This window comes from Ambystoma mexicanum, chromosome 7q, assembly GCF_040938575.1.
Source record: "Ambystoma mexicanum isolate Mex_15411 chromosome 7q, UKY_AmexF1_1, whole genome shotgun sequence".
NCBI lineage: Eukaryota > Metazoa > Chordata > Amphibia > Caudata > Ambystomatidae > Ambystoma > Ambystoma mexicanum.
The window spans coordinates 415688431-415976788 of NC_090941.1; positions in this window are offsets into that span (position 1 = coordinate 415688431).

Here is a 288358-nt window from a genome sequence, read left to right on the forward strand (position 1 = left end):
GGCACCATAGTAGATAAGTGGGTCTGGCCATACACATACTGCACAACAGTGTACCTTTGGGATACTACCACTTCCACATAACGTGTGCAATGCATAAATGTCTATAGCATAAACGTCTATCAACTACATATTAGTCAGTCAACAAGAAAGCTGCAGAAGACACGTGTAAATGGAAACTTTCACAAACACATAAGTGAGTACTTGCAATGTTGCACCACACAACGTTGAAGCTGCCTGCATATGTACATGTAAAAGTGTTCAGATACACCCATTTCCCCTTACACCTGTATTGTGTAAATGACCAGCATTCAATACACCAAAGCAAGCAGCCATTATGCATGCATTATGTAGAACTGCACACATACACACGTGAAGGATGATGCACAGTCATCACAACCCGATTGGCAGGCTACACCCAATCACTGCCCTACGCAAGTTGGTATAGGCCGCACATTGACAAATACACCCATCTAAACAACCACTAGGGAGTCCAAATACTGTGTACATGTGTCACAGGATGCACCTGTGCCTGTTGCATACATGACAGAGAAGGGATGAAAAAGAGTCCATACATGCCAGGTGACTTTGACAATGCATCAGTGAGTACTAATGTGGAAGTGTGAAACCCGGCTCAGACGTGGGTTGATGCAGTGCAGGCCATGTGTACGTGAGCCACTATCTACATGAACAAGTCCATCATGAAGTACACCAATAGACGTGAATGCAGTGCAAGGGCAAGTTCAGGCATCACGCGCAATGTGCATGGAATGTGTTGCATGGCTACAAGCAAACCCCCCTCGCCCCCCTAACTGAAAATGCAGCAAGGCATTGCATGGTCGCAAAAGGGTGACCTGTGTATTGCCAGACAGTGTTGGGTAGCGTCAATTGCATCATCGGACTCAACTGACGACACAGCAGATGATGATGGGACAGTAAACAGGACACATGATGAACCGACAGTAGTACACCCATGTGTGCAGAAGCCACTACACCAGTTGAACAGAGCCAGTGGGCCAGAAAAAGGGTGAGGCCTGTGCCCAACACAGACTGTGACACCCTAAACCTGTGTGTGATGCCGGTCTGAGACAAAGTGGGCATGGAATTGATGAACAAATGCCAGGAAATGTAGGTCACGGTGGACACTTACTACTGTGATCATCCTGTCAAGGACACATAGGGGCATGCATGGAATGCACATGGAGCATGAATGGGCACTCATGTCCCTGTAGAGCATCTGCCATCTGCACAGTCCAAGTGAGACACCCTGCATCAAGGACAGAGGATGTACCCCACTGCATGTGTCTGGCAGGTTGGCTGGTGGAAGTTTGCATTCAGACAGGAGCCTTCAACAGTCAATTGCAGTATGCCAACATGATGCACACCAGTGCCATGGTGGAATTGTGGTGCAGGGGGGTGGAGGGGCAGGGGAGCATGCCTACGTGGAGTACCCACATGCAGGCCGAAGACACATGCACATCAGTCATGCAATCAGATAGTCCCAGTGATGAGAGAAAAGTGACCCCAGGCTACATGCAGAATGGCCAGTGAGCTGGAACATGGACCGGAGGGGCAGCTGGGTGAGTAGCATGTGAGTAGGGTGCAAGTGTGGCCATGACGACAGTGCCCGTCTGATCTACATGTCCAGCATCCTGCACAGCAGGCATGCATCATTGAAGCATTGCATGACTTGCTCATGGGAATCATGTACACATGACATGTAGTGGCAGTCAAGCACAACACATCACACAAGCAAACCAGACATGTCCTCGACAAAGACGCTACAACACTCACTGGACGGAGCATCAAAGTCCAGCATCTCTCCCACTCCTTTGACCATTCCTGCTGGTATGAACTCCGTAGCGACAGACTCGTGCGGAGTGAGGTCTTCCTCCTCAGGTGGTGGCCCACTGCCCGTCACCAGAGTCATGTTGTAATAAGAGGCACGCTTGGCCTTAGTACTCCGTTTGATGTCATCCCAATGCTTTTTGCACTCTTGAGCTGTGCGCACCTCATGGCCGAATACACTCACATGATCCGCAACTTGCTTCCATTGGGACATACGATGGGCAGCCGTAGTTTGACAATTGGGCCCCACTAGCATATCACGGTTGTGGTCCCGCACGTAGTGCACAAGGAAGTCCAGTTCCTGCATGCAGAAAGGCTTCTTCCTCGATGTGCTCCGGCAGAGCTGTGTATGGGGTCCCAGCCTCTACTGCAGGTGCAACCTTCCTCCTCTTGGACAGTGGTGCGGACCCTGGCTGGCAAATGCCGCCCTGATCAGTATGGGCAGTGGCGCTTGTGGATTGAACTGAGGGAGTGGCAGGTGGAACAAGGACCCAAGCCCTGACTTGCATCAGTGGCTGCTGGGTGCCCTGGAATGGACCCTGCGCAGCAACATCCGCTGTGCCAGGGTCATTGACCGGGACTGTCCTGGATGGTAGACTTGCATCCAGGCTCGTGTCGGCTGCATCTGCCCATGCACTTGCCAACACCCAGCTGGTAGGGGCAGCAGATGACATTACTGCCCCAGGGACACGTGCCTCGGTCAGGGCAGCCATGCATGCACCTACGGTGTGCCTCCTGACCTCCTGGAAATCTTCCATGGACTCTTCAAGTGCCAACGCAGCCTGCGCTGGCAGACCCTGAGCCTTGGTGGTGGTGTCCACAGCTGCACCTGCAGCTACCACTACCCTTGGGCCCGTGGACTGCCGGGTCACATGGGCGCCAGTGCCAGATGCAAGAACTGCATCTCCTTGAGCCGCAGGGGGTGGTGGCATAACTGCACCAACACGTGGCACAACATTGTGCAGAGCGGACGCACCCCTGCCTCTTCCCCTTCTGCAGCCACCCTGGACACCCTGGAGTCCCCCTACTCCCTGGTCACCCCGCCGCAGGGAGTATGCCCAGCTGAGGCACACCTCACCTTTCTTGGCCTCCAGCCATGGCACAGATGGAGTAGTGCCGGCACAGATGTAGTAGTGCCAATGGGAGGTGTACACGCCAATTGTCCTGGGCAATTGTGGTGAAGGAGGTGGGATACAAGATGTTAACAGCACCCCTGCACCTGCAAGGCAGTATGTGACCCCGGTGATTAAGTGACAGGTCACGCAACGCTCAGGCACCCCAAAACTGCTGTAAAACCGTGCACGCAACCCCCGTAGCCCATGTGTGTTGAATTAACCTCCCGCAGTACACGGTGGCACCCAGAAACACGACAAACGCGTATGCGTGGGACACTCAGGCTACTATGACCTTGAAAATGGTACGCGATACACAGGGGGGCCTGCAGTGGGAAAAATAGTGTGCGCTACTCACCGTCTGACTAGCGTGATAATGAAAAAAACATGTAGCCAATATCCCCGTCAAAAGAAGAGATACGTCCTTGATCCTCTGTGAAGTAGTGATTGCGCGTGAAACAACACGAAGTAGCAACACACACGTCGATCTCCACGAAAGGCACGTACAGTGAACTGCTGGCCCCGCTCACCTTTAACCCGTGCTGAGGGAAACGCCTGCGCGCATCATGTCACTTACGCGCTTATGCCCTTTCCTCGGATTACACGCAGTAACACGGGGACGTGCAGTTTTTTCATGTGCCAAATCACTCCGTATCAAGCTGGCCACGGAACAACACACGGAAGACCACGCTCCTGCCCAGAAGGCCATTTTCCTGCCCCCCAGAGCCCTGAGCAGCCTCCCACGAGCCATCTGCTGCTGCCTGCCTGCCTGCCTGCTGCCACCGTGCCCTGACATTTGGTGCCTGCACATCTGCCATCTGCAGGGGTCCAGTTGCAGTGACCACCCCTGCTGGAACAGAAGACTCCCGACTGGTGTCCCATCACTCCACAGCCCAGCCCCAGGACCCAGTTGCCCACCCACACCTGCCTCGGTGGTTGCCATGTCCGACACAACACCTTCGGCACCAGTGGCAACCCCCAGCCAGAGAGGCAGAGGGCTGCCAGCTTCACTTCCGATGAAGTTGGCATCCTGGTGGAGCAAGTCCTGGGGCAGTATGATGCCCTCTTCACACCATCGCGCGCCAACAAGGAAGGATGGAGGAGCATCTGGACGGACATAGTGGGGGCCATCAACGCGGAGGGGGTGGCACCCCGTGACATAAAACACTTCCAGAAGCACTGGGAGGACTACAAGTACAAGACCCTCAAGAAGGCCCAGTGCCTCTTAGACGCAGAGGATGCAGTGGGGCACTGGGGCCAGCTTACCAACCAGCAGATGAGGGTCCTGGAGCGCATTCGCCCAGAGCTTCGCCACCAGATCCTCAGGATGCAGGCCCGCCTGGAGTCGAGTGGTAAGTGGCCATGTATTGCTGTGTGAAACAGGGCATGTTGCAGTGTGCTGTTAGTCAGCTACTTGCCTGTATGTGTGACATAGGCCATGTATGGATGTGTGTTTGCAGGGACATCATGGTGCTGCATGTGAGACCAGTCATGCGTGAACCACATGGATGGTGCATGTTTTACAATGCAACATGCGGAGCAACATGCGGAATGCACACATAAATTCATGCCTGTCTCTGTTGTTGGACATGGATGGTGTGTGAGAGATGGGTGCTGCTGTCAAGGACATGTATGGTGTACATGACTATGTGTCTGATTAGCATGTGTGTGACTTGTAAACGCCATGGATGCATGACACATGTCCGTGACAATGTTCTGATTCACTGATGCAGCCTAGTCATCCTTGTATCCACTGTGTCTGGGTGTACGAGGCCAGATGGATGAAACTACGGTGATGTGTGTGCTTGTGATCAGTATGACTCATGATGCATGTGATTTTCAAACCCCCATTGTATGTTTCAACAGTTCCTTGGACATGTATGCAAATGTTCTTCGCATGCGCCATGCCTGTTTCTGCATATGTGTTGCCTGCACTGACCCATGTGTTGTGAAGCGACATGATGGAAGTAAGATTTGACAGTGCCACTCATGTGCTATTGCTTCCAGTCTAGGGGACTATTTTACAGTTCCCTGATGCTTGTGTTCTATGTCTCCCTCTACACAGCGGCGAGTGAAGAAGAGGGCCGAGGCAGCGGTGTGGAGCAAAGTGGCGGGGATGCCTCCACCGGCAGGCGACGCAAGGCCCAGTCACCCTCCCAGGAATTACCATCACCTGGGAGCGAGGGGACTGGTGCCGCGTCTGCCGCTACAGCTGCAGCGGAAGGGGTGGGTGAGCCCTCACAGGGCCTGCATCGGCGGAAGACGGTGTGGAGCCATCCAGGTTGGTGGTTTGCACAGAGGAGGAGGAGGCCGCTACTGAGCTGCACATGGGGCCTGGTGGGGGTGGTACCACTGGTGCAAGTGGTGCAGTCCAGGGACAGGGGCAGGAGGCAGCACATGTCACTGTCCCTGACACTGTGGCTGCACCACCATGCACAAGCAGGGATGCCCCATCCCAGGCCCGTCCGCAGGTAGGGGGAGATCCACGTAATCTGACACTCCTCTACCTGCGGACAAGGGGACCCGTGACCGTATGGAGACCGTCCCGAGTGGTGTCGCGTTGCGCACGTGTGACATTCATGATGACGTGCATGCTTCCTGGATGGAGCACGCATGTCATCACGAAGAGCTGCTTGCTAACGTGGCCCAGTTGGGAGGGCCCATGGTCCGGGGTTTCCTACATGTGTCGGGCACTCTGGTGGCCCTCTCCTCTGTGCAGAGACTATGCGCCAGTCGTTGTCCATGCCGTCTTCTGGCCCAGATGCCACCAGGGCCCCCTGTGGACCTGCCCCAACCAACGCAGCCAGCTGGGTGGTGATCCCATCCCTGCCACAGTCGGGAGTCGGAGGTCCAGCAGGGGTGGACACCCCAGCAACTGGACCCCAGCAGATGGAGGATGTGCCAGCATCATCGGGCTGGGCATGTGCACAACGGTGCCGGTGGATTCCATCAGCCCGGATACCGTTGTGCTGGCAGAGGCAGTTGCGGCGGAGGAAGCGGCAGGCTCAACGTGGGAGGCATCATGGCTCGGGGCCATCAACATCAGAGGGGCAGGCATCGGCCGGAGGGCAGGAGGACCCTGGAATGGGAGTGTCTTCCGTGTGGCAGCGGTTGGGCAAGCGGATAAATGCAGAGCGGCGGCAGGCGGAGGAGGCACGGCTCGCCATGATCAGGGCGGAGAACTCCATGCCCAGGGCATTGAGGCGGGCTGAGTGCCTCGAGGCAACTCGCAGGGAGTTGGAACAGGCCATGACTGCATCCCTGCGAGACCTCAGGGATAGGGAAGAGGCCTGTCTCCAGGACATCGACATGGAGTTCGATGATGCCCTGGCCCGGAACATCACAGAGTGAGCGTTAGGACTTGACCGCCGCCATTGTATATAGTTCCTTAGTCTTAGGTTTCCTTTGGTTTTCTTTTATTTTGGAGTTAATGGACATTGCTCCACTTTGTGTATATAGTTTTTCATTCATAGGAGTTCTTGGTAGATTTCCTTTTGTTTGTTGATCATAGACCATTTGGACTTCCATTGTATATAGTTTCAGACTTGTACATACTTTCTTTTTCTATATTCCCATGGATCAATGGTTATTTTTTTTTATTTGGATTATGTTTTTATTATGGACTTTGGCAATGGACCACTTTTTTATTGGACATGATTTTTCTTATTTTTTACTTCATTGGATTTGAAATTTATTTTTTCAAAATCTGTCATTGCTCTTTGGTTTTCTGTTTACAATTCCTCCAACTCTGTTCATTATGTTTGAAATACATTTATTATAACTTCTTAATTGGTGTTGTGTTCTGTCATTGGTTTTGTTCATTTCTCATTGAACATTTCCTCTGTCATGTGTTGCCACTGTGTGGCTCCGTTGTGCATTCCTGCATGGGCATGGTGGTTCTTTTAGACTATCATGGCATGGGTAATTTGGGAGTGGGTTCTGTGGATGGTTGCATGCTTGGGTTGGGGGTAGGGGGATTAGGGTTGGCTTTAGGGATATGGCTCTGTTTTGTTGGGACATGTTGTTTGTTGGGACATGAGTCGGGGCCTGCTGGCAGGTGCCCGTCAATGCTGGGTGGGTGAGGTTGCAGGGGGACATGAGTCGGTGCCTGCTGGCAGGTGCCTGTCACTGCAGGGTGGGTGTGGGTGCAGGGGGACATGAGTCGGGGCCTGCTGGCAGGTGCCCATCAGTGGTGGGTGGGACATGTGTTGGGGCTCACAGGTGCATGGTGACATGTGGGCTGCCTGCAGGGCATGTCCAGGGTGGATGGGCTGCCTGCAGGGCATGGCCAGGGGTGTAGGGTAGTCCCCTGTGGTGTGGGCTGCCTGCAGGGCCTGAGGCGGTGAAGGGGGCACACCCGGACGACCCACACTGCCAAATCGCACGTAAAAGTTCCCGCGCACCCCTCAGAATACACACACCCCTCTCGCGCTAGCCAAATCATGTGTAAAACTCACTGCGCACCCCTCAGACTACACGTACCCCTCTCGCGCTAGCGAAATCGCGTGTAAAACTCCCCGCGCACCCATTAGAATACACATACCCCTCTCGCCCTAGCGAAATCGTGTGTAAAACCCCCCGCGCACCCCTCAGAATACACGTACCCCTCTCACACTAGTGGAAATGCGTGAAAAAGTTCTTGCGCACCCCTCAGAATACACATACCCCTCTCGCGCTAGCATAATCGTCTGTAAAACTCCCTGTGCACTCCTCAGAATGCACGTACCCCTCTCGCGCCAGCGAAATCGCTAGTAAAACTCCCTGCGCACCCCTCAGAATACCCGTACCCCTCTCGCGCTAGCCAAAACGTGTGTAAAACTCCCCGCGCACCCCTCAGAATACACGTACCCCTCTCACGCTAGCGAAAATGCATGTAAAAGTTTCTGCGCATCCCTGAAATACACGTACCCGCTCGCACAGGGCCTATCGCGTGTCAAACTCCCCGTGTACCCCACAAATACATGTACCCCGCTCGCACAGGGCCTATCGTGTGTGAAACTCCCCGCGTACCTCACAAATACACGTATCCTGCTCGCACAGGGCCTATCGCGTGTGAAACTCCCCGTGCACCCCCGTAATTTGCACAGGCTGTGCATCCACCCTCCCCATGCCTCACAGCCAGGCCATCCCCCTGGCCATGCCCCACAGGCAGGCCACACCACGGGGGGGATTTTTCCATGCTATTTACCTGGCGCGAGTGGGGTACGTGTATTCTGAGGGGTGCGCGGGGAGTTTTACATACGATTTTGCTAGCACGAGAGGGGTACGTGTATCCTGAGGGGTGCGCGGGGAGTTTTTACACGCGATTTCGCTAGCGCGAGAGGAGTATGTGTATTCTGAGGGGTGCACAGGGAGTTTTACATGCAATTTCGTGGTTGGGGGCTGTATGCTAGTCCACTGGCCTTTGCGCCATGTACTGGATTTGAGCGCTGTTCATGGCGCACGGGGCGGGGTTTGGGGCATAACTGGCGCTGCTGCAGGGTCGTGCGTCACTCTTCACCACGGTTGGTTATGGATGTTGAAATCCATGAATACGCTGTGCACTGAAATGGGTTTTGGCGCACGCGGCTGGCGCAGACGCCGCATGCGCACAATGTGCACCAGCCGCGTGCGCCACTTGTGTGCTGATTTCCATGAATTACCCCCTTAGAGTATGTATCTTCCCCTTGTGAAAGTGCTACTCTTTGTCTTACGCAGGTATAATTTTTAGAAAATAATTCACAAAATATCTTCTGTTGGTGTTTAATACCAAAATAATATCGTTTCTCTCATTCTATTGGCTGTTGATTGACTCTCGTGGCAGACCTCATCCTGATACGTGTCATCTCTTCTTCACCTTCGGATTCCGGCAGCTGCAGCGGGGATGTTTTCTTTGTAGGGTTTAAGGTCACCTAGGTGCAGTCAGGTGGTTGGAGTCACCTCCTCCAATAAATAAGGTGCTTTCAAAAGCGGCTAGTGGCAGCACCAGAGACATTTTTTTATGAGTACCTTGTCTCCAGCATACAAAAATAGGCGCTTAAACTGTTGCACAATCAATTTGCTTGTTTGTCTTCATCACTCTTCTTTGACCTCCCCTGCCATACACAAAGCTGTTTAGACTTGAAAACCAACACTCACCATCAAAGCAGCCAAATGATCATGCATTTTATTTCCAAGTATATTTGACACACTATGGGCATCAGTCTGCACTCTAGTGGGAGGAGCAAGAGATACAAGCATACAGCATCCCATCACCAACTTGTGAGAAGTCAGGTGATTGTCTGAACCGGGCTGATTACATAGTGCATATAGGGCTTAGGGTAGGCAATGGAGCCATCCTTTTTTCAGGGTGCCTTTTAGCTTGGCAATGGGTTCTTTGAGGTGGCCATTCAGACGCTCATGAATACTGTTCGCTTGCGGGTGGTGAGCAGAAGAGAATTTGTACTTAGTACCCAAGAGGATTGTCATGTGCGCAAACACTTAATTTATGAAATGTAGTCTGTTGTCGGACTGGAGTACTTTGCACACTATACACCTCAGGAAGACCTCACATACGAGGAACTTCACAGCACATGTGGCATTAGAATGCGTGCATGGACTGGCCTCGATCCATTGAGAAAAGGGACAAACGATTACGAGCTGTTACACATTTTGAGCATATCTACATATGCAAATGCTGGAAGGAACCAGTGGGACAGGGTATTGCTCCTCTCACTGTTCGTAGCATGTGCCCTGCTGTATACTGTTGGCAAGTGGAGCAATTTACAATAAAAACATTAACATGCTCCACCAGATATGGCACAAACTAGTCTTCCATGATCAAAACGGTTTATAGTCATAATGTCGACAGTCAAAATGTCGACAGTCAAAATGTCGAAAATAAAATGTCGAAAAATAAAATGTCGACTTTTTTTTTCAATGCATTTTTTTTTATATGGGGGGTTCCCCCCCAACCCCTCTTTTTTAATGTTTTTTTTAATTTTTCCCTTTTTTTAGCTCCCAAACCCCTAAAATAAATATATAATTAAAAAAAGAGAAAGTCGACATTTTTTTTTCGACATTTTTTTGTCAACATTTTTGTCTGTCGACATTTTTTTTTCGACATTATGACTGTCCACCATCAAAACTTTAAGACCATCTTGTGCTGTTTGTGCTGGTTGGTGTAGTTGATGCAATTCTACTTAAGTATTCCCAAAAGCATAACTTGGTTCCCTGTGGTTCCCTGTGCTTTCCTGCCAGCACATTGTATCTTTGGGGGACACCATTCCTGCTCCTCTGGTGGGAATTTTCCCTGAAACTCAATAATTTGAGCTATGGCAATGTATTAAATCCTTTTTTCATTACTATGTTTTGTGTTTGTGTGTATTTATTTGCTGCAGTTTCAAATTTGGATATTTCCAAAAAATATGTTCCTTTTTTCCCTTCTAAGTTAGCAACTTCAGTGCCATGGGAAATTAAATCTGAACCTTTAGTATGAGCTGCACACCTCACAAGGGCAATGGCTGATGGGAGCTGTAGTGTGTTTAAGAAGAGGTCCAATAATGATGCATGTTGCATTGGAATGCCGTCTGCATGTAAGAAGCCCCGCCTCTACCACCATGACAGTCCTGTGTACAGTTGACGTCACGTAGGTAGAGTCCGAATACACTGTTAGCGCCTGTTCTTCATGAATCTCAAGTGACAAAAGGAGCAGTAGAAATTCTTGTGCTTGCACCGCAAAATGTAAAGGCAATCTTGCACTTGCCACTGTCTCAACGGTACCATTCAGTTTTACTTTTACCACTGCAGTCTCCATGTGCCTTTTACCTGTGCTCTGATCAATTGACTATGACTCATCAATGAAGAGGATTTACCCCCTCCTAAGGCATTTTCTTTAACTTGCGGTATCTCTTCGTGATATTCAATATACTTGGTGCAATCGTGCGCGCAGTCTCCTAGTGGCTCTGCTATGAATCTTGCTGGATTCACTACTATGCACTTGACAATCTTGATTCCTGGATTTGATATAATCACTTCATAATCAAAGGCTCTCTATGTGGATAATGTGTTTTTAGGCTTTTCAAGGATGGCAAACAGGGCATGATTGACATATACCATTACTGTACAACCCATTGTAATACTGGCAGACTTTTCAATTACAAAAGTGGCTGCCACCAATACTTGTTCACAGGGATAATGACCTATCATTACCGGATCTAGGATCTTGCTGTAAAATACTAGTGGTTTGCGTCCCAGGGTCATTTATTTGCTTGAGGACTGTTGTCATTACTACTCCGTTTGAATGGGAGAATAAGCACAACTCTGTTGTAATTGGGTCTCTCTGACACGAGTACTGTGCTGATTGCCATTTTTAACTTGTCAAAGGTTTCTTCCATTTTGCCTGCCCAAGTTATGTCACTGTTATCTTTCTGTGCCTCTGTGAGTCTGTTTAAAAGGGTCTGACATATGTACTACAGTCAATAACCAATGCCCTGAAATCATTGCAATGGTCCAGAAATGGTTGCATTTCCCTCACTGTCTTTGGTTTGGCTGTTTTCATAATTGCTTCTGCTCTCTCAGGGGGTCACTTTTCTTCCTTCTTGAGATATCAACTCACCTATGTACAGGACTTATTTCGGCAATATTGTAATGTCTCTTTATTTACTTTGTATCCCTTCTCTGCCAAGACTGTGATCAACTGTATTGAATCTTTTCTTCACTGTTCTTCTGTTTAACTCACACCAAAATGTAATCCCAAAATGCAGGCCCGTCTGGAGTCGAGTGGTAAGTGGCCATGCATTGCTGCGTGAAACAGGGAATGTTGCAGTGTGCTGGTAGTCAGCTACTTGCCTGTATTTGTGACATAGGCCATGTATGGATGTGTGTTTGCAGGGACATCATGGTGCTGCATGTGAGACCAGTCATGCGTGAACCACATGGATGGTGCATGTTTTACAATGCAACATGCGGAGCAATATGCGGAATGCACACATAAATTCATGCCTGTCTCTGTTGTTGGACATGGATGGTGTGTGTGAGATGGGTGTTGCTGTCAAGGATATGTATGGTGTACATGACTATGTGTCTGATTAGCGTGTGTGTGACTTGTAAACGCCATCAATGCATGACACATGTCCGTGACAATGTTCTGATTCACTGATGCAGCCTAGTCATCCTTGTATCCACTGTGTCTGGGGTGTACGAGGCCAGATGGATGAAACTACAGTGATGTGTGTGCTTGTGATCAGTATGACCCATGATGCATGTGAGTTTCAAACCCCATTATATGTTTCAAAAGTTCCTTGGACATGTATGCAAATGTTCTTCGCATGCGCCATGCCTGTTTCTGCATATGTGTTGCCTGCACTGACCCATGTGTTGTGGAGCGACATGATGTAAGTGACGTTTGACAGTGCCACTCATGTGCTATTGCTTCCAGTTTAGGGGACTATTTTACAGTACCCTGATGCTTGTGTTCTATGTCTCCCCCTACACAGCGGCGAGTGAAGAAGAGGGCGGAGACGGCGGTGTGGAGCGAAGCAGCGGGGATGCCTCCACCGGCCGGCGACGCAAAGCCCAGTCACCCTCCCAGGAATTACCATCACCTGGGAGCGAGGGGACTGGTGCCGCGTCTGCCGCTACAGCTGCAGCGGAAGGGGTGGGTGAGCCCCCACAGGGGCCTGCAACGGCGGAAGATGGTGCGGAGCCATCCAGGTTGGTGGTTTGCACAGAGGAGGAGGAGGCCGCTACTGAGCCGTACATGGGGCCTGGTGGGGGTAGTACCACTGGTGCAAGTGGTGCAGTCCAGGAACAGGGGCAGGAGGCAGCACATGTCACTGTCCCTGACACTGTGGCTGCACCACCATGCACAAGCAGGGATGCCCCATCCCAGGCCCCTCTGCAGGTAGGGGGAGATCCACGTAATCTGACACACCTCTACCTGCGGACAAGGGGACCCGTGACCGTATAGAGGCCGTCCTGATTGGTGTCGCGTTGCGCACGTGTGACATTCATGATGATGTGCGTGCTTCCTGGGTGGAGCACGCATGTCATCACGAAGGCTGCTTGCCAACGTGGCCCAGTTGGGAGGAGCCATGGTCAGGGGTTTCCTACATGTGTCAGGCACTCTGGTGGCCCTCTCCTCTGTGCAGAGACTATGCGCCAGTCGTTGTCCATGCCGTCTTCTGGCCCAGATGCCACCAGGGCCCCCTGTGGACCTGCCCCAACCAACGCAGCCAGCTCGGTGGAGATCCCATCCCTGCCACAGTCGGGAGTCGGAGGTCCAGCAGGGGTGGACACCCCAGCAACTGGACCCCAGCAGATGGAGGATGTGCCAGCATCCTCGGGCTGGGCATGTGCACAACGGCGCCGGTGGATTCCATCAGCCCGGATGCCGCTGTGCTGGCAGAGGCAATTGCGGCGGAGGCAGCGGCAGGCTCAACGTGGGAGGCATCATGGCACGGGGCCATCAACATCAGAGGGGCAGGCATCGGCCGGAGGGCAGGAGGACCCTGGAATGGGAGTGTCTTCCGTGTGGCAGCGGTTGGGCAAGAGGATAGATGCAGAGTGGCGGCGGGCGGAGGAGGCACGGCTCGCCATGATCAGGGTGGAGAACTCCATGCGCAGGGCATTGAGGCGGGCTGAGTGCCTCGAGGCAACTCGCAGGTAGTTGGAACAGGCCATGACTGCATCCCTGCGAGACCTTGGGGATAGGGAAGAGGCCTGTCTCCAGGACATCGACATGGAGTTCGATGATCCCCTGGCCCGGAACATCACAGAGTGAGCCGTAGGACTTGCCCGTCGCCATTGTATATAAATCCTTAGTCTTAGGTTTCCTTTGGTTTTCTTTTATTTTGGAGTTAATGGACATTGCTCCACTTTGTGTATATAGTTTTTCATTCATAGGAGTTCTTGGTAGATTTCCTTTTGTTTGTTGATCATAGACCATTTGGACTTCCATTGTATATAGTTTCAGACTTGTACATACTTTCTTTTTCTATATTCCCATGGATCAATGGTTATTTTTTTTTATTTGGATTATGTTTTTATTATGGACTTTGGCAATGGACCACTTTTTTATTGGACATGATTTTTCTTATTTTTTACTTCATTGGATTTGAAATTTATTTTTTCAAAATCTGTCATTGCTCTTTGGTTTTCAGTTTACAATTCCTCCAACTCTGTTCATTATGTTTTAAATACATTTATTATAACTTCTTAATTGGTGTTGTGTTCTGTCATTGGTTTTGTGCATTTCTCATTGAACATTTCCTCTGTCATGTGTTGCCACTGTGCGGCTCTGTTGTGCATTCCTGCATGGGCATGGTGTTTTTTTTAGACTATCATGGCATGGGTAATTTGGGAGTGGGTTCTGTGGATGGTTGCATGCTTGGGTTGGGGGCAAGGGGGATTAGGGTTGGCTTTAGGGATATGGCTCTGTTTTGTTGGGACATGTTGTTTGTTGGGACATGAGTCGGGGCCTGCTGGCAGGTGCCCGTCAATGCTGGGTGGGTGAGGTTGCAGGGGGACATGAGTCGGTGCCTGCTGGCAGGTGCCGTCACCGCAGGGTGGGTGGGGGTGCAGGGGGACATGAGTCGGGGCCTGCTGGCAGGTGCCCATCAATGGTGGGTGGGACATGTGTTGGGGCTCATAGGTGCATGGTGCCATGTGGGCTGCCTGCAGGGCATGGCCAGGGTGGATGGGCTGCCTGCAGGGCATGGCCAGGGGTGTAGGGTAGTCCCCTGTGGTGTGGGCTGCCTGCAGGGCCTGAGAAGGGTGGAGGGGGCACACCCGGACGACCCACACTGCCAAATCGCATGTAAAAGTTCCCACGCACCCCTCAGAATACACACACCCCTCTCGCGCTAGCTAAATCATGTGTAAAACTCACTGCGCACCCCTCAGACTACACGTACCCCTCTCGCGCCAGCCAAATTGCGTGTAAAACTCCCAGCGCACCCATCAGAATACACGTAGCCCTCTCGCGCTAGCGAAATAGCGTGTAAAACTCCCCGCACACCCATCAGAATACACATACCCCTCTCGCCCTAGCGAAATCGCGTGTAAAACCCCCCGCGCACCCCTCAGAATACACGTACCCCTCTCACACTAGTGGAAATGCTTGTAAAAGTTCCTGCGCACCCCTCAGAATACACATACCCCTCTCGCGCTAGCAAAATCATGTGTAAAACTCCCTGTGCACTCCACAGAATGCACGTACCCCTCTCGCGCCAGCGAAATCGTGAGTAAAACTCCCTGCGCACCCCTCAGAATGCATGTACCCCTCTTGCGCTAGCCAAAACGTGTGTAAAACTCCCTGCGCACCCCTCAGAATACACGTACCCCTCTCACGCTAGCGAAAATGCGTGTATAAGTTTCTGCGCATCCCCGAAATACACGTACCCGCTCGCACAGGGCCTATCGCGTGTCAAACTCCCCGTGTACCCCACAAATACATGTACCCCGCTCTCACAGGGCCTATCGTGTGTGAAACTCCCTGCGTACCTCACAAATACACGTACCATGCTCGCACCGGGCCTATCACGTGTGAAACTCCCCGTGCACCCCCGTAATTTGCACAGGCTGTCCATTCACCCTCCCCATGCCTCCCAGCCAGGCCATCCCCCTGGCCATGCCCCACAGGCAGGCCACACCACGGGGAGATTTTTCCATGCTATTTACCTGGCGCGAGTGGGGTACGTGTATTCTGAGGGGTGCGCGGGGAGTTTTACATGCGATTTCGCTAGCACGAGAGGGGTACATGTATCCTGAGGGGTGCGCGGGGAGTTTTTACACGCAATTTCGCTAGCGCGAGAGGAGTATGTGTATTCTGAGGGGTGCGCAGGGAGTTTTACATGCAATTTCGTGGTTGGGGGGCTGTATGCTAGTCCACTGGCCTTTGCGCCATGTACTGGATTTGAGCGCTGTTCATGGCGCACGGGGCGGGGTTGGGGGCATAACTGGTGCTGCTGCAGGGTCGCTGTGTCACTCTTCGCCACGGCTGGTTATGGATGTTGAAATGAATACGCTGTGCACTGAAATGGGTTTTGGCGCACGCGGCTGGCGCAGACGCCGCATGCGCACACTGTGCGCCAGCCGCGTGCGCCACTTGTGTGCTGATTTCCATGAATTACCCCCTTAATGTATGTATCTTCCCCTTGTGAAAGTGCTACTCTTTGTCTTACGCAGGTATAATTTTTAGAAAATAATTCACAAAATATCTTCTGTTGCTGTTTAATACCAAAATAATATTGTTTCTCTCATTCTTTTGGCTGTTGGTTGACTCTTGTGGCAGACCTCATCCTGATACATGTCATCTCTTCTTCACCTTCGGATTCCGGCAGCTGCAGCGGGGATGTTTCCTTTGTATGGTTTAAGGTCACCTAGGTGCAGTCAGGTGGTTGGAGTCACCTCCTCCAATAAATAAGGTGCTTTCAAAAGCGGCTAGTGGCAGCACCAGAGACATTTTTTTTATGAGTACCTTTTCTCCAGGCATACAAAAATAGGCGCTTAAACTGTTGCACAATCAATTTGCTTGTTTGTTTTCATCAGTCTTCCTTGACCTCCCCTGCCATACACAAAGCTGTTTAGACATGAATACCAACACTCGCCATCAAAGCAGCCAAATGATCATGCATTTCCTTTCCAAGTATATTTGACACACTATGGGCATCAGTCTGCACTCTAGTGGGAGGAGCAAGAGATACACGCATACAGCATCCCATCACCAACTTGTGAGAAGTCAGGTGATTGTCTGAACCGGGCTGATTACATAGTGCATATAGGGTATAGGGTAGGCAATAGAGCCATCCTTTTTTCAGGGTCCCTTTTGGCTTGGCAATGGGTTCTTTGAGGTGGCCATTCAGACGCTCATGAATACTGTTCGCTTGCGGGTGGTGAGCAGAAGAGAATTTGTACTTAGTACCCAAGAGGATTGTCATGTGCGCAAACACTTAATTTATAAAATGTAGTCTGTTGTCGGACTGGAGTACTTTGCACACTCTACACCTCAAAGACCTCACATACGAGGAACTTCACAGCACATGTGGCATTAGAATGCGTGCATGGACCGGCCTCGATCCATTGAGAAAAGGGACAAAAGATTACCAGTTGTTACACATTTTGAGCATATCTACATATGCAAATGCTGGAAGGAACCAGTGGGACAGGGTATTGCTCCTCTCACTGTTCGTAGCATGTGCCCTGCTGTATACTGTTGGCAAGTCGAGCAATTTACAATAAAAACATTAACATGCTCCACCAGATATGGCACAAACTAGTCTTCCATGATCAAAACTTTAAGACCATCTTGTGCTGTTTGTGCTGGTTGGTGTAGTTGATGCAATTCTACTTAAGTAATCCCAAAAGCATAACTTGGTTCCCTGTGGTTCCCTGTGCTTTCCTGCCACCACATTGTATCTTTGGGGGACACCATTCCTGCTCCTCTGGTGGGACTTTTCCCTGAAACTCAATAATTTGAGCTATGGCAATGTATTAAAGCATTTTTTCATTACTATGTTTTGTGTTTGTGTGTATTTATTTTTTGCAGTTTCAAATTTGGATATTTCCTGAAAATATGTTACTTTTTTCCCTTCTAAGTTAGCAACTTCAGTGCCATGGGAAATTAAATCTGAACCTTTAGTATGAGCTGCACACCTCACAAGGGCAATGGCTGATGGGAGCTGTAGTGTGTTTATGAAGAGGTCCAATAATGATGCATGTTGCATTGGAATGCCGTCTGCATGTAAGAAGCCCCGCCTCTACCACGACAGTCCTGTGTACAGTTGACGTCACGTAGGTGGAGTCCGAATACACTGTTGCCGCCTGTTCTTCATGCATCTCAAGTGCCAAAAGGAGCACTAGAAATTCTTGTGCTTGCACCGCATAATGTAAAGGCAATCTTGCACTTGCCACTGTCTCAAAGGTACCATTCAGTTTTACTTTTACCACTACAGTCTCCATATGCCTTTTACCTGTGCTCTGATCAATTGACTATGACTCATCAATGAAGAGGATTTCCCCCCTCCTAAGGCATTTTCTTTAACTTGCGGTATCTCTTCGTGATATTCAGTATACTTGGTGCAATCATGCACGCAGTCTCCTAGTGGCTCTGCTATGAATCTTACTGGATTCACTACTATGCACCTGACAATCTTGATTCCTGGATTTGATATAATCACTTCATAATCAAAGGCTCTCTATGTGGATAATGTGTTTTTAGGCTTTTCAAGGATGGCAAACAGGGCATGATTGACATATACCATTACTGTACAACCCATTGTAATACTGGCAGACTTTTCAATTACAAAAGTGGCTGCCACCAATACTTGTTCACAGGGATAATGACCTATCATTACCGGCTCTAGGATCTTGCTGTAAAATACTAGTAGTTTGCGTCCCAGGGTCATTTATTTGCTTGAGGACTGTTGTCATTACTACTCCGTTTGAATGGGAGAATAAGCACAACTCTGTACTGTAATTCGGTCTCTCTAACACGAGTACTGTGCTGATTGCCATTTTTAACTTGTCAAAGGTTTCTTCCATTTCGCCTGCCCAAGTTATGTCACTGTTATCTTTCTGTGCCTCTGTGAGTCTGTTTAAAAGGGTCTGACATATGTACTACAGTCAATAACCAATGCCCTGAAATCATTGCAATGGTCCAGAAATGGTTGCATTTCCCTCACTGTCTTTGGTTTGGCTGTTTTCATAATTGCTTCTGCTCTCTCAGGGGGTCACTTTTCTTCCTTCTTGAGATATCAACTCACCTATGTACAGGACTTATTTTGGCAACATTGTAATGTCTCCTTATTTACTTTGTACCCCTTCTCTGCCAAAACTGTGATCAACTGTATTGAGTCTTTTTTTCACTGTTCTTCTGTTTAACTCACACCAAAATGTCATCTACATATTGTATCATGATACTATCAAGGTGCACATTTCATATGTCCATCTGGAGCACTCAGTTGTGAAGATCTAGGTGGACTTACAGTACCCCTGAGGTAACCTTGCATGTTTCCATTTGGTCCTGTGATAGGCGAGCAAAGTCAATTATTGATACTCTTTCTGAAGGGGGATTAAAAAGAATGCATTCTTCAAACTGATCACATGAAATATTGAACTCTGGATGTAATTATTACAAAATATTGTGTCTGGGTTCGGGATCAATGTGAACTCTGCTTAAACAATATTGTTCAGGGGGCGCAAATCCTAAATAAATCTCCAGGACCCCTGTTGCCTTTTGTACTGGGTACACTGTTGTGTTGCATGGGGTTTCTGTTTCTGATAGTTCTAGTATTCCTTGTTGCACTAGAGCAGAAATGGTATCATAAATACCTTCATCTGCTTCTCCTGACATTGGGTACTTCCTCACCCGTGGCAAAATAGCTCCTGGTTTCAATATAATTTACACTGCCCCTACTCCTTTTATAAGGCCGACATCATATGGACTACTGGTCCATAATATACTTAGTACCTGTGCCAAATCTTCCTGGAGAAAAGACAGTAACTTTTTTACCAATAACTTTCTCTGCAGCACTTCTCTCTCTAAGTGTTTTTGGTGATAGTTAAGGCTTGTACTAAACACTACCTCGTCTTCTGAGTTATCGTCAGTAACCCGACCTTCATCTGTTAAATCAATCCGTTTGTGCCCCTCATGAAGAGCTACCACTGTCATCCAGTTTATTCCCTCCTCATCAATACCATGAGAGTCACTGTGTCTTCTCTCACTATTGCTGCTTCTATCTCTATTGTAATCACTTGCTTTTCTTCCCCATCCATGGGTACCTTTGGTCTAAACAAAACCTCTGTGGGTAATCGCAACAATGTGCTATTATCCTGGGAAGCCATGCTAGCAATATGTGTACTCCATAAAGGTGGAATGGGCGAATGGAATGCCCATTTGTAATTTCTGGCCATAAAATGCAGATTGAAATTCTTGTGCATTTACATAGTGAATCCTTGGAGTAGAACATATTAATCCTGGTCAATGAAGGATATTGTCATGTTGAGTTTGCTCATCAAATCTCTCCCAATTATGTTTACTGGTGTCTTGCAGGAGTATATAATCACATGGAGAGGTCCTGTTCTAATACGGTAATAGGTAAGTTGTCTATAAAAGTAACAGTACCTGTGGCCCCATGGCATTCATGGCAATGCCTGACATTGGCTAATTCCCCTCCCTAAAACATGATCTAGTCACCCCTGAATCATCAAGGAAGGAGAATCTTTTGTTTTTTGTCACCTATGGTTATCCTGACCCTCAGTTCCTCTTGTGGGTCTCGTGTAACTGATAGGATAGAACACATCAAGTCTTTCTGTGGGTGGTCCTATTGTGGATATAGTTTGATACCTGTGCCGTTAAAGGGTTCCCTCTCAGCACAGTCACACTCCCTTATCTGGGTGTAGTCTTCTGGGGCACTGCATTTGCGTTCCATGATGTCATTGCATTCTGTTGTATGGGTGCTTGTGGTTGCATCAGTATTTGCTGTGCTTGCATTGGTGCTTGTTGCATTTGCATTTGCATTGGCCTTCCTTGTTCTGCAGGTTGCATTTGTGTCACTCTACGGTGGAGGATTTGCTGTTTGCCCTCTTGGATTTTACCAATTTTGCTGCATCCTTCCCCTGCTTCTACATGCTTGGAAAATGTGCCCCTTTTTTCCACACGTCCAACACTGTTGGGCTTATCTTCCAAACCAAGGCTGTCCCCCATTAAATCCACCTCCTTGTGGAGCCCTGTGGAGCCTGAAATCTGAACCCTCTGCCTCTCGGTGCGCCTCATCTTCCTCGCAGAAAATAATTATATTCTCCCCTTCCTGCAAAGTTTCCCCCAGCCATTGGCTGTAACTGCTGTGTCTCATGTGTAATGACTCCCCCTTTCCAATGGTTAGCACAGCTCCTTCCAATAAAAACTTTGATTTTTTCTGGACTAGTTTTGCTTACTCCAGCTTTCTTTGCCGAGGTTTCTTTCTGGATTTCTCTTTTTTCAACTGACAGTGGTGAGCTATAGTTAACTGAATCTGTGGCCATGGTTTTCCTTCCATTCTCACTATCTTTTTCGATTGTCTCTGCCCTGCCTCAGCAAGCCCCTGGCATAATATGTGATCAAAATAGATAAGGTTTATCCCACGGCTCTAACGTTGCGAGCCACCATTTTTCTTGAATCTCCTGAATATAAGCAACTGGGTATTCGTCATCATGCATTTTGTGTGTGATAATCTGACAAATCGAGATATTGTACCCTAAGTACCCTCCATACCTTGGCCCTGCAATTATAAAAGGATGCTCTAGTTTTGAGTGGTATTTTGTGCTGTTACTCTGGAGCACCCCACTCATTACCAAATGTCATCTGCTCTCTCCCCAATTATGGCAGCAAGCAAAATCTTTATGTCACCCAACTCGAACGCCATTCCCGTTGTCATTCTTTCTAGTTGATGGATCCCTTTGCCCACTCCTGATGGACCCCCATCTATGAACATGAAATATATGGCAGCCGTCCTCCCCCCTTTTCTAGCAATGGGAATTGTGTAATTTATATACACCAAGTCCTCATGTTTTACACAACAGTCAAAAACATGTTCCTCCATCCTGGCAGTTTTCTCAAACTATTCACATAAGATGTTCTATCTTTTAGGCTTCTTGATCGCATTTTCTGGCGCCAATAGCTTTTGACAGGCACCGACACCTGTCCTGATTCTTCCAAACCTAACCATGTTATCGCTTCCCCTGTTTTTAAGCCTGTAGAAGGAGCTTGGGCACCGTCTTCCTCCTCCTCTACTCTTCTCCATCTTCCTCTCTTTCCTCATCCGTAAACATCATACCACAGCTTTTATCACTTCCTTCATCTTCTCTGTCCTCATAATCTAGTCTGTTCAGAGGAATCGTCCTATACAATCCACTCATCATTCTTCCACTACGCTCTTTGCCCCCTCTGTGGATATCTTCCTATACTCTGTTCTACTCTACAGACACCACTGTCCCACCTGCTCCCATACAAATGACCAATCCTTCTTTGCAGAACCTCTCCCTCACTCTCATCTGTCCAGGTCAACCTTTTGGCTATTACATCCACTTCCTTGCAAAGTCTTTCTAAACTCTTTTCCCTTTTTTCTCCTCTTCCACTCCTTGTCTCTCTCTTTCTCTTGTAGCATGCACCTTTTTTAGCAATCCCATCAATTTCTTTTTGTCAGCTTTCTCTGCTTATTTCCATCTCTTGTTCTATCTCCCTGACTCTTTCTTCCTCCCCTTTCCTCTCTCTCTCACTCTCTACATTTCTTTTTCTTCTTCCTGTCTCTAATCCTTTACCTATTTTCTCTTTGGTTCCTTGCCCTTTCATTTTCTTCCTCATTTCCCCTCTCAATTTATTTTTCGTCTTGTTCCCTTCTCTATTCTTCTTTCCATTTTCTCTATCACTTGCTTCGTTTTCCTCTCTTTCTCTTTTTCGTACTTTCTTTCCAATTCTTTCTTTTTTCTTTCATTCTCTTCTCTTGTTACTCTTGTTCTTGTTCTCTTCTCTCTTCCTCTTCTTTCTCCTGTCTTTCTCTAACTTCCCTTTCTCTATCTTTAGGGTCATCCATGTTTCTTTTGTCTGATTTAAGCAATATTTGTCCTCCTATCCACTCGTTCAGGGCAATCGCCATCTCTTCCTTATTGCTCTGCCTGTCTCTCTGTCTCTGAATCTCCTCCTCATCTTCTGTCAATTTTGCCAGCACCTCGCAGTGCACCATGTATTCATTGCGCTTGGACCCTGAATTGTGTTTATTTATTTTGCTCCATTTAAATCGTCTTTGCTGCTGTAAGCAGGGGGTACACATGTGACCTTAGTGTATTCTGCTGCTGCTTTTAATTCCTGCACCGGGTATAATCCCTGTATTTTGGAAGGCGGATCGATGCTCTAGGGGGAAGAGAAAGAGCTGAGGGTGCTGTGCCCTTCCCTTCATGCTGATTAAGCATCCACTCTCTCATGGGAGGCTCTTCCGTCACATTGCCATACATTTTCGACAATTCTAGAATGGCTGATTGTTTTTGCAATTTCTTTCCTTTGTGTACAGCATTCAAATATGTTGCAGCAACAATCTCAAAAGAGTGCCTTACTGCGGCCAAGGCATAAACATCTTGCCCGCAGTGTCACAAACCCACTGGGCATGGCACTTCACTATTTTGTCCTTGTACCGGGGTAATGCTTTACATAAAGGCATAAGGTGAGTGTCTCTCAAAAATACGCGTCATAGTTTAGTCTGCCAATACTTACCAAACCACTGTTCTAGTTCTGCTTACTTCCTATTCACCCATCCTTCACACTATCATTCCAACAACATGCCCCTTTATTTACAACACTTCTACGTCTCCTCCCAACACTTTCTTCATGACAACAACTACCTGGGCAGAGACCACAAACGATGCCCATGCTCCGGACCACATCCTTTTGGTCCAAATTACAACTACACGTCCTCTACAATTTAAACCACCATACACAAAACTCCACTTTCCACAACACTAAACCACTTTACACCCTACTGCTGATGCCAGGAATCACTAGACACTTGCATATAGCACCATATAATACAGTCGTCTTCTCATCTACATGTGAAGGATCTTCTCTTCTTATCATACCCCGGAAACAGGTTTTCAGTTCACTCTTCCACAACCTTGCTTCAAGAAATGTCACCATTAATACCTTGTCACAAGATTTAGGGCCTGATTCATGGAACGTTTTCCTATGGGATTGTGCCATTATAAAACACTTCCATGCATCAGGCCCTTAGTGTGTTGGCTTCTGTGACCTTGTCGCAGGTATTCCACTTTACTTAATCCTTTACCATTTCACAATTTCCCAATATGCAACCAATTCTTGCCCCCGTTTTACCAGGCGACTGCCAGAGACTGCAGGCAAAGCATGGGTGGGGCCTGAGCAGAAATTAAAATAGGGGGCAGAAAATACATATTCCCCATTTTCTACACATAATGAGGAATAACCTGGTCATTGTTGAGGGATAGGACACGCTAAGCAATGGCATGTCTAATCCACTGCAAACCCAACCAAATTCATGGATTCCTATGCACAGCGTCACGTTGGGAAAAGTCACACGCAAACCCTGTGATCTAACGGCCGCAGGCGGAAAGTTCAACGTGCATAGGATCCAATGCATATAAAGCACACAATGCACACCAGACAAACGTTGCACAGCCATGATAAACGCTGCAATAGTGGGAGCCATCTTACATGGACCAAGAAGGAGGAGGAGGATGTCAAGGCCCTGGATTTTTGCAACACGTACCATGCGGTTTGGGATGCCTGATGACCAGGTGTATGCTAGGTACCGGTTCCCACCCCATGTCATCCGAGACCTTGTCAGGGAGCGGAAGCAAAACCTAGCATCACCAACCATCTTCTCCCAAACCCTTAACTCCCTTGAAAAGGTGCTGACAGAACTACATTTCATTGCCACAGGCTCCTTTCAGCGCACCACTGTGTACCACTGCCTTAGTTGGTGGGTTATCTCAGGTCACACAATCATGCTGTTTCCTGCAGGTCTTGGCCTGCATAACATCACTTGCGTGTCTGCGTAGGTACGAGAACACTGGAGGAAGGTCAGAGAGTGTTCCGAGATTTCTATGTGGTTGCACGCTTTCCACGTGTACTTGGAACCATCGAATGTACACATGTTGCGCTACACTGCCCGATTGACTGAGCACAGATACCGTAATCGCAAGCACTGGTACTCCATCAATTTGCAGGTCATCTGTGATGCAAATGGAGTGATCATGCAAGCCAATACCACTTTCCCAGGCAGCACGCATGACAGCTATGTTTTACGCCATTCACCTCTCAACCGGGTCCTGGCATCGGAAAAATATGGCAACACCTGGCTCATTGCTGACATGTGACATGCTGAACAACAGCCCATGACAATAAGTGCCAATAACAACCATGTACACATTTTCAGGGGACATTACATACCCGCTATCACCATTCATGATGACGCCATACAGGAATCCTGCCACACCAGCTAAGGTAAGATATAGTGCAGCACATATAGTGACTAGGGGCATAGTGGAGTGCACATTCGGGCTGCTCAAGTCACGTATCTGCTCCCTAGACCACGCTGGTGGGGTTTTGCTATATGCCCCTACCTGTAGTCTGTAAAATCATTGTCGCAGTTTATTTGCTGCACAATGTAGCCACATGGCGTGGCATTCCAGTTAACATGCAGATATGAAATTGCCCTCAACCACAGGCTCCAGCCTTCCCCTTGGTTCACCAAAGGGCACAGGGAAAGGCTGCATGCAACCAGCTGGTGCAAACATGCTTTACCTGAAAACATGACCCTGTGGAGCACACACAGTGAGGCCACAGCCCTGGTGCTATTTAATGATAGTAGGCCTATCCTCCGTGGCCATAAAAATACCCTGAGAATGTGTGTGTGTCTGGGACAGGCAAACTGTGTGTGTATATTAGACATAAAATAGCATGCACCAAATACCGACACACTCATAGCAAATGGAAATAGCATTATCCATGTTGTTGTTGGGATGCACGTTCAGATTCCAGCCCCTCCCAAATCATTCAGATTGCATAAAGTATACGAACAGGTGGGGAATGCATAGAGTTGGATATAGGGGGCAGGGGGGAATCATGTGGGTAGAGGTGACTGGCGGGAGACACGTGTATAGTAGAAGCGCATACATATTCAGGGAAACTAACCACTTGCTTCACAGAAGTGTCACGTACAATGCATTGTATGCGTATGATATCCATAACATGAACTAACACCTTAATCAAGAGTATGCCTGAATCCTTGCAGGCAGTGTTGGAAACACAGAACAAGAGCTCTTCTGTTGCATGATTATCACATCCCAAGCAAGGCAGGGAACATGCATGTACACACACAGATGCAAATATATCCAGTTAGAACTTTATACAATTACACAGGAATGCGAGCAGTCGGACGGGAATAGTGCTGCACCTGACTGTGAAGGCCATACCGATGGGAGCCAGGGCAGATGTCCTGAGCTGCCAAAACACAAGCTGAGATCCATGACACCAGCACCAGCACCACCCAGGATAATGGTCATTTGAACTACCAAATGCCCAGGGATAAAGCTCCTGAATTCTTCATGAATTAGAAGGATTAGTGGGACCGGAGTATCTGATACTGGAGGGAACACAGAACAACAAGGTCTGTGATTTGTACCAGTGAGAGGAAAGTGTGATGGCAACGTTTATAAGATTGCGGTGGGGATGCATGTTGCAGGCTGAACTCGATGTTGTCTTCCAAGCCTATGTTGACATCCAGGTGCAAATCACGTTGTTAGACCTAAAGATAGGGTGGTGTATTCGAAAGACTAACCAATAATTTTACAGTGACCCAAGGTGAAGAGACTGTCACCCATGTGTGAAGACGTTGAAGGAGAAGATGATACAGCCAATGGGAGAGGGGTCTATATGTAAACAATAGCATGGAAATAGGCGGTAGACAATGAGGGTAGGGGATGAACACTGTAAATGAAATACGTCACACATGACGATTGTCATGGTAATAACCTGCTGCTTGCTTTGATGAAGACAAAGAGCTCTGTGGCAGTGGATAATTAATATCCTGTGCCATTTTCATTTTTGTCTACAAAATAAACCACTTGTTTTACTTGAAAAAATGGTGCACCAAGCCTTTTTCCCAAGTGGGTTGTAATTACTATGTCTGGTTGCTGTGAGGTTCTCCTACATTGTCCACAACAAAGCACACCACTCACGAAACTAAGTCCCCGTCCACTGTCTCATGGACACCACTAACTATTTTGCATGTAGAACTCCAACAACACACAGGAAAACACAAGCAGAAAGGCACATGTCAGGACTGCTCTGGCCACCCTATGCGTGTCACATAACAATACACAGATGGAGTAGCCACCCCATTTTGTGACAAGTATGCTTACAATACACATTCACATAAAAGTAGTAATGCAGACTTTGAGAAATGCAAGTGCACTGCAAGAATGATGCACATCTCACCTCACATCTTTTCCCTTGTGAGCCTGCACCAGATGTACCATCGAATCCATCAATGCTCCCCTCCGTAGGTCTGCAAACTACCCAACTCCGCTGATGTGTGCATGCAAACAACATCAAAGTCTCCTTCAATTGCAGCAAAGAACATCCCCGGCAGAATGCATCAGTAGAGGAAAAAACACAAGGTCAGGGCAGGTAAAACATCCATGCACCCAATTACACTGCAACATGTGCCCCATTGAGTGTCATGCAACAAAAGCAAACAACGACTCCCCAGCAACCCATCACAATGTGTCTCTGCACTCATGCAGCCAGTTCCGCCCACCTCAGCCAAATGAAATTAAAACACCCACAGTGACACCTGCAACACACACAATACTTCCACTGCCTACCCCACAGAGTGCCATGAAGTGAAGGGCTGGGTACCACTTACCCCTTGTCCTGGTGAGGGGCATTCTTGTTGATTCAGAATGACACTGAGAAGGCTCCCAACTAGAGATCTTGAGAGGCTGGAAACCCAGGATCCTTTTGGTAGCATTTGCAATGCCAGAAAATGGCATCCCCTGATTAATGTGGCATCAGGATAGTGCAGCAAACACTGCCAGCGGAAATGATGAAGGAAAGTCCAAGGCGATGGCATGCAAATATCTTATCAATTGCAGTGAAAACAGGATCCAGCAGAAGGCAGCTGGTCAAAGAGGCAACAGTAATACAGGAACGCAGGGCACAGAGGCAACTGGCATAAAAGAGACAAGCAGACAATAGAAAGGAATGAGAAACGGAGGCCAAGGAGACTGCCACAGAAAAGGAAGCAGAGAACAGGCAAGAGGAAGGGAAGGCAGCGTTCCCAGGAACTGGACTGAAGAGGGACCAATGTGATGGGAACCGAATGGAGTGTTCAGATGCACTCAGCAGCAGTCAACTGGCAGCAAAATATCTGCCAGTACACCGTGCATGGAACATGTCCCCATGGCACTAGGCCAATCGCATGTGCCTGCTGTCTGTGGCGAAAATGGAAAATCCCCCAAATGGCTGCAATGCTGTGCTGTGTTTTGGATTTGTCTCGGGACACCACCCACAGAAGGGGCAGAAGTACCAAGAGTGAACTGCCAGTGTGGGTAGACAAGAAATGAACAGCTGAGTGAACGGGATGCTGTGCGGCAGGCAACACACATGAAATAACTGCAAGCAATCACTAGCTAGACTCCCATCACCATGTGTCCCAACACCCATGCAGCTGGACTGGCCACCCTCATGACAACTCACAAATAAATGCCCTACGGTGACTGCCTCCCTCACAACAATCCCCTGCAACTAGTGCCCGCCTGATTGCCATGCAATAACAGCAAGCATAGACTCACCAGCCTACCATCACCATGTGTCCCCACACCCATGAAGCCAGACCTGCTCACCTGAGTAAAAGGAAAGACATTGAACAACCCACACAGTGGCAGACTCCCTGCCACCAAGGTTACCACAAGTGCCACCCTGAGTGCCTTCGACTTACCTGCATAAGCTACCCACCTGTCCCTCATCTACAGCATCCCACCTGAAACAACATTCTGAACTTGCAAAGACATGCATTGCATCAATGTAAAGTAACTGGACAGCCTTGAAAACTCCCGTATGGAACAATGAAATAGGACCACCCAGTGTCAATGTCTGGATGTACAAATAACCAACTGTGAGCAACTATCAACATCCCAACAGCAAAACTCACCAACAGAGAAAACATTGTCAGCAAGGCAAACAGATAACAAGCACAGAACGGCATGCGCCCTGGAAGAAGGTGTCAGTCAGCCCCGGGATGAGGGCACAAGTGGGGACATTGATTGCAGGCATACAAGTTCTGCACACCTACTGTCAGGTGTCACATGTTCTTTTGGGTCACCCATGTATGCAGGGGAGGAAAAGGACACCAAGTGAGGAGGTGAAGGTCTGGGGAGTGGAAGTACAAATGTGGTAGCTGGTGAGAAGGATGACAGAGGGCAGGAGGGAGACAGGACACAGAGTGATGAATGTGTAGCAGTGGAGTGGAGAGAGAAGGATAGGGGATAACAGTGCAAGGAGATGTTATGTTATAGATATTTATAAAGCGTGACTTTCACCCAGAGGCATCTTGGTGCTAGGCTGCAGTGGGAGAGAGAGAGGGAAAAACGGCCCTAAGCAAAAAAGGACAAGTTAAACAGAGGTTAAAACAAATAAGTTTTAAGGGAATGCCTAAAAGACAAGTAATTAACCATGGAACAAAGGGACAAACGGATGGTGTTCCATAGCACAGCTGCTGCAATCGAAAAAGCTCTGCCACCAATATGGGAGTATTTAGCCCAGAGAACAACAACCATACAGGCACTGGTAGAATGAAGAGAGCAGGTCGGAACATACGGCAACATTATTCCTAAAGATACTTTGCCCCAGTGCCATGAAAAGCACAGTGAACCGAACACAATTATTTAAATGTTCATGTCACTGGTAGCCAGTGTAGATGACGCAAAACAGGCATGATATGAGCGCACCTAGGTTGATGTGTGGTGACTCTCGCAGCTGAATTCTGCAGGACCTGCAAGTGCTGAATCAGTTAAGGAAGTTTTGCCAGATAGAGAGAATTGCAGTAATCCAGTGAAGATAGAACATGAGAAGCCGACACCGGAGCTTGAAACTCAACTGGTATGAAGGGCAGAACTTTACGTAAGATCTTCAACTGAAAATAGCTTTTCTGACAAACAGCCTTGATCTGATTTTCAGCAGAAAGAGAGGCTGAGATGTTAACCCCAAGGTCACTCACAGTTGTCACCAGAATCGGAAATGTGCCGAGAGAGGTGGGCCAAAAAGAAGGGGGCCAAAGAGCAACACCCGAGGGGGAGGCCATTACCAACACCTCTTTCTTGTCACCATTCAGCTTGAGCCAGTTATTGCTCATCCATTCCCCCAAGGCCTCCAAACAGGTCCTAAACCTGAATGCAGTGTTAGCCTGAGAAAGATCAAAACACACAATGATCTACATTGCAGTGGGTGAGGGCAGAGAGAAGGTGGGTTTGAGAGGAAGACAGAGACAGAAAAACTTGAACCAAAAGCAGCATGGTCAGAGAGCCTGGAAGGCACACAGATGGATACGTAGCACAAGTTGGGGGCGAGGAAGGGCAAAAGTGGGTGAGGGCAAAGGACAGACTGGAAAAGATAGGCCACCTGTGAAAGGTCAATCAGCAGCTTCACATCACAGAAACAACATGCTCAACCCACCATGCCATGTAAACCAGAAGGAGACCCATGGCCGTAACATCGCCGCAAATAAGGACCTTCTACTACATCCCTATACCCTGCACCAACACCCCCTTGTTGGACACCAAAGTAAATGGTCATGAGGACAATACGCATCTGTTCACTCAACCTCCAACACACCACACACCCTGGATGAGACAGTCCCAATAAGTGTGCAGGGATCACAGGGTGTACTGGCAACACCTATAGGGACAACAGATGAACATAAGGTGGGGATAGTGGACGATGTACAACATGCATGTGCTCACAATGTGCACCCACACCGTGCAGATACTCACAGTGCTCGATTTGAACAACAACTAATGGAAAAAGAAGTCATGAAATACATCCAGGTGGAAAGAACATACTGCAAAAAGCTATTAAGAACAAGTGACCTGATTGGGGAACACAGGTACAGTCCATCAGGGGTACACATGCTCATAGCTGTGTAACCCTAGATGCAGCAAGTTTGACAAACTGGTCCTGTAGCTTCAATGTAGACAAATACCCAGATCTGTGTCATCAGAGGCAGGGCCATGAAGCGGAGCAGCCAAGTTTGTGTAGACCTGATAATGTGTAGACCTGACAATGGACGTGTGTGTTAGATGTGGAATTGTAACAGGGCTGGTCATGTGAGCGGATAAGGGAGTGGAGTGGGCACTGGCACAGATCAAAGAGTAGTGTGGACAGGGAGTATAGCTGCAGGGCCCCATAGGTGTAGGGGAGGAGAAGGGTGTCCGGATGCACAGAGAATTCAGGACATAAATGAGGATGTAGATTCAGAATGTGGCAAATACTGCCAATGGCTGAAGTGTGATAAGTGCTGCACATTCCCATAATTTGACTGTCAATTGTGAAAGTGCAACCTGAAAAACAATGCCGACTCATTGATGTGCAAGTGTACATACACACACACATGCATGTGGACAGACACACATCTGCACTGATATTTACCATGACTCAATGATTACACCCCTGAAAGCAAATGTATGACAATGCATGGAAAGATTGTGGTGAACGTTAATACAGATATAACATGAGAGACAGTCTCATCCTTACCTGCTGACAGAGCTGCCCTGATGTGAGTCCCTCTTTACCTCCACGGGGAACTGTACCTCCACATTTGTGAAAATAGGGCCAGTGTCTGACAGAGGGCATTTGGACTAAGGAGGTGGAAGGGTGCAGGGTGATCGTCCCATGGAGTGCAGTCACTGGATGAATCAGCATCACTGCAACAACATGGGACATGGTTTGACACCAGCCATAGAAGCAAATCATGCATGCAGCATATATGTGTCAAAAGACCATCAACCCATTGTTACCTACACATGTCATTATGTTGTTCTCAAGGCAACCATGGCAGTTGACTCCACTGTACATAGCTGCAGCTCCAGTCCTGCACTCATTATTCCTTTGAGAGGGCAACAGTAATCCATCTTGGATTGGGGAAAAAAACAACACATGCCTCCATCCTGCACAGGGGGATATAAAATTAAGAAGGTGGGTCCATCCCGATCAAATGGTAAAGAAAGAAAAACAGACCACACCGAATTATTTTACAAAATGTCCATCCTGGACTGTGGGAAAAGAAAGTCCAGCCTGAAGGGGGTGCATGTCAATATCCACATGATTGGACCACACAAAAAAAATTGATGGTGGTTGAGGAGACGTGGGTGTGCTGGGATCCCCATCCTGAAGTTGATCTGCTGGTGGTTGTGGTGATGGTGGTGGATCCAGTCTTCATTGGCCAGGGCCAGCCATGACCCGGATGCATGCACCAGCACCCCAAAGGTGGTAAAACCATGGTGCACTTCATCACGAATGGCCACAGAGTCTGTATGCGTGCTCACTTGCGATGCATCAAGTGTCAGTGTCGTAGAACTGTGTCCTTGTAAAGACTGGAGGGGGGTTCTGTACTTCCGCTCCCTATATGGTAGAGGAGAGGCACAGAGGACCCCAGCCAAGATTCCCTATTGTCAGTAGCAATGGACGAGCAATCAAGGCCTAGCTTCTCAGGAGGTGATGCAGGCTGGTTCTTAAGTACAGTGTAGTCCCCAAACCCCAACAAAGGAATGTCCACACACTGTTTTACTGAAAACACAGTCTTTACATAATTAATAATCAAGGTTATGTACGCTATCACAATAACTCACTTTGTGCTCTGAAAATCTACAATGGCAAATATATACAGTTCTAAAGTGGTACCACAATTATTATCAGATCTCATTAAAGTGCATCAACTATGCTCTGGTTAAATGTCACACAGATCACTTAATGAAGGCCACCAACAATAGGCATAGGAGGAAAGCAGTGTGTTAGAACAATTGGCAGAATACTGGCCCCTTCCCCTGGACACAGTTCTGTGTGGAGATCCCCCCACCTGGCCAAACTGTAAAATAAAGAGATCACAAGCCCAGTCCATATATTGTTCTATAAGTCTTATTTCCTTCTATAATGTTTCTACACCCGCAATGTACATGGTGGAGCAGAGTTCTTCGAAGAGGCGTTGAGGGATCCTTCTTCAGTGACTCCCTTTAAAGCAGGAGCCACGGATCGTCGAGAGGCGTCGAACAAGGTGAACTTGGCATTGACAGCGTCGATGGAAAGTTCGAGGTTGCCGAGACCACGGCGTCAATCCAGGCGGTGCGCGTCGGCGACGTCCTGTGAGGATGAGGTGTGTGGGGCACCTTGGTGATTGATAGTTCAGAACCACAAAGAGTTTCTGAAGAACTGTGAACTGACAAGGGCGTTGAGTCATCAAAGTCTTTGTGGTCTTTGGGTGGTGGGAAACCCACCGGCGGATTCTCTTCAGCGCGTCGGCGTCCTCGACTTTCTCGGGCGGGATAAAGCGGTCGACAGTGCAGACAAGGGAGTCCTTCGATTCAACAGTCTTAGGCAAGGGAGCGTGCGGCTCCAGTCGTCGGTAGCACAGCGGCAAGTGGTCCCCTCTTCTGGGCAACACAGCTTCGATGGGCCTCCAGCGGTTACAGCAGACTTGCGAACCCTGGTCGACGATGGTGGACGGAATGTCCAGTGCTGATCTTCATTCTCCTCGGTGGGCCCAGTCTCTGGTCGGCAGCCTTTCGAGGGTCTGACTTCCAGGGCGCTTCGGCGAAGGTTAGCGGTGCTCAATGGTCCCTCGGAGCACGGGAAGAGGGCGCCTGGCCAGGTCCTCTCTCGGATCAGTCCTCGACGAACTCGGCAGCTTTCGGATCGGTTTGAAGCAAATGCAGCAGCAGTTCTTCTTCCAGCTAGGCGTGGAGGATCAGCAGTTCCAGTTACTATTCAAGTGTAGACACAGCTTCTAAACAATTTCCAGTGGTGAGAGGTCCCCATATATACTATTCTGACTCTCATCCACACTGCTGGGTCACACTCAGCAGCCAATCATACAGAAGGGCATTCATGCAGTCAGTCAGCCAATAAGGCATACAGTGCATTCAGGCCATACTCCTCCCTCTCAGACACTCACAACAAGGTATGGGTATTGGGACAAGTACCCAGCCATTCAACACTACACACTGCATTCATACCAATTTCGGGCAGTGCTGTCTCAGTCTTTGTCTCTCATACCAGAAACCAGACAGCCACAACAATAAGTGCATATTGGTCACACACTCCATTCACCCATGCTCACACCCACAGGGTGTACTCACAACATACAGTCACTGGGAAGGCTCCAGCCAGTCTGGCCTGGACTTCACATCAACACCATATATGAAACGTCCACCCAACAGCCAGTCAGGGGGAAGGGACAGAGTCAAGGCTTCCAAGAACTTTGGGAAAACAAGGTAACAGGCAATAGAAAGCAAGAGGCCACAGGGCCATCTTGTTTCCTATCAGGAATCAACTGATTCCAATGGCAAGGCCTGGGTATCCCAAAATGGAGGATACTCAGAGCACCTGTCAAATTCAGCATGGAGCTACCACCAGCCCATACCCTGCTCTGTGGGCCACACACAGGTGACCAAAAACATACAGTAGGGGCACAGGGTTTCACTCCCAGCCATGGGTGCCATAAGGGTATCCCATGGGTCTTTACACCAAACCAAAAATACGAAGAGCTGCACTGCCAGGAGTCCCACATGGACTCCTGGGCAGAAAACAATATAGAACACAAATGAAAAAGGACTACAGGACAAGGACAGGGAGGCCCTGTCCCTCCAATGCATTACCACCATCACAGTCCCCCCCCCAGACTGAGGTTAGGGTGCCTAATCTCCCACGAGATAGATACCCTCATCCAGACGGTCAACATACCTTCTGGAAAGGCCATCTCCATCATCGTGACTCTTCCCTGGTCTATGCTCTATGGTGAAGTCTAGCCCTTGCAGGCTAATGGACCACCTGAGCAGTTTCGGGTTCTCACCCTTCATCTGCATAAGCCACTTCAGGGGCTTATGATCTGTTTGGACTTTGAAGGTAGACCCCGTAAGGTAGGGCCTCAGGTGTTGAGAACGCCGTCTTTTCCTTGGCATGCTCCGTCAGAGCTATTTGCCAATAGCCTGAGGTACGGTCAAAGGTGCTCATAAATTTGGCAGCACCTATGGTGTCCACAAGCTCATCAACCCTGGGCAATGGGTGAGTGTCAGTTTTGGTGACAGCATTGACTCCTCGGTAGTCCACACAGAACCTCCAATCCTTGGTACCTGCCTGGGAACTTGCCTTGGGGAAAAGGATCACGGGACTGGACCAGGGACTGGTTGAGGGTTCAATAACACCCAGATACAAAATCTTGGCGACCTCAGCCTGGATGTGGTTCTTAAGAGTATCTGACATACAGTATCACCTGCTTTTGACAGGCATACTTTCACCAGTGTCAATTTCGTGCCTATACCATGGTGTAAGGCCTGGTGTCAGTGAGAACAGAGAGTCATACTGCCGGAGCAAAGCCCTTCAGGCTTTCTGTTGTTCTGCTGTCAGATCGGAAGAGAGATGTACTGCCTCCACTGGGCCATCCTGAGGGTTGATATGCAGAAAATCAGGATGGGTCTCACTCTCATCCTCTTCTTGCTCTGAAGCTAGCAAGAGACATGAAACTTCTGCACGCCGGTGGAAAGGCTTGAACCTGTTAACATGGAATACCTGAGGGCTACCCCAGGGGCTCCCATGTCAACCAGATAATTGACTTCGCCCATCTTGTAGATGATCCTGAAGGGTCCAGTCCACTTGTCTACCAAAGCTCTAGGCTTGGTAGGCTCCATCACAAGGATTTCCCGTCCCGGAGACAAATCCACTTGCGAGGCTTTAAGGTCATGCCAGTATTTATTCAATTCCTGGCTGGCCTTGAGGTTTGCTGTTGCCTGACCCATCATCTGTGTCATCCTCCATCTGAGGCCTAACACATAGTCCCTCACTTGCTTGGCCGGACCTGGAGGGGTGGCCTCCAAACCTTCTCTGATCAAGGCAAGGGGACCCCTCACAGGATGTCCAAAGAGTAACTCAAAGGGGCTGAAACCAACACCCTCTTGAGGTACCTCTCTGTAAGCAAACAGCAGGCATGGCAGGAGGAGATCCCATATCCTCCTTAGGGGCTCTTCCAAACCACCTAGCATGCCCTTGAGAGTTATATTAAATCTCTCAACCAGACCATTGGTCTGGGGATGGTAAGAGGTGGAGAACTTGTAGGTTACCCCGCACTCTTTCCACATGATTTTCATGTAACTAGACATGAAGTTGGATCTTCTGTCAGAGACAACCTCCTTAGGGAATCCAACATAGGTGAAAATGCCCAGGAGAGCCGTGGCAACTAGCTTGGCAGTAATAGTCGGAAGAGGTATAGCCTCAGGGTAACTGTTGGCATGATCAACCAAGACCAGGATGAACCGATGTCCACCTGAAGTGGGAGGGTCAAGGGGACCGACAATGTCGATGCCCACCCTCTCAAACGGTGTGCCAACCACTGGAAATGGCTGCGGTCGGGCAATGACACTGCCTCCAGTCTTGCCAGACAACTGACAAGTTGGGCAGGTCTTGCAGTGCGACTCCACTTCTACTCCCATCCGAGGCCAGTAGAAATGGGCAGAGAGCCTCTGCTTAGTCTTCTTGTTACCAAGATGACCAGCTAAGGGCACCTCATGCACCAACTGCAGTAGAAGGGCCTGTAAACCTGGGGTACCACCAACCTCTTGAGGGCACCAGGTTCAGGCTTAGTGGGCTCACTAACAAGGAACTCACCCTCCCAATAGATTTGGAAGGTCCTAGGCACTTCTCCTTGTGCCTGGGACAGGGCCTGCTTCCTCAGACCCTGGAGAGAGTGGCACTCTCTTTGTCCCTTACAGAAGTCTGCCCAGGAGGGTCCTCCTTCAGCTAACAAGCATTGAAGGTCAGGGTGGTCCTCCCGGTTGAGAATCTCTCCCACAGGAGAGTCTTCTGTCTCTTCTCCCTCAGGAGTTGAGATTGTGTTTTCCACTGGACCCGGCCCGTCTGGGGCATGGATCCCAATGGGTGCTGTAGGAACAGCAGGAAGAGAAGGAGCCCCCTTCACAGAGGTGGCCTTCTTGGTCTTCCATCTTCTTGCCTTAGGCCTCGCCTTCGGCTCGGGTACCTGACTCACAGCCAGACCCTGTGTCACCTGTGACCTAGTGACTGCAGCAGCAGTCAGGGGGAGACCATCCGAGATCAACCCCAACTCCACTAGATCATTACCTAACAGAATGTTAACAGGGACATTGTCCTGAACCACGACAGGAAGCTTTGCTGTCTTGTCTCCAATCATGCGTGTGACTAAGGCTACAGGCGATAATTTGGGAGGCCCACCAGCTAACCTGGTGGTTCTCAGAGGAGCACCTACATAGTCCTCTGGCTTGCGCAGGGTCCTGTCCACCACTGTCATGCTTGCCCCAGTGTCTCTCAAACCAGTAGAAGGCTGGCCATTTAGGAGGACACTTCTCAAAAACCTATGGGTGTTCTGTGGGATAGTCGCCAGTACTTCTGTGTACTGGTCCCAGGCCCCAAGGGACACTATCTCTACTGGAGCACCAAATGTGATTCCTGTAGAGGAAGTGAGGACAGTGGCCTCCACCTCAGACATGGGGTAAGGGTAGCTCAGGCTGACAGCCTGTACTCCAAGTGCCTTACCTTTACACTTGGAGTCACCCTTCTTGTGATCCAGAGCCCCACATTCCCAACAGGTGCCAGGAATGTGGGGTACGGTACTGGAACCACTGGGAGCCTGCTTTGCAGTAGGTGGACCACCACTCTTATTCCCACCCACAGAGGACTTATCCCCACTAGATTGTTGGGTCTTAGGAGAGGAAGGTTTTGGTTTACCCGACTGTGATTGCTTTTGGGCCTCCTCAGCTTTCTGAGAGGCCCCCTTTTCTTTGTCCTTGTCCTTCCCACTGGAGTCCATAGGGGATACCCGGTGGGAGATCCACTTGTCAGCCAAACTAGCCAGCTTAAAGGGGTCCAAAATGTTCTGGTCAGTAACATACTGACGCAGCTCTGGTGAACAGGCCTCCGAAAAATGCTCAAAAAACAAAAGGTGGGACAAATAAACAAACGTTTTCACTTCGTAACCATCAATCCACCCCATCATGTTCATGTGTGCAGCACTCACCCAGTCAACCCAAGACACATTCTCTCTCTTATTAAAATCCCTGAACCTTTTAAGGTACTGGGTAGGTGTCTTGCCAAATTTGGCAATCAAAGCAGACTTCATGCACTCATACTGACCCCTTTCTTCCACACTCAGTTTCAGAATACAGTCATATCCAGTCTGAGGCACTCTGGTTAACAAACACTTAGCCCAATTTCTCTTCTCTACATCATGAATTGCACAAGGCATTTCAAACGCGTCCATCCATTGGAGGATATCTGAACTCTCCACAAACACACCAACCAAATCTTTCATAAACTTGGTTGCTGGGGACCTGACACTCTCAACTGGTTTAGCTGAAATCTCCACTCTAGCTTTCTCTTGCTGGATTCTCTGATATTCAGTGTCTTTGTTCTTAAGTTCAAGGTCCTTATTTTTGAGTTCAAGATCCCTATTCTTGAGCTCCACTTGTTGAGCCAACTCCTCCTTCTTAAGCTTAGCATCTATTTCCAACTTGCGGCATTCAAAGGCCAATTTCATCCTTAATAACTCAAGCTCCTAGGAATTGCTGGGGTTTGGAACAGAAGCAGCAGGAATGGTGGCATTCCCAGAAACAGATTCTGCAACAACCCCATGGGTAGAGTCCTCATTGGTTGCATCCCCCCCTTCAAGAGTTTCACCATCAGTCTGGTAGTCCACCAGGGAAGCTATCAGCTCAGCCCTAGACTTATCCACAAAGTCTAACTCCCTGACTTCACAAGCACTCTGGAGAGCCTCTAAGCTCATCCTAATCAATTTACCATTTGCAGTAGACCCCATTGCTTGTTATGCAATTATCTTGTACACAACTAAACCTTAATTTAACAAAGTGCAGATATTTTGTAAGTGGCACGATTATACACTGATTCTTAAAACCATAAGCATCCCACCGTTGCCACCAGTGTAAAGACTGGAGGGGGTCTGTACTTCCGCTCTCTATATGGTAGAGGAGAGGCACAGAGGATCCCAGAGAAGATTCTCTATTGTTGGTAGCAATGGAGGAGCAATCAAGGCCTAGCTTCTCAGGAGGTGATGCAGGCTGGTTCTTAAGTACAGTGTAGTCCCCAAGCCCCCACAAAGGAATGTCCACACACTGGGTCTCATTACGAGTCACCCGGACTGGAAATAACGGTGCCACTTTTGTTTCCGGACTGGGTGATCTCGAGTTCTGCAGGCAGGAGGTGTCATTCCTGTCAGGTCTGACCTGGTGGGTTTAACACCACCCGCCTGCAGGCGGACGTGGAAACACCGGCACCATCACGAGATGGTGCTGGTGTTTCCACTTCCCCATTCCCATGGGACTCAATGGGAATGGGGATTTACTGAATTCCGCCTCTGGAATTCCCAGGTCACCGGGGTCGTAATGCCCCGGTAATTCCAGGAATCACGGAGGCGGAATGGTAATATGAGTCCGGTGGTAACCTGCTGGAATTTCAGGCACGGTTACCGACGGACTCGTAATGAGGCCCACTGTATTACTGAAAACACAGTCTTTATATAATTAATATTCAATGTTATGCACACTATCACAATAACTCACTTTGTGCTCAGAAAATATACAATGGCAAATATATACAGTTCTAAAGTGGTACCACAATTATGATCAGATCTCATTAAAGTGCATCAACTATGCTCTGGTTAAATGTCACACAGATCACTTAATAAAGGCCACCAAAATAGGCATAGGAGGAAAGCAGTGGGTTAGAACAATTGGCAGAATACTAGCCCCTACCCCTGGACACAGTTCTGTGTGGAGATCCCCCCACCTGGGCAACCTGTAAAATAAAGAGATCACAAGCCCAGTCAATATATTGTTCTGTAAGTCTTATTTCCTTCTACAATGTTTCTATCCCCTCAATGTACCTGGTGGAGAAGAGTTCTTCGAAGAGGCATCGAGGGATCCTTCTTGAGTGACTCCCTTTAAAGCATGAGCCATGGATCATCGAGAGGCATCGAAGAAGGTGAACTTGGCGTCAACTATGTCGATGGAAAGTTCGAGGGTGCCGAGACCACGGCGTCGAACCCGGCGGTACTCGTCGGCGACATCCTGCGAGGATGAGGTGTGCGGGGCACCTCGACGATTGATAGTTCAGGACCGCAAAGAGTTTCTGAAGAACTGTGGCCCAACAAGAGCGTCGAGTCATCGAAGTCTTTGTGGTATTTGGGTGGCGGGAAACCCACCGGCGGATTCTCCTTGTCGCGTCCTCGACTACTTCGGCTGGATAAAGCGGTCAACGGTGCAGACAAGGGAGTCTTTCGATTCAACAGTCTTAGGCAAGGGAGCGAGTGGCTCCAGTAGTCGGTGGCACAGCATCAAGCAGTCCCCTCTTCTGGGCAAAACGTCTTCGACGGGCCTCCAGCGGTTAGAGCAGACTTGCGAAGCCTGGTCGACGACGGTGGACGGAATGTCCGGTGCTGATCTTCGTTCTCCTCGGCGGTCCCAGTCTCCGGTCGGCAGCCTTTCGAGGGTCTGATTTCCAGGGCACTTCGGCAAAGGTTAGCGGTACTCGATGGTCCCTCGGAGCACGGGAAGAGGGCACCTAGCCAGGTCCTCTCTTGGACCAGTCCTCGACAAACTCAGCAGCGTTCGGATCAGGTTGAAGCAAATGCAGCAGCAGTTCTTCTTCCAGCTGAGCGTCGAGGATCAGCAGTTCCCGTTACTCTTCAAGTGTAGACACAGCTTCTGAACAATTTCCAGTGGTGAGAGGTCCCCAGATATACTATTCTGACTCTCAGCCACACTGCTGGGTCACACTCAGCAGCCAATCATACAGAAGGGCATTCATGCAGTCAGTCAGCCAATCAGGCATACAGTGCATTCAGGACATACTCCTCCCTCTCAGACACTCACAACAAGGAATGTGTATTGGGACAAGTACCCAGCCATTCAAAACTACACACTGCATTCATACCAATTTCAGGCAGGGCTGTCTCAGTCTTTGTCTCTCATACCAGAAACCAAACATCCACAACAAGAAGTGCATATTGGTCACATACTCCATTCGCCCAGTTCCCACCCACAGGGTGTACCCACAACATACAGTCACTGGGAAGGCTCCAGCCAGTCTGGCCTGGACTTCACAACAACACCATATATGGAACTTCCACCCAACAGCCAGACAAGGGGAAGGGACAGAGTCAGGGCTTCCCAGGACTTTGGAAAAACAAGGTAACAGGCAATAGAAAGCAAGAGGCCACAGGGGCCATCGTGTTTCCTATCAGGAATCAACTAATTCCAATGGCAGGGCCTGTGTATCCCAAAATGGAGGATACTCAGAGCACCTGTCAAATCCAGCATGGATCTGCCACCAGCCCATGCCCTGCTCTGTGGGCCACACACAGGTGCCCAAAAACATACACTAGGGGCACAGGGTGGCACCCCCACCCATGGGTCTGTACACCAAACAAAAAATAGGAAGAGCTGCACTGCCAGGAGCCCCACATGGACTCCTGGGCAGAAAACAATACAGAACCCAAATGAAAAAGGACTACAGGACAAGGACAAGGAGATCCTGTCCCTCCAATGCATTTCCAGCATCACAGTCCTTGTGGCTGAGAGTACATCATGCCATGCAGTCCTCAAGCTCTCCATCTCATGGTGATTGGAGCTATAATATGTCGGCATCTCACACCACAGGGCCTATCTATGTGCCCTAGAATCTGCATGCAGGGACTCCTGCAGAAACCTCAGATCAGCCCATTGGTCCTTGATGTTGGCCTCCATACCCAGTCTGTGGGAACAGCTTGAACACTGTCTCTCCAGCCTGGGACCCACAGCAGCATGATGCAAGGGACCAGGCCTGTTGCTGAGGTGTCCCTGTCAATGGCTGAAGGTATGCAACCCTCCATTTGATATCAACCCCAGAACCTGACCCAAACTCATGGGAGGTAGTCTTGCAGCCATAACTGTTGCAGATGTGGGGCCCACTGACTAAAGCCAGCTACAGCATTGCAGACCCAACGGCCCCACCTGACCTGCCGAATCAGCAGAGTCAGAAGAGTCCAAAGCGGCTGGAGCATGACGGATAATGGCCTGTAGCACCTCACAATTTTCATGCTGCAGTACACCACAGAAACCACTGGTGGAATGATGTACCTGCACCTCTTCTTCCTCCTCTTCTGTAACCACTGCATCATCACCTGCACATGGACAGAGATTGACATTTTGAGTAATTTCATCAAAGGGCAGACAGAGACAAAATGGCAAGACAACCATGCATCTGACATTGTGACTTGGCACACTGTGAGCTGTAATCCATGGATATATGGCATTTGCTAATATGCAGCACCGCCCCACCCCTTTTCCAATCCATGCCGTTAGTGGACACATAGACGTACTAAAGTGGTTGATACAATGATGCAAGGAAGAAGGCATGTGTCTGTTATACATCGACTAATGGGTGCATACAGGCTATCATGTTATACAGGTGGTACTATTTTGAACTGTATGAACACATTTGTAAATTGAACATGTACTTACATGGCATGAAATTCAGACAGGCACACCCATTGGCATAATTCATGCCCCAAACCTTTTCCATGGGCTGTCTACAGACATTTTGTCATGACGCGTACGCCATGGAAACTGTGCAGGCAATGGAAGAGGGGCTGAACTAGTTCCGTGCAGTTAGCGGTCTAGTCTTTCTACGCACGCACGTTACGTCTGGACGCATTTAAATAAGCGTCAGACAAGTAAGCCGATGCGTTGCAACCCTGTAGTTCCCTTCAGGTTAACACGCTGTGTATCCTTACCCTTCTTTTGTTTATTCTCCCTTCCACCCGCTTATGCTGTGTTTGCTCCCGCGTGCTTCAAGCCTTTTCTACCTCCAGCTCGGCACTTTCCCTTCCCGTGTTTCCCGAGCCTCCTCCCTCCTTCTGCTCGGTTCGGGAGATTCCTTCCTGCTTACCATCCTCCCGGAGTCTCGTCTCCGTTCTTCTTAGCAGCGCCCTGCTGCTCTTTGATCCTGACTCCTCTATTGTGCCCTGCTCCAATCCTCTAGTCATAGCTCATTCCATCTGTTTCCAGAAGGGCTTTCTGAGAGTTGCAGTCCTTCTTCTACCTACATCGGCAAGTCTTCCAGCCAAGTTATCAACAGTGCTACCTACATCCCAGCACTCCAGGGTTTTTTAGCCACGCTTTTCCCTGGTTTTGGGGGCAGGCTCCCTGAGGGTCCCTTTGCCGGGCAGATAGCTAGTGGGCAAGGTGGCATGCAGTGGAGCTCGCCCTAAACTCACAAAAAAAGGCCGGACACAGTTTGGAGGGAAAGAAGAGCAATATCCACGGATAGTTCCTCTGAAGAAACCAGTACAGGTGAGGAGAAGGAGGAGGGGGCAAAGGAGAGCATTGATCAAGTGGAAACTTTATCCTATCATGAGAGATTGCAACGCCAAAAGATGGCCAGTTTAGAACAGTACCAGGAATTGGTCAATGCCATACAAGGGATAACCGCTGAGCTCCAAACTATGAAGGCTGAAAACACGGGTCTCAAGGCTGACAATGCAGCCTTAAGGCAACAGATGACTCAGAGAGAAGATGTTCGGGGTGACCTTTCGCCTATCCCGTTACCCTCTGGGAAGTATGATGGTAATCCCAAAAGAATTAAGGAATTCCTCGATGCATGTAGGGTTTACTTCACTTTCTGCCCTAAGATGTATGAGTTGGACCGGGCAAGGGTTGGCTTCCTCATTTTGAATCTTGGGGGTAACGCTCTAGCATAGGCCACCCCATTGGTTACTGAATCGGACCCAGTGTTGAATAACTACAACGACTTTGTACAACAATTCCGAGAAAGATTCTAAAGGTCTGAAGCATTATACACCTCATATGAGAATATTCTGGACATCAAACAAGGCCTTTCTGATGTACAAACATATGCCTCAAACTTCCAGAGGATTGCTCTGGAGACCGGTTGGCCTGACTCTGCAAGACAAACACTCTTCAGAAGAGGATTACATGAAGATTTAAAGGACAAACATTCCCGGATAGCCAGACCTTCTTTCTTCCAAGAGTTGGTAGCCCTAGCTCTGCAGATAGAATACCAGATGTCTGAACGACGGGCAGAAAGAAGAAAAACCAAACCCAGCATGTTGTCAACTCCCTCCTCCTACCCACCTGTCTCTCAGGAGAGGTCTCCACAAACTGAAGAACCGATGCAAATAGGCACAGCCAGGGGTCCCTTGAGTGCTGCAGAAAGAAATAGACGAAAAGACCTGAGTTTATGTATGTACTGCGGTTCTGAAAGGCATCATCTGAGGGATTGTCCAGAGGTACCCACTAGAAGATATGGAAACGAAAAACCCTGACCCTGAACTGGGACACGGAAGGGGTTTCACTGGCTACTCCTTGTGTTACAAATCCACCCATAGCTATTGTTCCCTCACATCAGCTTATGGTCTTTAAGATAGTTCTGGAATGGACACCAAATCAAGCTGTTGAATGTCTCGCCATGCTTGACTGTGGTGCAGCCGGGAACTTCATGGACGATCTTTGGGCTAGTACACACGCCATTCCCAGAAGAGAAAAACCACAACCCATTCCTGTAGAAGGAGTGGATGGCACTCCACTGTCTTCAGGTCTTATCCAACAAGAAACCAAGGAAGTCAGGGTAAAGATGAAGACCCATCATGAAACGCTGGTGTTTGATCTGATAAAAGCAGCCCACTTACCGGTTATATTGGGTATCCCTTGGTTAAGGAGGCACAATCCTGGCACTGATTGGAATACCAACACAGTAGAATTCCGATCAGACCTGTGCTTGCAGTCATGCCTATTAGAAGAAGGGCAACAATCTCATCACAGAAGTACAGTACCTATATGAAGCATCAACTCCATCCCTGTGGTTTATCAGGAGTTTATTGATGTCTTTAAGGATACTCAACCTAGGCCCCTTCTACCATACCGACCTGAAGATTGCAAGATTGACCTTGTTCCTGATGCTGTAGTTCCATTCGGGAGAATGTACCCCTTGTCCCTTCCGGAGAAGGAAGCATTAAGGGCTTACCTAGCAATAAACCTACAGAACGGTTCGATACTAGAATCTACATCTTCGGCGGGAGCTTCCTTTTTCTTTATTCCAAAAAGAGGAACCAAAGAACTCAGACCTTGTATCGATTTTAGGGGTTCTGAATAGTCAAACCATTAGAGACAGATACCCTATGCCTTTGATAAAAGAGATCCTGGAAGCAGTACAAGGGGCAAAATGGTTCACTAAACTAGACCTTAGAGGAGCATACCATCTTCTACGACTAAAAGAAGGGGACGAATGGAAGACCGCCTTTCGTACTCCCTTAGGTCATTATGAGTACAAGGTGATGCTCTTTGGGTTAGTTAATGCACCAGCCCAGTTTCAAAGATTCATGGACAAAGTGTTTAGTGATCTCTTGTTCAAATCGACCGTGGTCTATTTAGATGACATCTTGATTTACTCGGCCACCATAGAACAACATCGTATACATGTATGGGAGGTGCTTAAAAGACTCTGTGATAACCATTTATTCGCCAAACCCGAAAAATGTCTTTTTGAAGTCTCCACGGTTCCGTATCTGGGCTTTATTCTGTCTGAAAACCGGATAGAGATGGATCCTAACACGGCCATCAACAATTGTCCTGTGCCTAACTCAGTCAAGGACATCCAGAGGTTCCTGGGCCTTCTATCGGAAGTTCATTACCGGATTCTCCAACATAGTCCTGCCCATCATGACCTTGCTAAAAAAAGGGACTAGATTCAACTGGACATCTGAAGCGGCTACCGCCTTTCATCAGCTCAAACAAGCATTCACATCTGCACCAATCCTCAGACAGCCAGATCAAACACTGCGCTTTATCGTGAGATGCATCTCAAGGGGCGATCGGGGCAGCACTTCTACAACGGAAGGAAGACCAACTCGAACATTCCATAGCCTATTACTCTAGGACACTCACCTCCAGTGAAAATAACTATTCGGTAATCGAAAAGGAATTGCGGGCAATCAAACAGGCTTGTGAGGAATGGCGCCACCTGTTACAAGTAGCTAGACACCCATTTCAAGTTCGAACCGACCACAGGAATCTCAGTATACTCCAGCAAATGGAATGCAGAAACTCTCGTCATGCCCGTTGGGCCTATTATTTCTCCCAATTTGATTTTGAACTGACGTACCTGCCAGGGAAAGAGAATCATTTAGCTGATGCTCTCTCCCGCAGCTATGGAGAAGAATCAGGGAACGTTACAGAACAGGAGTATCTGTTAAATGGAAAGAAATTCATTAGTACCATCAACAGCTTTTTACAACAAGTATTGGAAACTCAAAGGACCACACCCCATACCCAAGTACCCTCTTTAGCTCACAAAGGAGAGTACTTGTTCAAAGGCAATTTACTGTACCTACCAACCCGAGCTTTACAGACCCAAGCTATTTCCTGGTGTCATGATCTAGCTATGGCAGGACACAAAGGCTGTGCCGCTACCTTGGAGTTGCTAAAAAGAAACTTTTGGTGGCCTTCAATGAACAAAGACGCTGTAGAATACGTCTCTTCGTGTCCCACTTGTGCGCAAAATAAGTACAGTACAGCTAAACCATTGGGCCTTCTCCAACAAGAAAAACCACCTGCGGCACCATGGCAACATATATCCATGGATTTTATTGTGGAACTACCAATTTCAGAAGGATGTACAGCAATCATGATAGTGGTTGACTCGTTCAGTAAACTGGCTCATTGTATCCCCCTCAAAGGCACTCCATCCACAACAACCACAGCGGAGGTATTCCTGAAGGAGATTGTCTGTCTCCATGGACTACCATCCTCTGTTGTGTCTGATAGAGGAACACAATTCACCTCTAAGTTTTGGACAAACTTGTGTAAACAATTACATATTCAGAGGGCGTTATCATCAGGGTTTCACCCAGAAAGAAACGGACAAACCGAACGTCTGAATGCAACTCTTGAACAGTATCTGAGATGTTATTGCAACCAGACACAAGACAATTGGTATCATCTCTTATCCGTGGCAGAATTTTCTTACAATAACACCAAACATTCTGCTATCGGCATGAGTCCCTTTAGGTGCACCTATGGATACGAACTTCGACATATACTATTCTCCACAGTTCAGTCCACCAATGTGCCTACTATTGACCAACTATTGGACACATTGAAACAAACTCACAAGATTGCTCAAGAAACTTTATCAGCCAGTCTCAGACATATAAAAGATGGGCTGACAAGAACAGAAGACCTAATCCAAATTGGAGAACCGGTGATAAAGTTTGGCTCTCCACTAGATACCTACCCAGAAGAATACCTACAGGCAGTTTCACTCCTAGATATATAGGTCCTTTTTCCATAGAACAACAAATCAATCCTGTGGCCTTTAGATTGAATCTCCCACACTCCCTACGACGAATACACCCAGTATTCCATACCTCCCTCCTGAAGGAGTACAGACCAGATCCTTATTCAAGATCGATTAAAAGAAAGATTCCCAGTTTGATCGACACCCAAGAGTTTGAGGTATCCCGCATCCTAGATTCTCGATACAAGCATGGAGTCCTGCAATACCTCATACTATGGAAGGGTTATCCTTGGACGGAAAGGTCATGGGAACCAGCCAGGAACTTACACGCTTCCAGACTCCTGCGCTTATTCCACAGACACCATCCAGGGAAGCCAGGAGGAGGACCTTGGTGCCGGTGTTATACTGTCATGACACGTACGCCATGGAAACTGTGGAGGCAATGGAAGAGGGGCTGAACTAGTTCCGTGCTGTTAGCGGTCTAGTCTTTCCACGCACGCACGTTACGTCTGGACGCATTTAAATAAGCGTCAGACAAGTAAGCCGATGCATTGCAACCCTGTAGTTCCCTTCGGATTAACACGCTGCGTATCCTTACCCTTCCTTTGTTTATTCTCCCTTCCACCCGCTTATGCTGTGTTTGCTCCTGCATGCTTCAAGCCTTTTCTACCTCCAGCTCGGCACTTTCCCTTCCCGTGTTTCCCGAGCCTCCTCCCTCCTTCTGCTAGGTTCGGGAGATTCCTTCCTGCTTACCCTCCTCCCGGAGTCTCATCTCCGTTCTTCTTAGCAGCGCCCTGCTGCTCTTTGATCCTGACTCCTCTATTGTGCCCTGCTCCAATCCTCTAGTCATAGCTCATTCCATCTGTTTCCAGAAGGGCTTTCTGAGAGTTGCAGTCCTTCTTCTACCTACATCGGCAAGCCTTCCAGCCAAGTTATCAACAGTGCTACCTACATCCCAGCACTCCAGGGTTTTTTTAGCCACGCTTTTCCCTGGTTTTGGGGGCAGGCTCCCTGGGGGTCCCTTTGCCGGGCAGATAGCTAGTGGGCAAGGTGGCCTCCAGTGGAGCTCGCCCTAAACTCACAAAAAAAAGGCCGGACACAGTTTGGAGAGAAAGAAGAGCAATATCCACGGATAGTTCCTCTGAAGAAACCAGTACAGGTGAGGAGAAGGAGGAGGGGGCAAAGGAGAGCATTGATCAAGTGGAAACTTTATCCTATTATGAGACATTTCGATTGGAGAATACCAGACTGGTAACCTTGTCATGATGACCCATCAGCTATTATTCAGCATGTGTTGTCTACTGTTGCTCCTTGCATTACACATGTCAAGTTGCATCTTCAGAATTCCTGCAGTTCAGGGAAGAGGTCTGTGGGCACAGATTCCCTGAAAGGCTGGTTACACCACAGAGTGTTATGGCAGGAAGCTCATATATGCATCATGAAAAGGCATCCCGTTAGAGCAGGTGACAATACAAACATGAAACTCTGCAGTAAATGATGTGTGTGGTCAAAGTATATTGCATGTACTTGATGTGCAATGCAATGAGACAGGCCCCACAAAAGTGGAAATGAACTAACATTTGGATGTGTCATTGTTTGGCATGACACAGAGGTGTGCCCTGTGGGTGTTGTGTGCCTGGCTGGGATGCACGTTATGGGGTATTGCAAATTTCACATGTTCCAAATATTGAAACCCTGTATGTACATACTGGGACGGCTGTGTGGGCCAGCAGACAGTGATGTGAACAGTCACGCTAACATGTGCCACACATGTGGAAGACACAGGAAAATCACTGAATGCAGGCCATGTGACTGAAGTGTATACGTAGCAAACATCCATTGCCCATGGATGGCTGAAAACTGCAGCCAGCTGTACTACTTCACAAATATGTGTAGGTCAACCATTTGTGTCCACACATACGATGAACACAAATGCGAATCACCAGATGTGTCCTCATTGGGCTCCATGCCTCTCACGCCTTGCACCTGCTCAATGCTGATGAGTTGAATCCTGGCCTCCAGTGGCCATTACAGAGGCCAGGTTGACACCGAGCATATGCTTCCATGTGAGATAATTCCACTACTTCTGGATGTGTTCAGCAGTGCGCATCTCCACACCTAAGGTGTTGATGAGCTCTGTGAGATGACGCTTATGCACCATTTGTTGTGTGGTTGTAAACGTGCTCCCCGCATATGGGAACATCTCACAATGGTTATCGGGTACATAGTCAACGAGGATCTGGAGCTCCTCATCAGTGAAGTGCCTCTTCCTTTGAGGACCCTTCTCCTGTGCCGTGTCTTGGGTCGGAGCTTCTTCCTGCTCTGTAGGGTTTCCCTTCTGGGCCAAAGTGGCCCTATGTGGTACTGCTTCACCTGTCTGGCTGCAACCACGTCAATGTCCAGGTGCCGGGTCACCTGTGGGCTGAGATACACCACTTTCTCCTGGGGCTGGGGCAGATGTGTCCTGACCACATCCCCGACCCCTGCTACTCATGTTCCCTTTTGCAGCCTTTCAATTCATGGTGCAGGTGTAATGGATAAATGGAAGACATACCCAGATATTGTTCTGGGCAATATGAGAAAGAGAACAGTCTACGTGATGTGGGACATAGATGTGTTGTCAAGCAACACTCCAAAGTACCCAAAAGCAAAGAAAAGCAGTACACGAGGTGCTGAGGCATCCCACAACAGAGAAATTGCATAGGCAATAACCAGAAAGCATCTGAAATGTGAAAGAATCAGTACACAATACGCAGAGGCACACAAAAACAAAGAAATTGCATACGAGACTCTCCGTAGGCCTCAAAATGGAAAACATTGCATGCGTGTATGTGCAGAGGCAACCACCTAAAAATAAAATGTAGTATGCGTTACCTGAAGGAAACGCCTTGCATAGCACCCTCAAATAAGTGTATGTGATGCTCGTACATCTTGTACCTTCGCATGCACAACCAGTGATGTGCATTGCGTACCTTAAATTACACCGTAATTGCTGTGAGCCACACTGCGTAGGCACAGTGCGTTCAGCGCATAGGATGCAACTTACGCGCAAAAGGCCTTTACTCTGTTTTTGGCTGCCACGGATGAGAGACGCACACAAGAGTTCCTCCTGGCCATCTATTCTTGCTTTTGCCTCCTCCAGCCCTGCTTTGCCTCACAAACTCCTTATCTGCTGCTTCCTTATTCAGTGTGAGGGCTCGCTTGCTACCAGCACTGTCTCGGAGCGCCAGCTGTCCTGCTTTTGCCTGCACTCCTGAGCTGGGCCTGTGACCACCTCTTCTGTGTTTGGGACATCGACCTCTCCCTGCCAACACAACCAGAGCTCCAAAGCACCTATACAGGACCCAGCAAAGCAATACATGCCTCGAGGGTGCCATGTCTGGACCATCTACATCCTTGGAAGAGTGCAGCACCCCCACGTCAGTGAGGCAGAGGGCTGCCAACATCACCACCACCAAAGTTGGCATCCTGGTGGATTGGGTCCTGGGAGCCTATGATGCCGTCTTCAACCCAGCAACACAGCTAGGTAACGATGCATGACTACAGGTCTGGGACGACATCATGGCTGCAATCAACGCAGAGGGGGTGGCAGACCATCCGAAGAAGACAATCTGGAAATGATGGGAAGACCTCAAGGCCTGTAGCCATTTGAAGGTGGTGGCAGTCCTCAACATGGATCCCACCATGGAGGTGTACCATCTGGGCTGCCACTGATTCTCCCAGATGGAGCTGCAGGTCGTTGAGAGGTTTTATCCGGACAGCCACACCCATATCTGAGTGTGGAGAAGTCCCCTTGAAGCTGCTGGTGAGTACCCATGTGGAGCAGTGCTCTACAGTGTATGTGTGGCATGCATATTTTCAGATACTCCATTCTGTATGCAGCGTGTTTGTAGGTGTGAAACACAGCTGCAAGCTGGCTCATCCCAATACTAGGTATATGTGGCATCAGATATTGTATTCTGGCATATGCATGGGTATTAGCTGATTATTTCCTCTGTGACTTGTTTACTCAGGCACATGCTTTGTGAGATCATGGACCAGGTGCAGGGATAGTACGGATGCAGCATGCCATGTTGTGACCATGTGAGGGGAGTGCCACATCCATGTGTTGCACACCTGCAAGTGCATCCATGCAGCCACATCTGCTGACAGTGACACATGTGCATGGATGTCTGTGATGTCAAGTTGTTCCATTGACATCTCAAGGACAGAGATGTGATGTGTCATCCCACTGCATTTGAAGCACAAGTGTATGTGTTTACATGCAATATGTGTAGTATGGGCCACACAACATGAGCAATTGATTCCCAGATATGTGTGCTGGTACATGCTGCTTGCTTGCAGGTCAGGCTATCACAGAGACATGTTGGTGACTGTGATTGTGGGTGCCGGTGCCCTGGTGTGGTTCCTATGCCCCTGGCGGCATGTTATACTTGTGTTGGTTGGGCATTGGTATGGTGGTGTTGCATGTTATTGGTGATGTGTTTGTGGCCACACATCAATGTGCTGTGTTGACAAGTGTGCATGTCATGAATGTGATTCATTGTTCATGCAACACTCATGCAGCAGTAGATATGCAGTTTGCATGGGCAAATCCATGTGTGTGTGTGTTGTGTGTGTGTCAGTTCCGGGTTGCAACCTGCTGCATGATTGGTGTTGTTAATGTTGTGTATGCTACACATGCATTGACAATGAAAACTGATGCCTCCACCCAGACCGAGCCACCCCCTTTTGCCCTTGTATCTGAGGAGACCAGCCTGAGTTGGTGCACATGCTGCTGTCTGGTCTGGCGAGGAGGGCAGCCACGATTCATGATGCCCGGTCTGTTGGTGAGCATGTCCCTGCCTCTCGTGGTAGTCCCACATGCAACAGAAGAGATGATCACTCTGCCTCTCTAGGCACCAACACAGGGTCAAGCAGCAGGCAAAGAGCTGGCACCTTGGGGCAGTACTAGCACTGTAACCCTGAAGTGTGCCATCCAGACAGTGGGGGTACCTGTGCAGCCTACACTCAGCCAGGCAGCAGCAGATGAGGAGTGTGCAGAGGCATTCCATGCAGGGCCATTCGTCAACAGGAGGCAAATCAGGTAGGACATTTGTGACATCTGGCAGGAGGAATGAAGGAAACTCTGGGATATGGTGTGCATCAGAATGGAATTTCATAGGCAGCTGATGACAGAAAGGCAGCAGGCCGAGGAGGCAAGAATTTCAAGGGCCAGGGAGAGTTGGTGGAGCGGCATACTTTGAGGCAGGCTGCCATCCTGGAGGAGGCTTGCAGGGATGCGGAGGAGGAGGATAGGAGGATGTTAGGGGCCTGCAAGTCATCCAGGCAATAACAGAGGCCCGCCTCCATGCCGAGGTTGAGGAATGTGACTCAGCCCTGGAGGACGCATTAAGAGACATTTGGGCCCGCTGCCAGTGTAAATAGATCTTTGTGTGCAGTTTCATTTTTTACTTTTATTTATTTTTCAAAATTGGACATTTCCCTCTTCCACATCATTGTTTAATGTGTAAATATTTTGAATACAGACTTCTGATTCTTGATCTCACACTTGTTTCTGTCTCTTTGTTCATGTGCTGAATTTGGTTTACTATGGTTTAGGTATGCATTTGTTTGTTGACTGTCACGTGGGTTGGATACACTCATCACGTATCCTACACTCATCATGAGTGTAGGATACACTCATCACGTGTACAGTCGTCATTCAGTAGGTGTATCCCTCCCAGTGCAAAGACACCCACCTGCACACATCAGCTATCACCCAGAAGATGCGCTCATGTCATACTGCATATCTACCACTGAAATGCTAAATTTTCACATGAATAATGTTTTAAGTCTGGCTGTACACATCATCCATCTCCTCAGCTTACACACTCTCAGACAGCCTTCACGTCATCCAAACACATGCCTGTTATACTTGTGTTACTTGCAGGGACATTGTCAGCTATGCCTTCCTACCTTCATTCATTGATTTTTACAGGATACTATGCACACACACACCCACATTACATGTGACTCTGTCCTATCAGGAATGTTCTGGACTTGTGTCCTCCAATATCATTTACCTGCAGCGCTTTGAGGACATCGCAGCGGCTCATGGGAACAATGATACGCACTCTGCATTACATTGCTTTACTATGTCACATGTATATGGTGTGTTCACAGTGTAGCTGGTACTACATACTGCTGTACTGTTGATGTGCAACTGAGTCTGATGTACCAGGGAGTTCTGTGTTGAGCTACAGACATTGGTTCTGCAGCAGTGCCCCCAGTTGTTCAGACTAGGGGAGGATATGTGGCCAGTGTACTTTTCGTTGGAGGCAGGCCAGTGGAGTTGAGGTAAGTTGTTGGTCAACATTGGACTGGTAAGATTGTAATGTGGCAAGGACAGGCTGGAGTAGTGTTGGAGTTGAGGGGGCCTGGTGGGTGATGTCAGGACTTGAGGGGGCTGAGTTGGGGTAGTGGCAGAGGTGAGGGTGCCTGGTGGGTGCTGTTGGGACTTGAGGGGGCTGTGTGGGGATACAGGTGGAAGTCAAGGGGGCTGGTGGGTGGTGTCGGGACTTGAGGGGGCTGCCTGGGGGAAGTGGCAGCGGTCAGGGGTGTGTGTGGAGTGGTGTGTACTGTCAGGGGGCTGCCCGGGGGTAGTGCCAGCAGTGAAGGGGGCTGGTGGGTGGTGTCAGGACTTGGGGGGTGTTTGGGGGTGGTGACAGAGGTGAGGGGGCCTGGTGGGTGGTGTCAGAATTTGCGGGAGCTGGCTGAGGGTAGTGGCAGAGGTGAGGGGGCTGGTGGGTGGTGTCGGGACTTGAGGGGGCTGTCTGGGGTAGTGGCAGAGGTCAGGGGTGTGTGGGGAGGGGGTTGTACTGTCAGGGGGATGCCTAGGGTAGTGGCAGAGGTGAGGGGGCCTGGTGGGCAGTGTCAGGACTTGAGGGGGTTGCCTGGGGGTAGTGCCAGAGGTGAAGGGGCTGGTGGGTGGTGTCAGGACTTGAGGGGGGTGCCTGCGGGTGCTGACAGAGGTGAGGGGGCCTGGTGGGTGGTGTCAGAATCTGAGGGTTATGGCTGAAGGTAGTGGCAGAGGTCAGGGGTGTGTGAGGAGGGTGGTATACTGTCAGAGGGCTGCTTGGGGTAGTGGCGGAGGTGAGGGGGCTTGGTGGGCAGTGTCAGGACTTGAGGGGGCTTCCTTGGGGTGCTGACGGATGTGAAGGGGCTACCTGGGGGTAGTGTCAGAGGAGAGGGGGTCTAGTGCGTGGTGTCGAGACTTGAGATGGGTGCCAGAGGGTAGTGGCGGAGGTGAGGGGGCATGATGGGTGGTGTCAGGCATTGAGGGGGCTGCCTGAGGATAGTGGCAGGGGGGAGGTGTTCTGGTGGGTGTTGTTGGGGCTAGAGGGGGCTGCTAGGATTTAAGGGAGGTGGAAAGCAGTTAGGATGCCTTGAAATAGGGGAGACGCTCCACAGTTTTACTGGGGTGCAGTCGTTATTTACGTGGGACCTCACACAGTTTCACTGGGGTGCAGCAGTTACTTACGGGATACCCCACACAGTTTTGCTGGGCAGCCGTTACTTACAGGGGACGCTTGCGCAGTTTCACTGGGATGCAGCCGTTACTTACGGGTGACCTCGTGCAGTTTCGTTGGGGTGCAGTCGTTACTTATGGGGGACTTCGTGCAGTTCTGCCTGGATGCAGCCGTTATGTACGGGGGACCTCATACAGTTTCACTGGGGTGCAGCTGTTACTTTTGGGGGAACTCATGCAGTTTTGCTGGGGTGCAGCCATTTATTACGGTGCACTTCATGCATTTTCGCAGGGCTGCAGCCTTGACTTGCGGGGGACTGTGTGCAATTTCACAGGGGTGCTGGATGGGTATCAGAGGTGGATGCAAAGGTTTGCATGAAGGTTTGTCTTTGGTAATGGTTTTGGTTTGCGTGGGGGCGTGTTGTGCGTGTTCCTCGAAAAGCTTGTTTTTTCTTTCTGGGTCAGGACGCGCAAAAGACATTTTCGGCATGGGTAGAGGAAAGGGAGTAAACGGAGGGCGAAGGGATGGAACACAAGGAGGCAGAGAGGTGGGGGCAGCAGGAGGTGTAATACAAGAAGTCACAGAGAGAGGGGCAGCCTGAAAAATTGTCAAAAGCACATGTTTCATTTTTACATGTTTGTGGCATGTTTGTGGCTGCCAGGTAGTGGGAAAATACAAAATGACCATGCTCACAGTGTTCGTTCAGCAGTGATGTCCTGTAAAATTGTTCTCTTATTGGCTCTTGTGCTACAAGGAGAACCCAAACAACTCTCATGTTTGAGGCCTTCTGGTGTAGCAGAGAGAACCTAAAAAGTTAATGTTTGTGTTTCTCTTGCAGAAGGGAGAACCGGAAAAACGATCACATTTTCTCCCATCAAGCAACTAGGAGAACCAAAAAAAGTCTTGCTTGTGACTGAAATGTCAGAAAGAACACAAAACAAATCTTCTATCCACTCATGTGGTTCTAAAACATAATTAGGAGATCTTCAGAACAGTCAGAGGATGGATTATAATGGCATCTTTTATTGATATTACATATTACATTACATTACAGTTTCCAGCCATCAGTAACTAGATTTATCTGTTTCACAACGACAAGGGCAATAAACCATCTTGCTTTCATTGTGAGACTAGGTGGGTTTGTTATGGCTAGGTCTCTTGCCATAGTCCCCCTATTTATGTTTGTTACACTTAATGAATATCAGTTGTTTCACATGGGTCATGGTAAGGCTTCTCCTGCAGCCAGATACAAAAGCACTAGCAGCACTAAACCCTCACTCAAACTATACATTGGCAGTGGAGAGATTATGGATTCCATGGCTACTCTCTCAAATGCAGCTTGCCAGATTGGCTACTTATTACACAAATTCTGTAGTGGATCATCATGGCTGCCCATCTGGGATAGAATCCACCATCAGTTTCTGAATGTCCATCCATTGTTATGTTAAGATGATGTATGCCGTGCACTGACACCATTTTCATGGTCTCCCGCCACTCACGTGAGTCTGAAAGGAAAAGTGGGCCTGGTTGGCTAGTGAGGGAGAGAGGGATGTGATATTGTGCTCATCTGTTGATACGCACAGAGCCAGGAGAAACTGGTGTCTGCGTGTGAGATTTCTGAATGTGCTCTGTTTTGTGCAGTGGGCTTGCTGTGTCTGGAAGGGCGGTATACAGTGTTTCACTTGTATGTTGTCTGATGTGGTTGGGTTCTTAGCTTGCTTTAAGTGATATCCAGTTTGTGTGTTTTGGTGGTTTCATTCACTAGCCCTCTGGGCGTGTGTTGTATGCGAGGAGTGTGGGTTGTGTGGGAGAGAAGAAGTGGTTAGTGAGTTTTGAGTGATCTCTGGTTATTTGAAGTTATGTTATTGTTTTCCATTCTAAATGTATCTCATGGTTTCCTTGTTTATGGATTATGGTTTGTAGAAGGAGGAAGTGTATGGGTTGGGTGGTCCATTCATGGAGTGGTTGATCAGTGTGTATCTCACTGATTTGAAAAGCCTTGTGTTTATACTTTTTCTTAAAGAGAGGTGGTCTTCCAGCATTCTTTTTTCCTTAGGGATTGGGCTCTGTAGTTTGGCTACCTGGGGCCAGATTACAGAATCTTTGCACCAGTACAAGTTGAAGTAGCACTAGGGAAGGTTTGCCCTATTTCTAAAAACACTGGGACAGATTGGAAAACCATTGCACTATTAGAAGTGCAGTTTGGCATGTTAAAGGCACCAGGGCAAAAATTGCAAGGGTACGATGTTGTTGTTGCATGAAGTTGTTTTTTAATTTCCTTGATGATTATAAACCTTTCTTTTTGTGGCTTTGTTTCAGATTTGATTCTCGTGGTACAGTATGTTTTCTTGGCTTTCAGAACTGTCCATTTGTATAGCCGGATTGCACGCTGGGAGCTAATTGTGTCTATTTGGTTTTAATGTTTCCTACATCGCTTTTTTAGCTTCAGGTTAGTTTTTTGTAATGTTCCCTTAGTTCCTTTGTGAACCATCATGTTGTGATTCTTTTCAGTGTGGGTTTAAAGAGTTTTAAGAGTGTTAGTTGGTCTAATACGTCTGTGTTCCAGTGTGAAGTTTCTCTTCATCTGTGTCTGGTGCCTTTTCGTTTAGGTAGGTGTCCGGTTTGGTAGCTTCTAATAGTTGTGTTAAAGTTTCACAATCAAGTCTTTTTCAGTTTCTTTTGTTTGTTGCTGTCAGTTGTGTGTTTGTGGGTATCATGCAGCTTGGGAATTTGGCAGTGAAAGGGGTCATATGATGGTTGCTCCATACGATGGGTGCCAGAGGGGTGGCAGTTGAAAGTGCATCCCTGCGAATAAATATGCATTTTTTGTGTGTCCAGCTCTGTGAGTTGGTCCATTCACTAATTACTTGGGATGAAGAGTTTCCAGTAGGGTGCTGAGGGAGTTTGTTGTGGTTTTCGCTTTTGACCAGATGTTGAAATATCCCAGAACAATTATTTTATTGTGATTTGTAGAAATGTTAGCTATGGCCTCAGTGAGTTTTGCAGTGAAATGAGGGTCCTTTGTAGGTTCTTGAAGACTCTTGAAGAACATTCGAGACTGAGTGATGACTGCATCCTGTAGCCTCACCCTCTCCAGTCTATCACTATCATCAGTAGTGTACATCAATAGTGTACACTGAAGATGGCTCAGGTGGTGTAGGCGACAAGACAAATGTAATTCCTGATGATGAAGAAGACAATGTTTCTGTATTTTCTTACTGCCTCTGTTCTTTATATAATTTCATTTTCTACAACTACATCAGTGCATTCATGCACATGCCCCATAAATTCGATAAGCAGCCACACTAAATATGAAATGTTGATTGAGAAACTGAGCCAGGAGGTATTCATTGATGTTTGTCATGAAGGATCTCCAGGCCAGGTTAAGAAAACATCCCTCTCAAGCCACATATTGTCCTCACCAGCCAAATCATGCAATATTATGTTCTATTCTAGCATACACACCAGGGGCAGAACATCACTGAGTGAAGCACGGTCTGTTAACACATATCGGGCCCTCTTCAAGAGGATGTAGAACAGAACGGATATCGGACAACAGCTAGTATTTTCTTGGAATAAAGAATGTCCCTCCTAATGATCAGCTGAGACTGCTGCAATAATCATTGATGACATGGTATTCTTCACTTAACAAGTAGAACATGTTCAAATTGGTAATTCAGCTTTGTATTCAATTTATAAGTGTGGAATATGTGGATTATATCACACTTAATTAAAGCTGAAAGCAATTGCAGCGTAGGACCTAGGAGAATTATTTTAGGGATCCCAGCATTAGACCAGACACAAACACGAATCAGACTTTAGATTATCACAAGAGATTGCTAAAACAAACTCAACAGAATTCCTTAACAAAGACAAGATCTAGCCATTCCTACCAGACACCAGATTCAGATATGCCTTGCAGTCCCAGATCCTATCTCACCTGGACAGGGAGAAAGCACTGCTCATCAACCTAGTCACCTATACAAAGCTTAGTTTAAAGAAAACTAGCAAAAGGTACCCGTACTCTGCATGGCCTCTGTGGACAGACAGGACAACACGCTCATCAATTGTTGAAAATCAATGATCCCTTTACACTCTGAAGTAAGCTGCACTGAGAATGAGTGCGCGTGGCTGGCTGACATACCCCGGAGAAGATTTGAAGGGGTGGTGGGAGTTGAAGTGCTGCAGCATATTGGGACCGTCTGTGCGCTCTCCCCACCTGTCGACTCACCCTTGTGTGGTGTAGTGTGCTGCAGCGCAAATATCTTAGAACTGTTGTGTCCTAGGGCCTTGGAACGTTGTTTGCAAGAGTTTTCTTCTGTGCGTCGAGTCGCTTAAAATTAGCACTGTCTGGTCCTTCTATGACCACATTGATGTTTCGCCGATTTCAGGCAACCGTCTCATGAGTGAAGGGGCTGAAATCCAGGGAAAGGGGTGGGGTGTTCACATGTATTGTAGCCAGAAATGTCTGGAGGGTCCTAACAGGTAACTACGCAAAATTTGGTGCAGATTGGTGGAATGGTGTGAATTGTATAAGGAGCAAACACATGGATGTTATGCTTTATATATAGAGATAGAAGAGATATCCTGAATTTTATTAATCGAAAAGCTAGCAAAGAGGAAATCCATGGCACCACTAGAATACACCGTTCCTGTTTGCAGCATGATTCATAGAACCACATTCTAAAGCAATTAATCTAAAATGAGTTATGCGGTTCCTTGTAGAACTGAAGTTTACAAACTAGACACATAGAAACAGAACACATGTGAATAGGGCATACAAAAGAGTGAAACACCCATCACCAATAGTCAGTCTAAATTCTGTCACTGCACTTCACTCCTATGTAAAGGGCTGCTGGCAGGAATTAACTCAGGTAGACATAGTTGAGGGGGAGCATCAACAAAAAAGGCACAGGGGTTGAGGCCAGGTAGGGACATTGGGGTTAGTGGTAGGTTGTGTTATTGGAAAGGTGGTGTGACTTCTCTCTAGAAATGACAGTCAGACAGTTAACAGGGACAGTTTAGCCAGAGATTGGCTAGGGGGAGCATGTTACCAGATGCCCCATTGGGAGTCGGGAGGAGTGGTGAAAGGGGGTTGGTTGGGCTATAAAATCCCATCCGGCACAGAGGTGACTAAAAGGAATTCAGCTGAGGTCAGACACAGGGCAAAAGGTGAGTGTTGAGGAGACGTTTGTAGTGTTCTAAGAAAATGCAGGTAAAGTAATCTGTGTAGAAGAGAGTTGTCCCGGGTGGATGTATGTTGTGTAGTTGGGGGTAAAAAATGTGAGTGAAAGAGAAATAGAGAGAAGGAAAGAGGAGAAGAAATGTAGGGGGATATAGAGAAGGTGTGAACGTGAGTATACATGACTGAGGGGATGTGGCAGGAGAGTGGGGAGAAAGTAAAACATGGTAGTAGGAGTTATAATGGGGAGGTCAGAGAGAATAGGAGAGGTATTTGTGAGAGATATGCAGAAAGAATCTGATATGGTCCGATGACAGACGGGCAGACAGAGGTCATTGAGGATGTCAGGAGAGGGGTGCAGGCAGGGAGAGAGAGATGATGCGAGAGGTGTAGAAAGTGAGAGGGTGAGGGGGGAAGGAGAGGGAAGTAGATAGGAAGGGTGAGAAGAGAGAGAAGTGACCGCAGAAGGTGGGAGGTACAGGTTGAGAGTGAGGGAGACAAGGAAGATCATGGAGAGAGGCCTGTGGAGACACAGACAGTGGTAAAGATAAAGACTGAGAGAGTGTAAGGAGAGTGAGCGTGCAAGGGGGATAGACAAGTGGTGAAAACAATCTGTTGCCAAAAGGGAGAGGTTCATTTAGAAATTCCCTGGCAAATTAGAAAAAACCTAGACAGTAGGGTTTACCATGCTTCAAAAAACATGGAGTACCGTTTGGTAATTAGGGTGCCTGGATTAGGGTGGTGGGAGCCTACATGGCGGTCAAGAGAGCCTTAGGGACACCCTTCATGTCAACCGTCCCATCCTTTCCAGACCATTTGTTTTCAATCTTCATAAAGCACTGTACATTTATTATCTTTGTGGATTTCTGAGGAAATTTTTGACATGTGGTCCAAATCAATATTTATTGACTGCATTCCAAACATTCCGTTAGGTAGAGTTGGGGTATAAACAGAGACCATATGCTAATTATAAATATCTATACAATTTTTCCAATTAATAGCAATACTAAAGAAACAATTTTTAACAATATTGTATCAATTGTCTTTTTTCTTTGGGTCGGAGGAGGGGGAGCAGAAGACAGATCCTATACTGGACCCAAAAGAAGCAAAGCACAAAAGATGCTATGCAAGTCTCGGGCAATGTGAAGAGGGTAGCAAAAGACTAAAATGAATCATGTTTCACAGGATCTTATCAACATCAAGAATTAGAGAGATGTGAGAGAACAGGAATGCAGTTGAACCATATGTCATCTCAACAATGGCTTCTCCACCTAGGGCTCTTAATCATATTAATTCCAGCCTGCTCAACAGCAGCACTGGGAAGTGTTGGTGTTTATCTTGGGAAGCCGGAATTTCCTAAAGAGAGTGATGGGAAATTATGGGTTGAATAGACATTAAAACCAGGAAGGATAGACAGAGAGAGAGCTGAAAGAAGAACAAAGAGGACATAGAGAGAGAGATGACTGAGTGCATAGATATGGAGGCAGAGAAGTGGTAGAAATGAATGTGAGCAGAAAGAGAGAGCTAAGTCTATCAAAGCAGACTGTGAGAGAAATTCGAGGCAAAAGACCAGAGAAAAGGGAGGATGGGTGATTAGCGTTCACTGGCCCATGGAGAGAGAGGGAGAGAAAGACAGAAAGAAACAGAGGGAGAGATAGAGGGAGCGAGAGAGAGAGTTGAGGGTGAGAACAAAGATAAGAGGGTATGTGAATGGTGATAGTGTGAAACATAAAAGGATGATGAGAGAGTGGATTGGGAGAGAATTGTGGAAAGGGAGCGAGAGAGCAAAGTAGAAGCAGGAAGAGGAGAGGGGAAGAAATCTCGGGGGTGAGATGGACAGCAGAGAACAAATAGAGAGGATTAACCCTTTAACTACCATGGGTCCCCCACCCCCATTGCCAAGGCCTTTTTTGGTGATTTCGGTATGTAGCCATTCAATGCCTTGTATCCTTTTTGTTACATGAGATATCTCAGCCAAATTTGGCCCCTTTTTTTCTTACATATAGGCGGTCGTAACGCCATCCAAGAATTCTAGGTTGCTGTAGAGGGGTGAGAGAAAATAACCAAAAAGTGTGAATATTTTTTTTCTCCAAATAATGCCAATGAAATAATGTACAAAGAAGGCTGTGTTTTTTTTTCTTGTAGGAGCTAGGAACAAATGATTTGCTCCTGCTGAATTCCCCAATTTCTTGGCTTTCGGGAAAAGGTTGAGGGGAAACAAAATGAAAAATATTTTGATGTGGTTATCAACCATTTTGTGAGAGGTAGGCGATTTTGGACATTTTTGCCAATTGGACATGCGTGGATGGAATGGAAGAAAAGGGTAGGAAAGCTAAATTGGAGGACAGAAAGGCATACATTGCTGAAAAGTAGACAAAATTCCAGGTTTAGGAAGGGGTGATTTGCGAAGGTCAGGCAACAACTAGGCAGGGGACAATTCCATAGTTTGGGGATAAAGCAGGAAAATGACAGAAAAAAAGGTATGTGGTGGACATGGTTGGCCTGGTACAGCAATGGCTTCTATGAATTTTGAGAAAAACAATGCTTTGCTACATTCCTCCGACTCTTGCAGTTAGGAAATCACACATTTTTTGTAGTGTTTCTTCACACAAAAAATAATACCACAAGCCAAAAACTGAGCCATGGTACACAGGAGTTTTATGCATACGGCCTGAAAAGACATACTTCGCATGTGTAAATCAGGAAAACCAATGTGGTGATGTAAAACAAGCATACATTTCTTGAAAGAACACAGGCAGACATTTTCAAGGGTAGGTGACTTGTGCTGGTTACAAAAGTGTATGGTGCCTAAAGAAACGACTAAATGTAGGGCACATTTGGGAAATTAAAGCGTTGTGTGACAAAGGGCACCAGCAAATGGGTCAAAACATTATGAAAACCATGCAAACACAAAAAATGTCATACCTTCCCAAATTCCCACAGGTGTCCCGATGAAAACTGCACCTCACATGTGTGGGTGCAGCTACCTGGTGGCCAAGGGGAAATCTGAAAATGCGGCTAACCCCAAGTCTTTTCGGACAGCAGAATTTGTGAATTCTGCTGAAGTGCACACCATACAGATATGGGCTTAGGGTGTCCAAGCCACCAAGGAAAACAGGGAACTCCATGCATTTCTGAAAAGAGAACACCCGTGGGAATCCACAGAGGTCTGACTTGTGCAAATCGTCCCAGAATTTATTACCCAGAAATCGCGGCAAAGTCCAAAATGTGGCAAAAGAAACCCAATTTCTGCACATTTCACTTGGCTCACCCACCTAAACACGCCATCAACAACACGTGGCCTACCTTTCCACATTTCCACAGGTGTCCCTATGTAAATGGTACCTCACATGTACGGTTGCAGCTACCTGGGCGCCAAGGGGATAGGCGAAAACGCGGCTAACCCCAAGTCTTTTCGGACAGCAGAATTTGTGGAATTCTGTTCAAGGGCACACCATACAGATATGGGCCTAGGGTGCACAATCCACCAAGGAAAACAGGGAACCCCATGCATTTACAGAAAGAGGACACCCGTGGGAATCTGCAGAGGTCTGACTTGCGTAAATCGGCCCCAAATTTATTACCCAGAAACCCTTGTAAAGTCTGAAATGTGGCGAAAAAAAACCCAATTTCCGCACATTTCACTCGGTTCACCCACCGACACACAACGCCAAAAACACATGGCCTACCTTCCTGCGTTCCCACAGGAGTCCCAACAAAAACAGTAGCTCACATGTGTGGGTGCAGCTACCTGGGCGCCAAGGAGAAAGCCGAAAACGCGGCTAACCCCAAGTCTTTTCAGACAGCAGAATTTGTGGAATTTTGCTGAAGCGCACACCATACAGATATGAGCCTAGGGTTTCCAAGCCACTAAGGAAAACAGGGAACCCCATGCATTTCCGAAAAGAGGACACCCGTGGGAATTCGCAGAGGTCTAACTTGTGCAAATTGGCCCAGAATGTATTACCCAGAAACCCCGGCAAAGTCCAAAATGTGGGGAAAAAAACACAATTTCCACACATTTCACTCAGCTCACCCACCTAACACGATGCCAACAACACATGGCCAACCTTCCTACTTTTCCTCTGAAGTCCCGACAAAAACGGTACCTCACTTGTGTGGTGCAGCTACCTGGGCGCCAAGGGGAAAGCCGAAAACGCAGCTAACCCCAAGTATTTTGGATTAGCAGAATTTGTGGAATTCTATTCAAGCGCACACCATACAGATATGGGGCTAGGGTGTCCAAGCCACCAAGGAAAACAGGGAACCCCATGCTTTTCTGAAAAGAGGACATAATAACCCGTAGAGGTCTGACTTGTGCAAATCGGCCCAGAATTTACTACCCAGAAACCCCTGCAAAGTCCGAAATGTGGCAAAAAAACCAATATTACGCACATTTCACTCGGCTCACACACCCAAACACTCCACCAACAACACATGGCCTACCTTCCCACGTTCCCACAAGAGTCCCAACAATAACAGTACCTCACATGTGTGGGTGCAGCTACCTGGGCACCAAGGGGAAAGCCGAAAACACAGCTAACCCCAATTATTTTGGGACAGCAGAATTTATGGAATTCTGTTCAAGCACATACCATACAGATATGGGCCTAGGGTGTACAAGCCATCAAGGAAAACAGGGACCCATGCAAATCCAGAAAGAGGACACCCGTGGGAATCCGCAGAGGTCTGACTTGTGTAAATCAGCCCAGAATTTATTACCCAGAAACCCTGGCAAAGTCCGAAATGTGGCGAAAAAAAACACATATTCTGCACATTTCACTCAGCCCACCAACCGAAACACGCTGCCAACAACACATGGCCTACCTTCCCGTGTTCCCAAAGGTGTCCAGAGGAAAACAGTACCTCACATGTGTGAGTGCAACTACCTGGGCGCCAAGGGGAAAGCCTAAAATGCAGCTAACCCCAAGTATTTTGGGACAGCAGATTTTGTGGAATTCTGTTCAAGCGCACACCATGCAGATATGGGCCTAGGGTGTCCAAGCCACCAATGAAAATAGAGAACACTATGCATTTATGAAAAGAGGACACCCATGGGAATCCAGAGAGGTCTGACTTACGCAAATCGACCCAGAATTTACTACCCAGAAACCCCTGCAAAGTCCGAAATGTGGCAAAGAAAACACAGTTTACGCACATTTCACTCGGCTCACGCACCCAAACACTCCACCAACAACACATGGCCTACCTTCCCACATTCCCACAGGAGTCAAAACAAGAACAGTACCTCACATGTGTGGGTGCAGCTACCTGGGTGCCAAGGAGAAAGCCGAAAAGGCGGCTAACCCCAAGTCTTTTCAGACAGCAGAATTTGTGGAATTCTGCTGAAGCGCACACCATACAGATATGAGCCTAGGGTTTCCAAGCCACTAAGGAAAACAGGGAACCCCATGCATTTCAGAAGAGAGGACACCAGTGCGAATCCGCAGAGGTCTAACTTGCGCAAATCGGCCCAGTATGTATTACCCAGAATCCCTGGCAAAGTCCGAAATGGGGGGAAAGAAACACAATTTCCGCACATTTCACTCAGCTCACCCACCGAACACGACGCCAACAACACATGGCCCACCTTCCTACTTTCCCTCTGAAGTACCGAGAAAAACGGTACCTCACTTGTGTGGGTGCAGCTACCTGGGCGCCAAGGGGAAAGCCGAAAACGCAGCTAACCCCAAGTATTTTGGATTAGCAGAATTTGTGGAATTCTGTTCAAGCGCACACCATACAGATATGGGCCTAGGGTGCCCAAGCCACCAAGGAAAACCGGGAACCCCATGCTTTTCTGAAAAGAGGACATGGGAATCCATAGAGGTCTGACTTGTGCAAATCGTCCCAGAATGTATTACCCAGAAACCCCGGCATAGTCTGAAATGTGGCGAGAAAAACACATATTCTGCACATTTCACTCAGCCCACCCACTGAAACACGCCGCCAACAACACATGGCCTACCTTTCCGTGTTCCCACAGGTGGCCCGAGGAAAACAGTACCTCACATGTGTGGGTGAAACTACCTGGGCGCCCAGGGGAAAGCCTAAAACGCAGCTAACCCTAAGTCTTTTCGGACAGCAGAATTTGTGGAATTGTGTTCAAGCGCACACCATGCAGATATGGGCCTAGGGTGTCCAAGCCAACAGGGAAAATAGGGAACCCCATGCATTTCCGAAGAGAGGACACCAGTGCGAATCCGCAGAGGTCTAACTTGCGCAAATCGGCCCAGAATGTATTACCCAGAAACCCTGGCAAAGTTCGAAATGTGGGGAAAAAACACAATTTCCGCACATTTCACTCAGCTCACCCACCGAACTCGACGCCAACAACATATGGCCCACCTTCCTACTTTCCCTCTGAAGTCCCGACAAAAACGGTACCTCACTTGTGTGGGTGCAGCTACCTGGGCACCAAGGGGAAAGCCGAAAACGCAGCTAATCCCAAGTCTTTTCAGACAGCAGAATTTGTGGAATTCTGCTGAAGCGCACACCATACAGATATGAGCCTAGGGTTTCCAAGCCACTAAGGAAAACAGGGAACCCAATGCATTTCCGAAAAGAGGACACCCGTGGGAATCCGCAGAGGTCTAACGTGTGCAAATCGGCCCAGAATGAATTACCCAGAAACCCCGGCAAAGTCCGAAATGTGGGAAAAAAACACAATTACCGCACATTTCACTCAGCTCACCCACCGAACACGACGCCAACAAGATATGGCCCACCTTCCTACTTTCCCTCTGAAGTCCCGACAAAAACGGTACCTCACTTGTGTGGGTGCAGTTACCTGGGCGCCAAGGGGAAAGCCGAAAACGCAGCTAACCCCAAGTATTTTGGATTAGCAGAATTTGTGGAATTCTGTTCAAGCGCACACCATACAGATATGGGCCTAGGATGACCAAGCCACCAAGGAAAACCGGGAACCCCATGCTTTTCTGAAAAGAGGACATGGGAATCCATAGAGGTCTGACTTGTGCAAATCGTCCCAGAATGTATTACCCAGAAACCCCGGCATAGTCTGAAATGTGGCGAGAAAAACACATATTCTGCACATTTCACTCAGCCCACCCACCGAAACACGCCGCCAACAACACATGGCCTACCTTTCCGTGTTCCCACAGGTGGCCCGAGGAAAACAGTACCTCACATGTGTGGGTGAAACTACCTGGGCGCCCAGGGGAAAGCCTAAAACGCAGCTAACCCTAAGTCTTTTCGGACAGCAGAATTTGTGGAATTCTGTTCAAGCGCACACCATGCAGATATGGGCCTAGGGTGTCCAAGCCAACAGGGAAAATAGGGAACCCTATGCATTTATGAAAAGAGGACACCCATGGGAATCCGCAGAGGTTTGACTTGTGCAAATCGGCCCAGAATGTATTACCCAGAAACCCCGGCAAAGTCCAAAATGTAGGGAAAAAACACAATTTCCATACATTTCACTCAGCTCACCCACCTAACACGACGCCAACAACACATGGCCCACCTTCCTACTTTTCCTCTGAAGTCCCGACAAAAATGGTACCTCACTTGTGTGGGTGCAGCTACCTGGGCGCCAAGGGGAAAGCCGAAAACGCAGCTAACCCCAAGTATTTTGGATTAGCAGAATTTGTGGGATTCTATTCAAGCGCACACCATACAGATATGGGGCTAGGGTGTCCAAGCCACCAAGGAAAACAGGGAACCCCATGCTTTTCTGAAAAGAGGACATAAGAACCCGTAGAGGTCTGACTTGTGCAAATCGGCCCAGAATTTACTACCCAGAAACTCCTGCAAAGTCCAAAATGTGGCAAAAAAAACACAGTTTAGGCACATTTCACTCGGCTCACGCACCCAAACACTCCACCAACAACACATGGCCTACCTTCCCACGTTCCAACAGGAGTCCCAACAATAACAGTACTTCACATGTGTGGGTGCAGCTACCTGGGCACCAAGGGGAAAGCCGGAAACACAGCTAACCCCAATTATTTTGGGACAGCAGAATTTGTGGAATTCTGTTCAAGCACATACCATACAGATATGGGCCTAGGGTGTACAAGCCATCAAGGAAAACAGGGGCCCCATGCAATTCCAGAAAGAGGACACCCGTGGGAATCCGCAGAGGTCTGACTTGCGTAAATCAGCCCAGAATGTATTACCCAGAAACCCCTGCAAAGTCCGAAATGTGGCAAAGAAAACACAGTTTACGCACATTTCACTCGGCTCACGCACCCAAACACTCCACCAACAACACAGGGCCTACCTTCCCACATTCCCACAGGAGTCAAAACAAAAACAGTACCTCACATGTGTGGGTGCAGCTACCTGGGCGCCAAGGAGAAAGCCGAAAACGCGGCTAACCCCAAGTCTTTTCAGACAGCAGAATTTGTGGAATTGTGCTGAAGCACACACCATACAGATATGAGCCTAGGGTTTCCAAGCCACTAAGGAAAACAGGGAACCGCATGCATTTCCGAAGAGAGGACACCAGTGCGAATCCGCAGAGGTCTAACTTGCGCAAATCGGCCCAAAATGTATTACCCAGAAACGCTGGCAAAGTTCGAAATGTGGGGAAAAAACACAATTTCCGCACATTTCACTCAGCTCACCCACCGAACTCGACGCCAACAACATATGGCCCACCTTCCTACTTTCCCTCTGAAGTCCCGACAAAAACGGTACCTCACTTGTGTGGGTGCAGCTACCTGGGCACCAAGGGGAAAGCCGAAAACGCAGCTAACCCCAAGTCTTTTCAGACAGCAGAATTTGTGGAATTCTGCTGAAGCGCACACCATACAGATATGAGCCTAGGGTTTCCAAGCCACTAAGGAAAACAGGGAACCCAATGCATTTCCGAAAAGAGGACACCCGTGGGAATCCGCAGAGGTCTAACGTGTGCAAATCGGCCCAGAATGAATTACCCAGAAACCCCGGCAAAGTCCAAAATGTGGGGAAAGAAACACAATTTCCGCACATTTCACTCAGCTCACCCACCGAACACGACGCCAACAACACATGGCCCACCTTCCTACTTTCCCTCTGAAGTCCCGAGAAAAACGGTACCTCACTTGTGTGGGTGCAGCTACCTGGGCGCCAAGGGGAAAGCCGAAAACGCAGCTAACCCCAAGTATTTTGGATTAGCAGAATTTGTGGAATTCTGTTCAAGCGCACACCATACAGATATGGGCCTAGGGTGCCCAAGCCACCAAGGAAAACCGGGAACCCAATGCATTTCCGAAAAGAGGACACCCGTGGGAATCCGCAGAGGTCTAACGTGTGCAAATCGGCCCAGAATGAATTACCCAGAAACCCCGGCAAAGTCCAAAATGTGGGGAAAGAAACACAATTTCCGCACATTTCACTCAGCTCACCCACCGAACACGACGCCAACAACACATGGCCCACCTTCCTACTTTCCCTCTGAAGTCCCGAGAAAAACGGTACCTCACTTGTGTGGGTGCAGCTACCTGGGCGCCAAGGGGAAAGCCGAAAACGCAGCTAACCCCAAGTATTTTGGATTAGCAGAATTTGTGGAATTCTGTTCAAGCGCACACCATACAGATATGGGCCTAGGGTGCCCAAGCCACCAAGGAAAACCGGGAACCCCATGCTTTTCTGAAAAGAGGACATGGGAATCCATAGAGGTCTGACTTGTGCAAATCGTCCCAGAATGTATTACCCAGAAACCCCGGCATAGTCTGAAATGTGGCGAGAAAAACACATATTCTGCACATTTCACTCAGCCCACCCACTGAAACACGCCGCCAACAACACATGGCCTACCTTTCCGTGTTCCCACAGGTGGCCCGAGGAAAACAGTACCTCACATGTGTGGATGAAACTACCTGGGCGCCCAGGGGAATGCCTAAAACGCAGCTAACCCTAAGTCTTTTCGGACAGCAGAATTTGTGGAATTCTGTTCAAGCGCACACCATGCAGATATGGGCCTAGGGTGTCCAAGCCAACAGGGAAAATAGGGAACCCTATGCATTTATGAAAAGAGGACACCCATGGGAATCCGCAGAGGTTTGACTTGTGCAAATCGGCCCAGAATGTATTACCCAGAAACCCCGGCAAAGTCCAAAATGTGGGGAAAAAACACAATTTCCATACATTTCACTCAGCTCACCCACCTAACACGACGCCAACAACACATGGCCCACCTTCCTACTTTTCCTCTGAAGTCCCGACAAAAATGGTACCTCACTTGTGTGGGTGCAGCTACCTGGGCGCCAAGGGGAAAGCCGAAAACGCAGCTAACCCCAAGTATTTTGGATTAGCAGAATTTGTGGGATTCTATTCAAGCGCACACCATACAGATATGGGGCTAGGGTGTCCAAGCCACCAAGGAAAACAGGGAATCCCATGCTTTTCTGAAAAGAGGACATAAGAACCCGTAGAGGTCTGACTTGTGCAAATCGGCCCAGAATTTACTACCCAGAAACCCCTGCAAAGTCCAAAATGTGGCAAAAAAAACACAGTTTAGGCACATTTCACTCGGCTCACGCACCCAAACACTCCACCAACAACACATGGCCTACCTTCCCACGTTCCAACAGGAGTCCCAACAATAACAGTACTTCACATGTGTGGGTGCAGCTACCTGGGCACCAAGGGGAAAGCCGAAAACACAGCTAACCCCAATTATTTTGGGACAGCAGAATTTGTGGAATTCTGTTCAAGCACATACCATACAGATATGGGCCTAGGGTGTACAAGCCATCAAGGAAAACAGGGGCCCCATGCAATTCCAGAAAGAGGACACCCGTGGGAATCCGCAGAGGTCTGACTTGCGTAAATCAGCCCAGAATGTATTACCCAGAAACCCTGGCAAAGTCCGAAATGTGGCAAAAAAACCACATATTCTGCACATTTCACTCAGCCCACCAACCGAAACACGCTGCCAACAACACATGGCCTACCTTCCCGTGTTCCCAAAGGTGTCCAGAGGAAAACAGTACCTCACATGTGTGAGTGCAACTACTAAAACGCAGCTAACCCCAAGTATTTTGGGACAGCAGATTTTGTGGAATTCTGTTCAAGCGCACACCATGCAGATATGGGCCTAGGGTGTCCAAGCCACCAAGGAAAATAGAGAACCCTATGCATTTATGAAAAGAGGACACCCATGGGAATCCAGAGAGGTCTGACTTTCGCAAATCGACCCAGAAACCCCTGCAAAGTCCGAAATGTGGGAAAGAAAACACAGTTTACGCACATTTCACTCGGCTCACGCACCCAAACACTCCACCAACAACACAGGGCCTACCTTCCCACATTCCCACAGGAGTCAAAACAAAAACAGTACCTCACATGTGTGGGTGCAGCTACCTGGGCGCCAAGGAGAAAGCCGAAAACACGGCTAACCCCAAGTCTTTTCAGACAGCAGAATTTGTGGAATTGTGCTGAAGCGCACACCATACAGATATGAGCCTAGGGTTTCCAAGCCACTAAGGAAAACAGGGAACCCCATGCATTTCCGAAGAGAGGACACCAGTGTGAATCCGCAGAGGTCTAACTTGCGCAAATCGGCCCAGAATGTATTACCCAGAAACCCTGGCAAAGTTCGAAATGTGGGGAAAAAACACAATTTCCGCACATTTCACTCAGCTCACCCACCGAACTCGACGCCAACAACATATGGCCCACCTTCCTACTTTCCCTCTGAAGTCCCGACAAAAACGGTACCTCACTTGTGTGGGTGCAGCTACCTGGGCACCAAGGGGAAAGCCGAAAACGCAGCTAACCCCAAGTCTTTTCAGACAGCAGAATTTGTGGAATTCTGCTGAAGCGCACACCATACAGATATGAGCCTAGGGTTTCCAAGCCACTAAGGAAAACAGGGAACCCAATGCATTTCCGAAAAGAGGACACCCGTGGGAATCCGCAGAGGTCTAACGTGTGCAAATCGGCCCAGAATGAATTACCCAGAAACCCCGGCAAAGTCCAAAATGTAGGGAAAGAAACACAATTTCCGCACATTTCACTCAGCTCACCCACCGAACACGACGCCAACAACACATGGCCCACCTTCCTACTTTCCCTCTGAAGTCCCGAGAAAAACGGTACCTCACTTGTGTGGGTGCAGCTACCTGGGCGCCAAGGGGAAAGCCGAAAACGCAGCTAACCCCAAGTATTTTCGATTAGCAGAATTTGTGGAATTCTGTTCAAGCGCACACCATACAGATATGGGCCTAGGGTGCCCAAGCCACCAAGGAAAACCGGGAACCCCATGCTTTTCTGAAAAGAGGACATGGGAATCCATAGAGGTCTGACTTGTGCAAATCGTCCCAGAATGTATTACCCAGAAACCCCGGCATAGTCTGAAATGTGGCGAGAAAAACACATATTCTGCACATTTCACTCAGCCCACCCACTGAAACACGCCGCCAACAACACATGGCCTACCTTTCCGTGTTCCCACAGGTGGCCCGAGGAAAACAGTACCTCACATGTGTGGGTGAAACTACCTGGGCGCCCAGGGGAAAGCCTAAAACGCAGCTAACCCTTAGTCTTTTCGGACAGCAGAATTTGTGGAATTCTGTTCAAGCGCACACCATGCAGATATGGGCATAGGGTGTCCAAGCCAACAGGGAAAATAGGGAACCCTATGCATTTATGAAAAGAGGACACCCATGGGAATCCGCAGAGGTTTGACTTGTGCAAATCGGCCCAGAATGTATTACCCAGAAACCCCGGCAAAGTCCAAAATGTGGGGAAAAAACACAATTTCCATACATTTCACTCAGCTCACCCACCTAACACGACGCCAACAACACATGGCCCACCTTCCTACTTTTCCTCTGAAGTCCCGACAAAAATGGTACCTCACTTGTGTGGCTGCAGCTACCTGGGCGCCAAGGGGAAAGCCGAAAACGCAGCTAACCCCAAGTATTTTGGATTAGCAGAATTTGTGGGATTCTATTCAAGCGCACACCATACAGATATGGGGCTAGGGTGTCCAAGCCACCAAGGAAAACAGGGAACCCATGCTTTTCTGAAAAGAGGACATAAGAACCCGTAGAGGTCTGACTTGTGCAAATCGGCCCAGAATTTACTACCCAGAAACCCCTGCAAAGTCCAAAATGTGGCAAAAAAAACACAGTTTAGGCACATTTCACTCGGCTCACGCACCCTAACACTCCACCAACAACACATGGCCTACATTCCCACATTCCCACAGGAGTCCCAACAATAACAGTACCTCACATGTGTGGGTGCAGCTACCTGGGCACCAAGGGGAAAGCCGAAAACACAGCTAACCCCAATTATTTTGGGACAGCAGAATTTGTGGAATTCTGTTCAAGCACATACCATACAGATATGGGCCTAGGGTGTACAAGCCACCAAGGAAAACAGGGACCCCATTCAATTCCAGAAAGAGGACACCCGTGGGAATCCGCAGAGGTCTGACTTGCGTAAATCAGCCCAGAATTTATTACCCAGAAACCCTGGCAAAGTCTGAAATGTGTCGAAAAAAAACACATATTCTGCACATTTCACTCAGCCCACCAACCGAAACACGCTGCCAATAACACATGGCCTACCTTCCCGTGTTCCAAAAGGTGTCCAGAGGAAAACATTACCTCACATGTGTGAGTGTAACTACCTGGGCGCCAAGGGGAATGCCTAAAACGCAGCTAACCCCAAGTATTTTGGGACAGCAGATTTTGTGGAATTCTGTTCAAGCACACACCATGCAGATATGGGCTTAGGGTGTCCAAGCCACCAAGGAAAATAGAAAACCCTATGCATTTATGAAAAGAGGACACCCATGGGAATCCAGAGAGGTCTGACTTTCGCAAATCGACCCAGAATTTACTACCCAGAAACCCCTGCAAAGTCCGAAATGTGGCAAAGAAAACACAGTTTAGGCACATTTCACTCGGCTCACGCACCCAAACACTCCACCAACAACACATGGCCTACCTTCCCACATTCCCACAGGAGTCAAAACAAAAACAGTACCTCACATGTGTGGGTGCAGCTACCTGGGCGCAAAGGAGAAAGCGGAAAACGCGGCTAACCCCAAGTCTTTTCAGACAGCAGAATTTGTGGAATTCTGCTGAAGCGCACACCATACAGATATGAGCCTAGGGTTTCCAAGCCACTAAGGAAAACAGGGAACCCAATGCATTTCCGAAGAGAGGACACCAGTGCGAATCCGCAGAGGTCTAACTTGCGCAAATCGGCCCAGAATGTATTACCCAGAAACCCTGGCAAAGTCCGAAATGTGGGGAAAAACACAATTTCCGCACATTTCACTCAGCTCACCCACCGAACACGACGCCAACAACATATGGCCCACCTTCCTACTTTCCCTGTGAAGTCCCAACAAAAACGGTACCTCACTTGTGTGGGTGCAGATACCTGGGCACCAAGGGGAAAGCCGAAAACGCAGCTAACCCCAAGTCTTTTCAGACAGCAGAATTTGTGGAATTCTGCTGAAGCGCACACCATACAGATATGAGCCTAGGGTTTCCAAGCCACTAAGGAAAACAGGGAACCCCATGCATTTCCGAAAAAGAGGACACCCGTGGGAATCCGCACAGGTCTAACGTGTGCAAATCGGCCCAGAATGAATTACCCAGAAACCCCGGCAAAGTCCAAAATGTGGGGAAAGAAACACAATTTCCGCACATTTCACTCAGCTCACCCACCGAACACAACGCCAACAACACATGGCCCACCTTCCTACTTTCCCTCTGAAGTCCCGAGAAAAACGGTACCTCACTTGTGTGGGTGCAGCTACCTGGGCGCCAACGGGAAAGCCAAAAACGCAGCTAACCCCAAGTATTTTGGATTAGCAGAATTTGTGGAATTCTATTCATGCGCACACCATACAGATATGGGGCAAGGGTGTCCAAGCCACCAAGGAAAACAGGGAACCCCATGCTTTTCTGAAAAGAGGACATGGGAATCCGTAGAGGTCTGACTTGTGCAAATCGGCCCAGAATTTACTACCCAGAAACCCCTGCAAAGTCCAAAATGTGGCAAAAAAAACACAGTTTCCGCACATTTCACTCGGATCACGCACCCAAACACTCCACCAACAACACATGGCCTACCTTCCCACGTTCCCACAGGAGTCCCAACAATAACAGTACTTCACATGTGTGGGTGCAGCTACCTGGGCACCAAGGGGAAACCGAAAACGCAGCTAACCCCAAGTCTTTCCAGACAGCAGAATTTGTGGAATTCTGCTGAAGCGCACACCATACAGATATGAGCCAAGGGTTTCCAAGCCACTAAGGAAAACAGGGAACCCCATGCATTTCCGAAAAGTGGACACCCGTGGGAATCCGCAGAGGTCTAACTTGTGCAAATCGGCCCAGAATGTATTACCCAGAAACCCTGGCAAAGTCCAAAATGTGGGGAAAAAAACACAATTTCCGCAAATTTCACTCAGCTCACCCACCGAACATGACACCAACAACACACGGCCCACCTTCCTACTTTTCCTCTGAAGTCCCGACAAAAACAGTACCTCACTTGTGTGGGTGCAGCTACCAGCGCACCAAGGGGAAAGCCGAAAACGCAGCTAACCCCAAGTCTTTTCAGACAGCAGAATTTGTGGAATTCTGCTGAAGCGCACACCATACAGATATGAGCCTAGGGTTTCCAAGCCAATAAGGAAAACAGGGAACCCCATGCATTTCCGAAAAGAGGACACCCGTGGGAATCCGCAGAGGTCTAACTTGTGCAAATCGGCCCAGAATGTATTACCCAGAAACCCCGACAAAGTCCAAAATGTGGGGAAAAAACACAATTTCCGCACATTTCACTCAGCTCACCCATCGAACACGACGCCAACAACACATGGCCCACCTTCCTACTTTCCGTCTGAAGTCCCGAGAAAAACAGTACCTCACTTGTGTGGGTGCAGCTACCTGGGCGCCAAGGGGAAAGCCGAAAACGCAGCTAACCCCAAGTATTTTGGATTAGCAGAATTTGTGGAATTCTGTTCAAGCGCACACCATACAGATATGGGCCTAAGGTGCCCAAGCCACCAAGGAAAACTGGGAACCCCATGCTTTTCCGAAAAGAGGACATGGGAATCCGTAGAGGTCTGACTTGTGCAAATCGTCCCAGAATGTATTACCCAGAAACCCCGGCATAGTCTGAAATGTGGCGAGAAAAACACATATTCTGCACATTTCACTCAGCCCACCCACCGAAACACGCCGCCAACAACACATGGCCTCCCTTTCCATGTTCCCACAGGTGTCCCAAGGATAACAGTACCTCACATGTGTGGGTGAATCTACCTGGGCGCCCAGGTGAAAGCCTAAAACGCAGCTAACCCCAAGTCTTTTCGGACAGCAGAATTTGTGGAATTCTGTTCAAGCGCACACCATGCAGATATGGGCCTAGGGTGTCCAAGCCACCAAGGAAAATAGGGAACCCTATGCATTTATGAAAAGTGGACACCCGTGGGAATCCGCAGAGGTCTAACTTGTGCAAATCGGCCCAGAATGTATTACCCAGAAACCCCGGCAAAGTCCAAAATGTGGGGAAAAAAACACAATTTCCGCACATTTCACTCAGCTCACCCACCGAACACGACGCCAACAACACATGGCCCATCTTCCTACTTTCCCTCTGAAGTCCCGACAAAAACGGTACCTCAATTGTGTGGGTGTAGCTACCTCGGCACCAAGGAGAAAGCCGAAAACGCAGCTAACCCCAAGTCTTTTCAGACAGCAGAATTTGTGGAATTCTGCTGAAGCGCACACCATATAGATATGAGCCTAGGGTTTCCAAGCCACTAAGGAAAACAGGGAACCCCATGCATTTCCGAAAAGAGGACACACATGGAAATCCACAGAGGTCTAACTTGTGCAAATCGTCCCAGAATGTATTACCAAGAAACCCCGGCAAAATCCAAAATGTGGGGAAAAAAACACAATTTCCGCACATTTCACTCAGCTCACCCACCGAACACGACGCCAACAACACATGGCCCACCTTCCTACTTTCCCTCTGAAGTCCCGAGAAAAAGGGTACCTCACTTGTGTGGGTGCAGCTACCTGGGCGCCAAGGGGAAAGCCGAAAACGCAGCTAACCCCAAGTATTTTGGATTAGCAGAATTTGTGGAATTCTGTTCAAGCGCACACCATACAGATATGGGCCTAGGGTGCCCAAGCCACCAAAGAAAACCGGGAACCCCATGCTTATCTGAAAAGAGGACATGGGAATCCGTAAAGGTCTGACTTGTGCAAATCGTCCCAGAATGTATTACCCAGAAACCCCTGCATAGTCTGAAATGTGGCGAGAAAAACACATATTCCGCACATTTCACTCAGCCCACCCACCGAAACACGCCGCCAACAACACATGGCCTACCTTTCCATGTTCCCACAGTTGTCCCGAGGAAAACAGTACCCCACATGTGTGGGTGAAACTACCTGGGCGCCCAGAGGAAAGCCTAAAACGCAGCTGACCCCAAGTCTTTTCGGACAGCAGAATTTGTGGAATTCTGTTCAAGCGCATACCATGCAGATATGGGCCTAGGGTGTCCAAGCCACCAAGGAAAATAGGGAACCCTATGCATTCATGAAAAGAGGACATGGGAATCCGTAGAGGTCTGACTTATGCAAATCGGCCCAGAATGTACTACCCAAAAACCCCTTCAATGTCCGAAATGTGGCCAAAAAAACACAGTTTCCGCACATTTCACTCGGCTCACGCACCCAAACACTCCGCCAACAACACATGGCCTACCTTCCCACGTTCCCACAGGAGTCCCAACAATAACAGTACCTCACATGTGTGGGTGCAGCTACCTGGGCACCCAGGGGAAAGCCGAAAACGCAGCTAACCCCAAGTCTTTTCAGACAGCAGAATTTGTGGAATTCTGCTGAAGCACACACCATACAGATATGAGCCCAGGGTTTCCAAGCCACTAAGGAAAACAGGGAACCCCATGCATTTCCGAAAAGAGGACACCCTTGGGAATCCGCAGAGGTCTAACTTGTGCAAATCAGCCCAGAATGTATTACCCAGAAACCCCAGCAAAGTCCAAAATGTGGGGAAAAAAACACAATTTCCACACATTTCACTCAGCTCACCCACCTAACACGATGCCAACAACACATGGCCAACCTTCCTACTTTTCCTCTGAAGTCCCGACAAAAACGGTACCTCACTTGTGTGGGTGCAGCTACCTGGGCGCCAAGGGGAAAGCTGAAAACGCAGCTAACCCCAAGTATTTTGGATTAGCAGAATTTGTGGAATTCTATTCAAGCGCACACCATACAGATATGGGGCTAGGGTGTCCAAGCCACCAAGGAAAACAGGGAACCCCATGCTTTTCTGAAAAGAGGACATAATAACCCGTAGAGGTCTGACTTGTGCAAATCGGCCCAGAATTTACTACCCAGAAACCCCTGCAAAGTCCGAAATGTGGCAAAAAAACCAATATTACGCACATTTCACTCGGCTCACGCACCCAAACACTCCACCAACAACACATGGCCTACCTTCCCACGTTCCCACAAGAGTCCCAACAATAACAGTACCTCACATGTGTGGGTGCAGCTACCTGGGCACCAAGGGGAAAGCCGAAAACACAGCTAACCCCAATTATTTTGGGACAGCAGAATTTGGGGAATTCTGTTCAAGCACATACCATACAGATATGGGCCTAGGGTGTACAAGCCATCAAGGAAAACAGGTACCCATGCAATTCCAGAAAGAGGACACCCGTGGGAATCCGCAGAGGTCTGACTTGCGTAAATCAGCCCAGAATTTATTACCCAGAAACCCTGGCAAAGTCCGAAATGTGGCGAAAAAAACACATATTCTGCACATTTCACTCAGCCCACCAACCGAAACACGCTGCCAACAACACATGGCCTACCTTCCCGTGTTCCCAAAGGTGTCCAGAGGAAAACAGTACCTCACATGTGTGAGTGCAACTACCTGGGCGCCAAGGGGAAAGCCTAAAATGCAGCTAACCCCAAGTATTTTGGGACAGCAGATTTTGTGGAATTCTGTTCAAGCGCACACCATGCAGATATGGGCCTAGGGTGTCCAAGCCACCAAGGAAAATAGAGAACACTATGCATTTATGAAAAGAGGACACCCATGGGAATCCAGAGAGGTCTGACTTACGCAAATCGACCCAGAATTTACTACCCAGAAACCCCTGCAAAGTCCGAAATGTGGCAAAGAAAACACAGTTTACGCACATTTCACTCGGCTCACGCACCCAAACACTCCACCAACAACACAGGGCCTACCTTCCCACATTCCCACAGGAGTCAAAACAAAAACAGTACCTCACATGTGTGGGTGCAGCTACCTGGGCGCCAAGGAGAAAGCCGAAAACGCGGCTAACCCCAAGTCTTTTCAGACAGCAGAATTTGTGGAATTGTGCTGAAGCGCACACCATACAGATATGAGCCTAGGGTTTCCAAGCCACTAAGGAAAACAGGGAACCCCATGCATTTCCGAAGAGAGGACACCAGTGCGAATCCGCAGAGGTCTAACTTGCACAAATCGGCCCAGAATGTATTACCCAGAAACCCTGGCAAAGTTCGAAATGTGGGGAAAAAACACAATTTCCGCACATTTCACTCAGCTCACCCACCGAACTCGAAGCCAACAACATATGGCCCACCTTCCTACTTTCCCTCTGAAGTCCCGACAAAAACGGTACCTCACTTGTGTGGGTGCAGGTACCTGGGCACCAAGGGGAAAGCCGAAAACGCAGCTAACCCCAAGTCTTTTCAGACAGCAGAATTTGTGGAATTCTGCTGAAGCTCTCACCATACAGATATTAGTACATGGGTTTCCAAGCCACTAAGGAAAACAGGGAACCCAATGCATTTCCGAAAAGAGGACACCCGTGGGAATCCGCAGAGGTTTACCGTGTGCAAATCGGCCCAGAATGTATTACCCAGAAACCCCGGCAAAGTCCAAAATGTGGGGAAAGAAACACAATTTCCGCACATTTCACTCAGCTCACCCACCGAACACGACGCCAACAACACATGGCCCACCTTCCTACTTTCCCTCTGAAGTCCCGAGAAAAACGGTACCTCACTTGTGTGGGTGCAGCTACCTGGGCGCCAAGGGGAAAGCCGAAAACGCAGCTAACCCCAAGTATTTTGGATTAGCAGAATTTGTGGAATTCTGTTCAAGCGCACACCATACAGATATGGGCCTAGGGTGCCCAAGCCACCAAGGAAAACCGGGAATCCCATGCTTTTCTGAAAAGAGGACATGGGAATCCATAGAGGTCTGACTTGTGCAAATCGTCCCAGAATGTATTACCCAGAAACCCCGGCATAGTCTGAAATGTGGCGAGAAAAACACATATTCTGCACATTTCACTCAGCCCACCCACTGAAACACGCCGCCAAAAACACATGGCCTACCTTTCCGTGTTCCCACAGGTGGCCCGAGGAAAACAGTACCTCACATTTGTGGGTGAAACTACCTGGGCGCCCAGGGGAAAGCCTAAAACGCAGCTAACCCTAAGTCTTTTCGGACAGCAGAATTTGTGGAATTCTGTTCAAGCGCACACCATGCAGATATGGGCCTAGGGTGTCCAAGCCACCAAGGAAAATAGGGAATCCTATGCATTTATGAAAAGAGGACACCCATGGGAATCCGCAGACGTCTGACTTGTGCAAATCGGCCCAGAATGTATTACCCAGAAACCCCGGCAAAGTCCAAAATGTGGGGGGAAAACACAATTTCCATACATTTCACTCAGCTCATCCACCTAACACGACGCCAACAACACATGGCCCACCTTCCTACTTTTCCTCTGAAGTCCCGACAAAAACGGTACCTCACTTGTGTGGGTGCAGCTACCTGGGCGCCAAGGGGAAAGCCGAAAACGCAGCTAACCCCAAGTATTTTGGATTAGCAGAATTTGTGGGATTCTATTCAAGCGCACATCATACAGATATGGGGCTAGGGTGTCCAAGCCACCAAGGAAAACAGGGAACCCCATGCTTTTCTGAAAAGAGGACATAAGAACCCGTAGAGGTCTGATTTGTGCAAATCGGCCCAGAATTTACTACCCAGAAACCCCTGCAAAGTCCGAAATGTGGCAAAAAAAACACAGTTTACGCACATTTCACTCGGCTCACGCACCCAAACACTCCACCAACAACACATGGCCTACATTCCCACATTCCCACAGGAGTCCCAACAATAACAGTACCTCACATGTGTGGGTGTAGCTACCTGGGCACCAAGGGGAAAGCCGAAAACACAGCTAACCCCAATTATTTTGGGACAGCAGAATTTGTGGAATTCTGTTCAAGCACATACCATACAGATATGGGCCTAGGGCGTACAAGCCACCAAGGAAAACAGGGACCCCATGCAATTCCAGAAAGAGGACACCCGTGGGAATCCGCAGAGGTCTGACTTGCGTAAATCAGCCCAGAATTTATTACCCAGAAACCCTGGAAAAGTCTGAAATGTGTCGAAAAAAAACACATATTCTGCACATTTCACTCAGCCCACCAACCGAAACACGCTGCCAACAACACATGGCCTACCTTCCCGTGTTCCCAAAGGTGTCCAGAGGAAAACAGTACCTCACATGTGTGAGTGTAACTACCTGGGCGCCAAGGGGAATGCCTAAAACGCAGCTAACCCCAAGTATTTTGGGACAGCAGATTTTGTGGAATTCTGTTCAAGCACACACCATGCAGATATGGGCATAGGGTGTCCAAGCCACCAAGGAAAATAGAAAACCCTATGCATTTATGAAAAGAGGACACCCATGGGAATCCAGAGAGGTCTGACTTTCGCAAATCGACCCAGAATTTACTACCCAGAAACCCCTGCAAAGTCCGAAATGTGGCAAAGAAAACACAGTTTAGGCACATTTCACTCGGCTCACGCACCCAAACACTCCACCAACAACACATGGCCTACCTTCCCACATTCCCACAGGAGTCAAAACAAAAACAGTACCTCACATGTGTGGGTGCAGCTACCTGGGCGCAAAGGAGAAAGCGGAAAACGCGGCTAACCCCAAGTCTTTTCAGACAGCAGAATTTGTGGAATTCTGCTGAAGCGCACACCATACAGATATGAGCCTAGGGTTTCCAAGCCACTAAGGAAAACAGGGAACCCCATGCATTTCCGAAGAGAGGACACCAGTGCGAATCCGCAGAGGTCTAACTTGCGCAAATCGGCCCAGAATGAATTACCCAGAAACCCCGGCAAAGTCCAAAATGTGGGGAAAGAAACACAATTTCCGCACATTTCACTCAGCTCACCCACCGAACACAACGCCAACAACATATGGCCCACCTTCCTACTTTCCCTCTGAAGTCCCAACAAAAACGGTACCTCACATGTGTGGGTGCAGCTACCTGGGCACCAAGGGGAAACCGAAAACGCAGCTAACCCCAAGTCTTTCCAGACAGCAGAATTTGTGGAATTCTGCTGAAGCGCACACCATACAGATATGAGCCAAGGGTTTCCAAGCCACTAAGGAAAACAGGGAACCCCATGCATTTCCGAAAAGTGGACACCCGTGGGAATCCGCAGAGGTCTAACTTGTGCAAATCGGCCCAGAATGTATTACCCAGAAACCCCGGCAAAGTCCAAAATGTGGGGAAAAAAACACAATTTCCGCAAATTTCACTCAGCTCACCCACCGAACATGACGCCAACAACACACGGCCCACCTTCCTACTTTTCCTCTGAAGTCCCGACAAAAACAGTACCTCACTTGTGTGGGTGCAGCTACCAGCGCACCAAGGGGAAAGCCGAAAACGCAGCTAACCCCAAGTCTTTTCAGACAGCAGAATTTGTGGAATTCTGCTGAAGCGCACACCATACAGATATGAGCCTAGGGTTTCCAAGCCACTAAGGAAAACAGGGAACCCCATGCATTTCCGAAAAGAGGACACCCGTGGGAATCCGCAGAGGTCTAACTTGTGCAAATCGGCCCAGAATGTATTACCCAGAAACCCTGGCAAAATCCGAAATGTGGGGAAAAAACACAATTTCCGCACATTTCACTCGGCTCACGCACCCAAACACTCCACCAACAACACATGGCTAACCTTCCCACATTCCCACAGGAGTCCCAACAAAAACAGTACCTCACATGTGTGGGTGCAGCTACCTGGGCACCAAGGGGAAAGCCGAAAACGCAGCTAACCCCAAGTCTTTTCAGACAGCAGAATTTGTGGAATTCTGCTGAAGCGCACACCATACAGATATGAGCCTAGGGTTTCCAAGCCAATAAGGAAAACAGGGAACCCCATGCATTTCTGAAAAGAGGACACCCATGGGAATCCGCAGAGGTCTAACTTGTGCAAATCGGCCCAGAATGTACTACCCAAAAACCCCTGCAATGTCCGAAATGTGGCCAAAAAAACACAGTTTCCGCACATTTCACTAGGCTCACGCACCCAAACACTCCACCAACAACACATGGCCTACCTTCCCACGTTCCCACAGGAGTCCCAACAATAACAGTACCTCACATGTGTGGGTGCAGCTACCTGGGCACCAAGGGGAAAGCCAAAAACGCAGCTAGCCCCAAGTCTTTTCAGACAGCAGAATTTGTGGAATTCTGCTGAAGCACACACCATACAGATATGAGCCCAGGGTTTCCAAGCCACTAAGGAAAACAGGGAACCCCATGCATTTCCGAAAAGAGGACACCCGTGGGAATCCACAGAGGTCTAACTTGTGCAAATCAGCCCAGAATGCATTACCCAGAAACCCCGGCAAAGTCCAAAATGTGGGGAAAAAAACACAATTTCTACACATTTCACTCAGCTCACCCACCGAACACGACACCAACAACACATGGCCCACCTTCCTACTTTCCCTATGAAGTCCCGACAAAAACGGTACCTCACTTGTGTGGGTGCAGCTACCTGGGTGCCAAGGGGAAAGCCGAAAACGCAGCTAATCCCAAGTATTTTGGATTAGCAGAATTTGTGGAATTCTGTTGAAGCGCACACCATACAGATATGGGCCTAGGGTGCCCAAGCCACCAAGGAAAACCGGGAACACCATGCTTTTCCAAAAAGAGGACATGGGAATCCGTAGAGGTCTGACTTGTGCAAATCGTCCCAGAATGTATTACCCAGAAACCCCGGCATAGTCTGAAATGTGGCGAGAAAAACACATATTCTGCACATTTCACTCAGCCCACCCACAGAAACACGCCGCCAACAACACATGGCCTCCCTTTCCATGTTCCCACAGGTGTCCCGAGGAAAACAGTACCTCACATGTGTGGGTGAAACTGCCTGGGCGCCAAGGGGAAAGCCTAAAACACTGCTAACCCCAAGTCTTTTCGGACAGCAGAATTTGTGGAATTCTGTTCAAGCGCACACCATGCAGATATGGGCCTAGGGTGCCCAAGCCACCAAGGAAAATAGGGAACCCTATGCATTTATGAAAAGAGGACACCCATGGGAATGCGCAGAGGTCTGACTTGTGCAAATCAGCCCAGAATGTACTACCCAGAAACCCCTGCAAAGTCTGATATGTGGCAAAAAAAACACAGTTTCCGCACATTTCACTTGGCTCACGCACCCAAACACTCCACCAACAACACATGGCCTACCTTCCCACGTTCCCACAGGAGTTCCAACAAAAATCAGTACCTCAGATGTGTGGGTGCAGCTACCTGGGCACCAAGGGGAAAGCCGAAAACACGGCTAACCCCAAGTCTTTTCAGACAGCAGAATTTGTCGAATTCTGCTGAAGCGCACACCATACAGATATGAGACTAGGGTTTCCAAGCCACTAAGGAAAACAGGGAACCCCATGCATTTCCAAAAAGAGGACACCTGTGGGAATCCGCAGAGGTCTAGCTTGGGCAAATCGGCGCAGAATGTATTACTCAGAGACCCCTGCAAAGTCCAAAATGTAGCAAAAAACCCACAGTTTCCGCACATTTCACTCGGCTCACCCAACGAAACACGCCACTGACAACACATGGCCTACCTTCCCGCGTTCCCACAGGTGTCCCACCAAAAACAGTACCTCACATGTGTGGGTGCAGCTACCTGGGCACCAAGGGGAAAGCCGAAAACGCGGCTAACCCCAAGTCTTTTCAGACAGCAGAATTTGTGGAATTCTGCTGAAGCGCACACCCTACAGACATGGGTCGAGGGTGTCCAAGCCACCAAGGAAAACAGGGAACCCCATGCATTTCCGAAAAGAGGACACCAGTGGGAATCCGCAGAGGTCCGACTTGCGCAAATCAGCCCAGAATGTATTACCCAGAAACCCCGGCAAATTCCGAAATGTGGCAGAATCTTTTTTTCCGCATATTTCACTCAGCTCACCCACCAAAACACGCTGCCAACAAAACATGGCCTACCTTCCCACGTTCCCACAGGTGTCCTGATGAAAACAATACCTGAAATGTGTGGCTGCATCTACCTGGGTGCCAAGGGGAAAGCTAGCTGCAAACGCAGCTAACACCAAGTCTTTTCAGACAGCAGAATTTGTGGAATTCTGCTGAAGCGCACACCCTACAGACATGGGTCGAGGGTGTCCAAGCCACCAAGGAAAACAGGGAACCCCATGCATTTCCGAAAAGAGGACACCCGTGGGAATCCACAGAGGTCTGACTTGCGCAAATCGGCCCAGAATTTATTACCCAGAAACCCAGTCAATGTCCATAATGTGGCGAACAAAAACCAATTTCAGAACATTTCACTTGGCTCACCCACCAAAACACGCTGCCAACTACACATGATCTACCTTCCCGTGATCCCACAGGTTTCCCGACAAAAACGGTACCTCACATGTGTGGTTGCAGCTACCTGGGCGCCAAGGGGAAACCCAAAAAATGCGGCTAACCCCAAGTCTTTTCGGACAACAGAATTTGTGGAAATCTGCTGAAGAGCGCACCATACAGATATGGGCCTAGGGTGTCCAAGCCACCAAGTAAAACAGGTAACCCCATGCATTTCCGAAAAGAGGACACCTGTGGGAACCCCCGGCAAAGTCCAAATTCGGAGGAGAAAAACACAATTTCCCCACATTTTACTCTGGTCACTTACAGAAACACACTGCCAACAACACATGGTCTACCGTCCTGCGGTCCCACAGGTGTCCCAATGAAACTGGCACCTCACATGTGTGGGTGCACCTACCGGGGCGCAAAGGGCAATGCCGAAAACACGGATAACACCAACTCTTTTTGCACAGCAAAATTACAGGATTTTGACTCATGTGCACGCCATACAGATTTGGGTCTATGGTGTCCAAGCCACCAAGGAAAACTGGGAACCCCATGCAATTCTGAAAATAGGACACCCGTGGGAATACACAGAGGTCTGAATTGCGCAAATTGGCCCAGAATTTATTACCCAGAACCCCCGGCAAATTACAAATTTGGGGTGAAAATATACAATTTCTGCACATTTCACTCAGCTCACCCACCAAAACACGCTGCCAGCAACACATGACCTACCGTCTTGCACTCCCACAGGTGTCCTGACAAAAAGGTACCTCACATGTGTGAGTGCACCTATCTGGGCGCAAAGGCAGAAGCCAAAAACAAGGGTAACCCGAAGTCTTTTCTCACAGTAGAATTCCAGGATTTTGACTCATGTGCACAACATACAGATTTGGACCTAGGATGTCGAAGCCACCAAGGAAAACAGGGAAACCCATGCATTTCTGAAAAGAAGAAACCCATGGGAGTCCAAAGATGTCTGACTTGTGCAAATATCCCCAGAATGTATTACCCACAAGCCCTGCCAAAGACTAACATGGGAGAAGGGTGCCCAAGGCCAGGGATGTTATCGCCGAATTTGCTGGAGCTCTGGCTGGCCTGCGTTACAGCTTCTCACTTCCAGGAAGTCCCAGCAGTGTGCCAATACCTCCCGAAGGGAAAAGCTGTAATGCAGCCCAGCCACAACTCCAGGACGGTTGGAGGTGATGTACCCGGCCTTGGACATCCATGTACCATGTGGGTGTACCATGCCCTAAGCAGAGCGGCAGGTCCAGGGAGCCCCGGCAGGATCTCCATTCCTCCCCGGAGGTGACATCTGTAACGTAGAACAGCCAGAGGTGCAGCCTGGGCTTGCAGATGGGCAACCCACATGGGAGACATCTGCTCCCAGGTAAACATCAATGTTCTGCTGGCATGGGGGCAATTTGTGGCTGCCCCTGCAATTGTGTCCCAGCCCACCAAAATATCTGCCCAGATGGCCCATTCCCACTCACACCACCAGCAATCCAGCCCCAGTCTCACCCACCCCACTGACAGTGGACCCTAACCATAGAATAATAAAAAACAGTACTCACATAACGTTGCAGCTGCTCGCGTAGAAAAAGCTGTAAACAAAACAAAGAACATTTGTTACCTATGGTCACCCTAGCAAAAACAAATCTACACTCATAATTTCCAATCATGCCCCCTCTTACCAGCCATCCCTGGGGGTCTACTGAACCTCCATCTTCCCCCCAGTAAAACACATTTGCCCCTTCCTAGGGGCAGAAATCTGCCCCCAGTTAGGGCTGCATGAGGTGCCCCACACACTCCATTTGTGGTGAGGGGAGAGGCCCACCCCAAAATGTTGCTCAGGCCCCCCAATGGATGGGGCTGTATTGTTTGGGCACCCTGGGGCCAGATTGGCACACCAATGTGCCCATCTGTGCCAAGGGAAGTTTGGTAAACAAAGAAAAAGAATTGAAAATGGTAGGCTGCAATTTAGGGGGGGGGGGGCTGAGGGACACGCTAAACCGCCGGGGAATTTTGTAATGTAAAGGAGGGTGCACCTCTCCACCCCCACCCCAAATGGAGGGACGTGCCATCTCATGTAGCCCTCCCTGGGGGCAGATAAGGCGGGGGGCTGTCATGCACTCCTCCCTGGGGTCAGGTGTCCCTTCCTAGGAGCAGATGTCTGCCCCCAGGGAGGGCTGCATGAGATGGCCCCCACTCCATTGTAGATGGGGGAGGTCACCACCCCTTCCCATGAAAAAATTCCTCTGCGGTTTGGGGTGCCCCACAGCCCCCCTAAAATGCAGTCTACCAATTTCACATTTTCCTTTGTTTACCCAACTCCCCTTGGCGCAGATGGGCACAATAGTGTGCCATTCTAATCCCAGGGTGCCCAAACCTACTGCCCCACCCATGGGGGGACCTGTCCAACATTTTGTGGTGGCACTCTCCCCACTCACCCCAAATGGGTGGGGGGGACCTCATGCAGGCCTCCCTGGGCCACCTACGAACGTCTGTGTGAGGTACACCCCCCTCCTTTTGGGGTGGAGGGAGAGGGCCACCAAAAAATGTGGGACAGGCCCCCCAGTGGGTGGGGTAATAAGGTTTGGCGACCCTGGGGGCAGAATGGCACAATATTTTGCCCATCTGTGCCAAGGGGAGTTGGGTAAACAAAGGAAAACATTGAAAATGGCAGGCTGCACTTTAGGGGGGCTGCGGGGCACCCTAAACTGCTGAGGAATTTTATAATGTAAAGGGGGGTGCACCTCTCCACCCCCCCAAATGGAGGTGTGAGGCATCTCATGAAGCCCTGCGTGGGGGCATATAAAGGGGGGGTGTCATGCACTCCTCCCTGAGGTCAGGTGTCCCTTCATAGGAGCAGATATCTGCCCCCAGGGAGGGCCGCATGACATTCGCCCCACTCCATTGTGGGTGGGCGGATGGGGCCACCACCCCTTCCCATTAGAACATTCCCTGGCAGTTTGGGGGTGCCCCACAGCCCCCTTAAAATGCTGTCTACCATTTTCACTTTTTTTCCTTTGTTTACCCAACTCCCCTTGGTGCAGATGGGCACAATAGTGTGGTATTCTGCCCCCAGGGTGCCCCCAGGGTGCCCAAAACCTACTGCCCCACCCATTGGGGGGGCCTGACCAACATATATTGGTGGCCCTCACTGTTAGGCACAGCTAGACCTATCTCAAGAGTTTAGTGAGCAGTAGAACAAGTTACAAAAAGGACCAACCAATACAGTGATTCATATATACATTTACTCAAGGTTTCTTGGTAAAAGAATAAACATTGATTTACTCAGTCAGTTTGAAAACATTACACATGCAAGAGCAACTCAATATCGCACACTAATAAACCACAAATACACAGCCGGTAAGTAAATTAACAAGTTTACCTCCCCTGAAGTGGGAGCAAAATGGCACTTTACATACTTAATAAAGGGGTAAAAAGACAAGGTTTTAAGAAAAGACAGCCCAAATACATTCATAGGCAGGGCAAAGGGTTTCAGTTAACTACAACCAGCAATTCTTCTCAATAGGTCTTCGACCAAAGTCAATGGTTCAGAGTCTTTGTATAGAATAGCACAGTTCTGGCAGATAACGGTTATGTCTTTGCCACAGAGATTAGAAGAATTTGGCTAAGCGAAAAATTTGGCAAATCTTAAGGGAAGGACAAGCCTTCGAAGTTGAGGAAAGTTTCACGCACTTTCTCGATGGACGAAAAGATTTCCATACCGCATTTGCACAGTACCTTGTTAAGGAAGAAGAGCTGTAGCTGAGGCAGTTGTTCCCGGCAGTTCAAGCAGATCTTGCTGTTCCTGAGCTTCAGTCATGGGGACAAGAAGGAGGATGACGGGAGGTTCATGCACTGCCCAGGGATGAGGCCAAGAGCTTTAGCAAGACATCGGTTTAATGTGTGAGTGCCTTAAAGTCCATAAGCTGGTTTCCTTCCCTCTGGCTATCTGGTTTTCAACAGCACTCTGATGAAAATTCGACCAGATGGGGACGGTGTCCAGGTGGATTATGAGTTGGTTGTTCCCACCAAACTCAAGGGAAGAGGTTAACCTTGAAGGGCTTCTATGTCGATGGAGTTTCAGGCAATTCGGACCTGCAGCAGGGCTCCACCGGTCATCCAGGAGTTGAAGCAGTCCTCTTCCTTCAGCTGCTTTTCTTCGGTTCTTTCATTCCATTGGTCGACTCCGCTTTCCAAGTCCCAGAGACCTGCTTTTAAACAGTTTTCGCTCATTCATTCCAGCCTGGTTGTCACGCACACAGCAGGGTGGCTGTCCTTGCCGGAAGCCAGCCGGCCAATCACGCCAGTGCATTCAGGTCTCCTAGGAGACTAAGCACAGGGAGTTTCGGACACCTCCCTCACATCCTGTTCACCCCAGACACCCTGGCACCAGAGGAGGGCTTCAGCACTGAAGCCCTACAAAGGCCAACAAACAAAGGGACCAAACCAGGTTTGGGGCACAAAGACAAACACAAGAAGGACCTTTCCTAAAAGAAATGGTGAGAAAAGTCGACCGGAGTCTGTTTTTACAGATAGGGCTTGGGCGCCATATTGAAAAACATGGCTGACACGATTTTTAGCTACCGTTGTTAGTGGTCGGGAAAAATCATGGTAGTTTGATCTAAACATCTGCCACCAGCCATTTAAAGTAGGAAATGGTAACATTTGACTGTTAAATGAGTGTTCTGACTCAGGGGAAGCTAGGCAACCCCTCCATCACTCTATAGGAAGATAGGGTATGCTGGGTCTGTAAATTTAAAGAGACTAGTAAAGTCAAATTAACTTTACATGCTCCGGGAGACAGTAGTCAGTCCCAGAGAAGGAATTTTAACCTTGTGAAGTCTGAAAGACATCCCTGTGACACTGCACTGAAGGTGCTGTGTGACACACAGAAAAAGGTGATGCCTATCGAGTTGTTTTAAAACTCCATAACCAAAGAACACAAAAGTAAAACACACATCAAAATACATGGAATAGTGGGAAAAAAGGCTCTCACTCTTCCCATGTAAAAACATAAAATCCTAGAAATCCAGCAAAATTGCTGGGGGTCTCAAAAGGTAAGAGAAATTACCACATTTTGAGAATTCTCCCTAACACTCCCCCACAACCCAAATTGGTGGGGGGGGCATCTAATGCTAGCCGCACTGGGCCTTCTACGAACTGCTCTGTGAGGTACACCCCCACTCCATTTGGGGTGGAGGGAAGAGGGCCACCAAAAAATGTGGGAAAGGCCCTCCAGTGGGTGGGGCAGTAAGATTTGGGCACCCTGGGGGCAGATTGGCACACCAATATGCCCGTCTGCGCCAAGGCAATGTTAAGGATTTCAATGAGGCACACACCCAGGTCTCATCTAGCATGTAGTGCGCAATGAAACCCTTATTTATTTGTGTCTATATGTTCAATATTCTGAATGATATACCACTCATATCACACCCGTCTCAAAATACCCCCCCAGGTCACACTGAACCAGGAATCAGGCTAGTTTGTGAAGGTAAATATGTATTTATTTATTTTATATTCAAATCACACATACATTTATATATATATATATATATATATATATATATATATATATATATATATATATATATATATATATATATATATATTACACCGCCACGGTAGTGGCTGTGTAGTTATGGTTAAGTTGCTGTTTCCATAGGAAGAGCACTTTTTGGGCGGCTTATAACTTCGCTCTCCCTGGACGGATACTCACCAAACTTTGCAAAGAAAGTATATGGCCCACTCTGAAATTTTTTGCAAAGTTTGGTGAGGATTCGTCCAGGGGCGGGAAAGTTACAGGGGAGGTCCCAAAACTTTTTTTTCCCATAGACTGAATGGGAAAAAACTTTGCGCACGGCTACAGCCCGAACCGCTGGATGGATTTACACCAAATTTGCGGCAGGAGCGGCGGCCTGGTCCCGAAAGCGTGCTTTTGCAAATTTGGTGTAAATCCGTCCAATAGTTTTTTTTAAAAATGACCAAAATGTAAGACAAAATAATTAGTGATATCTGTGTTCGCTTCACGGACGGACTTCCTTGTTCGCTCCGCGGACAGCACCCCGATTGGCCCATGGCCTTGCGTCATGTCCGCGGACATGCGACGTGTTCGCTGATTGGACGCGAGGGGCGTGGAGCGCGTCAGATTTTCTGTGGCGCCCGCCATCTTGTATTCGCCGTCGACCGCGTACAGCGCAGTGAAACATGGATAAAAAATTGTATTTAGTGTCGTGTGTTGGTGTGTAAGAGTGTTTGGGGAGGGTGGGGGAGTATGAGATAGGTTCAATGTTTTGTTTTTTTATGTGCTAGACGTTTTTGTTGCGTTCGATTTGTCCGCGGAGAACACGGCTGTTCTGACATTTTGTAAATAAACTAAATGGTGGGGTGTTTAGAGGACGGAGTATGTGTCATTTTTGTTCGCAAGGAAGGTAAAAATGAGCTATGAACACTTGCGGTGTACTTAATTGTTCGTAAATACACAAACTGGGGGTGTCCTCAGGACGCTGTCCGTATTGTAATCTGTCGAGTTGAATGTGTTCTAAGAACACTCGCGGTGTCCCGAAATGGTTACAATTACACAAAATGGGGGTGTTCTGAGAACGTTGTTTGTATTGTTCATTGTCAGGGTGAAAGTGTTTTAAGACCACTCCTTTTGTCCGCTAATAGTACAATTTCCTATGGGCGTCAACCGACTTTTTGTCCACTAAAGAAACGATAAATCCGGCTGGTGTGCGCCGACATTATGTGATAATCCTATGACTGGCGCTATTGACCTGGCTGACTTGCTTTTGCGACACTAAATCATATCTCCCGCCCCTAAGCCTGATATTATCAAAGCATTCATATTCCCCGCCTCTCTCCGTGACGTTACAGGGTGCGTCATCAAACGCACCCAGTTCTCTGCAGTCCTAAGTGACTTTACACAGAACCCGGAAGACAACACATATTATGTCACAACACAGCGCGCCACAATATGGAATATGAAACAGTGATTTAAAAGCAAACAGCAAGATTGTAAATTTTGTAAAGTACATTTATTTGACATCAAATGTTTAGAGAATATTCAGCAATTTGCATTTGTCTTTGTTGTCGATCCGCAAAAGTTCATGTTGAGGCACGCGATGTTCCTTTGCGGTACAGAGGGTGTTAGATCAGCTTACAACTCAGTGCACCACAATTCGGAATATGAAACTGTAGTTTAAAAGTAAACAGCAGGATTGTACATTTGGTAAAGTACATTTATTTCACATGAAATGTTTAGTGAATATTCAGGAATTTGCTATTGTCTCTGCTGTCGATCAGCAAAAGTTTATTTGGAGCCACGCGTTGTTCCTTTGCGGTAGATAGGCTGTTGGTTTATGATAAAAGCAGTAAATGGTCGCTCTGATAATCGGAAGGTTGCTCCAACAACGAGCCATTAGACCACCCTATTGATTGGTATGTTGTTTGTAGCCGCTAGTACTGCGTAAGGGCATATTGGTCCTTGGTGATTGTCCCATAAAATGGTGAGGGTCATGAAGTTGCATATTTGGACCTGCACCTGGCAGTTGAAGACCCCATCCGCTGGAGTCTGTAAATCGTGACATAGGCAAAATGGGGCCACATACCTGTTTTAAAAAACATAAATTAGTCTCACCAGCCGATCTTCATTAAAAATCATCATTTTATTTATTAGGGCGTGAAACTATTTGCTATTTAAGATAGTGCAACGGAGTATGTTAATAATAAAATAATAATATTTTCCCATTCATATAGCACTAAGAACCGTGAGGTATCTAAGCGGTGCTTATTATTAACCACGGTGTGTGGTGCTCATTTATCGACCACGGAAGGATGAAAGGCTGAGTTTGGCCTTGCCGGGATTCGAACTTGCGTTAGCAAGCTGTGCACAGATGTCAAAGCGAGTGTTGTATTCGCTGTGCCACTTGACAGGCTACAGTGAAGTGCACTGCTAAGACTAACACCCAGGACATCAAAGATGACATCGCAAATGTCATTGATGAAATCACTGTTGACATCACATGTGTATGTACTTTTCATGGAATTTGTGTACTAGGGATTTTTATTATAATGTTGCGAAAAAAGTGTCAAGGATATTGCAATAAATATCATAACGTTATTAGTGCTTTGAACGATGCATTGATATAAATAGCATTGTATTATGGGATTTTGTCTAGTATACTGAGCTACTAATGGAGAAACATAGCATTGTGTGCAGAGTACAAGATGAAAGTATAATATTTGTAATGTTAATATGTTGAATAATGAAATGATAATTGTCCTGAAATGTTAAAAAATTCACAAATGGGGGTGTTCTGAGGACGTTATTCGTATTGTGTGATTGCTTATCTGTATGCAATGAGGGAATGGCACAGAGAGTAAAGTGGACGCCGTCCGCGGACACCGCAGCTGTTCGTGGACAGGGCGTGCTACATCCGGGTTTTTCCAGGAAATCCAACATGGAAAGAAGACTGTACGGATCAGCCAATCAGATGTCGAGGTTGTGGATTTGTGTTGAAAGAGACTGTGTGTGGTGAAGATGGCAGAAGTGGAGAAAGTCAGGGTGTTGGTGCTCGGAGATATGTTTGTGCATGGTTTACAGCAGTACGCTGAATGCAGGCATGTTGCAAAGAACTTTGATGTGAAAGGAGTAGAGGTGGTGTGGAGCACTGTGCCTGATTGCAATGTACAGGGAATTGTACAATTTTGTGAGGATATGGCCACAATGAACAGTCCGCATGTGGTAGTTTTGCACTATGGTGCTTTCCATTTGTGCAACGTCAGTGCTCCTACTTTGTTGGCTGATTTGGAACGCTTGGTTCAAGCCGTAATGAAGATCCTTCCAAATGGAAAAGTAATTTTTTCTGGATTACTATCTAGGGCAATATGGGACAATAGTTCAGTTTTTTGTCCTCAGCAAAACATTGCTAGGTGTGTCATCAACCGAGGCATGTGTGCCTTCATGCTTAGAGCTGGTATTTTCTTCTGTAACAATGAGAATATTGATGCCAGTAATGCTGTTAATTTTAAAGAAGATGGCATTTCTTTATCTTTTACGGGAAATGCCTTTCTACGTTGGAATGTAAGGGTTGCTTTGGAGTAGGTTATGTGAAGATTTTAGGAGTAAAGTAAGGAAAAAAACAAGAAAAAAAAATACAAAATAGCAGGTGTCTGTCAAGCATCTGTAAAAAATAAAAAAACGGCTCTTTTCAGAGCTAACATCAAAGGGGAAATGGGGCACACTATTTAAATTTACATTCACCACGCTCAAATTTTCGATGTGTCCGCGGACATGGCGGTAGTCTGCGGACATGAAAATCACTACGAGGGGGTTAGTATGTTCTATGTTACAAGTATATGAAGTCAGGGATATTATGGTTAAGTTGTGCTACTAAAAACCTATGAAATTCAGTGAAAACACTTTGTTAAAGGGACGTTATGGTTAAGTTGCGCTACTAAAAACCTATGAAATTCAGTAAAAAATACTTTGTTAAAGGGACCTTATGGTTAAGTTGCGCTACTAAAAACCTATGAAATTCAGTGAAAAAACTTTGTTAAAGGGACGTTATGGTTTAAAGTAAAACCGAAAACTCCCTGAAATTCGGCAGTTATGGTAACATAAGCAACCATAACTCGCGCCACCGCGCACTGCTAATAGTAACACCCAGGACATCAAAGATGACATCACAAATGTCATTGATGACATCACTGATGACATCACATGGCTGGCTCTCCCTTTTTATCCTTTACTGACATATCGAAGCCACATAGTTTTCTTCAGTAACAGTCAGGAAGTAAAAATTGAAAGGTACTATATTTGTAGACTTAGGGTCAAGTCACATCATATGAAACATATACATAGCAGAAGACACAGGCTTGAAAGAGAGCAATCCTTTCTGTGCATGAAGATAATCATTAGGGTTATCAGCACTTTCTCATAGTTTTATTTTTATTACTCTACCTTCCCTGTATATGCTCATATTTGTATACATTATACTCACTCTCCTTTCCTTTGGGTGCAGTCACATCATGTGATACACATACATATGGTAAGTAGCAGCTTTGAAACAAAGCAATAGTTTCTCTGCATAAAGACAATCAGTTAGGTTATGAACTCTTTCTGCTACTATTTCTGCTTTTTTGTTTACGTCACTGTCTCTGTATATACTCATATTTGTATGTGTTGTTGTCTCTTTGTGTTTTGTCTGTAATAATTATGTATTAAGTGGGTTTTATTATCTACTTATTACATGTTTCACAGTACGCAAAACTCTAATAAGAAAGCAGTTATCATTTCAGTATTCAACATAGCAAGATTATGAATATGGCACCTTCATCATGTATGCTGCACACACTGCCTATGTTTCTGCATAAGTAGCTTAGTATACTGGATAGAACTTCATAATAGAATGCTATTTATATTAATGCATTGCTTAATGCACTAATTAGCTCATGATATTTATCCCAATGATCCTTGACAGTTTTTGGTCAACATTATAAGAATCCCTCCTACAGAGTTTTCATGAAAAGTAAATTCACATGTGATGTCATCAGTGATGTCATCAATGACATTTGTGATGTCATCTTTGATGTCCTGGGTGTTAGTGTTAGCAGTGCACGGTGGCGCAAGTTATGGTTGCTTATGTTACCATAACTGCTGAATTTCAGGGGTTTTTCGGTTTTACTTTGAACCATAACGTCTCTTTAACAAAGTTTTTTCACTGAATTTCATAGGTTTTTAGTAGCGCGACTTAACCATAACGTCCCTTTAACAAAGTTTTTTTTACTGAATTTCATAGGTTTTTAGTAGTGCAACTTAACCATAACGTCCCTTTAACAAAGTTTGATCACTGAATATATATATATATATATATATATATATATATATATATATATATATATATATATATATATATATATATAAAATATATAGGGGACAGCAATCACCAAGGGGTGACAATACAATTCAAAAATAAGTAACGCAATTGAATTTAGAAGACTCAAGAAAAAGAACAGTTTTGGTTTGTGAACGGATAGCGTTTAGGTTAATATTTCCCTCTGCAAAGTACTGAAGGTACAAATTAGCAATCCGACACAGATGTCATTTAATCAGCAGGTATTCAGGAATGAAAGACAATGTCTAGAGTTAGAATGCAATCTTCCATCCCCAAACAAGAGAGAAAACAGTTTCTGGAATTTGACACATTTAAAATGACAAGTGAAAATGACTTTGCAAAATAATGCAAAAGTGTGCAAAAATGCTTAAATGGAGGAACATTCTTAGGAAAGCAACTCTAAACAAGTTCTAACACAAGAGCTACAAGATAAACAACAGTACACACTATAGATCAGGATGAGAGTTGATAAACACTTTTACACGTGTAAACTTTTGAAAACTGCAAATTTGCAGCAAAATTTCACTATGCGATATTTGAGAAAAACGGGTCAAATACACTGTTCATTTCTATCTAGAAAATAGAAGAAGTTATAGAGGTTTTAGTGAGAGGTGTTTTTGCAAAATAGGCACGAAAATGAAATCAGAAATTTGGTTTTAAAAATTACAGATTGGTTTGATTACACTATATTAATGACTATGAAAAAGAGAATGCCACACATGAATCTTCACCGTTATGTGCCCAGCGTAACCCTTCATGCTGTGGATACTCGATTCCTTTCTGGGATTTACTTTAGTTACTCAAAATTACTAATGACTTAGGGTAAGGTAAATAAAGAAGGAAAATCAGCGCAAGAATGGTTTTGACAATACTAGGGTTCTGAATTTAAAGATGGGATAGGTTGAGATAGGATAAAACAATGCAAATATACTATGGGTCACTGCTCTTCCTATTAATACTTAAAGTCCCTTGTGATTAAAATTAGACCATCAAAGTTCTGGTAATCGGACCGGGTCAGGTCTACCGGCAGCAGAGCACTTCTGGCGGGATTGGATCAGCGGCGCGGTTCTGGTCAATTTTGGACTACACCTCAGACTGGATTTGGGTGGGCCCTTCTGGTCACTGGACACGGCAGATTATCAGGATGCGAGTTTCAGCGGACAAGCCTTAAAGGTAGCAAGCCAAGCTGAATCAGAATTATTCTTTTAAGTTTTGGGATGGTTGAATTTGGGCCTATCTAAAAAGAGTTCAGCAATGCTAAGGCCTGGTTCTGCAAAGAAATCTGGAGTCAGCTGCAAGATGCAGAGTTCTGGACAAGATGAAGAAGTCAGGAACAAGACGCTGCACGGAAATCTGGATTTGTACTGGGAGCAGTGTGTCTATGTGTAGTGAAGCTCCTATATTTATCCTACCAAATGACATCACCAAGTTTATCGTGTGAGCAGAATTTCGAAACACACCCCCTGGCTGTGAGTGGCCACAGGCACTTGCCTTGTCCTGATTGTCAGTCAGAACAAAGAGCTATCATCTTTATGATGTGATTTAGGAACTCCCACATTGATTTTGACCAAAACTTAACTTTTGCACAAATGTACCTTTATAATATTACGTCTCCTAATAAAATCAGACATATACATTTCATATTTGATGGGCTATATTCCCCTTCAATCCCCATCTATGTGAGAGCTGTCTTTCTCATTCTATAGAATTTAATCAATTTTAATCATAACAGTCTGGACAAATGATTTCAAATTCAGTACATCTCTAGGTGATTATCACTGGAGCGTGAATATACAATCCTGGGCTTGCAACATTAATAGTTCTGCTACAATGAGGGTTACCCTGCAACTTTGGTTCCTTAGATGATACAGGTTTCATCAATGTCTTCAAAGCAAAAGCCTAACATTAGGTTAAAAACTACCAAATGTCAGACTTATCCTTCTTCCGGTTGCACAGTTAAAGAGTTTCAAATTTAACCACAAATAAGGATTTAAACATCAAAGTTCCCCTTTGTAACTTCCTCTTCACAGGCAGCAGCTGTCACAGTTCTTCGATCAGGGAGGTGTGTCCTCTTCCTGGAGAGGGAAGCTCCCCTGTACAGATTAGTTGGGCACCTAGCCATTGTTCTTTGCTCAGCCCCAGACAAATGTCTAATGAGGACTCATTGTGCTCCTTCTTGTCAATATGCAGGAACCATTAAGGTTTCCTGTATCAACGGAGTGTCAAACTGAAATGTCAAACTTTCCCAGGCTGGTCACTGCCCAATCAGAATTAAGCAGTTACTTAACTCCAATACTGGGTTGCTTTTAAAATTCACAATAAAGTCTTTTCTTTAACACATTTAAAAATAAGCACGGTTTATAAGGGATTTGGACATTTAAAAGAATTAAGCCCTTCACAAACATGCTTAAAATAGGCGAATTTTGCAATTTCTTCAGGAAAAAGTAACACTTTAAACTGGGTTTGACAGCTAATTTTCCTATGAAGCTGTCGGTCAGTGAAGCCTGGATTCCTCTGACTGCCTGGAGAATCTATGATTTCAACACACTTTTCCTTTCAATAATTCATTGTGAAAATGACTGAATTTAGCGCCAAAACAGCACTTTGAAGGTTGCCATTGATTAGGAAGCTGTATTTAAAGGCATGTTTGAATTTTAGCACACTTTTGTGGCCTTGCTTCATGTGACAGGTAACAGCACACCCTGGCATTCTTCTAACGGGAGTTCATTTTTGACATCAACTTTGCCTGTGTGTGGCAGGGTGTGCAGCTCTTTTTTGGTTTATGCAGGGGTCAAGTCCTAAAAATTAAAGTGGGGGGACTCATCAACAAATACAATGGGATGTGACATTGCCAGAAATTAGCATATCAAGGTGAAATATGCACATTTCATTAAATTGGCTGTGCATAACAACCCAAATTGCACAAGATGAATGACATTTGGCTTTCATAAAACAACACACACACACAAAACCCAGAGATTATGTTTTCTTCTAATAGTGTTTTTGAAAACGTTAAAAGATGTGCATGTTTTAAACTCCAAAAACCAATACAAGTGTTTTCCCTGGGAATTGCAGTACCGAAATGAGACATTTTACCTTTAGTTGTTATTTTCCATTATGCTATATAGTGCAGTGGTGAAGTGTCTGGCCTACAAACCTGACGGCTGTGTTTCGATCCCTGTGGTCGGCGTTAATGCATGAATTCAAAGAGGACATTAAATGGTTCTCATTTTAGCTGGGGCTGGGGTGAAAAAAGTGGGTGGACTCAACTTGAGCCCTGGATATAGGTAGACCCCCTACAGTGGTCTTCAAACTGTGGGGCCCGCAAGACTCTTCCAGTGCTATCCATCAGTGTGGCCATGGCAACAGAGCGGACTGTTCCAGCCCAGTCCTGGTAGAGTCATCGCAATGCACGTGGGCGGTTCAGGGTGGCAAGCTCCCTGAGCACCTTCGAAGGGGCACAGTAGGGGCTGGGCTGGCAGTCTCACTGTGCCTGTGCTTTTGGCGCTCGGTGAGTAGCCAAAGGCAGGCAGCAATGACTGTGTCTAGTTTGGGTAATCAGGGTAGCCGCCGAATGCCAACCCCTCACAGAGCGCCCACATTCCCAATCACAGTGCCAGCTCTTCCAGGAAAAAACAACAGCACCATTATGCTGAATAACTACTTGAAACTGTTGAGCCCACGACAATGGTGTCTCTTTCATTATGTCCTGGGGCTGCACTTCTTAATGACATCATCAGGCTTCACGCGGGTGTCAATGGCTCGCAAACAGGATGTGTCTTCACCAGAAGGATTCATTTAGACTGTGCCTTTAAGTGTGCAAATGCAAACCGGAACGCCACCTGTGTTGTAGGTGGAAACCGCATCCGGGGCCAGGGTTTCTGCACATGGCCACGTGCAGCATAAAATGTGCATGCCATGTCCATGTAAGTTTGCGTAGGCGCTGGCAGTGCCATAGGGGGCACCACAGGGGTGAACTCAGTCTTCTACACTACAGAGTCTCATGAGCTGTCGCACTACAATGAGCTGGCAAAGACAGAAGATACTAATAGTAAGGGAAGGAAGGAGGAAAGTGAGGAAGAATGCAAGGGTAAATAGGAGAAAGAGTATGAAAGAGTGAGTAGGAGTACAGACAGGACATCTGCAAGCAGAAGCGAGGGAAGGGAGGCAGAGCAGGGGGAGGGATAGAAAGCACAGAGGAGGGAGTGTGAAGAATTCACAGGTGCTGGAGAGAGCAGGGGAAGGTGAGTGATGGGGAGAAAAGGAGGCAGTGAAAATGAAGAATCCCAAACAGAATAGACCTCTGTCCTGAGTGAGCTCGCTCTATGCTGGGCACATTCCACCCTCAGGGGTAAGGCCATGGATCTTTCATATTGGGAATATGAGCCCCCCGCCCCCCACACTCCCACCTCAATATAAGGCAATTGGTTCACCCCCTCTTCAATCCTCTCCTGGGGGTGTCCTCCTAGGTACGCAATTTGACCCTCCTCGCAAACCAAATGCCACCCTGTCCTCAACAGGAGACCCCCCAAAAGCACCAAAGCTTGCCCTCCCCTTCAAGGTTTAGTGGTATGCATTGGAGTGGGTGATGGTGGCACCTTGGCATGCCATTTCCTACCCCTGGGGGACGGGCTTGCTCGACGTAGCACATGCCTCCCTTTCCACGCGTCAGCTCACTCCATGAGCAGGGACAGGAGGGGGCGGGGGCGCTCTGTGAAAATGTTTCTTCAAGGGGACCTTGGCATGGAATTGTGTGAAGACCACCGCCCTATGAAGAAGCCCCGGTTTTTGGGTGGGCCGCCCCTCCCAGGATTGGGTGGGCCGCCCCTCCCAGGATTAGCACCTATGCAACTAAATCGACCCTGGATTTGGGTGAAGGGCGCATCTAATTGGCCAAAGGAAGTTGTAATAGCTACTCAGCCTTCTGGGCTCAGAGGAAGGGGGTTGAGGGGGGGCAGTGCAATGGGTTTAATGGACACACTACCTGCTCTCAAAACTTCCACCAAGCCCCGCCAACATGCTGAGGCCGCCCCTGCTAATAGCATCTAGCAGGACCTGAAGTCTGGGGGCACTACAGCTAAGGGAATTCCCTCCATGCCACCATGGCCCACCCCCACTAAAGCCCCCCACCGGGAGCTGTCATCCCGCTTACAGAAGACGGGCATTCGGGGTTCCAAGGCCCCAGCAGAGACCCTGCGGTACATGGGTGCTCAGAACCCTGTCTGTTTTTCCCATTTCAGCCTCTGAAACAGTCACGATGGGGGCGGGGGCTGTACACGACACCCAAAAACAAACAGAAAACAAATGTCTGACACCCGACAGACGTGAACTCTTCAACAATTAGGGAAAGTGTCCATGGCTCAGCAGCTGTGTGTTTATTCAAAATGCCAGCTGGCGTGTCCCCAGACCCAGTAGGGTGCCATCAATCACTCCCCTACCTGCAGGGAGGCCCCCAAGAAGGTACACCAGGGAAGTGCACGGCACTGGCAGCAGGGGGGAAGGTACCCACCTCGGGGCACGCGTGGCTCAGAGGGTCAGGTTTCAGAAGCATTCCAAGGTTTCAGCAGCATTCCACCTTTGCACGTGTCATCTCACACTCGTCATCTGCTACAATGAGCAATACAAATTTGCGCTTGTTTTAAAAGGAGCTTTTCCATGAAACATCACAAGTTATAACTGAAAAACATGCATTTACAGGGTTACCTCTGAACTGCTGCTGTAAGGGGTCCCACTCATAGCCGTCTGTATATTGCTGCGTGCGTAAAAAATGGAAATAAAACTGATAGACAGTAATCAGACCAGGCGTGCCAAATGAACTCCACTACTGACTCTCGTGTCACCCACTCAATAGTGTTAACAAATTTTATTGGCTGATAAACAGCCAATGAAATTAAGTACGCTTTCGTTACTCTGCAGATCCAGGCCTGGCCTGTCGGCTTTAAGATTGTGGTTGCAGGAGCCTATTTCATCAGATGCAGGGATGGTACAGTGCTGAAGACCCTGCCTGCTAACCTGGGGAGCGTGGTTCGAGTCCCGGCAACGCAAGATTAAAAAAATAAATTAATGGATGTTTCTTATTGTTATAAATCCATTCATGGCCTCTAAAAAAATACCCTGGGGGGACGGCGTCCACCCTCTGAAAATAGTGGGTGGACGCCATCCACCCGCGTGTACCCTCGACTTGAGCCCTGGGTTTATGAACCATGCACAGTTTTGCAGATTTGGTGCACACAGGGGTTATTGCCTCCATTTCAGGCAGTTTATTTTCCCCATTGCAATGGGGTGCAGTGGCATGGGTAAAAATATCCCAAACATCCCCCTCGGCTTCAGTGTGACGTCCAGTTGTGGGGGAGTCAGGCACATGAGATTATTTTCCCTTCATGCCATGTGAAGAAATACGGTTGCTTCTACCATCAGTGATGGATGCAAAACACTCTCCTCGCTGGTTCTGGTTGGAAGAGTGGAGCGACACTCCGGAACTCTTGGGTTTTTCCTTCCGGTCCTCGAGGAGTTCCTCTTTGGTGATTAGGTGGATTTAGTTCCAGTACTAGATAACAGAACATAGCTCGGTTACGGAAATTTCCCCACTATTGTTCCCCGAGGGGTGTAGTGGGGCAGAGGCATGCATTTAATAACTATTGACAATATTCCCTGCCTATATTCTATGATAGTCTTAACCCTTTCCTCGTATGTACTAAATGAACATTTAATCATTTTTTTCAGATCACCGGATTTTTCCCCTCTGGGTTTCCGGTAAGCTCTTCTATTTGCCACAAAGTATGCCTGGGATGGCAACTCTTTAGCTGGTTTATGTGGACCCACTTGTCTCCCCCTTCTGTCAAATTTCCCTTGGGGATGCGGATTCTGTAGGCGACTGGTGAGATTCTGTCCACAATTTCAAAAGGACCCTGCATACTTGGGAGAAATTTGCTCTCCTTGGCTTGGTTCCTTTGGAAATTGTACAAGTAGACCCTGTCTCCTACTTGATATTCCTTTTTAGTTGTCTTAAGGTCATAGTGGGTCTTCTTACTGTCTGCAGATCTTTCTAGGTTCCACCGAGCATACGAAAAAGCATGTTGAAGGTGTTTTCTCAGATTCCCAACATATTCATAAGTTGTGGAGGCATTTATCAAGGTCTACTCTTGGGTTCTGTAGAGCATATGCTCGTGTAGCACCATCCTTCGTCCAGTTATCAGCTCAAATGTATACAATTGAACAGGTCAAAAAAATGGAACACCTTCACACTCTCCTGTGTACCCTGTGGTCTAAAATAAATAAACACAGACACTCAAGTGATGGTATCTTACTAAGAAGATTGTTTGTATTGTATTATATCAAAAATCGTGAATGGCATTTATTGATGCGTCAACATTTCTTTTCACCAAACATTGCTTTTTGTAACACACATATAGACCCAGGAAGCAGACACCAGTGATGCCAGTGAATGCTTGTGTAACAGAACCGAGGACAATTCAGTAATCGTCACAACATAGTGAACAACATTTTAGCAAGTACAAAACAAAACAAAAAAGATATAGGCCCTCATTACGACCCTGGCGGAGTGGGTTTACGCCAGCGGTATTCGCGGCGGACCCGTCCGCCCTACTACGAGATCCCGTAGCGCCATGGTGAGTTTTCCGCCCGGTTTTTCCGGGCGGAAAAATCCATGGCGCTACGGGACCTTGTTGTTAATTACGCCACCGTAATTTACGGTGGCGTAATTAACTCCTTCCCCACTCCCATTATACCCTATGGGGCAAAAATGGGAATGGGGAAGGGTAAAATGGGGATTGGGGATTTACCGCCCCGCCAAGGTCGGAATGGGGCGGTAAATCCGCCAACCCCCATGGCGGTATCGGCAGCTTTCCGCCGTGCTCCATGGTGCATATTGCACCACGATCTCCGCCAGGGTCGTAATGAGGGCCATAGTGTTCTTGATGCAAAACAGTGATGTTTACACTGTGTACACAGTGATGTGTACACCGAGGGAGATCTGTCTTGAAAATAAGCCCAAAAAGGAACTAGGAAGACTAGTATGTGTGATCACTTTTGGACCATTGAGCCATTTGATACAAAAAACCGTAAAGAAAAATTGGCACTTGGTCAAACAACCAGGTACTTTGAGCAAAACACCATGTTTCGCCTTTAAGAAAAACAAAAACCTGAGGGATTCCCTAGTCCATACGTTCATTGGCACACCAGAAAGAACTGAAAACACTCTCTTGGATCTACCACCCACCAAGGGACATTTCAAATGTGGGAACTGTGTTGCATGCCCGCTCACCCTGCAGAAGAAATCGTTTGAACATACCATGTTCATACCATACCATGTCCATACCATTCCAACATGGCCACCGGTATTTAATGATCGGCTGCCTAGCGACGGCGTCCATTACACCGCGTCTTTTGTTTTCCTTCTGGCTTGGAGTGACTCAGCAGTCCTTGCAGACCCCTGCAGAACTCAGCTTGCATGGAGCATCGCTCGCGCTTTGCCGCCAGGTACACCCACGGGGCCGCGACTTTGTTCTCCCTGATAGTGGTGCTTGTATTTATAAGATGGTACTGACTCAGTGACCTCTTGCACGACTGTGTATCACACGAAATCCTCGCGGATCCCAGTCCTGCACGTGAGGTAAGATTTTATTACACTAATGTAACACGCGGCACAACCACTTATTGCTGCACGTGTTGACTTTTCACGCATGATCATGTTTTAGGAGACTAATGCCTCTGTTTTCTTGCTCTAGGAGCCCTGACTGGCTTGTTCCAGCGACGGCCCCACATACGAATACCAGGTGGAATTTCTTCCACTCAGGTAAGCTGTCTTCCCTCCATGATATTATATACATGGTACAGCTAACCATTAAGTTGACTTTGAAATCATTACACTGGAACTCTCTTCTAAACAATATTCCCTCTCCCTGTCTACAGCACCCCCACACAGACCACGTCCTGATGAATGCCGTAGTAGACACGAGGCCCATCTAGCCCCCTGAGACGGCAGAAACACCTCAGTGTAGACGCACCTTTTACCCACAGTGTAAACATCACTGTTTTGCATCAAGAACACTATGTCTGTTTCGTTTTGTTTTGAACTCGCTAATATGTTGTTCACTATGTTGTGACGATTACTGAATTATCCTCGGTTCTGTTACACAAGCATTCACTGGCATCACTGGTGTCTGCTTCCTTGGTCTATATGTGTGTTACAAAAAGCAATGTTTGGTGAAAAGAAATGTTGACGCATCAATCAATGCCATTCACGATTTTTGTTATAATACAATCCAAACAATCTTCTTAGTAAGATACCATCACTTGAGTGTCTGTGTTTATTTATTTTATACCACAGGGTACACAGGAGAGTGTGAAGGTGTTCCCTTCTTTTGACCTGTTCAAGTTTATCTGTGTTTAGAAGTAGCCTCCCTGGGCAGAATAGGTCCCCCTACAGGAGCCCGAATTCAGAAATCAGCTCAAATGGAGACATTTTTGTTGCAGAATAAGGGGTAGATCTGATGGCCATTAGGACAGGGGGTAATCGAATATCCCAACTTGGCCCACAGTCTGCCACAAACTTTTTTTAATATGCTCACAATAGTTTTATTGTACCTCTCAACTCACCCACTAGAGGACCAGCGGTATGCAATGTATAGTTTCCTTTTTACCCCAAGTATCTCCCATATCTTTGTCATCACTTCGCTAGTAAAGTGACTACCTCGGTCTGACTCAATCATTTGGGGTATTCCAAAACACAAGAAGATGTGATTGATCATCAGGACAGCTGCTGTTTCTGCCTTATAATTTGGGGCCGGGAGACATTCCACCCATTTAGTACACAAGCATGTTACGGTTAACATGTACGTGTTCCCCCTAGAGGAGCGACTCACTGGCCCGATGAAATTGACTTGCAAATCTGACCAAGGCAGTGTCATCCCCCTCTTTTGGAGGGGAGCACGATGTGTGAGTGATGTTGGCTGAAATTGTGCACACACAAGACACCCCTTCAAGTATTGACGAGGTCCTGCCCCATGTGTGGCCAGTATGCAACCTCTCGCAAGATTTATGTTGTTGTATGAAACCCCTGATGACAGGCTGTGGACGCATCATGGGCGTGACTTGGCATCAGGCTTCAGTATGAGGTAGGAACCACCCACTGGTCACAGCCAGATATGGATCTCCTCACCAACAAACCGTCTTAGATTCAGGACATTTTTGGACATTTCATCAACACTCTGAGGTCCTCTTTCCCAGTGCAATTGTTATCTGTCAGGGGAAAGTTCTCAGGGTCCTCAATGTGTTTATAAAACTTACCAATTATTGGATCCCCTTTTTGAGCCATAATCAAATCAGCATCTGGGGTCTTCTTACTCCACTGGTCAGTTGAGAGTTCATTTTGAGCATTTATCTGGACCTAGTGATATCAGTGACCTCGATTTCCCCCAACATGTACTCGATCTCAAGTAGATCCCCTTGAATGGCTCCGGTTTTGGCCAGCTGATCAGCTAGGTTATTTCCAGTTTTGTCTGGTCCCTCTACTTTAGAATGACCCTTGATATTTTTCCAGTAGATGGTCATCCCACTAGAGGTGACCAGATCATCACTATTCTGTATACATTTTCAATGTTTTAGTGGTTTATTGTTAGCACATATCATGCCTCTGGTTTCCAATTAACCAGGTGCTCCACGAACCCGTTATGAACATAATCTGAATCAGTGATTATGACAAGCTTGTGGAGTTGGTGTTGGACAGCAGAGAGGATGGTTTGATGCACAGCCATCAGCTCTGGCACTTGACTACTACGGGGAACAATTTTGTACCCAGCGGAGGGCTCTGGGGCATCATTCACCCAGGCATTCCTCACGCTGGCCACTAGTTCTTTTTCCCCATTGTCAACATGGTAGGAGCACCCATCCACATAGACAGTGGGCATTCCCTCACACTTGTCTTCTTCATAGAGTTTGTGTGGGGAATTAAGGTACACCTCCATTTTGTCCTTGATTTTAAGACTTTCCTCCTCAAGTTTTCTCTGGCACAATCATGCAAGTCAGCCAGACCTTGCGCAAGGGGACTCTTCTTGTTTTGGCCATATCTGACCTCCACAGGAAAGCCTTGCATTGACAGAATCCAGGAAGTAATTCATAAAATACTAACATTTTCGGCCCAGATTCTGTCACTTTGAAGATATGGCAAAGGCTGGTGTGGAGTCTCCACTATGATGTGTTCCCCTGGATGAAAGGACAGTAATTCTTTGATGCCCACACCGTTACCAGGAGTGCCTTGTTACAATTGTTGAATTTTTCCTCCACAGAGGATAAAGTCTTACTCGCATAGGAGATGACTTTATTGACCTTGTCATGCTTTTGGTATAATACTGCAGTCAAGCATGTATTTGAGAACCCTGTCTCCAAGAAGAACTCCTTGTTTTTGACAGGGTAAGCTAAGCAAGGCACTTGTGAGAGGCTTCTTTTGAGTTGTCTTACTGCCTCAGCTTGTTCGGGACCCCAATCCCACTTGAACCCCCCATCAACAGATGGATCAGAGGTCTTGTGATCTCTGCGTAATCCTCAGTCAACTTTCTGCTGTAATTAGTCAGTCCAAGGAGGCTCCTTAGCTCACGCAGAGTTGTGGGGTCTTTTAGTTTCCGGAGTACTTCTACTTTCTTTTCCTGGGGACAGAGACCCTCAGGAGTTATCTCATGCCCCAAGAAATTGACACGGGTCCTACTCCACTGTGCATTTCGGAGAGATAGTTTTGATCCGGCAGCCCTCAACTGTGTCAGAATATAATGGATCTCCGCTATGTGTTCCTCCACAGTTGAGCTTTTGATCAAAACAACATCTAGATAGGCCAGGTTACCCCTTTCACCCAAGTCAGGCATGGCCTTGTGCAAGAAGATATTAAATTAATTGCCAGAGTTGATGTATCCGAAGGGAGTCCGGGTCCAAGTGTACTGCTGCCCCCCGAAGGTAAAGACCATCTTGTATTGGTTCTCCCTACTGACAGGTACGGTACAGTATCCATTGGTCAGGTCAATAGAAGTCCATACCTTTGACCCCTGGATCTGGGCCAGCCCTTGGTCAATGTAAGGAAGAGGCCATCGGGAAGTGTGGACCCGTTTGTTCCGCTCCCTTCGGTCAGCACAGAGTCTCCACTGGCTGTTTGGTTTCAAAATCACCAGCACCAGATTATTGAAGGTGCTGTGGACTGGACGAATTATCCCACGGGACTCAAGGTTTTTCATTATTTCTGTGAGGGACTCCATGGATGCAAGAGGCAAGCGGTACTGCTTCACAAACAATGGAGTCATACCAGGGTCCGTGGGAATTGTTTTGTTATGGATTTTGGTGCGACCTCAGTCATATGAGTCCAAGGCAAAGAGATCCTGAAAATCTAAGAAAACTTGTTTCAATTTTTGCATTTTCTCCAGAGTCTCACAGGCATCAGCTAGGTTGACTCTCTCTTCAACCATGTGCCTCAAGCCCGCAAAGACTTCTGGTTTGGCTATCTCAGTGCCCTCCTCCAGCTGGGTGGAGAAGTCTGTGGTTACATTACTGACTTGGACTGATGGCTTCAGGTGGGGAAGGCAGTCCTGGTGAACCTGAACGATCACTGCATGCCTCCTGAAGTCACAGGTCACCTCTTCCTTACCATAAGGGCAGGAAGAGTACACCAGGAAATTCCCCCCATGCTGGGTGAAGATCCTGTCTGGTGTTGTGTCATTGTCGCTATCACTGGCAAAACAGTCATTGGGGATTGGTCGTACCAGTTAATTACCTAAATCTATGGAAAAATGTCGGTCATCATCTGCCAATCAAATAATGGTGCCTGCGCCCAGAGTGATACTCCTAAGGTCGCTGTTATCCACCACTATTGGAATGGTGTTGTTTTCTGTATTGACTAGTGGTGTTGGGTTTAACCCCAACCCTTGCTGCTGGAGATGAGCACTGAGGTGAACATATGCGTCAGGATTTTGCAGTTTCTGTCCTCTTTTAATTTTTACTTCAAGTGGGAATTGTCGGGTCCATTCTGGAATGGTGACTTCCTCTCCAATCTGAACTTCAACTGCATATGGCAGCAGTTGAGCTGACCGAAATGCTTTCTCTGGATCATCAAAGTTCATGGGATTACCCGCTAATCGGGACCAGGATTTGAAGTTTATTAGGTCCAAACTAGTGGCAAAGCGATTGAGAATGTCACTGCCTAAATAAAATGCGGCAGGGACATTTTGCACGACCCAACAATTATGGACTACGCTCTTGTTGCCTATGGAAATCCTGAGAATACACCTGCTAGGCAAGAGATGTTTGGAATTGGGTGTTTCCAGGTACATTTCACCATTTGTCTATCAATTTAAATGTGGGAATGGCTGGATCTTTTGGGAGTTTCTGGAACATGGCTTTGCTGATGAAGCTCTTACCGTTGTTCACGCACACTCGGGTGAGAACAAAGTCCTTCCCCTCATTTAACTGAATAGTGATGAACAACTGTTCTCCAATCTTCTGAATGTCAGTCAAGCTTTGAGCCGGTTTCTCCTCATTTTGGACTATGGAAGTGGGATTTTCTGATTGTGAATTGGTATAGAATTTCAGAGTATTTCCTTCCAGTGTGGAATGCCACTTGAGACTGGAAGGAAGGTTGATTTTCAGAAATAGAGAGGACTTCCCATCATCAGTTTGTTGTCCTACTGCAATTACTGTCACGTCGAGGATTTAGTTGTTCTGAAAATGGAATTCAATGTGATCCTGTTTTGTTCAACCATGTGGCATGTGCCATTTAGACTAACATGGTTGACGCTATGTTTTAATTTTATTGGTCAGTTAGTCTGGGTCCAGAGGACCTTGTTTACACAATCTATTAGGGGAGACAATCTACGCAGGATGTAATTCCCCAGTAAACATGGTGTACCCTCTGGAGTCATAACTATGACCGGGTGTTTCACCTTGTGTCGCCCAATTCTAATTTCCAAATCCGGAGTCCCCTCAACAGGAATTTCATTCCCATCGAAGTTCTGAAGTTTTCCTGGAAGAGGGCTTAGAGGGATCTGGTATCTCTCCCCCTTCCTCAATTCAGCTGATCAAAGGCCCTTTTTGACAGAAGGGTGGCTTGTGATCCAGTGCCCACCATTGCCAGAAATGTACATTGCCCTTGTATTTGGACCGGGGCATAAAATCTTCCCTCCTTCTCCTCAAAGATAAGGTGCATTTTCGCCAATTGGTGGGTTAATTGTATTACTCTTGATTCGGAAACGGGTAGTTTGGGCAGGATTCAGTGTGAGAGCTTGGGGATCTGTAAGAAAAAGGTGGCAGTTGGATATTGGGGGAGTTGTGGGCTCCCCTGGTTCTGATTCTGAGCCGCCCCCCCTTTTTGGAGGCAGTCACCAGAATCTGTTTGGGCAAGGTGGCTTTCCAAGCAATCATTCTGGGTTCAATGATGGGCTATTTTAACTCAGTCCCCATATTTACCCAGTTTTCATTAAGATCTCTCGGGACCCATTTTTTTTGGGAGGAGTACCCCTATCCCTGAAGGAGAAGATCTTTTTCCCAGGGTCCTCTGAGGACCCCTCTTCTTCAAATCGGAAGACGCTAACCTCCTCCACAAAATGGGTCTATTTAGGTCCTTTATTTCTCCTACCAACCCTCTCTTCCTTAGGTTGCATACTTTCGGGGGCCAGAGATTTTGGTTCCGATTCCTTGGTTTCCAGGGGCTTTTCGCAAGTGGGGAATGAAGCTTCCTCTAAGGCTTTGCATCCCCCTTCCCCCGTGCCTCCTCCCTTTAACCGGTGGGTTGTCAGGGTTCTCTCCCCATCATTTCTCTGGAGTACCAGACCCTTGGTTTGAGGGGTTCTGTGATGGCATGCTCATCCAAGGATACTGCTGAGCCCTCAACATGCAACCCAGATCCTGTGACAAGTTCTGGACCTGGTGTTCCAGTTGGTACACCCGCTCTGGCTTTTTTGGGGGTCTCTGGTCCATCCTAGGTGGATCACGGGAAGGGTAACTGTCCCTTATCCCATAATACCCTTGGTTGGGATAATTCTGGTAACCCTCCATCCTTGGCCTAACCTCTCCTGGATTGGGTTGTCTGGGCTCAGGAAAGTGGGGAAAGAAAGGAGGGTTGTTTTGGGGGTTGAAGTTTGGTGAGCACCGGGGAAAGAAGCTCAACCCGGCATTTGGGGTGTTACAGCCCTTCAGGGGAAAATTAGGAGGGAAGTTTCCTGGGATGGTTGCTACTTGGTTGGATCCCCCTCTATGTGCTGGGGGAGTCCACACATACCCCAGGATGGGTCTTTTTCCCTTGTAACGGGCGCTGATATAATCAGGGGATTTAGGGGTCCCATTTGTGGGGTTACCTCCCTGACTACCTGTTCGGGATTGGCCCAAGGGCCTTCAGGTTCTTTGGTTAGAATATCGATTCTGTACAGGAATATTTTTAGGCCCCCCCCCATCTCCAGATCTAAAATGTGGGCAACCTTCACCTCCGCCACCTTAGCAGCAGCAGGGGTGTTAGCTGGTTTGGGGTTTTTAATTGTATTTTTATTCTCTACCGGTGTCTGCCCTTCATAAATATGAGTCGCCTGTTCAATGATCCAGTCTATTGATCTCTTCTCGTGAAAGTCTCTCACCAGCTTGGTCATGATGTATTTAGGGAGTGCATGAAAGAAGGTATTAATGAACTCCCTACTGTCTGTTTGCACCCTCCTGGTGGTCTGTGCAAAGGCATGTTTTAGTTTTTGCACACATTTTTGTGGGGCCTGGTCTTTCCCACACTGCAGATTGTAGGCCTCCTTGCGGGCCTCTTGGGGGTTCCTATGTACAGAAAAACATTTTAAGATGGCTGCCCTGTAGGTGGACCATCTTGAGTGATTTTGATCCTCCAGCCCCGCAAAGAAGCTGAAGTATTCAGGGGAAAATGTCCACTTGACATATTGAATACAATTCTGGCTATCTTTCAGGTAGAAAGTATCCATCATTTGCTTGTATAACTCCCAGACTGAATATGTGGTATTTTTTGTGATAGGGAGTTATGACTCTCCTTATGGCGTTGATCTGTTTCAAGGGATCTTTTAGTAGAGTGCTCTTAATTTTGTTGGCCTTTTTAGACTTAGTCACCCGTGTCCACTCATCCTGTGACCCAGAGGCACTGCTACAGGAGGTGCCTATCTGATCCTCTAGGCTCTCCCCGATTCTGCAAGCTTGAGAATGGCTGGCAGAATGTGGGGGCCTAGTTTCTTGATGCCTGTGATGCTCAGAAGGGTCTTCTGACTCTCCCCTGCTCCCAGGGTTGGCTGAGTAACCCCCCCCCCCACTGCCCTAGCTGGGAAGAGGTCTTTAAAATTCTCTTTGTGGGCCTAGTTTCATGGAGTTCCCCACCAAATTTGACAGACTGATCCTTTGGTAGGCGGTATTTTTGAGGATCCAATTTCCTGATTCTCCCCTCACTGGAGTCTTCCTGATCAGACAGGGAATCTGTACAGAGATGCCCACCCATCCATTTCTGGGAGATGCTGATCTGTCAGTCCCATGTTTCCCATTCTGCTGAAGTCTACAATCCCCGTGGCTGTTGGTTCATATGAGCCAGTGGACATGAAGGCAGCAAACTCCATGGCACTGAAGGGGTTAGAGTCCCTGATTACAGGAGTCCTGATGTTATGTTCAGGGGTTTCTCTGTCCCTTCCTACCTCTTCTCTTTCACCCCCTATTCCCAGGTGACATGCTAAAATCTGACTCTTTTGCTCCTCTATTAAGACCTTACTGGTCTCAATGATTTGCTCTTGCATGGCTATCTGTTTGTGGAGTCAATCATTCTTTTTACAGAGAGCCTCCTTGTCTCTCTGTGCTTTCTGCCTGGTTTGGAAATACTGGGCCAATTTTTGCTGCAGGAGACTGGCCTCCTGAGTTTTGTCATTATTGGTCTGAGTGTTCATTTCCAGAGCATCCTCCACCTGCCTGGTGTGCTCTAGTAGCTGTTTATATTTAGGTTTAACTTCACCAAGTTCCTTGAGCGCCAGCTTTCTTTGCTCTAATAGGTTTCTATTGGCTGACTTCCTGGCCTAAGGCGTCCCTCTCCTGATTTAGAGTGCCCCTCTGTTCAGCCAGGTCATCCCTTTGTTTTTTAAATGCATGGGATTTCTGGCGCTCCCCATCAAATTCCTCTTGAGTGTGGAGGTCTTTAATAATTAATTTATTATTCTCCTCTTCCAAGGTCTCTATCTGATTTTGTAAGGTGACTATCTGTTCTGTGCTCTATTATATTTTAACTGTTGATTTAACTTCTGGTGACTCTCTTGCAGAGAGTCAACCTTTTCCTGACACTCTTTTTGCAGTGTCTGTAATTGGGTGTCCTGCTCTGCCTTCTCTTGCTGTGAGAGAACCAGATTTTCTTTTAATTGGGTAATATACTGCCTAGCTTCTGTCTCTACTTCTTGGCTCTTCTGTAGCCTTTGCCCTGCAGAGTCTAGATCAGATTGGATTTTCTGTAATCCTTCCATTTGCTTCTCTGCCAGAACTATGTTTTCTGCATGCTTTTCCTGTATTACTCCTATCTGGCGGTATAGCTAGACAGCTATCCTGGCAAATTTTGTCTGATCCTCTTTTACTTTTTGGGCCATATACAGTTCACTAAGCGCTTGGTGTAATGGGCCCTTGTCCTGTCATGCATCTAGGTCTATGGCAGTGACCTGTTCTTTTATTTCCTGCAGGCATACCTGTTCATTCTGTTCGGGTCACTCACCCCTAACAAACAGTTTGTGCAGGGGGTGTTCCCTAGCAATATTAATCTCTACTGGGGTCACCATTTTGGAAATATAAATGTCCTTATTACTTATTTCAAGGTTCATTTATTTTTACAAACATGCCCGATTTTTGGAGTATTTATTTTGAGAGGTGCTTGTACAGTGTAGCACAGTACTCCAACCCAGCTAGGTGTCTGTACCCTGCAGGCTAGTATGCTTTGTTAAACTGTCACGGGTGGTATCTCGACTTCAGAATCACGACAAGAGCCCCCAAAATCTGATTAAGACTTCAATCAGGGACACACCCAGGTCTCGCCTAGCATGTAGTGCGCAATGAAACCATTATTTATTTGTGTCTATAAGTTCAATATTCTGAATGATATACCACTCATATCACACCCTGTCGGGGGGAAATTCTCCCGGGGTCTGCTGGGCCGTCCGCGGATCCCTGGGCAGGGAGGCCCCAACTCCTCCCGCATATCCCAAAAATGAGTATGAGGCACACGCAAGAAGCAAGGTGGTTCTGCTGTTTATTAAACAACAGCAGGGATGGGTCAAGGATCGTACGCGTCCGTCCTGACTCTCTCTCGAAATTCGTGGGGCTTGTAGGCCCTTTTTACCTCAGTATGACGCGCTACTTGCGTCACCTGGGAAAGTTAGCAAAAAAACTATCGTCACTCTGGATTGGTTCCTCGAGTGGTAGGGTTATTGAGAAAAAGGCATTTTTGAGGTCAATCACTGTATTCGTGATGCCTCTGCTGGAATGCACACAATATTGTGGCCGGGTTTGCTGCTATGGGGTATTCTGCTTCCACTATGTTGTTCAAGGGTCTGAGGTCCTGGATGAAACGCCAAGACCCTCCTTTAGCTTTGCGCACTGGATATACGGCTGTGTTACATGGTGATTCTGATGGTACCAATATTCCATTATTTATAAGGGCCGTTATTGTTTCATATATGCACTCATCTGCCTCTTTTGATAGTGGGTATTGCTTCACTCTAGGGAGTATTGCACCTTTTTTCAATTTTATTCTTACTCCCCCTATACTCTTTATGCACCCCACGTCATAGGGACTAGTAGTCCATAATGATGTTGGGACTTTTGCCATGTCTTCCTCAAAGAAGGGAACTGGGGTGGATGTGGGTGCTTCAAGTGCCATTGCAATTTTCTGTGCCACTTGTTTGTATGTCACTCTTAGCCATATGTCTACACTTATCCTAAATACCATTTCACCTTCTTCCTTTTCTTCTGAAAAGAGCTCCTCGTCTGACACCTGGGTGAGCCTGCATCCCTCAGCTAGGGCTATCACTGCCCTCCATGCTCTTCCTTCCCTGTCTTGGGCATGTACTGCGATATAATCAGCAGTTGCTATAATGCTCTCCATGCTCACTGAAATCACCTTTCCTTCTGGTTCATTGGCTGGTGTTTCTGGTCTAAACAAATAGGCTGTTTGCCTCCTCCAGATCTTTCCTTCTATTCCTGGCATCCATGCGAATGCCATGTCTGTTCCGTACTGGAACAGTTCGCCATCTACTGGCTCAGCCCTAATCACTGTCTGTCCACAGTATGCTTGCATAATTTGCCGTGCAGTGAGCATGTTTATTCCAGGAGTGGAGCAAATTATGCCGTCCTCCGTAAAGGAGATCGTCATATTCAACCTGCTCATTATGTCTCTCCCAAGTATGTTTACTGGTGAGTCCCTAGAATATAAAAGCGGGACGGGCATGTCATAATCCCCTATCGATAAGGGAATGCTATCAGTAAAGGGAACCAACCCCCTAGCCCCACAGAATCCTTGGGTGTTCATGGCCTCACCTGACATCTTAAATTTACCTTCCCTTATGCAAGACCGGGTCACCCCGGTGTCGACAAGGAATGATAATTTTTTTGTCACCTATCGTTACCTCTATGCGTTGTTCTTCCGCACTATTAGGTGTTACCGACAGGATGGGACACACCAAGGCCGTCTGTGGGCTGTCCTATTGTGGGTATAATGATTGACCACTTCCTGTGTAAGGGTTGTGTCCCAGGACCGTCACCCTTCCCAGTTGTGTTTGCTGCAGTTGTGTATTGGTAGAGGTTATTTTATGGTCGTGAATTTGGGCAGGTTGCTGTACTTGCTGCACTTGATGTTGTTGTGTTATCGCTACCTGTTGTTGTGGTAGTGAATATGTCTGTGGCTGTTGTTGTGTTACTAGTTGTTGCTGCACATTTCCCGGTTGCAGTGCCTGCTGTTGTTGGATGCCTTGTTGTTCCCTTTTAGGCCCTTGTTGTCCCTGTTCTCCCCATGCTGGTGTGCCTGGTCTCATTCTACATGTGCGTGACATGTGTCTTAGTAATCCACAAATCCAACATACCGGTGGTTCCCTGTTCTGCCATGGAAAGCTCCCTGAATTGTCCTGGTATACTGGTTGCCCGGTGGGGTAGAAATTTCTGAATCCTCCCCCTTGCTGTTGTGTGTTATAGCCGTATCCCCTCCCCCTCATCATTCCTCCCCTTCCCCTGTTATAATTATAATATCCAGCTCCTGGCGTTCAGTATCCTCCTCCCATGTTAGTCGTGTATGGTTGGGGTGGTGGCAGCTGTTGTGCTACAATCTGTGATGATTGTATTTTGGAGGGATCTTGTGCATCCACTACTTGTGTGGGGTTTTGAGTCATTGTTTTAGGTGTAGTTATTAGTGCACCTTCCATCGTGTAATTAGTACGTTTTTCCTGTACCAGTTTAGCCTCTTCCGCTTTTCTATCCTCTTCCTTTTGTTTCATCTTTTCTTGCCATGTCCTACAATGATGTACTATCGTCTGTTGTATTTCTGGCCATGCTTTTGCTTCCATCCCCACTACCTTCTTCAGTTGTTTCTGAACTGCTTCTGGGAGCACTTGTATCAGTATATGATAGAATATTGCTGGTGTTTTGTTCCATTGTTCTCTAGTTTCCATACGCCACATCTCTTGAATTTCCTGGATATAATCAACAGGATCTTCGCTCTCACGCATCTTGCGTGATGTAATTGCTCCTATGTCTGATGTGTCTGGGTACTGTACCCTCAGTGCTTGCCATAATGCATGTCTGCAGTTTGCGAATAGTACCCATTGTGTGATGTGTTTGTTATTGTGACCCCGGGGAAGCCTGCTCTCTTCCAGATGTCATCTGCTGCATCCCCCAATATTGATATTAGAAGGCCCTTTACATCCCCCACTGCCAGTTTCTGTCCTGCGGTATGTTTTTCCATTTCATATATCCATTTTCCCACACCTCCACTTAATGATGGGAGCCTGCACTTTATATTTTCCTTGTCTGCATGCTTCCAAGGGACGTATTGTGGTCTAACCCCTCCCCTCTCCAGAAGTGGCATTAAGTTGTGTCCTGTTTGACCCCCTGGGTTCCCCAAAATCGGGTCCCTGTACCCCTCCTCTTCTTCCGTGTCGTCTACACCATCAATTGTGGCCATATTTCCCCTGCTCGTAACTGTTTCTCCTCCATTTCTTCCCCTTCTTTTATCACTTCCTTTATTTGATGTGGGCGTGTGTATTCGTTCTTCCTGCCTGCGTCCAGGGAGATCTCTAAGCCTGCTTGCATAGGGTGTGAGTTCGCGAGGGGCTGTAGGTGGGCATGTTGCACGGGATGAGTGTGGGGTGGTGGAGCATGTTGGACGGGATGATGAGGGTGTAGCTGCACATGTCTGCCTTCCCGCCATTCCTTGCTCTTCCCCCTCACTTCCCTCCAGTTCTTCCTTTCTCCTGCAGGCCCATGGTGATTCTCTATTTATCCGGGTGATGTATAATTTATCTAGGCTTTCCCTTTCACTATTTCTTCCTTCCTTCTCCATTCCTTCTTCTTCCTCACTACAAAAGTCATCCAGGAATGACAACCCCCAATCTGTCTTTTTCCCCCTAATCGTTACTGTTTTTAAGTCTATTTGATCCGTTCCTCTTGTTTCTTCTTTACCAATTGCTCCCCTTTGTGCTGATGTTGTTGCTACTTCTGTGTCTCTGTGTACATACCTCCTTACTTCACTCTCCCCTCTCCTATCTTCTCTTTCCCCTTCATTTTTCTCCGCTATTTCTCTACCAATTTCCTCTCTTTTCTTTATTAATTCCTCCATTACTTCACTACTCATCTTTTCCAATATCCTTTCTTCTTCTCTCTTCCTTTCCCATCTCGCTCTTTCCCGCTCTAATATACTATCATCCTCCCTTCTTCGTATTTCTTTGTCATTTCTGATAGTAATCTCCTCTTCCATATTTCCATTTCTTTTTCTTTCTCTTCTTCCTCTCTTTTCTTGTCACGCAGTGCTGCTCGGGATACCCTTTCTGCTACTGCCTTTACCCTTTCGGCTTCTCTCTTTTGCTCCTCAGTTGGTTCCCTCATTTTTTCCAACTCATTCTTACTCTCTTTACTTTCCCGTGCTCTCTCTCTTTCCTCTCTCTCAAACTGCTTGATCAGTGCATTCTGCTCATCCCTTAATTCTGCTAATCGTTCCTCCAAAATCTCTTCCTTTTGTCGTAACAGCTCTTCCTCCTTTCTTTTCCCCTCTTCCCCTTTCATTTCACTCTTTCTGGTGTTATCCTCGTCCATTTTCCTTACTACCTCCTTCTCTTCTCCTGTTAATGAACCTCGTAATTTTAATAACACCTGCGCAGCTATCCACTCATCATGTCCTATTGCCGCGATCTGTTCTTCGCCAGTCCTCCCCTCCCCTGCGGGCATCTTCGTATGAGCTGATCCCGTCCTACTAGCCTGCTCCCCTCCCGTGTGGCCACCTGTAGCTGTATATGGTGGCGGGCTGTATGCCAGGTTCGAGTACCCCTCAGCCGCCCTTAATTGTTCTCGTACTATTTCTCGTAGTTCTGTTAAAGGATATAACCCCCCTCCCTCCGTTTTCACTACCTTCGCTAGGGGCATATCGTCGCTCTGTTCCTTTTTTATTTCCTTTTCGTTTAGGTTGTTACTCTTTTCTCCTCCCTCTTGTCCGTTTCCCGGGTTCTGTGTGCCTTCACTCTCTTTTCCCCCATTCTCTCCTTCCTCCTAATCTTCTTTGCTTCCGTTGTTTCCCCCATAGTGAACATTCAGTTTGGTCCTGGTCGGGACCTTTGGAACATCCTCCATAAATTGAACACCTCCACGTGGTGTGTCAACTTCTTCCCCTTGTATGTGTTATGCAGATGGGTTAATAGTGAATGTTGGGTATATGGATCGAAACTGCCATTAGGCGGCCATGGTGTCGTCATTTTGTTGTCCGTCCCCTGTGTCCATTCTATGCTGTATTTGATCAGTTTCTCCCTATGGGGTGACAGTGTTTTACATATATGCTGTAGCGGGGTAGTGAGGGTGTTCCCCCACCCTCCCGATCCTGTCCCGTATGACATAGTAGCACTTCACTTGTTATCCTACCCCTATTTTGTAGCGGTTATCTTGCTAACAGTGTACGCTATACAATCTTAGATCTTTACCTGGCCCCGTAATTTTGGGGACTTGCGATTGTCCGCTAAGGAAAAATAGTAAAATATAGCATTTGCATTTGTATATTCTTTTCTTTCTTTTCTTCCTTTACCAAACACTTTTACGGCCCCCTACGGCCGAGGAGCGCGTAGCCCCCTGCGGCTGCGTGCCCTGTGTGACGTTCTTATACAGCCGTCCCACTTTGTTTTACCCCTCCTCCTCTTTCTTCACTTGTCGTGGCCGGCGTTCTCCGTGCACGGCCACGTCCCCCTTTTCACCTTGCCCCGATCTACTTGTTACCGTTTATCTCCGTCTCCACTCCCTTACCATTATTCTCTTCCCCACCACTCTCCGAAAAATGCCTTGTGTTCGAGATATCCTATGAAAGCCCTACTGGTGACGTCACCGATCTCTTCCAAACTACTGGTAAATTCTTTACATGTTTTTAAAAGTTCGAAATACGCTTACAATCTACCCCAGTTAACCTCACAGCTGTCCTCTTGTCACGCCTGGAACAAGGTAATCAACAATATAATCAGACTGCCCACGCTGCGTCGCCTCGCGTTTGATACGCCCCTCGACAGGAGGGCTTAACCAGCCAATTATTTTCCGTATTAGGCAACCAGCTAGCTACCGCCTACTGGGAAACATCATCTATCTATCGAGTTTTCTGCTCGATCAATAGGGATCCTCATCTACTCATTGATCAATAATCACCAAATTGTAGGAAACCGCACACACACACACCCTTACAGGTGGTCGCGACCTAGTCTACGAGCGGCCGCACGTGATGTTTTCGTGCTCCGCCCCCTCCTCTTCCGTAACGTAGCGGACTGCTCTCGCACTTGTCCAGCTACCATTCACTTCACCCTCAACACTAATTTATCAAACCTTCGCCGCGCACCTGTGTAACACCTCCCACCTCCCGAATTCTATTCCCTCCCCCACCCTTACAATTTCACATTGCTTGTTGGGCGTGGCATACTCACCAAGTTCTCTTGATGCGGGTCCGCTCGACTGCGTGCACCCCTCCAAGCGGCTCGCCACCTCCCCTCGTCTGGACCACGTCTGGACACTCGCCAACCGCGGGCGGGATACTTCTCAACCGGCTCCCGAAGGCCAATATCCGGATTGCGCTGTCCGGTCTTCTCGCAGTTCCGCGATGGTCCTGTAGTCCTCAAAAAGGGGGCAGCGGCAGAGGGGGCCGCACCGCCGGGCCTCCTCGCAACGAGAGCACTCGGAAAAATAAAATACAAGCAGATCTTAAACAGATCTCAGCAGTGCCTCCAACTTGTCAGGGGGAAATTCTCCCAGGGTCTGCGGGCCGTCCGCGGACCCCCGGGCAGGGAGGCCCCAACTCCTCCCGCGTACCCCAAAAATGACTATGAGGCACACGCAAGAAGCAAGGTGGTTCTGCTGTTTATTAAACAACGGCAGGGATGGGTCAAGAATCGTACGCGTCCGTCCTGACTCTCTCTCAAAATTCGTGGGGCTCGCAGGCCCTTTTTACCTCAGTATGACGCGCTACTTGCGTCACCTGGGAAAGTTAGCAAAAAACCTATCGTCACTCTGGATTGGTTCCTCGAGAGGTAGGGTTAGTATAGCATACGTATAGAAAACGCTGTTAGTGGTTAAGGGTCAGTCAGGTGGTATACTTGGGTTGTCCCTTCTATTAGATACATGAACATTGTTACATGAAGACCCCTGATGATTGCCTAATGTTAATGGCGTCAGTGATAAGTGCCCCATGTTCTGATTGGTCCACTCGCAAGCCCCCCAGCCTGGGACCATCGTTGTTCCCAGCTCGCGGTGCACCTGTCATTTGCAACAATGTGTAACTATGTGTTTGTGCAGACAATGCGTGGATTTGTTCATATGCTTGAGGGCAGACTACTCCCACCGTCGCAGATGTCCATTGAGTCGCTTCATTGTTGCTGCCTGTGTCTCAAAAACGTGGGACCCAGGCGCCTCCTCCCTCCTGGGTCTGGCACCCTGTCAGGTTCGGCTTGGTCACGTGAGGAGAGACCGTGGTTGAGGCAGAATTCTGCACATTTAATGTTGCATTTTCCACTGTGTGTCTGGCTTAGTTTGCAGGTGTGACCTTGGCTTTGGCTTGTGGTATGCGAGTTTGCAACATTGCTCCCTTGGCTGTCTGTTCTCGCCGGGCTCATTCTGCAGGGTCAGCAATTGTACTCTTGCTCGTTGAATGTTCGTGGAGGCTCTTGCTTGCGGCCTACTTGGGCCTGGTGCATAGGTGGGGATGTTTGATGCACGGCACTTTAAGTTACGGTATCATATTGCTTTATCCCCAGTATCATGTCTTCGTTATATTTCTCATTGCAATGCATGGGTTAGGAGAAGCGTCAGCAAGCATTTTAGATGAGTTCGTTGTGCGTCTTGCGTTTCTGCATTTGAAAAACCTATGTGAAAAATAATAAAGATGCGCGTCAGTGGGTGTGCCCGTCACCTACGTCATAGCACTGAATATGTTCTTCGTGGATTGGTGTGGGAGTGTCCAGTGTGCCTGTTTGCACGGGTGTTCTAACCGTTGGCTAGGTCGTCATGGAATCTCTAACAATGTGTTTATTTACTGTTGAATGGTTCAGTCGAGTTCATCCATGCCGCAGGTGTCGGGTTGGGCAGGGCAGGCTGGTGGGCAGGCTGGTGGGCACATCCGTATGTTCCTGTACCCCAGGGTATTTGGTCGTCTGGTAGATAGGCAAACTCCTCTCGTGGCCGCGATCTTCTAGGCCAGGGGCGTGAGGGGATTGGTGGGACTCTTTTGTCCCATTTTCCCACTTCAACCCATCTCAACATACCCCCAGGTAACACTGAACCAGGAATCAGGCAGGTTTGTAAAGGTAAATATTTATTTTTTTATATTATATTCAAATCACACATATGTATATATATATATATATATATATATATATATATATATATATATATATATATATATATATATATATATATATATATATATATATATATATATATATATATATGGGGCAGCAATCACCAAGGGGTGACAATACAATTTAAAAATAAGTAACACAATTGAAATCACTTATAGTAATGCAGAATAGAAAACACTGGAAAAAGAACAGTTTTGGTTTGTGAACGGATCGCGTTTAGGTTGATATTGCCCCCTGCAAAGTACGGAAGGTACAAATGAGCAATGCAACACAGATGCCATTTAATCAGCAGGTATTCAGGAATGAAAGACAATGTCTAGAGTTAAAATGCAATCTTCCCTCCCCAAACAAGAGAGAAAACCATTTCTGGAATATGACTCTTTTAAAATGACAGGTGAAAATGGCTTTGTAAAATAATGCAAAAGTGTGCAAAAATGCTTAAATGGAGGGAAATGCTTAGGAAAGCATCTCTAAATAAGTTCTAACACACGTAAGCTACAAGATAAACAACAGTACACACAGGATGAGAGTTGAGAAACACTTTGAATGGGAATTAGAGACATGTAAACTTTTGAAAACTGCAAATTTGCAGCAAAATTTCACTATGCAATATTTGAGAAAAACGGGTCAAGTACTGTTCGTTTCTATCTCTAAAATAGAAGAAGTTATAGAGGTTTTAGTGAGAGGCGTTTTTGCAAAATATGCGTGAAAATTAAAACAGCAATTTGGTTTTAAAAATGACAGATTGGTTTGATTACACTATATTAATGACTATGAAAACGAGAATGCCACACATTAATCTTCACAGTTATGTGGGCAGCATAACCCTTCACGCGGTGGATACTCGATTTCTTTCTGGGATTTATTTTAGTTACTAAAAATCACTAATGACTTAGGGTAAGGTAAAACAAAGGAGGAAAATCAGCGCAAGAATGGTTTCGACAATACTAGGGTTCTGAATTTAAAGATGGGATGGGTTGAGATAGTATAAGACAATGCAAATATACTATGGGTCACTGCTCTTCCTATTAATACTTACAGTCCCTTGCAATTAAAATTGGACCGTCAAAGTTCTGGTAATCGGATCGGGGCAGGTCTACCGGCAGCAGGGCACTTCTGGAGGGATTGGATCAGCAGCGGGGTTCTGGTCAATTTTGGACTGCACCTCAGACTGGATTTGGATGGGCCCTTCTGGTCACTGGACACGGCAGATTATCAGGATGTGAGTTTCAGTGGGCAAGCCTTAAGGGTAGCAAGCCAAGCTGAATCAGAATTATTCTTTTATGTTTTGGGATGGTTGAATTTGGGCCTATCTAAAAAGAGTTCAGCAATGCTAAGGCCTGGTTCTGCAAAGAAATCTGAAGTAAGCTGCAAGATGAAGAGTTCTGGACAAGATGAAGAAGTCAGGAACAATATGATGAACAGAAATCTGGATATGTTTTGGGAGCAGTGTGTCTATGTGTAGTGAAGCTCATATATTTATCCTACCAAATGACATCACCAAGTTTATGGTGTGAGCAGAATTTCAAAACACAACCCCTGGCTGTGAGTGGCCACAGGCACTTGCCTTGTCATGGTTGGCAGTCAGAACAGAGCTGTCATCTTTATGATGCAATTTAGGTACTGCCACATTGATTTTGACCAAAACTTAACTTTTGCACAAATGTTCCTTTCTAATATTACGTCTCCTAATAAAATCAGACATATAGATATCATATTTGATGTACTATATTCCCCTTCAATCCCCGTCTCTGTGAGAGATGTCTTTCTCATTCTATCAAATTTTATCAATTTTAATCATAACATTCTGGACTAATAATTTCAAATTCAGTACATCTCTAGGTGATTATCACTGGAGCGTGAACATACAATCTTGGGCTTGCAACATTAATAGTTCTGCTACAATGAGGGTTTCCCTGTAACTTTGGTCATTAGGTGATACAGGTTTCATCAATGTCTTCAAAGCAAAAGCCTAACATTAGGTTAACATCTACCAAATTTAGACTTATCCTTCTTCCGGTTGCACAGTTAAAGAGTTTTGAACTTAACCACAAATAAGGATTTAAAAATCAAAGTTCTCCTTTGTAACTACCCCTTCCCTGGCAGCAGCTGCCACTGATCAGGGAGGTGTCCTCTTCCTTGAGAGGGAAGCTCCCCTGGAGAGATCAGTTGGGCAGCTTGCCATTGTTCACGAATGTCTAATGAGGCCTCATTGTGCTCCTTGTTGTCAATATGCGGGAACCATTAAGGCTTCCTGTATCAAGGTAGTGTCAAACTGAAATGTCAAACTTTCCCAGGCTGTCACTGCCCAATCAGAATTAAGCAGTTACTTCACTCCAATACTGGTTTGCTTTTAAAATTCACAATAAAGTCTTTTCTTAAACACATATAAAAATAACCACGGTTTATAAGGGATTTGAATATTTAAAAGAATTAAACCCTTCATAAACATGCTTTAAATAAGCAAATTTTGCAATTTCTTCAGGAAAAAGAAACACTTTTAAACTGGGTTTGATAGCTAATGTTCTTATGCAGCTGTCAGTCAGCAAGTCCTGGATTCCTCTGACTGCCTGGAGAATTTACGATTTCAATAATTCACATGGAAAATGACTGAATTTAGCACCAAAACAGCACTTTGAAGGTTGCCATTGATTAGTATTTAAAGGCATTTACAGATGTTTAGCCCACTTTTGTGGCCTTGCTTCATGTGACAGGTAACAGCACCCCCTGGCATTCTCCTGCACGGAGTTCTGTTTTGACATCAACTTTGCCTGTGTGTGGCAGGGTGTGCAGCTCTTTTGTGGTTTATGAACCATGCACAGTTTTGCAGATTTGGCGCACACAAGGGTTAGTGCCTCCATTTTTGTCAGTTTCTTTTCCGCATTGCAAAGGGGTGCAGTGGCATGGGTAAAAATATCCCATAGCAAGTTTGGTAAACAAAGAAAAACATTGAAAATGGCAGGCTACACTTTAGGAGGGTGGCTGAGGGGCACCCTAAAACGCCAGGGAATTGTGTTATGTAAAGGGAGGTGCACCTCTCCACCCTCCCCAAATGGAGGGACACGGCATCTCATGTAGCCCTCCCTGGGGGCAGATAATGGGGGACTGTCATGCACTCATCCCTGGGGTCCGGTGTCCCTTCCTAGGAGCAGATATCTGCCTCCAGGGAGGGTTACATGACATGGCCCCCACTCAATTGTTGTTAGGGGTGAGGGGGCCACCACCCCTTCCCTTAGAAAATCCCCCAGCATTTTGGGGTGCCCCACAGCCCCCCTGAAATGCTGTCTACCATTTTCACTTTTTCCTTTGTTTACCCAACTCCCCTTGGCGCAGATGGGCACAATAGTGTGCCATTCTGCCCAGGGTGCCCAAAACCCACTGCCCCACCCATTGGGGGGGACTTTCTGACATTTTGTGGTGGCCCTCTTCCCCCTCACACCAAATGGGTGGGGGGGCACCTCATGCAGGCCTCCCTGTGCCTCCTACGAATGGCTGCATGAGGTACACCCCCCACCATTTGGGGTGGGGGGAGAGGGCCACCAAAAAATGAGGGACAGGGCCCCCAGTGGGTGGGGCAGTATGGTTGTGGCACCCTGGGGGCAGATTGGCAAACCACTGTTCCCATCTGTGCCAAGGCAAGTTTGGTAAACAAAGAAAAAGATTGAAAATGGCAGGATGCGCTTTAGGGGGGGCTGAGGGGCACCCTAAACCGCCAGGGAATTTTGTAATGTAAAGGGGGTGCACCTCTCCACCACCCAAATGGAGGGCGGGGCATCTCATGTAGCCCTCCCAAGGGGCAGATAAGGTGGTGGCCTGTCATGCACTCCTCCCTGGGGCCAGGTTTCTCTTTCTAGGAGCAGATATCTGCCCCCAGGGAGGGCTGCATGACATGGCCCCCACTCCATTGGTGGTGGGAGGCGGGGTGCCACCACCCCTTCCATTAGAAAATTCCCCAGCGGTTTGGGGTGCCCCACAGCCCCCCCGAAAATGCTGTCTACCATTTTCACTTTTTTCCTTTGTTTACCCAACTCCCCTTGGCGCAGATGGGCACAATAGTGTGCCATTCTGCCCAGGGTGCCCAAAACCCACTGCCCCACCCATTGGGGGGGGGCTTTCTGACATTTTGTGGTGGCCCTCTTCCCCCTCACACCAAATGGGTGGGGGGGCACCTCATGCAGGTCTCCCTGTGCCTCCTACGAATGGCTGCATGAGGTACACCCCCCACCATTTGGGGTGGGGGGAGAGGGCCACCAAAAAATGAGGGACAGGGCCCCCAGTGGGTGGGGCAGTATGGTTGTGGCACCCTGGGGGCAGATTGGCAAACCACTGTTCCCCTCTGTGCCAAGGCAAGTTTGGTAAACAAAAAAAAAGATTGAAAATGGCAGGATGCGCTTTAGGGGGGGCTGAGGGGCACCCTAAACCGCCAGGGAATTTTGTAATGTAAAGGGGGTGCACCGCTCCACCACCCAAATGGAGGGCGGGGCATCTCATGTAGCCCTCCCAAGGGGCAGATAAGGTGGTGGCCTGTCATGCACTCCTCCCTGGGGTCAGGTTTCTCTTTCTAGGAGCAGATATCTGCCCCCAGGGAGGGCTGCATGACATGGCCCCCACTCCATTGGTGGTGGGAGGCGGGGTGCCACCACCCCTTCCATTAGAAAATTCCCCAGCGGTTTGGGGTGCCCCACAGCCCCCCCGAAAATGCTGTCTACAATTTTCACTTTTTTCCTTTGTTTACCCATCTCCCCTTGGCGCAGATGGGCACAATAGTGTGCCATTCTGCTCCCAGGGTGCCCAAAACCTACTGCGCCACCCATTGGGGGGCCTGTCCGTCATTTGTGGTGGCCCTCTCCCCCCTCACCCCAAATGGGTGTGGGGCACCTCATGCAGGCCTCCCTGGTCCTCCTACGAACGGCTGCGTGAGGTACACCCCCCTCCATTTGGGGTGAGGGGGAGAGGGCCACCAAAAAATGTGGGACAGGCCCCCCAGTGGGTGGAGCAATAAGGTTTGGGCCCCCTGGGGGCAGACTGGCACACCAATGTGCCCATCTGCGCCAAGGCAAGTTTGGTAAACAAAGAAGAAAATGGAAAATTGCAGGCTGCACTTTAGGGGGGGCTGAGGTGCACCCGAAACCACCAGTGAATTTTGTAATGTAAAGGGGGGTGCACCTCTCCACCCCCCAAACGGAGGGGTGGGGCATCTCATGTAACCCTCCCTGGGTGCATATAAGGGGGGCTGTCATGCCCTCCTCCCTGGGGTCAGGTTCCCTTCCTAGGAGCAGAAATCTGCCACCAGGGAGGGCTGCATGACATGGCCCCCAGTCCATTATGGGTGAGGGGGCAGAGGCACACAACCCTTCCCATTACAAAATACCCGGTGCGTTGGGGTGCCCCACAGCCCACCCTATTTGTATTTGTATTTGTATTTGTTTATTTAAAACGCGCAGACCATCAGGCCCGGGGGCATCAGGGCGCAATTTGTACAACAGTTGCAAAGACAAACATACAGGCAAGGAGGTTACATCACAAAAATTTAAACAATACCAGTAAATAACAATCATATGAATTACATATATTACATAGTTTACAATGCACTAGGATTAACTGAGGAAGTATCCTAGTGTGAGCAAAATCGTTAGCAGAATTAGCAGGCCAGAAATGGAGTCGGGCGGGGGGGGCAGGGAAAATAAGACAGAGGTGTCGGGCATGTCTTAATGCTGGTCAAAGAGCCAGGATTTGGTTTTAGTCTTGAAGGTGTTGAAGGAATCTTCGGCTCTGATAGTAGCAGGGAGGGTGTTCCAGAGTTTAGAGGCTAGGACAGGGAAGCTGCTGCCTCCCGCTTTCTGAAGCTTAAACCTGGGGATAGTTAGGCAGTGAGTCTGAGCAGTTCTTAGTGGTCGGGTAGTAGAGTGGCGCAAAAGCCGACTACATAGATAGATCGGGGCCTTGTTGGCTAAGCATTTGTGCGTGAGGGCAAGAGTTTTTAGGGAAATTCTCTGCTTCACCGGTAGCCACTTTAGGCTGGTTCTGGTGTCTGAGATGTGATGGTTGCGAGGGATGTTCAGGGCCGCTCGAATGGCATTGTTCTGGGTAGTTTGGAGTTTGGAAAGGTTCTCTTGGCTGGTGCCTAAGTAAAGAGCACTGCAGTAATCAATGTTTGCCATGATAAGTGTTCTGGCTAGTGTGACACTGTTGGGGGTAGTAGGAAATGGTCTGCAGGCAGAAATAAGTTTGCACGTGTAGGCGGAGGTAGACCTAACTGCATTTGTTTGTCTCGATAGGGATAGGGTCGAGTCTAGGTAAAAGCTTACAGGGTAATTCATAGAATTTCGCAGAAAAGTGTCGCAAGCGGCTGGCGCAGAGTGTCCGCGTGCGATTGTCTGCGCCAGGCACGTGCGCTAAAACGATTTCCGCGCACAGCGTATTCATGGATTTTAGGCTCCCAAACCAGCCGTGGCGCAGAGTATCGCAGCGACCCTGCAGCAGCGCCAGTAACGCCCCCAAGAACGCCCTCGCGCAAGGAAAAGCCATCAAAATCGCTAAATCATCGCAAAGGGCTGCGCTAACCCTGGACCAGTTTACAGGGCTGCCAAACAAGGAACGCAAAGCGGGTAACGTGCATATCAGGGGTACGCGTGAAGTTATACACGCGATTAGCCAGGGTGCCAGGGTACGTGTATTTCAGGGGTGCGCGGGAAGTTCAACACGCGATAGTCCAGGGAACGTGTATTACAGGGGTACGCGGGAAGTTCAACACGCGATTGTCCAGGGAACGTGTATTACAGGGGTACGCGGGAAGTTCAACACGCGATTGTCCAGGGAACGTGTATTACAGGGGTACGCGGGAAGTTCAACACGCGATTGTCCAGGGAACATGTATTACAGGGGTACGCGGGAAGTCTTACATGCGATTAGCCAGGGCACGTGTAATACAGGGGTACGCGGGAATTATCACACGCGATTTGGCAGGGTACGTGAATTACAGGGTTGCGTGGGAATTATCACACACCATTTTGCTGGGTACGTGTATTACAGGGGTGCGTGGGAATTATCACACGCGATTAGGCTGGGTGGGTCCTCACAGGTGTTCCCTGTACACCCTCCACGGCCCCTGCAGGCAGCCCACAAAACAGGGGACTACCCTGCACACCTGCTCATGTCCCCCTGCACCCCCACCCCCCAGCCACCAGGGGCACCCACCACCAGGCCCCCACCCATGTCTCCTACCAACCCCACCCCCCAGCAGTGCAGAGCAGCCTCCACCAGGTCCCCACCCATGTCTCCCACCACCCCCACCCCCCAGCCACCAGGGGCAGCCTCCACCAGGCCCCCACTCATGCCCGACTCATGTCTCCCACCACCCCCACCCCCCAGCACTGTGGGGCACCTGCCAGCAGGCCCCAACCCTTGTCACCCACCACCCCCACCCCCCAGCAGTGCAGGGGCATCCTCCACCAGGCCCACACTCATGTCCCCTATCACCCTCACCCCCCAGCAGTGCAGGGGCAGCCTCCACCAGGCCCCCACTCATGTCTCCCAGCGTGCTACGTGTATTCCAGGGGTGCGCGGGAAGTTCCACTCGCGAATAGCCTGGGCGCGTGTATTTCAGGGGTGCGCGGGAAGTTCCACACGCGAATAGCCTGGGCGCGTGTATTTCAGGGGTGCGCGGGAAGTTCCACACGCGAATAGCCTGGGCGCGTGTATTTCAGGGGTGCGCGGGAAGTTTTACACGCAATTTCAGCAGGGTACGTGTATTTCAGGGGTGCGCGGGAATTCTCACACGCGATTTGGCTTGGTACGTGTATTACAGGGGTGCGTGGGAAGTTACACACGCGATTAGGCTGGGTGGGTCCTCACAGGTGTTCCCTGTAACCCTCCACGGCCCCTGCAGGCAGCCCACAAAACAGGGGACTACCCTGCACACCTGCTCATGTCCCCCACCACTCCCACCCCCCAGCAGTGCAGGGGCAGCCCCCACCAGGCCCCCACTCATGTCCCCTATCACCCCCACCCCCCCCAGTCACCAGGGGCACCCTCCACCAGGCCCCCACTCATGTCTCCCACCACCCCCACCCCCCAGCAGTGCAGGGGCAGCCCCCACCAGGCCCCCACTCATGTCCCCTATCACCCCCACCCCCCCATTCACCAGGGGCACCCTCCACCAGGCCCCCACTCATGTCTCCCACCACCCCCACACCCCCAGTCACCAGGGGCACCCTCCACCAGGCCCCCACCCATGTCTCCCACCACCCCCACCCCCCCAGTCACCAGGGGCACCCTCCACCAGGCCCCCACTCATGTCTCCCACCACCCCCACCCCCCCAGTCACCAGGGGCACCCTCCACCAGGCCCCCACCCATGTCTCCCACCACCCCCACCCCCCCAGTCACCAGGGGCACCCTCCACCAGGCCCCCACTCATGTCTCCCACCACCCCCACCCCCCAGCAGTGCAGGGGCAGCAGGCAGTCAGGCAGCAGCAGGTGGGAGCGTGCTCGGGCTCTGGGGGGCAGTAGTTCGGCCTTCCGGGCAGGAGCGTGGTATTCCGTGTGCGTACGCGTGGCCAGCTTGGTACGGAGTGATTTGGCACGTGAAAATCCTGCACGTCAGCGTGAAAACTGAGGAAAGGCCCTCAGCGTGTAAGCGCGTCTGTGACGTGACCCGCACAGGTGTTTCCCACACAGCACGTGATGACAGAGCACACGTGGAAAGACTGCACGTCAGAGTGTAATCGCGTGTGATTGGTGGAAATGGCCCTACACGCAGAAGTGACAAAGCATGTAATTGGTGGAAATGGCCCTAGCGCGTACACGCCGCGTAAGTGACGCTGGACGTGTGGGCCTGTATAAAAGGTACGTGTAGAACACGTTTTCTTTGTACGTGCTTTTCGTGGAGAGCGAGTGGGTGAATTCTGTACTTCTTGTCGTTTCACACGCGATTTACTTCACGGCGTTTCAAGTTCATATTCCCTGTTACCTCTGACAGCTTTTTCTCTTTTTTCTCTTTTACTGGTTTACCTGGGCCTATTCCCTCAAACAGTGTTCCCTTCTACTGTTGTCCTGTCTCCTCAGACAGCGTACAAATCTTCTTTTGGCGGGGGTGTTGCCAACCAAACGTGCTCCTTTTACACGCTCGTTTACCAGGCAGACGGTGAGTCACACACGTATCTAACATCTGTGCTTGCCCCGTGTGTAGCCTACCCCTTCAGAGGTCATTCTAGGCTGCGTGTGACATGCATATGTTCATTCTTGTGTTACTGGGTGCCACAGCGTAGTGCAGGTTTTTCTTTCTGCACACGTGGTCTAGGAGGGGTTGCGTGCACGTCATCTCCCTTTTTTGGGCCTCCTGTGCATTGCGTGACCCGTCATCTTTCCCCAGGGGTTACAATCAGCCTTGCTAGAGCACTAGGGTACAATTACCATCTGGTACCCAACCCCTTTGACCCCCAATTGCCCAGGACAATAGTCTACATCCACTCCCATACGCACATTAACATCAGTGCCATGGCTGGGAGGCGAGGATTCCGTAAGGGTGGCAAAGGTGGAAGAGCCACAAGTGGTGGCCGTGGTGGATCCGGTAGGGGATGTGGTCGTAACTTGCAGGGTGAGCCTGTCCCCCCATGTGTGGAGGACCAGTCACGGGCACCCATAATCCCCCCCCTCCCCCCCTCCCGTTGAGGCTGACGTGGCTGACACCATCCATGCTCAGCCCTTGTTGGACCAGCCCATTGTGGCACCAGACCTGGCTGACTCCATGGCTGACTTCCAGGTCAGCAGGGCTACGACGCCATCATGCCACGTGGATCTGGGGCAGCAAGGTCATCTGCTGCACCAAGGAGGAAGGGCGGAGAGGCTGCAGGGGCAGCTGCGGCTCCATCCACCCCAGCCCTCACACACCCAGCCAGGACAGTGTCGGTCCTAGTCCATGCTGCTGACATTCCCCCTGACACCATCACACTAGAGCCAATGCCTGCACCAACTCCCATGCTGAGTGTGCAATCCCACACTCCTGATACAGAGTCCACCAGGGCTCCTGCCCCTAGTGTCCAGAGCGGCGCAGGACACTCAGGATCACCACCACCTTCCAAGCGGAAGAGGAAGAGTGCTCGTCCGGCACAGGCTGATGCCCCAGACACGGCTACACAGTCCGGCCCGTCCAGGAAGCCCAGCTTCACGGATGACGAACTGAATGCACTTGTCGAGTATGTGTCCGGACATGACAACGAGATGGTCATTGTTGCAGGATCCAAGACCACACCTGCACAACGCCAGGCACACTGGCAGACCGTTGCGGACATCGTAAGTGCCCTTGGAATCGTGAGGCGCACAGCCAATGATTGCTATAAGCGCTGGAATGACCTAAAGCGCAGGGCAAAGAGTAAGCTGGCCTCAAGTCATGCCGCAACTCTAGTGACTGGAGGTGGGTCTCCAGTAGTAGACATGGAACTCACTCTACATGAGTCAGTCGCTGGGACCTACGTCACGGAGGAACAGATCCAAGGCGTGGGAGATCTGGCTGATTACGAGGCATTGTCCGGTGAGTGCACATGCATGTGTGTGTCATCCATGTGCATGGTGTGTGTGTGAGGGCTTCTGTTTGTGAGCCAGGTGAGAGTGTGTGCGCCTGAGTCGTATGGGTCAGCCATGTGCTTCATGCAATACTTCCTGCGCAGCTGCATTTGGCCATAGCAGTATCCCTTCTGCCAACAGTAGACATCTAGCCCAACTGCACGCCAGTTGCCCTTGAAGTGTCACCTTGCCACAACATTGTTGCTTATTTTTCACTGTTCATTCAGTCAGATTGTTTGCATTCCCCCACTTTTACTAGCCATGTCGCTGTCCACTAGTCACATGTCTGACATGGCAATGGTGAAGTGGAGTGACTTTGTTACCTGGATATCATTTGTACACACATGTCCCTGTGCAATTGGACCATTTCAGACTGGCAACTCCAGGTGAAAAATCTGACCTGTTAGAATTAGAAAAGCAATTACATGTGGGAACTGGACTGAATGAATAGGTGCTGCCCTCCTCTCCATCTTCACTCAATAGCAATGGTACATGCCATCTGTGTGATGGCATGTGTGTTTCACCTGGCAATCACAGGCCAATGTGTGATGCCACTGCCAGGCAGCATGCAGAAAATGTGTTCATTTTCCATCTTGGTGTCATCAGTGTGTGCCATTTGCCTGCACTTCATACGCAGTGAGGGTGCATGCATGGGAGGGTTTAGTCATGTGGGACATGTGTCAATCAAGTACTGGTTCTCTTGCTTCTCAGCCCTCATTGTGTGCCATGGTGCTAATGCCTGTTTCCATTTCTTTGTTTTCATGTCTTTGCAGGGGAAGACGCACCTGATACTGCTGGGGTTGTGGAGATGGTGCAGACCCAGGACGGGTCCGAGGGCCGACCAACCACCAGTGAGGGACGTAGTGTGGTGGTGGGGGAGAACCCACAAGTGCTGCAGGTCGTGCTCTCAAGGGGTGTCTCTGGCTGCACCTCCCCCGAGCTGTACTCAGGTGTTGATTCGGATGAGACCTACGTGCCGTCGCAGGTGAGTGTTCCAGGGAGGGATTCTGTTCTGTCTCACCCACCTTCACCAGGGTCAGAACCCTCCATGGGGATGTCAGTGTTGGCAGCTACGCCTTTGGTGGTTACGGATGCAGGGTCACACTCCGCGACATCTGATCCTGTTCCTGGGCCAGCAGATCAGAGGGGGAATGCAGTCCTGCAGCCTCAGGCAGTGCCGGCACAGCAAGGCGCAGTTCGCCTTGCCCCAGACAGGTGTGGTGCCCGCCGACGTGGTGGCCGTACGCCACCCGGCAATACCGCATGGGAGCAATCCATTTACGGTATGGCAACCCAACAGGCTGCATCATCCGAGATGATGGCTCAGGCCATGGATCGGGTGGCCACTTCCATTGTCCCCCCAGAAAGGCTGATGGAGCGACTACAGCAGGCAACTGACTCCATCTGCCAGTCACACAGGGAGGACATGTTGGGGTCCAACAGGGACAGGCGGGCGGCACTGGCGACTCTGCAGGAGGCCATCTTCATTGAGTCCCAGGGCCACAGGGAAGCCCTGAGGCAGGAGCTCCTTCACCTCAGGACGACTCTTGTTGAGCTTGAGGCTTCAACACACCAAAGGACAGAACAGCAGCTGGAGCGTCTCACCCGTACGCTCTCAGCTGAGATGCAGGCAACGAGGGCGGAGGTCCGGGCATCCCGTGAGTTGTTGCATGGGGACCTCCGCACACTCATCCTCCAGAACCAGACCTACCACACCCGCATGCTTGCAGCCATGGAGGAGCAGACTAGGGCCTTGCGTGGGCTGCCTCCCATAGTGCAACCACCTCCGGATGCAGCTGCACAGGGTGATAATAGCGACAGCAGTGATACTCCCACAACAGGGTAGCCGTGTGGGCCATGAGCCCATGGAGGTGTTTTATTTTCCCAGGATCCACGCAGGTGGGTTCTGGTGTGCATCCTGTCCTCGGACCTCCTGGATGGCCTCCCCAACCCCCCCGGGCCCATCAATGGCCATTTTTGATTGTTTCTTATTTTTATTGTTATTTCTTTTATTCCCTATTTTTTTGGGACGATTTGTTGGCTTCCGTGGTTCCTGTGGGCATACGCTGCATTGTGGCTGGGCACATGCAGGCTTGTAATGTATTTGGTTCAGATGCTTGGGTTTGAGTCACACACACCCCTCCTGCTTCCCGTTTCCATGGGCTTGCAAAGGGTGTGCCCAAGTGACAGTGAATTACACAGTGACGTTGGACTCCCATGAGCTGTGTGGGCAGTCTGTAGTCAATACTGTGTATACATTCCTAGTGCATATTGCTGTTGTGTTGTACACTGCATGTTGCATTGATGTGTAACTCATCTTCTGTGTCTACCTCCCAATTTGCAGGTCCCTTCCTCATGTCTACACAAGGACCTCTAGTCTGGAGATGGGGTCCATGTTGGCAGCAGTGCACCTACAACTCTACATGGCGCCAACACTGCACAGTTGGTAGTGGTGGGAGTGCAGGCATTTCCAGGTGGTGAGACTACTAATATGTAACATTTGTGATGTCATGTTAATGGTACTACGTGCTCAAGTATGTTGTTGGTCCGGCATTGCTGTGAGCATTTCAGGTGTTGCAGGTTTCTAATAGGCACACTGTACATAGTGAGACTAGTGTCATGTTGTGGGGATTACTTTGTTTACCTGCAATTAGCATGACATGGCACGGTGTGTCGTGTGGCGGTGCTGGGGTTGGGTTGGCTGACATGGCACTGTCCTCTTGTTGCATTTTGCAAGTGGGTAATCATTTTAGCTGCTTGAATGTGTAACTTCACAAAACTGCATCGGTGGTGTCTGTGTGGGTAGGGATGCACACATTGTGACACTTCCAGGTGAACAATCTCAGGCTGATATGGTATTCACGGTTCACTCTCCAGACATTCAGGATCAGTGTCAGGTTGAGTCATCATTGATTGTCAGATGGAATGTGCCAGGGCAGTGTGCACTCCACAGGGGTGTGATTTCTATGTGAAGTAATTAGCCACTAGCTGTGTACGGGCTGCCTCCCCCCGTGCCCTTTCCCCTCCCATGCGCAGCGGCTGTGCATGTGGTTGGGGATGTGGGGCCACCACCATGTCCACGGCCAGGCCCCGGCGTGTTGCAACGTTGTGCAGGACACATGCTGCCACTATGATCCTGCACACTACTGGGGGAGCGTAAAACAGCTGCCCGCCAGAACGGTCAAGGGAGCGAAAGCGTGACTTTAGCACTCCGAATGTGCGCTCCACTATGCCCCGGGTCGTAATGTGGGCTGTGTTATATCTTACCTCGGGTGGCGTGGTGGGGTTCCGAATTGGCGTCATCATGTGGGGGCTGAGAGGGTAGGCACTGTCCCCTGTGGAGGTGGTGATTGGTATCATTGGTGGGGTTGTGACCTTGCTCAGTATCCAACATGCATGCATGTGCAGTGGCATACATACTCACCAAGCAGCCATGTATCGCCATGCCGCCCAGCTTCTAGGTCCCGGCTTAGGGTGGACATTCGGTAAATGAAGCTGTCGTGGGTAGAGCCGGGATAGTTGGCATATACTGAGGTGATGATTCCCTTGGCATTACATGCTACCTGCACGTTGATGGAATGCCAGTGCTTGCGGTTCCTATAGATGTGCTCAGATGCCCTGGGGGGACGTAGAGCCACATGGGTGCAGTCGATGGCACCTAGCACTTTGGGGAATCGTGCCACACCGTAAAAATCCAGGGCGGCAGCATGCCTTTCTGCAGGTGTTCTGGGCAGGTATATGTGCCTGCGGACTGATGGGCGTGCAGTCATGATGTTCAAGACCTGGTGTAGGCAGCGTGACTGGGTGGCCTGTGACACCCCACCCACTATGGCACTTGTCCGCTGAAATGATCCAGTGGCTAAGAAGTGCAGTACATTGAGGACCTTCTCCAGGGGGCTGAGTGCTTGGGAGCACAGGGTGGGTGATGTGAGGTCATCCTCCCACTCACTCACCAGGTCCAGTATAATGTGTGGTGGAAACCTGTACCTCCCATACACCTGGTCATCAGGCATCCTGAAAAGGCTGGTTCTGGGTGTGAATATTCTGGCCCTGACTATCCTCCTCCTCCTCCTTTGGTAGCCCACTGCCACTGCTGCTAGGAACGGTATGTTCATCCTGGCGTCTGAGCTTGTTATTGTTAAAGTGCGCAAATGTATGCTTTGCGTGTGTTCTAGGCGAGCGTGTGACCCGCGCACCCCTGGAATCCAGTTCCCAGTCCAATAGCGTGTGGAAATTCACACGCACCACGGGATACAGCGTGTGACCCGCGCACCCCTGGAATCCAGTTCCCAGTCCAATAGCGTGTGGAAATTCACACGCACCATGGGATACAGCGTGTGACCCGCGCACCCCTGGAATCCAGTTCCCAGTCCAATAGCGTGTGGAAATTCACACGCACCACGGGATACAGGTTCGCTGACGTACTTGCGTGTGTAAGTGCCCGCGCACCCATTAAATACACGTACATAGGCCAATCGCGTGTACGCGCACTTTTGTCCAATTACACGCGATGACACTCTGACGTGCAGTATTTCCACGTATGCCCCGTCATCACGTGCTGAGTGGGGAACACCCGTGCGGGTCACGTCACAGACGCGCTTACGCGCTGAGGGACTCTGGTCCAATAGAATCGCGTATGCGTGCTGACGCGCTTACGCGCTAAGGGCCTTTCCTCGGATTTCACGCTGACGTGCAGGATTTTCACGTGCCAAATCACTCCGTATCAAGCTGGCCACGCGAAAACACACGGAAGACCACGCTCCTGCCCAGAAGGCCGAGTTACTGCCCCCCAGTGCCCCGAGCAGCCTCCCACGTGCCATTTGCTGCTGCCTGCCTGCCTGCCTGCCTGCTGCCACCGTGCCCTGCCATTTGGTGCCTGCACATCAGCCATCTGCAGGGGTCCAGTTGCTGTGTCCACCCCTGCTGGAACTGAAGACTTCCGACTGGGATTACATCGCTCCACAGCCCAGCCCCAGGACCCAGTTGCCCACCCACACCTGCCTCTGGGGTTGCCATGTCGGGCACTTCCACATCTGGCACCAGTGGCAACCCCAGGCCAGAGGGGCAGAGGGGCACCAGCTTCACTGCCACCGAAGTTGGTGTCCTGGTGGAGCATGTCCTGGGGCAGTATGATGCCCTCTTTGGATCGTCCCGCGCCAGCAAGGAAGGACGGCAGAGGATCGGGCCGACTGTGTGGTTGCCATCAACGCGGAGGGGGTGGCAACCCGCGACGTCCTGAAGATCAAGAAGCGCTGGGAGGACTTGAGGTCCAGGACCCTTGAGAAGGCCCGGCGCCTCGTGGAGGGGGGCCGGGGCCACATGAGTTCCATCCAGATGAGGGTCCTGGAACGCGTACGCCCAGCGCTCCACGCCCAGATCCTTGAGAGGGAGGCCCGTCTGGAGTTGAGCGGTAAGTGTCCAAGCATTACTGTGTGAGACAGGGCATGTTGCGGTGTGCTGGTTCTATGATACTTGCCTGTATGTGTGCCATAGGCCATGTATGCATGTATGTGTGCAGGGACATCATGGTAATGCATGTGCGACCAGTGATGTGTGACCCACATGGTTGTTGCATGTGTTCAAATGCCGCATGGGGAGCCCTATGCAGATTTTGAACATGAGAGCATGCCAGTCTCTGTACCTGGACATGGATGGGGGTGAGGGATGGGTGCTGATACCAGGTACATATATGGTAGCCATGTCTGTGTGCCTGACCTGCGTGTCTGTGACTTGTGCATGCCATGGATGCATGACACATGTGTGTGACAATGCACAGATTCAGTGAAGCAGCCAAATTACCCTTGTATCCGCTGTGTTTGGTGTGTTTGGGGCCAGATGGATGTGACTGAGGTGAAGTGTGTGCATGTGATAGGCATGAGCCATGATGCATGTGAGTTACATATCATTGAATGTTTCAAGAGTCCATTGGACATGCATGGAAATGTCCATGGCATGCACCATGCCTGTTACTGTGTGTGTTTTGCCTGGACTGACCCATGTGTTGTGGAGGGACATGATGGAAGTGTACTTTGACAGTGGTGCTCATCTGCTATTGCTTCCTGTCTAGGGGACCATTGTACAGTGCCCTGATGCTTGTGTTCTTTGTCTCCCTCTACGCAGCGGCTAGTGAAGAAGAGGGCGGAGACGGCGCTGTGGAGCAAGGCGGCGGGGATGCCCCCACGGCTGCAGCGGAAGGGGTGGGTGAGCCCCCACAGGGGCCTGCTATGGTGGGAGACGGTGAGGAGCCATCCAGGTTGGTGGTTTGCACAGAGGAGGAGGAGGCCGCCACTGGGGCACACATGGGGCCTGGTGGGGGCATCCCTGCTGGTGCAAGTGGTGCAGTCCAGGGCCAGGGGCAGGAGGCAGCACAGGTCACCGTGGAGGGGCCTGTGCATGTCGCTGTCCCTGACCCTGTGAGTGCACCACCATGCACCAGCAGGGATGCCCCGTCCCAGGCCCGTCCGCAGGTAGAGGGGATGCCCATGTCACCTGACTCCCCTCCACCTGCGGACGTGGGAACCCCTGGCCGTGCGGAGAAGGTCCTGATTGGGGTGGCGATGCGCACGGCTGTGATTCGTGATGCCGTGCGTGCTTCCCGGGAGGAGCACGCACGTCATCACGAAGTGCACCGTGCCGACGTGGCCCAATTGGGATCGGCCATGTTCGGGGGTTTCCTGCATGTGTTGGCCAATCTGGCGGCCCTCTCCTCCTCTGTGCAGGCTATCCACCAGTCGTTCTCCTTGCCGTCTTCCAGCCCAGATGCCACCAGGGCCCCCTGTGGACCTGCCCCAACCAATGCAGCCAGCTCGGTGGGTATCCCATCCCTGCCACAGTTGGGAGTCGGAGGTCCAGCAGGGGTGGACAACACAGCAACTGGACCCCAGCAGATGGAAGATGTGACAGCATCATCAGGCAGGGCACGTGCACGACGACGTCGGTGGTTTCCATCAGCCTGGATGCCGTCGTGCTGGCAGAGGCAGTGGCGTCAGAGGCAGCAGCGGGCTCGACGTGGGAGGCATCATGGCTCGGGGCCATCAAGATCAGAGGGGCAGGCATCGGCCGGAGGGCAGGGCAACCCTGGGATGGTGGTGTCTTCCGTGTGGGAGCAGTTGGTCCAGCGGATAGGTGCGGAGCGGCAGCGGGCGGAAGAGGAGCGGCTTGCCATGGTCAGGGCGGAGCTCTCCATGCGTCGGGCGTTGAGGCGGGCTGAGTGCCTCGAGGAAGCTCGCAGGGAGTTTGAGCTGAACATGGGGTTATCCCTGCGAGACCTCGGGGCCAGGACAGAGTCCCGCCTCCAGGACATCGACATGGAGTTCGATGATGCCCTGGCCAGCAACATCAACAAGTGAGCCGCAGGACTTGCCCGCTGCCTTTGTATATAGTTATATAGTTAGTTAGTGTTAGGTTTCCTTTATTTGTTTTTATTATTTTGGACCGCTCGGACAATGGCCACTTTTTTGTATATATTTTTTTCATTAGGTAGTAGTAGGTTTCCTTTATGGTGTTGGGCTCATGGACCCTGGTACATTCCTGTATTTAGTTTGTTTTTTGAAGGAACATTTTCTTTTTTTCATTATTGTGTTCACCATGTGGAAATGGTTTTTCATTCTTTTGCTTCTACTTGATATTGCTTTGGTCAACATTTGTTTTTGTATTCCTTTTTCGTTTTTTGATTTTTACTTTTGTTCTCCAACATGGACCATTTATTTTGTTATCCACATAGTTGTATGTTTGATTTGTTTACTTATTTTTAATCTTTAATATATTTTTAATTTTTACTTCCACTTGTGTTATTTTGTCTTTTCATACATGCATGTTTCATACATGTCATGATATGGGTTTTGACATTCACTTGCAGCCATTGTGTATGTGTGTATGACGGACATGTGTTCATTTACATACTTGCCATTGGGGTTGTGTCATGTAATTGCATTCACTATGTGGGTGGATGCAATCCTTGCCTGGGTGTTTGTGCTGGGTATGCTGCCCATTACTGCCATGATTGTGTATCGTCAGGACCTGGGGGCAGGGGGACATGGGTGGGGGCCTGGTGGAGGCTGCCCCTGGTGACTGGGGGGGTGGGGGTGGTGGGAGACATGAGTGGGGGCCTGGTGGAGGGTGCCCCTGGTGGCGGGGGGGTGGGGGTGATAGGGGACATGGGTGGGGGCCTGGTGGAGGGTGCCCCTGCACTGCTGGGGGGTGGGGGTGATAGGGGACATGGGTGGGGGCCTGGTGGAGGGTGCCCCTGGTGGCGGGGAGGTGGGGGTGATAGGGGACATGGGTGGGGGCCTGGTGGAGGGTGCCCCTGCACTGCTGGGGGGTGGGGGTGGTGGGAGACATGGGTGGGGGCCTTGTGGAGGCTGCCCCTGCACTGCTGGGGGGTGGGGGTGGTGGGAGACATGAGTGGGGGCCTGGTGGAGGCTGCCCCTGGTGACTGGGGGGGTGGGGTGGTGGGAGACATGAGTGGGGGCCTGGTGGAGGGTGCCCCTGGTGGCTGGGGGGTGGGGGTGGTGGGAGACATGAGTGGGGGCCTGGTGGAGGCTGCCCCTGGTGACTGGGGGGGTGGGGGTGGTGGGAGACATGAGTGGGGGCCTGGTGGAGGGTGCCCCTGGTGGCGGAGGGGTGGGGGTGATAGGGGACATGAGTGGGTGCCTGGTGGAGGCTGCCCCTGCACTGCTGGGGGGTGGGGTGGTGGGAGACATGGGTGGGGGCCTGGTGGAGGGTGCCCCTGCACTGCTGGGGGGTGGGGGTGGTGGGAGACATGGGTGGGGGCCTGGTGGAGGCTGCCCCTGCACTGCTGGGGGGTGGGGGTGGTGGGAGACATGAGTGGGGGCCTGGTGGAGGCTGCCCCTGGTGACTAGGGGGGTGGGGGTGGTGGGAGACATGAGTGGGGGCCTGGTGGAGGGTGCCCCTGGTGGCGGGAGGGTGGGGGTGATAGGGGACATGGGTGGGGGCCTGGTGGAGGGTGCCCCTGCACTGCTGGGGGGTGGGGGTGATAGGGGACATGGGTGGGGGCCTGGTGGAGGGTGCCCCTGGTGGCTGGGGGGTGGGGGTGGTGGGAGACATGAGTGGGGGCCTGGTGGAGGCTGCCCCTGGTGACTGGGGGGGTGGGGGTGGTGGGAGACATGAGTGGGGGCCTGGTGGAGGGTGCCCCTGGTGGCGGGGGGGTGGGGGTGATAGGGGACATGGGTGGGGGCCTGGTGGAGGGTGCCCCTGCACTGCTGGGGGGTGGGGGTGATAGGGGACATGGGTGGGGGCCTGGTGGAGGGTGCCCCTGGTGGCTGGGGGGTGGGGATGGTGGGAGACATGAGTGGGGGCCTGGTGGAGGCTGCCCCTGGTGACTGGGGGGGGTGGGGGTGGTGGGAGACATGAGTGGGGGCCTGGTGGAGGGTGCCCCTGGTGGCGGGGGGGTGGGGGTGATAGGGGACATGAGTGGGTGCCTGGTGGAGGCTGCCCCTGCACTGCTGGGGGGTGGGGGTGGTGGGAGACATGGGTGGGGGCCTGGTGGAGGCTGCCCCTGCACTGCTGGGGGGTGGGGGTGGTGGGAGACATGGGTGGGGGCCTGGTGGAGGCTGCCCCTGCACTGCTGGGGGGTGGGGGTGGTGGGAGACACTTGCAGCCATTGTGTATGTGTGTGTGACGGACATGTGTTCATTTACATACTTGCCATTGGGGTTGTGTCATGTAATTGCATTCACTATGTGGGTGGATGCAATCCTTGCCTGGGTGTTTGTACTGGGTATGCTGCCCATTACTCGCATGATTGTGTATCGTCAGGACCTGGGGGCAGGGGGACATGGGTGGGGGCCTGGTGGAGGCTGCCCCTGGTGACTGGGGGGGTGGGGGTGGTGGGAGACATGAGTGGGGGCCTGGTGGAGGGTGCCCCTGGTGGCGGGGGGGTGGGGGTGATAGGGGACATGGGTGGGGGCCTGGTGGAGGGTGCCCCTGCACTGCTGGGGGGTGGGGGTGATAGGGGACATGGGTGGGGGCCTAGTGGAGGGTGCCCCTGGTGGCGGGGAGGTGGGGGTGATAGGGGACATGGGTGGGGGCCTGGTGGAGGGTGCCCCTGCACTGCTGGGGGGTGGGGGTGGTGGGAGACATGGGTGGGGGCCTGGTGGAGGCTGCCCCTGCACTGCTGGGGGGTGGGGGTGGTGGGAGACATGAGTGGGGGCCTGGTGGAGGCTGCCCCTGGTGACTGGGGGGGTGGGGTGGTGGGAGACATGAGTGGGGGCCTGGTGGAGGGTGCCCCTGGTGGCTGGGGGGTGGGGGTGGTGGGAGGCATGAGTGGGGGCCTGGTGGAGGCTGCCCCTGGTGACTGGGGGGGTGGGGGTGGTGGGAGACATGAGTGGGGGCCTGGTGGAGGGTGCCCCTGGTGGCGGAGGGGTGGGGGTGATAGGGGACATGAGTGGGTGCCTGGTGGAGGCTGCCCCTGCACTGCTGGGGGGTGGGGGTGGTGGGAGACATGGGTGGGGGCCTGGTTGAGGGTGCCCCTGCACTGCTGGGGGGTGGGGGTGGTGGGAGACATGGGTGGGGGCCTGGTGGAGGCTGCCCCTGCACTGCTGGGGGGTGGGGGTGGTGGGAGACATGTGTGGGGGCCTGGTGGAGGCTGCCCCTGGTGACTAGGGGGGTGGGGGTGGTGGGAGACATGAGTGGGGGCCTGGTGGAGGGTGCCCCTGGTGGCTGGGGGGTGGGGGTGGTGGGAGACATGAGTGGGGGCCTGGTGGAGGCTGCCCCTGGTGACTGGGGGGGGTGGGGGTGGTGGGAGACATGAGTGGGGGCCTGGTGGAGGGTGCCCCTGGTGGCGGGGGGGTGGGGGTGATAGGGGACATGGGTGGGGGCCTGGTGGAGGGTGCCCCTGCACTGCTGGGGGGTGGGGGTGATAGGAGACATGGGTGGGGGCCTGGTGGAGGGTGCCCCTGGTGGCTGGGGGGTGGGGATGGTGGGAGACATGAGTGGGGGCCTGGTGGAGGCTGCCCCTGGTGACTGGGGGGGGTGGGGGTGGTGGGAGACATGCGTGGGGGCCTGGTGGAGGGTGCCCCTGGTGGCGGGGGGGTGGGGGTGATAGGGGACATGAGTGGGTGCCTGGTGGAGGCTGCCCCTGCACTGCTGGGGGGTGGGGGTGGTGGGAGACATGGGTGGGGGCCTGGTGGAGGCTGCCCCTGCACTGCTGGGGGGTGGGGGTGGTGGGAGACATGGGTGGGGGCCTGGTGGAGGCTGCCCCTGCACTGCTGGGGGGTGGGGGTGGTGGGAGACACTTGCAGCCATTGTGTATGTGTGTGTGACGGACATGTGTTCATTTACATACTTGCCATTGGGGTTGTGTCATGTAATTGCATTCACTATGTGGGTGGATGCAATCCTTGCCTGGGTGTTTGTGCTGGGTATGCTGCCCATTACTGCCATGATTGTGTATCGTCAGGACCTGGGGGCAGGGGGACATGGGTGGGGGCCTGGTGGAGGCTGCCCCTGGTGACTGGGGGGGTGGGGGTGGTGGGAGACATGAGTGGGGGCCTGGTGGAGGGTGCCCCTGGTGGCGGGGGGTGGGGGTGATAGGGGACATGGGTGGGGGCCTGGTGGAGGGTGCCCCTGCACTGCTGGGGGGTGGGGGTGATAGGGGACATGGGTGGGGGCCTGGTGGAGGGTGCCCCTGGTGGCGGGGAGGTGGGGGTGATAGGGGACATGGGTGGGGGCCTGGTGGAGGGTGCCCCTGCACTGCTGGGGGGTGGGGGTGGTGGGAGACATGGGTGGGGGCCTGGTGGAGGCTGCCCCTGCACTGCTGGGGGGTGGGGGTGGTGGGAGACATGAGTGGGGGCCTGGTGGAGGCTGCCCCTGGTGACTGGGGGGGTGGGGGTGGTGGGAGACATGAGTGGGGGCCTGGTGGAGGGTGCCCCTGGTGGCTGGGGGGTGGGGGTGGTGGGAGACATGAGTGGGGGCCTGGTGGAGGCTGCCCCTGGTGACTGGGGGGTGGGGGTGGTGGGAGACATGAGTGGGGGCCTGGTGGAGGGTGCCCCTGGTGGCGGAGGGGTGGGGGTGATAGGGGACATGAGTGGGTGCCTGGTGGAGGCTGCCCCTGCACTGCTGGGGGGTGGGGGTGGTGGGAGACATGGGTGGGGGCCTGGTGGAGGGTGCCCCTGCACTGCTGGGGGGTGGGGGTGGTGGGAGACATGGGTGGGGGCCTGGTGGAGGCTGCCCCTGCACTGCTGGGGGGTGGGGGTGGTGGGAGACATGAGTGGGGGCCTGGTGGAGGCTGCCCCTGGTGACTAGGGGGGTGGGGGTGGTGGGAGACATGAGTGGGGGCCTGGTGGAGGGTGCCCCTGGTGGCGGGAGGGTGGGGGTGATAGGGGACATGGGTGGGGGCCTGGTGGAGGGTGCCCCTGCACTGCTGGGGGTGGGGGTGGTGGGAGACATGAGTGGGGGCCTGGTGGAGGCTGCCCCTGGTGACTGGGGGGGTGGGGGTGGTGGGAGACATGAGTGGGGGCCTGGTGGAGGGTGCCCCTGGTGGCGGGGGGTGGGGGTGATAGGGGACATGAGTGGGTGCCTGGTGGAGGCTGCCCCTGCACTGCTGGGGGGTGGGGGTGGTGGGAGACATGGGTGGGGGCCTGGTGGAGGCTGCCCCTGCACTGCTGGGGGGTGGGTGTGGTGGGAGACATGGGTGGGGGCCTGGTGGAGGCTGCCCCTGCACTGCTGGGGGGTGGGGGTGGTGGGAGACATGAGTGGGGGCCTGGTGGAGGCTGCCCCTGGTGACTGGGGGGGTGGGGGTGGTGGGAGACATGAGTGGGGGCCTGGTGGAGGGTGCCCCTGGTGGCGGGGGGGTGGGGGTGATAGGGGACATGGGTGGGGGCCTGGTGGAGGGTGCCCCTGCACTGCTGGGGGGTGGGGGTGATAGGGGACATGGGTGGGGGCCTGGTGGAGGGTGCCCCTGGTGGCTGGGGGGTGGGGGTGGTGGGTGACATGAGTGGGTGCCTGGTGGAGGCTGCCCCTGCACTGCTGGGGGGTGGGGGTGGTGGGAGACATGGGTGGGGGCCTGGTGGAGGCTGCCCCTGCACTGCTGGGGGGTGGGGGTGGTGGGAGACATGAGTGGGGGCCTGGTGGAGGCTGCCCCTGGTGACTGAGGGGGTGGGGGTGGTGGGAGACATGAGTGGGGGCCTGGTGGAGGGTGCCCCTGGTGGCAGGGGGGTGGGGGTGATAGGGGACATGGGTGGGGGCCTGGTGGAGGGTGCCCCTGCACTGCTGGGGGGTGGGGGTGATAGGGGACATGGGTGGGGGCCTGGTGGAGGGTGCCCCTGCACTGCTGGGGGGTGGGGATGATAGGGGACATGAGTGGGTGCCTGGTGGAGGCTGCCCCTGCACTGCTGGGGGGTGGGGGTGGTGGGAGACATGAGTGGGGGCCTGGTGGAGGGTGCCCCTGGATGGTGGGGGGTGGGGGTGGTGGGAGACATGAGCAGGTGTGCAGGGTAGTCCCCTGTTTTGTGGGCTGCCTGCAGGGGCTGTGGAGGGTGTACAGGGAACACCTGTGAGGACCCACCCAGCCTAATCGCGTGTGTAACTTCCCACGCACCCCTGTAATACACGTACCAAGCCAAATCGCGTGTGATAATTCCCGCGCACCCCTGAAATACACGCGCCCAGGCTATTCGCGTGTGGAAATTCCCGCGCACCCCTGAAATACACGTACCCTGCTGTAATCGCGTGTGGGACTTCCCGCGCACCCCTGAAATACACGCACCCAGGCTATTCGCGTGTGGAAATTCCCGCGCACCCCTGAAATACACGTACCCTGCTGTAATCGCGTGTGGAACTTCCCGCGCACCCCTGAAATACACGCGCCCCGGCTATTCGCGTGTGGAACTTCCCGCGCACCCCTGAAATACACGCGCCCAGGCTATTCGCATGTGGAACTTCCCACGCACCCCTGAAATACACGCGCCCAGGCTATTCGCGTGTGGAACTTCCCGCACACCCCTGAAATACACGTACCCTGCTGTAATCGCGTGTGGGACTTCCCGCGCACCCCTGAAATACACGTACCCTGATGGAATCGCGTGTGGGACTTCCCGCGCACCCCTGAAATACACCTACCCTGATGGAATCGCGTGTGGAACTTCCCGCGCACCCCTGAAATACACGCGCCCAGTATATTCGCGTGTGGAACTTCCCGCGCACCCCTGAAATACACGTACCCTGGCTAATCGCGTGAAAAACTTCACGCGAACCCCTGAAATACACGTAGCCCGCTCCCCCTGGCCCGATCGCGTGAAAAACTTCACGCGAACCCCTGAAATACACGTAGCCCGCTCCCCCAGGTCCGATCGCGTGAAAAACTTCACGCGAACCCCTGTAATACACGTAGCCCGCTCCCCCAGGCCCGATCGCGTGAGAAACTTCACGCAATCCCCTGTAATACACGTAGCCCGCTCCCCCAGGCCCGATCGCGTGAAAAACTTCACGCGAACCCCTGAAATACACGTAGCCCGCTCCCCCAGGTCCGATCGCGTGAAAAACTTCACGCGAACCCCTGTAATACACGTAGCCCGCTCCCCCAGGCCCGATCGCGTGAGAAACTTCACGCAATCCCCTGTAATACACGTAGCCCGCTCCCCCAGGCCCGATCGCGTGAAAAACTTCACGCAAACCCCTGAAATACACGTAGCCCGCTCCCCCAGGCCCGATCGCGTGAAGTTGTACCCTGCTGAAATCGCGTGTGAGACTTCCCACGCACCCCGGTATACACGCACACGTATTTTTTGTCAGCGGGTGTCCGTGTTTGTGGGTACCCCTTTGCACGTCATTTGTCCTGGAGGGCCACAGTATAGGACATTCATCATGGCAGTATATAGGTGCTATTTGTTGGCGCACCTTTTGGCGCACATTTCTTACAGCCGCAGAGACGCTACCGCCTGCTTTCTTGTGGCGGTCGTGTTTGTGCCTGTGCGCTGGTTTGAGCGTGCGCTTTTTTGCCCTATTCTATTCCATGAATACGTGTTGTAGGCGAGCGTGTGGGCGTTCCGCGCACTTGTGCCCTGTACTTCCCCCGTGACGCCCACGTTTTTGCAAGTTGTTCCCCATAACGAGTGTTACGCCCGTGTTCCGCCTACTTTTGTTGCGTGCGCCGCGCTATGTGCGAATTTCGCTGTGGCCTGTGCGATTTTCGCTGTGACCTGGCGCACGCTGTTAGATGGCCTGTGCGCCAACGTGCGCGGCGCACTTTTTTATCGCACATCCGCTTGTTTTCTCGCGCACGGCCTTCCATGAATCGACGTGCACTGCTTTTCGTGCGATTTTCGCACTTGCACTGCGATTTTCGCTATTCCACTGCGATTCGCACGTTTTTGCCCACTTGCGCCGCGCTAATTATTCCATGAATCGGCCTGTTAATGTTTTGGTGTCTTTCGAGACACGTATGGTATTGCCGTCTATGGTGAACGACTGATAAGATGGCGCAGGTATTCAGGAATGAAAGACAATGGGCCTCATTACACGGTAGGTGGTGAGCCATGGCGCTATTAGCGCCATGGCTCATGCCGGTAAAATACCGGCACCGCCTTGGCGGAAAGGGGATTTACTGCCCCATTCCAGGGTTGGAGGGGCGGTAAATCCCCCTTCCACCATTGCCCTTCCCCATTCCCATTTCTGCCCCATAGGGCTCTATGGGAATGGGGAAGGCGCTAATTACGGCACCGCAATTTTGCGGTGCCGTAATTTGCTCCGAGGTCCCTTAGCGGGTTGGATTTTAACGCCTGCAAAAAGCAGGCGTTAAATCCCCCAACCCGCAAAGTGACCTCGTAGTAAGGCGGTAAGGATTTACCGGTACCGGTATTTTACCGGTACCGGTTAATCCCTACCACCATCCGTGTAATGAGGCCCAATGTCTAGAGTTAGATTGCAATCTTCCCTCCCCAAACAAGAGAGAAAACCCTTACTGGAATATGACACTTTTAAAATGACAGGTGAAAATGGCTTTGTAAAATAATGCAAAAGGGTGCAAAAATGCTTAAATGGAGGAAAATTCTTAGGAAAGAAACTCTAAACACGTTCTAACTCACATGAACTACAAGATAAACAACAGTGCACACTATAGATCAGGATGAGAGTTGAGAAATACTTTGAATATGAAAAAGACACGTGTAAACCTTTGAAAACTGCAAATTCGCAGCAAAATTTCACTATGCGATATTTGAGAAAAACGGGTCAAATACACTGTTTGTTTCTATCTGTAAAACAGAAGAAGTTATAGAGGTTTTAGTGAGAGGTGTTTTTACAAAAAAAGGCGTGAAAATGAAAATAGAAATTTGGTTTAAAAAATTACAGATTGGTTTGATTACACTATATTAATGACTATGAAAAAGACAATGCCACACACGAATCTTCACCGTTACGTGGCCAGTGTAACCCTTCATGCGGTGGATACTTGATTCCTTTCTGGGATTTACTTTAGTTACTCAAAATCACTAATGACTTAAGGTAAAACAAAAGAAGAAAATCAGCACAAGAATGGTTTTGACAATACTAGGGTTCTGATTTTAAAGATGGGATGGGTTGAGATAGGATAAGACAATGCAAATATACTATGGGCCACTATTCTTCCTAATAATAATTGAAGTCCCTTGCAATTAGAATTGGACCGTCAAAGTTCTGGTCATCGGATCGGGTCAGGTCTACCGGCAGCAGGGCACTTCTGGAGGGATTGGATCAGCGATGCCGTTCTGGTAAATTTTGGACTGCACCTCAGACTGGAGTTGGATGTGCCCTTCTGGTCACTGGACATGACAGATTATCAGAATGCGAGTTTCAGTTGGCACGCCTTAAGGGTAGCAAGCCAAGCTGAATCCGAATTATTCTTTTAAGTTTAGGGATGGTTGAAATTGGGCATAGCTAAAAAGAGTTCAGCAATTCTAAGGCCTGGTTCTGCAAAGAAATCAATCTGGAGTCAGCTGCAAGATGAAGAGTTCTGGACAAGATGAAGAAGTCAGGAAGAAGACAATGCGCGGAATTCTGGATGTGTTCTGGGAGCAGTGTGTCTATGTGTAGTGAAGCTCCTATATTTATCCTACCAAAAGACATCACCAAGTTTATGGAATGAGCAGAATTTCAAAATACACCCCCTGGCTGTGAGTGGCCACAGGCACTTGCCTTGTCATGGTTGGCAGTCAGAACAGAGCTGTCATCTTTATGATGCAATTTAGGCACTCCCACATTGATTTTGACCAAAACTTAACTTTTGCACTAATGTACCTTTCTAAAATTATGGGGGTCATTACGACTCGGGCGCAAAGGGATACCGGGCACCGGTAATGACACCGGTGCCGGTAATCCCTTTGCGCCCTATTCAGAGGTCCCTTTGCAGGTCCTTGCTTAACGCCTGGTTTTAGCAGGCGTTAAGGATGGGACCCACAAAGGGATACCAGGGTCAATAACGGTAACACAATTTGCGGTACTGTTATTGCCACCGTCCCCTTCCCATTGAGCCCTATGGGGGCTCAAATGGGAATGGAGAATGGCATTTCAAATGGGGATATACCAGTCCCGCAAAGGGCGGAATGGACCGGTAAGTCCCCATACCACCACGTCGGTGGCGGTTCCGGTATTGGTGCTAGTCATGGTGCTAATAGCGCCATGACTAGCACCAACCTCGGAATGACGGCCTGTGTCTCCTAATAAAATTGGACATATACATTTCATATTTGTTGGGCTATATTCCCCTTCCATTCCCATCTCTGTGAGAGCTGTCTTTCTCATGCTATAGAATTTTATCAATTTTAATCATAACAGTCTGGACTAATATTTTCAAATTCAGTACATCTCTAGTCGATTATCACTGGAGCGTGAATATACAATCTTGGGCTTGCAACATTAATAGTTCTGCTACAATGAGGGTTTCCCTGTAACTTTGGTTCTTTAGGTGATACAGGTTTCATCAATGTCTTCAAAGCAAAAGCCTAACATTAGTTTAACATCTACCAAATGTCAGACTTATCCTTCTTCCGGTTGCACAGTTAAAGAGTTTCAAACTTAACCACAAATAAGGGTTTAAACATCAACGTTCTCCTTTGTAACTTCCCCTTCCCAAGCAGCAGCTGTCACTGATCAGGGATCAGGTGTCCTCTTCCTTGAGAGGGAAGCTCCCCTGGAGAGATCAGTTGGGCAGCTTGCCATTGTTCACGAATGTCTAATGAGGCCTCATTGTGCTCCTTGTTGTCAATATGCGGGAACCATTAAAGCTTCCTGTATCAAGGTAGTGTCAAACTGAAATGTCAAACTTTCCCAGGCTGGTCACTGCCCAATCAGAATTAAGCAGTTACTTCACTCCAATACTGGTTTGCTTTTAAAATTCACAATAAAGTCTTTTCTTTAACACATATAAAAATAACCACGGTTTATAAGGGATTTGAACATTTAAAAGAATTAAGCCCTTCATAAACATGCTTTAAATAAGCAAATTTTGCAATTTCTTCAGGAAAAAGAAACACTTTTAAACTGGGTTTGATAGCTAATGTTCTTATGCAGCTGTCAGTCAGCAAGTCCTGGATTCCTCTGAGTGCCTGGAGAATCTACGATTTCAATAATTCACATGGAAAATGACTGAATTTAGCACCAAAACAGCACTTTGAAGGTTGCCATTGATTAGTATTTAAAGGCATTTACGGATTTTTAGCCCACTTTTGTGGCCTTGCTTCATGTGACAGGTAACAGCACCCCTGGCATTCTCCTGCAGGGAGTTCTGTTTTGACATTAACTTTGCCTGTGTGTGGCAGGGTGTGCAGCTCTTTTGTGGTTTATGAACCATGCACAGTTTTGCAGATTTGGCGCACACAAGGGTTAGTGCCTCCATTTTTGTCAGTTTCTTTTCCGCATTGCAAAGGGGTGCAGTGGCATGGGTAAAAATATCCCACAGCAAGTTTGGTAAACAAAGAAAAAATTGAAAATGGCAGGCTGCACTTTAGGAGGGTGGCTGAGGGGCACCCTATAACGCCGGGGAATTGTGTTATGTAAAGGGAGGTGCACCTCTCCACCCTATCCAAATGGAGGGACACGGCATCTCATGTAGCCCTCCCTGGGGGCAGATAATGGGGGACTGTCATGCACTCATCCCTGGGGTCTGGTGTCCCTTCCTAGGAGCAGATATCTGCCTCCAGGGAGGGTTACATGACATGGCCCCCACTCAATTGTTGTTAGGGGTGAGGGGGCCACCACCCCTTCCCTTAGAAAATCCCCCAGCATTTTGGGGTGCACCACAGCCCCCCTGAAATGCTGTCTACCATTTTCACTTTGTTCCTTTGTTTACCCAACTCCCCTTGGCGCAGATGGGCACAATAGTGTGCCATTCTGCCCAGGGTGCCCAAAACCCACCCCCCACCCATTGGGGGGCCTTTCTGACATTTTGTGGTGGCCCTCTTCCCCCTCACACCAAATGGGTGGGGGGGGGCACCTCATGCAGGCCTCCCTGTGCCTCCCACGAATGGCTGCATGAGGTACACCCCCAACCATTTGGGGTGGGGGAAGAGGGCCACCAAGAAATGAGGGACAGGGCCCCCAGTGGGTGGGGCAGTATTGTTGGGGCACCCTGGGGGCAGATTGGCAATCCACTGTTCCCATCTGTGCCAAGGCAGGTTTGGTAAACAAAGAAAAAGATTGAAAATGGCAGGATGTGCTTTAGGGGGGGCTGAGGGGCACCCTAAACCGCCAGGGAATTTTGTAATGTAAAGGGGGTGCACCTCTCCACCACCCAAATGGAGGGCGGGGCATCTCATGTAGCCCTCCCAAGGGGCAGATAAGGGGGCGGCCTGTCATGCACTCCTCCCTGGGGTCAGGTGTCCCTTCCTAGGAGCAGATATCTGCCCCCAGGGAGGGTTCCATGACATGGCCCCCACTCTATTTTGGGTGGGCATGCAGAGGGACACCACCCCTTCCCATTACAAAATTACTTGGCCTTTTGGGGTGCTCCACAGCCCCCCTAAATGCTGTCTGCCATTTTCATGTTTTTGCTTTGTTTACCCAACTCCCCTTGGCGCAGATGGCCACAATAGTGTGTCATTCTGCCCCAAGGGTGCCCTACACCTACTGCCCCACCCACTGGGGGGCCTGTCCGACATATTGTGGTGGCTTTCTTACCTCCCACCCCAAACGGATGGAGGGGGCACTTCATGCAGGCTTCCCTGGGGCTCTATCAAACGGCTACACGAGTTCCCCCCTCTATTTGGGGTGTGGAGGGAGAGGGCCACCAAAGAACATAGGACAGGCCCCCCAGTGGGTGGGGCAGTAGGGTTTGGGCACCCTGGGGACAGATTGGCACACCAATGTGCCCATCTGCACTAAGGGAAATTTGATACACAAAGAAAAAAAACTAAAAATGGTAGGCTGCATTTTAGGGGGGGTTGAGGGACACCCTAAACCGCCGGGGAATTTTGAAATGTAAAGGGGGTGCACTTCTCCATCCCCACCCCAAATGGAGGGGCAAACCATCTCATGTAGCAATCCCAGGGGGCAGATAAGGAGGGGCCTGTCATGCACTCCTCCCTGAGGTCAGGTGTCCCTTCCTAGGAGCAGATATCTGCCCACAAGGAGGGCTGCATGGCATGGCCCCCACTCCATTGTGGGTGGGGGGGAGCGGGCCACCACCCCTTACCATTACACAATTCCCTGGCCCTTTGGGGTGCCCCACAGCTCCCCTAAAATGCTGTCTACCATTTACACATTTTTGCTTTGTTTACCCAACTCTCCTTAGCGCAGATGACCACAATAGTGTGCCGTTCTGCCCCCAGAGTGCCCTAAACCTACTGCCCCACCCACTGGGGGGCCCGTCCGACATATTGTGGTGGCCTTCTTACCTCCCAACCCAAACGGATGGAGGGGGCACTTCATGCAGGCTTCCCTGGGGCTCTATCAAACGGCTGCATGAGTTCCCCCCTCTATTTGGGGTGTGAAGGTGGAGGGCCACCAAAGAACATAGGACAGGCCCCCCAGTGGGTGGGGCAGTAGGGTTTGGGCACCCTGGGGGCAGATTGGCACACCAATGTGCCCATCTGCGCCAAGGGAAATTTGATACACAAAGAAAAAATACTAAAAATGGTAGGCTGCATTTTAGGGGGGGTTGAGGGACACCCTAAACCGCCGGGGAATTTTGAAATGTAAAGGGGGTGCACCTCTCCATCCCCACCCCAAATGGAGGGGCAGACAATCTCATGTAGCAATCCCAGGTGGCAGATAAGGAGGGGCCTGTCATGCACTCCTCCCTGGGGTCAGGTGTCCCTTCCTAGGAGCAGATATCTGCCCACAAGGAGGGCTGCATAACATAGCCCCCACTCCATTGTGGGTGGGGGGGGACCATCACCCCTTCCCATTAGAAAATTCCCCGGCGGTTTGGGGTACCCCACAGCCCCCCCTAAAATGCTGTCTACCACTTTCACTTTTTCCTTTGTTTACCAAACTCCCCTTGGCGCAGATGAGCACACTATTGTTAGTGTGCCATTCTGCCCCCAGAGTGCCCTAAACCTACTGCCCCACCCATTGGAGGGCCTGTCTGACATATTGTGCTGGCTCTCTCAACCCCCACCCCAAACAAATAGAGGGGGCACCTCATGCAGGCCTCCCTGGGGCTCCGTTGAACGGTTGCATGAGGTGCTCCCCTCCATTTTGGGGTGGGAGAGAGGGCCACCAAAAAACGTGGAACAGGCCCCCCAGTGGGTGGTGCAGTAAGGTTTGAGCACCCTGGGGCAGATTGGCACACCAATGTGCCCATCTCCACCAAGGGAAGTTTGGTAAACAAAGGAAAAAACTGAAAATGCTACACTACACTTTAGGGGGCCTGAGGGGGGCCCTAAACCTTGGGGGGATATTCTAATGTAAAGGGGGGTGGCCTCTCTCACCCACACCAATACAAAGGGGGCATCTCAATCCACCCTCCCTGCGGGCGTTTAAGAGGCGGGGCATCTCATGCAGCCCTCCCTGGGGTCAGATGCCCCTTCCTAGGAGCAGATAACTGCTATCAGGGATGGCTGCATAAAATGACCACCAGTCCATTTTGGGTCGGGGGAGGGACACCCCCTTTCCATAAAACCAATTCCCTGGGGTCTAGTGGGGGTGGGGGCACTCCCCTAAAACCATCCATGTTTTTCCCTTATTGTTTTTTCTATGACCCATTCCCTATGGGCAAATGGGGGCAGATGGGCACCCATCTGCCCCAGGGGGGCCTAAACTGCAGGCCCCATCCTTTGGGGGGCCTGCCCACACTTTTCTGGTGCTCCCCTCAATTGGATGTGGGGCCACCTTATGTACTCCTGCCTGGGGGCAGAAATCTGCCCCCAGGGAAGGCTACAAGGAGTACCCTCCCTTTCCACTTGGGGTGGGAGGGAGAGGGCCACCACCTTTTCATATTAAAAAAGACCTAGTGGCTAGTGGGCCCCTCACTCCCATCCCCCTTTAGTTCACTTTTTTTTTTCATTTGTCCCTTTCCCTGGGGGCAGATGATCACCCATCTGCCCCCAGGGCCTTCATACCTGTGACCCCATGCTTTGGGGCCTCGGGGTGGAGGAGGATGCTTACCTAGTAAGCAATCCTACCTCCCCCCACTTTTAAAAGGGTTCCCTGGTGGTCTAGTGGGCATTGCTGGCCACGGATCGAGCCCTCTGCGCCCGATCCTTGACCAGCAATGCTTTTCACACAAGGTGTCGTTGGACCTACCTCGATCTCCGGCTTGAAATACAGCCGGAGATCGAGGCAGAACAAGGTGGATACTCACCTTGTGTTTTCACCACGGCAGCCAAAAATGGCTGCCATAGTGGAAATACTTTCAGTTTCATGTCAGCGTACATTACGCACAGCGACGTGAAACTGAAGGCAATCCAGCCCCCAGGCAGTGAGGAAGGACCAGCCCAGGGGTCCGGGGGTTGGATTATAGTTTTGTGTGATCCCTGCTTTGCAGGGATCACACAAAACAAAGGCCCTCATTACGACCCTTGCGTTGGACCATGGTCCATGCCGGTAACTTACCGACTCCGCCATGGCGGAATGGGAAATTACCGCCCCATTCCGAGGTTGGCGAGCAGTAATTCCCCATGCCGCCATGACCCTTCCCCATTCCCATTTTTGCCCCATAGGGCTCAATGGAAATGGGGAAGGCGCTAAGTATGGTGCCGCAAATTGCAGCACCGTACTTAGCACCAAGGTCCCTTTGCGGGTTGGATTTCAACGCCTGCAAAAAGCAGGGGTTAAAACCGCCAACCCGCAAAGGGACCTCGTAATCAGGCGTTAAGGGGTTAATGGCGCTGCCACCTTTTATGGCGCCGTTAACCCCTTAATGCCAGGGTTGTAATGAGGGCCAAAGTGCCCAAAAGGACAAGGTATCTCGTTCTTGGCAACAGGGAGGTAATCCCAAAGACGAGATACCTCGTCCTCGGCACTTACGGGGTTAAGATAAGAGAGAGATCAAAGAGGGAGAGCCCAAAGGGTAAGAAAGGAGTGAGATAAATGGGAGAAAATTATGGCAATTGAGAGAGGGACATAGTACATAAACAGTATTACGTGGTGAAATGGGAGACCCTATTGTTACATATCATTTCAGTGTTTTAGCTCCTTTGGTGCTAAATTGCACGCTCCAAAATTGTGTATGATGGTGGTAAATTTCGATATGCTCCACGTGTAATGGTTGTTTCTTCGATGTATGCTCACCCTGATGTATTCATTCATGGTTCATTTTCATTGTGAAATAAAATAACTATGTCATGCTGTACTCTAATTATTGCATGTTGATGTTGACAAGCACTGGTCCAAGACTTGTGATCGATGGAATATTAGCATATGTGCTGTGTTTTGAAATCTATGCAACTCTAAACTTTGAGGAACATCTGGCTTACAACTCACTACCCGACCGACACTCATCAAACTTTATAACAGTACCATATTGGGGAGTATTTAGTTTAGTGTAGTTTAGTTTATTATTTGATAATGCGCTCCAAACCCAAGGGTAGCCGTGCACAGCAGTCATAAGAATACTTAGGCTTAGGTTACATACATAGGATACATACAGAAGATGCATTACAAGTGTTATTAACGAATTACAATAACTATATGCAGGAGATACAGATGTGGGTGCCTCACATCACAAAGGGCAGTGAGATAGTCTATAGTATATCTTCAGCGGTATCAAGGTAATTATATGCAATGGGCCGGGCCTAGAGCAGGGGATCACTTTGTTAGTTGTCTTTGGTCCAGAGCCAGCTTTTCACGTTACGCCTAAATCTAGAGTAGGGTCGATTTGCTCTCAATGCAGTAGGGAGTGCATTCCAGGCTCGGGCAGCTCTAACAGGGAAACTTGCACCACCCGCTTTTGTTAGTCTGAATCTGGGATTTTCAAGTAGGAAGTGGTTAGAGGCTCGGGCGTGGTTATTTAGGGCGGTATTTTCTTTGGTTGGTGGTATCGTTCAGTATTTTGTGGTAAAGTGGTGAGCCTTACTTTAGAATACCAACTGATAATTGTTCTTATACCGGGATCACTAACAGCAAGTAAATACTGGACTCACTATACTCACAATGTTGACTCTATGTTCTTGCATTTTTTTACTTACAATACTACTTTTATGCCCATTTTGCTTGCATCTCAGAACACATTTACCACGTAAATGACATATGAACATTCACACACATATAGCTCCTCTAAAACCAAGTGTACAATAACTTGTTATTTTGTTGTCTTATCACACATGGCAAAGTGAAGTTACCACAGACAGTAGTATAAATGCACTATTGGTTATTCCCAGTGCCCCGTGCCACCATCATAGATTAAACACACAGTAAATATTCTGAGACAATTCAACTTTTGAATTGTTATTCTTTATAAGAAGTTAGAAATATGCAAAATACAGACTTAATATACAATGCAAAATGTTCACTTGTCCCTTGCATCAGGGAATCAGGAATTGACAATAAACATTTCAATGTGCAATTCACTTGCAGTTATTTTTCTCTGCAATAAAAGGGCCTTGATATGCTAGATTTCAAAGCGCTCTCTGTTGAAATTGACCTTGATCTTTTAACAAGTCTTGGCAGAGTTGAAACTTCTATTACATTTTAATTTTGTAGCATGAATAGGAAAAAAATAAACATAGTCATGCACGTTTAAGACTTCACTGTACAGTGCAACACCTAAAACTGATTTTCCCACACTACACTATCTGATCACAAATCATTCACACATTAGCTCGCTCCTCACATTCACTGAATTTACCAAAATAATCTTTGATCGTGTGTATGTGCTGAACTGCCATTTCCCCCATCTAGCTGTTGGACACACCCTTCTTATATTGGAAAAACACACAGGATCCTCTGCTAGCCTTTCTGCCTGCACACTTCACCAGAGGGTCAGTAAATCTCTTCAGAGACAGCTGCGAGACAGGGACCCAAAACCAGAGAGAGTGCGTAAGTCCAGCAACCCGAAATAGTGAGAGAGAGGGGGCACGAGAGAGCCCAGCGTTTCCTTCTGCAAGCCTTTGAAAGCCTTTTTCTGACACCTCCCCAGAATATAGATCTGACCTACATAAACTGTAGAAATGCCTGCCCCTTTCTGTAACATCATGTGTCATTCAAAACCACCTCCCTTTTTGTCAATCAGCCAACCCAAGAATGTTCTGACTGTGTTAATCCTGATCGCTTAGAATGGTAGCAACAGAAGCAATTGCTACATCTCAGTGTTGTTTTCCTACTCTGAACGTTTTTCAGACAATATAACGGGCCTCATTACGACCCAGGTGACCACAGAATGAACGGTGCCGATAAGGGACCCACTGTGTGTGCAGCGGGTCCCGCTAAGGAACACCTGGTCAGACCAGGCGTCCTTAGGGGACCGGCTAGCAGCCCAGGATGCTAACAACGGGCCCGTCATTAACGGGCCTGTTGATAGCATCCTCCTCATTCCCATTGAGCCCTATGGGGGCTCAAATGGGAATGGGAATGTACCAGGTCCAGGTCCCGCAAAAGGGATTTGCTGGGTCCTCCAAGGTCAGTATGGCCCAGTAAGTTCCCTTTTGCTGACCCGGACCTGGTACCCAGTATGGGGGTAGCCATGCCGCTTTTAGCGGCATGGCTCCCTCAATACTCGTAATGAGGCCCAATGTGTTATGAGCGGGGGCTCGAGTTTCTGGTGGAGTTGCAATCCGCAAGTCACCGTTTGTTCGCAATAATACCTGCATGTTAGTTTAACATATTGTAAATCCATTATTATCCTTGATGTCATGTGAGTGTTACATGACCTAAATTTACGATTTCTTTTTTTAATTCAATAACATTTTAAATCCAGTGTTCCCAGAATGTAATCAATCCAGGACAAAGATCCATGTCTATTTGAAGAAACTATAAAATGTAATTGTACCGTGTAAAGAACTCTCCTTCAACCAATAGCAGACACTTGCTGACATAAATAATTGATTGTTTATAGCCTCATATAATTACCCACATGACTCAGCTGTGACTTCCTCATAGCCAGAAGGACAACCATATCGAAATAAACCCATATATCACGTCCAATCCTAGGACGAACGCCAATTGGAAAATAAATGGATTAAAGCACTGTGCGCGTGTGTTGTGCGTGTCAGTCCATGTGTGGAGCCTTGTAGAATAGAAATATCATTGCTTTTACACACGTTATTTATTTTTGGGCCCACTGTGCTGTATATGGATATTTGCTCCATACAACACTAAATCCCCTTAGGCTTAAAATATTTAGCATCCCTAATATGTTATGGACATACAAGGCTGGGTTTTGCTCTGGTTTCATTCGGTCTTATTTCGAGGTTAGTGGTAGACCAGCAAATTTGTAATGATGCCAAATGTACTGTATGTTCTGTTCTCTTAAAGGGGGAATCCATCTACATCATACATTCGTACATCACAGCATCCATTGTTTGTCTGTGGTGCTTCGGTTTCTTGCACTCTCAACAATAAAATATATCAAACTGAGTAAGACATAGAAACCCCACAGTGAAGTCAGGCACATGACAGTGGCATGAAATATTTAACAAAGACAACAGCTACAATCAGTGCTTCACATGGGGCATTTTGGACGCTTTAAATTCAGAAAAATCCCCAAATTCCAAAGAACAGAAGCCATAAAAATGTTTTTAAAAAATCCATCTACGGACTGTATAATCTGTAAATATGATGTGACTATGTTATGCAGTCTCAGAAGTATTCTTAAAGATTCTCTGGTCTTGTTATTTTCTGTACATACTTACTTGCCACCCTCCCTCCACTACCTTTGTTCAGCATGAGACTTTCACAAATCCACTAGCTACTTTCCTCCTTTTTCTTCCCAACGTGTAAAACAGAAGGAATTATAAATTTACAAGTCGTTTCCTCTAGTTATTCACGTCAATTATTTTATATCATGTGAGTCGTTCAATTCTTAAATGTTACGGATGGAAGTGTCTTGACTTCCGAATAGATGGAGTTGTTTGGTTTCCTCTCCAGAAGCATTGAGTGATGTACTGTCTTGAACGTGTGGAAATGAATTAGGGGCTCTAATGCAAAAAAATATGTGCGTCACAATGAGATGCTCAATCACGCATGGATCCCATTGAATGAGAATACTTCGTATTCGTCACGCAAATTCACAAACGCATAGTGATGAAAATGTGCGTCACGCATAATTGTGCCAAATCTCAACAATATGTGCACATAGATGTCGAGAACAAGACTCCAGTATACATACATGGCCTAAATCTTTCACAGCCTCAGATGCATGAATTTTCCTTACATGGGTAGGTAAACCTATGTATCTAAATCACATGCAGGCTACCAAACTACAAAGAATACAGAATGGAGCTGAAAGACTGCTCCTCGGACTCCCTAAGAGAGTAAACATCACACCAGCACTGAGAACCCTACATTTGCTACCGGTCAAGAAACTACATTTCTTAAAAATGCTCCCCCTAAGACACAGGGCCTCATTACGACTCAAGCGGTAAGGGGTTAACGGCAGCGTAAACAGCGCCGACCCTTACCTCCTGAGTACGAGGTCCCTTAGCGCCATGGAGGTTTTAACACCTGCTTTTAGCAGGTGTTAAAATCCATGGCGCTAAGGGACCATGGAGTTAATTACGCCACCGTAATTTACGGTGGCGTAATTAACGCCTTCCCCACTCCCATTATGCCCTATGGGGCAAAATGGGAATGGGGAAGGGAAAATGGGAAAATGGGGATTTACCGCCCCGCCAAGGTTGGAATGGGGCGGTAAATCCGCCAACCACCATGGCGTAAACGTAGTTTACGCCATGGTGGTAAAGTCACGGCGCAGGCGGTAACTTACCGCCTGGGTCGTAATGAGGCCCACAGATCAATACACGGCCAAGGAGAAGAATTCATCCAGGGAAAATGTCCATCTTCAAACCAAACCGAACACTAAGTCCCAGCAAAAACATTAGCCTCAAACCTAAACAATACTGATGGACATTTGGGGCAACAGCCTTCTGCATAGCAGCAACACTTTGGATCTCGCTCCCAAAGGAAATCTGAACAACAGAAAGTCACCAACAGTTCCAAAAATTGTTAGAAACATGGCTCTTTTACTTACCGAGTTAAAAAGGAAACATTATAGTAGGGAAACTGCCCGCACATCACAATATAAACACCAAAAACAACTGAAACCTAGTGAACCGAAACAGGGCCGGAGTACAGAGGGGAAGTTTTGCCACTTTGGATCCCGTTATCCTGCTGATCCAAGTGGTGTGGAGGTTCGGCGTGGGCCACACTGGGGAACCCCTGTGAGGCTGGCGGAGGCCCTGCACAGGAGACAGATCGCCTCAGCACTGCTCTTGACTAATACTGATGGCACTCGCCAGCGTTCTCATCCGATGGCCCTGCAGGAGTGATCGATGGGTTCCAGCAGCGAGTGAGCGGCAGTCTGGATCCTGGGATGAATCAGACCCGAGTAGAGGAGAGGAGTGAGTGGGCCCGCACACCACACTCTAGGGACTGCGCGGCCTGGAGCATTGGTTTTTGCTGAGTGCCGCAGCGCTGTGGCACACGACCACCTGTGGGTGGTGGAAGCTGTGTGTACCTAGGGCGGAGTTCGAGCTCAACAAACATGGATAGAGATTGGATGAGGTTGAACCCAGAGGGTCAGAAGTGGAGGATGAATCTTCCACAACCTCCAGAGAACTTGTTCAACTCAAGAAGGCTCTTAAATAACTGGCTGACTAACAGTAGGATCTTGAATCCTGGTCCAGAAGGAACAACCTCAGGATAGTGGGAGTACCCGAATCAGTGGATCAGCAGTCTAAGGAGTCACTGTGGAATCAGTGATGGAATCAATTCTGTGGAAAACTCTAGGTGATGAGGGATCTCTGCAGTGTTTATTGTTGAAAGGGCCCATAGGATTCCGAGTGGTAGGAGGCTGGTCCAAGGTGTGTGGGCTCGAGCGATTATTGCCAGAATGCTGAATTACCAAGATCAGGATCTTGCTCTCTGTAGAGCCAGGGAGAGGGGTACTTTGATGTATAAAGGTGATTTGATCAAACTGTTCCCGGATTTCTCCGACAAGGCATCATCGTGGACCTATGTCGATGTTAAAAAAAGGCTCAGAGAGAGGGGCATGAAATATGCAATGCTCTTCCCTGTCCAGCTCTATATGGAGCATGATGGCAGAGCATGTTTTTTTCAGTCTGTGAAGGAGGCTTAAGCCTTCCTTGGTATGGTATGGTAATGTTTATTTATATAGTGCCTATACACAGGCAAGTGTTTCAAAGCGCTGAAGGAGGGAGGGAACACGGGAGAAAAAACAACAGTCGCTCAGAGCCCTTGAATTTCTGAGACGATAACGGTCTGCACAAGCAGATTAAGGGAATATGAAACATTTAACAGTTTAGATGCAGCAAATAGGCCTGCCGGCAATTCTGTGGTTTTTCCACGTGCACATTAAGGGGTGACGACAAGGGAGAACAGACAGACGATCTTCAGGCAGGGCTGTATACAGATCGTTTAAGTGCCAGAGGGAAGGGAGGGGAAGGGAACCAAGTGCGTCAGTAGAGATTGGAAGGTGCAGGGAGAGAAGCTCTCGGGGTTTTTTATTACAAGTGCAGTGTGGTGCAGGGCCTTGTGGCAAGTGCAGAGGGACTGGAAGGGGTACCTGGGACCTGTGAGACTCTGAGGTACACCAGGAGGCCAGTCAATAAGCTATCTGGAAGGAGGGAGAGAAGGAATAGCAGAGAGCTGGGTTAGCAGGGTAGGGTGAAAGAGGATGAAGAGGAGAGGAGGTAGGTCTTAAGGGGTTTCCAAAACATGAGAATTTTAGGCTCAAGATGGAGGGTGGCAGTGAGGCTTTTCCATAGGAAGGTACATGCTGAGGAAAGGGTTCTCCCTTCAAAATCTCTGCTTGGGGAACTGGCTCACTCGCAGAAGGTTGGAAGTAGATGAGTGGAGGGCTCAAGAGGGACAGTATTTAGGAAGGCAGGTCTGAAGGTAAGTTGGTCCCAGGCCCCAAAAGCCTTGTGGATAATGCAGAGGGATTCCTTGAATCATTGTTGTAGATTCCCAGGCAGGGGGGAATAATGAGCGTGGGGGTGGCCCCCCTTGAGGACATGTTCTGTAAAACTGGTAGATGGCAAACATTGGGAATCACATGTTTGATGAGATGGAAGTCGGCACTTACTGTTGTCGGTGGTCTGCTGGGGTGGATGGGCACTAGGGCACCCCTCAGGCAGAAGCCTATGTTGTGTTGTGTTTTTTTGCGGGGTGGAGGTCACTGGCATGGTTTAGTTGCCGGTGGGGCTGGGGGGAGTTTGGGTAATGGGTTGTTCTCAGAGGAACGCAGGGAATTCAGGGTTCCCCTTCATCCAGTTTTTTGGACTCCCCCTTTTATGGTCCAGTTGTATTGTTAGAGGGGTGGTGGTTAAGGTTTGTGGAGCAACCACTGGCTGGGTGCACATAGGGGCCAGTGCTTGGACTTCTGGGTGTATATTGGTTGACTGTTCGGGGCCATGGCTAAAGGGGTGTGCTATCTGACATGGAACGTCAGAGGCCTTAATTGCCCGTCTAAAACCTGTAAGGTATTGCTCTATATGAAACAGCACCATGTGGAAATAGCGTTCTTACAGGAGACACCTCCGGGAAAGCGCAATTTGGTTGTGAATGGGGATGTCACTGTTTGTTCTTATCCTACTCCACTTATTCTCATGGGGTTTGCACACAGATACATAGCTCTGTTGGATTCCACTTAATGGACACATTGAAAGAGCAGGAGGGTAGAGCGCAGTTGGTTACAGGGATTATATATGGTCAGCTGATAACCCTGGTTAACTACTATGGTCGTAAGTAGTACTACTGGTCGACAGATCCACAATTGGCCAAGTATTCTTCCAATATCATTGTGTGGCCGAGAGATTTAAATGTGGTGCTGGAGCAGGATGTAGATAGAACTGGGGCAGCTTGTAGACCCCTGGTGAAGTCGACCTGTAACTTCAAAGATCTATGTTGGACCTGGGGACTGAGCGATATTTGGAGGGTAAGGCATGCAGCAGATAGTGGGTTCGCGTTTAACTCGGCGGTGCATTGGTCAGCATCTAGATTGGATTATTTTTTGATTTTGTTATGGTGATGGGAAGGGTAACTGAGGTCAGGATTCTGGCTCTCACTTTCTCAGATCACGCACTGGTGATACTGGGGCTTGATATTCCTGGGAAGATGTGTAGGAGACCTCAGTGTATAAGAATGAAAGTTTGTCTGATGTGTTTTGGACTGCTCTTCTGCAGACTATTGAGAATTGTTTTAGGGAAAATGTTGGGTCAGCCTTCTCATACTCACTGTTATGGGAAACCTTTAAATCCATTGTGAGAGGGGCATACATATCAAGAGAATCTGGTATTGTAAGAATGATTAGGAAAGAGCTGGCATATTGTGAGGCAAACGTTCAAAAATGCAGGCCGAGACTGGCTATATGGGAGACTGGGTAGCACAGAAAATGGTTTGAGATGAGTTGGATAACTGTCATGCTGCAGCTCAGCAGGAATTTAGGTTTTTGCAGCGGAAAGTGGAGGTATGGCAGTACGGGGAAGATCAAAGCCCCAGCAGATTGATAGGTAGGGCAGCTAAAGTTGATGCACCCAGAGCACACATTACAGTGGTTAAGGATGCGCAAGGGCTTACAAAATCCACAGGTAAGGATATTCTCCAAGAGTTTTGAGGGTTGTACACGCACCTTTACTCTTCATAGAGTCGAGCTTCACAGCCTGAAATATATCCCTTTCTTAATCAGGTGGCACTATACTGGCGTGAAGCTGGGGAAAGGGAGTGTCTATTTCAACCCCTCACATTAATAGAAATCCTGCAGTCAATTAAAGGTCTATCTCCAGGGAAAACCCCTGGCCCAGATGGTTTTATGGCTGATTTTGATAAGCAACTTGCTTGCATCCTGGGGTCACACTTGTTAGAGGTGTATCGGCAGGCCTTGCTAGATGGGAATTTGTCTGAGTCTATGTAGGAAGCGGTCACCATTGTACTGTTGAAGCCTGGGAAAGCCACGGATGATTGTTCTTCTTACCGTCTGATCTTGCTCATTAACCTAGATAATAAGATCTTGGCTACGGTTTTAGCCGCAAGATTAGAACCATTAATGCATAAGTGTGTGAAATCGGATCAATCTGGCTTAATTCCAGGGTGCTCTACCTCCTATGGGTTGTGGTACATATTTGGACTGATGTCCGCAGCAAGTCAGGACAAACCAATTGTGGCTGCATTGTTGGCTGCTGCGAAGGCGTTTGATTCGGTGGAATGACCCTTTCTGTTTGCAGTATTACGATGGATGGGAGTGGTGGAGGGTTTTATTTTGATGGTCTCCGTGCTCTATGCTTTTCCCGAATGCCATAATTAGAGTGAATGGTCATCTGACTCTGATGGTGTTGCTGGGCATAGATATGTGTCAGGGGTGTCCCCTCTCACCTCTGTTGTTTGCCTTAGTGATTGAGCCATTGGCAGAATTAAAGATAAATATCTGCATAGGGGAATACGGATGTACAGTCATCAGTTGGTGGGGTCCTTATAAGCAGATGATATGGTACTCTATGTCAACGACTCAAGGTTAAATCTGTTGCCGATGAAGTACGGCAATACTATTGTGTGCAGACTGGGAAAATAGCTGTGAAAATCAGGTTTAAGCTAGTGCATTTCAAATATTTACGCCTGTTCTATTATACACCTAAGATTCACCATAGATTTTACCCAGACGCTCCAGATGAATGTGTTCGATGTGCGGCTTCGTCCGCATATTTTTAGCATGTGGCATGGAGGTGCCCCCAAGTGTTCCAATTTTGGGAGGAGGTCTTTGATGTCCTTAGTGTCATTATCGAGGAGAGGGCGGATCCTACAACGGTGGTGGCCTAGCTGAGATACACTGGTCAAATTGCGGGGCATGTTCGTAGGTTGGCGGGTCTGTTGTTATTGGCAAAGAGGAGGGTGGCGATGGTATGGGGCAGCAGGAAAACACTCATAATAGATCAGTGGAAGGAGGACATTCTTTACTGTAATGAAATGGAGATGGAATGTGGGACGATGGTACATCCCAGTGCTCGGCTTAGGTATATCAGGGACCCTTATAAACAATATCTCATCTTGTTAGCATGAGAGATTGTTTCAGAGTCAGAGAATGGGGCGGCCCACAATATGGATTTGTGAATGGTGCTGCAGAGGCTGATAACGGGGGCACACTTGGCATTGCTAATCTTCATTATGTACTGTTTGACGTTTTGATTATGGAGGGGCAATGGTTGGGTAATGTTGTTGGAAGTGCTGAAGATGAAGCTGGGGAAAGATAGGCCGCTGGCCCTTTGCTTTTTTGTTGTTGTTGCTGTTGTCTTTTTAATCTCGTCATGCCAGCTTGTCACCCAAAACCCAACTCGAATCACCGGAAAGTACCCAAAAGCAGAGCTTGATGAAGTTGAGATGCTGAAAAGCTATAATAAGGTATACATCAGTGGTTATGCCCTTCTGGCTTTTCTACAAGACGATGTACTAGAAGATGCTTGTTATTGAAGGTCTGCAGGGTAACCCTCTGCAGACTTACCCATTGATACAAATACACCTCAATGGACCAATCCACTGTTGTCGCAAGGTTGTTCGTGTTGTTAATAGTTTGTCCTTTTAGTTTTATTAAAATCATATTTTTATACAGCCTTGATTGTACATTTCTTTTATTTTGGTACTTAACCTACCATTGTTGTTTTGGATGCTTCTATACTAGCTCGCACCCTCATGAAGAGTATAACCTGCCCTCGGCCCATGCAACCTTGTGAGGAAAAGGAGGTATATCAATGATGCTGTGCCTTTTTAACCTTTATGATTAAGATCACATTTCTTCTAATAGTAGTGTGGGGCTCATCCCAGTACTGCGTCAGGGCATTGGTCATCAAGGGACCGGCAGGCACTAAAGATCATCTTTGGAAATCCCAAAGCTAAAATGCCCCCCACAGCATAAAATGCTGAGGAATGAGACAAGAGTATGATTGCATCTTCATGGGCAAGCCTGAATGGAAGCATGGTACCTCTGACTATATATTGCTGCATCTTAGTGCCAAACTGACAAGACAGCCTAAGGTTGATGTGGATGATTACCTGAATTGGGCACCTAGAGTGAACTATCTGTAACAAAAGCCAGTCTTGTGCTAATGGCAACATAATTGAGATTTCACAGATTCTGCAAACCAAACCAGTGCATCATTGACCAGAAGAGTTGGCAATTAGTTTCCACAGAGGGATGAAAGAGTACAAACTTTTCTTGAGGTGTACCCTGTCCGCCAGTGTACTTTCGAAAAGTTGTAGTAGAAAATATCCAAACATTTCTTCTGACCCCTATGAACAGGCAAATACAATCTTGTTTACATCGTCACAAACTCTTGCTTCCTGGTCCAACAGCTTTGCACACACTAGTCAGCTCACTGTTACATACAATCTTCAGAGTGGTGGAACCAGGAAATAAATCAAATCGGTCATTGGGCTTCAGTTCAATCTTTATTTTATTTATTTATGACATTTGTTATACGCCCAAACCCAGAGGTATCACGGGGTAGGATAGTTAGGAGCTTAGTTAGTTACAGAATATGCTACAACAGCAGTTGCTCAGCAGTTACAATTGCAATGAACTTCAATGGGTACAGAATAAGAAGCATCAGCAATTACAATTACAGGTAGGTACAATTATACAATTGAGTTAGAATATTGGAAGTGGGAGGGGGAGTGGGAGGTATAAGCACACTATGCATTGGGTAGTGAGAAGAAGGAAGGTGAGAGGTGGGCGTGGGTGGTACAAAACTGTTTATGCATCAATCGTTGGGCTAGGAGAGGGGGCAAAGGTGAGGTAGTGGACGTGGTCTAGTTGTATTTGCAGTGAGTTTCAACGATTTGAGGAATGCCTAGCGTTTAAATAAAGCAAAATAACGTGGGTGTGGTCAGAAGCCAATGGAGGAAGCCAAAGTATTGTTGATCTAGCAAAGACTTTAGAGCAGGTCAAGTTCAGGCCAACTCAAACCAACAAGTGCTTTGCAATATCTTCAAATACTATCACAACAGAGATCGTAGAAACCTACTGCAAAGCATCTTGGAACACATGAATCGATACAATATTTGGAAAACGCATACTTGAGAACTGGACATTGGGGTTGCTGATTAACGGTACCAAACATGTGGGGTCAGGTTCAAAATCCAACCATTGGAAGTGAAACAAAGAAAGGAGACCATTGGCACCCCAGAAGATGCTGCCATCCTTCGACATGATTCCAATTTCAAAATAAGCCAAAATGAAAAACCAGAGCTAGAAGAAACAAAACTATGGCTCACTGTAGGCAGGGTTACGCTCTGCACACCTACCTATTGATGCAAATGCACCTCGATAGACCAATCCACTGCTGTCTCGAACGCAAGCTAGGGAGAGGCCAAGGCATGACAGCCAAAGAATGAGGTGGTTTATTGCGCGCAGGAATCCAAATAATGAATGGGCTAGAGGAAAGGAGGGACCATCTCCCACATAGGAGACAGAGAGGATTTAGCCTGTCTTTTTATGCCTTAAGCTGAAGGGAAATGAAAGAGCATCTCCATTCCTGTTGTCCAAGGATCTTATTCTGCTTCATCCTCCATTATCTTGCTTGGTCTATTTTAGAGCTAACAAACAGACCTGGATGCTGTGGTACTAAAGCAATACTACCAACTTCCTCACCTGTGCCAGGACATGGGTAAAGGTTACTGCAGAGGCATAGCCGCCAGTTGATAAGAGCCCATGAGGCTCGAGCCCAACAAATTAATGTTCTGGGGCTCAAGGGGCTGAGGCAGCCAGCCTGTGATAAGCATATTCCGGAATAGCACAGAATGGTGCTTTTTAAAGTCAAAATCACTCAGGTCTCTGTGCTTTTCTTTGCTTCCTTCCAAGCTGCCCCTCTGACATGTATTGTTTGCCGATTGCAGCAGACACCAGTGTATGGAATGGCGAGTGGCAATGTAGCATTTCTCGGTCAAGTCACAGCTAATTTGCAAAGCCCCTCACAAACTGTTTCAAACCTTGTCAGTGCTGTGTATGCTTGGTTGACATGAAAGCGTGTTACTATTTTTGAGGGTGTGCACATTGTATTCATACCTTGAATAATAAGGTGCATGGCAATGCTGTGATTGTTTCATGATAGGTATGAAATAGTCTCCCATCATTTTGCTTTCTAGTACTTCTAAGTATGACTTCATAATTTTGAAAACTTCAACTATGCGGGGATGCAGAGTGCAAAATGGCATGCACTAAAGGGGCTATGACTTACAGGACCGAACTTTAGAGGTCTATTTCTGCATAGTCTTGAGAAACAAGAGCGTCGCTGCAATAAGTGTTAGATGAGAATAGTATGCGTGTTATTTCTACATTACTAGCTTTTGTGGACTTTAGATTTTGGAACAGGCTGATGGAAAATTCCCCTTTGTGTCTTTTTAATTGCCCTGGTGGAGCTTGTGCCCAGAGCTTGTGGTGCAGAGACTGTGAAAGAGCAGGCCCATGCCAAACTTTTCATAAGAAATCTGCTTTTGCAAGCATGTGGTTAGTCTCATGGACGTTACTGCCTACTTGAATTTGTATATATCGGGGGTGGGAGAGCAGATGTGAATGTCAGAAACAAGGAAAGGGCTACTGTCAAACAATGAGGACATGTTTGAAACCGCAGAAGAAAGCACTGCTCTAACTAAGGGTTTCATAAACTGTTGACGTGGTGTTGGGCATGAGTGCCCTGTTTTCTAGAGCAGTGCCCTCTTCCACATGGGGGCCACCTGGCCAGTGCCACACACCATCAGGCTGCCCCATACCTTCAGGAGTGCTGCTCCCAACTGAGACACTGAAAGGAGTAAGGTAAATCTCATCGCCATTGCAGCCAACATAAGGACCATCATGATTGATGCTCCACTGATATGTTGGTCTGTAGATCACTGTGTGCACCTGCCCACTTGCCCCAGATCCAAGTCTAGACTTAAACAAACCTCCATGTGGAGGTGACTGGCCTGCTTGTTGCCTTTCATTTATGGATGGAGAAAAATAAGGGCTCAACATGTTTCTAGAATGATTTATGTTTTTTGTTTGTTTTATTATGTGGTTTGTGTACTTTTAAAGTTATTGTTCGAAAGGTAAATATTATTTTAGCCTTGGGATGGCAAACATAACCCTTATTTTTACAACTGGAGGTGGCTAGATATGGGTATGCAGTCTTTGTTTCTCATTATTTTCAATGCGTCCCCTTTTCCACCGATTATTTTTACTGGTTTATTTACTGCAAAATGCAGGCTGAGGTGTTTTGGTAAGGAAATATGGGGTGGGTGATATTTATGGAGTTGGCGAGGAAGCTGGTGGGGGTTAAGGAAAAGGCTTGTGTGTGGGTGGCACTTCCCCATTTTATTTCAGTAAAGAAATCAGTTGGAATTTTGATAGAAAGAAGTGGGTATTAGCATACTTGGTCGAAAAATATTTGACTTTTTACTTTTGACCGAATTTTTTTGATCATTTTTTGGTCGAATTCGTTGGTCAAATTTAATTAAATATATATATATATATATATATATATATATATATATATATATATATATATATATATATATATATATGGGGTGGGGAGAGGAATGGGGAACGGGGTTGTGGGGGGTCTCCCCCGAATTTTCGACCAAAACAGAGCAAAAAGAATTTGGTCAAAAGTGAAAAGGTGAAATATTTTCAACCAAGTAGACCCAAACCAAAAAGTACAATAAACGGACATAATGCCCTAGATATATGGTCAAATGCCTATATTGCAACCTGGGGTCAAATCCTGACTTCAACACTTATCAAAATTGCGATAAAATTGTGAGTCCCTAGAAGTGATTCATTTTGCAGATATCAGGCACGGCTACAGCAGGGGAGCCAGGGGGGGCAGCCCCCCCCGAGCCAGCCTCTGGCCCCCTTAGAAAGGAGGCCATGTCAGTGGTGTTATACACCACTGGTAACCGAGAAAGTGGGGGTGGAAGTCAGTCTAATCATTCAGCAGTAACCTCAGAGACATCATTCTGAGAGGCTGAATTGCAGGAGGCCCAGCCAGGATTTGTTTTCTTGCCCTAGAAAATGATTTATGACCCACGTCCATAAAAGTACAACTGACCAGGGAGATGGAGGGCCAGTCACACCTCTAAGTGAGGTAGCACACTTATTCAAGCAGGCTGCATATTCTCAAACCTGAAATCACAATGTTGGTTTCGGTAATTTAAAGTATGTTTTTTTTTGTGGGAAAATAGTGTTTTTTCAGATCAGGCTTAATAAAATGGTTAACTATATAAAACAATAAACGACAGGTAAAGTTGCTGGAACACTGATTTCTGCAGAAAGTGCGTCAACTGACTGGGGGCCCTTACAAATTCTATTCAAAATATATATTCTGCTGCATTAACTAATTGAGTATAAGTGAAATGGTAGGGTTGGTAGTAACAAAAATATAATTCTCTAGGGGAGAGTGTAGTAAAATCAAAAAGTGATAGATGCAAGGCTTTGAATTAAACATTTCCACTACCGTTGCTCTTCGCAACATTCCATACCACAATTCTGTAGTATGTCTGTGCGATTAGAGAAGGGGACAAGCCATCAACATATGTCTTTTGGTGCTGCCACCAAAAGGTTCAGTTCAATCTGAATTGCTAGGCCATGTTCCCTCTACACTGGAACACAAGCAACCACATGCATTTTTAGGCCGTGTGGTCTAGTAGTTTGGGGAGGGCTTCTGACATTAGTGACAGGTCTAAGGCTGATATACAAACAATGGTTTGTATGGCTGGCCGGAGCAATGACGGGGGTTCTAATTGATTCAAAGACTTTTTACCTATTAGATACAACCAGAACGCATGCTGTGGAATACAGATAGGATGGCAATAAAATGTGAGGAGAACCACACATGCTATGGGTGTGTCTGGTTATTTACCCACCTAACAACTAGCCATGGCTATGTCAATGCCTCCCCACCAAAACCTAACCTTTCTAGAACTCTTTGAGCTAGCTCTATCACAAAGTTACACCAATCGTGTTGCTGTATAGGGCCTGCCAGTGTTATATCTAAGCATTCTTTTGAGTGTTTAATTACTTAATTGCCTCTGAAAATGAGCTTGTGGTGTAGTACAATTCTCTTTATATTTTCAGCCAGTTTTGAGCTGGTTTTATAAGCAATATGTGTGTCAATGCCTCTGTGACTTGCACTGAAGTCCTGTTTTAAACAAGCAATCACAAACCCAGCAGTTTTGGCTTGTGTATAGGTATTAGGAGACATTTGCCAGGCAATGCCATCATATGCCCAGTTACTGGCGCCATTTTCCAGCTGTTCCCATCTTATGTCCAGGTGGTACCCTTATGGCAGTGCATACTTAATCAAAAGCCCAAGCTATGGGCTTTGCCAATGCATGCTGGCTTCCGTTTGTCTCCCTAAGTGAATGTGTATATGCCCAGATGTGGGTGTCTTGCTTGCTACGCCTAGGCAATAAAGCTGCACCTCACTGAGCTGGTCCAACAAGGTCCTGCCTGTAAATAAGGCTAGGTTGGCAAGTACTGACCAGTTTCAGATCTTCTCATGCATACTTACCGGTAGGGCTCCGCCCTAAATAGAATGTAGCTTTGTTTGGAAGCCTAGTCTACTCGGACTGAACATTTCATGATTCAAACTGATAAGTACTGACTTGATAACCTCATTCTGGTTGGGTAACTTTCAGAGTTTGCATGCAAACAGAATATGTCATGTGTGTTGTGGGATTTGTTTGGAAAGTATGATGTCAATCCTGCTTGCTGGGTGTTTAGGCAGTGCCGGAAATAAAACATGAACACCCGTGAAATAACAAAAAAGTAGACCATTTTCTATAATGTTGCGGGCAAAGTTTAAAATGTGTACATCTTTTATAACTAAAAAGCAGTATTTAAATATTTTCAAAAGAGTGCAATCAGAGGTGGATTTAACATTTGGAAAAGGGACAAATACCAATGCCCCCCCCTGCTCTACTCTCTCCCCTCAAATACAAACTGCCACGGCTGATCAGGCCCACCCCGTGAGATCTTATCTTTTTAACGTGTCTCAGAGACAGATTATTTACAGCAGGAAGTGATTAGAGTTGAGAAAAGGTAAAAAGGCAGTGACCATTGCTGTGGCACTTTAAAAAAAAAAGAATTGTATAGGTTTTTAAGAAGCTATTTAAGTGTGATTGTTGGGTGATTAGTAAGTAAGGGGATACAGAACAAGCTGTGTCAAACAATAACCTTGTCATGCTTTTCATTTCACTTTGTGTCTGTATACATTGTTTGTAAATTCTCATTAATTGCTATGCTGGAGCTTGTAGGCTTCCATTCAGAATGGGGGAAATAAAGTTACAATAATAGGGGATCATTTTCCAGGTCAAGCGGAGAGGAAGAAGTGGTGCTAAATATATGTAGCTACACATTTTATGAGCTGCAGGATTTTTTATGATTTGACAGTTGAAGTTGGAGAGCAGATCTAACTTAAAAAAGGTCCCCCTACCAAATCAGATTGGTATTCCAGCAGCATGTATTTTTACGTTGGCAGAAAACCAATAGATCCCTATGGGACCTGCCTGACTTTTACACCTGGAATAAAAGCGGGCAGAGTCCAAAGGAATCCATTGTGGATGGCTCCCACAATAGTTAATTGTCAAAGTGATTTACACTTTTCCAGACACTTAGTGGTAAAGTAAAGAGCAAAGGCGATTTTCGCCTGTGTTTTACTCTTAACTCGTCCAGCACTTGGTGAAAACAATTAAAATTAATGAAAGACCCCTTTTGCAAAAAAGTGCAAACAGGAAATTTGTTGATCTGTGCAATTTAGGATTCAAAAGAAAATGCCCCTCCTAATCTTTTCATCAACATGTTTCTACAATGATGTATACATTTTCAGGTTGGTGTATCATGTGACTTGTGCATTTTTAAAGTAATCTGTATAAAATTTAGTATTATTTTAGGTATTGAAAGCCAAACTTCAACACATCTTTGTTCCAACTTGAGTTTGGAAGATGTGGGTTCAAGAAGCTACATTTCCGGGTAGGCTCAAATTATGGCTTTACCACGTGACCAAAGTGTTTGATCCTGGCCATATTTTTTAATTTCACTATGCCTTATCTGTTAAAATTAGGTGCCCCTAGAAGTGATTCAGTTCGCATTATAAGCTATTCTAAAAAGCCTCACTCAAGGTTTAATAGATGGGCAGCACAGGGAATAGGACACACACACATCTAACTTTGAAAATACCAGGGCCACATTTATTGAACACATTTGTGTCATTCAATAGGAAATCAAAGTAAGCACATCAAACAAAGAGTCATCATAGACAATTGCATATTATATAACCAGTATGTAAACAGTATGTACCAAACAATGATTTACAGGGGCAAGCCGCAACAGGAGCAATACCAGGAGAGCATAGACCCCTCAACCAGCACTGTCTGCCTCCTGATAATAGCCCTTACAGCCCTAGCACTCCCTTGCACTCTCAACTCAATTAAAATGTGCTGCAAAAATGCAACAAAAAATAACATTTTGTGTTTAAAATGTAATTTTGGACATGAACTATTGATAGGAGACATTCAGAGTGGGACAACTGTAGGGGGTCAGCTGGAAAGGAGGGGGTTGTGGAATGGGTGAGTGAAGGGAGGATTGTATAGATGTGTATGTTATTGGAGGATATGTTGTTGTGCTCGAAATATTGTTAAGATCAACAAGACTACCTTTATTGATTGGACATGGTATGTTCTGTTTTTGAAATTTAAAGAAGTTTGAAAAATATGTAATTTTGCAGGAAACAAAATCTCCTATTCCTTGCTTCCGTATTCTGGTTGGGGGAGTCACACAAGCATCTCTTCTGGGGCCTGCTGGGAGTAGCCACAGTGCTCAGGAAGATATTGTTAGGTGGACACCATCTGAGATGGTACAAAGACTGGGGACCTCACTGCTCAGCCCTCTCAGAGGAGGAGGAAGAGGAGGCGGAGGAGGCGGGGTATCACCCTCAATTCTCCCAAGCCAGTCCACGAATGGCATGCTGGTTGCTGTTGTGATTGGGTGGGAGGGGAGGTAAATGGGAATGTGGTTAGGGCAGCTCAAAGAAGGTGACTGGATGGTGAAAGGTGACAGAGGATCAGATATAACAGAAAGTGGAGAGCAGATGGGAAGGGAACAATGGAACATAGGTAGATTGATGTTGCAGCACTTTTTTCCTTACTTCTCTTTTGCTATGTACAGTTTATCTGTGAAGACATTTTCTGCTGGATCACGGATCTGGGAAATCTGGATCAACGGCAGCACTTTGTTGAGGGTACTCCTAGACCCACACCCAATGGAATATGGGCTCCCTGATCACAACCCTGGCCCACCCAGATGAAAATTCCTAGAGCCGGGCCTGGCAGATATGCTATTGAACAAAATAGCTCACTCTTGGTTTTCTTGACTAGTGTCTCGTTGGTAGGGCCAGAAAATATGGATTGTTAACAGTCAAAATGCTTTCTTTGTTGGAACATATTAGTCAAACAAAGAAATATGTATTGTTTTAAAATATGTGGGTCACCCTTAGGATCTCGGTTACAGTCGCTGTTTGGGAGGAGTTTGGCAAATCAGAAATTGAGCTATACTGTCTGGGCCCCATCAATACATTTGTGAAGTTGGCACCCATGTGCAGAGGTCCGTGGAAAATGTACACAATTGCTGAGGCTATAAAATTAAATGTCTCTACATCTCGTCCTTTCAGCCAGTGCTGTCTCATGGTGTGCACAGAGGATGATGCCGCACGAGGTGTCTCCTCTGCGCAGCAAAAAGAGAGCTTTGCCTTCAGCTCTGTGTCATGTAAAGAGCGCCTATAAAAGAATCACTGCGTGATTTTTAATAGGTGCTATTTACATGACACTGACCTGGATGCAAGGCTCCCTTAAACACACTGTGGGGATATGCCCCAGGGTGGCGGCCCACCCTGTGGGTAACGGCCCGCCATCTGAGTTAAGGGCCGAGTGAAGCCAGGGTCCCTTAATGAGGGTGGAGGGCCGTTACCCAAAGGGTGGGCCCAGCCATCTAGGGGCATATCACCATTAGCACCCGTGTAGCATGCTACGTGGGTGCTATTGTTTTTTTCTTCTTTTTTAAATGGAAAGTATTTTATATTCCGTGCCTCGCGGCATCCAGTTCACGGAGAGAAAATACTCTACCAACATCTGTATGGAGCCCCTTGTCCATTTCCACGGCGGCCAGAGCGGGGGCAAGAGCAGCAGCAGCTGCGGAGTGTGACTCGCCTCTTCAGTGAAAAGGTAAGTGGGATGGGGGTTTAAAAAAAAAACGGTGTGAGGGGAAGATGGTGGGCGGGGGAGCCGGCCATCAGGCGGCATAGAATGCAGGTCTTGGCTGATAGTGTCAGTCCGCGTTCAAAGCCACGTGATTGGCTGGCTCCCCCGCCCAGGGTGCTAATTCACAAGACTAGCAGGGGGTGAGCCCTCTGATGTTCAGCATTTGTGGTGGGCGGGGTCAGCAGTGGTGTCCCTTGGGGGAATCTAGGGGGACGTGCCCCCCCCTGCTGAAAGCCTTGTCCCCCCCTTATTGCCCCCTACCGAAGGGGAGCAGTGACCGTGTTCTCTGTTCGTCGTGTTATTTGTGACACTCACTAGGGAAAATGTTTGCATATCACATGGCAAATACTCTCCTTTTGTCTCAAAGCTAGCAGTGATATCGGTATGCATTCTGGCATTGGTATGAACATAAGCACGAGCCACTTCTCAGGTGTTCCTGCCCGGCTTCTGCACAGCAACCACCATAGTGTGCAGAGCAGCTTGCAGCCCCCTCCCATCAAAATGTAGATCACGAAACTGCTAACGGAGTTGGCTGCAGAGTTGCAGTCTGTGGCAGTCACTCCAAACCTTTGCTCCAGAGACAGGAGTCTCTCTACCGTGTCTACTTGCACTAGTGGGAGGATCCATAAAACCGCCACCCAGCCGCGGAGCGGCCGCGGAGTTGGCTGCAGAGTTGCAGTCTGTGGCAGTCACTCCAAACCTTTGCTCCAGAGACAGGAGTCTCTCTACCGTGTCTACTTGCACTAGTGGGAGGATCCATAAAACCACCACCCAGCCGTGGAGCGGCCGCGGAGTTGGCTGCAGAGTTGCAGTCTGTGGCAGTCACTCCAAACCTTTGCTCCAGAGACAGGAGTCTCTCTACCGTGTCTACTTGCACTAGTGGGAGGATCCATAAAACCACCACCCAGCCGCGGAGCGGCCGCGGAGTTGGCTGCAGAGTTGCAGTCTGTGGCAGTCTGTGCACGTCTGAAACAATGGAAACAGCGGCATCACCAGCACACTCTACATCCATAGTCACATCTATGGACCGAGACCCCAAGGACACTCAGGAGGGTCGTCAGCTTCGAAGTGCACACTCACGCCCTGTTGCAGAAAAAAATCCACAACAACACAGTGTTCAACCTTATCCCATGCCGGGACCATCTTACAAACACTCAAAAACTTTAACAGGCGCAACTGTAAATGCCCGGGGGAAACAGGATTCCCTAGAAAAACCCGGGCCCGACATGTCGAAACTAGCAGCTACTTACCAAGGGCTAGGCCTTGAAGAGACGGGGGACCAGCATCGACGGATCCGGGAGGACGCGCTCCCGGCATTGGTCCCGCTGATCCTGGACCGCGAGGGCGATTCGTTGGCACAGCAGAGCCCGCGCTGGCGAGCTCCTGCACCGGCCCCGGCGGAAAACGACAGCTGCAAATCGCGGCCTCGCACGCGACTCCCACCCCCACTGCCCCGGGACCCGATGGCCTCCGGAGGGAGGATCGAGGACCGAGGGCGGGGGGAGGGTCCCCCTTTGCCAGGGAGTGCAGACCGCGCGCCGCGAGGTGCTCGGGCGGATGAGCAAGACCTGGCCCAGTTGAAAACGGCCTCCTCGGAAATGGCCCCAAGCGAGGCGGAGCACCCGCGGGTCATTCTGGGGGAGGGGCCGACTTCCAGAGCCAACCCCACGACAGGAAGCAACAAACAGTGGGGTGGGCTAGCCGGCCAAGGGGCCACACCCACTGCCGAAGAAGACGCGGAGTTAACACGAAATGGCAAAATAGACTCTTCAGCAGAGCTCAGAAGCACTGAATGTCATGGAAAAAATAAGGAAAATCGAGCCAGCAAGACTCCAACACAATTAAAACCTCAAGTGCCTCTAAGTAAGTCACCGATCACCTTTCCTTGCGACTCAGCAGATGAGCACAGAGCTCTAGGGACTACAGGTAATGAAGTGAATGCCCTAGCTCTGGTAGAGCCTTCACCACCACTGCCTGCACCCTCGGAGGTTTTGAAAAACAAAAAAAAACGCACTAGAAAAGAGACGGAGTCCTCTGACACCGGAAACGTCAGACCCAGTAGAAAGAAAGTCCTTATAAATACTACAAAAAAATCTCAAAAAAATATAATCAAAACACATATGTCAAAAAATCAAAAAAACGACCAAACAACAAAAAACCTCTGGGGCCCGAAACCAACAAAATCATCGGTCGTCACCCTTGTAACAGACTTCTTCCATGCTTTCGCACCAGAGACGCACTCAAGGAAAGCGGACCTCACTGATGAGGAAATACTGGAGGCAATAAAAACGTGCCAACCACCAGAAAAAGCGAGAAAAATATGCATTCCGACAAATACCTGTGTCCAACATCAAAACCTCGCAAATGACATTCAACCCGCTTCTCCCTTAAAACAGGCCTCACAGACGAAATCAGCAAACCAAACAGACCCATCCTCACATCAAATACCGGGTCCCCAGGTCACTCCAAAGAGGAAAGCCACGCCGAAAAAAGCCACAGATGTTGTCCAAGTTATCGTTCACTCAGGAAAACCCGCCGTTATGACGCAATTAGCCTTACCCAAGGAAAACCAGGCCCCAGTTACTTGCAATTCCCCACAACCAGCAAGCGAAGAATTCTTACAGCCAAACCTATCAAACCCAACCAGCTCATGCGAAACTCTAGAACAGATAGGGTCTCAGCCTTCGCAAGACCCATCTTCTGATTCACGAAAGAAAACCCTCCCTCGACCTGACTGTGAGTCTGAAATGCGCCCAAATAAAGCTGTAGTGATCAGCCAAATTAAGGAACGGCCGACTCGCACCAAGCAAGACGGACCACATTCCGTTCTCCCCTCAAAATCACATCTATCGGGGCGACTCAGTGGTGGCCTCCCAGATCTCACCTCTTCACCCACAGTAAGACGGATCCTAAATGAGTCCAGCATACTTTCGCCTGCTCCAAATCAAGGTCCCCCTCCGTTGGGTCTGCCAACAGAGCCGGCATCGCAGCAAAAGAGAGATCTTCTCCCAATAATGTCTGCTATCACCATCGCAATGAACCCGTTTACCAAATTATACGAGGGCATTAATGAAAATTTGAAAGACAACTCAGCTATTCAAGCCACAATGCTCTCGAAATTAACTTTTCTGGAAGGTTACATCACCGCTCTAGATGATAAATTCAAAACCCTAAAGCAAGCCATAGAAACCGGCTATAAAGGTATGCAAAATACTCCCACGCTGTCCGACATGGGGAAAAAATTGGGAGCTCAAAACCCCCCAGCTGGACACTCATTTCCACCTTCTAACACTCTCCCAAATAACCAACAGGCCGCCAGTTTACCAATCCTTGAACAAGAAGTTGTGATTGACATTACAGAAGAAATGGCAAACGATCCTCCCCCTCTGAACAACCTAGCGAAAGAGTCAGATCAGTCATACCCTCTGTTTACTGGCATGAGACGGGAAACAAAAAAAACCAACCCTTGTGGAGGGAAACACGAAACTCAGAATCATACCTCAGTACTGCGGTCAAACTCTGGGTCAACAAAACAGTCCGAAAAAACAAGAACCACGGCCCGGAGCCTGACTACACCCCAACTAACACAAAAAGCTTCGCCTAGATCACAAGAAAATATCCCAGAAGACGAGGATTTGATGAATATCTCCCAACACCTGGATGATACGGAAGACCCATCACCTAACAAATATGGGAAAACACCTAACTCATCAAAGCAGCATTCTACCTCATATAAAGTAGATAAAGTCGCAAAAAAAGAAAATCCCAAAAAATCGTTTGATGAGGACTCCCCATTCTATTTTCTCACTTTGGAAGAGCACAGGAATCAACTCCATCGTCGGAAATCTGCCACCTCCGGCAGCCCAACGAGCTCAAGAGTGGTGTCATTCATGGATCCCCCAGTTCGTGAGGGGCAATCTCGTAAAAAGCTAGCCTCCAGCTATCGACCCAGCACACAGGAAGCACGCCAACCTCGGGACCCCCAACAAAAGTCAAAAGAAAATACACACCTAGAATCAAGAAAACCCGAAAAGAGGGAGCAACATTCGCGGTCCCACTACATTTCAAGGACCGAACAATACCGGAAAAGACTTGATTCCACAGGGGTGGCCCCGATTAAGCTTGAACAACACGCCGAAAACGACGACGATATTATACTGAATAGACGAGGGATCCTCACGCTATTTAGTCTGATACCGACCCTCCGGATGACCAAGTCCTCCGATTTAAAAATTGTTGATCCATACCATTCGAACGAAAGAGCAAAAGCTTATATCCACCCAATTTCGAAGTACATAAGGTCGAAAATTAAGGACGCAACAAGTGACCTGGCTATGCTAGGCTACACAGTGCCAAGTGAGCCTCAAAAGGGGCCCAACAGGGAAAAAGTGAACCTAGAAAAAAAATCACCCCGAACGCTAAAAACCTCGAGAAAAGACCAAAAAGTGGAACCACAAAGCCTCTCAGGGCTAACTCGAACGGTGGCAAATCCATCCTCAAAGCCACCTGAAAGCCACCGAGAACCCAAATCCGTCATCCCCAGACGCGCCGAGACAAATGACCCCACAGAAGAGACCTCTTTCAGGCGAGATCAACCAAACCGCCTCAACTGGACTAAGACGGTGCCCACGGCGGAAAACAATAAATCAACCTATAGAGTCCTATCAGAAAGCGCCTCTACAGTTCAAAAATCAACGGCAAAACTACAGGATTTGTGGGCATGGCTCCCTAAGGCCCTATCACAAGGATCCAAATCCAAATAGCAACTCGCCGGCGTCCCAGCAGAGCCCAAGGGAAAACGGAACGTCAGCCGGCTCATACCATCATTAAATTTTTGCTCATGGAATACGAGAGGCCACTTACATCTTACCACAACGGGCGACGCAAACTTAGCCTCATTTGACATTATTTGTCTGCAAGAGACCTGGCTTAGACATAACCCAGTCATGGATGGGTACGACATAATTCTGGCACCCGCCAATAAAGGAGCTTTAGGTCGCCCGACTTCAGGTCTCCTCCTGGCTTGCCGACAGGGAATCGGGCTGACCCTCAAGTCAACCCTTCAAGCAAACCTGTCAATTCTAGCAGTCTTATGTGAATGGTCTGAAAAACCCCTCTCTCACCCGCAGCTAATAGTGGTGATAAACACTTACTGGAACCCGGCGGCAATAAACCATCAGTCTTATCTCTTAATGATGGAAAATCTGATTGATGAAATCCAAGCAACACGTCAGGTCTCTTTAATCATCATCTGTGGAGATTTGAATGCCAAATGCCCCAGAGAACCACGAACACTAGACGCATCCTTGCAAACTACAACAGCATTAAAAAGAGGCCTCTTGTGGTCTTCCCTGATGTCCTCCAGAAAATTTGAAAATCTGAATTTCGTCTTCCCAAACAACAACCGTCTGCCAACCTGGGAACAAGGTCCACTAAAAGCGACCATAGATTATATCTATGTATCCAGACCTCTTCTGAACAAAGTTCAATCCTTTGAAGTCAGACAGACCACAGCCAGCGACCACAACCAGCTGATAATGTCATTGGCAAATCATCACAGGGCGCCTGAGCCGTATAATATGGAACTAGAAGCAAACGCCCGCGGAAACCGGTTAAATTTGACAACTCGAGCGGTAAAAATGCTGCTGGTAAACTACTCCGAGGAAGGAAAATCCAAGGGCGAAAAAAAAAAAAAAAAAAAAAAAATCTTGATTACGTACCTCTGTTGCTAAAACATCGAACGAACGTAAAACAGAAAACCCTAGCTCATGCACCCCCAAAACATGCCTATGATGCCACCTTGGTAGCCAAAAGAAGGGAGCTGCGAAAACTTAAAAGACAACTAGGAAACGATTTGTCAAAGAAAGAAAAACTAAAAGCGGCAACCACAATTTACAAATCATGGGTGAAAGAACATCGCCACCGTCTATACCAACAAGACGCTGAAAAAATGTTAAAAGCCATAAATGGCAACAAAGCAAAAGAATTCTGGTCCCTGTTGAAATCCACAGCGCCTTCTTTGCACAACTCCACAACCAATGCCATGCCAGAGCACAAATGGATCACGCACTTCTCCTCGGTTTTCCAAGCCACTGCTCAAATCACCTGTCAGGATCGTACAACCCAAAAGTCAGCTTGGATTCAACTGAACGACCGGGAAGAAATTAGTAACCATATAAAAAAACTAAAGATTTCCAGAGCTGTGGGCCCAGACGGGATCTCAAACATCGATCTGAAAAACAACTGCCAGGATTGGGCTACTCTTTTAGCCTCTATCTTTCAGAAATGTTCCGAACAGCAATCTTTACCGCCGTCCTGGACAAAAGCTATTGTCGTCCCCATCTACAAAAAGGGGGACATCACCGACCCTCGAAACTATCGCCCCATTGCCCTGTTGGATTGCATTGGGAAAGTCTTTGGAAGTTTACTCTTGGACCGCTTCCAATCCTGGGCCGAAAAAGCCCCATGCAACGACAACTACCAATCGGGCTTCAAGAAAAATACGGGAACGATGGCGAACATCTTAGCGATCAGCACCCTAAAAAGTAAAGCCTGGGAAAAAAAATCACGGATTTTCATTGCCTTTATAGATTTAACGCAGGCTTTCGACCTCGTCGACAGACACCGCCTATGGACCAAACTGGAGAGATGGAATTGTCCGCAAGAAATACTCCAACCTATCAAAGCTCTCCACACGGACACTTCCCTCAGGGTTCGACTCTCCCAAAGAGGCGACCTGTCAGAAGAAATTCAAACCGGGCGTGGGGTAAAACAGGGATGCCCGCTAGCACCCGCCTTGTTCCTTGCATACCTTGGAGATTACGGCGATTCTGTAGACCTGGAGCACACGTTCCCGCCGTCCCTCGCATCCTCAAAAATAAGTTACCTTTTGTATGCTGACGATCTAATCCTCCTGGATCAAACTCAGATCGGCCTCCAGAGACAATTAACAAACCTTCTGAGATATACAGCCGAAAACAATCTAAAAATAAATCAAGAAAAAACAAAAATAATGACGCTGGAAGGAGGAGGGAAGAAAAACAAATTCTCCGGAAAATTCAAATGGTACTTAGAGGGCAAAGAGATCGAGCTGGTACCCGACTACAAATATCTAGGTGTCCAGATCGATTCCTCAAAAAACGAAACATCTATGCAGATCGCTTTGGAAATAAAGTTGGGGAAATTAGCCTCACAAGCAAAAGCAATCGACACAAAATTTGGCAAATACTCGTGCATTCCAGTAATAGACTTCTACAGAAAAAAGTCGTTCCATCAATCACTTATGGAACAGAGGCGATGCCAACAATCCCAGAAAGAATTTGGCAAAAATTGGAGAGCAAGTTCTGGAAATCAGTCCTGATCCTTCCAAAATCTACATCCATTGTTGCAATTCGCCAGGAACTTAGCCTACTGTCACTAACAGCAACTGTAAACCTAAACTCACTTAGGCTATTCAGAAAATGCATTACGGCCGACACCGACCAAATATTCGGCCTACTAAATAAAGAACTTCAAAATGGCAAAGTTAAAATGCTACAAACATGGAAAAACAAAATCACGTCCAGTTTAGAATCAGTGTCATGCACGGAAGCCGATCTCATTTCAAACCCGCTGCGAGTCTATAAGAAATTGAAAGAACTAGACTGGATACAGACCCAGGACCTGGCCAACAAAAATAAACTCCTTCTCCATCTTCCCACCATGTTCATCAAATTAAACGAGCCGATGAATTATCTCCGGAAATTTCCTAACAGGAGAGCAAGAAATTACATGTTAAGAATCCGGCTAAACCTACTGGAAACAAACGAGATCCTGAAGATTCGAGGCCTCTCTGACTCCAACACATGCCGTTTGTGCAATGCTGAAACCGAATCCATCAGGCACTTATTGATCTCATGCCCAGCAACTCTAGACTTAAGATCAGCCTACATAAAGCACTTTAGCCCAGAGGAACACGGATTCACCATGCAATTCACCATGCAGAGAATAGAGGCCAAACGACCCCACCCCACGTGAAACTACCAGACTTCTTCTGGGCTACTTCAGTGAAAGACTTTTCTTCATTTTCCTCTGTAAAGTACTAAATGAACACACACAAATACTTCAGTGAAAGACTGTTCTTCATTTTCCTTTGTAAAGTTCTAAATGAACACACACAAATAAAAAAAAAAAAAAAAAAAAAAATTAGTCACTGAATGATTTCGTGCCTGCATTCTGATAGGAGGGGAGATGCAGTGGGATGTGGGTAGTTGGTGTGCACAAAAGCCTCTCTGCAGGAGTGCTTGTGACGTCACACGTTACCTTTCATAGGCAGCCCCCCACTTTTGTCTGTGGCCCCTCTGTGCCCCTACTAAATTTGATTCCTGGCAACGCGGCGGACAAATCTGGCCCAGGGCACTAGCAGACCTGGGGCCAGCACTACTTTCAGCACTTGTATATATAACCAAGCGGCCAATCAAATCTATACTCCTGCGCTTCGGCTGATCCCTTCAAGCACCCTGCCTTGCTTGGCTCACTGTCTGATCTGTCATGTATAACTACATTCTTAATTAGCTCTGGAAGTGTTACCGTGTCTCTCTTTTCCCCTGCCTTGCTATCGATCGCTATGGTTCTCTTAAAGGTCTCAACCCACACACTTTGTCACCGCTTCATGCATCTTGATGGGCAGAGCCGCATCTCATCTGCATTAAGACCTCTCACACCTTAGAAGCGTGTCCCTCTATCCCCATTGCAGACGATCTGTCACACTTAAAAGACATAATGCGATGCTTTTTAATGTTATGAGCTGTTTCAAGCAGGGGTGGCTTCTCATTTGAGGGTATAACGTGGCAGGGCGGCGGGAAATGCTATTTGGCAGCATATCCTGTTCGGCGTGGGGAACGTTGCTGTAATTTTTTTTGTTCGCAGAACCTTCCGTTTTCATTTCCTAGCTGCCGGGACATTACATTTTATTTATACACAACTAAACAAACATTGCTAATCTGTTTCTCCTCAATTGCATTTGCCCATTCCCTGTCAGCAATCATTTTATCAGCCATCAAAATCTAATTGGAATGGCAGCCAGCATGAAGCCATCCAATAATTATAAAATAAAGAGAGCGGGATTTGCAGCAGCGCATTGAGCAACAACCGTTAAACTGACGTAAAAAGAAAATAAGGCAATTAAGCCGTTTTTTTTTGTTTCAGGATGTTTAACTTATTTAAAGGCAGGTGGAAGACGGGGACAGATTACTTTGCGGCGTCGCTATGTAGCGAGGACGAGCAGCTTATCTGTGTGGAGTAAACAGCCGAGGGAACACACGGCACTTAATCACGGCACCTCAAAAACACGCCGTGCTTTTTCTCTGCAGAGGGCTCCAGCTGTAATACACATATTTGACAGTTAATAATAGATTACAAAAAATGCTGCCCTTTATCTTCTAACCACCAGATCTTTAGAGGTTTGCAAACAGAACAGTCTGTTCCGCGGTTGTAGGGAGGTGACGTCAGAAAACTGCCGCGCGTCTCGAAATCTTGTCCTCGTCCAGAGGGGCTTACATGCCATAATAATAATAATGACAAAAACGGGAGATGCGCACAATTTCGCACGAGGGTTTAGCTTTGGCGTACACGGCGCCCCAATATATTCCAAGTTTTCGACCAGAGGTAACAAAGCCTGGAAAATAAGTTCCAGCCTTGGATGCATAGGCGACCAAAGCGGTGGGTTGTCATGGCAACGATTTCTCAGAACTCTATTGCTCGAATCGAAGCACAAAGCGTGCTTCCGCTAAGCAGTGTCCATCGTGCGGTGAGGGTGCGCCGGGGGCTGGTCAAATTCGCATTCGACAGGCAGCCAGGCGTGCATTTTAAGCACATGTTAACCTGTTTTGCAATCTTTCGAAACCGAGCTCTTCTGAAGTGCACCTTTTAGAATTGTGACGCCGGAATCCATTGCAATTGCGAGACCAGAATTGAGCGCAGGGCGAAACACTCAAAAGCGCGGCCCACAGGCCGCTCCTCTACTGCGCCCACGCGTTGCACTTCCTCTCCAAAATCATTACATCATTTCAATTAAATTAAGATTGTATTTATTTGCACTTAAAATTAGTAAGTATAGACCAGTACTTCCAACAAGAACACATTTCATTAACCCATGTTTTTGTTCATAATCTAGCTAAAGAGCACTCGCCTAGGTGTTGCTGCCACAAACACGCCTATTGCTGCTGTGCAATCTATGTTTCCAAACAGTTTGCAATCAATTGAGAAGTGCACGTTGTTTGGTAACATATCATAGCAAAACCTATCAAATGATGGTAACTTGAACATGCGCTTGTAACCCTGGGCACAACTCAATGGTACATGGTTATGTACAGAGCCGGCCTTGGGGCAGGACGGGTCGGGCAACTGCCCGGGGCTCAGTAGTCCCCCAGGGCGCCAGCTCGGTTCCCCCAGCTGCTGTGGTTGGAAAAGTGTCATTTTGAAATTAAATGCGCTCGCGTGAGTGGGCGCATTCAACAACAGTCGGGTGCTGGCAACCTATTGAGATAATTACCGCCCTGCTCCGGCGCGGGAGTGGGGCGATGATCATCTTAATAGGGTGCCTCAGCACCCTATTGTTGTTATATGCGCCGGCTCCCACAAGCACATTTAATTTTAAAATGACACTTATACCACCACAAAAAGAAACAATTGGTGCCCCCATTCCACTCTCCCCCCCCAAATTGACCAGCAGCACGGCTGGAGGGGGGGGCGCCAAATTGTTCTTTTTCTGTCTGGGGCGCTGTTGCCGCTAAGGCCGGCACTGGTTATGTGATCCCAGTAACAACAGCAACAAAGAAAACATGTTCACAATTCACAAGCCAAAGATGCTGGTTTAGTTAATGTTTAATGCCATTTTTTCACAGTAACTGACACCCTAACACATGCATGAAATAGCTCTTTGACACATATAATACCAAACCAAACGAAGTAATCCCTGTAAATGCATTCCCCATAGCCTTCCAAACTTCCATATTCCAACTCCTGGCCACTTTTCTAAAACTTTTGAAGTGTAGCAACAAATATAACAGGTAACACATCGTTTTTTTCCACCTACTTACTCAAACTAATTGTTTTTGGCACCCAGTAAACTGTGTATCTTTGCAAGGCGACTCCAGGTCATATAAAACGTGTTCTCCAGTCCTGTTAGGTTGTCTGCATATGTCTATCATGTCTGTATGCCTTCTAAACGGGATTGTATTCTACTGGAGAATAGCCCTGGACTGTTTTATTATCCCTGTGGAAGCCTCGTGAAGCAAAACTGTTTTCCCCTAAATGTTATTGGTGTTTATGTATAACTCTCTGGATACAAAGGCTTTGAAAAGAATCAATTTCCCAGATGCAATACAGTCTTCTGTTTGTATCTCAGTATGTTACTCAGAAAGCCTGAACTACGCATGTTCTGAACAGCATCTGTGTGTGTACTTGCGTTTAAAATCCTAAAGTCAATTACCAGTCCATATGGTGCATCTGGTTTAGACACTGGAACTAGTGATGTGCTGCATAGGCTGGCCCATTGTAACAGAGGCCCATGTTCTAATAACTGATCTACAATTATTTTTAAATGTGGTATAGCCTGTGCTTTAACTGGATATTGTCTCTGAGGCTTTGGTGTTGCAAACACTGGCATTGTATGTGGAGGGCAATCTGTGTCATGTACTACATGATTCTTAAATAATTGCGCTGCAGCTAAAACAGCCCATGAGGTTGCATAAGTGTTCACTACATGTTCTTCAACTTCATCTGAAAAAACTGGTTTAATTACTTCTCCCCCCTAGGGCTTTCCCTAACATGTAGCCTGGGCTAATCCTGTTCTGCTAGTAGGCCATCTTGTGTTATATGCACCTTAGTCCAGATTAGTGCCTCTATTTCCTTTGGATGCTCCCTTTCAGGGTGTATGGTAAATACGCACACTTAATTTTCCTCAACCACTTCTCCTGTGGGAGTAATAACATTTACTTTATGATCAGCAGGAATGTGTTGCAAAAGCTTTTTGTGCCTTTCTTTAAATATCCAGTTCTACCACTAGCCAATTATGTTGTTCTTTAGTCACTGGTATTGTACTATGAGTCTGATTTAGGGCTTTTGCCATTGTCCACTCTTAAAGCTGCAGTTTGCTTCCTTTCTCCTTTCTTCTCCTCCTTCCTGGTGGGCTCCTACTCTCCCTTGGGTGCCGAGCCCCATTTCATCTCTTTCTGTGAAGGAGAAGAGGGATAGTCTTCATATCTGCATCTTTGTGGGTACCTAAGGCGTGCCCTATCTCTTAACTGATAGGTACCTTTCTCACCACTCTTGCCCTTACTTTGTAAGAGGATTCAATTCAGCACTACAGCTAAGTTAACGCCTAGTCTAGAATACTGAATGAAAACCCTTATTGATATATCTTTAGGTCCAGTTCATGCGTTCTGGATGACTACCCTTATATAACACCCCCTCTTGGAATCCCCCTGACCCCACTGAGCCAAGAAGTAGTTCTGTTTTGCAAGTTAAAAGGGTTTATTTGATGATTTAAACAATAGATATATATATATGACACTTTATAATAAATTAATAATTGAATAGCACACTTAATCTGATATGATAAAGATTGACAACAGAGAATCTGGCACTAGCACACTTCTTTATAATTACTAAGGAGTTGAGATGAAATGGATAAGGTAGCACACTGGTAATTAGGAACAAAAGTATAATGTGGTAGAGGATGCTTTATGTAAGCTCAGGTGGATGCAATATTCAATGAATGCAGTACAGAAAATACTCAATATGATTTCAACCAAACAATGTAATCACTTTTCTCTGGCTATTCACTCCCCCCCTCTTTATGCAATGCAAGGAAATGGGAGGAAGCACACAGTTCTCAGAAATGCAATCAATGTAATCAGTTCAATCCAGCAAGCTTAGACAACAGAAAACAGATAGGAGTTTTGAAATCACAGGCCCAAATGCTTTTATATGTGTTAGCAATGGATGAGAAATATGCTGGAAATGCTGTTAATTCCCTTTCAGAGGTTCAGGATGAGTGGTATCTAGTCAATATTAGTCCAGGCTCACACTAGCAATGATGCAGGAATGATTAGCAGGTTAAACGAATTTCTGGCAAATGAAATCAGGCAGCAGCAGTTTTTTTACATGTGAAGAAATTGCAAATCGCGGCAAAATTCGCGGATGCGCCGAGCGCTATTACAGAGGAACCGCAAGGACTATCTCTACCGTTTTGGGGTCCTGGGAAAGCCTAGGATCTCAGGTTCCAAATGAAAGTTATTGCAAGTCTCTAGCCCAAACGGTTGCGGAGATATGAGCAATTTAGTAAAGGTCGTTTTTGGTTTTGCCAATTTTAAACGCACACTTTGACAAGTGACAAATTTTACTAGAATTGACAGGTGACAGCTAGGAGGCAGTTCTACTTAGGTTAAATAGATTGAATTAGATGAATTTAAACTAAGAGATTGGTTTGGTACAGTTTGGCGGTACTCACAAGAGATTTTAAACAGGAAAGCGACTTGGTCACGGACTTCAGTCTGGTCAGGTCTCTCTGGGTACAGCACTGCTTTCTCTCTGGTCTGGTCTCTGCTAAGCACAGCACTGCTTTCTCTCTGGTCTGGTCTCTGCTAGGCACAGCACTGCTTTCTCTCTGGTCTGGTCTCTGCTCTGGATAGATTGAAGTCTCTAGTTTGGCTTTCTGGAGTTTGATGGAGGTAAGTATGGATTTTTCCGGCAGGGCTTCCAGCGGCAGATGAAATTGAATGTCTCTATGTGTCCTGACTCTCTGCTTTTATCTGTTTCTTGAGAATGGGTGTGTGTGTTGCATCACTAGACTTGCCCCTCTCATTCGTCATTGGTCAGGCTTCCATTCCTCCGCTTGATTGGCAAACTGAACTGTGAGTCAGATTGATGTCATTTTACAGCCTGCAGAAAGTCCACTCCTCCTGTCAACTTACACACAAATCTAGATTTGAAACAAATACATATTTGCAGAGGTACATATTGTTTTAAAATCATATGCACCCATCATGCATTACAGGAGGTATCCCCTGTTCAAACTCTGCTCTTCCTGGGAGCTTGCATTCAAAGAGTGTACATAATTGACTTTTTAACTGCTTTTTCAATTTCCGACATGGACCCAACTTTACATACATGTGTGCAGGGGGTAGGGACATTAACTGATGAAGTTTCAGATTTTTAACATGCACACATTTAGAGTAATATCCACTTTTCCGCTAAAACCCCCCTGAACATACCACCGGTTCCTACCACGTCTTAAACTGTGGGCAGAAAAATCACAAGAATTATGGTATCATTTATAAAATTTTCACATGTCCGCTCTATGAGTTATTCATCTTTTTAAAGTTATGTTCTGGCTCCAAAGGGGTGTGGTTTACCCTCAGCACAAGGTTGAATTTCTGGTTCTTTCCAGTTCTGCCAAGCCAGCTTGCTCTCACAGGCAGTGCTCCTCCCAGCTCCTGCCAAGAGGAAGCTACAATTTACGACTGCGGTAATAAAAACCTTTGCCTGAGTGAAGAGGGCTTTGTTCACTCTCTTGCAGAGCACAGATAATTCAATTATCAGATGGATGGCATAACCTTAGCTTGGGCAGCAAAAGGAAGGTTGGCCTGGGAACACAGTGGTGACTCAAGTTTCACTCCTGATGGGTAGTTGCTAGGCAAAATCAAGTTCCTTAAGCCAGACCTTCAGCTAACTTTTTGTTGCTTTTAAAATAACTTGTAATTTTACACATGCAGCTAGAATGCTGATTCTAAGTGCAAAACTATGACATTTCAACAGTTACAAAGGCATGTGACACCAAACATAGGTCACTCATTTAATTTACCATTTTCGATTTTGGTGGTTTTAAATCCAGTTGCAGTTAGGCTTAAGCTGCTGACTCCATAGCATTTTTGTTATAAGCATTGTTTTTGGGCTCTTCATTTCCCAGATTTTGTAGGCACACAAAACTCCATTCTGCCAAATGTCTGCTGGTGTTCAGTGAATATTTTGCACATGTTGCAAGGTTTGAAATAGGCATTTTGCTTGCCTTCAGAAAAACACACAGAGTGGTTTTAAAACGCCGGCTTTTGGATAGTGGTGAGTACTGGTACTGCACTCATTTTTGGGATTTAAGAAATGAATTCCCCACACTTCTAGGTTGCATTTGGCAATCAGCATTGCCATTCCCAATGGTTTCAGACTACTGTGCGGGTAGTCCAATGGTGGTTTTAAAGCGCTTTGAAGCTAACCGGCGCTACTGTTTTTCCTTTGGCAACCCATTTCCCTCATGGCAACCCGGCCTTTCATTCTCGCACTGGTGGGTGGCAAGTGAGGCAACCATTTTGGTGGGCGCACAAACTGCGCAGCTTTCCTGGATTTCGGCGCACATGTGGGTTTTCCGCCATCTTGAATTTCCTAAGCCCACAGCACCAAATGTTGTAGCAGGATAGCTTAAACGTGGGTCAGGACACCCAACAAGTCCCCCCCACGCGACTGCACTTTGAATTTGAGTCGATGGGGAGTCGCGTGCACAAGGGTTTTGACCCATGCACCGGTCTGTCCGCATAATCTTCTTCCTCTTCTGTAGATGGCACAGTTCAGCATCTTCTTCTCCATCCGGTACTGATCGATCGGTTCTCCTCGCCGGTCCTGATGGGAGTATTGGGCGGTACCCCGGGCCCGTTGCGTCTCTGCTCCCGGTCTCCGGATCGTTCTTCTTGGTCATCCTTCATGGTTTCATCTCTCCTAGGATGATAAAGCAAAAGCGGCAATATCTACTCATAGACGTTTTTCCACCACTGTTGAGGTAGTGGGGCGGCATATGCATTTCATCATAACGAAATATTACATTCTTATTTTGAAAAAAAAAAAACAGCATCACTAGAGACAGTTTCATGTAAATCACAATATTTTAGAGACTAGATGTGGTAGGTTTTATGATTGGAACTGAATTAGTCTGATACAGTACCCGCTAGGATTCCAGAGGATTCCTCCAGTTGTTGCAGAGTGTGCCTGGGATGGCAACATTTCAACTGGTTTATGTGGACCCACTTGTCTTCCCCCTCTGCCAAAGGACCTTTGGGGATGTGGATTTTGTAGGCCACAGGGGAGATCTTATCGACGATCTCAAAGGGTCCCTTCCATGTAGGCAAAAATTTGCGCTGCTTGGCCTGGTTCCTTTGGAAGTTGTATAGATAGACCCGGTCCCCCACCTGATATTCCTTCCTGGAAGTTTTCAGGTCATAGTGGGTCTTCATGCTATCAGCTGATCTTTCTAGATTCCGCTGAGCATAAGCAAAAGCATGTTGGAGGTGTTTCCTTAAATTCTCCACATACTCATGAGTAGTGGAGGCATTTATCAGTGTCTGCTCTTGGGTCCTGTAGAGCAAATGCTGCGGAAGCACCATCTTGCGCCCAGTCATCAACTCAAATGGTGACATTTTGGTTGCAGATGAAGGGGTAGATCTGATAGCCATTAGGACCAGAGGTAATCGGATATCCCAACTTGGCCCAGAATCTGCCACAAACTTCTTTAATATGCTCACAATTGTCCGGTTATATCTCTCTACTGCCCCAGAAGAAGCTGGTCTATAAGCAATATGCAGCTTTCTCTTGACCCCCAGTATCTCCCACATCTTTGTCATTACTTCACTGGTGAAGTGGCTACCTCTGTCTGACTCAATCCTTTGAGGTAGACCAAAACGGGAAAAGATGTGGTTAATCATCAAGGCAGCTGCAGTTTCTGCCTTGCAATTTGGGGCTGGGAGACATTCCACCCACTTGGTAAACAAGCATGTCACAGTCAACATGTACTTATTCCCCCTAGCCGAGCGAATCACAGGGCCTACAAAGTCGATTTGTAAATCTGACCATGGCAGTGTCATTCCCCTCTTTTGTAAAGGCGCCCGGTGTGTGAGGGATGATGGCTGAAATTGTGCACACACAAGGCAACCCTTCAGGTACTGGTCGAGGTCCTGCCCCATGTGTGGCCAGTATGCAACCTCTCTTAGGATTTCCAATGTTGTGTGAAACCCCCTATGACCGGCAGTAGCCGCATCATGGGCGTGACTTAACATCAGGCTTCGGAATGAGGTAGGAACCACCCACTGATCGTGGCCAGCTTTGGATTTCCTTACCAACAAACCGTCTTGGATCCGGAACATTTTGGGACATTTCATCAACACTCTTAGGTCCTCTTTCCCAATGTAATCGGTATCCGTCAGGGGAAAGTTCTCAGGGTCCTCAAGGTGCTGGTAAAATTTACCAATTATTGGATCCCCCTTCTGAGCAGTAATCAAATCAGCATCAGGGGTCTCCTTACTCCATTGTGCAATTGAGAGGTCGTTGTGAGCATTTGTCTGGGACCTAGTGATGGCAGTGACCTGGATTTCCCCCAACAGGGACTCAATCTCAATTAGATCCCCTTGGATGGCCCCGGTTTTGGCCAGCTGATCAGCTAAGTCATTTCCAGTTTTGTCTGGTCCCTCTACTTTGGAATGACCCTTGATCTTCTTCCAATAGATGGTCATCCCATTCGAGGTGACCAGATCATCAATGTTTTGGATCAACTTCCCATGTTTCAAGGGTTTGTTGTTAGCACATACCATGCCTCTGGTCTTCCAATTAACCAGGTGCTCCACGAACCCGTTCCGTACATAATCCGAATCTGTGATTATGACCAGTTCGTGGAGTTGATGCTGGACAGCAGTGAGGATGGCCTGATGCACAGGCATCAATTCTGCCACCTGACTACTTCGGGGACCAATTTTGTATCCAGCGGAGGGTTCTGGGGACTCATTCACCCATGCATTCCCTACGCCGGCCACCAGTTCTTTCTCCCCGTTGTTGTCGACATGGTAAGAGCATCCATCCACATACACAGTGGGCATTCCCTCACACTTGTCTTCTTCAAAGACTTTGTGGGGGGAATTAAGGTATGCCTCCATGTTGTCCTTTATTTTTAGACTTTCGTCCTCGAGACAGTTTTCTCTGGCACAATCATGCAAGTCAGCCAGACCTTGCGCGAGGGGACTCTTCTTGTTTTGGCCATATCTGACCTCCACAGGAAAGCCTTGCATTGACAGAATCCAGGAAGTAATTCGGGAATTACTCACATTTCCGGCCCGGATTCTGTCACTTTGGAGATATTGCAGAGGCTGGTGTGGAGTCTCCACTATGATGTGTTCCCCCTGGATAAACGGGCGGTAATTCTTCAATGCCCACACCGTTGCCAGGAGTGCCTTCTCACAATCGTTGAATTTTTCCTCCACAGAGGATAAAGTTTTGCTCGCATAGGAGATTACTTTATTGATCTTGTCATGCTTTTGATATAATACTGCCGTCAAGCACGTATTAGAGAACCCCGTCTCCAGGAAGAACTCCTTGTTTCTGACAGGGTAAGCTAGGCAAGGTGCTTGTGAGAGGCTTCTTTTGAGTTGTTTTACTGCCTCGGCTTGTTCTGGACCCCATTCCCACTTGACCCCCCCCTTCAGGAGATGAATCAGGGGTCTGGTGATCTCTGCGTAGCCCTCAATGAACTTTCTGCTGTAATTAGTCAGTCCAAGGAGGCTCCTTAGTTCCCGCAGAGTTGTGGGGTCTTTCAGTTTCTGAAGTGCTTCCACTTTCTTTTCCTGGGGACAGAGACCCTGAGGAGTAATCTCATGCCCCAAGAAATTAACACGGGTTCTACACCACTGTGCTTTCTGAAAGGAAAGTTTTGCTCCGGCGGCCCTCAACTGCGTCAGAACATAACGGATCTCCGCTATGTGTTCCTCCACAGATGAACTTTTGATGAGGACATCATCTACATAAGCCAGGTTACCCCTTGCACCCAAGTCGGGCATGGCCTTGTGTAGAAAAATGTTGAATTCATTGCCGGAGTTGAGGTATCCGAAGGGAGTCCGGGTCCATGTGTACTGCTGGCCCCCAAAGGTAAAAGCCAGCTTGTATTGGTCCTCCCTACTGACAGGCACGGTCCAGTATCCATTGGTCAGGTCTATTGCAGTGAATACCTGTGACCCCTGAATCTGGGCCAGCCCTTGGTCAATGTAGGGAAGAGGCCATCGGGAAGTGTGGACCCGTTTGTTGAGCTCCCTGAGGTCAGCGCAGAGTCTCCACTGGCCGTTTGGCTTCAATATTCCCAGCACCGGATTATTGAAGGTGCTGTGGACTGGACGGATTATTCCCCGGGACTCAAGGTTCTTAATTATTTCAGTAAGGGACTCCATTGATGCGAGAGGCAAGCGATATTGCTTCACAAACACAGGAGTCATGCCAGGGTCCGTGGGGATTGTTGTTGTGTGGATGTCAGTGCGACCACAGTCATATGAGTCTACCGCAAAGAGATCTTGGAAATCCAAGAAAACTTGTTTCAACTTTTGCTTTTGTTCCAGAGTCACACAGGCATCAGCTAGGTTGACTCTCTCTTCCACCATCTGCCTGAAGCCTGGAAAGACTTCTGGTTTGGCTATCTCCGCGGCCTCCTCCAGCTGGGTGGAGAAGTCCCTGGTTAGAGTGCTGATTTGGACCGGAGGCTTCAGGTGGGAAAGGCAGCCCTCATGGACCTGGAAAATCACCTCATCCCTCCTGAAGTCACAAGTCACATCTTCCTTACCATAGGGGCAGGAAGTGTACACCAGGAAGTTCCCCCCATGCCGGGTAAAAATCCTGTCTGGTGTTGTGTTGTCCTCACTGTCACTCTCAAAACAGTCCTTGGGGATTGGTCCTAACAGTTCATTTACTAAGTCGATGGAAAAATGTCGGTCATCAACCGCCATTCCAATAATGGTGCCTGCGGCTAGAGTAATACTCTTTAAGTCGCTGTTATCCACCTCTATTGGAATGGTGTCATGTTCTATGTTGACTAATGGTGTTGGGTTTACCCCCAACCCTTGCTGTTGGAGAGAAGCATTTAGATGTATGTAAGCATCAGGGTTTTTCAACTCTTGTCCCCTTTTAACTTTCACTTCCAGGGAGAATTGTCGGGTCCTTTCTGGGATGGTGACTTCCTCTTTAACCTGAATTTCGACTGCATAAGGTAGCAATTGAGCTGACCTAAATGCTTTTTCTGGATCATCAAAGCCCATGGGATTATCCGCTAATCGGGACCAAGCTTTGAAGTTTATTAGGTCCAAACTAATGGCAAAGCGATTGAGAATGTCACTGCCTAAGTAAAAGGCGGCAGGGACGTCTCGCACGACCCAACAATTGTGGACTATGCTCTTGTTGCCAATGGAGATTTTGAGCATACACCTGCTTGGCAGGAGATGTTTGGAATTAGGTGCTTCCAGGTCCATCTCCCATTTGTCTATCAGTTTGAAGGTGGGAATGGCTGGATCTTTTGGGAGTTGGCGGAACATGGCTTCGCTGATGAAGCTCTTACCGTTGTTTACACACACTCGAGCGAGAACAGAGTCCTTCCCATCATTTAACTGAACAGGGATGAACAACTGCTCTTCAATTTGCTGAATATCAGCCAGGCTTTGAGCTGATTTCACATCTTTCTGGACTATAGGAGTGGGAGTTTCAGATTGTGGATTGGTATAGAATTTCAGAGTGTTTCCTTCCAGCGTGGAATACCACCTTAAACTGGAAGGAAGGTTGATTTTCAGAAATAGAGAGGACCCCCCATCACCAGTCTGTTGTCCTACTGCTATTACTGTCACGTCTGGAATTTGGCTATTCTGGAAGTGAAATTCTACTTGGTCAGATTTTTGTTCAACCATGTGGCATGTGCCGTTTAAACTAACATGGTTGACACTCTGTTTTAATTTTATTGGTCGGCTAGTCTGGGTCCAGAGGACCTTGTTTACACAATCTATTAGGGGTGACAACCTTCTCAGGAGGTCATTCCCTAGTAAACAAGGGGTGCCCTCTGGGGTCACAACTATGACCGGGTGTTTCAACTTGTGTCGCCCGATCTTAATGTCCAAGTCTGCCGTCCCCTCGACGGGAATTTCCTTCCCGTCAAAGTTCTGCAGTTGTCCAGGAAGAGAGGTGAGAGGAATTTGGTAATTCTCTCCCCTTCCTGCATTCAGTTCGTCAAAGGCCCTTCTGGACAGAAGGGTAGCTTGAGATCCAGTGTCCACCAGCGCTGAGATTGTACCCTGCCCCTGTACTTGTACCGGGGCATAATATCTTCCCTCCTTCTCCTCAAGGGGGCACAGATAATGCACATTTTTGGACAACTGGTGGGCTAACTTTCTGGTTTTGGACATTGCTAGCGAAGAGATTTGGGCAACATTCTGTGGAGAGTCTTGGGAATCTGAAAGAAAAATTTGGCAACTGGAGATCAGAGCCATTGTGGGTTCCCCTGGCTCCAGTTCTGGGCCGCCCCCCCCTTTTTGGAGGCAGTCCCCAGGATGGGTTCGAACCAGGGGATTTTCTTGATGTTGGTTCTGGGATGAGATGGTGGGCGGCGGTAGCTCAGTCTCCACATCTCCCCAGTCTGGATTTGCATCCCTAGGGACCCATTTTTCTTTGGGAGGAGTTCCCCCCTCTCTGAAGGAGAAGATCCTTTTCCCAGGATCCTCTGAGGATCCCTCTCCCTCAAATTGGAAGACCTGTACCTCCTCCTCAAACTGAGTCTGTTTGGGTCTTTTGTTTCTCCTACCCCCCCTCTGCTCCTTAGGAGGCAGACTTTCAGGGGCAAGAGATTTTGTTTCCGGTTCCTGGGTTTCCAGGGGCTGTTTACAAGTGAGGAAGGAAGCTTCCTCCAAGGCTTTACACCCCCCTTCCCTTTGTGCCTCCTCCCTGGGAACCGGTGATTTATCGGGGTGCTGCCCCCGTCATTGTTCTGGAGCACCAGGTCCAGAGTTGGGTGCGTTCTGCGCCGGCATGCTGATCTGAGGGTTCTGCTGTGCCCTCAGTATATGACCCATATCCCGCGCCATGTTTTGAACCTGGCGCTCTAACTGGGAAACCCGCTCAGGCTGATACGGGGCCCTGTTTTCTCCCCTGGGCTGATCCCGGGAAGGGTAGCTGTCCCTCCTCTGGTAGTACCCCTGGTTGGGAAGATTTTGGTACCCCTCCACCCTTGGCCTCCCCTCTCCCGGATTCAGTGGTCTGGGCTCAGGGAATTGAGGAAAGAAGGATGGATGATTTTGGGGTTGGAAGTCGGGTGGATATCTGGGGAAAAAGTTCTGCCCAGGGTTTGGTAAATTTCTGCCCTCCTGTGGGAAGTTTGGAGGGAAGTTCCCTGGGTTAGGTGCTTGGCTGGATCCCCCCCCTTGGGCTGGAGGAGTCCACACATAACCCAGGATGGGTCTGTTACCTTTGTAGCGAGGACTTACATAGTCAGGAGAGCGAGGGACCCCATTTGTGGGGCTGCCTCCCTGGCTCCCTGTCTGCGACTGGCCCGAGGACCTTCTGGGCCTAGCATTATTAGGTGCAGGTAGGTTTTTAGGCCCCCCCATCTCCAAATCCAAAACGGGGGTGACCTTTACCTCTGCCACCTTGGCAGCAGCAGGGGTGCTGTTGGCTTTGGGGTTTTTCTGGGCATTGCTTTTATTTTCTATGGGCTTCTGCACCTCATAGATGCGGGTAGCCTGTTCAATGACCCAGTCTAAAGATCTTTTCTCGTGAAAATCCCTCACGAGCTGGGTCATGATATATTTGGGCAAGGCATGGAAAAACGTGTTTATAAATTCACGGCTATCCGTGCGCACCCTTCTTGTGGTCTGTGCAAAAGCCCGCTTTAACTCCTGCACAAATTCTTGTGGGGCCTGATCCTCCCCACATTGCAAATTGTAGGCTGCCTTGCGAGCCTCTTGAGGATTTCTGTGAACAGAAAAATGTTTCAGGATGGCCGCCTTATAGGTGGACCATCTTAAATGATTTTGGTCCTCCAGCCCCGCAAAGAAACTGGAGTATTCCGGGGAGAAGGTCCACTTTACATATTGAATGCAGCTTTGGCTGTCCTTCAAATGGAAAGTCTCCATCATTTGTTCAAACAACTCTAAGTGCTCCCAAACAGAATACTTAGCGTTCTTATGGTAAGGCGTGATGACGCTCCTGATCGCCTTAATCTGCTTTAAGGGGTCCTTGAGCAAGGCCCTTTTTGCCTTATTGGCCTTTTTGGTTCGGGTAACCCTTGTCCATTCTTCCTCGGACTCAGAGGCACTGCTCCCAGAGGTTCCCGTCTGTTCTTCCAGGTTTTCCCGGATTCTGCGAGCCTGGGAATGGCTGGCAGAATGTGGGGACCTGGTCTCCTGTGTCCTGCGCAGTTCAGAGGAGTCTTCAGATTCCTCCTTGCTGCCAGGATTTGATGGGTACCCCCTCCACTGACCTAACTGGGCAGAGGTTTTCAGGATGCCCTTAATGGGCCTACTCTCCCGGGGTTCCCCATTGAACTGTACTGTACTTGGGTGCCCATACCCGGATGCCCACCCCTCCATTCCTGAGTGGTACTGGCCTATGAGCCCCATACTCTTAGCTGGATAGTAATCTGCCATCCCTGTGGCCCTGTGCTCATGTGCGCCAGGGGACATGGGGGTGGCAGAGTCCAGGGACTGAGAGGTATGAGGGCCTCTGGTACTAGGGCTCCTGAGGTTATGCTCCGGAGTTTCCATTTCCCAGCGAACCTCATCTCTATCCGCCCCTGCTCCCTGTTGCAATGCAAGAGCCTGCATTTGTGCCTTCAGTTCCTCTGTTAAGGCCTTACTCGACTCTATCAGTTTCTCCTGCATCGCTACCTGTTGCTGGAGCCTATCATTGTGTTGACAGAGGGCCTCATTCTCCCTCTGTGCTTCCTGGTTGGTCCTGGAGAACTGGGCCAGTCTTTGCTGCAGGAGGTTTACCTCCTGGGCAATGTCCCTATTGGCCTGCTCCTTTCTTGCTAGAGCATCTTCCACCCTTCTGGTGTGCTCTACCAAGTTCTGGTTTTCTTTTTGGAGATCACCCAGCCCCTGGTGGGCCAGGTGATTTTCTTCCATTTTTCTTTTTAAATGGCAGACTTCCTGGCCTAAGGCGTCTCTTTCCTGACTAAGAGCCTGCATTTGTGCCGCCAGGTCGTCCCTTTGCCTTTGGAAGGCACCAGCTTTCTGGCGCTCCTCATCAAACTCTGCCTGGGTATCCAGGTCTTTCAAGATCAGCTTGTTGCTCTCTACCTTCACTCTATCTAGATGACTTTGCAGGGTGGCTACCTGCTCCGTGCATGCCCTGTTAAAGTCTAACTGTTGCTCCAGCTTTTTCTGGCTTTGCAGTAGGGAGTCCAAACCTTCTTGGTGTTCCTTCTGCAAGGCCAGAAATCTGGTATCCTGTTCTGACTTTTCCTTTTGCAGCACATCCATATCCTCCTTCATTTTAGTGATGTACAGTCTGCTGTCATTTTCTGACTCCTGGCTCCTCTGCAGCCTCTGCTCAGAAGAGTCCAGATCAGATTGGACCTTCTGTAATGCCATCTGTTGCCTATTTGCCAGATTTTGGCTTTCAGCACATCTATCCTGCATGTCTCCCATATATAGGTACAGGTATGCTGCTATCCTGGCAATCTTATTGTGTTCCTCTTTGGCTTTAGGAGCCATATATAGTTCACTCAGGGCCACATGTAATGGACCCTGATCTCTATATATATCTGACCCTGTTTCAGTGACCTGTTGTGTGATTGCCTGCAACCACGCATCCTGGCCCTGTTCGGTCCATTCACCTCTCACAAATAGCTTATGCAAGAGGTGCTCTCTGGCCATTTTCATGTCTACCAAGGTCGTCATTCTAGAGATTGGTCTCTGTCCTGACTTACAGAAGTTTGTATTTTATTTTTGCAGAACAGAACTTTTCTTGGAGTGTCCCTTTTGAGGAATGCTTCACAGCGTAATGCAGCGTGGTGATCCGACCGGATGTATGTATCCCGTCAGTTAGCACACTGTATTAAGCTGCACAAGTGGTAAATCTAACCCAACGTCTCGGCTCGAGCCCCCACTTTGTAAGAGGATTCAATTCAGCACTACAGCTAAGTTAACGCCTAGTCTAGAATACTGAATGAAAACCCTTATTGATATATCTTTAGGTCCAGTTCATGCGTTCTGGATGACTACCCTTATATAACACCCCCTCTTGGAATCCCCCTGACCCCACTGAGCCAAGAAGTAGTTCTGTTTTGCAAGTTAAAAGGGTTTATTTGATGATTTAAACAATAGATATATATATGACACTTTATAATAAATTAATAATTGAATAGCACACTTAATCTGATATGATAAAGATTGACAACAGAGAATCTGGCACTAGCACACTTCTTTATAATTACTAAGGAGTTGAGATGAAATGGATAAGGTAGCACACTGGTAATTAGGAACAAAAGTATAATGTGGTAGAGGATGCTTTATGTAAGCTCAGGTGGATGCAATATTCAATGAATGCAGTACAGAAAATACTCAATATGATTTCAACCAAACAATGTAATCACTTTTCTCTGGCTATTCACTCCCCCCCTCTTTATGCAATGCAAGGAAATGGGAGGAAGCACACAGTTCTCAGAAATGCAATCAATGTAATCAGTTCAATCCAGCAAGCTTAGACAACAGAAAACAGATAGGAGTTTTGAAATCACAGGCCCAAATGCTTTTATATGTGTTAGCAATGGATGAGAAATATGCTGGAAATGCTGTTAATTCCCTTTCAGAGGTTCAGGATGAGTGGTATCTAGTCAATATTAGTCCAGGCTCACACTAGCAATGATGCAGGAATGATTAGCAGGTTAAACGAATTTCTGGCAAATGAAATCAGGCAGCAGCAGTTTTTTTACATGTGAAGAAATTGCAAATCGCGGCAAAATTCGCGGATGCGCCGAGCGCTATTACAGAGGAACCGCAAGGACTATCTCTACCGTTTTGGGGTCCTGGGAAAGCCTAGGATCTCAGGTTCCAAATGAAAGTTATTGCAAGTCTCTAGCCCAAACGGTTGCGGAGATATGAGCAATTTAGTAAAGGTCGTTTTTGGTTTTGCCAATTTTAAACGCACACTTTGACAAGTGACAAATTTTACTAGAATTGACAGGTGACAGCTAGGAGGCAGTTCTACTTAGGTTAAATAGATTGAATTAGATGAATTTAAACTAAGAGATTGGTTTGGTACAGTTTGGCGGTACTCACAAGAGATTTTAAACAGGAAAGCGACTTGGTCACGGACTTCAGTCTGGTCAGGTCTCTCTGGGTACAGCACTGCTTTCTCTCTGGTCTGGTCTCTGCTAAGCACAGCACTGCTTTCTCTCTGGTCTGGTCTCTGCTAGGCACAGCACTGCTTTCTCTCTGGTCTGGTCTCTGCTCTGGATAGATTGAAGTCTCTAGTTTGGCTTTCTGGAGTTTGATGGAGGTAAGTATGGATTTTTCCGGCAGGGCTTCCAGCGGCAGATGAAATTGAATGTCTCTATGTGTCCTGACTCTCTGCTTTTATCTGTTTCTTGAGAATGGGTGTGTGTGTTGCATCACTAGACTTGCCCCTCTCATTCGTCATTGGTCAGGCTTCCATTCCTCCGCTTGATTGGCAAACTGAACTGTGAGTCAGATTGATGTCATTTTACAGCCTGCAGAAAGTCCACTCCTCCTGTCAACTTACACACAAATCTAGATTTGAAACAAATACATATTTGCAGAGGTACATATTGTTTTAAAATCATATGCACCCATCATGCATTACAGGAGGTATCCCCTGTTCAAACTCTGCTCTTCCTGGGAGCTTGCATTCAAAGAGTGTACATAATTGACTTTTTAACTGCTTTTTCAATTTCCGACATGGACCCAACTTTACATACATGTGTGCAGGGGGTAGGGACATTAACTGATGAAGTTTCAGATTTTTAACATGCACACATTTAGAGTAATATCCACTTTTCCGCTAAAACCCCCCTGAACATACCACCGGTTCCTACCACGTCTTAAACTGTGGGCAGAAAAATCACAAGAATTATGGTATCATTTATAAAATTTTCACATGTCCGCTCTATGAGTTATTCATCTTTTTAAAGTTATGTTCTGGCTCCAAAGGGGTGTGGTTTACCCTCAGCACAAGGTTGAATTTCTGGTTCTTTCCAGTTCTGCCAAGCCAGCTTGCTCTCACAGGCAGTGCTCCTCCCAGCTCCTGCCAAGAGGAAGCTACAATTTACGACTGCGGTAATAAAAACCTTTGCCTGAGTGAAGAGGGCTTTGTTCACTCTCTTGCAGAGCACAGATAATTCAATTATCAGATGGATGGCATATCCTTAGCTTGGGCAGCAAAAGGAAGGTTGGCCTGGGAACACAGTGGTGACTCAAGTTTCACTCCTGATGGGTAGTTGCTAGGCAAAATCAAGTTCCTTAAGCCAGACCTTCAGCTAACTTTTTGTTGCTTTTAAAATAACTTGTAATTTTACACATGCAGCTAGAATGCTGATTCTAAGTGCAAAACTATGACATTTCAACAGTTACAAAGGCATGTGACACCAAACATAGGTCACTCATTTAATTTACCATTTTCGATTTTGGTGGTTTTAAATCCAGTTGCAGTTAGGCTTAAGCTGCTGACTCCATAGCATTTTTGTTATAAGCATTGTTTTTGGGCTCTTCATTTCCCAGATTTTGTAGGCACACAAAACTCCATTCTGCCAAATGTCTGCTGGTGTTCAGTGAATATTTTGCACATGTTGCAAGGTTTGAAATAGGCATTTTGCTTGCCTTCAGAAAAACACACAGAGTGGTTTTAAAACGCCGGCTTTTGGATAGTGGTGAGTACTGGTACTGCACTCATTTTTGGGATTTAAGAAATGAATTCCCCACACTTCTAGGTTGCATTTGGCAATCAGCATTGCCATTCCCAATGGTTTCAGACTACTGTGCGGGTAGTCCAATGGTGGTTTTAAAGCGCTTTGAAGCTAACCGGCGCTACTGTTTTTCCTTTGGCAACCCATTTCCCTCATGGCAACCCGGCCTTTCATTCTCGCACTGGTGGGTGGCAAGTGAGGCAACCATTTTGGTGGGCGCACAAACTGCGCAGCTTTCCTGGATTTCGGCGCACATGTGGGTTTTCCGCCATCTTGAATTTCCTAAGCCCACAGCACCAAATGTTGTAGCAGGATAGCTTAAACGTGGGTCAGGACACCCAACACTGGGTCTTCTTCCCCAGCCAGCTACTTGGCTGGGGTCTGCACTGTCTCTTTCCATAGATTCTGTTCTACTATGAAAGGTCTTCCTTTCTACTTTGGCTGGGGGCTTTTCATTTCTGCCTCTTGCTAAGAAGGTGTTTCTGCCTAGTTCATCTCTGATAACAGTGGTGCTGGTAGGTAGTGTCCTTTTAGAGTGCTTACTCTCACCTAATAGCTTCTTTGTCCTCTCCACTAGGTTTCTACTCAGGTGATATGTACCTAGAGACCTGTACGTAGCTTTCACAATTTGACCAAACTGGAGTTTCCTTTCCTGGTCACTGGGCAATACCGCTAGGCATCTGAAAACCTCTAGTATCACTGACTCACCTTTTATGAGGGGCATGAGTACTCCCTCTGCCATGGGATAATTGCCCCCAGCTATTGCCAGTCCTACAACCATTGCTGCGGTTGATCCCTGTGAGTTCAGTATCTCTCCCAGATTGGAGGTTAATGCTGTAATTGAAGGTGTGCCTATTAAATGCAGGTATACCCAGCTATACACTGAAACCCAACTATCACAGTGTTCCATAGGTGGATTACAACCTGTTGGCAATATGATTGCTAAAGCCCTCTGCCTCTGCTGAAGAGTGACTTGAGTGAAGGCTACTTCAAGCTTATTGAACTTAGAGGAATGCCATCTAGGGATCTCCTCCTGCCTTGCGGTCCAGGTGCCCAATAAGGGTTTGAGGATCTGGAAGGGAGTGGTTCTTTCTACCATGTTATTACTGGTCTGGGTGCTGCTGGTGCAGCTCCCAAAACTCTATATTCTACAGCTTGAGCACGCACAGAGTCAAAATGTCTCCTCAGTTCATAGTCTTCCCTGCTATGTGGTTCGTTTGCCTCCCTATTTGGGTCGAAACTAAGCATGTGCTCTAAGGTTAACTCTTCCATTGCAAATGGGCCATGTTTAGCCTTTAAACCAGTTCTGGTGGTCTACTTGCTACAAGGATAACTCAGGATACATATAGGTTATGTACTGTATCTAGTCTAGATCCCTTCTAATGTGTAATGTTTCAAACCTATCCCCTGGCTTGATGCCAGGTGCTTCATATATGTAAACATGTCTTCTCTGGCAATCCTCCAGGCACAGCCACTGTAAAGTTAGTGTTGACATCTCTAGCACCTCCTTCCTGTAACTACCTAGCTACCACTAAGCGGCAATATAGAGGTATAGGTACATCAACATGTGCGTTATCCATTCTAGTATTTCTTAGCTAGATAGCTGTTAAGAATACCTGCTTGAAATGACACTCCTCACTTCACTAGAGTGTGCTTTAAGCTATTTATTCTACACCTTGCTCTTCACTAGAATGTATTCTAAGATCCTTATATTTATTATTTACTCTGCTCCTCACTAGAGTGCATTTCGGAATCCTTATTGTATTCTGCACCCCGCTCTTCACTAGCGTGTATATTATTCATTGTATTGCCAGACCTGTAACAACCCCCTTGAGCCCTCTAGGGTAGCTAAGTAGGGAGAATATTCTAGGGCGTTGGATTGTCTAAGCAGTAGACCCGCCTTGGGATGCTAAAGTGACATGATTCATATTGCCCCTACCTCCAAAGCCTTCCCTTCACTCTTAGGACAGTGTCCAAGACCCCCCAGCAGAGGCTGTGGTAGGAATAGAGGTAGGGAATAGCATATACTTGTGACTCCATCAGAAAAGAGACTAAGCAATAACCCGCTGCAGTGAGCAACTACTCTCATTCATCTGCACAGGAGAGGCCCACTAATGTCACATTATACTTTATTGATGGTCCACTGCTCACACTTTCCCATAATGCTTAGTGTGTCTATTAAGAAATGTACCATGTATAACATATCAACACACAGTACATTTAAATAGATGACCCATACATTATGCATGTGTTCAAATTTTTTGATACATTTCTCAGTAATGAGCACTGAATGAATGCTCTTACACTCTCCTGTATAGTGTAAATCTTTTAATTTTAAGAAATAAGCAATATCGAAACATTGCTACTATTATCGTCACTAAACATAGCACACTTAATATTCAAAAGTTATTAGTGAGTAAGCAGCTATCAAATGTCACTACCTCGAGATCAATAATTCATTTCAGAAGCATCGTAGCCACTTCAAAAGTGATTGTCTACCTTCTCAGATCTTTACTAGGCAACTTCATAGATCGTTCTGCCCTCTCAATATCTCTCCTCTTTCCCAATGTGATACTAAAGATGGGTAAAACAGGTGTTCAAACTCACTACTATCCTTAGAAGGTAGGGAAATTAGTTGTGTATGGAGGATGCCCGGAAGCCTGTAGTCTTCATAATCACCCCAAAAAATGTGAATAGGTAGTGAGCTGTTTGTTAGGGGTGTTCATATTCCCCATACTGCTCAGTTGAAAATAGTAGTTCTTAAAAAATAGGTCTGCTCAAAGAAGCAAATAGTAAAGTCTTTCTGAGACTCAAAAGCCACATAATGAAATTTCAGGGGCTTCAACATCCATCCAGAAAAAATGAGGAAGATTCTGCTCTCCCCTCTGCATTGGTTTGCATCAAGTTAGTATCCGGTCTGCTTCTGGGTCCCTAGCAGCCTCAGGCCTGCCTCCTGTCTTCTTCCATCCTCTAGTCTGAACAGCTCCCTCTCTCCCAGAGCCAGCTCATTGTGCAGTCACAGCCCGCTGCTTAGCTCAATTTCTGCTCAGGTCACTTTCTACAATTAATATCAGGGGAACATGCTGCTGAGCTCACTGTTAATCTCTACCAATTAGCACCAGGGGAAAATGCTGCTGAGGCAACTGCTGTTCTCTACCAATTAACATAAGGGGCAAAATGCTGTTGAGGCCATCCTAATACTTTCAGCATCTTCATTCTACTCCATATTGGCTATGCCTGGAAACATTGCAGTTCTTTAAAATAATGTTATTTTTAATTAGAACGTGTAGTTTTTATTTATCATAATTAATCATTGCACTTGGAACCCTCCCCAGACTGTCTGGAGTGTGACTCAGTAAATCTGCTTATACTTTGTTCACAATTGGGTATAACTTGTTGGGTATGACAGTTGGGTGACTTGTTGGGTATGATCCAAAAAGAAAACTGTAGAACATGGATCAACTTTAAACATGGGAAACATTATCTGAATAAATATGATAGTCAAATAGAAGAGAGAAAAAAGAAAAGAAAAATGATATTAAAAACATCAAAAGTAACCCAGCATTAACAAAAGGAGAAAAACAGTCGAAAATTGAAAACATTAAGACTAGGTCAAAAAATTGGCTAAAGGCTCACAAACACAGCATCAACAACGCACATTGGAAGATTATATATATATACTGTGTAAAACCCATGACTCCAAAATATTTTGGTATCTCTATCGACAATATCTATTAGAAGACTCAAATAAAGAAATGAATGATGGAGGACAGAATGATTGGGAAAAATACATCTCCCAACACCTCTATAGGGAGGATAGATCTGCCTCTATATATGGAGCGCATGTGATAAATAGACACCAGGCTTTTCCCTACGAGGTCCAGGACATATTAAATATTATAAATAAAATGAAATCTTCCAGAGCTCCGGTACCAGATGGGCTGGCCAATGTCGTACTGAAGCGCAACCCAAGAAAATGGTCAGCATTCCTTCACATTATATTTTCTAACATATTTGAAAGTGGCATCATCCCGGAAAATTGCCGTAAGGCGGTGGTTGTCCCGATACATAAAAACGGTGATAAGAAAAATCTGGACAACTATCGCCTATTAGCCTATTATCGATAGTAACTGTAATATATTCTGCTCTCTACTGTTAGGAAGCATCACTATATGGAGTAATGGAAATCATCAATTACCTAGCCAACAAACAGGATTCCGAAAGAATCATAGCACTCTCGATAATCTAGTGATGTTAAAATATATTATCTCACATACATTAGACAAAAAAGACACAAAATTGTACGCCTGCTACATTGACTACTCAAAGGTGTTTGATTGCATCAACAGGGAAAGATTATGGAAGAAATGATTTGAAAACAGGCTATGCCCTACAATTTCATATTTTCTGTGTGCAATGCACAGAGAAACCACAGAGATAATTTGCCTGGGCAAAGGTAAAAAAGATTCTCCAGAAATTAAAACTAACATTGGTCTCAAGCAGGGCTGCGTAACCTCCCCGACGCTATACAATTGTTATGTATCGGACCTCTGGGATAGATTCATCGGAATAAACAATTCCCCGCTAAAGTAGGGGGGTTTGGATTAAATGGTCTCATATATGCTGATACCATTTTATTAGATAAAACACAGAGTGGGCTGCAGAGGATGCTTGATATTCTACAAAACTCTTTTAAATACAATAATCTAAGTATATACATAAATAAAACGAAGGTTATGGTTTTTGGGGGACCAAAAAAGGAAAAAAGAAAGAAGAATCTTTAAATGGAAGATTGAGGATAACATTCTAGAGATTGTAAACATATACCCTTACTTGGGCATACCCACAATGAATCAACCCCCTAGTGATTTCTACCTTGAGATGGTTAAGACCAAAGTTTAACAAAAATGGAATGTCATGAAAAAGTATATGACAAATAAAGGTGGGCACTCCATTGAAGGCTATCTAGAAAGATACAAGAGATGCATTACCCCTGAAGCTTTATATGCTCTGGAATCAGTGGGAGCCAGAGATGTGGAAAACCTAGGAATATTAGAGTGGAAATTATGGAAACCCTTACTGGGACTCCCGAGATCGACCCATATTGAAGCAATATGTTGTGAACTGGGCTGGGTTGCTCTTAAAACACTCTGGAAAATAAGATGCTGCAAACTTTACATGAAGATTCTGTTGGGGCAGGGGGAGGGAAAGAACCTCTTGGGATTTATTGGTAAAAGCTTGCACATGCGAGACAAATTGAACGCATATATGACCAATTTGAAAGAGGTAACTCTCTCTTTCCTTACGGATATCCCCACCACCATGGAAGATATGAATCTTTCTTTCAACAAGCTCAAAATGAAAGCTTTTGAGTGGGACATATGCTCTAATCTGTCCTATCTTGCCAAAAAGAAACAGAATTCAGCCTATGCGCTTCAAGGTATAAAACTATGATCCCTAGATTTTACTTGCTCAAAACTGGTAACGGAAGTCTGATACAATTTATTGTACTCCTTAGATTTAATATATTGCCTTGTAGGGAATACATAGGGGCTTGGTCCGGCTTAACAATGGATGAAGGAATGTGCAGACAGTGCAAAAGGGAGATAGACAGGGTAATTCATAGAATTTCGCAGAAAAGTGTCGCAAGCGGCTGGCGCAGAGTGTCCGCGTGCGATTGTCTGCGCCAGGCACGTGCGCTAAAACCGATTTCCGCGCACAGCGTATTCATGGATTCTAGGCTCCCAAACCAGCCGTGGCGCAGAGTATCGCAGCGACCCTGCAGCAGCGCCAGTAACGCCCCCAAGAACGCCCTCGCGCAAGGAAAAGCCATCAAAATCGCTAAATCATCGCAAAGGGCTGCGCTAACCCTGGACCAGTTTACAGGGCTGCCAAACAAGGAACGCAAAGCGGGTAACGTGCATATCAGGGGTACGCGTGAAGTTATACACGCGATTAGCCAGGGTACGTGTATTACAGGGGTACGCGGGAAGTTCTACACGCGATTGGCCAGGGTACGTGTATTACAGGGGTACGCGTGAAGTTTTACACGCGATTAGCCAGGGCACGTGTATCACAGGGGTACGCGGGAATTATCACACGCGATTTGGCTGGGTACGTGTATTACAGGGGTACACGGGAAGTTTTACACGCGATTCTGCTGGGTACGTGTATTACAGGGGTACGCGGGAATTATCACACGCGATTTGGCTGGGTACGTGTATTACAGGGGTACACGGGAAGTTTTACACGCGATTCGGCTGGGTACGTGTATTACAGGGGTGCGCGGGAATTCTCACATGCGATTTGGCCAGGTACGTGTATTACAGGGGTGCGCGGGAATTATCACACGCGATTTGGCTTGGTACGTGTATTACAGGGGTGCGTGGGAAGTTACACACGTGATTAGGCTGGGTGGGTCCTCACAGGTGTTCCCTGTACACCCTCGACGGACCCTGCAGGCAGACCACAAAACAGGGGACTACCCTGCACACCTGCTCATGTCCCCCTGCACCCCCACCCCCCAGCAGTGCAGGGGCAGCCTCCACCAGGCCCCCACTCATGTCCCCTATCACCCCCACCCCCCCGCCACCAGGGGCACCCTCCACCGGGCCCCCACTCATGTCTCCCATCACCCCCACCCTCCACCATCCAGGGGAACCCTCCACCAGGCCCCCACTCATGTCTCCCACCACCCCCACCCCCCAGTCACCAAGGGCACCCTCCACCAGGCCCCCACTCATGTCTACCACCACCCCCACCCCCCAGCAGTGCAGGGGCACCCTCCACCAGGCCCCCACCCATGTCTACCACCACCCCACCCCCCAGCCACCAGGGCCAGCCTCCACCAGGCCCCCACTCATGTCTCCCACCACCCCCACCCCCCAGCAGTGCAGGGGCACCCTCCACCAGGCCCCACTCATGTCTCCCACCACCCCCACCCCCCACCATCCAGGGGCACCCTCCACCAGGCCCCCACTTATGTCTCCCACCACCCCCACCCCCCCAGTGACCAGAGGCACCCTCCACCAGGCCCCCACTCATGTCTCCCAGCGTGCTACGTGTATTTCAGGGTTTCGCGTGAAGTTTCTCACGCGATCGGGCCTGGGGGAGCGGGCTATGTGTATTTCAGGGGTTCGCGTGAAGTTTCTCACGCGATCGGGCCTGGGGGAGCGGGCTACGTGTATTTCAGGGGTTCGCGTGAAGTTTCTCACACGATCGGGCCTGGGGGAGCGGGCTACGTGTATTTCAGGGGTTCGCGTGAAGTTTCTCACGCGATCGGGCCTGGGGGAGCGAGCTACGTGTATTCCAGGGGTGCGTGAGAAGTTCCACACGCGAATAGCCTGGGCGCGTGTATTTCAGGGGTGCGCGGGAAGTTCCACACGCGAATAGCCTGGGCGCGTGTATTTCAGGGGTGCGCGGGAAGTTCCACACGCGAATAGCCTGGGCGCGTGTATTTCAGGGGTGCGCGGGAAGTTCCACACGCGAATAGCCTGGGCGTGTGTATTTCAGGGGTTCGCGTGAAGTTTCTCACGCGATCGGGCCTGGGGGAGCGGGGTACCACTCACCGTCTGCCTTGCGTGTAGAAGAACGCATAGCCAACACCCGCTGTGAAGTAATAGCGTGTGAACCCCAACGGATGGAAAACACACGCACCGCACGAAAAGCACGTACAGAACATAAAGGCACGCGGGATCACCAAGCCTTGCCAGGGCAACGCCCGTGCGCCAAACGTCACAGACGCGCTTACGCTGTAAGGGCCTCTGTTCCAATGAAATCGCGTACGCGTGCTGACGCGCTTACGCGCTAAGGGCCTTTCCTCGATTTTCACGCTGACGTGCAGGATTTTCACGTGCCAAATCACTCTGTATCAAGCTGGCCACGCGAAAACACACGGAAGACCACGTTCCTGCCCAGAAGGCCGAATTACTGCCCCCCAGTGCCCCGAGCAGCCTCCCACGTGCCATCTGCTGCTGCCTGCCTGCCTGCCTGCCTGCCTGCTGCCACCGTGCCCTGCCATTTGGTGCCTGCACATCAGCCATCTGCAGGTGTCCAGTTGCTGTGTCCACCCCTGCTGGAACAGAAGACTCCCGACTCGGATAACATCGCTCCACAGCCCAGCCCCAGGACCCAGTTGGCCATCCACTCCTGCCCCTGGGGTTGCCATGTTGGGCACATCAACATCTGGCACCAGTGGCAACCCCCAGCCAGAGGGGCAGAGGGGCACCAGCTTCACTGCCACCGAAGTTGGTGTCCTGGTGGAGCAAGTCCTGGGGCAGTATGATGCCCTCTTCGGATCGTCCCGCGCCAACAAGGAAGGACGGGACAGGATCTGGGCCGACTGTGTGGTTGCCATCAACGCGGAGGGGGTGGCAACCCGCACCATCCAGAAGGTCAAGAAGCGCTGGGAAGACTTGAGGTCCAGGACCCTCATGAAGGCCCGGCGCCTCGTGGAGGGGGGCCGGGGCCGCATGAGTTCCATCCAGTTGAGGGTCCTGGAACGCGCACACCCAGCGCTCCACGCCCAGGTCCTTGAGAGGGAGACCCGTCTGGAGTTGAGCGGTAAGTGGCCAAGCATTGCTGTGTGAGACAGGGCATGTTGCAGTGTGCTGGTTGTCTGATACTTGCCTGCATGTGTGACATAGGCCATGTACGCCTGTATGTGTGCAGGGACATCATGGGAATGCATGTGCGACCTGTAATGTGTGAACCGCACGGTTGTTGCATGTGTTTGAATGCGACATGGGGAGCCCTGTGCAGATTGCACACATGAGAGCATGGCAGTCTCTGTTCCTGGACATGGGTGGGGGCGAGGGATGGGTGCTGATGCCAGATACATATGTGGTATCCATGTCTGTGTGCCTGACCTGCGTGTCTGTGACTTGTGAGTGCCATGGATGCATGACACATGTCTGTGACAATGTACAGATTCACTGATGCAGCCTAGTCATCCTTGTATGCACTGTGATTGGGGTGTACGGGGCCAGATGGATGTGACTGAGGTGAAGTGTGTGCATGTGATAGGCATGACCCATGATGCATGTGAGTCCCATTACATTGTATGATTCGAGAGTCCATTGGACATGCATTGAAATGTCCATGGCACGCACCATGACTGTCACTGTGTGTGTTTTGCCTGGACTGACACATGTGTTGTGGTGTGACATGATGGAAGTGTACTTTGACAAAGGCACTCATCTGCTATTGCTTCCTGTCTAGGGGACCATTGTACAGTACCCTGATGCTTGTGTTCTATGTCTCCCTCTACGCAGCGGCTAGTGAAGGAGAGGGCGGAGACGGCGCTGTGGAGCAAGGCGGCGGGGATGCCCCCACGGCTGCAGCGGAAGGGGTGGGTGAGCCCCCACAGGGGCCTGCTACGGCGGTAGACGGCGAGGAGCCATCCAGGTTGGTGGTTTCCACAGAGGAGGAGGAGGCCGCCACTGAGGCGCACATGGGGCCTGGTGGGGGCATCCCTGCTGGTGCAAGTGGTGCAGTCCAGGGGCAGGGGCAGGAGGCAGCACAGGTCACCGTGGAGGGGCCTGTGCAGGTCGCTGTCCCTGAACCTGTGGGTGCACCACCTTGCACCAGCAGGGATGCCCCGTCCCAGGCCCGTCCGCAGGTAGAGGGGATGTCCATGTCATCTGACTCCCCTCCACCTGCGGACGAGGGGACCCCTGGCCGTGTGGAGAAGGTCCTGATTGGGGTCGCGATGCGCACGGCTGTGATTCGTGATGCCGTGCGTGCTTCCCAGGAGGAGCACGCACGTCATCACGAAGAGCACCGTGCCGACGTGGCCCAATTGGGATCGGCCATGTTCGGGGGTTTCCTGCATGTGTCGGCCAATCTGTCGGCCCTCTCCTCCTCTGTGGAGACTATACACCAGTCGTTCTCCTTGCCATCTTCCGGCCCAGATGCCACCAGGGCCCCCTGTGGACCTGCCCTGACCAATGCAGCCAGCTCGGTGGGGATCCCATCCCTGCCACAGTCGGGAGTCAGAGGTCCAGCAGGGGTGGACAACACAGCAACTGGACCCCAGCAGATGGAGGATGTGACGGCATCATCGGGCAGGGCACGTGCACGACGGCATCGGTGGTTTCCATCATCCTGGATGCCGTCGTGCTGGCAGAGGCAGTGGCGTCGGAGGCAGCAGCAGGCTCGACGTGGGAGGCATCATGGCTCGGGGCCATCAAGATCAGAGGGGCAGGCATCGGCCGGAGGGCAGGAGAACCCTGGGATGGTAGTGTCTTCCGTGTGGGAGCAGTTGGTCCAGCGGATAGGTGCGGAGCGGCAGCGGGCGGAAGAGGAGCGGCTCACCATGGTCAGGGCGGAGTTCTCCATGCGTCGGGCGTTGAGGCGGGCTGAGTGCCTCGAGGAAGCTCGTAGGGAGTTTGAGGTGAACATGGGGTTATCCCTGCGAGACCTCGGGGCCAGGACAGAGTCCCGCCTCCAGGACATCGACATGGAGTTCGATGATGCCCTGGCCGGCAACATCACAGAGTGAGCCGCAGGACTTGCCCGCTGCCATTGTATATAGTTATATAGTTAGTGGTAGGTTTCCTTTAAATTATTTTTTTTTTATTTGGTTGCGATAGGACAATGCGCCACTTTTTTGTATATAGTTCAGTTTTTAGTTAGTTGACATAGTTAGGTTTCATTTGGTTGGGCTCATGGACCCGGGATTGTCTTGTAAATAGTTCTTCTATGGATTTTTTGATTTCTTGGATTTTTTTCATGGACATTCATCTTCTTTTTGTTGTTTTGCTTTGTGGTTTTTCTAATTTCATTTCCATTCAAGTTGATTTTCAATACATTTTTATTTTCATCCTTCAATGTGTCGTATCATCTCATTGCTTTCATGCATGTCATGTTGGGTGTTTTAACATTCACTTGCAGCCATTGTGTGTGACAGACATGTGTTCATTTGCATTATTTACATTGGGTGTGTAACATGTAATTGCCTTTGATATGTGGGTGGATGTGATAGTTGGTTGGGCCTTTTGGCAGGCGAGGATGGCCATTACGGACATGATTGGGACCCAGGTGCAGGGGGGCATGGATGGGACATGGGCGAGGGCCTGCTGGCAGGTGCCCCACAGTGCTGGGGGGTGGGGGTGGTGGGGGACATGAGTTGGACATGGGTGGGGGCCTGCTGGCAGGTGCCCCACAGTGCTGGGGGGTGGGGGTGGTGGGGGACATGAGTTGGACATGGGTGGGGGCCTGCTGGCAGGTGCCCCACAGTGCTGGGGGGTGGGGGTGGTGGGGGACATGAGTTGGACATGGGTGGGGGCCTGCTGGCAGGTGCCCCACAGTGCTGGGGGGTGGGGGTGGTGGGGGACATGAGTTGGACATGGGTGGGGGCCTGCTGGCAGGTGCCCCACAGTGCTGGGGGGTGGGGGTGGTGGGGGACATGAGTTGGTGTTCATTAGTTCAAGGAGACATGTGCCTTTGCTGGGGGGCATGCCCATGTTGGGTGGGCTGCCTGCGGGACATGACCAGGGATGCAGGGTAGTCCCCTGTGGTGTGGGCTGCCTGCAGGGGCCGTGGAGGGTGTACAGGGAACACCTGGGAGGACCCACACTGTCAAATCACATGTAGGACTCCCCGGCACCCCTGAAATACACGTACCCTGCTGAAATCGCGTGTAAAACTTCCTGCGCACCCCTGAAATACACGCGCCCAGGCTATTCGTGTGTGGAACTTCCCGCGCACCCCTGAAATACACGTACCCTGCTGAAATCGCGTGTAAAACTTCCCGCGCACCCCTGAAATACACGCGCCCAGGCTATTCGCGTGTGGAACTTCCCGCGCACCCCTGAATTACACGCGCCCAGGCTATTCGCGTGTGGAACTTCCCGCGCACCCCTGAAATACACGCGCCCAGGCTATTCGCGTGTGGAACTTCCCGCGCACCCCTGAAATGCACGCGCCCAGGCTATTCGCGTGTGGAACTTCCCGCGCACCCCTGAAATACACGCGCCCAGGCTATTCGCGTGTGGAACTTCCCGCGCACCCCTGAAATACACGCGCCCAGGCTATTCGCGTGTGGAACTTCCCGCGCACCCCTGAAATACACGCGCCCAGGCTATTCGCGTGTGGAACTTCCCGCGCACCCCTGAAATACACGCGCCCAGGCTATTCGCGTGTGGAACTTCCCGCGCACCCCTGAAATACACGCGCCCAGGCTATTCGCGTGTGGAACTTCTCACGCACCCCTGGAATACACATAGCCCGCTCCCCCAGGCCCGATTGCGTGAAAAACTTCACGCGAACCCCTGTAATACACGTACCCTGCTGAAATCGCGTGTGAGACTTCCCGCGCACCCCGGTATACACGCACACGTATTTTTTGTCAGCCGGTGTCCGTGTTTGTGGGTACCCCTTTGCACGTCATTTGTCCTGGAGGGCCACAGTATAGGACATTCATCATGGCAGTATATAGGTGCTATTTGTTGGCGCACCTTTTGGCGCACATTTCTTACAGCCGCAGAGACGCTACCGCCTGCTTTCTTGTGGCGGTCGTGTTTGTGCCTGTGCGCTGGTTTGAGCGTGCGCTTTTTTGCCCTATTCTATTCCATGAATACGTGTTGTAGGCGAGCGTGTGGGCGTTCCGCGCACTTGTGCCCTCTACTTCCCCCGTGACGCCCACGTTTTTGCAAGTTGTTCCCCATTCCGAGTGTTACGCCCGTGTTCCGCCTACTTTTGTTGCGTGCGCCGCGCTATGTGCGAATTTCGCTGTGGCCTGTGCGATTTTTGCTGTGACCTGGCGCACGCTGTTAGATGGCCTGTGCGCCAACGTGCGCGGCGCACTTTTTTATCGCACATCCGCTGGTTTTCGCGCGCACGGACTTCCATGAATCGACGTGAGCTGCTTTTCGTGCGATTTTCGCACTTGCACTGCGATTTTCGCTATTCCACTGCGATTCGCACGTTTTTGCCCACTTGCGCCGCGCTAATTATTCCATGAATCGGCCTGAGAGTGTATTAGACACAGACTCACAGAATGTGCGAAATTGCAAGAGTGGTACCATAGAGGCTATGGCAACTTTGCGTGTGAACAAAGTATGATCTTATCTGACCAATTTTGGTCTGCCTTATATACGGCGGAAATTATGACTTAAATTAGCACCGCTTTTTATATTTGGAAAAGAGCAATTACAAACAAATAGTTTTTGGAGAGGGGATGCAATGCTCTGAACCAGTTTGAGATTTAAATGGATTTGCTGGATTTCGGTAATGATAGAACTTTTAAATTTAACATGAAATGTTTTATGTAAATCCACCTAAATTTTATTCATGCCATGTATTATATGTTTCATTTTATGTATTCTAATCTACAATGCATTATTATGTTATTTAGTGTATAAGGTTTTAATGAACCAATTTACACTTTAAATAATTAACAAAAAAAAAACTTTGTTCAGTGTTCCATAACACCGATATAACTGGCGTAAATCCCAAAAAAACAAATTAAACTTTATTCATTCACTGTTTTTCATAGTGATTTTTTTTGTATCACCTCACCTGAATGTAATTCAAATGCTATTCAAAACAGTGCTCACGCTTAAGAAACCTGACAATGTACTTGTATTAAAGCATTCATGGCTTGGAATATTGCTCATAATACCATGCCCTAAACACGTCTAAACTTGGCTTAAAACTGAAAATCCATGTTACTTCGGTGCCCCTCCCCCACATCTGAGCTCCAGGCTGTTGTCCGGTTGGCCCACCCGTAGAAATGGCCCTGCCAGTGTGTAGACGTTTAAAGAAATGTGTTTGAAGAGGATTGTTTAGGAATTGGAAAGCATATGCATCATACCCCGATAGAACATTGGCTACAGATAGTTTACATAGCTGCCAAGTCATGTGTTGCATCTTGAGCCAGTCATGTCTTTTCTTTCTCAGACCTGTTGTTTTGGTTGTCTTACACACAAACCCTAGTATATTGGTATTTTCTAGACATGTCAAGTGGCAAGAAATCTTTGTGGTTTTTATATATACTTTCTATACTTTTGTGACATCTCTATTTCAGATAAGTACTGTAGGAATGTCTGGGAGTAAGTAGACACACATCTCTCACTTCTAATACCTTGATTTGTGGGGAAGGAGTATGGTGTGATACAATGGTGGTACATCAGCTGCAGTACCCAAAGCACATGAGGCTAAAAAGCAGATCAGTCCTTAAAGAAACATACGTTGGCAGCTCTGGCTGTGACAACCTGCCAGAGAAAATACATGAGTAGTGGTTTCTAAACTCTTACTGCACCTCAAACTACTACTAGAACCACAGTGATCTCAATAATAAATGTGAAACAGGCACAGCATGCAGGGTACATCTCCTTCTTCTCTTTAAGAAAGTCTGGGCCAAGGGCAGATTATACTCTTCAAGATGGTGTGAGCCGGCATAGAAGCCTCCAAAAGTCAATAGTACAGTAAGTACCAAAATGAAAGAAAGGAACGGTTCTATAAAATAATACGTTCATTAAACTGAAAGGACAAGCTATTTAACACGCTAGCAACCCGCCCCAATAAAGATGTGCACAGTGAAGGCTGACCTTGAGAGAAACGGACTCCCTGAGTATGAAAAACAATTACCTGCAGGTAAGGGTCTTGCCGAAAAGTCAACAAGTTCAAAGACATGTCCTTAAGGTATAACGTGGGGTCTTAAATGTCACTATGGCTCATAGAACAAGACCAGTGGCACAGAAGCCCTGAAATATACTTTAGTGTCTTCTTTTAGGAACTCAACGGAATTTTAGTAGCATTCTGGGGTATTTTCTGGGGCATCTGGGTTTGAGTCTGTCAAACTAGTTTGAACAGATTCAACAAAGTGGTGTAATTCATCAAGTGGCAATATCTCAAGGTTTGGCAAAGCATGAATCGGGCAGTGATGGTAAAGCCACGTGGTTCGAAAGGTTCGATTGTGTCTCAATATGTGAAAGCAGCATTTCATCTTCAGCTATCAGCTGGCTGAACTGGATCCAATAATTCAACGTAGTTTACCAAGAGGCAACAATTGAGTCTTGATGAAGCTTGGGACAGGGAGGTAGTGGCTATGTGTGCTCGGCCAGGAAGTTTGCCTGGGGTGCTTGTAGAGATTGCCACGTCAGCAGCCAGTGAGGAAGGCCCAATGAAACTGTCTCCTCCCAGGCCGTGAATAATTGAAAAAAGGGCATGCCCCTGTCAGGCAGTCCACAAGGGCTTCTGCAGACAGACACGGTCTGGGTTGAGGAGGTTTGTGGGGCAAATAAACATCGGGATGCACCTGTTACATGCATCCCAGACATTATTATTAAAGATACTCACCCAGGCTGCAGGATATTGAAAGGCTGCAACTGACATAAGCAGCCAGGCCAAAGAGGACTTTTGGTACCCCCACAAAAGTGTTGCTGCTGCCGATCTTCCACGCAAGGTCCACCTGGAAGAGGTACATGCAGTTTGATCGATGGGCTCCCACTGTTAAAGGAACCCATCAGACGACGTTGCATGTCGTTTGTGATAAACAAAGATGCAGGTCTCTCTCTCCCCCCTCTCTCTCTCGCTCTCTCGCGCTCTCTCTCTCTCTCTCTCTCTCTCTGAGCCATTTTTAATGGAAATAAAATATTTTTAAAACATGCAACCTTTCTTATGGGAAACCCAATGTTCTACCCTCTAAGCCACTAGATCACCCTTAATGATGCATAGCTTTTAGCATTTTGACATGGTAATCAAATGTGTAATAGATGAAGATGCACCTGGGAACTAGCAATGTTGTTTGGGATAATCAAAGGTGCTGGTCTCCCTCTCTGAGGAATTTTAATGGAAATAAAGTAATACAATATTTCTAAAAGAGTAAAATGAATGTTAAAAGATTAACTTCTCATCCATTTCCACCCAAACCCACCAGTTTCAGTATGTTCATGCCACCGAGAGAACTCAAACCTGCACCCTTGCCATTAGTAAACCATGCTCTAACTTCTGAGCCACTGGATCTTTCTCAAAGGTTATACCTTTTTGCATTATGCCATGTGGGTCAAAGGTGTTATGGATGAAGATGCATCTGGGAACAAGCAATGTCGGTTGGAATAAACAAACATGCTGGTCTCTCTCATTATTTTTATGCCAATGAGCAGCCTCTCCCCCTGAGCCCTTTTTAATGAAGATAAAGATAAAGAAATAAATTATTACAAATTATTAAAATGGTTACCTATTTCCTAGCAGCTTAGCCTTTCACTTTGGGAATTCTCATGCCAAAGAGGGGAAATTAACCTGCAGCCTTACCTGTGGCAAACCAATGCTATTTATCTTATTGGTTATTTGTAAGACACCTGCACAACAAATGGTGTTTCAAAGCACCACAAGACAAAAAAGGCAGGGGAACAAGGGAGAAATAACAACAACTGTCCTACTTGGCCTTGTGGCATTCAGAACGTGCAAGTGCAGAAGAAAATGTCCTCAGGAAAAGGGGGTGGGGGTGAAGTGCCTGTTTGCAAAGACGTGCTCAGGTGGGAGCTAAGGGTGATGAAGGGGGAAATGCAACGCGGAGGCCATAGGGCAAATGCCAGAGTGTGCAAATAAGTGCGTGGACCGGAGGGGTGCCTGGCACCCTGTAGTACTCAGAGGAAACCAGGCAGCCAGTCACAGAGGCAGAATGAGGGTATTAGCAGGGGATGTGGAGAGTGAAGGAGTAGAAAAGGAAGGTCTTGAGGAGCTTTCAGAATTTGAGATGATCCGGCTGAAGCCTGAGAGAGGCAAGGAGACCATTCCAGGGGGTGGCTCCTGCAGAGGAGAGAGATCTACCACCCACTCTTTGCTTAGTGAAGCATCTGGATTGCAGAGAGTTGGAGGTAGCAGAGCAAAGAGCTCCAGAAGGGAGATATGTAGGGAGAGAGAGTTGGATATAGCGAGGTCCCAGGCCCCAGAAAGCCGTATGGATGATACAGAGGGTCTTGAATTTCATCCTAGCAGCCAATGGGAGCCAGTGAAGAGAAATTAGGGCTAGAGAGATGAAGTGCCTGGGCTTGAGGCCGGAGATTAGTCTTGCAGTCCTATTCTGGATTAATTGAAGAGGTGGAAGAAAAGATGCAGGAAGATTGATTGAAGAAGAGGCTGTTGCAGTAGCCAAGCCTAGAGAGATCCAGAGCTCTTGAGACAGTGGGTTTCTGGGGGAAGGTGAGGAAAGGGAGAATGCCTCAGAGGAGGTGCAGCTGATAACGGGCCTTCTTGGCAAGGTCCGAGATGTGAGGAGAGAAGGATAGCGAGGAGTAAAAAAGTCATGCTGCAGTTTCTTGCTTCGTAAGAGGGTGATGGGGGTCCAATAGACGGCGCCCAGAGTGAGGGAGGGAAGGTGGGAGCAGGGGTCCTGATTCGAAGGATCTGAGTCTTACTTGCATTAAGGCATAGATCATTGGAAGCACACAAGACGGAATAGCGGCAAGACAGTCAGGGATGATATAGGAGGAGGACGAGGTAGAGAATGAAATAGGTGAGATAAAAGGGCCCAGTTAAACCTGTGAATGTCGGTTGGAGTGGGAAGAGGACAGCCAATCCAATGCCAGGCCAGTGATAACAAGTGAGTCTCAGAGACAATTTATCAGGATGGTATGATTGACAGTGTCAAAGGCAGAGGAAAGATCCATGAGGATAAGAACAGAAGGAGATTTGCTGGTTGGGAAGAACAAAGGGGTTGGTCTCTCTGGCTGAGCCATTTGTAATGGACATACAGGTAAAACAATACTTTTATAATAGCAAAGAAAAACATTACAAATTAAAAATGTTACCCATTTCCTCCCAACACACAGGTCAACCTACCAGTTTGAGTACTGTTTGCCAACAAGGGAACTTGGACCTGCAACCTTGCAATTCATTAACCCATGCTCTAGCCTCTAAACCACTGGGTCTCCCTTCAGAAAACATAGCTTTTTACATTGTGACATGGGGTTCAAAGGTGAAACAAATGAAAATACATCTGGGAACTAGACACTGTCGACTGGGTCATAACATCTGTCCAGGCACCAATGAAAAAGTGGCCCACAATGACACATTTCAATTCATTAGTATCAGAACAGAATGTTTGAGCACTCTCCAAGGGAGTGTTTTTGCGTACAACATGTTGCAAATATTGCATTTGAAGACCTACTTGGTTAGTAACATTGGTTAGAACTAGTGTAATAACTTATGAAACTGGCCCACTCTGTCCACAATTGTGCTCCATTCTGTTAAAAAAAACCTGGACCATCCCAGAAACATTGACTAACACTTCGGAGATTGCCCTATAGGCCAGCCCGAACCGGACTGCCACCTTCAACCAGGTGAGAGGCTCTCAGAATATCTGGCCAGGACTGGGCTATTTCTTTAGCTAGCTTTCCAGCATAAGGCGGTTGAGCCAAACAGCCTGAACCTGATGAGGCTTCCACAAGTAATGCACAGAGCAAGATCACTGCCACTGATGCTTATGTATCTGCAACTCTCGGAACTGACTCAGAAACTACCTTCCCTGGAGAACCTGGTCTGGGAGATGTATACTCTGAACGGAGAGATGGAGGAAGAGAGTATAGTCTACCCAGTCATATAGCACACATTTATAAAGCCCCAGAATGTGACCTGAGGCATCCAGTTGAAGAGTTGTGTCAGACCATCTAGGCCATGCAACTGCAGATGGCTCCGGCCAAGACATCGTTTTTAGTGACATCTAGGGCACTAGAACACAGAAGAGGCTTTGCACAACCATCCTGGGAGAGGGAGAACCAGCTCTTCTGGCATGCTCATGAACCATAGCCACCCAAGAGTATCAACAGTGAACTGGACCGCTCTAGCCCAGGCAATTCTGCCACAGGTGTGGGAAAGAGTCACACTTTCTATGTGTGCAGAAACCCACTGGATTACATCAAAGTCTCTGAGAGGTTTCAGGCCTAGAACACTCCAGCATGTGTAATGGTGGAAGCACCAGCAAGAACCAGGATGTGGCACACCAGAATCCTCAAGATTACTATACTCTGACCAATGAGATAAAGAACATCAACTCTGTGCCACCAGATGGGTGCACGGCTGCAGTGACACAACCAGTGGGCAAAACATCTTGGAAGCAGCATGTGCCCTGTCCGGCTAGTCCACAATAGAAAGATCACTTGTAGTCTAAATACCAACAACCACAGCACTCGAAGATCTTGGAGAGTACCTGAAGGACTCGTAGGACCACTAGACGCCTTGATAGTTACCATCACTGAACGTCAGGCTCAAGAATTACTGGATACCAGCTCACAGGTGACTTGTGTATGAGCCATTCTAAGGAAAAACACTAGCCCATATCTCATTGGAGCCATTTGCTGGACTGAACCTTCTAGGTTTGGGAGAAAACGCCAACAAATATCTGGGGTGCATCCATCTCAGACTGCAGTTTCCATGTGATGTAGCTGGAATCGTCAAACTCATTGACACTCTGGAAGTGGGCTGCAGCAGGCAGCGTGAAGAACCTGCAATACCGGTGGTAATACAAATCAATATTTCAATGTTCAACTCACTGGCTGCACCATGTCTGGAAATGGATGGAACATGATATGTCGTGCACCCCACGTGCAAGCTGCCATACCTGCAGAGAGAGATCTGGTCCAGAGCTACATCTGGTGGACCTGTTGGAGAGGTTTGCACCACCTGTTTCAGGCAGATCACTAACCTGGCACACATCACTGTGATGGTTTCTGGCAGAGTGTGACTCAGCTGAATGCAACGCTCAAGACCTCTGCTGATTGAAGCACCAGCAAAAATAGATGACCTAGGAGGTTTAATGGTAGAGCAGACTCTGTTGACGACAGATGGCACAGACCTGAAGACCATCAAAGTACTGCTCATAAATGTGACCAACAGGACCATCTGCTTACCATGAGGAACCATCATAGTACAGTTCCACCAGATTGTGACTGTAGCTACAGCAAGTGTTGTCATCAGCCCATTCGGTATGGCCCTGGATCTGAAGAACTTGGAGTTTGGATACTCACCAATTTCAGAAAGGGACAGGGACCATCTGAGGAACAGCTCACATTTCATGCCAAGGTTTTCTCCACCAGCCCCTGGCACATCAGCAGGGCTCACAGAGTAGATCACTGTATCAGTGTGAGCGATGTGATGCCATAAATGGAGTGATCATGAATCATGACGCCTGGGCAAAGGACACATGTAGAATGTAGAGCGTATCCTGCTACCGGGATGATACTCTGAAGGCAGGAATGATCCAGGTGTCTAGGAGCCATTACATTTCTCCTCTTGTTTTTGCCTGGATGAAGAATGGGAATGTCTGGATGTGCATCAACTATCCTCAGCGTAAAACGTGCACTACTCTGACCACTGCACCATGCACTGGATGGACGAGGCCTTGGACTGCCTGAAGGGGAGTATGTGGTGTCAGTCCCGGACTTGTGGAGTGGCTATAACCAAATCCTGAGGCATTCCTGGGAGCACATTTATCTTCCCACTTAGATTATACTACCTTGTAAAGGTGCCACCGGGGTTTTCCAGTGCACCAGCAACATCCCAACATCTTATAGTGAAGGCGATGGTTTAAGATATGAACCTCCTGGATGTGCTAGTTTACCTCTATGACATCATTGTGTTCAGCAAGACCCTGGAGGAACACAACAGGAGGATAATGAAGGTGCTGGTTTGCCTTTGGAGCAAGGGCTAAAGGTTAGAGGTTTTCCAGATGAGCGTCAAGAACATCAGACATATCCTCTCTGCGAATGGCCTCGGTTTGGATCAGGCCACAGACCGCACAGAGTTGCAGAGTTTCCTGGGATTCTGCAACTACTACTGGAGAGTCATTGCAGGATATGCCAACATCTCCTGACCACTCCTGGACCTCACCAAATAATACCCACCTAGCCATAAGGGCCTGGAGGGCTACAGCCAAATCTGGTTGACTGTCCAATGCCAGCAGGCCTTCAAAGAGTTCAAATGCACCCCCAAAACAGCACCAGTCCTGAACTACACAGATCCTAAGTTGCTTTACAGCTTCATTGTGGAGTCTGGAGAGATTGGGAGCCGTTCTTTACCAGGAGTCCAATGATGAGATGAGGCAGGTCGCTTTCACCAGCCAAAGCCTGCATGTGGTGAACAAGAACTACCCAGTCCACAATTTGGAATTGCTGGCCTTAATGTGGGCTGTTGCAGAGAAGTTCCAGGTGCCACCTTCACAGTGAGGACAGACAATAGCCCCCTGGTGTATGTGTTGAAATCGGAATATCTGGATGCTACTAGACTCTAATGGCTCATGGTATTGTCCACATACAACTTCAATCTAAAATACCCGCCTAGGCACACTGACATTAATGCTGAATCCCTCTCTCGGAGGCCTCATGCTCCACCGTGCAATATAGCTGGATCCACCTCATGGAAGATGTTGTCTTCAGCAGGCATCAGAGCGATCTCCCAGGCAGTGAGTCAGCAGGAGCCAACAGAGCCAAGGGAATGGATTGCTTCTGATCTCCAGCTAAGGCTATGCCAGCCATTTACTGTAACATCATAATCCTGGAGATATCTGAGTTAACGCAATTGACCTGAAATAAGAACTAGCAGATCCTGGCATTGCTCAATTTCTGAAACCCAAGACCACGGGAGCGGATGTGCCCAACAATGTCTTTTGAGATCCAGAATAAGTTGCAATGCTGAGGGATGGGATGACCCTTGCCTTGTGCAGAAGGGTGGAGTCTTGCACAAGCAAAGCAAAGTTGGGAATCAGCAATTACATCACTTGGTGCTATCACAGTGATTCTGCTGAGCTGTATTGTATTCACTCCATGACTAGCATGGACACCTTGGCAGTGACAGATCCATTTGAGCTGGTCTTCTCAAGGTTATTCCTGCCTAGATTATCTTCTGACAGAGTATTATTGCCAGCATTTCACCAGGTGTGTCCCCATGAAGAATGTGGCTCATCCTGCAGCATAGCTACATGACCTGCAGAACTCTGGGACCATGGGTGCATCTGCATTCACTTCCTCAGTTTAGAGACGGATCAGCAAATTGTGCAGAACATTATGCTGGTGACAGATGTGATGAATCAGAGGTGATCATCGTAAAGACTCTGGCCTGGGACCCCTCTCATGTGGCCAGGGAAAGGCAGACACTTCCTGATCCTGACCCTGTGGGTGTTGTTCTGCGGGAGGATCACTTGGGAGGGGATTTAGCTCAGGAAAATTGGTCAGGAGAATTGGGTAAACCCTCTCACTAACTTCCTTAATGATCCCACAATCTTAATTGCATATTGCAAAATTGAAACCTTTGATAGAAAAAGGAATAGAAACATTAGGGACCTCAAGTCCCATAATGCTCTAAGTATTGGGACAATGAAGAGGGACTCAGAGGCACAGAACTGCAGTGTTCAGTCTGGTGTTTCTGCAGCAGGTCTTTTGAATATTTAAGGCACCTACAGGTGCAGGCTATCAGAAACAGTAGGAGTAGCCAGCAGCCGTGTATGTAGCTAGAGCAGAGAAGCCAAGATGCCCGGACTGCCAAAGTGTTCATAGCAGATTATGGTGCGGAGAGAGTCTTAGAAGGTGGAAGCCCAAATTGCAGAGGTCGCTCAGCAGGAAGCAATGCTGTGACAGTCTGTTCCATGGGACAGGGAAGTTCTCCCTGTCTGGTGCCTTATTCGGTGGCTGGTGAGCATCAGAGAATACAAGGAGCAATGCAGGCTCCTGTTGTTGGAGGCATGGAGCACAGGAGTTCAAGCAGAGCTATCAGAAGCTCCGGACTCGACCAAGGAAGAAGAAGGTGAAGAAGCAGCAGGTTGAACGGACACACAAGGAGAGAACGATGAGCTGGCTTTTTATAGGTTACTGTGGGGAGCTCTGCGATAGACTGCTGGCTGCTTACAAACATTCTGAATACCGAGCGAATGAAAGAAAGTATTTGTGGCGCAATACTTGTATTGAGCGAAAACTTGCAACTATCATTACCTCAGTAAAGAGGGGGCAATATTGAATCCAGACAGGAACCACCATTGCCAAAATAAAGAGGGGGCAACATTGAACGAAGACTGTAATCAATATACCAAAGCAAAGAGGGGTCAACAAGTAAATAAGATTATAACCAACACTTCCAATGTAAAGAGGAGGCAATACTTCATCCAGATAACAACCAGCATTGCCTGAGCAAAAGATGGGGCATTATTAATAAAAGGTGGTAGGAGAGAAGCCCTCTTTGTGGAAGATATCAAGGGAGAGAGGAATGTATCCTGCTTTGCATGCGGCAAACACATCAGTGGAACAAACAGCATCAATGGGTGTTGTATCCTTATGGGAAAAGTTGTGAATTTCAAGGTTGTTGAAAGCCAAAGACATTGTTAAAGTTTGAAGTAAACCTCACCAGAGAGTAATTGTAGTAGTGGTAGGAGTTTTGTCCTGGCAGGCGAGAATACCAGGAAAGGGACTGCTAATGGTAGTCCTGGCAGGTTAGTGGACATGGAAGAAGATATTGAAGCACTACATTGTGGTGACAGGTTGTTGTTAAAAGAAGGTGGCATGGCCACAAATGTGTTTGAGAAACTATGGTAAAACCATATAATGAAAAGGTTGTTGATAAAGATAAAATGTGAAGAAGTTGTCTTTTCCAAAGAGATGAAGTTAAAGTGAAATATTCACTAGAGGTGTGAAGACAAAGGTATTACCCAGAAATCTCAACAACGAAAAAACATATGAAAGATTTGAAATTTGTACAGCCAAAGATTTAGATGAAATTCATCATACAGTACCATTTTGGTGAGCAAGGGCAGCGGGGGTTGAGAGCGTTTCTCCTGCACCCTTGTTCGCTACAATATGGAACTGGGGATTGCAGTGGTGTCCACCGCTTCATGTAAAATAAAGTTGTAAAAAAAAAATAGAGGACCCTGCAGCGCTGGTTCCCAACCACATAAGTGAAGGGAACCAGCGTTGCGGGAGATGGAGGGGTGGCATCACACAATGAGGTGTGCCGCCAACAGGTAAGTAGGGGGGATGGCGTGATAGGGGAATGTGCCTGGAATCATGCATGATTTCACTACATTGCGCATTTCAAATTTGTCTTTTTCTATTTCAAAATTTCGGGATGCAGTGAAATCACATAGATCCAAGACAAAGACTTTGTTGTCTGGTAAGCAAGAGCTTGTTGAAACTTTATTCTGAAGTGTGATGAACCTTATTTAATTATCACACTCTTATAAATTATTAAAAGGGCTTCTTGTGAAAAACCTCTACCAGGTTGTCCGGCTCGCATTTCTGACCTCTCACACAGACCATTTCACTCGGTACATGCAGGTGTTCCTCACAAAAGATCAGCATATGCCACTACAGTTGCCTGCATGCTGTGTGTAAAGTACTGCATGCATTATGTAGTAGCGTAAAGATTTATTTTGGTCATAAAACTATAAAAGCAACACAGAACAATACATAATAATACATAAAAACACATTTACACAACGTCAAGACCTACTAAATCCATCTAAATATTATAAAATATGCTAAAAACAATACAATTTATATATACAGAATAACCATAAGGAGAGCACTGCTCACAATCTTAACAAAAAGAAAAGAAAGGCACTATTCCATCACAGGCTATTATCTCCTCTTACTATTCCATCTCAGCTTGTTAACGCCCCATGTATTTGTTCAACTCTCTTACCCTCATTAACCAAGCTCTGTGAATATAATGAGCTGTGGCAAATATCACGCAAACACTTAGGGGTTACTTAAAAATAACAACGGCTCTCTTATGGTATGAATCTCAGCAGAAATCAAAATTTGTCTCAAATACCACTATGGTTGGTCGACCAGAATTAATTCTGACCAGGGATAAGATTTTGAGTCGACACTCATTAAACAGATACTGGAGATGGTTTGCATCAAGAAGACACATACAACTCCATACCACCATGCCCAAGTGAAGAGATTCAATCGCATTGGGAAGCCTGAGGCCCGGATGAGAAAACCAGGTGGAGTCAGCATGTCGCTACCCTGACCCATGCTTACAGCTGTATGAAGAATTATGCCACCAGGGTTTGCATTGTATTACTTGACATCCAGAATGGATGCCCCGCTGCCTGTAGATGGGTGGTTTGGAGTGTCTGCAGATGAAACAGTCAGCAAGAACTATGCCAGTTATATTAAGAAGCTCAAACGTCAACTAGAGCATGCTCATCAGTTCACCAGGCTACTGCAGACAAGACCGTGGAAGGTAACAAATGCCTCAACAATAGCAAGCTCATGTTCCACACCCTCCAGCCCGGCGATACTAAACCACAGTCTGCGAAAGAGAGGACGGAACAAGCTGGGTGATAAGTGGGAGTCATAACTGTTCATCATAGAGCATCAGTTAGGTGAGCTCCCTGTCTACCAACTTTCAGAGGAATGATGGCCAAAAAACATCAAGACTTGCACCAGAACCACCTGCTCCAGTTAGGGATGAGGTTGTGTTAGTACTGGCAAAGACAAAAGAGGCATCACCCAAATGGCCAATGACTAGAGACCAGCGACTCTGCTCTGACAGGCCAAAGAGGCAGACCCTTTGTTGGCACACAATTCCCAGAAGCTCCTCGAGCTGCTGCGACTACAAGGCCATCGGAAACCAATGAAGACACCGGTGCTCAGGGTTATCAGTTTGGCATCTACCATGACCTTTTTAAAGACCAGATAGAAAAAGAGGGGCACCTTGCTATTTCCTGATCTCTCCAGGTAAGTCAATTTGTATATAGGCAATTGATCAGGGCGATCCCGGTTATACCAAAGCACACCCAACCAATTGAAAAGTATTTATAACATAAATCTCATAATGTGTATTACATACAGGCAAATAATTCCCACAGGTAAGTGAACCCATCACATTCCCAATCAAGAAATATATATAGCAATATCAAAAACATTTAGTACACTAACAACATACATTCCCTTGCATATTAAGAGGGGTTTAATATTGGTGTTGAGTTAAACATCAAATATTTGATGCCCAGTCAGTGTGATGGACACTACTGTTGATACAAAGTTGACACAACTGTGTTTCGGCCTATAGCAGTTCAGATGGCTATCGATAAAAAACGGCCTTCATCAGGACTACAAATTGTGGTCTGCGTTCCACACAACCTTTCCTCTGGTGTGGATTGATAACAAAAACAAATGTACAATACTGAGTGTGCTTGTCCAGTATAAACATATAAAACAAGTTCCATGTGTAGCTATAAAAGTGTCCCCAGGATGGGAAACTTAGTGTGCTTTAGAGATGTAGCACACAATATTGAATGTTGCTGCGCTACTCGCTGCGGCCACTCAATCCCACCCGTGGAGTGTGCGTACTTAGACTTTGATTGTCCTGGTTTATGACCTGTTAAAGGAACAGGTTCAAAGGAATGCCATCACTAATTTGGCTATTCATTGACTACAGGCATAGCATTTCTCATAGGGGTATATTTTAGTGATGTTAGCTGGCTCACAGTGTAGAGAAGGCTTACCCCATTCATGGAATGTGTTCTATCAAGAAGATCAGCTAGCCATTCAGCATGACAGGAGGGTCCTCAAGGGTCCCTATTAATTCATTCAGCAATACTGTCAGAAAAAATAACAGGTTATGAGCCAGTGTGCTGCTAATCAGAATGTGTTAAGACGGTTGACAGGGTTGGCAGGGTAGCCTTCCCTGCCTGATCCATCTACGGGATATAGTCCACGTATGCTGTGACCGTAGCTATTGCTGACCAGTTTAAATGAGGTAATGTCACCCTTACCTGGGTGCTTCTGGAAAATAAATCTCCCGTTCACTCCTTGTCGTGTAAGTGAGCACGGTGCGCAACCAGGTCTGTTCAAAGCTGCTGCATCCGTTATCTAGGTAACTGACCACTACAGAGAGGCTCAGCTCAAACGCTCTGTATACGAGCGGCCATCTTTAAATGGACCCTGGTAACAGGGAAATCTATCTACCGTGGTGGTCTCTATGTATCAAACTATTTATTGGTATATGATTCTGTTGAAAAACCAGGGTTCCATCTATCACGATATTTGTAATATTGCTAGGTGAAGGATTTTAAACAATATCGGATGACCGACATGCGTGGACCTGAAATAAAATGTTTCTGCGCCCGTCTGCACTAGTGTGAGTTGGTGGAGGTGGCGAACCTAATGGATCTAATTATTCGAAAAAATAGTAATGAATACAGTGTTACAATCAAGAAGCGAGATATGTGTGCCTTTGTCTATGAAAACACTGTTGTGTCGATACGAGCCACAGTGACTTATGCCGGGCAGTGTGTAACTCAGAGGTATCCCATACCGCTGTTGTCACTGTGGGGGATGTAGATGACGCCCATCAGTAGCTATTTTCAAATATTTCATAGTTTCACCATAATGTACTCTAATACTTCACAGGGACACACGTGTCTGCATTTTTCTTGATCACTGTATTGCATAGGCTAATATGTTTATTATATCTACAACATAGGTTTCCCGGCTAGGCTAAGTGTTTCTAATGAGTGCTTTTGTAACTAATACCCTGTATGGTTCCCATTCGTAGCTCCTATATAGCCAACATCAAATGTCCAGATAGTTAAGCCATTTTACATGCAGTTACTCTGCCCAGATCCAAACATTTTATGCATGTGTCCCACTTTTAGCTGGTCACTACATATGTAACAAGGTGTCCAGTCAATTGGTCGACAGCAAACTGGTTGACTGCAATTTGGTCGACACCATTTGGTCGAATGCCAAATGGTCGAATTTTTTTTTTTTTATATATATATATGTGTTTTGTGGGTTTTCGTGTGGGGAAAAAAAATAAAAAAGAAAAAAAAAGGGGTTGGGGGGGACCCCCCCAAAAAAAACCAAAAAAGGGGTAAAAAAAAAAAAAAAAATTCGACCATTTGGCATTCGACCAAATGGTGTCGACCAGTTGTCCTGTCGACCAAATGTTTTCGACCAATTGACTGGGAACCATGTAACAACATAGTATTCCTGGCTAAACTCAGTATTTCCAATGGGTGCTTACATTACTGGTACATGGTGTAGTACTGTCTCTTCGTCACCTTCTGATCGTTTTTGTCTTTGTATCACATAAGGTTCGAAAGCTCAATATTTCAGTTGGCTAGAGGATCAAGTTAAAAAAAAAACTCCCTGGACAAACAAATTATTGGTTTAGCAGGCCGTTCCATTCTATGGCTACATTCAGACCATGCCGGACACTGTCCAACTTGTAAATCCATCTCTGTTGAAGTTCTCTTAATCATTTTTCACTATCACCTCCTCCTCTTATGTTTACACTTACAGTTTGTACCACAAACCATTTTAGGTCTCGATCCGTATGTTTCAATCATTTGTAGTGTTCCATGATATGATATTTTATTTGTATCACGCTCATACACACGTGTTTCAGAGCACAAGGGGTTTGTCCGCTACCAAATGTCTGCTACATGAGCAATGTTCCGAAAACCTTTTCTTAATCAATTTTTGTTTTGTTTTCCCAACATAGATCAATTCACATGGGCACTGGTTGGCATGAATCAGCATTTTACTTTTGCAATTTGTGTGTTCATTTAGGTTCCAAAGCACATTACCATGGTCAAATGTAAGTTTCTTTTCAGTGAACTGGCATGCTCTGCATTTCCCACATTTGTGGTGTCCTTTCACTAGACCCCAGGTTCTCTCTATCGTTGGTTTTAGTCTGGTTTCTCGGTAGGAATGTACCAGATGTTCCTTTATATTCCTGGTCTTTTTAAAAGGTGAATACTGTTTTCTTTTAGAGTACCAGTGTTTTTTATAAGGTGCCAGTGTTTATTGATGGTGCTCTTCAAGAGGTTACTAATCAGGCTGTATGTAGTGACACAGACCAGTCTTTTCAAAGGTTCTTTCAATTTTGATGTGAGACAAATTTCTCTAGGGATGTTTGCTGCCCTTTTTCGAGTATCCTTCACTGTTTTCTAGGATATCCTCTTTGGATTAGCCGTTGTTGTAACCCTTCTGAATGTTTGATGAATGTTTCTTGGTGCGTACAATTTCTCCAGATTTTGTGGAATTGTTCATACAGGATGGTAACTGTCAAAATGTAAAAGACAATTGTGATCTGTGGTTTTGCGAAACAATTCTGTTTTTAAGACTGGGCCTGATTTATAAATGTGGAGGTCCAAGAGGTCAACCGCGTTGTTATCCCAAGTTATGGTGAATTTGATGTTACAATCACATTGGTTGAGCCACTCAAAGAATGTCATGAGTTGGCCGTCTGTGCCTGTCCATACCAAAAGGACATTGGGCCTCATTATAAGTCTGGAGCTAAAAATCAGGCATTTACCGGCATGTCGGTATGAACGTGTTCGGGTTGCCTTAATGCCGCAAACTGCGACTGATCATGAGTCCTCGTGCGTGCGCGTACCGGCATGCCGGTAACGGATGTACCAGCATGCTGGTAAGGACCCACAAACCCCCTGATAGCGGCATCATGAAATGCGTTGTTATCTCCTCCTCCATCGTCATCCCCTAAATAACGGTACCACTAATAAGATTAGCATTATTACCGGGTCTCTAATAAATGCAACCGGAAGTAACGTCATTGCGCCGGAACGGGAAATGCTCCCGCGGCCATCTTTAAAAACACAATCCTTTGCAATCCCCAGCAGACAGGACCTGTACAGCCTAAATTCCAAACCCACCTTGAAGAAGATGTCGAAGGCAACCAAGAAAGTGGTAGCTCACCTGCGTAAACCAAGATTCAGCGACAGGGAGCTAAACATGTTAGCTGATGCCCTAGTGGAACAGGCCGACACCGTATTCTGTGCTGACCTGAGGCGTCCAGCACAGCTAAGGAAGAAACAGATATGGGAGGAGGTCGCGCAAAAGGTCAGTGCGGTTGGCACCACCGCACGCACTTTTAGGACTGCAAAAAGTGGTGGGACGACCTGTGCCTGCGAGTACGGAACATTCTGTCGGCCAATCGCAGCCAGGGTCTGGCAACAGGTGGCGGGGCACACTCCCCCATAAAGTTCACAAGGTGAGAAGAGACGTGCAGCTCCACTATCGATATGGAGGGCATCAAAGGAGTAGGCAGAGCGGAATATCGAGTATCATCATCGGCTGATGAAGGTGAGTAACCCTTTGCACACAACACAAGTCCCCCCAAACAACTGACATCCACATTACAATGGTGTCCTACAAATGTGAATCTGATGAGAGCTACTAGATGGCTTATCATACACAAATTCACAACTCCCTATGCTGGCCCCACCACTGTCACATCAAATTGCATGCTGCATGCGGCTCCTGTGCCTAATACACACCCGATAAACAGAATAACAACACATATCACACAGCACACAAGCCACAAAACACCTGCAGGCCACACAGCAGACACCATGCCCAACATGTCAACAGCTGCGGGATGCCAATACCACCCCCCCAATCTTGTACGCAAACTGTCCACCACAACAACAAGCATGCAATGAGCCACATGTCACAAACTGCACAAACACCAATGCAAGCATGATGCAAGTACCCCCATCACTGATGGCCTGCCTCTCTCTGTCCCCCACAGGCATGGATGCAGACAGCGACGGGCATGACGCTGATGCACAGCCCAGGAGACCAGCCAAACGCCCAGTGGTCGGGACAATGGCACCAGGCCATCCACATCCAGGGGCACATTGCTGATTCAAGTGCCACACAAGGCAAACACCAGTGCCCAACCAGCTGCACCACCCCCAACACATGACAAGCAAACACCTGCCCCTGCACCCCAGGAGACAACCATCTCACAGGATGAGGCCAAATCTCTGGAGACCGAGCTTGACAGCTCACAGTTGGCAGTCAATAGCTCTGTTGAGGAGGCAGCTGCATGCGCACCACATAATGGGGATGAGGACGAGGGCCATGAAGAGGCCACCCATGAAGGGAGCTTCTTGTTGGGGGACGCTGTATGTACGCCCAGGCCGAAGGACACCCCACAGGGCACCTCTCAGCATGAGCCTGAAGGCGAGGGCAGAAATGCTGAGTGACCTACATCAGAGGACAGCCCTGCATTGGCCACATCAACACCAGCCAATGACCCATCCTCCTCCACCGCAATAAGGGACCTCGAGGGATGTCTGTCAAGAATGAAGGACCGGCAACAGGAGATGGACGGCCTTGCCAAGCAATATGTTGCCGATGGTGAGGCAACACACCGTGCAATGAGGGACAACACTGTGGCCATCATAAGGGCCGTTACCAGGAATTCCAGGCAGGTCCATGAGGGCTTTGCCACTGTGGCCCAGATCCTATAGAGAATGGCAAACACCATGAAGCAGCAGCATTGGCGCCACAGCCATCTACTTGATCGTCTGCCACGCCTGCCAGCTCCATGCAGACAAGCCCTGTGTGCCAGCTCCATGCAGACAAGCCCATTGATGGACACATCCATAGAGGGGCTGGCATTAGCAGGGGGAACCATGCACGCGTTCACTGGCAGTGCATCTGGACACATGTTGTGCACTTGATGCGGGAGGGTGTTAGGGGGGAGGTGGGAGGGGTAGAGGGTGTGTGGAAGGTGGAGGGTACATACATGTGAATTCCATCAGCAAAATACACCTGTTGTGTTAGAAAAACCTCATGACTGGACATTGCTTATTCAGCGTGTGTCAGTTTATTGAATGACAGTATACAGTGCAAATTCATCCCCAAACCCAGTGCCCAAAATTCACCCTGTCACAGTGCCCAGGGTCCCACATCAATGTCACCCTCTGCATAACAGTGCTTTTGAAAGAATGGTTTATCAATGTTTGGCCTACAGCACGACCCCCATGTGCATCGTGGCTTGGCCGATAAGCAACATCTTCTCCTTCCTTATCTTCATCTTCACCTGGTGTTGGATGCTCCATGTCAGGTGGCAGAGGGACGTTCTGCCGGATGCACATGTTGTGCAGCATGGCATATACCATGATGATCTTGCCCACCTTCTCAGGACTGTAAATGAGAGCGCCACCCGATCTTCTGAGGCAGCGAAACCGTGCCTTCAGCAGGCCAAAGGTCTGCTCTATGACCACACAAGTGCATGTATGGGCACGATTGCAGTCCTCTTTGTGCCTGTTCTGCGCATTCCTGACAGGGGTGAGGAGCCATGGCTTCAGGGGATGGCCAGCATCACCTGCATGGGAGCACAATAAGGTATGCGTAAGGGTATTCCTTCTGTTCCATTTGTGCTCAGCCTGTACATCATTCATGCTCATATGCAGTATATCGTGAATGACAGCTATTGACTTGACAGCTGCGCAACTATCTGCTCTGTACACAACTAGGCACTCCATGGTGCTGGTCTTGGGTGACGTACACGATTTAGGGCCTTGACATTGGAATCACCAACCACCCAGATGGAGTGACAAGGTCCATGATGTAGTCACATTTAAGGGTTGTGTGGCAGGGGATGAGGCTAAATGCATGTTGGGCAATGTTTGATGCATTTGGCTAATGCACTACGTGACAAAGCTTGTATAGTCTATCATGCTCATGGATAATTGTTGATGCCATGCACGTGTCCCTCGACGTCTTCACACCAGTCACAATGGCACAATATGAATGTTGGTAGGGTCCCCCAGTGTAGGGATGTGTTCCCAGGATGTTGCAGGGTATCGACTTGCATGCTGGTACTCATGTGTTGTGGGTGAATCCCCCACCATTCGCACCCATGTAGGTGTTGTTCAATACTTAATGGCTCCAATTTGAGGCATCCTTGTCACATGTGTTTTCCCATTTGTATTCATCTGCACATGTTGCCATGGTGTTATGCAGTGTTACTGTTGGGGAGGGGCAGTGACGGGGGATTTCCCTGATAGGGATATTATACTGTGCACTCATGGAAGTATGACCTGCGACGTGCTTCGATGCGGTCATGTGTATTCAGCTCTGTGACTGCATGATGGTGCATTACGGTGCTGTGGGTACGAGCAGGTGATGTCCAGTGGACAGATTCAATAGTGTGCGCTGATTGTAAGTCTGACTTTACCACATTGGTGTGCGCGCCAAATATGTCGGCATCCATTTTCTGTGTCATGCTTCTTATTTGTATGATTATGGGCACGTTGTTTGCCAGCATGGACTGTGTCCAGACACCCCATTGAGGACATTACTATGGCCCAGTGGGCAGACAGATTGCATATGCATGTCCCCCCCATGATGCACTGCCATGGCCCAGTGGGCAGATAGGTTGCATATGCTCGTCCCGCCCTCACAATGCACTCCCATGGCCCAGTGGGCAGACAGGTTACATATGCATCCCCCCCCCACGATGCACTCCCATTTCCCAGTGGGCAGACAGATTGCATATGCATGTCCCCCCCCCAAAATGCACTCCCAGCAGCCAGGCACGTGGTGCAGCATTGCGTCCCATATAGCGGGGTAGCGAGGAGTTACACAGCACCATTGCATCATGCGTGGATCCTGGGTATCTGGCACAGCAATGTGTTATCATCTTGCTGGCGTCACACACCATCTGCACATTGATGGAGTGGAATAGCTTCCGATTGAGGTACATCACCTCCACGACATACAGGACTACCAACTCCACGTGGGTGCAGTCGAGGGCACCAATGACATTGGGCATGCCTGCCAGTGCATGAAATGCTATTTTTGTGTCATTCACCTCCTGTACTGTCCGTGGTAGGGATATGTGGGCTCTTGCGTGCTTTAGGAATGCATCCAGCACTTGGTTTAGCACACCGGAGAAACATGGTTGTGAGATGCCATGCAGCTGCCTTACCGTGGGCTGGTAGGTGCCTGTGTCCAGGAAGTGGAGCACAGACACCACCTTCAGCAGAGGGGGATGGTGGTGCAGATGTTGATCAGGCAAGTCTTCATGTATTAAATCCCCTATGGTGGGGATGGTGTCCCTGTCCAGGCAGTACAGGGTGTGGATCTGTGCTGGGATTAAGTTGAATGGACTGGCCCTTAGGTGAGGGATTGGTGGCTGTCTTCAGGGAACCACTTCCTGCACTGATGGGATTTGCTGGGGCAGTCTCACCCTCCTTCTCCTCCTGCGTCTCCTCTGTAATACCTGCTGTACTGCCTGCTCAAGGAGTAGCAATGCAGGCATGTCCTCCAGCTCCAGTATCGCAATTGTAAGTGGAGTCATTTTGGTCTTGGAAGGGCTGTGGTTTGTGGGTGTGCTCCTTTTGTGCGGGGTCAGGCTCCATTGCCTCCACCTGTGTTGATTGTGTGCACCTGTGGCAGTTGGGAACACAGCAGTTTGCTTTTTACGGGTGATCCGCGATTCCGGTTTGCCGGCTTCATGGCGGCCCTTCTTACCGCCATCTGGATGACAGTATGTGCATGTCCGTGCAACTCGTAATGTCCTCATCTTTGCGGCATGCCGGTGTTACTGGCACTGCGCCTGCGCACTCGTGTGCACGCTGGTATGGTGGTGCATGGCCACAGTGGGTCCCTGTTGATGCCGGTAGTACCGGTATCTCGGGTCCTAATAGAACGGCCCGGTAATGGATGCCGGTATTGCCTTACCGGTACCGTTATTACTGGAGCGCCAACCTTGTAATGAAGCCCATTGTCTATATACCATTGCTAGATTTGGATCCATGGCTTGTATGGGTTAGTGTCAGCATAGATGTACTTTGTTTCGTAGTTGGCCATGAATAAATTGGCTATGTTTGGAGCAAAAGTTCCTCCCATACTGACACTCTTAATTTGTTTGAAGAACTTGTTCTTGAATAAGAAGACACTGTCTGTCATGGTGAGTCTAATGCATTCTAGTATAAAAGCTGTGGGGATAGAGTTTATATTGTGTCTTTTTTCCAAGACGGTACGTAGTACTTCAAGGCATTCAGTTTGGGGAATGGAGGTATACAAGGCTTCCACATCCATTGTCACCAATATACATGATTCTCCTATCGCAATGGTCTCTAGTATATTCAGGGTCTGGTGGTATCCTTTGTGAATGAAGCCAGTTGGGTCACAAATGGTTTTAAAAAGAAGTCTGTGTATAAGGATAGAGGCTCCAGGAGTGAGTTACATGCCGCCACACTGACTGGGCACCAAATATTTGATGTATGTTGTTAGTCACCAGACGGTTAAAACATGTACTAAATGTATTTGATATTGCTATATGTTTCTTTGTTGGTAATGTGCTGGGTTCACTTACCTATGGTAATTATTACACCTGTATTTAATACACAGTATGAGATTTATGTTATAAATACTTTTCAATTGGTTGTATATGTTTTTGTACAGCCGGGGTCACCCTGATCAATTGCCTTTATATATACTTTTTATAGACCAGACGCTAGTAGTGGTCTCTTACACCATAAATCCAGATCCAACTCCTAGGTAACCTGATCCCCAACCGGAAAGTGTTCCTCCTGAGATGTGTCCTGGTCTTACTCTCATCAGCCCTGCTACGCTGGACAAGGAAGAGGGACCCTTACCCTTTCCTCTACTGGTAGAAAGGGACCTGACTTGGTACCATGTAAACTGCATGGTGAGGCAGAAACCCTAGATGAGGTCCCTCATGCTCTCCAACATTCAACCATGGTGAGATGGGCTGTTATGAAACTAACATACTATTCACCATAGTCCTAGTGTGAGGTTCCCATGGCATGTTCTTCTCAGTTTTGAGTTCCTCCTTCCTCAAAGCAGATTACTGGGAATGCATGGGTACTGTGGGATGTGCCTGAGATTCAGGGCAGTAGGTGGCAGCCAGTGGTCTGCAAATCAAAATCATGGGGGTCATTACGAGGTTGGAGGTAAGGGATAAACGACGCCGGTAAAGGATTACCGGCATCGTTTACCGCTCCGGGTCATTACGACCCACCAACCCGCTATTAGCGGCACTGTAACTAACGGTGCTTCAAATAGCGGCATGGGCGCGGGCACGCGACCCTTCATGCTAGAAATACCTCCATGGCGTAAACAGGAGGCCATTACAAGTCAGGCGGACATGCAAATAACGGCCTACTGAAGCCCGAAAAGTACTTTATCGGCATGGAGTAAATACGGGCATCGCGGACCACCCTTAAACAGCCATGTGCAGTGTTCCCAACTGCCACAGGTGCACACAATCAGCACACGTGGAGGCAATATAGACTGGGCCAGCACAAAAGGAGCACACCCCACCCCTTCCCACACCCAGTCACACACCAAAATGATTCCAATACTACTAGCAATGCTGGGGCTGGAGGACATGATTGCGGTGGAATGGCTGCAACAACAGCAACAACAACAACAACAGGCAGCACAGAGGAGACACAGGAGGAGAAGGAGGGTGAGGCAGGCCCAGCATGCCCCACCAGTGCAGCCAGTGGTACCATGCAGGCATCCCTCAATCCCTCGCATCTGAGCCAGTCCATTCAACCTAACCCCTGAGCAGATCCACACCCTGTACCGTCTGGACCGGGACACCATCACCACCATTGTGGACATGATACATAACTACATTGTCAGCCTGATTGAAATACGCACCGCCATCCCACCTCTACTGAAGGTAGTGTCTGTGCTCCACTTCCTGGCCACAGGCACCTACCAGCACACAGTGGGGCACATGCATGGCAAATAACAACCATTATGCTCACGTACGCTGAACCAAGTGCTTGATGCCCTCCTGAAGCACACAGGTGACCACATTTTCCTACCACGGACAGCCCAGGATATCTCCAACACCAAAGTTGGTTTCCAGTCACTGGCCGGCATCCCTGGTTGCATTGGCGCCATCGACTGCACCCATGTCGAATTGGTGGTCCCACATGCCATAGAGGTAGTGTACTGCAACCGTAAGTTATACCACTCCATCAACGTGCAAATGGTATGTGACTCAAACAAGATCATCACACATTGTTATGCCCGATTTCCCGGATCAACCCATGATTCAATGGTCTTGCGGAACTCCACGATACCACGCTACATGGAGCGACATGCAGGGCAGGGATCCTGGCTTCTCAGTGAGTTGCATGTCATGCTCATGGAAATGCAATGTGGGTAGGTGATTGGGGGGAGAGATGCATACTTCACCTGGCTGAGATGGGGGGGGGAGAGATGCATACTTCACCTGGCTGAGATGGGGGGGAGATGCATACTTCACCTGGCTGAGATGTTTGGGGAGAGATGCATACTTCACCTGGCTGAGATGGGGGGTGGGGAAGATGCATACTTCATCTGGCTGAGATGGGGGGGGGATGCATACTTCACCTGGCTGAGATGGGGGGGAGATGCATACTTCATCTGGCTGAGAGTATCTGAGAGGATGTACCATGCTCATACCCCAAAGCAGGCCAGACGTGACCCGACACCTGACCACAAAATACAAGACGTAAGCTGCACTACCACGAAAATGATGCAGTGCAACAACCATTACATAGCCATCAACATGTACACTGCACATAATCAGACCGTAGACCCGACAGCACAATGCAGCAACAAGCAATGAGGATGGCCAATGCACAGCGCCAAATACCATCATTAAAAAGGACAGGTCTCCATTACTGCGTAAAAAGGAGCCACATGAGGGCAAAATTCATGAACACACCCCTACACCAACACAGAGGTCCACCAAAACAGCATGTCACCATTTGTCGTGCAGAGTGAGATCATCATGACGCTGCCATCTACATTGACAGGATGGTAGCATACATATCACTGCACATCACCCAGATCATGGGAACAACCATCGTGGACTACCACAGTGCATGAACACTCACAAGGAATTGCCCCCCCCCCGTGCCCACTAGATGATGGCACGCACACCTGCCTATAAGAGGAATACACACATAGCAGTCACATCATGTGTCTCTATTCATGCATGGATCTGTGGGTGCATACAGGAAATTAATGCATGCTATGGTGTCATTGATACAGGTCCCATGTGATGTGAGAACTCATACATAATCATTGTTGCCCACATGCAGGTGATGTAGGCTATCCCTTGAAGAGGTGGCTCCTTACCCCAGTCCAAAACCCGCGCAACACGCACGAGGAGGGCTAAATTCTCAGCAGTTCAGTAGGTACTATAGAGGGTATCTCTAGTTGAACTAGGGTTAGGAATACACAAACTCCTGAAGTAGGGAAATGAGAATATTTACCAGTTGAGGTCCCTGCTGGAAGGCATGGTCTGAATTAAAGATAGAACGCCAGTCTTGATTAGAGAAATGACCTCAGACGCGGATAGAATACCTCCAAGAATGGTCAAAAGATATTTCCATAGGCAAGGTCCAGCCATGAAGAAAATAGATCAATATGTTTAAAAAGATGTTGTTGACAAAGAACTAAACAGGGATAAAATCTAGATTAGAGTCACTTGCTACTTATCTACGTGCGTTGACATGTCCAATTGGTATCACAATAATGGTAGAAATCCACGCGTTGAAATCATATGGATTAGGTCTTAATTTCCAGAACCACGTTATCCCCAATAGGTGGTTAAATCCATGTCATCTAAAACTATTGTGAAAAATAAGGCACAGTCATTCATATATAGTGGAGTGAGGTCCCATATATACCTATGTCATGTATAGCTATAGTAGACACTTTCTACATACCTAAAAAAAGGATGAATTGAATTGGTAAGCAAACCGATGTATATAGCGAGTCTCGTTGTATTCAGGATTCTAGCTGAAAACAGCGTCAGGCGTGGAAGCACACCGTATTAGAAACAATGTTCTGAAAAGATACAGGTAAAGTAGATAAGCGTCACGTAGTTTACAGAGGGTCCCTAGAGAGTGGGACATATTCGCACGTACCTTCTGCTAGAGAAAACGTTGTGTGTCCGGTTGGGTTTAGGCAGCTGGCGTCCGTGGAAGTTGCCAAGGCGACACTGCCCGCCATTTTACTGGCTGTTAAGTAGTGCCTGGCTATTAGCGATAGAAAGAGGACTTGTGGTTGAAATGGGGATAACCCTCCATATTGGAAGTGTGTACCATAAAACATATATAGAGAGAGAAGAATATATATATATCTCATAGCTTCAAGTCTGTTATTTTGAAGAAGCCCCAAAACGAGGCTAGTACATAGAGAAAAATATGTCATAGCTTCGAATAAAATATTTAGATAGTGTCTCAAAACGAGGCTAATATTAATAAAACAGCCTTAGTGTGGCTAGAGGAGTGTGTATAAAACATGTATGTCAGTATCCACGTTATTCCGGTGGGTCAGAAAGAAATCAAACGTTTCTCTTATAGAGTGCTAAAGACATCTATTTGACATACATAGGAACAGATAAGAAGAAGTAAGAAATAATAAAGGGGGGCATACTCATCTCTATGAAGTATGGATATTAGACTCATAGTATATAATAGAAAATAGATATTATATAACGTTAAATTAGTAGGGAATTAATTCACAAGATATGATTCAGATAAAGAATGGAAATAACCTTATAGTACCCAGATTATCAAATACAATTCAAATTCAATTGAATGTCATATCGGAAATTCAAATGAAGGCTCTTGACCGATAAACAGGATATTTGAAGCACTTGTTTTACATGTTAATGTACATAAAAGGGAAAAACATTCATTCAAATTCAATAACGGTGTTAGACTATGGTGTTTTACATGTTGATGTACAAAGAAGGGAAAAACATACATTCACATTCAATAACAATATTAGACTGTGGTGTATTTGTAAAGGGACACTCATCGGTGTCTGAGTTAATTCATAAAACGTTCCCGAGTGCTAGATCAAGTGGTCTACTCATAGGGACAATAGGGCACATTATTTGACAGGGTGAGTCACAAAAGGTTCCCTAGTATTGGATCAAGTGGTCTACTCATAGGAACAAGAGGACACATTTTGTAGAACAGTGACAAGATTATAAGTAACAATTCAGCGAATAATCTTCATTTAAACCCCATGGGTGTAGGGAATCCATTGTGTCAATCCAAAAGGCTTCCCTTTGGAATAGGAGTGACCGAAAGTCCCCTCCTCTTGGTGGACGTTTCACTACTTCGAGAATCTGGAATTTTAGTTGTGCCACAGTGTGTTTTTGTAGGTTAAAGTGTCGTGCCACTAATGAATGTTGGTTATTACACCTTATATTTGACTTGTGTTCACTTAACCTCAATTTGACTGGTCTTTTTGTTTGTCCAACATAAACTTTGCCACATGGGCATTTTATGAGGTAGATTACTCCTGATGACATGCATGTGGAGTAATCTCTGAGTTTGATTTTTTGCACATCCTTGGGTGAGTTACAACATTACCTTTGATGACATTATTGCAACGTGTACATCCTAGGCAAGGAAAAGTTCCCAATTTCCTAGTGGATAAAAATTGTTCTGTATCTTTTGGAATCCTCTCAGCTTTGACTAATTTGTCCCTAATATTCTTACCCCTTTTAAAGCACATCATAGGGGGTGTAGGGAATAACTTCAGCAAAGTCGGATCGTTGTGCAAAATATTCCAATGCTTCTTAATGCTTTTGGAAATATGAAAACTTTGTCTAGAGGATTTAGATATGAACAGAAGTGGAGTGTCTGTTGTCTTTATTTTGGTTTTGAGTAGATTTGTGTGTGATATTGCTGTAGCTCTGTTTGTGGCTTCTTCTAGAATCTCTGTGGGATAGCCTCTCTCCTGAAATTTGCTGACCAAATCTTTACATTCCGCACCAAGTTCTTCTGGGTCGAATGTGATTCTCTTGAGTTTTATGATCTGACTATATGGTAGACTTTGAAGCATTGCTCTAGGGTGAAAACGTGTGAAGTGCAATAAGTTATTGGCTTCAGTTGGTTTGTGGTAAACAGGTGCACTGCTTTTGTTAGTGATGATTTTTAGATTAACATCTAAGAAGTGTAATGAAGGGTCATCAGTCTCCATGGTAAACTTAATGCGTGGATGTAACAGGTTCAAATATTAAAAAAAACAAACATAAATCACCCTTTGTGCCACACCAGATTCCAAAGATATAGTTGATGAATCTTTTCCATGTAAGAATATATGCTGACCATACTGGCTGTTCTAAAACATGCTGGCTTTCAAATTGATATATAAAGGTATTTGCATATACTGGGGCCATAGAAGACCCCATTGATGTACCTGAGGTCTGCAAATAATATTTACCATGAAACCTGAAATAGCTATTGTAAAGAATCAAGTTAAGTAATTCCAAGACAAACTGTGCATTCCCTTTCAAACCAGGATTGTTCAAGAGTAGCCATTCAACTGACTCAATCCCCTCATTGTGAGGGATGGATGTGTATAAGCTGCATACATCAAGACTGAATAGTATGCAGTCTGAGCTAAGTGTTTTAAAGTCTTTCAAGCCATTCAAAAAATCAGTAGTATCTTTTTGATAGATTGACGTTGACTGTATAAGTGGTTGTATCAGTCTATCAATGTATACCGCCAAGGGGTCAAAAATACATTCTGTCCCTGCAACAATAGTTCTTAAAGGAGGGTTCTGTTTATCCTTGTGAATTTTTGGGAAACCATAAAATACAGGCGTAATGGGATGACGATTAGTTAGGAACTGATGGGTCTTCTCACTAATCCACTTGTTTTCTTTTGCCTTATCCAGTATTTTGTTGATCAAACATCTAATCTCAGGTAATGGATCTATATCAAGGATAGTATAGGTATCAATTTCATTGAGAATTAATTCTAAACTAGATTTTATCCCTGTTTAGTTCTTTGTCAACAACATATTTTTAAACATATTGATCTATTTTCTTTAAGGCTGGACCTTGCCTATGGAAATATCTTATGACCATTTTTGGAGGTATACTATCTGCGACTGAGCTCGTTTCTCTAATCAAGACTGGCATTCTATCTTTAATTCAGTAATTCAGCCCGTGCCTTTCAGCACGGACCTCAACTGGTAAATATTCTCATTTCCCTACTTCAGGAGTTTGTGTATTCCTAACCCTAGTTCAACTAGAGATACCCTATATGTAGTACCTATAGAACTGCTGAGAATTTAGCCCTTTCTCCCTCTATGTTTTACTGGACTACACTATATCAAGAACAGAATTTCTCTTTACTACCTACACCAAATTGAATCTCTAATTTAAACAAGTGTAATTCTGTGATAATCCCAGAACTTCATTTGAACTTTGACCGTTCATTTAAGGGTAGTATCTAGAGTACTTAATGAATCTCTATTAGAATAGACATGTTGAATTGTATAAAACATAGTGTAATTTTTTGAATGCAAGACCTTTATATTATTGTTTCCTTTAGTCCGTATTGGCCAATTGAAGAAGAGGAAAGTCACCTTGAAACGCGTCGCCGACTATAACGGACCTCACCCCTCTTTACTTATTGTATTATTTTCTTTATGTACACTATGAGGCTGTATTGTTTTCCTCTTTGCAAAACTAAAATTGTTGCCTTTGAATTTGATATTCAACATTATACTTTTTTATGAAAACTATCTTTTGTTAAGTAGTTGTTTTTCACTCTAATAGATTTAATGTGTATAACACTGTACCAGATCTTTCTCATTAATTGCAGTAGTGGACTTTGAGTCCAAACAATTGAAAGTGTGCAGGGGATGGGAGGATTCCTAGGTAGAATCTTCTTTCTCTCAGAGCACATGAGTATGCACATAACTGAGAGTGAGAGGTTTCAGAGTGTAAGTTGTGATGGGGAATAGGTGAGTGTCAGGGGTGTTATGAGAAAGGTGAGGAGGTGTTTTGGGGATTGGAGAACACATAGAAGGGGAATATTTTCACCATTAGAACTGATAATGATCATTAAAGTTAATATTAGATAGGCACACAAATTGAACTAAAAAAGTAGAAGTAGAGCAAAACAAACACTTCTCTGTCAAGCCATGGACATCTGGGACTCTTCCTATTAAATTGATACAAAGGGTACAAATAATGACATGGTGGCACTCCTGTAGCCACCAACTTTTTCTGCAATGTGCCAATCGTAACGCTCCAGTCAATACAAAATATGCCACAGAAATGCCGCAATAAATACAATTTTGGGGCGCACCAATTCCGTGCCACTCACCCCATGTAATTGCCCATCACAACAGTCCCATTCCTTGCTTCTCGCCACCTTCCCCTGTCCTGGCTGATATGTAGACAATATCGCACTGGATTTGCCAGTCAGTTTGTGTGAGATACGATAAGAAACCATGGTAGGGTTCTTGCTGGTATAGCGGCAACGGGATCTGCACTTAGACAACACAGAGCGGAAACATGGAGGGGGCTGGGCTTCTATTGTACTCCCAAGTTGCACTTATTTAGATTGTCGGCTGCATATTTCAATTCATGCACGTAGAGGGAATTGCAAGCGCAATCTGCCTGGTATGTAGTGATAGAGAGGAAGCAAGTGTGCCCCTTTTATTTGAGTTGTCAAGGAAGTTGGTGTGTGTGCATGCATGTGTGTTTGTGTGTGTTTAATTTCTGTGACTGTGGTGATGTGTTTGAGTGTATTTGTAACTATGTAAAGTATAGGTGGAAGGATGTAGCTGTGTTATTTTATGATTTTGTATCTATAAATCTAAATTTGTGATTGATTGTGTGTATTTTGTGGTCACATATGAAAAGGGTGTTCTGGACAAGACAATGAAAAATGATCACAGACTTACGGGGTCCTTCACAGTAGGGTTATAATGGTAACATTGACAGTATTGGATAAATACTGCAGATTTTACTGTTCACTCAGTTCAGCATTTGATCAAATACCATCAGCGGTAAAACATGGGATTACCAGCAGCAGTATTCAGGCAGACTTTCTAAGAGTTGAAGATAAACAATCAAAAGGAGTCCCAGTTTTTTTTTAAATGTCTTTCTACTGTACATGAGGGATGTGTAGGTTCTTCCCTTCAATGGAGTGAAACAAGGGTTTGCAAAGGGCCATGTTAAGGGGGTGAAAAGTTGAGCAGCTCTGATTGCACCCCTCTCACCGCCATACTTACGTAATGTTTACAAGGGTCAGAATTACAGAAATTACCCTTTTGTGCATAGCAAATGTAAAGTAGTGGTATGTGCCTCTGCTGTACATAATCCATATCTTCCTTCATGATGATGGTGAAACTGTTGTTGGGGGAGAGATGGTCTTTTCCGCCCCCCTTTACCATTCCTGCACTAATGGATCTTGCGCATGGTGAAGGGGGGAGACGTCCCCCCTCACACACCTGTGTAATCTGTACTAACCACCCTCTAATCACTAACACAAGGCAACCACGTAACCAAGCTTTGTCGAAGCTCAGAGACTCCATTTTTGTAACACCCCAGACGCCATCTTTTACTAGTCCTGAGAATGAGCTCTAAAAACCTGTCTTTCCCTCTGCCCAGCGCCTTGCACAGACAGCCCTGGCCACCCCCACCTCCTGCCAGCTCATCACAAACTCTGTTCTCACAGAAGTTCAGCCATTCATTGTTGCAATAATTAGTATCACCCAGAAGGAAGATGAGCTCACTGCACTGTGTGAGACCACAGCAGGCCCCTCCCCTTGTGAACATCCATCTCCACTAACCTGCCTATGCTCCCTCAACTCCCACCCCGCTTAGCCATAACCTACTAGGCCCAGGCCCCTCTGCTCTTTGATAAAGATGCACATCTGACCCCTCCAGTGACCAAGAAGAGAACACTCTATACAGCCCTAATCCCAGACACCAATATATTCCTCCTTAAACAAACACATGTCTGTTCGTATAATGAGGTATCAGGTAGATCAAGAACCTCCAAGACGGGCACCTGGGTCGGGACACTGGGTTTATGGATGCCAAGGTGCAAAGGGTACAATGGAGATATATAACCTGTTAGTGAACTTTGAAAGTATTCCTATTTGAACCAACGTTTATGATGGTCATTTGTCTCATGCCCTCAGATTCTGATATTCTAGCTTAGTCAGTCAGGGAAAAGTATTACTTTGCCAGCATGACCTTCACCCGCGGAGATGAGCCCAGCTGATCCACGTGCTGAGGGAGGGACACCCAAGCAACCGCCAATCCACCGTGGCCAACACCTAAAGTTCTCTGCGTGGACAAATGATTTTATATAAAACTTTGTTCTAGTTGCAATCCATCTCCTGGTCTAATTCCCTAGTGGGGTGTGTCCATTATTTGTTTATTTTGGATATCATGTCGGGGAATGTGCACCTTTGTTAAGGGACTTCATTTCAGTACTCCAACTAAGTCAGTGCCTAGTCTGGGATGCCCAAGGGAAGCCCTTATCTATATATTTTTATGACAAGTTCATAGATCTGGATGATAAACCCTTGTATAACGCCCCTCTCTTTGAATCCCCCTGACCTCACTGAGCCAAGAAGTAGGTTTGTTTTGCAAATTAAAAGATTTATTTGAAAAATTAAACAATATATATATATATATCACTTTTATGAATACATTAATATTTGATAGCACACGTATGAATATGACATGATCAACAATGGATAATCTCACAGTAGCACAATTCTCAATTACTTAAGAGTTGGTATAGAAAGGATAAGGTAGCTGAGAATACTTGTATGGTTTCAAGGGAATGCAATAATGGAAAAGAATGCAGCACAGAAATACATAGATATGGTTTCAACAAGAGATAATATGATCACTTTTTCTTTTGACAATTCACTCCCCCCTATGCAATATAAGGAGATGGAAGGGGAGCACACAATTTTCATGAATATAATCAAATGCAATACCAATTCAGTTCCCCCCTAGCAAGCTTAGAGCAACAGGGATGATTTTAAAACACAGGCAAAAATACTTTAAATGTGATTTGGAAAGAAGAGAAAATATGCTAAAAATGATTGTAATTCTCTATAGGAGATTCAGGGTAGGTGATAGCTTCTTTAGATTGGTTCAGGTCAACACTATCAGTGGTTCATGAGGGATTATCAGGTTGAAAACGGATTTCAGCAATGCAAAGCAAAAACAGCTATTTTTTTTTACAAGTGGTGAAATGAGGTAGTTGAAATTCGCGGCACGTTTTCCGAATGCGTCGAGCGCGATTAAGGAAAAACTATAAGAAAGTCTTGTTGGAAAGCTGAGAATCCTAGCTTTCAAATGAAAGTTAAATATCGTTCCTACCACACGCGGTTCAAAAGATACAGACGATTTTGTGGAGGTAGATTTTCAGGAATGAAATAATGATTGTTAGGCAGAAACCTGTGCAGTTCCCTTGGGGAACACTGCAAAAGATTTAAGACTACAGGTATAGCAGTAAACCCACTTGGTAGCAGTCTGTACCACCCAGATTTACCTGGTAGCTGTGGCTGAGCAGTCAGACTTCCCTCAAGAAGAGTTAGGCAGTATGCAAAGTATACACAATATGTACTCAGGCACAATAGCACAAGCAATGGAGGTAGATTTTCAGGAATGAAATAATGATTCAGAATGGCAAATGACACTTTCACAGGTTTGAAATCACAGAATGAACACACGATTTCTATGATGCAGTTCTAGGTAGGCGGAATTGGATGGGATAAGCTTATTTTAAACTAATAGATGACTATGCACAGTTCTGACTGGGTACTCACACTATAAATTTGAAATAGGCCGTCAAGATCTGGTCAGGTTGGGACTGGACTTCCCTCGCCACGGACGGTCTCTGGCACTGGTTCTGCTCACAGCCTGGCCTCTGGTCTGGGTCTGCTCTGCTCTTCTGGTCTGGATCTCTGGTTCTGGCAAAAGTTCTGGCACTGCACAGCGGTCTGGTCTGGGTCTGGTCTTCTATCGGCACTGCACGGCCGTCTGGATACAGCTCTGCTTTCTGGGTTCTGGCACAGGGTTCTAGCCAGAATCAACCAGCACAGCCCGGCTGTTGAAGAGTTTAATTAGGTTGCAAAAGATTTTGGGGCCTGCTGAAAAGGATTCAGCTTGTGGATCAGGCCTCTCTGCTACAAAGTTCTGGAATCTGGAGTCTTCTGGATATTGTCTGGTCCGGCAAGATGCTTCGCAAGAAATCAGTTTGAAGTGGAAAGTGAATGTCTCTACCTGGGTCTCAATGGCTCCTTTTATGTCTTTTGAAAATGGGTGTGTGCGTTGGCATAACTAAGCCTGCCCTTCACAACTTATCATTGGCCAAGTTCTCCTCTCTCCCTTGATTGGGGAAGGAAATGGAGTGTCATCAGGCATCAATTTTATGGCATACAGAAAGAACACTCCCCTTGTCACTTTGCACACAAATCTATTTTTGATCCAAATGCATATTTATCTATGTACAATTTTTCTAATATTATATGTCCAGTTAACATATTTTCTGTAGCACCAAACCATCCGATCCCTGTCTTTGTAAGATGTTGTGTCCACTTCTGACAGAATTCTGCCCTTTTCATCAAGAACACAACCTCTAAACCTTTCCAGAATTTACACAAATGTGCGCAAGGAATATGGGCATCAGATGATAAAGTGTCAGATTTTTAACATACAGACATTTGGAGTAATACCCTATTTTCTGCAACTACCCCCCAGAACATACCACAGAGTCCTAACACCTCTTAAAATGTGCACAGAAAAATCACAGGAATAATGATATTATTGATATAATTTTGACACTTCCGTACTATGAATTATCCATCTTTTTAAAATTATGCTCTGGCCCAGACTGGTGTGGTTTAGGTTCCAAAGCACATGGGGGAATTTCTGTCTGTCTGTCCCCGCCTCCAAGCTCAGCTTGCTCACAGAGGCACTGCTCCTCCCAGTTTCTTCCAAGAGGAAGCCATTTACGACCCCCCCCTAATTTAACATTTGCCTGAGCCAAGGAAAGTTAATTGTTCTGTTTCCTTTGCAGTCCCAGGTGTTCCTCCCCTGATTCAATCAGAGAGGTGTGATCTCCTTTTGGTGGGGGCAGCAGAATGCAGGCCAGGCCTGGGAACAGTAGGTGTTGAGAATTCTCATTAATCAGCAAGCCTTTGAAGTCCCAGCTAGCTCCGGATGTTGTTTAGCTTCTGAAATACAGGTCCCCAGTCAGAGTTTAGACCGCTAGCGCCAGTTAGTGTCGAGCGCCGGTACTGCACCCATTTTTGGGAGCTGGCTGGAATTAGTCCATTTCAAAAAGGGGATTTTACTTGATAGTATATGATCCTCGCTTAACATGGCATTGATGTGGATTTGCAGTAGAGTAAAGTAGAACACTCAACCAGAGTTGGATTTTTGTTTGGTGGTTTCGTGCCCATGATCTTAGCAATTTTTGACATTAATAAAAACAGATTTTGAACAGAACCATCTTTCTTTGCACTGATTTCGCTCATGGCGCTTCTGGCCCATCACGCTCGCACTGGTGGGTGGCAGGTCAGGCAACCATTTTGGCGTGCGCAAAACTGCATGGTTTTCCTGGATTCTGGCACAAATGTGGGCTTTTCGGCCATCTTGGATTTTCTAAGCCCACAGCACCAAATGTTGTAGCATAATAGTTCAAACGTGGGTCAAGACACCTGACACCTTCACTGTCTTGTACATTTTTTTTAAAAGCCCCTTTTTATGTTACCACCAGCAGAGGTTGTATTTCTGAGATAGCTCTGGAGGTATTCCAGAAATATCACCTCCACTGGTGGTACACTTTGAATTGGGTGGATTTTCAGAAATTACACTGACTGAGGTGTAACTTTCTATGGCAATATTTTATTTAACAAAATCCAATCAACTCTGAATGACCCCCGTAATTTGTAGCTTTCTAATAATGAATACCTCTGTTACATTTTTACTGTGAGTGTTTTTCAACTGTGCCCAAAAGTGAGTCCCACAAACAATCCAACAGCCATTTCTATAGCCACCACATAGTAAAACCCATGGGTGCTATTAAACTGTTTGTAATGAACTCACTAGTGATCAAGATATGCACAAGAACATAGGGGGAGCCATTTTACGGAATGAAACTGAGGACAAACTCTAATGAGATATGGACCCTTACTTCCTCAGCAAGTAAGAGTCATTTCAGGTCTCTGTGGATTGGAACAGACCAATGGTGTATCTGGCACAGTGGTGATATTAACATCCAGGGTCACTAAACCTGTCATTTTGATGTGTACATTGTTGCTGGGCAGTATGACCATGCCCCTGCAGCCTAGACTCTTCTCCTTCTCGCTCACTTTCTGTGGAAGCCAATGCGCAGGGGCCACCCAGGCAGCATTGCTGAAATCAAAAAAGTGTTTTGCCCCACCTTGACCGAATCAGAGCACACACAATCTGCTTGAGTGAATACAGAAGTCGCTTCGGGCCCCCAGGAGGGTGCTTCTAACCCTTGTTTGGCACTTTCCAAGTGCGGTAACCTCCAAATCCATGGAGAACGCTTCAAAACTTAGGGTGACTTGTTCCCCACCAAGAATATGGGTACACCAACGCTTGTGGGACCCAGGTTTGTGTTCTGCACAACTTGCTACTTCTGTCATCAAGTCCTATCTTTAGTTAGACAGTTAGGCGTTCTGTGAAATAACACAGACTCAATTTACACAGGGACGTAATTTCACCAAAATGCCAGGGGTAGCGTAAGTGACATCACATGATCCTTGACCTCTGATGACATCACAGGTAGTGATTTGATCCCACCCCGAAGTGATGCGATGGAACACAACCTTTCACCACTTGACAAAACAGGAAGTGGCATCACATATCATTGTTCAAAAGTACACTACGAGAAATATGGTTACGATATCATTATAATGTGATAAACATTTCATACAAGAATGGATCGACATATGTATCGTTAAGACATATGTCAATCGTGTGTGTAGGCCCATATTACCAAATTACTCTGAATACAAGCAGACGTCCATGGTCAAATGATAATGATGTGTTATTATATAGCATTTACGCTTAAGCGCTTTTTATAGAACAAATATACATACAATATCACCCAACCTGTATCGACCTCAGAAGAATGAAAGGCTGAGTTGAGGCATTTAAGACTAGACTAAAATCAGTGACTCACCCCCTGAAGTGCGCCTGAAATAGACCTTTAATGAGTCTAGAAATTATTGTATGGTATTCCAGAAAGACAAATGATTTGGTATTCCTATTCTTTCTTATTTAGGGTCACTGCTGAAAGTGTTAGAGTTTTGGAACCCCTGTTTTTTTTTATTTTTTAGAGGCCTGAACAAGAAAGACAGCCACTGCAGAAGCAAAGAGCCACACAGCGCTACTCGCAGCCCAGGAGTTTGCATTAAAAAACAGACCAAAAAAAAACGTTCTTTTTTTTTTTTTAGGGGTAGCAAAAGAGAGCTCAGAGGTCACAGTTGTGACCCTTGGCAACCCCTAAATGATGTTCGTGAATTTACAAGACCAATCTGTTTGTTTTCTTTTTGCTGCCTAACAATGCCAGACAGTCCTTCAAAGCCCGTGTGGCTTGTGGAGCCAGAGAACTTGCTGAATCAGGGATAGAGGCGTTATCGACGCGCCTTCCTCTTTGTTTTAAGCCTGATGGCTTGATGGGCCGCCATGGAAGGAGATCTGCAGCACTGATGGAGAGCTGGGACGTGCCATCTCTGAAGGGACCCCGGGACTCCTAGAGGTTTTGAGTGGTAGGTCCTTATTGAAGCCAGGAATGGGTCTATTAATCCGTGGCTTCACTCAGCCATGATAAAATGCAGTGTTGCGCTGCAGTCTACCAACAAGAAACGTATACATTTGCAAGGAAGGCAAGGCGGATTGGGTGCTGTAGTTAAATTACACTTAAGGCGTTGATGGAGGGCTGCAGTTCCACGAATCCCAAACAATGCTAATTCTTTTAAGGAGCTGCCTTCGCAGATCTAGCCCGCATCAATATATCTGCCTCTCGCAGTAAAATGCCACTTTAACAATGAGTCGACTAGCAGAGTGAAGTCTAATGGACGCTATTCCCAGAACAAGCTTCATGCTATTGCATAAAATGGTGATATATTGTATCGGCTGTGCTCATGTAGGTCAGCTTGCTGTACAACTCGGCAACAACGATCACTTTCATTGCTGGAATAACAGATTCAAGTAAAAATGATTTATATCACCTGCACTCGCAGAGGTCCCCCAGGCAGGGCCAAACGTGACACGCTTGTTTGAAGGAAGAGGGCATTCAATGAAAGGCCCCAATAATACAAGCATTGCATATTTGCAGATGGTACAGCTCCCCCTACAGAGTCCACGAAAGCCCCTTTTTGCGAGAGAGGTTACTGAATAATAACTCTAACTTAATTTCAGCTTTATTTCAAGCCAGATCCGCTTAAAATCATTAACATACTAACTTTCTTTACAACAAACCCCCTTCTTCATTATTATCATCTTTCTCTTCCCCTCCCTTATCTTTCCTTGTACTTTGTCTCTTTGCACTGTTGCTTCTTATTACCTGCCTGCTCTCTAACCAAATATAGCTGTTTCCTTTTAATTTATTTTTCATTGCCTCCTGTTCTCTTATTGTAACCTTTAAAACCACTTCAGCTATTCTCATCCCCTTCTGTTCTCTTATAGTAACCTTTAAACCCACTTCAGCTATTCTCATCCCCTTCTGTTCTCTTATAGTAACCTTTAAACCCACTTCAGCTATTCTCATCCCCTTCTGTTCTCTTATAGTAACCTTTAAACCCACTTCAGCTATTCTCATCCCCTTCTGTTCTCTAATAGTAACCTTTAAACCCACTTCAGCTATTCTCATCCCCTTCTGTTCTCTTATAGTAACCTTTAAACCCACTTCAGCTATTCTCATCCCCTTCTGTTCTCTTATATTAACCTTTAAACCCACTTCAGCTATTCTCATCCCCTTCTGTTCTCTTATAGTAACCTTTAAACCCACTTCAGCTATTCTCATCCCCTTCTGTTCTCTTATAGTAACCTTTAAACCCACTTCAGCTATTCTCATCCCCTTCTGTTCTCTTATAGTAACCTTTAAACCCACTTCAGCTATTCTCATCCCCTTCTGTTCTCTTATAGTAACCTTTAAACCCACTTCAGCTATTCACATCCCCTTCTGTTCTCTTATAGTAACCTTTAAACCCACTTCAGCTATTCTCATCCCCTTCTGTTCTCTTATAGTAACCTTTAAACCCACTTCAGCTATTCTCATCTCCTTCTGTTCTCTTATAGTAACCTTTAAACCCACTTCAGCTATTCTCACCCCCTTCTGTTCTCTTATAGTAACCTTTAAACCCACTTCAGCTATTCTCACCCCCTTCTGTTCTCTTATAGTAACCTTTAAACCCACTTCAGCTATTCTCATCCCCTTCTGTTCTCTTATAGTAACCTTTAAACCCACTTCAGCTATTCTCACCCCCTTCTGTTCTCTTATAGTAACCTTTAAACCCACTTCAGCTATTCTCACCCCCTTCTGTTCTCTTATAGTAACCTTTAAACCCACTTCAGCTATTCTCATCCCCTTCTGTTCTCTTATAGTAACCTTTAAACCCACTTCAGCTATTCTCATCCCCTTCTGTTCTCTTATAGTAACCTTTAAACCCACTTCAGCTATTCTCATCCCCTTCTGTTCTCTTATAGTAACCTTTAAACCCACTTCAGCTATTCTCACCCCCTTCTGTTCTCTTATAGTAACCTTTAAACCCACTTCAGCTATTCTCACCCCCTTCTGTTCTCTTATAGTAACCTTTAAACCCACTTCAGCTATTCTCATCCCCTTCTGTTCTCTTATAGTAACCTTTAAAACCACTTCAGCTATTGTTAACCTTTCGTATTATTTTTCTGCTCTCGATGCTCTGTTCCAGAAGCTTGCTTTAGTGACACCCACCCAACTTTTTTATTTGTTTTATTTTTTATATAACAAACATGCACTATCAATGCTGACACCATACATCTCCTATCCTAACACATTGATCACATATTGAACAACCGTCCCTGCCCTAATTCAAGCCACCCCTCATCCAAATTCCCCCACGGTCGGATGGCGGGCCATTGCAGCTTTCTCCTTTTCAATTCAATTCTCCGTAGAAAGGAGTTTTTCAACTGAATGACGTGCAGTGGCATCCCACCGTCCAATCAGTGAAGACCGGAGTTGCACGTCATCCCGTTCTCCTGTCCCTTCCTTGTACAATGTCCCCATGGGCGGAATCATTCCTTTGCGCTCACGGGGTCCTCTTTGTGCAAGAGTGGTTACTGAATAAAAACTCTAACTTCATTTATTTTAGATGAAAGGCTGGTTTAATTAAAGGTAGGTCGGCTTACAATCATAACATAATAACTTTCTTCACAACAAATCCCGTTCTTCATTGTTCTCATCTTTCACTTCCACTTCCCTATTTTTCCTTGTACTTTGTTTCTTTCCTTCTGCTCTTCCTTCTTATTCCCCACTATTCATTTCTCCTTGTTCTTTCGCTCTTCTTTCTGCGGTTTTCTTTCTTTCTCTTGTTCATACCTGCCCTCTCTAGGACCAAGTACATGTGTTCTCTTTTCATTTATTTTTCATCACCTTCTATTCTCTTATTGTAACATTTAAAACCACTTCAGCTATTGTTAACCTTTCTTATTGCTTTTCTGCTCTCGATAATCTATTCCGGCACTCAGCGTGACCCTCCATAGATGGTATCCTGCTGCTTCCCCTACTTCCCTTTTCTTTAGAAACCCATCCACCACATCCATCAAATTCAGCAAATGTATTTCAGCTCATAAAAATGACAAGTGCACCTCGTCCTGTCTAATGAATACTGACACCCCAAACTTAGTGTCATCGTGTCCTAACACCCCTATCACTGTAGCTCTGCAAAAAACGGACACTTCTCTGTTAATTTCTTTTCTTGCTTTGTCAATGGCCGCAGGTTTCCAAGCATCCCTCCATACTCTTTGTGGTGAAAATTGTGTCCATACCACTTCTGTGCCATTCCATAATGTCTTAATAAGGCCCAGTTCTTTTTTCATCATTTTTATTATTTCTAGCCTTGTTCTTTGTATCAAGTCATTTTCCCCCAAATGAATGATCAACAAATTTGTCATCCGTCTTCTATCCCTTAATTCAAACAACATCAGCGTCAACTGTCCCCATCTCATGCCAACCACCCCGGACCATCCGAGTTCCACCTCACTGTAGGCTCTTCACAGCTGTTTTCCATAAGTCCTGGTCTCTGCTTGTTTCCCGGCCCATTTAACAATGCAGTGTCCACAAATCCACACTTCCTTTGGCATCATTGGCACTAGATCAATGACAAAAGGTGAGCACCTGCCCCATCCACCATATCCCACTACATATTCTTCACATTCCTTACATACAATCTAAACTTGTGCAACTTCCACCTCCCCAACAATTTTACCTCCTTTTTGCCCAAACCAACCCCTTCCGATCCAGCTCACATAGGGCACCAGTGTGGCCCAAACTCCTTTGAGTCAACCCCCACTCTTTTTAAACCTTTCCTCACCACTGCTAACACCTGTCCTCCTTCTACCCATTTCCCATTGTCATGTACAAACAAACACACCAGGCTCCGCTCAGCTCTTTTTTCTCCAAATAACTTCAATGCCCTCACCGGACATATTTCCCTGCTTTCAGACATCCTCAGTTCCACCGCCACCCTCTTTTTTTCTTTTTCCTGATCCGTCTTGCTCTGTGTTATCCATAATCACACTCCTTCTTCTGTCCATGCCACTTCGTCTACCCTCAAACCCTCCCAACCTATCCCGCCCACCAACTCTGATACTCTAAATGCTTCAATGAACAAAGCTTGTAAACAAATACACTTCCCAAACAGAGGAAGACACCACCTCTGACGCTACCAACAGTCTCTTGAGCAAACCCACTGGCATAGGCTTGCAACTATCCTTCTCCCTTCCCCTCTTTCTGGTCCACCCTTCTAATATCCTATTCCCCAATTAACCCCAAAACAATCCCCATAAAATACCACGCCCGCCAACCTAGCGGCGATAGTCACTGGTCACAGTCCTTCCTTAATAAGCATCAATATGAAATCCACCACATCATCCCTCCATTCTATGCCCACCCTGCATCCCGAACCTTGTCTCTCTTTAGCACCACTTCCCTCCAACTCTTCCCAAGCGAGTATGTATGATGCTCTAGTTGATGCAGCCAAAGAACCTTCCACAAGTTCCATCACCTCTTGATCCCTAAATTCCACAGTTTGGGGGGCTTCTCTGTCGTTCCCTTGTCTGCCACCGCTGCCAGCCCATGGAATCTCAACCACTGTGAACGAGATATTATTAGCTGCCCCTGCAATATTTTTTGCCCTGAAAATTACATTCTTTTTCAAACAAATCAGCACCAGACTTCGCAGTAACTTCAGTGCCCACACATCTTTGGTAGACTGCCTATTGATCACTGACACAATACTCTCGTTATCTACCGCAAACAGTATTCTTTTGTTTTTCAAAAATCTCTCCCACAGTTCCAAAGCCACTATTACTGGAAGAAACTCTAAAAATGCAATACTAAGCATCTCTTCCGCCCATTCTGCTAGCCATAACGCTGCACACCACTTCCCTTCCCAGTACACTCTAAAACCCTTTGCCGCAGCCGCGTTAGAAAATATTTCCACATTCCAATATCTCACCCAGTCGTCTAGCCACATTGATATTCCATTGTATCCTGATAAAAAACATTGCCACACCTCTAGGTCCTGTCTCATCCAATGATGAATTTTTTTTGCACCTGCAATTTCCAACGCCATCTGCCTACAAAATGCCCTTCATGGCGCTACCACCCTACAAGCAAAATTCAGCTGTCTCAAAATCTGTATTGTCCTCATCACACACTTTTCTTTTGACGCCATTGCATACAATTTCTCTCTCAATTTTCCAATCTTTTCCAGAGATTCAATTCTCATTGCATCCAATTCAATGCCCAGAAACGCCAGCACTGACGCTGGACCTTCAGTTTTTTCCAACGCCAGTGGAATCCCCAGTTCCTCTGTAAAATTTTGAAATTCCTTTAGTAACCGTTCACATACCCATCCTATAAAAGTGCTGAAACACTCAAATGTGCGCATGCTGCTGCACATCCCATGGGCAATGCTTTGTCCACATATTTTCCACATTCAAACTGAATACCTAGTAGCTGAAAATCCTCTGGGTGTACTGGTAACAGCCTGAACGCTGACTTCACGTCACATTTTGCCATTTGAGCCGTAACCCCACATATTTTAGTTAGTGCAATTGCATCCTCAACGCTAGCATAAGTCATTGTGCAGTCTAAAGGGTTGATGTAATCGTTAATAGGCTCCCCCTCTGGCCATGATAGGTGATGAATCATCCGAAACTCGCCTTTTTCTTTTTTAGGCACAAGGGCCATTGGCGAGACAATCAAATTTGACAATGGACTGTATTTAAATGGACCAGCCATTCTTCTTTCACTCACTTCTTTCTTTAACTTGTCCGCCAGTAAACTGTATGTTCTTGTATAGATTTTAAGTTATCTGCCATTCTTCCCAATCTTGAACCCTTAGACATTTTTCTGAAGCCATTCTCAAATCCCTCTGCTAGTAACGTTGCTGCCTTCCTGTCTGTGTAAACATGTAGAGAAAGTGGTTTTACTAAACAGATTTTAATATGTAAAAACATTTCATCAAAGCAGTAGAGCAGTACAAAACTTTTTTAATATGTTGATAGTAATCTCCAACATACAGAGGAAATTCAGTTTTATCACTTCCAGCAATTAAAACACAGTATCAAGTGTATAAGTCACAACAAAAGAAACATATAAGGCATTTTACATTAGATAATGCCAATGTACTTTGATTTTTCTAGTGCTATATCTGCACGTCAGTGTATGAATACTTTAATGGCCACTCAGGTGCCAGCGAATAGAAAAATCCAGTAGCTTGTACTGTGAACACGCGACACTTAAATTATAAAGGCACCTCTGAGCGAGGGGTCCTTTCTAAGGATCTAAAACTTAGTGTAGACATATGACATTGTATAATGTCTAAAGTTTTTAACACAGTCTATGGCAACCAATCTACACATAGATCTAAAAACACATGAGTCCTGCTCATGCTATATCAGAGTCGACCGGTTTCATAACCATATCTCATTCTAGTTATCTTCGTCAGGACTTTGTTTGATAAGGTCTTGATTGCCTGTTCTGGGAACGCTGTCTTGCGCCCTTACGTGTCTGTTCCTATTCCTATAGGGTATGGATCAAAGAGAGACAGAAAAAGGAATGGTTACTTAATGTACCATTCAAATTCTCGAATTGTATACTGCTATACCTCTATTACTAATTATAGGTGTATCATTTGATATCACTAGGCTTACTTATTCAAAAGGACAACTAAATGTGTCCAAAAATGCCTATTCTTACATAAAACGTCGAAGGGAAAGGTAAGGGAAAGGTAAAGGGGTGGGGGAGTAATAAACAACAGGCACGAGGAAACTCCATAGCCTAGACCAAATAGTCTATAGGTAGAAAAGGGTGAAAAAGGGGGTGAAAGAATCCCCTAATAGCCCATTTTATCTTTGTGTGTGATCTTACCACACTTTACTGTGGACCATCACTGCTCAGAAAGCATCTTGGAAAAGAGAGCGCCAGTTAGCTCATTGCCTATTTCAGCATTGGCTTATATACAATCTGTAAATAATAGGCAAAAGCGCTATTAGTATACACGAAAAATATTATTAAATCCATGCATTATTTTTGACACAAAAACAACCGTTGGTGTTCATAAGCTATATACACTTCTCACGGGATGGTATAGACATCTTTGAAACTAAGTACAACAGCGGGCGTTTTTTTTTTTTTTTTTTTTTTTTAAACTGTGTCCTTGCAATGATGAACCGGCCTGCATGTGATCAGTGAGCAATTAATGTAATTTCCATGAGGACAAGATGACAAAATATGTGTATCACGTCTTCATGGGCCAATATATGGTGGTCACTAATACTTCATCTAATTTAGAATATGATGTGTCATTAGCCTCGTTTTTGTCCGCGAAAAGATTCAAGTTTCTTTTTTGTGTGCGCAAGAAAAATGTCTATTATTACACGATTACGGACGATTTTATACGTGTCGGAAAGTTGTTCACCTTATAAATATAGAAATGTCCTGTGGATAGAGATACACACGTTATTTGCCCTATCAAAGATGGCTGTTTAGGTAGCCTGAGATAAGATGGCTGCTAAACCATAGAGTCCACTTTAACCATCTTGGCTAGCATGCATGCTATCGAGTTACCATAGCAGATAGCGTTGTAACAGTAACACCAGCGTGCTGAAACTTAGATGCATTGCACAGACACAGTGAAGCTTTGATGTATGCTGCTTTAAAGTACCTAAGGTGAGGTGCGATTTTTGCAAAACAAACTAAACTAAGTACAGTTTGGTAAGAATTATGCATATATTTTGCAGCACTCGTGTTTTTAAGAAACTCTGCACGTTTGTTGCTGTTTTCGTTTTTAAAGGTGTCCATAACGTAGAAACATTGCGCAGACACAACGCTGTTGGATGCAGCTATTGCATAATCAAGACGATAGGTGTTATATATGTAAAGCTAATGAAACAAGTGCTGCTTTGTTAAGAATAATGCATGTACTTAGTCGCACCGTGGTCTAGGAAATTTTGCACGCCCGCTGTTGTACTTAGTTTCAAAGATGTCTATACCATCCCGTGAGAAGTGTATATAGCTTATGAACACCAACGGTTGTTTTTGTGTCAAAAATAATGCATGGATTTAATAATATTTTTCGTGTATACTAATAGCGCTTTTGCCTATTATTTACAGATTGTATATAAGCCAATGCTGAAATAGGCAATGAGCTAACTGGCGCGCTCTTTTCCAAGATGCTTTCTGAGCAGTGATGGTCCACAGTAAAGTGTGGTAAGATCACACACAAAGATAAAATGGGCTATTAGGGGATTCTTTCACCCCCTTTTTCACCCTTTTCTACCTATAGACTATTTGGTCTAGGCTATGGAGTTTCCTCGTGCCTTTTGTTTATTACTCCCCCACCCCTTTACCTTTCCCTTACCTTTCCCTTCGACGTTTTATGTAAGAATAGGCATTTTTGGACACATTTAGTTGTCCTTTTGAATAAGTAAGCCTAGTGATATCAAATGATACACCTATAATTAGTAATAGAGGTATAGCAGTATACAATTCGAGAATTTGAATGGTACATTAAGTAACCATTCCTTTTTCTGTCTCTCTTTGATCCATACCCTATAGGAATAGGAACAGACACGTAAGGGCGCAAGACAGCGTTCCCAGAACAGGCAATCAAGACCTTATCAAACAAAGTCCTGACGAAGATAACTAGAATGAGATATGGTTATGAAACCGGTCGACTATGATATAGCATGAGCAGGACTCATGTGTTTTTAGATCTATGTGTAGAATGGTTGCCATAGACTGTGTTAAAAACTTTAGACATTATACAATGTCATATGTCTACACTAAGTTTTAGATCCTTAGAAAGGACCCCTCGCTCAGAGGTGCCTTTATAATTTAAGTGTCGCGTGTTCACAGTACAAGCTACTGGATTTTTCTATTCGCTGGCACCTGAGTGGCCATTAAAGTATTAATACAGTGACGTGCAGATATAGCACTAGAAAAATCTAAGTACATTGGCATTATCTAATGTAAAATGCCTTATATGTTTCTTTTGTTGTGACTTATACACTTGATACTGTGTTTTAATTGCTGGAAGTGATAAAACTGAATTTCCTCTGTATGTTGGAGATTACTATCAACATATTAAAAAAGTTTTGTACTGCTCTACTGCTTTGATGAAATGTTTTTACATATTAAAATCTGTTTAGTAAAACCACTTTCTCTATAGACCGTGATTGAGTGTGATGATAAATTTAAAAATTCCCGGTAAGAATGGAAATAAAAACCTTAGTATAGGTATAAATAGACTTACCCTTGGTGTTTGAGTAAACATGTAGCCACTCCTTCAATTTGTTTACATTAACCGCAGTATGCCCCTTTTCCCAGAGCGCCCTGTAATTCCCAGAGCCCCTACCCCCTCCCTCATTTCCTCTTCCACAGCACTGTGTGAGGGGATGCCATCTAGTGCAGTTCGTGCCTGTACTTGCATGCCACTTGTACTTGCATGCCACTCTGGAACATGCCCCTCTGTTGTAAGCCCAGCATGCTCCCCCACCACCATATCCCCCACTTTGATTGCCCAACCCTCTTTGGATGGGCCTTCCTTGAAAGGGCACAAATGGCACCGGCAGCTCACTTGCTGTGTGTGTGCCCGCCACTGGCCTCGTGGGAGCCATCCACTGCAGCCATAGCTCTGCATCAATTTCTCCCCAGTCTTCACATCCATCGTCTGCCATCTGCGACCTGAACGTCTCATCGTATTTTAACCAAGCAAACCCTCCAAAATGTATCTGTGCCTTCCTAATCACATCCAGGGATTTCAATACCACTACGCTCCGCTCAAGGAACATTTCACGGTATATGCTATCATATATATGAGGAAAGCAGATGTTCAACGTTGTCCCACCATCCAATCAGTGAAGACCGGTGTTGCACGTCATCCCGTTCCCCTGTCCCTTCCTTGCACAATGTCCCCGTGGGAAGGATCGTTCCTTTCCGCCCGCGGGGCCCTCTTTCCATACACACTTCATGCTGAAAGAATTACAGAGGCGTGCCGTGTGTGCTTGCAGCGTGCTTCCTCTGTAGATTGCATGGCCAGATGGCCAATTGGTGACAAGAGTAAGAGAGAAAAAAGCTACACCCCGGAAATGCAGTTGCAAGCACTCCCGCCCGCCCTTTCATATTTTCTGAGATCTTTGAAGAAATGAAACAAAATATTAGCGCTGGGAAAATAAGAATAAACGTGGGCCGGCGTTCTTGGCCCATGATTGCCCATTACACACACTCACACATCTCCCAGCGGCCTTATCACACAGATATCTCCCATGACCTACCAGGCAGTCACAGATTACCCTGGCTCCATCACAAACACATATCCAGTTTACAGCCTTCCCATAAAACACAATGCTCAACACCCTCACACACTGCCCCACTACTCCACTGTACAAAGAATCACTCTACAACCTTGTCACTCACACAGCCAATACATCACCGTTCAACTTCTGACACGTATACACAAATATCCATACAATCACATCACATACCCTGCCCACATTCGCAGAGGCAGCGAGGACAGAGCATCCATGCACAGTGAGGCTGGGGAAACGACTGCATGCCATTTGCCTCTCTCACTTAAGGCTACCTCAACAATCCCTCACTGATTGCACCCTCCCCTCATGCAAACTGCCATAACGGAGGGGCCTGATGCTGGGGCATACCTGGAAAATGGATGGCAATCATTTGCAATGGTGTGAGTGCCTGCTAATTTAATGGCAATCCCTATCTAGGTATTTAATATCATTTAATGGCAATGGGGCGAGTACCTGGGCAATTGATTCAAATACAGGTACTTGCATAGAGGTGATTACTTAGGTATTGGATGTCTAGCCTTGGCAAAGGTCTAAGCATCTGGACATTAGATGTTAATCCATGGACATTGAGTGAATGCCTGCATATTTGATTGCCAGCTCTCTCAAAGGGACATGTGCCTCGGAATCTTACGGCAATACCTGTTAGTGGGGCAAATACTGGAGTAGTTCATAGCAATCCCTAGCAGTGGGGCCAGTAGCTTTGCATTGGATGAAAATATATACCAATGAAGTATCATGGGATTTGACTGAAATTTCAGGCTCAGACATTGTTATCCTAGCCCACCTAAAGACATTTACACACACCCCTACAATTAATTCTCCTCCTGTGTTCCAATATTTTCTCGGGCTGTGTTAATTTAACCCACCAACCATTGGTCTCCCTCTTGGTCCAACGCCTTCACTCAGAGTCTGTGAATAATCAGTCAACAAGTGGATAGTCCTTTCTCCTTCGCTGTCTTTGCTCTCCAACACTGTTAAGTATAGCTCTCTGCCGGCTCTTGACATGCTCTCCTTCTGTGCCTCTGGCCTCGGTATCTGTATGAGATATAGCCCTCTTTAGGCTCTTAGGTAGCAGAACTTTTGCAAGCTCATGGTAGTTTTAGTGAATAAAATGTGTACTGGTCTTGTGTGATGCCAGAATGTGTCAATAGATTAAATATTTCCATGGTGGTACTCGATGATGCATGAAATGTAAGATTGATGACATCATCAAGATGGCCACCAGCGAAATAAATTCTGCAATACCTCAGTTTGTTATGGACACATCTTCATTGAAGGTCTCATTTTAAAGTTTATTTCAAGCCTAAAACTATGTACCTAACAATATTTACTGTAAAGTCAATGCTATCTCAAAAATGTCCAAATTCATATTATGAAACCTCATTTATACTTTGAATTGGATTTTCCACTGGAACTAAAACCTATAGATATGGAACGTCTGGAATTGCTAACTTTATTTTAGCTTGCAAAATACAATTATACATTAGGAATTAACTGCTGAAATTACTATTCCTAAAATAGCATAATTACATTGAGTTCTTTATTAGGTTACTAATTGCGATCAGCATCAACTTTGCTGCAATCATCTTCCGTGTCAGAGTCTGTGTAGTTCAGTAGAGTGTGAGAATCATTATCACAGGGTTCATCATTTCCTCAACATTATTTGTATATTTTTATATTTATTTTATTTGTATAGCGCACCAGGCCCAGGGGCAACCGGGCGCCTCACTTAGTTACAACATGATAAGGCAGACAGAGCAATAATAACAGAAGTTACAGATATAAAAATAACAGTAGGAGACATAGCATATTATAATTTACAACAGTTACAGATATGTACAAGATTACACAGTGAACCTAAAGCTAGAGGTCTTGGGCGGACAACCATGCTTTAATTAAGTGCTTGAATCTAAGGAAAGAGGGCTCTGCTCTTAGCTCATTTGGGAGCATAATTTAGCTGCCATTACAGGGAAGCTGGTTCCACCTGATCTTTGAAGGTTAAAACGTGGAATAACAAGGCAGTTAGTCTGAGCCATTCTATGGGGTCTGATAGAGTTGTGAAGGGCAAATCTATTGGCCAAGTAGCATGGTGCTTGGTTGTAAAGGCATTTGTGCGTAAGGGCAAGAGTTTTCAGAGAGATCCGATGTGGGACTGAGAGCCAGCGTATATTACGTCTGCTGTCAGAAATGTGTTGGCGCCTGGAAATGTTAAGGGCTGCTCTAATAGCATTGTTTTGGACAATTTGTAACTTATTTAGGTTACAGCGGTTGGTAACCAGGTAGAGTGCATTACAGTAATCAATCTTGGACAACACAAGTGTCCTGGCCAAGGTAACGCAATTGGTTGAAGAAAGAAAAGGGCGGCTAGCTATGATAAGCTTGCAAGTGTAAGCAGCTGCGGAGGAGACTGAGTTGGTTTGTCTAGCCAAGGATACAGTAGAGTCAATATGAATCCCTAGGGTTTTGGTGTCCTTGGCTGTTAAGATAGTATTGCCATCAATAGTGAAGGAATTGAATGCCGGGTCAAGTTTGGTACGTTTTAGTGGTGAGCCAAGAATGAGGAGTTCAGTCTTTTCATCGTTTAGACAGAGTCCATGTTGCTCCATCCAGGCTTGGATGACTTGGTAGATGGCATTAACAGAGAGGGAGTCGGCTATGTAGTCGTCTGAGATTGGGATTAGTATCTGGGTGTCATCAGCATAATTGGTGTAGGTGACACCCAGATAGTCCAAAATATCGAATAACGGTTTAGTGAACACGTTATGCAATGTGGGGGAAACACAAGATCCTTGCGGCACACCGCAAGTGACAGGTGAGGGCTGGAGAGAACACATGCATAGATCTATTGTCTAAGAAGGAGCTAATACAGGCTGTGGCTTTGTCGGAGAAGTGTGCAGCTGATTTAAGGTGATGACATAGTATCTGGTGATTGACGAGATCAAAGGCTGCAGAGAGGTCAAGGAGGAGGAGAAGAGCAAGTTTGCCCTTGTCTTTCAGGTCTTCGATCTGTGTTTTAAGATTGATAAGGGCAGTTTCCGTGCCGTGGCGCGGCCGAAACCCAGATTGCCTAAGCCCCAAGAGTTTGTTGGATTCAAGGTAATCTTGAATTTGTAAGTATGCGGCTCGGTCAAGGATTTTTAGTAAAAACAGGACTGTGGTGATAGGCCTGTAATTGGTAGGTATGCTAGCGTCCATTGTTGGTTTTTTCAGGAGAGGGATGACCCACGCATCCTTCAGGTTGTCTGGTACGATCCCAGAGCTGAAGGAGGAATTGATGAACGCGGTGATGAAAGGAGCTAGGTCATGAGCTGCTTCCTTGATAATGGGCGCTGGGCAAAGATCACCTTGGCAATTGGAAGGTTTAAGGCTGCTGTTGATCTTTTCCACTTCAGTAATGGAAAGTGGAGAGAAACTGAATGGAGTCAAAGAGTCAGGGATGGAGTTGTTTAAAATTGGAAGAGGATTAGGTTGCAGGTTAGATAGTAGGCTAGTTTGTTTATTATTAATTTTGACTTGGAGAGATGCAATCTTGCCAAGGAGAGCCTCTTGGATTTCGGTGCACCAAGTGCTATCATTTAGGCAAGTATCTGGTGCGGAGACAGGGGTTTCAAGTTCTTTTAGGATTCTGAACAATTCTTTGGTGTTGGATTTAGCTTGCTCGATACGTTTGTTGTACGTGTCCTTTTTTGCCTGGAATTTAGCTTCCTTATAATTTAGGGTAGCAAGGAAGAGGCAGGATTTATTAGCTGTGGGGGGATTGCTTTTCCAGTGTGATTCTGCAATTCGCTTTTCTTTGTGCAAGGTTCTAAACTGGGGTGTGAACCAAGAGTTAAGGTGGGCTCGAGGTTTAGATTTTCTCAATTTAGATGGGGCGATGATATCTAGGGCTTTTAGCATTGTGTGGTTATAGGTGTCAACCAGAGTAGTGGGCTCAGTGCATGTGTGTACCTGATCATTGAGGACTGGTGGAATGAGAGGGAGAAGTCTGTCGCAGGTTATGTCACGTTTATTGCGTGTGGCAATAGCAGGCGCAACGGTTGGAGTGAGGCTGATAGGTTTGGTCAAAATCTCAAAGGTAATTAGGTTGTGGTCAGTCCACATACAGGGTTGTTTGGAAATGATATTGATAGGGCAGTTGTGGTCAGCTATCCAATGAAGGATTCTGCTCTTGGCGTGTGTAGGTCGGTTGATGTGCTGCATGAATCCTGCATTTGGGAGCATGTTATCAATAGACAGGGCAGCAATGTCATTAGGGTCGGTAAGGCCAAGGTTAAAGTCACCTAGTACCGAGATTTGGGAGTTAGTTTTAGTGTTCTGTGTGATGATGTTAGAGAGGTCCTCAGCGAAAGTGGATAGCGGCCCTGGTGGCCGGTAAAGTAGATGAAATGTGATGGTGTGGTTGGGGGTGAGGGCTAGTTTGGCTGTTAGTGCTTCCATTGAGGAGATTTGATGCCCAGTGGAGAGGTGGAAGGTTAGAGAGTTTTTGTGGATGATAGCTATGCCGCCGCCTTTGGACTGATGTGAGTTGCGAACATGCCTGCTAATGTTGTAGCCTGCCGGGATGGCAAGAGAGAGTAGTGGCCCAGATGCTGCATCAAGCCAGGTTTCAGTGATGGCCATGAAGTCAAGGTCAAGAGTTAGGATGAGGTCAGCCACTTCTAGTGCATGAGCAGTGAGGGATCTGACATTGATTAACGCTCCCTTGATGATGCTGGTATCAGGGAGTTTGGGTTGGGATGAGGGTGAGTGTGGCAAGGGTTTGGTCATGACAGTGGTCAGACAGTGTTTATTAAGTCGCACAAGGTGGTGAGAGGCGTGAGTGAGTTGTGATCCGAGTCTGGCGTTTCTCATGGTGAGAGGGCACGGTTGGTTTGGAGTGGGTTTGGAGGCAAAGTGTTGGAGCCATAAGGCTGGGTTATTAAGGTATGGGTTAGTGTGATGAGAGGTGGTAGGCATGGTTGTGGTTTTGTGAAGGTAAAGGTGTGGTGTTAAGTCAGTGGTGTAGTTGAATGCGGGCCCAACAGGGTAGAATGTAAGGTAGAATGTGAAGGGCAGTATTAATGCAAATGGATTTGGCAAGGGAGTCTGATACAAGTGAATGGCTGTTAGGCTATTGGGGGGAGCATATTGGCATAAGACAGTAGTCCTAAATACAAAAGCTTGCATGGAATGCAAAAGGGTGATTAAGTACAGTGGAGGATAACAGACAGCTCAACTGGAGTAGAGCTATGGCGTACACATGTAAATTGGGCTTCTGTAGCATTAATTTCAATTGCAGTACACTTAGGTCTTGAGCAATCGAATGGCTAAACAAGCAGCTATGAGCGTACATGTAGGTAATTATCACCTAGTATAAAACAAGTAGGCTAGAGATGAAGTATAGGCGTAACAGTCAGATGCATTACCCCGTACATTCACACATATATGTACACGGTATGTTGTTTGTCAATTCTTTACATGCCCATTGGCGTGATTCAATGCCTGCAGGAGTACATGGTTGAGAATTAGCTAAAATGCCTACTCAGCTCTCACACTACTACACACAACAGTGATCCCAATCAAAAAGTTGGTACAGGCACATCCAAGACATATATCTTCTTTGCCTTTTTTGTGGTTACGTGAGAAGAGAACATCCTTATCTTTTAAGGGGGATGTGAATGTGTTCACAGAAGCAACCCAAACAGCAACAGTACAAGACTTCAAAAGGAAGGAATGTCCAAACAAGGTTCAATAAAATGATGCATACTTTAAATAAGAACACTGACATGCAACTATATGACAATAGGAAACAATTGCAAACATTTTGTTAACACATTAAATGCAGAACATGGATATGAAGACACTCTATGTACTGTAGCAGGGGTGAAGAGCAAGGAATTTCAACAATGCAATTTGTAAAGGTCATGATTTTGAGAAAAGGAGGCAAACATGTTGCTTAGTAGTCACTATCATCCTGAATGTAGCCCAGGGGTTCTGGGACTCTCTAATGCACCCTAAACACTCCTTGGTGGTTCAACAGTGTGGAACTGGGTTTCTTGCTTTTGTTTTTGGTAGTCAAACCAGGTTCAGATGTGGTGAGTAAAGTTGATCTAAGTGGCAAGTGAGGTTCAATGTGAAGCTCTGTGAAGTCAGAATGGAGCCGTTCTAAGAGTCCACCAAGTTAGGTTCTGTGGTGAAGCTGGTTCTGTACTGCTGGGTACAGCTTGCATTGATAAGATGCTTCCAGTGGTTCGCAAATGTATTGTGGTTCAAGATGCTGTTCAAAGACACAACGGTTCAAAGACTTCCACAGCAGTGAGATTCAGTTAGAACTGAACAGTGATGAGCATGGTTGGTGCGATGTGGTGGCAAACTAGTACAAAAAAAGCAAACAGTGGTGTGAAGATTCAGTAAGAATGCCAAAAGCAGAACCACAGGTCCTGAGTGACTTGAAGGCCTTGAATGAGGTTGAGTAGAGCCCAAGGATGGTTTAAAGTGGCAGAAGAAATTAATCCAGCTGTTTTGCCGTCTCTGTTTTTTTTAGTCCCATTCCAGGGGCTCAAGGTCAAGGTGAGGCTGTTTTCTCGTCACTCCCAGTCCTGGTAGCTTAACTGACACCAGCAGCACGGGGAGATGTGCAGCTAGCAGAGTGCAGGCCTTGGTTCAACAGCAGTCACTGTCAATGTTCCCTAGGGATGGTTAGGGGACACAGATTTCCTCTGCCTTGGAACACCTGTCTTCACCTCTGACTAAGTGCTTTGGAATGGGGAGTACTCCCAACAGAGTCCAACAAATTCTTAACTTCTCTTTGAAAGTCCAAAACAAATCCAAGAAGAGTGGGAGACCAGGGGACTGCAGAATAGCAATCCTGCTTTAAGGGGTCCAGTCTTTCCTGCATTATACCCAGAGTGTTTTGTCCTGTAGGAAATGGAGGTGACATGAAGGAGAGAAAGGTCCACAGAAAAGCAAGATGGCAAAACTTGCCCATCTCTTCCCAATCCCTGTGGTATGCAACACCCTTGTGTGAAGCCGGCCTTTGTCATAGGTTTGCCTCTTTGAAACATGGTTCCCTGGAGCTCTCCTGCTGAGAGTTCTTGGTTGGAGGAGAGGTGTTACCTAACCTCCCAGAGGATCACAAGAAGCTGCCTTCCTGCTACGTGCTTGTAAAGGCCAAGGCAGACAGTCTGGCCCTGAACCATCATAGCCTTTCCATAGCTGATCTGAGCTCACAGCATTGACATCAGCATGCTACCAATTTGATATAGCATTAATAATTGTGTGCCTTATAAGTTACCATTTCAAAACCAGGTATTGCTTATTCATAGAGAGTACCCTTCCACCAGATGGATATGCCAACAATTATCATGTTTCTGTATCAGAGGTGCAAGGGTTCAATTGTGATGTGTCACAGCATCTGTAAAACATAGCAGGTGTGTCCTCTGAACCTGCTCTGTGCCTCAGAGGAGAATATGCTTCAGATCAGAAGACTGATGCAGCAGGGAACATGTGTGTACTATACAACAGGCATGGAGCTTTATGAAAGGGAGGTCTGATTAGCAGACAACCCTTCTGAGATAGATTATCCATCTGATCCTTAACATTTTTGAGACCAACCATTTTAAGGATCGGACTCATCCTCAAGGTGAAAGTATCTGCTCAGAGCATTTGCTTTAGAGTGCTGTAACTCAGGTTTGGTTTGGATGACCATCTCTAATCCCTGTAGCGACATGGCCCAACTCAACTACTTGGGATTCTCTCCATACATTGCCGTAAGCCCAGTTTGAGCATCTGGTCAGTCTGGAGTGTAAAGTGAGTAGAGCTGGGCCAAATTTGTGAAATTCCATTCCACCAGCAGCAGAAGCAACATTTGTAAGATATCAATCCGTTTCACCACAATCTGACATTCCGCCACCCCTGCGTATCGAAAAAAAGCGGGGCAAAGATTTTTGTGCATCTCGCTAACCAAAACAGCCCACAGAAAGATTCTCATGTCGCAGTGCAAACCTAGCATGAATTGAAAAGAGTGACACAAAGTTTCTTGTGCTGCTTCACGAACCTAGTACAAATCAAACAAAAACATTGCAAAGTTGCTCATGCCGCTGCATGAACCTAGCACAAATCAAACAAAAAGCTGCACAAAGTTTCTTGTGCCGCTGCCCATACCTAGCACTGTTCAAAGAAACTGTGTAAAGTTTCTTGTGCTACGCAATGCAAATCTAGTATGGTTCTAAAATAAGCCCATGCAAAATTCTTGTTTCACTGGACAAAACTACCACAAATCAGAAAAGACCCACATAAAGTTTCTTGCCGGGCTGCACGAAACTAGTATGGATTGAAAAAAGACCTGCACAAAGGTTCTTGTGTCACTAACCTCGCATGGATAAAAAAAAGACCTGCAGAAAGTTTGTCGTGATGCTGCATAAACATATCACAAATCAAAAAACCACGCAAACATTCTCGTGGCACTGCGTGAAACTAGCACGGTTCGGAAAATCCCACACACATTTTCTCATGTTGCTGCATGAAACTAACATAGATTTTAAAAAAAGACCTGTGCAAGTGTATTGGTTGTGCTACACAAAGCGTGTGAAATTTAATTGGCAGTGGAACCATAATGCTGATTTCACGGAACGGGCAGAAGTGGATTGGTATAAGGTAATAATGTCCCCATGCATAATGTCACCAGTAAAAGCCATTGGGGACATTATATATGGTGACATTATGTATGGGGACGGGTTGCGGGGATGTTCCCTGCTCCCATTCTAAAACAAAATAAAATGTGGGGGTTGAGAGGATGTCCCTAGCATGTTCAATGTAATAATGTCTCTGCAAAAACTGCGACTTATTTGTCAGGAGACATTTTTGCGGGGACATTATTACATGGAACCAGTGGATTCCAGTGCGGAATCTGCACTTTTCACTTCATGGTCGAAGATTGTGCTCACCCCTAAAAAATGAGACCAAAAAAGGTGTAGGGTTTCAACTTGGACATGGCCCAAACCACCACAAGCACCTATTTTTCAATGATAGAAGTTGCATTTTTGCTTTGTCAAGCACCTATAAAGGAACATTGTTTTTCAACTGCCTCAGTGTTTAGCTTTGCTAACCCTGCGCCAATACCATACTTACAACCGCCTGCCTGAATGATGCATTCCTGTCCATAATCCAGAATATTTATAACTGGGGCCTTGCACAAACCATCCTTCAGTCTTTGAAAAGCTGTTTGGTATGCAGGAGACCAGGCAACCTTCTTTTGCATTTTCTTAGATGTCACATCTTTCAGGGGAAGGGCAATGGTCCACGACTTTAGTGACTAGTGAGGCCTAAGATGGCTCTCGTCTGTGTCTGGGATCTTGGGGATGTCCCAATCCAAACGTGCTTGCATTTTGGCCTGGAGAGGATGTTTCTTACCACCTACTTAGTGTGTCAGGTAAGGCACAGTTCCCTGTGCTACCTGGCAACTGGAAGCCTTGTTAGTAAAGCCAGCCTTCTGCATGTAGCGAAGCACCTGTTTCACGTGTGATTGATGGCTTTCCCATGCTAGGCTGAATACAGCAACATCATCTAAATAGGCAATGCAGAAGTCATGTAGTCTAATAAAGACCTGATTTTCCATCCGGTGAAAGATGACAGGGGCTTTGTTTAACCCAAAGGATATGACAGTAAACTGGTAGTGCCCTTCACTAATGGACAATGCTGAGCTCTTTGTTCCTTTGTCAGTTAGGCCGTCCTGCCAGTAACTATCTGTGAATTTAAAGGTACTAATGAACTTGCCAGCGCCTAATTTGTTAATCAACTCATCTGCCCTAGGTATGTGGCAAGCCTCTGTCTTGGGGACAGAATTGAGTCCCATGTTGTCCACACAAAAGGGGACTTCAGTTTACAATTAGTGGGCTTTTTTGGTACCATTACCACAGGGCTGGCTCATGGGCTATGGGAAGGCTCAATAACCCCCAAGTCCAACATCTTGGAGACATCCTCCTTGATGGTGTGCTTGGCCTTGTCAGACATTGGGTGAATTCTGCTCTTCACTGGCTAGCTGTCTCAAGGGTCAATGTCATGGATGTGCCAATCAATTCTTCCTGAAGTCAGTGAGAATAGACCAGCAAACTGGTGAAACATGCTAGCAGTCCTGTAACTGTTGTTCATTGAGGTCTGGGGAATCTGAAATCCAACTGTAGACTCTGTGTGCAGTAAGTCTGGATGGATTCTGTCTCCTCCTCAGTCTCATTACCTGTCATGAGAGCGAAAACCAAGTCATCCCAACTATAAAGAGGTTTCATCCATTTGACATGAAAGACCTGTGCATCTGCCTTAGGTCCTTAGTGTCAATGAGGTATTGAACCTCACGTATTTTCTCTATAACCACATATGGCCCAGTCCACTTATCATGAAGGTCACTGGGTTTGACAGATTCTATAATCCAAACAATCTATCCTGGAGTGTAATCTGCTACTGTGGCTCTCTGATCATGCCAGTGATCCATAAACTCTTGGCTGACCTTAAGATTCATTGTGCTCCATTCTGCATACCATTTTTTAGCTCCATGCAAGGACATAATCCACTATGTCATGGGTAGGAGTTTGGAGAGTGTGCTCCCATCCTTCCTGCACCAGACCCCTGACACAATTGCCAAACAGAAGCTCAAATGGACTGAACCCTACTCTACTCTGTGACACCTACCGGTAGTAAAACAACAGGCATGGCAAGAGAATATCCCACTTCCTCCTCATGTTCTCATCCATCTACCATGCCCTTCAGGTACTTGTTAAACCACTGAACAAGCCCATTAGTCTTTGGGCTAAATGCTGTGGAAAACTTGTAAGTAACACAACATTCATACTATATTTCTTTCATATATGCAGATATGATGATGGAGTCCTGGCCGAAAACTACTCCTTTAGGGAAACCCACCTAAGAGAACATACATATCAAAGCCTTCACGACCACTGGGGGCTTTGATATTTCTCAAGACTGCTGCCTTTTGCCCAGGTGGCATGATCTACGACAACCAAGATGCACAATTCCCTGAGGCAGTCTGAGGATCCAAATAATCCACAATGTCCATGTTTATTCTCTCAAAGGCCTTCCAACCACTGGTAGTGACCACCCTGCATATTTATCGGATGCTTGGCAAGTATGACAGGACCTTACAAACCACTCTATTTTTATGCTCATGTGTGGCCGGAAAAAATGAGCCTGTCAGCTGACTTGGTCACTCCCAAGTGACCTGCAAAAGGATGTGTCAAGTCCAGTGGGAACCTCCTGAGGCACTGGGCACAACCAACATCTAGTTTGCCACATTTTGTGAGGTACAGGCACAGCACACATATGGGTAACTCTTGCATGTTTATTGCAGAATATGTTTCAGGAATACAGGTACAACACCCCTGCTTAGACGATGCAGCCTCTCCACCCTCCGATCTCCACCAACTCACTATTATGGAATCCCCCACATGTTCTACCTAACATTACACTGGAATGATACATCAGCAGTCTACTGACACTTTCATTCCAACAGGCCAGCAACGTAAGCCATCCCAACAGACGTTTGCTCCTTTATCACTGCAGATACAGGTGAGGTCTTATTTTGATTGACTATTCAAATTCCATACCTGCCCATCTTCTATGCGCACAATGCCTTTCAGCTCTTTCTAGACCCTCACTGGTTCACCAGAAAACAGCTATCCTTTCCTCCTATATTTAATTTTATTGATATCGTGCTGGGTCAGGCCCTTGGGCATGGAGGTGCAGACAAGAACAAACAGCAAACAACATAAATGCAGCTGGCCATCAAAGGTGAATTAGTTGGTGGAGACTACTCATTCAAACAAAAAGGTCTTGAGTTTATGCTTAAAGGATACTAGATTGGAACATGACCTCAAGTGCAGTGGCATAGCATTCCAAAGTCAAGGAGCTGATGTTGGAAAGCTTCCTTCTGACACAATAGACAGTTCAGCCTTTGGAGTCAGGAGAAGGCCAGAACTGTAAGACCGTAATGTGCATCAAGCTGGGATCCATCCTACCAGAGAAGAAAGGTAAATAGGACTTTTCCCAAAGAGGCAGAAGTGCACAATACAGAGGGTACAAAGATGATTAGGTTCCCATTCGGAAGCCAGTGCACAGACTTCCTTGCCACAGATAAATGGTCTGATCCTTTCAGTCCACATAGCACACAGCCCGCCTTGTTCTGAATAACCTGAAAGCGATACCATTCCCCCTGCTCCAGGCCTTGCAGTAGGATCTCCTGAGACCTACTGGTAGGAAAACAGAAAGTATGGTAGCAGAATATCCCACTTTCCCCTCTTGTCCTCTTGCACCTATCATGCCTTTCAGGGATATGTTGAACCACTCAACAAGCCCATTAGTCTGTGGGTGTAAAGCTGTGCATAACCTTTATGTAACACCACATTCCCCCTACATGGCTTTCATATATGCAGATATGATGCTGCAGTCCTTGCCAGAAATTACTCCTTTAGGGAAGCCCACATAGGATTCCCACCAAATATCCCTCCCCACCTTGATAACCAGGTCTATAACCCTATTCACTCCTTCACACCTCTGGCATTCACAGGCATGCCCTTCGCATGCCCCAGCATTGACAACCATACTCTTGTTTGCCCATTGCAGCCCTGCATCAAGTCAAAAATACAGCTCCATTAATCTCATGCAGTAACCAGCGAGACAACAACACCCTCACTAAAACAGCTTATTTCTATTTATGTGGCAGACATCTGTATGGCCTCCATCAGACTCCTATTTCTGCACTCTACCACTATATTGGTTTCAGTGTGGTATAACGCTTTCCACTTATGCCTGATCCCAGCCCCCCCCCCAGGAGCATTCCAGTATGACTTTTATGTATCGGGAACAATTACCCATTAACAGACTTTCTGGGTACCCTTTCCTTTCCAATACCTCCTCCACAAACTTGATTACAGTATCCAACATTGTTTTGCAGACAATGTTCACCCCAATCTACAGAGAAAACAATCAACCAATACTATTATGCATTTTCCTACAACTCCTTCCATGCATACTGGACCTAGGACTTCCATTGCTGCGTCCCTCACACTGCTTTGGGCATGCTGGGCAACACCATGGTCCGGCTCCAAACTGCTATTCCTTTTCCCAATCACTCACATTCTATTCACTCATCCAATCTTCCTGCCATCGCCCCATCAAAGTTCAGTCAACAGTAATCAGACCTCATCACAGCTTTGGTGCATGGAATCCAATCTACTCTAAGTGTGCAACATCAATCGATTTCTCTCTGAGAATTTGAGGTACCACCACTCACCCCAAATGGTACAGTAAAATACATTCCACACTCAACTCCCCTCTCACTTCCCAAAAGCTCCTCTGCTCCCCTTGAGAACCCCTGTATTTAGCCACTGGTTCCTCACATATCCCACAATCACTGTTACATCGATGTTCTTTTGCACTACATTCATTCATTGAGCTCATCTGATCACCCCATCATGGGTTACAAAAACCCATGATTTGCACTTGATTCCACCTCTGTCTCACATATTACCATCATTTGTGACATGCTACCACCAAAGCTATTCTCACAACCTTGCACCACCTCAACGCAGAACCTTTGACACTGCAGCCTTGCAACCCATCTTGCCATCCTATGTGATACCTTATCCAAAACTTTGGATTCAAAGACGGTTTCAATGGCTTGTGGTCTGTTCTCAAAATGAAACCAGACCCCTGCACAACTGTGCAATACTTTGCACTGCCCAATACCATTTGAATGCCTCTTTTTCATTCACAGAGCATCTCCTCTCCAGCCCTATTAGAGGTGATGAACCATATGCTATTATCACCTCCTTACCAGAGCCTCCCTTCCAAGATAATATAACTCCTAGCCCCATGTTGCTCGCATCTCACGTAACAATTCTATTTCACATAGTATCAAAATGTCCTAAAGGAATTGACCAATCAATCTCTTCTTTTATCTTTTCAAACCCTTGAGACGCTGCTCTCTACTCTCAAACACCACCTTTTCTTAGTAGATATGTCATTGTATACACCTTTTCCGCAAATTTCTGTGCACATTTCTGGTAGAATTCTATCATGCCTAACAATGACCTCACCCCTGCTTTAGTATTAGATAGTTCCACACACTGTATGGCTTCCACCAAGTCCTTTTTGGCAGGGATCCTTTCTCCGGTATTTCATATCCGACATACCCCACAACATTGTTCCAAAATGTGCGCTCTCTTTTTAACGTGAGCCCTCTAACCGGCAGTATCTTCAACACCTGATTCAATGCCATGGCATGTTCATTAATCAAATCCCCACATACCAGTGTATCGTCTTGAAAGCAATGCACATACACCATTGAATAGTCTAACCATCACCCTCTGGAAAACTGATGAGGCTGGAACTAGGCCTAAATGCATCGGTCAAAACTGAAATACGCCTTTGTTGGAAATGAACACAGTAAGGGACGGCTACTCAGGATGCAGTTCTAGTTGATGGTAGGCAGAGGTCAAGTCCAACTTAGTAAATATCCGGCTCTTGTCAGTGGAGCAAAGCATCTCGTTCATATTGGGAAACAGGTGAGGCTTTACCATCACACATTTATTATGCTGCCTTAAATTGACAAGCAAGCCAATGTCTTCATTGTGCTTGCACAGAACAACCAAAGGTGATACACAATGCACCACACCTGCTCTTTAAATTTATCACCACTCACACAATGTATTCAGTTCATCCTTCACCCCTTCCCTCAAAGCCATCAATACTGGCCAACATTTTGATGCAACAGATGAACTCGCTTCCAACAGTACAATTTGGTTAACAAATCCCCTCAGTTTGCCATGTTGGAGATATTTATGGAACAGCAATTAATGCAGGGAATTTGTCTGTCCCCCCAATCAAAAGCGCCACACCAATATCTAAAGAGATTTGGGTCCTTCACTAACACTGTCTTTAACATATCTTACACCACTATTATCTCTCACCTCTTTCTAAAAGGCAAACCAAGAATTGGGCAGGTGTGCAGAAAGAATAAACATCTGTTATTTAGTAGACAAGATTCTTATCACACAAGAAGTATCAAAATGGTCTCCACCTTACTCTTTGGTTCACAACCTTTGTTTTCAGCAACTTCAATATGAACAAGTTGGACACAATTCAATTTTGGGAGGACAATTCACAGAACATCTATGACACAACAACATGTGCATTTTTCATCTTTACCTTCTATTGCTCCTTTAAATAGAAACACAGGTCTATGTAATACTTAAAATACTTGAGCCACTCACAAAATACTCTTGATATCAAGCTAATTTAGGCAGCGCCCTAGAACATGACATGACAGTTTTGCTTTACCATATAGTTTGTAAATGGTCTGACGTTAAATGAAATGTAATGACTTTCTATTTGGCAACAGAATAGACATGTGCAGCTCTCTTTATTTTGGTCCTCCATGCACACTTTTCAGTTCCAGCAAGATTCTGGCACAACGTTAATCAACCACCTCTTTTCTCAATCTAATGTACCCCTTTCCGGAAACCCAATGAATTGAACAGTTTCTCATTCCGATTGGAGTGTCTCTCTAACTCTCATTAGAGAGTGTGCTTTTAAATCAATGTTGAGGTTTGAAACATGGATACACGTGGTCAAAAGTTACTTTATAGGACTAAACCATTATTCACATTGGGAGAGAGGTTGGAGATTTCAAACTTCTCCAAGATCGCCCCATGTCACTTGGCTATCTGGGATTAATTACATAATTTATAACTCACAGTATCTAGGGATCTACTCCTGTATGCCCTGCCCATGACTGTCTATATGGGAAAAAATACCAATTCAAGAAGACCCCTCCAATGGTTTGTTCTATTGGGATTAGGTATTTACATTGAATATCATCATCAAATTAGCTTTATTCCAGTGCAAAGCCATAAAACTACACAAAAATAAAAACATTTCATCAGTATTAAAAGAAATTTAACAATGTCAAACATGATCAAAATAATTAAAAGTGACTTGCAGAATCATTCCCCTAATAACTTTAAAATAGGGTTTCCTTTTTAAGAACAATATCACAACCTAACTAACACTTTAAATAATATTTGATCAGTTACATTCAATATATTGACAGTGCAAGCAGATAAAATGTATCAAACAGCAGAGTATTCGGACCATTTCAATGTTAAAAATAACTCATGAATAGGAGAGAAAGAATTTCTCGCAACCCATTCCAGCAGTAATATTTTAATAATTGGCAAAAAAACTGTCACTAGTCTTAGAGAAGACTTGCAGCCCATCTTTTTAAGCTGTGTTCATCGGGTGAAGTGGTGACAACAATAAATTGGCTTTGCCTTTTGAGAGCCGTTGCCATAACAATCATGCCCCATGAATAATCCTGGCCACCTTATTAACTGTCACTTGTTTTTCAGTGGATTTCTAGAAGAGAATATCTCTCCGGATGTAAGTCATCAAGCTCCAGGGTCATCTCATGGCAAGCACAAGGATCTGGTAAGACTGTTCCTCCAAAATCAGTTATGGATAGCCTTCAGCATCAATCCCTCTGTCCTGGTTTCTTCAGGATTTTAGTCTTACTCATGGTCCAATCCACCTACTTCTGTCTCCCTTCCAATAGTTTTACAGAGCTCCAGTCAGCTTAGAAAGCTCCAATCATTTTAGACTTATTGCCTCTTTTTAGTCAGCTCATCATTCTGGACATACAATCCTCATTTTGGCAAGAACCTCTTTTTCAATGTTGCATCTCATTTTAACATAATCACACACCAAAATATCTAAATTATGAGAATCCATCTTATTGGCACATGATTTGGAAGGGACATTTATTTGTCCTCCCCTTAAACAAGGCCTAGCCCCTTTTCTCTGATTGGTTCTTTTTCATTACTTGGCTCAATTTATCCGAGCTATGGCACACCCTTTTGGAATTAAATTTGTAAACACTTCAGATGGACTTAAAATCTTCAACATGACACTTTCTTTCAATTTATAAATAAACGTCACAAACTTTACATTTCTGAATTGGTCTGATCATGTCGGTCGCAACGCAATGTGTCTCATGTCGGCAAGCAGTTGCAGGTTTGAATGGCAGATTTGTATGTTTTATTCAAAAAGGGTAACATTTTTCATCACAAGATTTTGTAGACAGGTATCTAATTTAATAAACAACCTTCTTCCCGACTCTCTGCTCCGTAACTTTTTCTGGGAAGCTATAATAACATTTGGTCTTATCATGAGTTGGGCAGTATTCCGGGAGTAAATGTGCTGGGATACCACCTGATGCAATTAGCGTTACCGCAGCTCGGTCTGAAGCAATTTGTGCCAGATCCCCAGTTGCGTGTGGGTGTTAAGGCCCCATTCCCATTGAGTCCATGGTCCGGGGGGGGCTATAACCATTGAAATTGGCCTTAAAGCCAGTGCATTCCCCGAATGCCCAAGAACATGTGAAAGGGGGGAGCGGTAAATGCAGCTGTAATAGTATTATCGCCTCATTTTCCCGCTCTGCCCAACTCGTGATCATCCCCATTGGATCAGTATCTTATAACTCTGGCTCCCAAGGTTACATCTTGAGGGTAGTTGTGTCATCAGATGGGGCCTTTTCATAAGATTTCTGAGTGTCATGGTTCTCAAGTTAATGATCAAAATATGATTCTCTACATAAACCTTTGGCAGATTTATTACATGGATGCAGTAGCATCCATGTAGTTAGGGTTAAGTTGGTGTTGGTGTTGGTGTTTCCATAGGAAGAACATTTTTTCGGTGGCTTATAACTTCGCTCCCTCTGGACGAATCCTCACCAAACTTTGCAAAAAAAAGTATATGGCTCACTCTGAATTGTTTTGCAAAGTTTGGAGAGGTTTGGTCAAGGGGGGACAAAGTTATAGGGGGGGTCCCAAAACTTTTATTTTTTCCCATAGACATGATGGGAAAAAACTTTGCGCACACCTACAGCCCAAAGCACTTGATGGATTTACACCAAATTTGCGGCAGGAGCGGGGGCTTGGTGTAAATCCGTCCAGTAGTTTTTTAAAAAATGACCAAAATGTAAGGCAAAAAAATTAGTGATATCTCAGTTCGCTCCGCGGACAGTGCCCTGATTGGCCGAGCGGCTTGCGCGATGTCCGCGGATATCTGACGTGTTCGCTGATTGGACTGCGTGGGGAGTGGAGCGCGTCAGATTTTTGGTGGCGCCCGACATCTTGCATTCGCTGACGACCGCCGACAGCGAGGTGAAACTTGGTTTAAAAATTGTATTTAGTGGAGTGTGTTGGTGTGTAAGAGTGTTTGGGGAGGGTGGGGGAGTATGAGATATGTGCAATGTTGTATTTTTGTATGTGCTAGACGCTTTTGTTGTGTTCGATTTGTCTGCGGACAACATGGCTGTTCTGAAATGTTCGTAAATAAGCAGAATGGATTCGGTGTCAAGTTGAAAGTGTTCTAAGAAGACTCGTGTGGTCCTGGAATGTTCGCAGGGGGTGTCCTGAAGACGTTGCTTGTATTGTTCGTTGTCAAGCTGAAAGTGTTCTAAGAACAGTCGCGGTGTCCTGAAATGTTCGTACATAAAGAAAATGGGGGTGTCCTGAGGACGCTGTCCGTATCGCCCTCTGGCAAGTTGAATGTGTTCTAGGAACTTCCTTGTGTCCGCGGACATTAAAATGGTTGCAATGCTTGAATCTATGGGTGTGATATGCTGCGGTGGTTGTGGCCAGGTTATAGATTGTTGGGTGCATGGCCACTTGGCCATGCACCCAAGACTCAATGCTCTGGCCACAACCACCGCAGCATATCACACTCATATGCCATGCACCCAAGAGTCTATGCTCTGGCCACAAGCACCGCAGCATATCACACTCATAGTGGCTTATAACTTTGGGTCAAAAACAAATTTATAAGGAACATTGTTATAAGCCAGTATGGGTGTGATATGCTGTGATGGTTGTATTTATCATGGTATACTTACTATTTGGTTTAGTAACGGGGGTCCATGTTTTTCTTGTTCATTTCTGTGATAAAAGAAAATAGCATGTTAGTATTAGTATTTTATAAAGACTTATTACATTGTACAATCAACATTTTCTTCTTTTTTTTTACCCTCATATTTAGTAAATGACAAACCAGAGTAATGTGCAATTTGCTCAGTTTCTGTGTTTGTTGCTAAAATCATTGGGTCTGTGGGAGAAAAAACAAAAATCGATGTTGGATTAAAAAAAAACTTTTTGTGTTATGCTACAGTTTATTTGTTTGTTTGTTTTCAGTGTTTACTTGCTGTTTCTGGCTAATGCTTTATACATTGGATTGTTCCAGTTTTTGGGAGCAGTAAGATATTAGGTATTTGTTTGGATATTGTAAAATTTTGGAGCATTTAGATACCAGTAGGCGTATTCTAACTGTTTATTTTTTTATATAATTTCGTGGTATTGATTTATCTGTTTGGATATTTCTAAATGTTGCGACAGTTAGATACCAATTGGCGTATTCTAACTGTCTGTTTTTTTCTCTATTTGAGTGGTATTAATTTATCTGATTAGTTGTTGTAGCATCTTTGGGCAGTTAGATAGCTTTTGGAATATTGTGACAGTTTATATGTTTTTACTACAAGTGTACTTAAGGTTTAAGTACAGTTTAGTTATCAAATTTTGGTTTTAAGAACATTAAATAAGCATTTGTATGATTTGCTGGTAATCTCTGCTTTAGAGTAATGGTACTATCATTACATTCAAACCATCCACATTTCTTTTTTATATATGCAGTGTAGTGCCCTGAATTGGTTGTGGCTCCTGCGTGGTAGATTATACCTATTGTTGTGAAGGTTTTCCTACCAAGTGATATTTGACCATGTGTGAATCCAGCCAGCTTGCAGTTGTTTTTGGTACCATCTGCATTGTAACGTAGAAGCATTAGTATTATGTATTTACTGTGTGTTTGTATTACTAATGTGGAGCGATTATCTGAATTGCAGGTCGAACATAATCTACCATGGTTTGCATTTTGTACAAGTTGCTGAAATGGAACAGATTCACAATTAGGTATTGATATATACACAAAGCGTTCATTGGGGATTTGTTCTTGTGTCACATTGTTGCAGAGAGTGCATGTATGTTTCCACATGTATGAAATCTGGAAGATTTCATTTATAGGTATGTTTTTGTTTTCCATTACTAATAGTAAGTACATTAGAAATTCTTGTGGATCTTCCTGTGAGTTTATAGTGAATTTCACCATTCCAGCACAGTAGTCCAATTGTTGTCTTATTCCATAAACACTATACGTGTTGTCAGGATTGTTTGCTGCGTTTCTGTGAAGTACTAACATTTGCAAACACAATGGGTCTGTACTGTGTAAGTAAATGTTCTCAACAATTGCTGGTAATTGAAATAGAATATTCATTGCTACATTTGCGTAGCAACTTACACCAACTATATTTGAGAGTTTAAATGGACCAGGTAGTTCTGTATCTGACTGCTTTTTTTGGAGTTTGTCTTCCTTCTTTGAAGAAGTACCTGGTTTACTTTCCCTAATTGATTCTTTTTTGCTTGTGGCACTTGATGAAGTATTACTTTCTTTTACTCTCTTTGGAGGATTTGCAGTGACATCCTGTTGCTTTTGTGTTTGATTTATTTTTCTTTTATAATGTTTTAATTTTTGTGGAACAGAATATGTGTTTAGTTGGGGAGTGTATAGTGAACAAAGTCTATTGTATTCTAAAATGCAAGGAATATCAGCGTTTATTTTACTTGCATCAAAGTTGATTAGAAATAGACCGTCAAGTCTACGTAAGGGTGATAGTGCTACGTAGCTCATGCCTTCTTTAAAGACTGTGTTACCAATGTCTATCATTGCTTTGTCTAGGGTAAGGCCTTGTGATTTATGAATGGTGACTGAGTATGCAAGAGTTAGAGAAAATTGTTCTCTGCGTACATACATGTCTTTGAAGAGAAGGAATCGAGCTGTTGAGCGTCCTATTCTTTTTACTTCTGAAAGTTTGTCAAAGAGAATATTGACAAACTGAATTTTGTTGTCACGTGGGTATGTTTGAAAGCCAACAACTGTACCCAGTGCTCCATTAACTAGTCCTTGGTCCACGTCAAGGTTACGTTTCAGCATTACTCGGCAATTTAAGGATAATTTTAATATCTTTTCCAAGCCTGCTGTGTTTGAGATTGATTTTTCTAAACTATTTAGTCTTGTTGTGGCTTGGTCACACAAGGGTAGTGTCATTCCATGTACATCTAGTTTGTCTGTGGTGCTAATTTCCATTATTGGTTGCATTTCATTACTTAACATTATTTCATTGAATTTGAAACAGGTTGCAGGAGTTGGCATTAAGGCCATACAATTGACATTTGTGTGGGCTAATTGTTCCATAACATCTGTAGCACATGCATTATCACCATAAAGTGCATGAATGTGCAGGGTTTTCAATATTGCTTCTGCTTCTTTAGAAAGTATACCAACTCTGATACTTTTTAAGATGTTGGCATAAGTGAGATCTGCAGATTGGCGCATGTTTTCTGTTAATTCTCTGTATTGGAAATGTTGCCAAAGGTTGACATTTCCTATGCTGCCAACAGTTTCATGGCAGAGTTTGTGTCCTAATGTTTTAAAAAATAGGCTCACCTTTTACTGGTGTCAATTGAAGAAGATCTCCGAAAACAATAATGTGTTTTCCTGCAAAGAGCTCTTCATAGTTTGTTTTGAGTACTTCTTGTAATCTGAGGTGAATCAAAGCCAACATTAGGTTGGACACCATGCTCACTTAATCTATTAGTAGCGTTTTCATTTGTTTCAATACTCTGCGTAGTTCCATTGCAGCTTCTGCAGAAAGTTTGTAATAATCTAATTTGTTTTGGTGTTCTACTGGCAGGAGTAGTAATCGGTGTAAAGTGACACCACCTATGTTGTAGGCAGCTAAACCCGTGGGGCAGTGACAAAAGCTGACAATTTGTTGTTTGTCAATTGTTGAAGGAACTTACTGATGATTTTGATTAGGAATGTTTTGCCAGAACCAGCTTCACCACTGACATACAATAGCACAGGTTTGTAATTTGGACAGGTGCATTCTTTGTTTTCATGTTGTACACCATGTGCAATTTCTTTTGTTACTTCTTGAAAAATGCTATGTTGCTCATTGTTTAGCTTTGATTGTAGTATAGTTAAGTCTTGTTTATCTTCATACTGACACATGGTGTTTTCTACTTCTATCATAGCTAATTTTGCCTCATTTGTTATTAGTGGGTCTCCCAGTGGTTCTTGGCTTCCTGTGACAGAAGGTTGACTACTGTCAGGAGTGTCCTTATCTAGTTGGGCCTGGAGTTCTTCTTCGTGTTGCTGTTCATTGTGCAACATTGTTTTGTACTGTGCAAAGTTTACATCAGTTATACTGCTTTCATTTGCTTTGAAAGCGTCTTCATATGAGTCATAGTTATCTAGTATTTCTTCTTCTTTTCTCCATGGTTTAAAGAGTTGTAGCAGGGACATGTAATATACTTCTTTATGTTGAGGAATCTTTAATGACAATTTGATATGATTAATTAAATTTGGTTTGGTGAGTTTTACTAAGCTGCCAGTTTGTCACTTTGTATTTACGGTTTTGTTCATCAGGTTTTATATTATTTTTGTATGTGTAGTTTTGGGCTATGTGGTATAGACACATGGTTTCCAAAGTGGTACTCCTGTTTGGGTAGTATGTGTCCAATAAATTGTTTTTTAAAATGTCTTGGCTGTTGGGATCATGTTTGGCTATTGTTTCTATATCTTCGTATGATTTTAGAACTCTTTTTCTAGATTTAGCTGGACCAAGACTTAGCCATACTATATTTGCAGATGTACCATACAATGCAGTACCAGTTAATCGATCAGCTACTTCATAGGATCCACATTCTCTATGGGACAGCATTTTTATGCCCAAGCTGTATAATTTCTGAGACACTGTTTTATCTGATGACAGGTCATTCCAGAGCTCTTGGAGCTCTGTCTTTTCTAATTTGGTTAAGTATGCTGTGACATATCGTGCAACTGCAGTAGAATTGTCTGCAATGTACTGCACATCTATGTTTGCATTCCATAAGTGGGCAATGATTGCATTGTAATCATTGATATATTTTTCTTCTTCTTTTCTTTTTATGCAATATGTATTTTTAGGTGACTTACCTTTAACACTATGTCTAACTGAAGACATGAGGTTGTTCACTTGACCTGTATTTGTAACTG